At 39.3% G+C, this 288358-nt stretch overlaps 1 long non-coding RNA gene across 1 annotated transcript; it reads left to right on the top strand.

Annotated features, from left to right (window-relative positions):
* The first annotated feature begins 68922 nt into the window (after positions 1–68922).
* LOC127490341 (uncharacterized) lies at positions 68923–170438 on the top strand. The gene is made up of 4 exons (XR_007918297.2): positions 68923–71088; positions 161541–161708; positions 163279–163442; positions 164688–170438. It is a non-coding gene; the product is annotated as an uncharacterized lncRNA (long non-coding RNA).
* The last annotated feature ends 117920 nt before the right edge of the window (positions 170439–288358 follow it).

Below are 288358 nucleotides of genomic sequence, written 5' to 3'. Positions count from 1 at the left end.
TCAAGTATGGATTTCAACAGTTTGCTCCCACACAGAAACATAAAGTGAAAAATAATAGATGATTTTTTTTAAATGATGATGAAATCAGAGCAGACCTATTGTCATGTTTAATCCCAGTGAGAGTCAAGTTGGGAATTGATAATTTCTTTTTTTTTTTTTTTTTTTTTTTTTTTTTTTTTACAGAGGATCAGTTTAGTATGCATTAAGTAAGGATTTCAACAGTTTGCACCCCCATAGAAACACAAAGTGAAATATATTGTTTGAGTACTCGTTATAGCATTAAATCTCAATGTACAGCACATTAAGGATAGAGATCCTACATGAGGAGTAAGTGCACAGTGACTCCTGTTGTTGACTTTACCAATTGCTATAAACTTTCATCTTAACACTGCTCTTGCCATATCCCATAAGTTTTGATATGCTGTGTTGTCATCTTTATTTGTTTCAAGAATTTTTTGATTTCCCTTTGATTTCTTTTATGACTCACTGTTCATTCAGAGCATGTTGTTTAGTCTCCATGTTTTTGTATATTTTGTAGAGTTTGTTTTTCTTTTAAGTTGAACAAATTTCGTGTATTTCATATATACCGATTTAGGAGCATAGTGGTATTCCCATCCTACCCTTCCTCCTGGCCATACTCCCACTTTCCTCCTCCTCCTTCCTTTCTTATTTTTTTCTTTTACTTTTTACAGTGGTCTATTTTCAGTTTATTTTTTACGCATGAAATTAACCCTATACTAAGTAAAGAATTCAACAAGCATTAATAACAAAAAACAAACAAAAAAAACCACTGTTCCTCAATAGTAGAGACAAGGGCTGAAAATAATAATAAAATGTCAAATGTCACTTTTGCTCATATAAATTACCTTTTTTTCCCTCTATTATTTACGACAGATCATGCAAAACATATGGTATTTGTGGTTTGGGGACTGGCTTATTTCACTAAGCATAATGGTTTCCAGTGCATCCATTTCATGGCATAAGAAAGGATATTTTCTTTTTTATGGCTGAATAGTATTCCATAGTGTCTATACACCACATTTTTTAAAAAGTTCAGTCATTAGTTAATAGAATCTGGGTTGATTCCATGTCTTAGTTATTGTGAATTTAGCTGCAGTAAACATGGGAGTATGGATAACTCCTTCTTGTACTGATTAATTTCCTTTGACTAATTTCCTAGGAGTGAAGTGCTTGGTCATATGGTAGATTGATTTTGAGATTTCTGAGGAATCTCCATACTATCATTATTAATGGTTATACTAGCTTAAATTCCCACCAACAGTGTATTAGGATACCTCTTTTTCCACTACATCCTTGCCAGCATTTATTATTTTTGTTTTCAATAATAGCCATTTAGACTGGGGTGAGGTTGAACCACATTCTGATTTTTTTTTTTTTGCATTTCCCTGATGATTAATTATCCTAAGCATTTTTTCATGTGTCTTTTGGCCATTTGAATGTCCTCTTTTGAAAAATGCCTATTCAAATCCTCTGGCCAATTCTTAATGGGATTGTTCGTTTTGTTGTTGTTGAGTTTATTGAGCTCTTTGTAGATTCTGGATATTAATCCTTTATCAGTTGTGTAATTTGCAAATATTTTCTCCCATTGTGTTGGTTGTCTCTTGGCTTTGCTGAGTGTTTGCTTTGCAATGCAGAAGCTTCTCAGTTTTATGTATCCCATTTGTTCATTTTTGCTTTAATTGCCTGTGCTTCTGGGGTCTTTTCCAAAAAGTCTTTGACTAGGCCAGAGTCTTGCAGAGTTTCCCCAATGTTCTCAAGTAATATGATTGTTTCACACCATAGATTTATATCCTTGATCCATTGTGAGTTGATTTTTGTATAAGGTGTAAGGTAAGGGTCTTGTCTTGCACATACTTGTGCACACATATATACCATTTTCCCAACAAGATTGTTCTTCAGGGATTGATTTTTAGCCCTTTTGTCAAAGAATAGTTGGTTGTAGATGTGTGGATTGCTTTCTAAAGTTTCTATTCAGTACAGTTGGTCTATATGCCTATTCTTGTGTCAGTACAAGGCTGTTTTGATAATAAGTACTCTGTAGTATGTCTTGAAATCTGTTATTGTGATATCTCTGCTTATTTTTATTGTTTAAGATTTAGCTATTTAGGGTCTCTTGTGTTTCCATATGTATTTTTACATTCTTTTTTCTTGATCTGAGAAGAATGTCATTGGTATTTTGATTGAGATTGAATTGCATCTGTAGGTTGCTTTCAGTAGTGTGGACATTTTGATGATACTAATTCTTCCAATCCACAAACATGGAAGATTCTCGCATTTTTTTGTGTCTTCCTCTATTTCTTTCTTCAATACTTGCAATTTTCATCATAGAGATCTTTCACCCTTGGTTAAATTTATTCCAAGTTACTTGTTGTAACTATTTTGAGGGGGATTGATCTTAGAAGTTCTTTCTCAGTCATGGCATCGCCTGTGTATACAAAGGCTATTGATTTTTGTGTGTTAATTTTATATCTTGCAACTTTACCAAACTCTCTTAAGAGTTCCAATAGTCTCAGTGTAGTCTTTTGCTACTCTCTATATAGAATATTGTCATCTGGAAATAGGAATAATTTTGACCTCCTCCTTTCCAATCTGTATCCCTTTTATTTCTTTTTCTTGCCTAATGGCTCTGACTAAAACTTACAGGACTATATGGAATAGCAGTGGTGAAAGTTGGCATCCTGATCTGGTTCTGGATCTTAGTGGAAATGCTTCCAAATTTTCCCCATTCAATATGATGCTCACTGTGGGTTTATCATCTTGCCTTGACTGTGTTGAAGAATGTTCCTTCTAAACACCATAATCTTAAGGTTTGTATCATGAAAAGATGTTGTATTAAATGTTTTCTCTGCATCTCTTGGGATAATCATATGGTTTATTCTTTGTTAATGTGATGGATAACATTTATTCATTTGTATATTTTGAACAATCCCTCATACTAGAAATAAATCCCACTTGATCTGGATGAATGATCTTTCTGAGGTGTTGTTGGATTCAATAAACTAATATTTTGTTGAACATTTTTGCATCTATGTTCATCAAGTTCTGTAGTTCTATTTCTTTGTTGTATCTTTGTTTCTTTGTTGTATCTTTTTATGGTTTTGGAATTAAGGTGATATTGGCCTCATAGAAGGAATTTGGGAGGATTCCCTCCCTTGTAATTGTTTTGAATAGTTTGAGAAGAATTGGAATTACTTATTCTTTAACAGTCTGGCAGAATTCAACAGTGAAGCCATCTGATGTTGGGCTTTTCTTTGCTGGGAGGGTCTTTATTACTGATTCAGTCTCCCTCTTGGTTATTGGTCTGTTTTTGTTTTCTGTGACTCAATGTTGGTAGATTGTATGTGTCCAGGAATCTATCCATACCTTCTGGATTTTCCATTTGTTGTAGAGTTTCTTATGTTGTTGATTTCCAGCTTCATTTCATTGTGATCAGAAAAGACACATGATATGATTTCACTTTTTGAATTTTGTGAGTCTTGTTTTATGTCCTAGTATATGGTCTGTACTAGAGAATGTTCCATGCGTTGAAGTAAAGGATGAGTATTCCGGAGCTATGGGATGAAATGTTTTATAGATATTTATTAGATCCATTTGTTATAATATAGATTAGCTCTGCTGTATTTTTGTTGATTTTTTGCCTAGTTGATTGGTCCATTGATGAAAGTTGAATATTTTAATAGAAAGCTTTTATTTAATAAATATAAATATCATAATTATAACTTTTGAATTATAGTGGTTCTTCCCCCCAACCCGCCCTCTCACTCCCAAACCATCCCACCTCCTACTCCCTCTGCACATCCCATTCTTCATTAAGATTCATTTTTAATTATCTTTATATACAGAATATCATCTCTATGTTAAGTAAAGATTTCAACGGTTTGCACCCACACAGACACACAAAGTAGAAAGTGTTGCTTGAAAACTAGTTTTACTGTTAATTCTCATAATAAAACACATTAAGGACAGAGGTCCTACATGGAGAGCAAGTGCACAGTGAGTCCTGTTGTTGATTTAACAATTGACACTCTTATTTATGACATCAGTGATCACCTGAGGCTCTTGTCATGAGCTGTCAGGGCTATGGAAGCCTCTTGAGTCCACAAATTAGTCTCCCATTTTAATTCTATATGAACCTATATATCTCACTCTAGATCCATTAAGATTTGTTTTAAAAGGCTCAGTGTTCTAGATTGGTTGCAAATACATTTACTATAGTCATATATTCCTGTTGAGTTAATCCCTTAATCATTGTGTAATGACCTTCTTTCTCTAACAGATTTTGTCTTAAAATCTATTTTCTGATATTATGATATCTATTCCTGCTCATTTTTGCTTTCCATTACCATGAGATATCTTTTCCTATCCTTTCATTTTCTGTCTGTATGTGTCTTTTGTGATGAGGTATATTTCTTGTAGGCAACATATAGATGGGACTTTATTTTTAATCAATTCAGTCCATTTGTTTATTTCAATCACAGAGTTTAAACTATTTACATTCAAGGTTATTCTTGGTAAGTAATGCCTTGATGTTGTCATTTTCCCATAAATATTTCTATCATCTGTTTTGGACCCTCTTTGTATCATTATTCTGAGGTTTTCTGCTCTCACATTCTTTCATTATGTTTGTATTTCTCTGTTTCTGTGTGTAGTATTTCCTTAAGTATCATTTGTAAGGCTGGCTGGGTGCTGACAAATTCTTTCAATTTTTACTTGTTTTGGAAGGTCTTTTTTTCACCTTCATTTACACATGAAAGCTTCACTAAGTACAGTATTCTGGGCTGACAGCCCCCTCCCACTTTTTTTTTTAAGGACTTGGACTATGTCTCTGCATTCTCTCCTAGCCTGCAGGGATTGATATGAAATTTGCTGTCAATCTAATTGGAGATCGTTTTAAGGCAATCTGGCATTTCTCTTTTTCCGATTTTTAGGGTCTTTTCTTTTTTTCTTGATGATTCCAAAATATGGTTTCGTGGTGAAGATCTTTTCTAATCATGTCTATTTGGGATTCCATGTAATTCCTATACTTGGAAGTGCATGTCTTTGTCTGAACTAGGAAAATTTTCTGCTGTTTCACTGGATAAGTTCTCTAAGTCATTCTGTACTCCTTCAGAATGTTGTTCAATGATCCAAAACACTATTTTTTTTTAAATTTTTTCTTTTTAAAAAATTTTTTTGTCTGACAAATATTTCAAAAGCATTGTCTTCCAGCTTGGATATTTCTTCTGAGTCTATTATTTAGGCTATCCATGTATTTTTTATTTGATATGTTGAATTCTTCATTTCTAATATTTTAGGTTGATTTTTTTATCCCTGTCATTCCCAAATTTATTTAGCACATATAATTGCTTCTCTGTGTTTGAGTAATCTTGTAATCATTCTTTTGATTTCCTTTTCAGGCATTTTGTCAACCTCCTTATCTTCACAGTCTAGTATTGAAATATTATTGTGTTCCTTTTGGGGATCCTTATTTTCTTCCTGTTCATGTTTCTTGTATTTATATGCATATTTGTTCACATTTGGAGAAACACTTGTTGATATCACCTCTTAAGTCTTTCTTCTTGAGAATGTGCTTCTAGGAATAAAGGGATGCTTGAACATTCAAGGGATATTAAGAGATGTGTGCTAGGTGGCCCAGGGAGATCTTGCCAGTATTTGTGTGCAATGTGGCAAAAGTCCAAGGTAGATCCAAGTTATGTGTGGTAGTTATCCTCTGTAGTAATAGGAAAGAGGGATTATTGCCCTGGCTGTCATGATCACTACTTCTACCCTTGTCTTTGCCGAAGTGAACCTCCCATGTGTGTTCCTCTCTCACTCAGATGCGTGAACCACGTAAGAATCGATGTGTTCCATAGCGTGAGCCTGGAGCCCTCTGTGATATGCATTCCCAGTAGTTAGGGAATTCTGAGCTTCTGGTGTCAGGCTCAGTAATTGCCCAAAGACCCAACCTCACCCAATGCCCCTTATTGCTTTCCTGTGTTATCACACAGTCTTCCCACAGTCACAGAGTACAGGGTTTCCACTGCAGGGAATCCACTCTGCCATGTGAACCTCCCCATCCAAAGAGAAAGTTGCCCCATGCCTTAGGCTGTTGCTTTAGTGGGAAGAGGAGAGTGGAGCAATGTTCCAAGTGGGCACTGTGGCCCTGCCAACTCTCCAGACCTGCCTTCACACACCTTATTCTGGAAAGATGGAGCTATGCCTACTGGTCACCAGGTGGGGAGGGAAGGGAAACAATTTGTCCTCCATTCAAGGGTTAATTGGGCACCCTGCCCTCCTCCAAGTCATCCACCTCAACTCAAAGTCTGTGCGGGCTGTGAGACTCTCCCCCAGACAAGGTTACCAGTAGATCATGAGCTTCTGTACAGTTCTGTCACCTCGTTCTGGGAAAATAGCCTCCCTGCCAATCACTTCATGGGAGTCACTGTTGCATGTCTACAATCCTTGTTGCTCCATGGATTCTTTCTTCTTTTTGTAGACTTTTCCCTGGATCCTCTTACGAATTATCTCCTAGGAACACAGATGTTCCCATTTTTCAGGTATCTTCCTGTGACCAAAATTAGCATAACTTTTTTCCTGTTCCTCCTGGAATGGAAAGGAATATTTTCATGATTTTAATTTATCTGAATCTTTAAAGGAACTGGTAGCTTCTATAATTGAATACAGTATTGAGCATCAATAATTAAAATATTATATCCCAATTAGGGAATAATAGCATTATTATTAGGGAAATAATAGCATCATTGTATTTTGTACTAATAGAATATTTCCTAAGAATTATATTTAAATGGAGTCATTTATACTGTTTTTTAGAATATTATTTACAGAATGGGAAAGAATCTACAAATAATCCTGCTATAGAGATATTTGAGGGGATTCAATTGAATCGAAGAATCCTAAGAAAATCATCAAGGCTCCTACTGCTGCTGCAAATTGAGAGAGAAGTCCTAGAAAGGAGATGTACTCTGTCCAAATCTCTGGATAGCCCTTGACACATTCAGTCATGCATGGGATAGATTCTAAATCCACTAGCTAAGGAGCAAAAAAAATGCAGTGAGATTTGATAGACTAACCAAGCGACAGAGTTTGTAATTTGAATTGAACCACATAAACTGCCTGAAAACTCCACATTCTTCAGAGGAATGTATCAGAATCTGAAGTCTCCTTGACATACCAACCTGAAATCAAAATAACCATGAAATAAGCCAGATGTTTGCATTGACAAACACATATTTTAAAGCAGCTATGAGACATATGCTCAAAGATATGAAAGAAAACCTACTAACAGTACATCAAAAATTGGGAAATCTCAGCAGAGTAATAGAAACTATAAAAAAGAAATTCTAGAACTAAAATATATTATATGCTGAGTAGTGAAACCATAATATACTTTCAGTTTTTACTTGCTTATGATTCACTCTACTGTTAGAATGATATTCACTCTATTGTTTTTTTGTGGTATTTTTATTATATTTGACTTAGTATGCCAGGAATGCCAAAATCTTGCCTTAGAATATTTAAACAGCCTGAATTGGCTCATTATGCTGCACAACTGATAATGCAAAATAGAAGCTTAATACCTGTACATTCACTCTTTATCACAGCTAAGTGTGTTAGAGACATAATTTAGGCTCAAAGAGTAGTAGAACCCTTCTTTTCCTATACAAGTCTCCATTTTAACAAAGACTAGCCTTAATGTAATTAGTGATGATAATTTACATGCTTCCTGTCTATGAGGAGAAGAAATATATGGCTATATCCCAAGAGGGTACTTTGTCTTTGTTGGAAAACTTTTGTTTACAGAATGGGAGAGAGAAAAATTTTGAAGTGATTGCCCCAAGAGTAGAAATGGTGAAATCACAATCCTGAGACTGAACAATTAGTAAAGTAACTTCTCTCTTATGGAATAGCAAGAGGGAGCTTCATACAGAAGCAAAAGAGTTTTCTTCTAGCTATTTCCATCGATTTCCATCTATCTTTCATGATTGCTCTATCTAAACACCAATGTCTTCCCAATATCTGAAAATGCTATCCTATCTAAGTTTTCTACTGGAGTTTTGGCCTACTAGCATTCTAGATCTCATTCTTCTTAGATGTTTCAATGCATGCTTTAGTTGCTCTGTCTCCCCCCCACTTCCAATGTAGCCGTAGATTGGCATTGAATTTTTGTTATCTCTGACTCAATGATTATTTCCTAGGAAGGCTTATATATTGCTTCTTCTTATGTACTTTCCAGTTTCCAACTGTGTTTGCTAAGTGGATGATTCTAAAAGTAAGTGTATTCAAGCTTCTCTTTCTTGAATATGTAGCTCTCTATATCTCCATCAGATTTTTTCATTTTATGTTAAAGGAAGTTCTGAGTGGATAAATGGGGTCTATAATAAACTTTATAGCCATTTTTGTTCAATTCTTTGCTTAATGTTTCTAGATTACTAGTCAGCAGTTCTTTGTACATATTCAATCAATTTGTTTAGTGTGCTTTTGTCACTTTCTGGTTCAACTGCCACCATTATAACTCTGAATTTCATAAATTCATATCTGAATTACTCTGGTGGGTCACACAGAATTTCTGCATTCTACATACTATTATTTGATGATGATTTAATGTCCTCCTGTTTTATTCTATCAAAATGCTCACCTTTCCAAATATTCCTTCATAATCAAATTGACATTTACAAGAAACATTATTTTTCCATGTAAAAGAAAATCCTTCAGTTGTCTACAAGATAAAGTTCAACTCCCAACCATGTCATGTAAGACCTCTCATTATCCATTCCAACTCTTTGAAATACTGTGTCTACCCACTATCAAATTTATGTCCCAGCTCTACGGAAAGGTATTCCATTACCTAAATAAGAGTCATATTCTTTCTATTCCCAAGCTTTTGTATATCTATTCCCTTTGCTGGAAATACAGCACATATTTTCTATTTTTTTTTTCTTGCTGTACATCAAGACCTACCTCAAGAGAATTCTACCCTAGGGGTTAGCATTGTGGCATAGCTGGTTAAACCACAGCTTATGTTGCCAGCATCCCCTATGGATGCCAGTTCAAGACCCTGTTGCTCCACTTCTGATCCAGCTCCCTGATAATGCACCTGGGAAAGCAGTGGAAGACAGCCCAAGTACTTTGCCCCTACACCCATGGGAGAACTAAAAGAAGCTGTGGACTCCTGCCATTGGCCTGGCACAGCCCCAGCCATTGTGGCCATTTGGGGAATGAACCAGCAGATGGAAGATTCTCTCTCTCTCTCTCTCTCTCTCTCTCTCTCTCTCCCTGCCTTTCAAATAAATAAAAATAAGTCTTAAAAAAAGAATAACTATCCTAAAGGCTAGCATTGTAAGGTAGTAGGTTATGCCATTGCCTATAATGCCAGCATGCTATGTCAGAGCACCAGTTTGAGTCCCAGCTACCTTGCTTCCAATCCAGCTCCCTACTAATTTTCCTGACAAGGCAACAGAAGATGGCCCAAGTACTTTGGCCCCTGCCACCAATGTGGGAGACGTGGATAGAATTCTGGACTCCTGGCCAGGCCATTTTGGACATTTGGGGAGTGAACCAGTGGATAGAAGATATCCTCCCTCTCTTTATCTGTCTCTTCCTCTCCCCCATGTAAGTATTCCTTTTAAATAAATATAGTAATCTACCCTGAGAAGTCTTTTGTAACATACCCTAATCTCTAATCTCTTTGTAACATACCCTAATCCCTAATCCTTCAGGTAAGCAAATGAAAAAATCCTCCCCAGTTGTTTAAGGGCAGTTTTCCAGATTTGACATCTCTTCTTCACTGAAACTCTTTCTTCTCTTGATTATACTGATTTTCTTTTGCTATCAATCCATTTTTTTAAAAAATATTTATTTATTTGAAATTCATAGTTACACAGAGAGAGGAGAGGCAGAGACAGAGAAAAAAAGAGAGAGAGAGAGAGAGAGAGAGAGTGAGTGAGGTCTTCCATCTGCTGGTTCACTCCCCAGTTGGTCACAATGGCTGGAACTGCGCTAATCTGAAGCCAGGAGCCAGGAACTTCCTCTGGATCTTGCCACTCAGGTGCAGGGGCCGAAGGATTTGGGCCATCTTCCACTGCAGAAAATTGGATCAGAAGTGGAGCAGCCAGGACTTGAACCAGCACCCATATGGGATGCTGGCACTATGGGCAGCGCCTTTACCCTCTATGCCACAGTGCCGTCCCCTATCTATCCATTCTTGACCTCCCCCTTTGTTGTCTATCTCAGAGTAAGCCTCTATTGTCTTTAGAGCATCTTATTCACCTTCATAAGATTTTACTCAATTTAACTGATATTATTTTATGCATTTATTTATCATGATATTTTAGATAATGGTTTTTATTTTTATTCCATATATAACCATACAATTATTAGGCACTCAGGTATTAGTAGGTGAGAAAATAAATATATGCATTAATAAAATGCTTTCACTTAAATACTCTATCATGCTAGCTTTTTTTTAGGAAATTTAGTGTTTTCTTCATGTATCTAGTATATATTATTGTGAGTGTACTTAGCATTTGCCAAATTTATTGATGAATAAAATAGAAGTTATAAGAATACGTGAAGGGCGCAGGTACTAGACTTGTTTATGTGCTCCCTTTGACTCTTAGTCCTTTCATTATGATCAATTGTGAACAGAAATTGATCACTGGGACTAGTGAGATGGCATTGGTACATGCCACCTTGATGGGATTGAATTGGAATCCCCTGGTATGTTTCTAACTCTACCATTTGGGGCAAGTCAGCTTGAGCATGTCCCAAATTATACATCTCTTCCCTCTCTTATTCCCACTCATATGTTTAACAGGGATTTCCACGTGCAGAATCATGAAGCAAGACCCCTACCTTACACCTTACACAAAAATCCACTCCACATGGATTAAAGACCTAAATCTACGACCTGACATCATCAAGTTATTAGAGAACATTGGAGAAACCCTTCAAGATATTGGCACAGGCAAAGAATTTCTGGAAAAGACCCGGGAGGCACAGGCAGTCAAAGCCAAAATCAACTATTGGGATTGCATCAAATTGAGAAGTTTCTGTACTGCAAAAGAAACAGTGAGGAGAGTGAAAAGACAACCGACAGAATGGGAAAAAATATTTGTAAACTATGCAACAGACAAAGGGTTAATAACCAGAATTTACAAAGAGATCAAGAAACTCCACAAAAACAAAACCAACAACCCACTTAAGAGATGGGCCAAGGACCTCAATAGACATTTTTCAAAAGAGGAAATCCAAATGGCCAACAGGCACATGAAAAAATGTTCAAGGTCATTAGCAATCAGGGAAATGCAAATCAAAACCACAATGAGATTTCACCTCACCCTGGTTAGAATGGCTCACATGCAGAAATCTACCAACAATAGATGCTGGCGAGGATGTGGGGAAAAAGGGACACTAACCCACTGTTGGTGGGAATGCAAACTGGTCAAGCCACTATGAAAGTCAGTCTGGAGATTCCTCAGAAACCTGAAGATAACCCTACAGTTCGACCCAGCCATCCCACTCCTTGGAATTTACCCAAAGGAGTTTAAATTGGCAAACAAAAAAGCGGTCTGCACCCTAATGTTTATTGCAGCACAATTCACAATAGCCAAGACCTGGAACCAACCTACATGCCCATCAACGATAGACTGGATAAAGAAATTATGGGATATGTACTCTTTAGAATACTATACCGCAGTAAGAAACAACGAAATCCAGTCATTTGCAACAAAATGGAGGAATCTGGAACACATCATGCTGAGTGAAATAAGCCAGTCCCAAAGGGACAAATACCATATGTTCTCCCTGATCGGTGACGACTGACTGAACACCAAGAGGGAAACCTGTTGGAGTGAGGTGGACACTATGGGAAATGGTGGCTTGATCAGCATAGCCCTGACTGTTAATGAACAACTAAATACATTATCCCTCTTAGTAGTTTTTTTTAATCTGTTCTACTTGATATGACTGGTTTAGATCTGTAATTGATGCAAAGTTATTCTTAAGTGTTGAAAATTAACTGAAATGTGATCCCTGTTGAACATGGTGGTGGGAATGGGAGAGGGAAGAGATGTATAATTTGGGACATGCTCAGGCTGACTTGCCCCAAGTGGTGGAGTTGGAAGCATACCAGGGGATTCCAATTCAATCCCATCGAGGTGGCATGTACCAATGCCATCTCACTGTTCCAGGTGATCAGTTTCAGTTCACAGTTGGTCATGGTGAAGGGACTGGGAGTCAAAGGGAGCACATAGACAAGTCTAGTACCTGCTAACGCTAACCAATGGAGTAAATAAAGGGGAGAGTGATCCAACATGGGAAGTGAGAATCTCAGCAGACTCATAGAATGGCAGATGTCCTAAATAGCACTCTGGCCTCAGAATCAGCCCTAAAGGCATTCGGAGCTGGCTGAAAAGCTCATGAGAGTATTTCAGGCATGGAAAGCCAAGACACTCTGGCAAAAGATCTCTGCGAGTGAGATCCCAGTGGAAAGAACAGGCCATCAAAGAAGGAGGTACCTTTCTCTGAAGGGAGGACAGAACCTCCACTTTGACTATGAGCTTGTCTAAACAAGATAAGAATTGGAGAACTCAGAGGGCTTCCATAGCCTTGGAAACTCATGACTGGAGCATAGGGAGATTACTGATGCCATAGACAGGAGTGTCAATTGGTAAAGTCAACAACAGGAGTCACTGTGCACTTACTCCTCATGTAGGATCTCTATCCTTAATGTGCTGTACATTGAGATTTAATGCTATAACGAGTACTCAAACAATATATTTCACTTTGTGTTTCTATGGGGGTGCAAACTGTTGAAATCCTTACTTAATGCATACTAAACTGATCCTCTGTAAAAAAAAAAAAAAAAAAAAAAAAGAAATTATCAATTCCCAACTTGACTCTCACTGGGATTAAACATGACAATAGGTCTGCTCTGATTTCATCATCATTTTAAAAAATCATCTATTATTTTTCACTTTATGTTTCTGTGTGGGAGCAAACTGTTGAAATCCATACTTAATGTATACTAAGCTGATCTTCTGTATATTAAGATAATCGAAAATGAATCTTGATGTGAATGGAAGTGGAGAGGGAGTGGGAAAGGGGAGGGTTGTGGGTGGGAGGGACGGTATGGGGGGAAAGCCATTGTAATCCATAAGTTGTACTTTGGAAATTTATATGCATTAAATAAAAGTTAAAAAAAAATAAATAAATTTTAACTGAAAAGTGATCCCTGTTAGGAATTTGGAAAACATTATGCTGAGTGAATAAGCCAGTCCCAAAGGGACAAATACCATATGTTCTCCCTGATCGGTGACAACTAACTGAGCACCAAAAAGGAAACCTGTTAAAGTGAAATGAACACTATGAGAAACGGTGACTTGATCAGCCCTCACCCTGACTGGACTGTTGATGAGCAACTTAATATGTTATCCCTCTTAGTATTTTTTTTGTTTGTTCTACTTAATACTTTTGGTTGAATACTGTAATCAATACACAATTCTTCTTAAGTGCTGAAACTTAATTGAAAAGTGATCACTGTTAAATATAAGAGTGGGAGTAAGAGAGGAAGAGATGTGCAATTCGGGACATGCTCAAGCTGACTTACCTCAAACGGTAGAAACATACGAGGGGATTCGAATTCAATCCCATCAAGGTGGCATGTACCAATGCCATCTCATTAGTCCCAGTGATCAATTTCTGATCACAATTGATCATAATGATAGGACTAAGAACCAAAGGGATCACATAAACAAGATTAGTGTCTGCAAATACTAGCTGATAGAATAAAAAAGGGAGAGAACGATCCAACATGGGAAGTGAGATGCACAGCAGACCCATAGAATGGCAGATGTCCTAAACAGCACTCTGGCCTCAGAATCAGCCCTTAAGGCATGCGGATCTGGCTGAAAAGCCCATGAGAATATTTCAGGCATGGAACACCAAGACACTCTGGGGGAAAAAAAAAAACCTAAATGAAAGATCTCCTCGAGTGAGATCCCAGTGGAAAGAACGGGTCATCAAAGAAGGAGGTACCTTTCTCTGAAGGGAGGAGAGAACTTCCACTTTGACCATGGCCTTGTCTAAAAATTATCAGAGTCGGTAAACTCAGGGGGCTTCCATAGCCTTGGTAGCTCATGACAAGAGCCTTGGGTGATTACTGATGCCATAAACAAGAGTGTCAATTTGTTAAGTCAACAACAGGAATCACTGTGCACTTACTCCTCATGTAGGATCTCTGTCCTTAGTGTGCTGTACATTGAGATTTAATGCTATAACTAGTACTCAAACAGTATTTTTCACTTTATGTTTCTGTGTGGGAGCAAATTGTTGAAATCTTTACTTAATGTATGCTAAACTGATCTGTATATAAAGAGAATTGAAAATGAATCTTGAATCCTCTGCCTTGCGGCGCCTGCACACCGGGTTCTAGGCCCAGTCAGGGCTCCAGATTCTGTCCTGGTTGCCCCTCTTCCAGGCCAGCTCTCTGTTGTGGCCCGGGTAGGCAGTGGAGGATGGCCCAAGTGCTTGGGCCCTGCACCCCGCGGCGGCCATTGGAGGGTGAACCAATGGCAAAGGAAGACCTTTCTCTCTGTCTCCCTCTCTCACTGTCCACTCTGCCTGTCAAAAAATAAAAAATAAATAAAAATTAAAAAAAAAAGAAAATGAATCTTGATGTGAATGGAAGGGGAGAGAGAGTGGGAAACGGGAGGTTTGCGGGTGGGAGGGCTGTTATGGCGGGGAAGCCATTGTAATCCATAAGCTGTGCTTTGGAAATTTATATTCATTACATAAAAGTTAAAAAAATAAATTTAAAAAAAACATCATGGCACTGGCTTGAAATATAATTGCGAGTTGCAGAACCTGGGCTTGAATCTATATCCCTCTAATAATGAAATTTGTGCAAATTTCCACACGGATAAAGTAAAACTTAACTCTTAGAACTTGAGCAGTTGTTTGAGATCTTTTGTTTGTATCTAATTCACCAGATTCACTTTTATAGCATTTCTAAATCCTTTTGATCGTTGTAGTATACACAGCTTCCATATGTATATACTTTCTGAGATGAGATGAACCACAGCACTCTCTGGGTCTCAAATTCTCATCTGTAAAATGAAGACATGAGCTCTAAAGGGTTATCCAGTCTGGCAGTCTGTTGTGGAAAGACTATTAGACACCATCGATGATGAATCGTTGACAGAATGATTGGACTGTGTTCACAAAAAACAGCCTTGGGCTGTGTGTATGTAGTCTTATTCTAGCCATATCCCCTGTCCTATACAACCTGGGACTGACTGACTGCATTAATGTGATAGCTGACAGCTGAGCTAAGACACTTTTATGAGCTGTTCTATCTTGCCCTTATTTACTATTTTCTTAATTAATTGCAAACTAGTTAAAATACTAAACACTAAGCACTAGTCATTTAAGTTCTAACACTTCTCCCCAAGTGACTATGATACACCAGTAGTAAGAATGGTGTAGGAGAAAAAGCGAGGCTGTCTGTGACAATGGTTTCATCTATAGATATTGTTCAACTCAGAGAGAAAGGAAAACTCAGAACAGCATTGTGCATGTGCTGCTGTTAGTTTCAGTGTGAGGTTCTCTAGCTCTTGTTCAGGGGAAGTGGTTTTTTTTTTTTTTTTTTTTTAAAGTAAAATTTGTTTAAAAATCAACAATGCAGAAATGAAGAGTATTTAGAAAAACTGTTTAATGTATATGCCTATCTTTAAAGAAGAAGGATTCAGGGGTGGGAAAATGTCTGACCTGCTGGCTGAATAAGGCCTGTAAAATCAATTGGTTTGGCCCTTCCAAGCCAGCCTAGGTAGGACTTGAATTCAAGATCTATAGCAGGCTAATTTTTAAGTTGATAATTTTGTGTGGCTTACAAATGATGCTGTAAGTACCCAAATGTCCCCTGGAGGAGAAAATTCCCTGCAAGTGTCTGTGCCTAGAGAATGTAATGCATAGCAACAATACGCAAGTCAAAGGCAGTATGACAGCACCTCAGCTCCTCCAATAAAATGAGGAAACTAAGTTAAGCATCAAAGGGTTACCTTTTAATTAAAACAATCTTAAATTGTATGGAAGCAATAAAAGCAATAATTATTTTATTCTAGATATAACTAGTTTTATTTGGGGAAACAAACAAAGCTGTTAATTCAATTCAAGGTATTCCTTTTATGAGACGAACTCCTGAAATTCTAATGTCTCCACTCATGACCATTTTAGTCAATGACACTGAAAATGAATGATTGAACTTCATAGCCATGATTTTTCCAAAGTCTCAACTCATCTATTATTTCATTTATCATGTTTGGAAGCAGGTGAAAACTATGTTATTTTTAATTCTCTCTTACTCATGATGTCTAAAATTTGTGACGCAGCTGGCAGGTAACTCTTGATTCCATCTTTCCTCTGATGTACTCCAGGTTGGAAATAATAGAGACACCACCATAAATTTTGAAGCTAAGTCATACCAACAAGAGTTGATGTTACAAATGCCAAGTTGAAATTAATATTAACTTGTAGGTTGTTTTCCAAAAGCTGCTAATATAGTAAATGCAAGATTGGATATTTGCCTAACAAGGAAGACAAATATATAGATATAGACAGAGTGCCTGTCTATATATTTTGTAATGGTAGGATATCTTCATCTTCATTATCTATAATTTAAAGCATTTTTCACATTTTGTACTTCCCTTCTCAAATAAAGTTAGTAATAATCCACAAACAGCACTAACTATAAGTGTATACGTGTAAGTGGAGTATGTCTTGGGGTGGATATCAGTTAGTATTTTGACATCAAGTACATCAGAAACACCTCTATATGACTTATTATTTAAAGTAATCCTCCCAAATCAGTTTTGTAGTCCCAAATTTAGGGCTGAGAGCCATGGCAGCAGTAAATCTGTATGTGGTAGATCCAAAAATAGGACTGTGCTTTGTGTTGTATGTTTCCTAAGCTCTGCTTCTCAAAATCTTTGCTCATTGTCTTTTTGTCTATGCCTGCTTGCTTCTTAAACAGAAGCATGGCTTTAGATAGTATATTTGACTAAGCTAAAGCTGCCAGTCCTGCACAAAGGTTGTTTCTGATCTCATCTGGCATTTTTCTTGTTTTGAGGTTTCAGTAGTGCTTGTCCTTAAGTCCTTCTGCTACTTGTTCATTTTACAAATTCCATTTAAGCACTTAAAGAAATATACATTTGTATACTTCTGCTTTTGCCATTGCTTTGAAATAGTCATTTGAACTGATGTTATATTTTCCTACTTTAAATGATATGAATTTTACGGTAATTTTACCTTTGCCTTTTTGCTTACACTGCTTTCTGCCAGATTCATCAGTACTTGGAAGAGCCACCAAAGGATTGAGCAGCATATCTCAGGCTGGCTATAATAGACAAAACAATTGTTCCATCACAAATAATCCAGTATTCAGGAAGGTGTATTATCCTAGTCTAATAAAACAAACTAAAAATATTTCTATAAACCTGTCCTTAGTATTACCTGGAGGAATTCATAATAGACAGGAAAGCATAGACATAAGGATTTCTCCAGTACCTGTTTTCTTGCTTCATATTTCTGACTTGATGTATTGATTTTTGTAGTTTTGAATGCAATAATTGTTCTTCATGCAAACCTTGCCCATCCTTTAGGTCTGTTTGACTAGGATTTTCCAGTCATAGGAAAAATAAGACTTTGTTGGGGATGATCATTTTTCTTTTCCTTTTAAATCTTATAATGTATAGAAGGTACAGAATGTATTAATTTATTATTTATTCATAGTCAGACATTTTAATCAACTGTTATTGGCATTTTCTCATGCTTCTGATCTGTAAGACGGAGATAGCGCCCCTATATTTAGAATGCATGTGGCATACTTGGGCATCAATCTTAGGGAGAGTTTAATGGTGTCCTCTTCTTTGGGATCAGAGAGGAGAGCAAGAGAAAGCAGAATAAAATGAAATTGATCATAATGAAATGGTAAGGTAGGCAAAGCCTGTCTTTGATGACTGGTTTTAATTCAGTACTTCTTTAGTCCTTTGCTCTACAATCCTGAAGTTTTTCCCTTTTTCTTGCAGAAGCATTATCTCGAGTTGGGGTCACAAGTGTTATGGTGATCTTGGGCAGACCTTGGGTTCTCAATACTTAACAAAACTAACCCACCCCTATTATTTTTTTAGATTTTATTTGTTTATTTGACAGGTAGAATTACAGACAGAGAGACAGAGAGAAAGGTCTTCCTTCCTTTTGTTCACCCCCCAAATGGCCGCTATAGCCGGTGCTGTGCCGATACGAAGCCAGGAGCCAGGTGCTTCCTCCTGGTCTCCCATGTGGGTGCAGGGGCCCAAACACTTGGGCCATCCTCTACTGCCCTCCCTGGCCACAGCAGAGAGTTGGACTGGAAGAGGCGCAACCAGGACTAGAACCTGGCGCCCATATGGGATGCCGGTGCCGCAGGCGGAGGATTAACCCAAGTGATCCACGACGCCTGCCAATCCACCCATATTATTACCTGTATTTCATTAATCTAACCATGTGCTGGTTGATTTAACGAATGAAGAAACCCAAAATTCCTGAGTGAATTCAACATTGGGTTGTCATTAGGTATTACATGCTATGCAGGAGTCATAACAAAAGAGTTATGGGAATTTTATGATATTTTAAAAATTTTATGTTATTTTTAAAATATTTATTTTATTTATTTAAATCCTGAATTTCAAAGAGATAGGGGTGGCGAGGGTGGGGAGAGTGAGAGTTAGAGAAGGGGGAGATCTTCCATCTGCTTGTTCACTCCCCAAATGGCCACAACAGCTGCAGCTGTACCAGGCTGAAGCCAGGATACAGGAACTTCATGTGGGTCCTCCATTTGGGTGCAGAAGTCCAAGTATTTGAGTCATCTTTTGCTACTTATCCATGTACATTAGCAAGGATCTGGACCAGAAATGTAGCAGCCAGGCCTCAAACCATATCAGAATCTAGGTTTGCTGCTTAACCTGCTGTACCACCACCTAACCCCAAGAATTTTATGATTAAACAAAGGTTCTATAACATACAACTTTTCAGAGACTTTAGTAAACAATGAATATCAAAAAAAAAAATATCAGATTCTTACTAATTCTCAAGCTCATTTTACTTTGGAATGTTATTTTATGGCAATGTGGCAAGAAAGTATTGGTAATGACTGACTGTGGTGTAAATGTCCAGCAGTTCTGCAGATAAAATTTATTATTTTTTTTACAAAATATTTTGACATCTCTCTGAATTAACAATATGTGATAGAGAGAACTGGTCTTGTAATCGTAATCAGAAGTTTAAGTTTCTAATCCTGTCTAACTCTGCCTATCAAAAAAAAAAAAAAAACTGAAGCAATTATATCAAAGGTACATGAAACTGGAGAGTTTTACCTTGAAAATGGCTCTCTTTGACTTCTGTTTCTTTTGATGGAGTGCTTAGACCCCAGAAAAGCTCATGATGAAGAATCTAGGATTCCTGGATTTTTGACCTTCTGTATTATTTTAATACAATGACCCAATTCTCCTATATCTGGCCTTCATTATAATGTTGCGGAGATAAAATTCTGTTAGTAATTCCCAAGACTTGTGCCTATTATCCAGATTTTGCATGCTAACTCCTCTTAGTATATTCATAGGTTCTCTACATGATTTGGCCTGGGAATTTTCCTGAGCCTCATATGCTTCGCTCCCTTTGTCTCTTGAACATTTTTGTTACTTCCTTGAAGTCGTTTAGATTTGTATTACTTATAGTTTATTTAGGAACTAGATGCTAAATAACCGAAGGCCATTCAGTAAAAAATTGCCTACTATACTGCAAAAAGTGGAAATGCTTCTTCATATGAATCTGTTGTTAATTTAGGAGATGAGGCACTGGAATTCAATGGAAACACCTCTAAAGCCAAAAAAATCTAAAGATAGTATATTTTTCAATGGTCACTTTCTTCTCTGAACTTTGTCAACATCAAAGATTATAGAAAATATCACTTCATCTTATAGTTCTTAAACTTCCTTTTTTTTAACAAGATTTATTCATTTATTTGAAAGGCAGAGTTACAGAGAGAGAAAGAGAGAAAGAGAGAGAGAGAGAGAGAGAGGTTCTCCATTCACTGGTTCACCCCCCCCCCCCACAATGGCTGCAATGGCCTGAACTGGGCTAATCTGAAACCAGGAGCCTGGAGCTTCCTCCAGGTACCCAATGCTGATGCAGAGGCCCAAGGACCCAGGCCATGTTCCACTGTGCTCCAATGCCATATCAAGAGAGCTGGATCAGAAGTGAGGCAGCTGGGACCCAAACCGACACCCATATGGGATGTTGGCAACCCAGGTGGTGGCTTTACACACTACACCACAGCACCAGCCCAAAACTTCTAACTTTTAATTAGTCTTAACTTTTAATTCCAAAATACCAATAGCCATATTTGAAATTTTTCATGTGCACTACAGTATTTGCAAAGTTTTGGGCTATCATGAAACATTGATAAGTATATTCTAATGGATTAGCTTAATCATTGAGTTACTGTGTATTTGACATAAGATAGCCAGTAACTTTTAGCAATTCAGTGGTTAAAATATGAAAAGTGGTTATTTGATTTAACAGTCCCCCACCCAGGAAACCATGTGTCCTCATTAGTTAATTAAAAGAATAAAATAAAATTACTTCCAGGGTCTCCATAGATAAATATTGAAGGATTTCCATCAAACTTTGAAGTCATCATATGAAGCTATTTTCATTGGTTACTGCCTTTTAAGGACTTACCCAGGAGCATTTGAAGAGGTTCACACTTCCTTTTATGGAGGCTGACAGAGTATAAGTGTAGAGAAAGAAAAAAGCCTATGCAAACTTTTGCCAGACAACATGGAGTTTCTGAAATACAGACTAACTTCAGTGATTGATTTTTTTCACTTCAGCAGCTCACAAAGTGATACAATATTAGGCAAGGACATAAACCATATTCAGGGAGCCAATGCATCGTCCAGTAGTCTGTCAAAAATACATCAAATCTCCAAATGAAATGGTAGTCTACCATGCAAGAGCACTGTCCACTATTTTTTTTATGGGTGTGAGCCTACATCTGTTACTGGTGAATAACTTCCAGCACACCTCTGTGCTGCCATGTTTCATATTAGATGGCAGGCAGTTTGCAAGTATGAGGATTAGAAAGTAGTTGATCAAGAGGTGTTGACAATAGTACCATTAACAATCAGTTCCACTAGGCTGGACATCTGTAAAAAATGAATAACAAAATACTGTATCTGTTCCCAAGCAAGGAGGGTAGTGCATTGTGGTGACTGCCAGGAATATGCAAAGATACCCCAAGTTGTTAACTTTAGTTCATAATTCTTCAGAAGGCATTTTCCATCACTCAGTGCACACCCGCTCTGTATCAGGAGCATTGGTATGTATGAGTGATATGAAGACACTAGTAATGGAGTGTTTAGCTCAATATGTGTTTGTTATTGAATTAAGATACTTGAGATATCATGTAATAAGTGCTAAATAGTATTTGCAGTAGGCCAAAGGATAGCAAAAGAGCCCTTCCATTCTGAGACTCCTTGGATGTGAATCTGGTCACTAGAAGGATCCTGATATCTGAGCAAGACTGAAGGCTCTTCTTAATCTATATGTTCTAGTATTTTCCTCATCTAATTCTTCATTGCCTTTTTTCTAGTACTTATTTAGAAGTCTATCTCCCTGGAAGTTTTAGAGAGGCATTGTAAAATAGAAATAGAATGTGAGGCACCAAGGAAAGTCACTTATGATGTAATTTTAAATTTTATAGCAATCACATCAAAAACATGAAAAGTTAAATTTTAATATATTTAATTAGCCAAACATATCCAAAATATTACCATTTCAACATGTGATGTTATTTACTTTTTTGCCCTAAATACCTAGTACAAGGATTGGGATTCAAAACTATTTGATGAGTAAATGCATGCTTTGAAAGGCTCTTGACATCATTTATGACTAAAGAGAAACTTGAGTATACATGAATGATGACTCTAAGCAATGGATCTGGGCCTATAGTTTTAAAGTTGAAGCAGCAGTCTTCATTAATGGCACGATTAAATTTTGAAAAGCATTTTAGAGAAATGATAGCAATCTGCTGAATCTCATTAGTGATAGATGTAAAAAGAAGCCTTTGAATAGGAAACATTTCAGCATGATTCTGCAAAGAAGTAGTGTGTACTAATTAGGAGAAAATGAATTAGTTTTTGGTAGTGTTGTAGCTGCATTTAGCGAGCTTCTCTCATGATGGCATTACAAGAGATATTCTGTGACTGATGATCTTGTATGTAAATTATTTGAACCCTTTGATTTTTCTACTCTCTTCTTTTACTGTTTTATCATTTATCTGTGTAATTACTTATTATGAGCCTAGGAGATGAAATAGATTAAAAAAACAAGAGAAGTGAAAAACAGGTCAGTGGAATTTAATTACTGACAAACCTTTATAGAAAAGCTTTTAAAACAAACAAATGCTATAATAATTACCAAACATCACTGGGAGATGCAACTCAAAAGAGAATCCTGTTTGAGCATGGAAAAATACCAATTATCTTAAATACAACTTTATAAAAAATGCAATGAACCTAGTGCAAATAAAATCACCTATGACATCTACATCATCGTCATAGCCCATCTATACTGCAATGGAGCAAGCCCATCTATATTATTTTATGGATCTAACCTGACAGTGCTCTTATATTTTATCTGACAATATGTAATTAGAAAAGCATAGAACTTGTTTGTGAAAGCAAATCCTCAGAAATGTTATGGACAGTGATATTCTACCATGAATGTAGGGAACATTCACTTGGTACAAAGGTTTTAAAAAACCATTAAAAATACTTTTTTTTGTAGACCAGTTTTAGATTCACAGCACAATTGAGAGGAAAGTTCAGAGATTTCCAATATTCCCCTTGTTCAATTCCTTTTTTCATGAATGAATAACTGATTTCTCAACCAGTTTTCCTGGTGGAAGACTTCAGGGTCTGAGATGTTGGGACAAGAAGGAGGATGATGTCTTGCAAGTTGCAACAAACCTTTCCCTAAAGAAACTGATTTTCATATGAGGGTCTACCAATTGGTATAAGCAGATAACAAATACTAAGCACTCAGTTTGTGTCTGTATTGAGCTAAATATTCTGATAGATTCAAATCAGTATGAAACATAGCTACTCCCTTTTAAGAACTAGTAATATAATCAAAAAATTAGTGAAATATTAGGCAGTGAACTATAAGGTACTATTTGCTCATGGAAAAAAGAGTTCTGAAGAAGAATAGATCAATGGGATTACAGAAATGAGGAAAGCTTTCATGGAAGGAATGGGATTGAATTCCAGTGTGATAGCTGAGGAGCGAGAGAGATGATGGACCCAGATCATATGCCTCCAGGTATAACTAGAGCCACTTGTGTAAGCAACCAGGATGAGGGTGAGAGTGTGGACTGATAAGTATAGGAGGGTATAGAGGAAATGCGGATAAGAATCTTGAACATCAAGGAGAGGAATTATTATGTTGGGCACCAGCAGACTGCCAAGTCACAAATCCCAGGGCTATAATGTTCCTAATTGTTCTAAATGATTAGTATCACTAGAGGCAAAACACAAGATTTGTTTGTTCTCTGTCTGGCCCAGAAATATATGAAAACTGAGTGGTATTACTGAGATAGAAATGTGGCAAAACATGGAAGGTCTAAAGGATGAAAAAGAATGAATAAATAGAGTAATGATTGATGGAAAGTATGATATTGGAAAGAAATAGGCCTACAGATGAAAAAAGATACAGCTGTTTTGGGACATTTTACCATTCAAAACTGTCTAAATTTATACTATTCCATATAGGATACTCAATTGTTAGCGTTCTAATATTAAACAAATGTGTTTTTTTCACCAATAATTAAATTATCTTCCCAGTGCTTCTCCTTACGGGCTACACTCCATGTGATGACTCAATGATCAAGGTAGTTTTGCTTTTGCAGTTCTGTATTTTCAAGGTGTAGTTTCCCTTTGAACACAGTGGATGGAGAACAGGGAGTTTGGAAAACTATACTGGAATTTTTAATAATTGACACTTACCACTTTTGTTCAACTATTTACTCACTAGAACTATAATATTTGCTCAGTTAACCACAAAGCCCTTGACAAGCATAGTTTCAGCAGATATTGGTGAGTAACCAAAAATTCAACAATAGACATATTGAAGGTGAAAATATCCACAATGTAGTTAGTGGCATAAGATTCAGTTTCATTTTGCATTTAGAAATAAAAATATGCATGCCATCAGGGTAGTGTTGCTCTGAAGTTAACATTTAGATGCAGTGGCATTAAAAGAATGAAGTGGTTAATTCTGTATAATGGGAAGGGAATCTTGGATTTGCTCACAGATCTGTCCTGAAACCGAAGCCCTACTCTTTATCTTTATTAAACTTTTTTTCTTACATGAATAATTTAGTTAGTAATTTGGACTGAATAGCCCAAGTATAAAGTGATTATCAACAAAAAATTAACTGAATGGGAGAATAAGTTTAAACATTAATTTCCCTAGTCTACAGTTTGATTACATAAGGTATGGCACTTTTGTTACCTATATTTCAGATTATATGCTAAATAATATTAATTCAGAGATCATTTTATGTTGATCTTTATGTAGTTTCTTGACAGGAGATTGTACACATAGAAAGAAGACCAAAGTCGTTTTCTGGGTGAGGAGACTGGGGACTAAGTCCCAGTCCTGGCACATATCACATGGGGCCAATGTATCCCATCAGCTTACGTGAAAAGAACAGGAACCCATCACTGGATCAATGCTTTGGGAAAATGCCAGCATATATCCTTGTAAATGTTTTAAACATTATTTTCATTTTATTTGAAAGGAAAGATTAGAAGAGGGGGAGAGGAAAGGAAAGAGAGAGGGAGAAAGAGAGAGAGAGAAAGAGAGAGTATCTTCATCTACAATACTCCTCCTCAAATGTCCACAGTAATCAGAGATGAGCCAGGCCAAAGCCAGAAGCTGAAACCAGTTTGGGTTTTCAACATGGGTGGCAGAAACCCAATATCTTGAGTGACCACCTGTTGCCTCCCAGGGTGCACATTAGTAAGAAGCTGGAATCAGAGTTGAGACTCAAACACAGACACTCCTACAGGACCGACAGGGACGACATAAGTGGTTACTTAACCACTGCACTAAATGACCTGCACCCTGCTGATGTACTTTGAGCTACCTTCCTCAATATTTTTATTGCTGAATGGGAGTGAAAATCAGTATCTTTATTCTGGGGTGCGTATGTGAGGCTGTATCATCACTAGTAAAGTCATTATCACTGTCGTTCATTCAAGTTCTTTCAACTTTTTTATGTTGTCTCGTACTATATCCAGAAAAATCATGTAAATTTTATCAGATCTCTCTTTGTCAGTTACAACACATGTAAGATAGCCCTATTGATTCAGTTCACTTAATCTATTCTATCCACAAAGAATTTCTCCTGCAAAAAAATTGGTGGTATTCGAGGTCAAAAATTATGTTAAAGTTTGAGAGGAATCCATTAGAACCAGCAACTCCATAATGTCACAGTGAGCATTTGTCACTTGGTAAGTAAGAATGTCAGTTAATACAAAAGGAAAAAATTTATTTATGGTAAAAATATTAAAAATCTTTTCTTCTAGCTTTTTAGAAAAATATACAGTGCATTATTTATTGTCACATTTCTGTGCAATAGATAAATATGTAGTTTTATTTTGGTTTAAATTTTTACAAATTAATTTTAAAAAGTAAAACAAAAGAGACTAAAACTAATACCATCATACTCAAAACTCTGCTATATGGTTTTGTAATAAAAGAGCAACCAGGGCAGCATTTGGTGCAGTGGATAAGATGATGCTTAGGATGCCTGCTTCCTATATTTGAGTGACTGGGTTGGAATCTAGGCTCCATTTGGAATTCCGGCTTCCTACTAATGTGCACCCTGATGAATGATAAAATTTGAGAATCAGTGACCAAATAATATAGAACAAACTCTGCATCTGGACTAATTTACCTTAATCAGCACATGGACAAAGTTTAAAGAAAAAGATTCTAATTTTACTAGACTGCCATATAGAGTGGATCTATTATATATATGAGGACTTATATGCTACTGGGAGCCAGGAAAATGAAATTAGATAAAATACCACCCTTTACCACCCTAAACAATTTCAGTAATGGAGAAAGACTTGTAATCAAATAAATGCTAAGATGCCATTATGAGATATAGGGTCAGGGTGTATAGGTGCCACCTTTCATGTGGTTTGAGAAAGGAATAGGAACAGGAAAGCTTCTAGAAGAGGTTCTAGGCACAGAGGTTAAGCATTATATCATCTATAAAGCCTGGCTATGACCCTAAAAACTTGTTTATCCAAGTGGCCAGGAGAGAGAGGAAAAGGCAATTCAGGCAGAGAGAACCACATTGCACAGAGACATTTCTGGAGTGCTAACTGCTGGTATGAAACGTGCAAGGAATATTAACTAGCTGGTGGGAAACGCTTATGGAATGTTAACTGGTTAGTTATGAAACATTTCAGGAATACTAACTAGTTGGGAAAGAGGAGCAACTGAAGAAGAGCTGATAAGCTGCTGGCACATGTTTTAACTGTTGAAGTGCTTCTATCCCAGTTGTAAATTGCCACCTCTCCAAGCCCCTGTGTAATCTTCCCACTGACAAACTGGCTGTCCTGTCCCTTTCCCTTAAATCTCCCCCATATCTAATACAAGACAATCACTCTACACTGAAGGAAGCCTCTGCCTTCCTGCTCCAGGGCTATTGCTCTTTGTTTCTAGGTGTTTGGTGCCCAGGTCATGCTGTCTTTTAATATTCCCCCTGAGTTGAATAAATTGGAGTCAAAATATAGGGATGTACTTATCATGAGGGTTCATATACCATAGTAAAAGTATTTAAATTTTGTACTAGAGATATTTTTGGACAAGATAAAGGGGACCTAACCTATAGTGTTTTGAGACAACTGCTTATCATGACAGAGGGGAAAATATAGTCAAGAGGAGTCTAGAAGATCCTAATGATTTTTTCCCCATGAGATCCTGATCTTCACTAGTATTATAAACATTCAGTATTCAATCAGCTAGAATTTCTTTCTTTCTTTTTTTTTTTGACAGCAGAATTAGACAGTGAGAAAGACAGAGAGAAAGGTCTTCCTTCTATTGGTTCACCCCCAAATGGTTGTTTCTGCTGGCATGCTGTGCCAATCCGAAGCCAGGAGCCAGGTGCTTATCCTGGTCTCCCATGGGGTGCAGGGCCCAAGCACTTGGGCCATCCTCCACTGCACTCCTGGGCCACAGCAGAGAGCTGGACTGGAAGAGGAGCAACCGGGACAGAATTGGCACCCCAACTAGGACTAGAACCCAGAGTGCCAGCGCCGCAGGTGGAGGATTAGCCAAGTGAGCCACAGCGCCAGCCTGGAATTTCTAAAACCATGAAATTCCCTCCATTTTTGTTTCAGTTAAAACTGATGTTAAAAAATAAGAGACAATAGAGGGCAAAACCTCATTACTCATTTTTGTGTGTGTTCTAGAACCCATGCTTGAATATTATGCTTTTATGTATTTGTTAAGGTTTATTGTATATTTGTTGACTCATATTGGTCCATGGAAAGGATATAAGGAAATATGCATCATTAAAGAACAAATAGTAGTCAGTAGCATTTTAAAGATTTATTTATTTATTTGAAAGTTGGAGTTAATATGCAGAGAAGAATATATATATATATATGTGTGTGTGTGTGTGTGTGTGTATATATATATATATATATATAGAGAGAGAGAGAGAGAGAGAGAGAGACAGAGACAGAGAGAAATCTTCCATCTGCTGTTTCACTTCCCAGATAGCCACAATGGCTAGCACTGGGTCAGGGTGAAGCCAGTAGCCGGGAGCTTCTTCTGGGTTGCCCACATGGGTGATAAGGACCCAAGTACTTGAGCCATCTGTTATTGTTAGCAGGGAGCTGAATTGGAATTGGAGCAGCCGGGACTCAAACTGGAAACCATATGAGATACTGGCACTGCAGGAGTCAGCTTTACCTGGTGCTCCACAACACTGGCTCCGTCAGTAGCACTTTAATTAAATATGTGTATGTATGGGAGGGGGAATTTCACTTACTGAAAAATGGAATTTCTTATATACTGTACATCAACTTTAACATTAAATGTTTTAGATCACAGAATTTTTTATTATACCCAGTTTTATTATTGTTTTTAAGAGATGAACCATTGATATTAAACATTTTTTTTGCATCTCAACAATAATGGCCACTTCATTCCCATTAAATAATGTCAGGAACCCAATCTATATTAGCAGATTGATGAAACAAGGACATATTGTAAGCAATTAGCATGGGAATCAGTACTAGCCTCACTTGAATACATATGAAAATAGTGTACATAAGGCATAATATAAGAAAGAAGAGTTTTGAGCTCACAGTTTAGCAAACATGTTTGATGATAGTGAAAGATAATTGACAAACAAAAGAGGAATGCTTCTATTTCCAGTAATTATTTCGTTGGGTACTGGAGAACTATATTTACCATGTAATTTCAATAACTTTCTGCCTGAGGGCAATCTTGAGATAATCCATACTAATGGAAATGTTATGAAATATAATAGTATCATAAATATCCTTGTGCCTACTTACTACTATCCTGATTAGCTTCAATTATTATTTGAAAGATTTGGCTCCCTAGGACTCAAGTTGCAACAAATTTGGACACAGTGAGTCATGTACAAAGTAGCAATTTATACAATTACTCCATTTCCCAGGTTTGGAGAGTTAGGGCAGTGTTACTGAAGTATTTCACCAGGAGTCCAGCTGATGAACTCAGCAGTGAAGACTGTTATGCTGAGTTTCATCAAGAGGGCTACAGAGAGTTCCAGAAGGCTTGTGGAGACTTGTCAAAATCAAAACAAAGAGACAAACTTTACTTTTTATGTTAACAATGGGATTACACTTAAAGAAAAGAGTTTAAAGACCCGCACAAAGAAATAGTCTGGAGTAGATAGTTAATACTAAGAATTAGGGGGAAGGAAACCTCTTGGGTAATAGAATCAATTAAGAAATTTGTTGGGAGACAAATTGAGACATTAGGGAAGATCGGTTGTCCGGTGTAGTCCTGTCTTTCCTCCCTGGGTGAAAGTTGACTGTTATAACTAATTCAGGCAGTATTCTTCAGAAAGAGCAATAGCCATTGGGATTGATGCTGGCTATGGCTTGCAGATGGTGCTTTCTTAACCTGGAACTGATCCTCAGCTGTGCAGTTATAATAATCTATTTTATTCATTCCTCAACCTTTGCCATTTGTAAGGACACTGAGCCAAATGTCAGAGCAAAGCTGATCAAAAAAAGGTCAATTATTTATGCACAGAAATAGAATTCTCTCTACAGTGCCTTTCACATAACACCCCTTTCCTCAAGTATTCACTCTGGAGGTGGTGGGAGTCAGCTGCTCTGCATGACCTTTTCCAATAGAAGAATTCAGTGGCTGTAAGTTAAGATTAGTGAGAAAAATAACAATATGAGAAAAATAATTTTAAGGGATAATATGTTCCCTATGATAGCACAGTGTACTCTTCTGATTCCAGGATTATAACCAGGTAAACAAGAAAAGAAACACTGGTCAGTTGTTCCTTATCCTGTTTTATGCTGGCACAATGAATAACAATTTTTTACTAATTTATTTTTTAATTGTTTAAATCTTTTTTATGACATGATGTCACATTACAATTTCCAAGATGGAGTGTTTTCATTCAATTATTGTATTCTGGACTTTTCTGTTGCTCTTTTTCTGGTTTTATCCTCAGATTGTATGTTCATGACATTTTGATCCCTTAAGTATATTTACTCATAATGATTGTGGCACAAAATATGTGGCAATAAAGTTAAAGTTTCAAGAATACATTTTGAAGATCCATTATGGTATGACATTTTGTACAGAGGAAAATATAGATAACAAACCTTTATTTGAATACCTCTCCTGGTACTAAGTGGTCTGACCCTGGACAAATAAGATACTCAATCACTTATAAAATGAAAATATTGCAAGGCATTTTAGAATTTTATAAAGAAAAAATAATGCTCTGATTACCTATATCTGAGAATAGTAAAAATCAGTAAAACATAACTTTAGTGTTAGTATGCTAATGATGATGATAATGATGATGATGATTATTTAACAGTGGGTCTCCAAGTTAACCAGGTTATTGTTTTGTACATAGGGAAGTGGAAAAAAGGTTTAACCTAAGCCAAGATACCTACATTTGTCAATTTACAAAGGAGAGGAAAGTTATAGTCAAATCCAACTTTAAAAAATTGCATATATTACATACATAAACAAAGGTGCACACACTTGTATATACAAGTGTGTGTGTGTGTGTATATATATATATATATATATCAGAAAGGTAAGATTCAGGTCAATTACTCATTTTACTATTATTTATTTTTCTTTAGGTACATGACAGAAGATCAACATAAACTCTGAAAGTTGATTAGGATAAAATACATGTATCTAGTAGCTAGATGAGTTTATTGCATTGAAGAAACCTGGCTTAAGTAATGTATAAAATTTCAGCTTTATCTGTATTGTATAACAGTTGGTATCTTGAGCACATCCTCATACATCTATCTCTCAAATATCAAATGAATCTGTGAGATATGTATTTTAGCCCTATTTTGCAAATGAGAAAGCTGAAGCTAATTTGAACTGAAGAAAACAACATAACAGAGATGAAATGTCTTGTTGGCAAGTCTGAAGGGAAGTCCCAAACTTTGGCAAAGACGGACCCTCCCAGGAATCTGGTGTGGCCTCAAGCCAGGAAAGTAACCTATATTGAAGGATTCAGAGGGATCATTGCAGATACATTCTCTGGAGGGCCCTCTCTTTCCCCTAAACCAGGCTCAGTCTTCTGCTTGCTTCCATGGCAGGTTCTCTGCTTTCTTATATTCAACACACTAGACTAGAATCCCTGAAGTAACAACATTATTTTTAGGGAATGTTTTATCATGCACTAGATTTGACATTCTGCAGGGGATATATAACAGGCAGTGTGGCAAATAGATGAGCAGAACGTGACATAAATGTGACAGATTGCTCGTCCCCCCTCTCCTCACTCCCTTCCTGGAAGACATTCATTGACAGTTGGAGAAAAATGAATTATTTCATTAGCCCAATGAAGAGAAAGTTTATTCTGTAAGTGGCAGCTAATGTTAGCAACAGAACAGCTGGTTTGTCCTGCAGATGTTTACCTCTAAGGAAGCTGAGGGACCTAATTCCAACAGCTAGCTATGGTCTCCCACTAGATCTTAAAGTAAACACCCTGATTTAGGTGATGGTGGCTGCTGTGGCAAGGAGATCTGTTAGCAATGACTTTAAAAGTAGGAACTTAGTTTTGTTCATTTAACAAGGAAATGGTTATAGGGAGAGGTGGGTTCTGAACCACACAGTCATTGATGAACTCAGGCCAACAGGGCTCTGAGAAATTATTCTGCTTGTGAGCCCAGGAGGAAAGAAAAAGAGGTTTGTGAATTACAAAGTAGCTTTGCAATGTAAACCTACATAGAAGGCCAGTGCAGTGTCTAACACAATTGTTTGTGATTCTCTGAAGATAGTACTTCACCATTTGCCTTTTCTTTCATTTTTTATTCAGTGAAATTTTTTGTAAGATTTTATTTATTTATCTGAGAAGTAGAATACACACACAGAGAGAGAGAGAGACAGAGAGGGGGAGAGAGAGAGAGAGAGAGAGAGAGAGAGAGTTTCTTCCATCCACTGGTTCACTCCCCAAATGACTGCAATGATCTGAGCTGAGCCAATCTGAAACCAGGAGCCAGGAGCTTCTTCTAGGTCTCCCACACTGGTGCAGGGGCCAAACACTTGGGCCATCTTCCACTGCTTTCCCAGGCCAGAGCAGTCAGCGGACTTGGAAGAGAGGCAGCCAGAACACAAACTGGCACCCATATGGGGTGCTGGTGCTACAGGCGGAGGCTTAGCCACTATACCATAGTACCTGCCCCCTTTATCTTCTTTAAATAACTTTGTTCTAGCAGAATAACTCTGTATTAATATGGATGCCAATGCAAGAATAATTATACATTATCTTCTTTTTTTTAAAGATTTATTTACATACTTGAAAGTCAGAGTTACACACACACACACACACACAGAGAGAGAGAGAGAGAGAGAGAGAGAGAGAGAGAATCTTCCATCAGATGGTTCACTCCCCAATTTGCTGCAATGGCTGCAGCTACACCGATCCAAAGCCAGGAGCCAGGAGCTTCTTCCAGGTCTCCCTCATGGTTGCAGGGGCCCATGGACTTGGGCCATCTTCTACTGCTTTCCCAGGCCATAGCAAAGATCTGGATCGGAAGTGGAGCACCTGGGTCTTGAACCGGCGCCCATGTGGTATGCCAGCACTGCAGGTGGCAGCTTTACCAGAGCTCTGGCCCCGTATATTATCTTCTGATGTACATAATCATGCTAATGATTTGTTAGCTATTGATATAAATGTGTGTTTAATATACTATGTGATATATACATATGTGATACACTTGTGTATACACACAAAAGAGTGTAAGATAACAATGTGTGTAGCAGACATATTTGTATGAAAGCAGAGAAAGAGTTTCTGGATGATTCAAAGCCATATTTTATTGTGAGTACATCAGGCTGATCTCTGCAAGGGACATAAAAGGAAGAGATCTGATAGAATGAGTTTGTACACCTTCATTTCCCCTGCATTAAATTTCAAGAAAAAAAAAAAAAAGAAGCACATGTTAAATTCTGTTGTTGTGTCTCTTTATACTCCTTACTTCTAGAACACTTAGACTTTGCTTAGCTTTTATAACATTTCTACTTTTGAAGATCACAGGTCAGTATTTTTTTAGTATAAAGACCCAAATTGAGGGTTTTCTCTTTTCAACTAAACTCAGTTCATGTAGCTTTGGCAGGAACATCACAGAAATAATGATGCATTTTTCTTATTGTACCCCATCGGATGGTGAACCATTTCCATTTGCACAGTTGCTAGTGATGTTAACTATGACCGTGTGACTTTGGTGGCATCTCTGAGGATTTTGCACCTGCCTTTTACCCTTTGTAGATAGTAAATATATTGTGGGAAGGAACTTTGAGCTACATTAAGTAGCATGTTCCTCATCACATGTTCAGTGAAGACAATTATTTTTATCTGTATGGATGCCTGTTTCTTATTTTAGTAATTCATTATTATCTATTATTTTGATATTTACTTTGTCCCCAGTTTAGCCATGTGGAGTCCCTTCAATCCAGTTTCTGTGTCTTTTTATTATGTTCCTAATTCTTGGAGCAAATTTTTGTTTTCTAGAACAATATTATGATCTAGTCTTGTATTTCCCCAGCCTCAAATCTATTTTTTTATTTTTTATTTATTTATTTTTGACAGGCAGATTTAGACAGTGAGAGAGAGAGAGAGAGAGAGAGAGAGAGAGGGAAAGGTCTTCCTTCCATTGGTTCACCCCCCAAATGGCCGCTACAGCCTGCACGCTGCGGCTGGCGTGCTGCACCGATCCGAAGCCAGGAGCCAGGTGCTTCCTCCTGGTATCCCATGCGGGTGCAGGGCCCAAGCACTTGGGCCAACTTCCACTGCCTTCCTGGGCCACAGCAGAGAGCTGGACTGGAAGAGGAGCCACTGGGACAGAATCCGGCGCCCCAACCGGGACTAGAACCCGGGGTGCCAGCGCTGCAGGTGGAGGATTAGCGTAGTGAGCCACTGAGCCGGCCCCCAGCCTCGAATCTAAAATCTATGGTTTCCTCAAGAAGCACAAAGCTCATTTTCAGTAGAGAATGGAATGTAGAAGCAAATTTTTGTGTGGTCAATGTGCTCATTTAGTGAAGGTGTCATTGTCTCTGGGCTGTTGCTGTCAACAGTACTGAAGAATGTATTAATGTGTGTACACACATATGCGCAGGAGCACACACTGACATCTGATTGCCTTTATCTCCATGTATTACAGTTGCTGAGTTTATATAGATACTTCCAGTTCCAGTCTCAGAGCACAGAGTTTATTCTGGCTTCCTCCTATATACATTCGTAACTTTTAAAAAAATAATATTTTATTTATTGGAGAGGTATTTTTACAGAGAGAGGGAAAGACAGAAAGATCTTCCATCCACTGGTTCACTCTCCAAATGGCCACAATGGCCAGAACTGATATGATCCAAAGCCAGGAGCCAAGAGTTTCTCCCAGGTCTCCCACGCAGATCCGAGGACCTAAGCATTTGGGCATTGTCACTGCTTTTCCAGGCCATAGCGGAAGAGGAACAGCTGGGACAAGAACCAGCGCCTATACAGAATGTCAGCTCTGTACTTAGCCTACTACGCCACAGTGCCAGCCCCTTCACATTTGTAATTTTATCTGATGTTGAGAAGCCTGGCTCTGCTGCCTTTGTTGTATTGTAGATGTCTTCCTGCCTGTTTACCAATCCACCATCAGATGTACTCACTCCTGATGTATCTACTCCTCACCCTCACTTGTGCTTAATCTATCATCCTAGGTCATTTTGTGCCCCTCCATGGACAATATCCTCATCTGTCTTGGAGTGATTCTCCATGCCAAGTTGCCCTAACTATGGATGCCACTAAAGGATCTGAGCCTCCAACCGTTCTATTCTTCTGCGTTTGGGCTTTGACAACCTGTACCGGGATGATTCCCTCCACCTTTCATGAACACCCACCTCACCCACTCAGGCTGACTCCCAGTCCTAGGCTGTCCCCAACTCTGAGCATTACTTCCTTTACCTAACGGTCTCTGACAGCACTTGCTTGGCTGCCTCTGTTAACATGCTCCTTTCGCCAGTCTGAGCTGCCTCCACGTGTTGCTGCTCTGCTTGTCTCACTTGAGCTGATTCCCAGCATGAGCACCAAGCTCACCTTGTGTGAGCTCCGACACCCCACATCTGCCAACAACCCGCCACTTGGATGTGGCCACCCTTCTCTCACTCTGTTCAGGAACCCAGACACCTCAGTCTGCGATTCTGCATCATTGCAGATTCCTCATTTTGCCCCTTTTCAGTGTAGACAACTGCTTGGGCCTGCCTCACCTTGTGGCTTTAGAAGTAACTTTTCTAGAAGGGAAGAGGACAAAGAAGGTGAGAAAAGTTGTACAGCATTTTCAAATGAAGATCCTTTAGGAATTATTTAGAATTATTTCATTCACTTATTTAGTCGATAATTAATTCAGATATATGTAAGTGCCAAATTTTTGTGCTGGTCTAGGTGTGGAGTAATAGTATAGTTTGCAGCACAGGCAATGTCCTGACCCCATGGGTTTATATTTTCATGGAGTTAGAAAGATATCAGCTACCAAAGTTACCAACTTTATATTGGCCTGCTCATGTTAGGATAATAGGATATTAGTTGGCAAAGTGGCACAACAATTAGTGCATCCTGGGCTGAATGTATTGAAAAAAATTAAGACAATAATTTTATGAAGTGAACTGAAGAAACTCAAAGGGAAAAGTAGCCTATAATTAAGAAGTCCAAAAGGAAAAATCTAGAGGAATAAACATCATGCAGACTTAGAAGGTCAAGTACATTGTAGAGAGCTTAGATGGCCTTGACTTCCAGCTACTGGTGTTTGGATAACTCTTTGAGTTACACTGGGGGATTAGTAATGAATATTAATGACTTTGGTCAATGGCTCTGATATAAGAAATTGCTATAGTGGGGCACAATTTCACTATTTCATGTAGTAATAGTGGATTCAGGCAGTACCTACTGATATTTTCCATACTTTTCATGACTCATGTGATTTTGTGCAAGCTGTAGGCCCTAGGAGGCAACCTTGAGCTATTCCAGTCTGCAAGATAGTGGTGAGTGGAAAGTGATGAATAGGAAACTAATTATCTTTCCTAAGACACAGCTACTCTATCTGGTCTGTTCTATCAGTCTTGACATGTGACTCTGATGTCCCAATCTACAAAACAGAAAATTTACACTGTCTGAAAGAGAAGTTATAGGGACAGGTATCTCTGTTTTCAAGAGAGAGCAACCACTGGTATAGGCAAATATTTCTCCAACTACAAGTAAAACCTGCCACACTTTTAACTATTCATGTCCAGGCCTATACTTGAGTTCTCTTTAAGATACTATAAAATCAGCCTGAGCATGTCCCAAATTATACATCCCTTCCCTCTCCCATTCCCACTCCCATGTGAAAAATCTAGATTCTTTTTTTTTTATTTTTTATTTATTTATTTATTTATTTATTTTATTTTTTGACAGGCAGAGTGGACAGTGAGAGAGAGACAGAGAGAAAGGTCTTCCTTTGCCGTTGGTTCACCCTCCAATGGCCGCCGCGGAGGCGCGCTGCGGCCGGCGCACCGCGCTGATCCGATGGCAGGAGCCAGGAGCCAGGTGCTTTTCCTGGTCTCCCATGGGGTGCAGGGCCCAAGCACCTGGGCCATCCTCCACTGCACTCCCTGGCCACAGCAGAGAGCTGGCCTGGAAGAGGGGCAACCGGGACAGAATCCGGCGCCCCGACCGGGACTAGAACCTGGTGTGCCGGCGCCGCTAGGCGGAGGATTAGCCTAGTGAGCCGCGGTGCCGGCCCCATGCTCAGGCTGACTTGCCCCAAGTGGTGGAGTTGGAAGCATACCAGGGGATTCCAATTCAATCCCATCGAGGTGGCATGTACCAATGCCATCTCACTGTTTCAGGTGATGAGTTTCAGTTCACAGTTGGTCATGGTGGAGGGACTGGGAGTCAAAGGGAGCACATAGACAAGTCTAGTACCTGCTAACGCTAACCAATGGAGTAAATAAAGGGGAGAGTGATCCAACATGGGAAGTGAGATACTCAGCAGACTCATAGAATGGCAGATGTCCTAAATAGCACTCTGGCCTCAGAATCAGCCCTAAAGGCATTCGGAGCTGGCTGAAAAGCTCATGAGAGTATTTCAGGCATGGAAAGCCAAGAAACTCTGGCAAAAGATCTCTGCGAGTGAGATCCCAGTGGAAAGAACAGGTCATCAAAGAAGGAGGTACCTTTCTCTGAAGGGAGGAGAGAACCTCCACTTTGACTATGACCTTGTCTAAACAAGATAAGAGTCGGAGAACTCAGAGGGCTTCCATAGCCTTGGAAACTCATGACTGGAGCATAGGGAGATTACTGATGCCATAGACAGGAGTGTCAATTGGTAAAGTCAACAACAGGAGTCACTGTGCACTTACTCCTCATGTAGGATCTCTGTCCTTAATGTGCTGTGCATTGAGATTTAATGCTATAACGAGTACTCAAACAATATATTTCACTTTGTGTTTCTATGGGGGTGCAAACTGTTGAAATCCTTACTTAATGCATACTAAACTGATCCTCTGTAAAAAAAAAAAAAAAAAAAAAAAGAAATTATCAATTCCCAACTTGACTCTCACTGGGATTAAACATGACAATAGGTCTGCTCTGATTTCATCATCATTTAAAAAATAATCATCTATTATTTTTCACTTTATGTTTCTGTGTGGGAGCAAACTGTTGAAAGCCATACTTGATGTATACTAAGCTGATCTTCTGTATATTAAGATAATCGAAAATGAATCTTGATGTGAATGGAAGGGGAGAGGGAGTGGGAAAGGGGAGGGTTGTGGGTGGGAAGGACGGTATGGGGGGGAAGCCATTGTAATCCATAAGTCGTACTTTGGAAATTTATATTCATTAAATAAAAGTTAAAAAAAAAAAAGACCACATCATTGAAAACAATAAAAAAAAAAAAAGATACTATAAAATCAGAATGTCACTCAGTTTAAAGGTCATTTCAGCTTGGTGCACGGATCCATATAGTGGCTGTATAGATTTATTTTGTCACATATAATTTTCTGTATCTTACAGGACCTTCAGTCCCTCATGCTAAAGAAACTGTAAGTATTTTTTCTTGAAGTGCCTGAAGAATGATTGTGAGAAAATATCTGATTTGCTCCCGCCAAGTCTGGCAGAAAACCACCAAATTAAATGAAGCAAATAATTTCAAGATTGATCAGTAGATAGTAATACAGATTCCTCCTTATTCTTCATGTTACAAATGTGTTAATGTGCAAATAATCACTCCAATGGTGTTAGAAGTTATTGCCAACTGTAAAACACCAATACAATTGACAAAGGCATATTTAAACTCATAGCTGGACTTACCACACAACACGTGAACAGATTTTTCTTGTTCACTCATTTTATATCTTTAATCTAAACTTTTATATCTGTTACTTATTTAATCCCCACAGGATATGAATAATAGCAAGAGTTAAAAAATAGTTACAATATTTTCCCATACCAGTAACTAAAACCTCAAAAGATACATTGAGGACTTCATTTCTTTACTGACAGACAAAGCTACTGCCAAATCATACATTGAGTAAAATTGGAAGGAAAATTTTCTGAAGAGAGTGAAATGTGAAATGACCAAAAGTGAGTAGAGTACAGATGGGAGTTGCATAGGAGGAAAAAAACACTGATTGAGTTTTCTGCTTTCACAACGTTTAGCCTGAGAGCAAGCTGTTGTCAGTGATTTGGGGGAAGATAGAGGAATCTGAACTCAGAGAAAAAAATCATGCAATTATTTTGTCCTAAAGAAACATAGCACACAGTTTGGGATAACCATAGATGTTAGAAGATGGAAAAGAGACTCCAAAAAGAAAGAATCATACAGGAAACACTAAAGTTCGAGTAGAAATGTTGCCCTAATCTCTGGCTAACCCCTCAAACATGCATGAATGAGACAACATTCATGAGCTAAAGCCAAGTAGAGAAGAACTGAGTTGAAATTTGAACTGTCATCCAAAAGGTGGTATTTACAGCTCAAGTACAAATTAATTGCCTATGGAAAACATCATGCTGAGTGAATTAAGCCAGTCCCAAAGGGACAAATATCATAGGTTCTCCCTGATCGGCGACAACTAACTGAGCACCAAAGGGGAAACTTGTTGAAGTTAAATGGACACTATGAGAAACAGTGACTTGATCAGCTCTTGTCCTGACGGTTGATGTACAATGTAATACTTTATCCATTTTAGTATTTTTTTTTTGTTCTAGTACCATTGGTTGAACTCTGTAATTAACACACAATTGTTCTTAGGTGTTTAAATTTTAACTGAAAAGTGATCCCTGTTAGGAATTTGGAAAACATTATGTTGAGTGAAATAAGCCAATCCCAAAGGAACAAATACCACTTGTTCTCCTTGATAGGTGACAACTAACTGAGCACCAAAAAGGAAACCTGTTAAAGTGAAATGAACACTATGAGAAACGGTGACTTGATCAGCCCTCACCCCGACTGTTGATGATAAGCTTAATATGTTATCCCTCTTAGTATTTTTTTTTGTTTGTTCTACTTAATACTTTTGGTTGAATACTGTAATCAATACACAATTCTTCTTAGTACTGAAACTCAACTGAAAAGTGATCACTGTTAAATATAAGAGTGGGAATAAGAGAGGGAAGAGATGTACAATTCGGGACATGCTCAAGCTGACTTACCTCAAACGGTAGAGTTAGAAACATACCGGGGGATTCCAATTCAATCCCATCAAGGTGGCATGTACCAATGCCATCTCACTAGTCCCAGTGATCAATTTCTGTTCACAATTGATCATAATGATAGGACTAAGAACCAAAGGGATCATATAAACAAGAATAGTGTCTGCAAAACTAGCTGATAGAATAAAAAAGGGAGAGAACGACCCAACATGGGAAGTGAGATACACAGCAGACCCATAGAATGGCAGATGTCCTAAACAGCACTCTGGCCTCAGAATCAGCCCTTAAGGCATGCGGATCTGGCTGAAAAGCCCATGAGAGTATTGCAGGCATGGAAAGCCAAGACACTCTGGGGAAAAAATAAACCTAAATGAAAGATCTCCACGAGTGAGATCCCAGTGGAAAGAATGGGTCATCAAAGAAGGAGGTACCTTTCTCTGAAGGGAGGAAAGAACTTCCACTTTGACCATGGCCTTGTCTAAATATGATCAGAGTCAGTGAACTCAGGGGGCTTCCATAGCCTTGGCAGCTCATGACAAGAGCCTTGGGTGATTACTGATGCCATAAACAAGAGTGTCAATTTGTTAAGTCAACAACAGGAGTCACTGTGCACTTACTCCTCATGTAGGATCTTTGTCCTTAGTGTGCTGTACATTGAGATTTAATGCTATAACTAGTACTCAAACAGTATATTTCACTTTATGTTTCTGTGTGGGAGCAAACTGTTGAAATCTTTACTTAATATATGCTAAACTGATCTTCTGTATATAAAGAGAATCAAAAATGAAAAAAAAAAAAAAAGGCTTCCATAGCCTTGGCAGCTCATGACTAGAGCCTAGGGAGATTTCTGATGCCATAAACAAGAGTGTCAAATTGTTAAGTCAACAACAGGAGTCACTGTGTACTTACTCCTCATATCGGATCTCTGTCTTTAATGTGTTGTCCAGTGTGAATTAATGCTATAACTAGTACTGAAACAGTATTTTATACTTTATGTTCTGTGTGGGTGCAAACTGATGAAATCTTTACTTAATATATACTAAATTGATCTTCTGTATATAAAGATAATTGAAAATGAATCTTGATGTGAATGGAATGAGAGAGGGAGCAGGAGATGGAAGGGTTGCGGGTGGGATGGAAGTTAATGAGGGGGAAAGCCATTGTAATCCATAAACTGTACTTTGGAAATTATATTTACTAAATAAAAGTTAAAAAAAAGATAAATGAACAAACGAAAACACTCTTTGTGAGAATATAATATCCATTACCTCTACAACAAATAGTTTTTGTGACATAATCCAAAATTATCTCACTTTTGAAAACCAGGAAATTATGATTTATTTTGAAAAGAAAGAGCTATCAATAGAGATTGACTCCAAAGTGATCAAAATATTAAAACTAGAAAAATATATTAAAATGTTATAAATGTGTACAATACATGTAAAGGAACAAAATGCTCATACTTATAAAAAGCTACCATATTTGCAGAAGAAAAACAGAACCTGATGAAAAATGGACTCCTTATGAATACTTCTTAACCCAGCAAGGGTCAGATTAGATATTGTATTTATTTATCTATCTATCTATTAATATATTTATTTATTTATGTTTTATGATTGATTTTATTTATTTCCCTGCTATTTGCTAACATAATGTTTTTCTAATTTTTAAAAAAAATTTATTTAATAAAGATAAATTTCAAAAGTACAACTTTTGAATTATAGTGGTTCTTCCCCCCAATAACCACTCTCCCACCTGTAAACCATCCCATCTCCTACTCTCTCTCTCATCCCATTCTTCATTAAGAATCATTTTTAGGCCAGCACCATGGCTCAATAGGGCTAATCCTCCGCCTTGCGGCGCCAGCACACCGGGTTCTAGTCCCAGTCGGGGCACTGGATTCTGTCCCGGTTGTCCTTCTTCCAGTCCAGCTCTCTGCTGTGGCCCAGGAGTGCAGTGGAGGATGGCCCAAAATGCTTGGGCCCTGCACCCACATGGGAGACCAGGAGAAGCATCTGGCTCCCGGCTTCGGATCAACACGGTATGCCAGCCGCAGCGGCCATTGGAGGGTGGACCAATGGTAAAGGAAGACCTTTCTCTCTGTCTCTCTCTCTCTCTCACTGTCCACTCTGCCTGTCAAAAATTAAAGAAAAAGAATCATTTTTAATTATCTTTATATACAGAAGATTAACTTAGTATATACTAAGTAAGGATTTCAACAGTTTGCACCCACATGGACACACAAAGTATAAAGTTGAATACCAGTTTTACCGTTAATTCACATATTACAACACATTAAGGACAGAGATCCTACATGGGTAGTAAGTGCACAGTGACTCCCATTGTTTATTTAACAATTGACACTCTTATTTATGATGACAGTAATCAATCAAGGCTCTTATCCTGAGATGCCAAGGCTATGGAAGTCTCTTGAGTTCACAAACTCTGACCTTATATAGACAAGGCCATAATCAAAGTGGAAGTTCTCTCCTCCCTTCAGAGAAAGGTACCTCCTTCTTTGATGGCCTATTCATTCCACTGGGATCTCACTCACAGAGATCTTTGATGTAGATCATTTTTTGCATCTGTTGTTTGTTGATTGCTGTATGTAAGCCATTCCTATCAGGGTGAAGTGAAACCTCACTGTGGTTTTGGTTTGCATTTCTCTGATGGCCAGTGATCCTGAACATTTTTTCATGTGCTTATTGGCCATTTGTATATCCTCTTTTGAAAAATGTCTATTTAGGTTCTTGGCCCATTCTTTAAGTGGGTTGTTTGTTTTGTTGTTGTGCAGTTTCTTGATCTCTTTGTAGATTCTGGTTATTAATCCTTTATCAGTTGTATAATTTGCAAATATTTTCTCCCATTCTGTTGGTTGCCTCTTCACTTTCCTGACTGTTTCTTTTGCAGTACAGAAACTTCTCAATTTGATGTAATCCCAGTTGTTGATTTCAGCTTGGAATGGCTGTGCCTCTGGGGTCTTTTCCAAGAAGTCATTGCCTGTGACTATATCTTGCAGGGTTTCTCAGATATTCACTGATACTTTGATGTGTCGAGTTGTAGATTTAGATCTTTAATCCATGTTGAATGGATTTTTGTGTAAGGTGTAAGGTAGGGATCTTGCTTCATGCTTCTGCACGTGGAAATCCTGTTTTCCCAGCACCATTTATTGAATACTGTCCTTACTCCAGGGATTGGTTTTAGATCAGATCCTTGATCAAATATAAGTTGGTTGCAGATGTTTGGATTAATTTCTGTTGTTTCTATTCTGTTCCATTGCTCTATCCATCTGTTTCTGTACCAGTACCATGCTGTTTTGATTATAACTGCCCTGTAGTATGTCTTGAAATCCGGTATTGTGATGCTTCCTGCTCTGTATTGCTTCTACAAGATTGCTTTATCTATTCGAGGTCTGCTGTGCCTCCATATGAATTTCAGCATCATTTTTTCCAGATCTTTGAAGAATGATTTTGGTATTTTGATTAACCTTGAATCTATAAATTCCTTTTGGGAGAATGGACATTTTGATGATATTGATTCTTCCAATCTTTGAAATGGAAGATTTTTCCATTTTTTGGTATCCTCTTCTATTTTTTCGTTAAAGTTTTGTAATTCTCATCATAGAGATTTGTGACATCCTTGGTTGTTTATTACAAGATATTTGATTTTTTTGTAGCTATTGTGAATGGGATTGATCTTAGAAGTTCTTTCTCAACCATGGCATTGCCTGCGTATACAAAGACTGTTGATTTTTGTGCATTGATTTATATCCTACTACTTTGCCAAACTCTTCTGTGAGTTCCAATAGTCCCTTAGTGGAGTTCTTTTGATCCCCTAAATAAAGAATCATATCATCTGCAAAGAGGGCTACTTAGACTTCTTCCATCCCCTTTTGTATCCCTTTCATTTCTTTTTCTTGCCAAATGGCTCTGGCTAAAACTTCCAGATGTTTGGATTAATTTCTGGTGTTTCTATTCTGTTCCATTGGTCTATCCATCTGTTTCTGTGCATCTGTTCCAGTACTATAATTAATAGCAATGCTGAGAGGGGGTATCCCTGGGTGGTAACGGATCTCAGTGGAAATGCTTCCAACTTTTCCCTGTTCAATATGATGCTGACTGTGAGTTTTTCATAAATTGCCTTGATTTTGTGGAGGAATGTTCCTTCTATACCCAATTTGCTTAGAGTTTTCAACATGAAAGGGTGTTGTATTTTATCAAATGCTTTCTCTACATCTATTGTAATAATTGTATGGTTTTTCTTCTGCAGTTTCTTAATGTGGTATATCACATTGATTTGTGAACTTTTAACCATGCTTGCATACCAGGAATAAATCCCACTTGGTCTGGGTGGATGATCTTTCTGATGTGTTGTTGAATTCTATTGGCCAGAATTTTATTGAGGATTTTTGCGTCTATGTTCATCAGAAAAATTGGTCTGTAATTCTCTTTCTCTGCTGCATCTTTTTCAGGTTTAGAAATTAAGGTGATGCTGGCTTTGTAGAAAGAATTTGGGAGGATACACTTTCTTTCAATTGTTTTGAATAGTTTGGAATAATTGAGTTAGTTCTTCTTTAAATATCTAGTGAACTCAGCAGTGGTTCCATCCAGTCTTGGGCTTTTCTTTGTTGGGAAGGCCTTTATTACTGATTCAATTTCTGACTTGGTTATGGGTCTGTCTAGGTTTTCAATGTCTTCATAGTTCAATTTAGGTAGATTGTATGTGTGCAGGAATCTATCTATTTCTGGTAGATTTCCCAGTTTGTTGGCATACAACTCTTTGTAGTAATTTCTGATGACTCTTTTTATTTCTGTGGTGTTTATTGTTACATTCCATTTTTCATCTCTTATTTTATTGATTTGGGTCTTCGTTCTCCTTTTTTTGGTTAGTTGGGCCGATGATGTGTCAATTTTGTATATTTTTTCAAAAAACCATCTCTTCGTTTTGCAGATCTTTTCTAATGTTTTTTTTTTTTTTTGGATTTTATTGTGTTGCTTTCTTCTCTAATGTTAATTATTTCTCTTCTGCTACTAATTTTACTTTTGTTCTGCTGTAGTTTTTCTAGATCCTTGAAAAGCATTGATAGCTCATTTATTTGGTGCCTTTCCAATTTCTTGATGTAGGCACCTATTGCTATAAACTTTCCTCTTAACACTGCTTTTGCTGTATCCTGTAAGTTTTCATATGTTGTGTTGTTATCTTCATTTGCTTCCAGAAAGTTTTTGATTTATCTTTTGATTTCTTCTATGACCCAGTGTTCATTCAGTACCATGTTGTTCAGTCTCCATATGTTTGCATATGCTCTAGGGATTCCTGAGTTGCTAATTTCCAGCTTCATTCCATTGTGATCTGAGATATGCATGGTATGATTTCTATGCATGGTAAGAATTCTTTCGAATTTGCTGAAACTTGCTGTATGGACTAGTATGTGGTCAATCCTAGAGTAAGTTCCATGCACTGCTGAGAAGAGTGTGTATTCTTCAAGTGTGGGATGAATCGTTCTGTAGATATCTGTTAGTTCCATTTGGTCTATATTGTCAAATAAATCTGCCATTTCCTTGTTTCTTTAATGTCCTGCATGGATTTCAGTAATTTGTGCATTTGTTTTTGATTACTTCTAAGTATTCTTATCATCAATTTTTTGAGTTCCATTTCTTAAATTTCTTCTATCTCATCATCTTCATAATCTTGTATTGAAGTGTCATATTCTTTTGGGAGCATCGTGTTGTCTTCCTTATTCTTGTTTCTTTGATTGTTGCGTTTGTTGTTTGACATTTGTGGAGACACTTGGTTTCTTCTTTTGTTTTTTTTCTGCTGCGCCGGCTCTTCTCATTGTACTATGACTCTGTAGATAAGCGGACTGGCTGCTTTTGGTGAATCTCTAGAGGCTTGTGGTGGATGTGGCCAGAGAGCTCTGTTCAGTTCTTCAGGGTTAAGGGCATGCCAAAGGTGACACACCCAGGTTTGGCATGGTAAGTCTTCTTTCTCTCTCTCTCTCTCTCTCTCTCTAATCAGAAGGGAAGTAATTCTGCTCAGCTGAGCTCTTCTCTTTGATGTCAATCAGTGCCTGAGTGCTAGCCCCAGTGGGTATAATATTCGTCTGTTCTGTCACAAGGACCACACAAAGGAACTGTGCAGTCCTCAGTGTAAGCTCAGATTTCCCTACAATGTCTCTCACTGGGTAGCAAGGACCAACTGAGCTTGTGGCATCTCCCACCAAGACTACTCAAAGTCTCAGCCACTCCATGAGTTCTCCCACACACCCTCAGTTTTTTTTTTTTTTTTTTCACAGTCCTGGTTCAGAAGTTCCATACATTCACTAGGTCTTAGCCTCCTGTTATTACTTCCCACCAGAGTCTGGTTTCTTCGCTCAGCTGATTAGCAGGCACAGACACGAGCTGGTGCAGCTGTTATCTGTGTACTAAATGGCACCTGCTCTATCGGCTCATATGCCTTTGTAAGGTGATTGGAGAGAGAGAATCATGTCCACACTGTCCCTTTTATTTTTTTCTCTCCTCTAGTTAGGCTGGTGTATTTTCCCCCGAGGGACTTCAAGCCTCGTTCCCTCTAGGCTCTTTCTGCTGCTTTTCCGACAGTGTCTTGGGCTACTGTGGTCTTGTCTAACCTCACTTTCCAGCACTGGTGCAGAGGCTCTCTGCTGTTGGAGTCCCAAGCTGTGGGAGCCCATGCCCTCCACATAGGTCCATCGTGTCCTTCTAATTATGGAATAGTTTCCTCTGCCATTTTTTCCCTAACTCTTTGCTGAGACTACACTATCTCCACTTTTATTAAATTATCTTCTCCTGGACTAGATCAATAAGCTCCCTCCCTATTCTACCATCTTGGAGCCCACTGCTAACATAATGGTTTAAGAAAATTTCCACTTTAGTTTTTGTGTTTATTAAAAAACATTTATTTATTTATTTATATATTCATTCATTCATTTATTCATTTAAGAGGCAGAGTTAGAGACAGAGAGAGGGAGAGACAGAATGAGATGTCTTTCAAATGCTGGTTCATGCCTCAATTGGCTGCAATGGCCAGAAAAGAGCTGATCCAAAGCCAGGAGCCAGAAGCTTCCTCAGGGTCTCCCATGTTCTTACAGAGGCCCAAGCACTTTGGCCACCCTCCACAGCTTTCTTAGGCCTTAGCAGAGAGCTGGATCAGAAGAGGAATGGCTTAGACACAAAACTGTGCCCATATGAGATGCCAGGGCCACATTCCTCCATTTCAGTTTATGTTTCTTTTTCAGATGGCATATTCATTCCTGAGCAAATTTTTCTTTATATAATTGAGCATAATTCTAATAATTGTTCTGATAGCAAATAGCAATGAATATATGTGACTGATAACAGAATCTGAGTTTGGTATTGTTCTGTGGTCTTTGGCAACTAAGGTCTTTTTGTTGGTGAGGAAAATAATTGTTTCTTACTTGTCCCCCTTTAAAAATATCTTTATCTTGATTCAAATGGAATATATAATATGTATGTAATATCTTTTCTTTCTGTCACTATTTTTGGCAGATAGTAATTTTTCCATCTTAGAATAGTATAATAAAAATGAATGTAGGTAATGATAATGAATGAAGATAATGATAATGAATGAAAAGAATGAAAGTAATGATAATGATAAATGAAGTAACAAAAAATGAAGAGAAAGGAGAAGAGAAGGAGGAAGGAGAAAGGTAATTTGCTTTATAAATGCAGGAACTTTTTTTGTAGCCTTATTATCTAGTATGAGAGTACTTCAAAAACAGCATGGAAAAATGGAATTAACATTTAAAAAGCATTTTCTGTGAACTTTTTGAAAGAAACCCTTTTATACAAAGTCTAAGATGTAGCTGATCACTATAGTTAATATTTACTAAAAGAGTGCATGAATGAATGATTTGAAATATATATCAAGAGACATCTACTTACTTTCTCTTTTATCTACAACTTGACATTTTAAATTTCCCCAATCTTGAGCTACTAATTTCACGTTGTCTATTTCTTTATTTGACTCTTTCCTGTTTGTTCTTTTGAGTGCTCAAGAATTTCCCTTTATGGTGTGAACTTTACTATAATTTTTCTGAAGCTCTTCCTGACCATTTGTGGTGGAGGCATAATTAAAAGATTCTACACCATTTTTTTTTCTTTCATTCAGACTTCTAGGGGTAAACCAAAAACATTCAGTTGTAAGACAGTTCGATATTGATCATAGCTAGCCATCTTGCCAAGGAAAGATGCATGGTCTGTCTTCTAAGTTGATACTTTTCTTCCCATAGCAATGGTAATAGCCCCTTTTATCAGGAGTATATACATAGAGATTCTTACATCAGAATAACAGGTTTCATAGAATCAAGGCGTAAAGACCTCATAGTTCAGTAAACTATTCAGAGAATGAATCAACTCCATTACATTATTAACAACGAGTAAAAGATAAGATTGTTTTTATTAGAAGAGAAACTCAAACTAGTCCAAGGATAAAAAGGGAAATAATTAATAGCCATATCACAGAAACTCTGATTCAGATGTTAAACCAGGTGATACAGTGGTTCACATAATGAACTGTACTCCACCTTGTACTCACTATCTGTTCACTCTGCCTCCCTCTCATTTGATTCCATTCTTGGGCAGATAGTCTCTTCATGGTAGAAAGATGCCTTCCAGAAGCACCAGACTTCTATTCAACTTTTGTGAGTATCTCTATGGATGCTTCTCAACTTTCTAGTTAGACAGCCTTGGGCTGTATGCTAATTTGAAAGCATTCATTATGTCCAGGACAAGGAATATGCTTTTGGGCAGACCTAATTCATATCTCTGCGTGTAGTGAACACCACTGATGCCCTGGAAAGATCCCTTCTGATCTTCTTTATGTGTCCTTTGAACTCATGAATATGTTTTGTATGCTTTCTTCATATAATTTTGCAGCTATTATCCTTTTTTTTAAACTTTCATTTAGTAAATATAATTTTCCAAAGGACAGTTTATGGATTACAATGGCTTCCCCCCCCCATAACTTCCCTCCCACCCACACCCCTCCCATCTCCCGCTCCCTCTCCCATTCCATTCACATCAAGATTCATTTTCAATTCTCTTTATATTCAGAAGATCAATTTAGTATATATTAAGTAAAGATTTCATCAGTTTGCACCCACACAGAACATAAAGTATAAAATACTGTTTCAGTACTAGTTATAGCATTACTTCACATTGGACAACACATTAAGGACAGATCCCATATGAGGAGTAAGTACACAGTGACTCCTGTTGTTGACTTAACAATTTGACACTCTTGTTTATGGCGTCAGAAATCTACTTAGTCTCTAGTCATGAGTTTCCAAGGCTAAGAAAGCCTCTTGAGTTCGCTGACTTCAATCTTATTTAGACAAGGTCATAGTCAAAGTAGAAGTTCTCTCCTCCCTTCAGAGAAAAGTACCTCCTTCTTTGATGGCCCACTCTTTCTGCTGGGATCTCACTCACAGGGATCTTTCATTTAGGTCCTCTTTTTTTTTTTTTTTTTTTTTTTTTTCCAGAGTGTCTTGGCTTTCCATGCCTAAAATACTCTCATGGGCTTTTCAGCCAGATCCGAATGCCTTAAGGGCTGATTCTGAGGCCAGAGTGCTGTTTAGGACATCTGCCATTCTGAGTCTGCTGTGTATTCCACTTCCATGTTGGATCATTCTCTCCATTTTTTATTCTATCAGTTAGTATTCGAAGACACTAGTCTTGTTTGTGTGGTCCCTTTGACTCTTAGACCTATCAGTATGATCAATGTTGAACTGAAATGGATCACTTGGACTAGTGAGATGGCATTGGTATGTGCAATCTTGATGGCAGCTATTATCTTTAGATTTCCCTGGGCTAACCTGGCCCATGAAGGGAGAGAGGGAGGGTAAGGGAGAAGATGAATATCTGTGAACCTATGGTGATCCCAGGTTAGTATGTAGCCATTTACTAAACTAGTGTGGCATTTAAAATCCCAGTTCCCTTGCAATTTATATGCCAGAAGTCTCTTGTAGCAAGCTGAGGATGATACTTCATCAGAAATTGCCTGCTTGTTTTACTTTCTATTCTTCCCTCTCTTCCTTCTCCCATTTTCTTTTTACTTCCTAGGGCAACATCTCTTTTATCAATCCCTTCAACCCTTCTGGGAGAATCTGACCAAGAAATTATCCTTGTATGTTGGAATTCAAATTAGTATGAAATCAGAGTTAGAAAAGGAAGTATCCACAGAGAATCAACATACTATTACCAGTTGCCAATTAAAGTAGGTATATTAAAACAATAGCATTCTAGTAATTATAACTTCAAATTTAATACAGATTTACTTCTTTCATTACTTCTTTCAGATCTCATTTTTTTTATTAGTGGTAATCATTTCCTCTAATTTCATGTTTTTTTTTCATTTCTTCATAATATATAGTAACAGTTTTCATTGGTTCAATTACTATTTTATGTTAACATTTGCCTGTTACAACTTTATAAGCTATCTTTGAGTTTAGGATTCCCATACTTAATCTTATTTCTATCTTAATATGTTCCTGAATGCAAGTATATTTTATATACCACATACTTTGAAGGATAGATCAATCTTCATGTTATGTACCTAGCACAGTCCCAGATGTATAGTGTATAGTATACTTTTTTTTGACAGGCAGAGTGGACAGTGAGAGAAAGAGACAGAGAGAAAGGTCTTCCTCTGCCATTGGTTCACCCTCCAACGGGTGCTGTGGCCGGCACACTGTGGCCGACGCACCGTGCTGATCCGATGGCAGGAGCCAGGCACTTATCCTGGTCTCCCATGGGGTGCAGGGCCCAAGCACTTGGGCCATCCTCCACTGCACTCCCTGGCCACAGCAGAGAGCTGGCCTGGAAGAGGGGCAACTGGGAAAGAATCCGGCACCCCTTCCGGGACTAGAACCTGGTGTGCCAGCGCCGCAAGGCGGAGGATTAGCCTAGTGAGCTCCGGCGCCGGCCCAGATGTATAGTATACTTTATGTTCAGTTACTGTCAGTTGAATCAATGCTTTATGAATAATAAATTAAAACATTGAAAAATCTGCTAGCTCTGAATGTTAAAATGTCTGATATAAAAATAGTTGTGTTTATGACTTGGGGACCCTCATATTTGGGAAAGTCTTCATATTTTACTAAAAATTTAAATGATTGGCCCAAGGCAATATAGTAAATAAGTTCTAAAATCGTGGTAAAACTTAGGCGTCCTGGCTCCTTACTGAAAATCTCTTTATTCTTGGATTGACAGTCTCACATTGACTCATATCTTTATTGTTTCCTTATAATTTTCTTTGCTCTTAAAACAGCTCTTCTATTATTTAGGGTATGTGTTTAGCATAGCAGTTAAGATGCTACTTGGGGTTTTGACAACCCATTTTGGAACACCTGGGTTTTAGCCCTGGTTCCATTCCTGATTCTAACTTCCTGCTAATGTACTAATGTATCACTTTTTTAAATGTCTTTTTTAGTTTAAAATATATAGCAGTCACTTTTTTCATATAATAATTTTCCACATCCATTGTGAAAAGTTGGAAAATGGCCTTATCGTGTTTATTATTTAATTTAACACATCTAGTATCATATATAACACAAAACATTTGTTAATATCTAAATGTACATATTTATTCAGACTATGAATAAATGACAGAATGAGTGTTATATAACAAAGCTGAAACACCAAGAGTATAAGGACTTGTTTTGAAAGTTTAAAATCTACAAAAAATTAATAGCAGTATAAATATTTAATGGCATATTTACAATAAGAAGTTGAATAAGGAGCCCTATTAGGTATAAAATAATGTGTTTTCAGGTCAATAAGAATGGTAGATTTTCCTTTTTTTTAAAGATTTATTTTATTCATTTGAAAGACAGAGTTACCGAGAGAGAGGTAGAGACAGAGAGAGAGGTCTTCCATCTGCCTGTTCACTCCCCAGTTGGCCACAATGGCCAGAGTTGCACCGATCTAAAGCCAGGAGCCAGGTGCTTCTTCCAGATCTCCCACGTGGGTGCAGGGCCCAGGGACTTCGGCCATCTTCTACTGCTATCCCAGGCCATAGCAGAGAGCTGGATCAGAAGAGGACCAACCAGGACTAGAACTGGCGCCCATATGGGATGCCGGTGCTTCAGGCCAGGGCTTTAACCCACTGTGCCACAGTGCCAGCCCCAGAATGGTAGATTTTTCAACTTCAACTTCTGTTCTTCAATTTTCTTATCAATATGAGTTACAGTGTGGCTTGAAAGAAATATAGACCTAAGAGAGCCAGTGTTGTGGTATAGCAGGTTAAGCGAATGCTTGCAACACTGGCATCCCATTTTAGAGTGTGGGTTCAAGTCCTGGCTGCTCTGCTTCTGATCCAATTTCCTGCAAATGTGCCATGGAAAGCAGCGGAATATGACCAAAGTACTTCATCCCCTGCCACCCATGTGAAGTTCTTGGCCACCGTATCCTGTCTTCATCCTGGCCAAGCCTTGGCTATTGCAACCATTTATGGAGTGAACCAGCAAATAGAAGATCTCTCTTTTTCTCTCTGTTACTCCCTCTCTCTGTTACTCTGCCTTTCAAATAAATAACTCTTCTTAGAAATCATATGTACACCAAAATAAGAAGAAAATTGTGTTTACCTTTTTCTTATGGGTGGTAAATAATATTGCACATTCCTGATTAATTTTCAGTCCTAGTACCTTGATTATGCCTGGCTTGTGCTCACTATTGTGACAGAATGAGTGGAGAAAATCACTGTCAACAATCTTAGAGGAGTTGTGGGAAGTAACACAGGACCATAACACTGAAGTGGAGAAAATGTGTCTTTGGAAAATGATAAAACAATGAGTATATTGAAGACAATCTGCAGCCTGCCAGGATAGATATGAGACTGAAACAAAAAATCAGAGGAGACTTCAGACAACTAACAAGACAGGGAAGTAGAAACTGTTGGAATGGGTCCAGATTAATAGAAAGTTAATAGAAAATTGTATAGGTCTATGCTGCTTTCTATTTATATATGTATGTATATATGTATATATGGATGTAAACATATATGTATCATCTAGCTAGCTAGCTAGCTAACATTTTTTATTAAAATTTTACAGGTTTGTGCTTCTATCTACCTATCATCTCTTATTATCATATATCATCTATCATTTCTTTCTGCCATCCATTTATCCATTTTTAACCACAAAATAAATTCTCCCAATGTGATTATAGAAGGCCCATATGTAACTTCTTACTGAGATGTATAAATGGTTGGAGATTTAGAACTTTCTATTCATGTTGTCTCCTTTCTTGTTCCTTCCTTCTAGGGTGACACCAAAGAAAACCTTAAAGAACCTGGCATTTATCATTTCTCACAAAGAAGTATGCATAGAAATCAGCTGAGGTATGATGATAAGCATAATTTTGTACCTTGCCACCCCGTATTCTCATCAAACACTCATGTGTCTCATGTGATGTGGATGCAGATACTGTCAGGACTCCACAAAGCATCATTTGAAACCTGTAATGTCAACATAAACTGCCTTTTGTGTTCACAGCTTATAAAGAACATTAAAACCTGGATAGATGAAATTATAAAAGACACTAGGTACAAACCAGTTACAAGTTAATATAAAGGGAAGTGATTAGTGGTGCATTTAGAAGTCATGATTGGTTGATTTTTTTTTTTTACTCATCTCTCTTTTCAGGCTTAGCATTCATAGGAAATGTCCATATTCATAGATCAATTGAGAATTTGAGATTAAATAAAACTAACTTATTTATCATCTTCTCTATGGAATTCAGTCCTTTACTTTTCATCAGAATAATTCAGCCATCTCAAAAGGAAGCTCATTGTCCTCAAACACTGAGTATTTTACCTTGTCCCTCACTTTCCAGGAATCATTGCCAGTTTGGCTCTTGTTCTTCTCCCTTTTCATCACCCACCTGTGAGATGATGTCCAGGTGCTCGTGTTTGATTATTTATTGGCCTTTTCAGTCTTTTGATTACAGTTTACTTAGTGAATACTATTGAATAAGTTCTCCTTTCTCTCTATCTTGTGTATAAAAATAGAATTTCTTCATCAGTAGCTGTTTTACTATGCTTCTTCTCATTTCCTGTCTGGGCTATAGCTGTGAATCATGAACCTCGAACACAAGAGCTTGAATCCAGTTGGAGTTATGATTTTTTTTTCTATTGCACATGTACCTGCTAGATCCATATCTCAGATCCAAATTTTTTAGCTGCTCATGTGCACTACGTCCCAGGGAAGCTGACACTTACAGGCTGCATATCCCATCTTTCAAATCAATTGATTTCTAAGTCTGTTCACTCAAATATGTACTTCTGGAAATCTGGAATGTGAGAACAGGTAGCACTTTAATGACTATTCTGCCTCCAGTGATGTTGCTTACTGGTCTAGAGCCTTTATGACTCCAGCTACCTAGTGGCAGGTGTTGAGGAGATGAATTTGGGAAGTGAAGATATCAAGTGGCCACAGGTTTTTTCCATGCTCACTTATCTCTGTGCTCCAATATCTCTGTCTTTGTGGTAACTGGCGCCATGATAACCAGCATGTCAATCTGCTTGGCAGCTGGACACAGCCCTGTCATATAACAGTTTTACTCTGGGCCACTTTTGACTGTAAACACATGTAAGCAACTGGAGGTCATGACTAGACAGAGTTGCCTATGGATGGGTGTAGACACATGTGAACTTGTCTGTGTGTGGCTGCTTGTGGCTGTGGTTTTGTGGCTTTGTGGCTGTATGCAGTTTTTGGTGAATGTCGCTACTGGTGTATGTGGATGTGTATGGCTTTGTGTAGATGTGTGTGTGTGTGTGTGCCTGCTGCCATGGACACAAAGGTGGATATCTCCTGTGGCTCCATCACTGTAGGGGACAAGTGGCTGTGCCTTGTGCATTTCTCACTCTGAGTAAAGTACATATAAACACCCGAATGGCTCCCATTTGTTCTCTCTTGTGTTGAATTCTGAAACTGTGTGGCCTGGATCCTAAGCCCTGGGCATAGAATAGGTTTGTCATGCTCTTTTTTCCAGCTGGGTATCCCTGACCTTTGAGTTCAAGTAACCCTGCCTTGTGCTCCCTCTGTCCAGTACTGGGGCATGATGACTTTTACTGTTTCTAATCTCTAAATTACTTGAATTTTTCAGCCTCTCCATCACCTGTGTAACCAGTTCCCTGAATTAAATTCCCTCTGTGGTAAATACTTAAAATGTTTTCTGTTATACCTTATTCTCATTTTCCTTTTCTTTTTCACTTTCTCTGTCTCCTCTTCCTCCTCACTTTTGTAGCCAGGGGATCTATAAATTGAAGTGATCAGTCTCTAAATCTAGTTAAGATTTCCAAAGATAAAGTCTTCTTGTATCTGGTCCAGTCTCATATGATTAATTTTGCAATGGTTTGTAGTTAGAGATTTATCATTAATTGAAAGGGTTTTTTCATGGTCCTAATTATGGTACATGATAACTTAAAAATAATATGCAAAAGGCATATTGCAAAATATTGATTGGGAATCAAATGATGATTATGTAGAATAAGAAATATGGGTAAGCCCATATACAACTTGATTCAGGAGAATCTTGTGGGCTTTTAAGAGCAGAAGGCGAAGTGCTTGCTACTAAGCAGTAGGAGAGGAGAGTTGCTAAGATCTCCATACATATAATGTTTTACAAAGATTCTTGCAGTTTCAGAGTGATCTAGAAAAAAAAATTTAAAAGCTTAATTTTGGAAGGCAGTTTAAAGTATATTTACGTTACTTATTAAAAAGGACATTTGTTAAAAGAAACATTTTCAATAATTGTGGGAGTTTTATTATTGATCTTTGGCACCATCATTTAATTATCTTTGACAGACTACACAAGAAGGAAAATATCAATTTTCTTATTCAGTATGAATCTGTCTTATTTGCCATTAATCTTTTAGTTCTTTGGTCTTCTTATGATACTTCCTTTATTCATTCATTTCCACTGAACCAGTTCTCTTTCTTCATCATGATAATGGATTATTCCAACCCTCTCTAAGGTTAGAGTCATTCAGTTTCTTTTTATATATACATACATAATTCTAGTAATTATGTAGCCTGATGTTTCCACATTAAAGATTCAGCAAGAAATTTTAGAGAAATGATGACCTGTTCATAATCCTTTAATACTTGCCTCCCAGTGCTAGTCAGTTGTCTCATATTGGTCAAATGGCTGCTGTGAAAACACACTTCTGGATACAAGAAATGCATTGCGTGCTGTGGGATTCCAAGAGGTAAAAGCTAGTGTGAATCAGAGTCTAGACTGATCTGATTGGAACTAGGGTGTGAACCATGAAGATCTTTGAGATCTTGACTCTTTATGTAGGAGCAAGAATGGCTCATGTTTTGGGCATCTAGCATAAATAAAACACATACACAGGAACTTTTAACCAAAAATTATTAGGACTTTTTAATGATAAAAGAGCATTAAGCCAGCATAGGGGCCTTGTTTGTTCAGGGCTTGATGTGTCTGCTCAGATCACACACCCATGAAGCTTGTCCTGGATGTGAGTAGTGATGTTAAGGAATAGAAGGTATGATCATCACCTTGTATGATTATGTCAGATACCCTAGCCAGAAATCAAGGGACTGAGCTGACAGGCTGCGTGCTGCCATACATGAGGCTTAGGGAGTGTGAGAGAACTAGGGAGCAGAAAACTTTCTCCAAAGATCCCACAGGAACTGGTTTCCTATTTTTTACTATTCTGGTAGCTCACACAATTGGATTTTCTCTAATTTGATATTATCCTAGAAGTTCCAGCAAATGTGATCAATTGTCAAAAGAAAAAATATTAAGAAAAAGGAGCCATGGCTCACCAGGCTAATCCTCCACCTGCGGTGCTGGCACACTGGGTTCTAGTCCCGGTCGGGGCAACTGGATTCTGTCCCGGTTTCTCCTCTTCCAGGCCAGCTCTCTGCTGTGGCCAGGGAGTGCAGTGGAGGATGGCCAAAGTGCTTGGGTCCTGCACCCGCATGGGAGACCAGGAGAGGCACCCGGCTCCAGGCTTCGGATCAGCGCGGTGTGCTGGCTGCAGCGCGCCAGCCGCAGCAGCCATTGGAGGGTGAACCAATGGTAAAGGAAGACCTTCTCTTTGTTTCTCTCTCTCTCTCTCACTGTCCACTCTGCCTGTCAAAAAAAAAAAAAAAAAAAAAGAAAAAGGAAGAGAAGAACTGATAAAAAAAATTGAATTGGAAAACGTGAGATATTTTAGAAAGATGCAAGAAAATTGATAGAATTTAGTAGTGATTGGGTATAATATGAACATAAAAAATGTACTTTCCTGACAGTAAATCATATTTCAATTAATGAAGTGGAACTACTAGGAATATTATGAAAGAAGAAATTTATTACATGAATTAAACATTACTGAGTATAATCTTAGAATGTAAAGGTATCAAAGGGAGAGTTGAATAAGCAGAGAAAAACAATTCACTGACTTTGAGAAGGGATTTCTCAGCTTGCACACCAAGAAGCAAGGTCTATCTGGTTACGGTAGTTGGAACCATGAAAGAGACTTGTATAGAAGTTCATGGATGATTATTTAGATGTCAGTGAATGACTGTTGATTCTTCATAGCCAGTGAAGATCACAATGAAATACTGCTGGAAGGTCTTTATTATCATTAGGACCAATGGTTCAGAAGGAGAGGTGGGAAAGAACAAATACAAACAGGAACCAACTGTGTGTTCAGAGTTTAGTGGCTTTTGCTTCATTTCTACCTTCAAAATTTCATGTTTTTGGCCAATTCTAATCCATAACTATACAGAAACAGAGTTCTGGAAAAATAGTGCTCAACCTAATCAAATTTAAAATAAAGTAATTGAATTCGGTACCTACAAAGAAAAATGGGATAGTCTATCCTCACAAGGAAAATACCAATACATTTTTAATAATAAATTTAGCAAGGAGTAGCCGGCACCGCTGCTCACTAGGCTAATCCTCCGCCTTGCGGCACCGGCACACCGGGTTCTAGTCCCGGTCAAGGCACCGGATTCTGTCCTGGTTGCCCCTCTTCCAGGCCAGCTCTCTGCTGTGGCCCAGGAGTGCAGTGGAAGATGGCCCAAGTGCTTGGGCCCTGCACCTGCATGGGAGACCAGGATAAGTACCTGGCTCCTGCCATCGGATCAGCGCGGTGCGCCAGCCACAGCGCGCCGGCCGTGGCGGCCATTGGAGTGTGAACCAACTGCAAAGGAAGACCTTTCTCTCTGTCTCTCTCTCTCACTGTTCACTCTGCCTGTCAAAAAAATAAAAATTAAAAAAAAAAATTTAGCAAGGAGGTGTAAGACTTTCATGCACAATAATACTAAAATCTAAGACTATTGTTCAATATTTGGATATAACTTAGAAGACTTAACAGTATAAAAATTAATTTCTTGAAAACCGGTGCCGCGCCTCACTCGGCTAATCCTCCGCCTGCAGCACCAGCATCCCAGGTTCTAGTCCCGTTCAGGGTGCCAGATTCTGTCCCAGTAGCTCCTCTTCCAGGCCAGCTCTCTGCTGTGGCCTGGGAGTGCAGTGGAGGATGGCCCAGGTCCTTGGGCCCTGCACCTGCCCGGGAGACCAGGAGGAAGAACCTGGCTCTGGGCTTCGAATTGGCTTAGTGCGCCGGCCATAGCGGCCATTTAGGGGGTGAACCAACGGAAGGAAGACCTTTCTCTCTGTCTCTCTCTCTCTCTTTCACTAACTCTGCCTGTCAAAAAAACCTGCAAATATATTTATATACATATATGTAATTTCTTTATAGTTAGAAACTTAGTAGTTTTTTTGCTTAATAAAATAATATTTAACTTTATATATAAGAATAAATATTCAATAATTCCCGAAGGAATAATAGTGAGAAGTGACTTGCCTTATAGATTTAAAATTTATTGTTGTACAGAAAGCTTCTGCTCATAAATCATGATGGTTTAGCCCAAGGAATGGACAAGTTGGAAACACAGAAGGTTAAGAGAATCCAAAAGTGGATCCTGGTATATTTGACCATTTAAAATATGACAAAGGTATTATTTCACAAAAGAGGAAAAAATAATGGATTATGTAATACATGCATTATTTAACAAATAAGAACAACTAATTATTCATAAAGAAAAAATATTTCTGGGAAAAAAGAGCTCTATTCTGCTACCATTTAAAAATAACTTCTAGTACTTTCTTCAACAGCCCATATACTAAAAATAATTTCTTATTGGCTTAAATATTTAAATATAAAAATAAAATAAACATCTTATAAGAAAAATCTACCAGGTTAAATATTTCAGAGGAAGTGAAGTTTTCCAACACCTAAATGGCATGAAAGAAAAGAGAGAACTAATTGAGTATTTAAAATTTAAAACTCTCATTATGGCAAAAGTAACATAAACAAAGGGAATAAATCCAAAATAAATTTGGAAATAATGTGAGGAAGGCTAATGGTTATACTATACAAGACTCCAAAATTAATAAGCAAAGTATAAACAATAGAAAAGTGGCAACAGATATTAAGAAAATATTTGTATCAGTGAAAATATGTTGTCAAAGTAATGAAAAATGCACAAGAACATTAGTAGTTGAAAACAAATATAGGCAATAGATTTCACTTTTTCCATTTTAACTAGAAAATATTAAAATGAACATAAAATCTATTGCTGCCTAAAAGTGGGGAAAATGGCATGCCCATAAAATTCTTTGAAGTGTGAGAGCAATTCTCAACATCCACAGAAATTGCATATACCCTTATGACCCAGTAATTACTTCTCTTGTAATCTTTTCTACATAAAGAATTCTGTATATAAGGCTTATTTACAAGGTTCATCACATCAATATTGTTAACAGGGAAAAACTTATCAGTAATACAATGTATATGTAGATTTTTGTGCAAACTACTATAAACAATGTATTAGAACTATATCTGATACTTTGAAAGATTTCTGTGATGTTGCATATATTGTATTATTCTTGTAATGTATTACCAAAGTCTTATATATGGACATAATTATATATACTTACATATAGTCATTTGTCTGTATGCATGAGTGGTGTGTTTCAGGAACTCCATGTGTCCCCAAAATCTATGCATCCTCAAGTCTCTAGTATAGCATAGCTCAGTGTTTGCATATAATCTATGTATAACATCCCATATTTTATCTAAATTATTTGTAACACAGAATGCAATACCAGTCTATTGTCTAGGGGAAATAAAAAAATAAAATGTCTGTACAAGTATAGAACAGATGAAGCCACTGGAGACCTAAAAACATTTTCAATCTATGATCTGCAGAATCCACAGATGTGGAAGGTTGACTGTATATATACTAGAGTGCTTCAACAAGTTTGTGGAAAATAGAAGTAAAAGATGGTTCAGTTGCCTCTTTCCTGTTTCTTTTGCAATACAGAAGCTTCTCAATTTGATTTACTAACATTTGTTAATTTTGGCTTTTATTTCCTGTGCCTCTGAGAGCTTTTTCAGGAAATCTTTGCCTGTGCCAATGTCTTGCAGGATTTCCCCAATACTCTCTAATAATTTGGTGGTACCAGCTCATAGACTCAGTACTTTTTTTAATATTTATTTATTTATTTGAAAGTCAGAGTTACACAGAGAGAGGAGAGGCAGAGAGAGAGAAAGAGAGGTCTTCTATCTGCTGGTTCACTACACAATTGGCTGCAATGACCAGAGCTGAGCTGACCAATGCCAGGAGCCAGGAGCTTCCCCTGGGTCTCCCACACGGGTGCAGGGGCCCAAGGACTTGGGCGATCTTCTACTGCTTTCCTAGGCCATAGCATAGAGCTATATTGGAAATGTAGCAGCCAGGACTTGAACTGGCACTCAGATACTGATTGCTTTCAAGGAGAATAGCTCAGCTGTGTAGAGTTACTTCCCTTCTGAATTAAAAAAAAAAAATAGAGAGAGATTTACCATGCCAAACCTGGGTGTGTCACCTTTGGCACATCCTTAACTCTAAAGAACTGAACAGAGCTCTCTGGCCACACCCATCACAAGCCTCTAAAGATCCACCAAAAGCAGACAGTCCACTTAATCTAGAGTCATAGTCTAATAAGAAAAGCCACCACATCGAGGAAAAAAAAAAAAAAAAAGAAGAAACCAAACAGTACCTCCACAAAGCCAAGCAACAAACGCAGAAACCAAGAAAACAAGAACAAGGAAGATATTATGATGCCCCCAAATGAACCTGACACTCCAATTCAAGATTATGAAGATGATGAGATAGAAGAAATGCAAGATATGGATTTCAAAAAATTTATGATAAGAACATTAAGAAGTTCTCAAAAACAAATTCTTGAACTACAGAATAAAATCAGAGATGAAAAAGGAAATGTAACAACAGAACCACAGAAATAAAAAGAATTATCAGAAATTACTACACAGGGTTGCATGCCAGCAAACAAGGAAATCTATCAGAAATGGATAGATTCCTGGGCACATGCATCCTACCCAAATTGAACCATGAAGACATAGAAAACTTAGACCCATAAGTGAGACAGAAATTGAATCAATAATAAAGTCCCCTGCAACACAGAAAAGCCCAGGACCGGATGGATTCACTGCTGAATTCTACCAGACATTTAAAGAAGAACTGACTCCAATTCTCAAACTATTCAAAATGATTAAAAAAGAGGGAATCCTCCCCAATTCTTTCTATGAACCCAGCATCACCTTAATCCCTAAGCCTGAAAAAGTTGAACACAGAAGCAAAAATCCTCAACAAAATTCTAGCCAATAGAATGCAACAACACATCAGAAAGATCATCCACCCAGACCAAGTGGGATTTATCCCTGGTATGCAGGGATGGTTCAGCATTCACAAATCAATCAATGTGATATACCACATTAACAAACTGCAGAATAAAAACCATATTATTATCTCAATAGATGCAGAGAAAGCATTTGATAAAATACAACACCCTTTCATGATGAAAACTATAAGCAAATTGGGTATAGAAGGAACATTCCTCAATACAATCAAAGCAATTTATGAAAAACCCATAGCCAGCATCATACTGAATGGGGAAAAGTTGGAAGCATTTCCACTGAGCTCTGGTACCAGACAGGGATGCCCACTCTCACCACTGCTATTCAATATAGTTCTGGAAGTTTTAGCCAGAGCCATTAGGCAAGAAAAAGAAATTAAAGGGATACAAATTCAGAAGGAAGAAGTCAAACTATCCCTCTTTGCAGATGATACGATGCTTTATTTAGGGGACCCAAAGAACTCTACTAAGAGACTATTGGAACTCATAGAAGAGTTTGGCAAAGTAGTAGGATATAAAATCAATACACAAAAATCAACAGTCTTTGTATACACAGGCAATGCCATGGCTGAAAAGGAACTTCTAAGATCAATCCCATTCACAATAGCTACAAAACCATCAGATACATTGGAATAAACTTAATCAAGGAAGGAAAAGATCTCTATGATGAGACTCACAAAATCTTAAAGAAAGAAATAGAAGAGGATACCCCAAAAATGAAAAAAATCTTTGATGCTCATGGATTGGAAGAATCAATATCATCAAAATCTCCATTCTCCCAAAAGCAATTTATAGATTCAATGCAATACCGATCAAAATACCAAAGACATTCTTCTCAGATTGGAAAAAATGATGCTGAAATTCATATGGAGAAACAGGAGATCTCAAATAGCTCAAAAATCTTATAAAACAAAAACAAAGCTAGAGTCATCACGATACCAGATTTCAGGACATACTACAGGGCATTTATAATCAAAACAGCATGGTACTGGTACATAAACAGATGGATAGACCAATGGAACAGAATTGAAACACCATAAATCAATCCAAACATCTACAGCCAACTAATTTTGATCAAGGATCTAAAACCAATTCCTGGAGTAAAAACAATTTATTCAATAAATGATGCTAAGAAAACTGGATTTCCACGTGCAGAAGCATGAAGCAAGACCCCTACTTTACACCTTACACAGAAATCCACTCAACATGGTTTGAAGATCTAAATCTACGATCCGACACCATCAATTATTAGAAAACACTGGAGAAACCCTGCAAGATAGGCATAGGCAAAGAATTCTTGGAAAAGACCCAGAAGCACAGGCAGTCAAAGCCAAATTTAACAACTGGGATTGCATCAAATTGAGAAGTTTCTGTACTGCAAATAGGCAGGAAAGTGAAGAGGCAAACGATAGAATGGGAAAAAATATTTGAAAACTATGCAACAGATAAAGGGTTGATAACCAGAATCTACAAAGAAATCAAGAAACTCCACAACATCAAAACAAACAACCCACTTAAGAGATGAGCCACAGACCTCAATAGACATTTTTCAAAAGAGGAAATCCAAATGGCCATCAGGCACATGAAAAAATGTTCAAGCTCACTAGCAATCAGGGAAATGCAAATCAAAACCACAATGAGGTTTCACCTCACCCCAGTTAGAATGGCTCACATTCAGAAATCTACCAACAATAGATGATGGAGAGGATGTGGGGAAAAAGGGACACTAAACCCTGTTGGTGGGAATGCAAACTGGTAAAGCCACTATGGAAGTCAGTCTGGAGATTCCTCAGAAACCTGAATAATACCCTACCATACAACGCAGCCATACAACTCCTTGGAATTTACCCAAAGGAAATTAAATTGGCAAATAAAAGAGCTGTCTGCACCTTAATGTTTATTGCAGCTCAATTCACAATAGCTAAGACCTGAAACCAACCCAAATGCCCATCAACAGTAGACTGGATAAAGAAATTATGGGATATGTACTCTATGGAATACGATAGAGCAGTAAAAACAATGAAATCCCATCATTTGCAACAAAATGGAGGAATCTGGAAAACATCATGCTGAGTGAAATAAGCCAGTCCCAAAGGGACAAATATCATGTTTTCCCTGATCGGTGACAACTAACCGAGCACCAAAAAGGAAACCTGTTGAAGTGAAATGGACACTATGAGAAACAGTGACTTGATCAGCCCTTGTCCTGACTGTTGATAAACAACTGAATACTTTATCCCTTTTTGTATTTTTTTTGTTCTAGTTAATACTATTGGTTGAACTCTTTAATTAACACACAATTATTCTTAGGTGTTTAAATTTAACTGAAAAGTGATCCCTGTTAAATATAAGATTGGGAATAAGAGAGGGAGTAAATGTACAGTTTGGGACATGCTCAATCGTACTTGCCTCAAATGGTAGAGTTAGAAACATGCCAGGGGATTCCAATACAATCCCATCAAGGTAGTATGTACCAATGCCATCTGACTAGTCAAAGCGTTCAGTTTCAGTTCACAACTGAGCATAATGATAGGATATAAGAGTCAAAGGGATCACATAATCAAGACTAGTGTCTGCTAATACTAACTGATAGAATTAAAAAGGAGAGAACAATCCAACATGGGAAGCGAGATACACAGCAGACTCATAGAATGGCAGATGGCCTAAACAGCACTCTGGCCTTGGAATCGGCCCTTGAGGCATTCGGATCTGGCTGAAGAGCCCATGAGAGTATTTTAGGCATGGAAAGCCAAGACACTCTGGTAAAAAAAAAAAAAAAAAGACCTAAATGAAAGATCTCTGCGAGTGAGATCCCAGTGGAAAGAATGGGCCATCAAAGAAGGAGGTACCTTTCTCTGAAGGGAGGAGAGAACTTCCACTTTCACTATGACATTGTCTAAATAAGATTGGAGTGGCGAACTCAAAAGGCTTCCATAGCCTTCACAACTCATGACAAGAGCCTAGGGTGATTACTGACGCCATAAACAAGAGTGTCAAATTATTAAGTCCACAATAGGAGTCACTGTGCACTTACTACCCATGAAGGATCTCTGGCCTTAGTGTGTTGCGCAATGTGAATTAATGCTATAACTAGTACTGAAACAGTATTTTACACTTTGTGTTTCTGTGTGGGTGCAAACTGATGAAATCTTTACTTAATATATATTAAATTGATCATCTGTATATAAAGATAATTGAAAATGAATCTTGATGTAAATGGAATGGGAAAGGGTGAGGGAGATGGGAGGGTTTTGGGTGGAAGGGAAGTTTTGGGGCGAAAAAGCTACTGTAATCCAAAATCTGTACTTTGGAAATTTGTATTTATTAAATAAAAGTTAAAAAATTGTTTATTTGAGAAGTAGAATCCAGACAGTGAGAGGGAGAGACAGAGAGAAAGGTGTTCATTCCGTTGGTTCACTCCCCAAATGGCCACAATGAACGGAGCTGCGCCGTTCCAAAGCCAGGAGCCAGGTGCTTCTTCCTGGTCTCCCATGTGGGTGCAGGGGCCCAAGCACTTGAGCCATCCTTCACTGCCCTCCCGGGCCACAGCAGAGAGCTGGACTGGAAGTGGAGCAACCAGGACTAGAACCTGGCGCCCATATGGAATGCCGGCACCGCAGGTGGAGGATTAACCAAATGAGCCAAGGTGCTGGCCCCGTTTCTGACAATTTTCTGAATTCTCTTTCTGGCAGATCCTTCATCTCTTCATCTTCACCTTCTGTTATTGAAGAGTTGTAGTGTTCCTTGGAGGGGCTAATAATGTCTTTATTCTTATTTAAAGTTTTTCCTTTGTTTTTCAGCATTTGTATATTTTTTCTTTTTTTGTCTTGTTTCTTTTCTCTTTAGTTTGTTTCTTTGTACTTATGGTGAGGTTTCCCTGTGATCTGAGCTGCTATTTGTGCATTGCAAGTGGAAACATGCAACCCTGCCTACTGGAGCCCAGCTCACTTCTCAAGCCTGATGGGGGCGGGTATGAGCTCTGGTGCACAGACCCCTGCCTACTGGGGCTCAGCTTGCTTCTCACATGTGGAATGAGCTTGAGTTTTCTATATTCAGGACTTCTTGTTGTATACCTTGCATGGTGGGAAGGAAATTATTCTGAAATGTTGTGGTCCTCATTCCTGGGTGAGGAGTGTGGTGAGGTGGCCCCCCCAATTGATGGGCATGTGCACAGGAGGCAAAGGTGGTAGTCCCCTGCTTACATTAAAACATATAAGTAAACAATATGTCTTGCAGCTGGCCTCAGGTCCATTTAGGGGGAGGGAGGGACATAGATGGGCATGGGGATTCTCTATTTGTCCCTTTATACCACCTCTTTTTTCCTGTGTGGATCTTCAAACACAGTTTGCCAACCTTCTCCTGCTGCTGTCTGTAGCTCCATGATCCCACAGTTTCCCTTCTAATTTGGTCTGTTGGGGGCTGGTGCTAGTCTCCCAGTTCTACTTTTCTGCTGTGCCTACTCTGCTTTCCTCTCTTATTTTCTCCTTCACTTTGAACCTGCCCACTCTCTGTTGGTGTCCTGGGCTTCCCATCATGAATTTCCCATGACTCAATGTCTGGCATGTATCCTCTCTCCTTTTTAACTGTCTATTTTGACCCATGTGACTTGGATTGTCCTGCTATACTGCCATCTTGGGAACCCCTCAAGTACCTTCCATGAACTTTTCCTTTATATATATGAGTATGTAGATGACCAAGAAACTATTTAAAAATGTAAAAGAATGCATCTTAGACTTTAAAAATTATTTTTATTTTATTTACTTGCTACGCATAGGGAGAGAGAAAGAGAGATCCCATCTGCTGACCATTTCTTCAAATGCCTGCAATAGTAGGGCCTAGGGCAGATCAAAGCAGGAGACCAGAACTCAATCCAGGTCTCCCAAATAGTTTAAAGGTACCTGAGCCATCATCTTTTGTTTCCCAGAGTGTGCATTAGCAGGAAGGTGATGATTTTTTGTTGTTGTTTCAGACTTTTCTAGATCCAAAAGGTCTTCATCTTTGGGACAGTTAAGATGAAGTGAAGTTAACGTGAAGATGCAGATGACCTTCAAGGGAGTCTGGGTGCATTTTCTATTGACTTATTTAAAAGCAAGAGAATCCAATGCTCATTCTTTTTGAGAAACATCTAGAATAAATTCATGTTATTCTTAATAACATAAGACTTAGTAGGGTGCTAATAAATAGGGCCTAGCACCTAGGAAACTGCAAGGATGAATATGTTATTAACAGAACTAGGAGACACAGCTTCATAGAGAAGGCTGCAAATTCGGTTAGAACAGACTCTGTTTTAGATGTTGGTTTCAGCACTTTTATTTGAGCTCCAGAGAGGAGACAGCTGAAGGAGTGGGTAGAAGGTTGGGAATGAGGAAGAGGATGTCCTCTGATGGGAAGACAGATATTAATGCATCTCTGAGTAAATTCTGTGGATGAAGATCAGGACCGTGGGGAAATCATTCCTTTTAAGAGAAGAAAGAGACAGTGAGACTAGAGAAGATGATGAATGTCAGTGCAGAAAAGTGAAGAAGCTGAAGAAAGATGCTATTGGAAGCAAAAATTGTTCAGTCTAAGATAGAGGGTGCCTGGGCAAACAAGTACAACAGAAAACAGAGAATGCTTCAGGCAGAGGCAAGATGGCTGAACTTGACAGTGATGTGACTGCATCCAGTGAGCAGCAACCCTATGGGAATGGACCAGGTCTTCCTTTTGCCGTTGGTTCACCCTCCAATGGCTGCTGCGGCCGGCGCACCGCGCTGATCCGATGGCAGGAGCCAGGTGCTTCTCCTGGTCTCCCATGTGGGTGCAGGGCCCAAGTACTTGGGCCATCCTCCACTGCACTCCCGGGCCACAGCAGAGAGCTGGCCTGAAGAGGAGCAACCGGGACAGAATCTGGCGCCCCGACTGGGACTAGAACCTGGTGTGCTGGCGCCGCAGGCGGAGGATTAGCCTACTGAGCCGTGGCGCCGGCCCCTTTAGCACACTTTCTTTACTACTTTAAGAAGACAGTGGAAGAATTCATCTATGTCACCAAAATGTTTGTAAAACAGCTGCTCAGAACAGAGTAGAAATTGATCTGAAGTGAACTTGGCCAGTCTATTGGGCTCCTCGTGGGCACTGCTCAAATCCTCTCCACTGCACACCTCTTACTTCAACCACAGCTGCGTGACATGTTCCATGCAGGCTTCTTCCTGGCTCGGGCAGGAGCTCCCTGGCAGCGTGTCAGGCCTGTCCAGTGCCTGCTTCTGGCTTCCTGACCTGCAGTTTCTAATTCACAGGGGCATGAGACATCCACTGGGACCTACTTGATCTACATGTGGAATCCTGAAGTGGGTGAGTGTGACTACACATGTATCTATGTGCATTTGTTGGGAGGCATGGTGCTTTGACCACAGAATAACTGCCAATGAATAACTACACACCTCCCTTTTCCCCCAGGGAGTCAGTGACTTGAGATAGATGTTATATGACTTCTCCTTTTCTTTTTGTCAGTTAGCATACTGTGTTCCCCATAGTAGCAGTGGCCAACAACCAGCTCCATAACACATTATTATATTCCTCTCACTTCTCTGTACCAGTTTCTTGACTGTTAATTCCTAACCCTTTCGTCAGTTTCATATGTTTGCACTTAGGACTTTGTTTCTGGCTCTGTTCTCTGGGGCACCAAAGCTAAGGCAGCTGCTATTTAAAACACAGAAAATAGGCAAATTGTGTGATTCAGTAAGAGGAATAGGGAAGTGCATGAATGCCTTTTTCCACCAGCAAGTACACTTCTCTATCCCTGTATTTCCTGTTTGTGTGTGTGTGTTTTTGATAAGTTTACGTTTTCATTATGTTTTAAAAGTCTGTAATACGTTGTGATCCTTAAGTGAACATTAACAAGAAAACCAAGTGCTCTTGAATAGATCTTCAATTATTTGTGAAATATACAATATCAGGTAAAAAAATTTAGCTACTTTTAAATAAAATTATTTTATAATTAAAAACCCGTTAGGAGGAACAGTCCTAATTTTCCTTTATGCACATTGAAAATTTGCCAGGAATTTAAAAGTCTTTCATCATTACAAAAGGCTTCTGGACTTTAACAGTCCCTTAGCTCCCTAGTTAATTTTATGTCCTAGACCAAAATTATTTCTTCAGGCTTTCTTTTCTTTTTTATATTACCTAATTTAGTAAGTTTTTTTTTTTTTTTTTGTAAATGGTTATCCTGATTATGCTTTTGTTATTTAATTATGTGATCTATTGTAGCAATTATACTATCTGAAAGAAGCTTTTGAATAGAAAACTCTTTTAGAGACAGATCTGGGAGCTTTCCAGCTTTATGCTTGTGTCTTTTGATCTCAAGGTTGTTTAAAGAATTATGTGGTGTTAATGGATGTCAGAAGTAAGACCAAGACTTCAGCTTTCTCCTTTATCAGATTCAGTTAAGACAGTTCATCCAATTACTACCTCTCTTTGGTTAGAGTATATATGCTAGAGATACAGTTTCTCCAAAGGCAATATCCTTAAATTTTATGGTTCTTTTATATTTCTGGCATCTTGTTTTAGTTTAAAACTATTTGAATTTTTTCAAACAGAAGAAGCTCTTAGTAGAAAACAACAAGTTTGCACTAGGATAGAGATTTGAATGTCAGACTCTATTTTTGCCTCTAAATTATACCTCTAATTTTGAGCCTGTGAGACTGAACAAAATCCTAGCAGAAGGAAACTGTTTACAGGGCTGATCCTGGTTGCTCACCCTTGACACCATTAAAATGGACATCTGGAGAATCATAGCACTATGACAAACTATGTGAGTTCATGAGTGTTGGTGTCAGATTGTCTGAGGCCAAATCCTGACTGTACCACTTATTATCTGAGTCTGACACAGGTTACTCGATTTCTCTAGGCCTCTATGTTCTCGTCCATAAGGGCAGATAATAGCAACAACCTCCTCATCAAATTGCTGGGCCCATAGAAAGCATTCCAAGATAGCTATTATCATTATTCATTATAGCTGCTAACATCTTTTGACTAGAGTCAATTACAGTAAATGCCTGCAATATCTATGAGTTCATTTATGATGAATATGAATTGTCTGTTAAAGATTTTTTAAAAATAAGGCAGGGAAAAGGAGCCAAAGAAACTTGGAATTGAATTATAAATCAATGCCTCTAAGGAGAAGCAACAGTGTGTACTGGTTAAAATCATGAATTCTTGAGCCTAAAATCCTGGGTTCAAATCCCAGATCTGCCACTTCTTAGCTCTTATTAGCACTTAAATAGTATACTTAACCTTTCTGTGTCTGTTCCCTCTTTCTGAAATGGAAGATGATTATAATGCTAACCTCATATGGTTGTTATGAAAATATAATTATTTTTTCTTAAAGCTGTGCCTGGAAGAGCTGGCTTCATAATGCATAGAACAATCTACTGCTTGAGTTAATATTTTGCTCTTGCTGTCTTAAAATTCTTAATTTCTTATTACTATATTTTAATGATTTTAGGCATAGAAGATACACTTGCCATGCACATCTGCTTTGCTTTTTCTTTCTGCAAACCACATAACAGCTGTGATGTAATGTGAGCACAGAATTTCATGGGACCCAAATGCCTGAGAGATCAGTGAGACTGAATGTTACATAGTTAAAATTTGCTTTGTCTATGACTGACTATGTGAGAGTGCCAACAGCCCCAAGACACCGTGATTTCTGTTCAAACCAGAGCTTTCTTCAAAGGCAGGAAGAAGGCAATGGCGTCTGACAAGCATAGATGACGAAGTAAAAAAAAATCATCCTCCTTCATACTCATCCCCCCACCCCGATTAATTAGCCGCCCCCTTATGCAGAAAAGGATAGCATAGAAGGAAACAGAAGGGCAAGCTTTTTGCACAGCAGTTAGGTTGTTGTTTGGGATGCCTGCGATCCCATATTAGAGTGCCTAGTTTGAATCCCAGTTCTGCTTCTGATCAGTTTCCTACTGATGCAGACCTGGGAGTCAGCAGTGACGGCTCAAGTGCTTGGCTCCCTGTAATCCAGATGAGAGACCCAGAGTTGAGTTGAGTTGAGTTTTGGGCTCCTGGCCATCATGATTGTTATAGGCATTTGAGGAGTGAACTAGCAGGCAGAAGATATCTCTTTGTCTGTATCTGTGGCTCTTTCTCTGTCTCTCTGTTGTTCAAACAACACGAAAACCAATAAAATTTTTTAGAGAGAAGGAAAGGGAAAAAAATCATAGTTTTTTTCCCAGTCTATCTTTGTTCATCAGTACACTGAAGGTAGAAAGTGTCAGTATAATGTGCATGTATCAAGACATGAAATGAAATCAGCTGAGTTATTTTTGTGCAACATTTCTCTATTCTATAAAGAAAAAAATACATTTCTCTGTTCTATAAAGAAAAAAATACTAGTCTAGCCTGTAAGAATTGCATAATTTCAGTATTGTACAAGTGAGTTAAATTCTTTTATATTTTCACTTAAAGCTGGTATCGCAAAATATAAAAGTGGATGATTAAATTTATGTTAAAATTTTTAAAAAATGATTATTCTTAGAATAACATTGAATAGCAAATAAAAAGCACCATGACAAGTCAAAAGACAGACAGGGGAAGTAAGAAATATATATCTGTATTTTAAGACTTCTTACAGTACTATTTCATGCTTTCTAAACAAAAGGTTCCACATTTTCATTTTGCATAGAGCCCTACAAATTATGCAGTTGGGCCTGTTGATAAGTACGTCCTAAGTACTCTACTTATCCATCCACTTACACACAGGTAAGTCACATGAGTCAGTGGTGGGGCCAGTTTTTTTTTTTTATTGTAACGTTGCATCTTAAAAGGAAAATCCAGAATTTCTAGCCCTGATAGAAAAATATTCAAAGAAAGATAAAGTATTAATTTCTGAACCTGTCTCTATGAGTTTGAATTTCTACGTGGGGCTCGTAACCCCATCATCGTAGATTGAGGATTTTTCTTTTTTTTTTTTAAATTTTATTTGACAGGTAGAGTTATAGACAGTGAGAGAGAGAGACAGAGAGAAAGGTCTTCCTTCTGTTGGTTCACCCCCCAAATGGCTGCTATGGCCAGTGCTGTGCCAATCCAAAGCCAGGAGCCAGGTGCTTCTTCCTGGTCTCCCATGCAGGTGCTGGGGCCCAGCACTTGGGCCATCCTCCACTGCCCTCTCAGGCCACAGCAGAGAGCTGGACTGGAAGAGGAGCAACCGGGACTAGAACCCGGTGCCCATATGGGATGCTGGCGCCACAGGCGGAGGATTAACCAAGTGAGACACGGCGCCAGCCCCTGAGGATTTTTCTTCTAGACTATAGGTGATCCTGAACAGCCAATTGGGCAAAAGATAGAGTATATATTCAGCTAATTCCTCTTACCATCTTCTACGTACTTTTTATTGTTTCTCCAAAGGACTTTACAGTTTTCTAAACATTTTCAAATACATTATTTCATTGAAACTACACAACTCTTTTGAAGTTGATAGTGAGGAAGTTAAAAAATGGTGTGCGTGGCTGTCTAGTTACAAGCTTTCCCCAGCAGGGCATCACTTGCTGAGTTCATCACAGCCCATGGTCTGACCTCTAGTCTTACAGATTCAGAAAGCAGAGAGTGTCAGTTTTCTAGAGCTGTACTGGACTTATACATGCTGATTCACATCAACTAAATCCACAGGAGAATACAGTATAGAATCCAGAATGCCAATGCTGTAATTTATAGAGTAAAATGTAGCTTCCCAGCACACCAGAAAACTCTCTTCTGTAGAAAAACACCTTGGGAAGTTAGATTATCAGAAGGCAGGTCGTGAGCATGGACTCAGAATAAGGAGGGCTGGTTGAATGACTCCTAAAATTTAACGGCATCAGGCTCCCATGGTCTCATACATCTGTATTGTCAACAGGGAGAATTGGGCCTATTTGCGTCATTTTATCTTCCTAGGACACTGTGCTTCCTGGTCAGTACTGGAAGCACACTGATAATTCATGCCTACCTTTTTCTTATACACCTTGCTGATTGATTCATTTTCTGGTGGATTTGTTTGTTCTTGCGATATGTGATTTTTATCAACAAAGTAACAGCCAGATTCTTTTCCTTTCTGCTTCTGGCATAGGAAACACCTTTCCTTCTCCAAGGTGCTTTTTTCATGTGGAAAGGATTTCAGAAATGTGTGCCAGTGTTAAAGCTTAACTCTTAGCTATTTTGGACTGTGTTGTTCTCACTCTTTCCTTTGGACAGTGCTGTCCTCATTTTACAAATAAGCCTAAAGGCTGTTCATAACTTGGTTTGAGAAAGAAATTCATGTTTATTTGTCTTTTGGATTTTTCTTTGTTTTTGATTTGAAATATAACCTTCTTCCTACTCTGATATATCATACTAAATCTGTCATCTTGAAATTGAAATACTTTTTAAATTTGAAGGCAGCATCACTTTATGTTCTTAACAAATTCCTTGACTTGACCTACAAAATATTACAGAATCTACTTCTTAGCTCACTTTCTAATTTAATTTTCTCTGTCTCTATCTATTGTCTGCTCTTCACCACACTCGTGTGCTCTAGCCTCAGGATTTTACATTGCATTTGCCCTCTACATGGAATACTCTTCATCAGACATGTTTTTAGTTCTACCCCTTCACTTCATGCAGTACTGCGCTCATATTCAACCTACTATTTAAATTTATATCACTAAGCCCCTCTATCCCGTAATCACACTTTTCTTCATAACACTTATCAGTGTTATCATATATTATTTAAATTTCATATATCTATTTTGTTTATTGTCTAATTATTCTCATGGATGATATACTTCAAGAGAACATTCTCTGTTTTATTTGCTACTATATCCTCAGTCTTCTAAACAATCCTACCATGGTGGACTTTTGTGGAATAAAAAAAGTCCATTGGGGCCAACGCTGTGGCTCACTTGGTTAATCCTCCGCCTGCAGCGCCGGCATTCCATATGGGCGCCAGGTTCTAGTCCTGGTTGCTCCTCTTCTAGTCAAGCTCTCTGCTATGGCCCGGGAAGGCAGTGGAGGATGGCTCAAGTGCTTGGGCCCTGTACCCGCATGAGAGACCAGGAGGAAGCACCTGGCACCTGGTTTCGGATCGACGCAGCGCCAGCCATAGCAGCCATTTGGGGGGTGAACCAACGGAAGGAAGACTTTTCTCTCTATCTCTCTCATACTGTCTAACTCTGTCAAAAAAAATTCCATTTAGGACACTTAATCCATTCTGGTCTTTACTAAGTGTGTGATAAACAGTATTTTCTCATCTAATATCCAAGTAATATTGATTCATTTACTGAACAACTTTCTCTTGGGTATCTACCTGTGTACAGAGTAGATGTTCATTAAATATATGTTGAATGAAGAGATAAGTAAATGAACAATGCACAGCTATGGATCTGAAAGGAGGAAAAAGTGACTTCCAATTGTATCAGAAATGCTGACAGGATTCATAGAAAAGATAGCATTTCAACTGGGCACTGAAAAATAAGTTGGATTTATTTCTGTGTTATGGGGATAAAAGGCACTCAGTACATATTTAACATATGTTTAACTTAGACTCTACTCTGTCATATTAACTTCCTAGAAACATCCTACAATGTAAGCTCTATGAAATGACAGTCTGTTTCTAAACAGTTCATCTACAAACATACACACATTTGTGAACACTTGATATATATATTATATACTCATATATATGTGTATTTAATATTTTAAGTAAAATATCTGTGTGTATATAATATATGTAAAAGTATAGTGCTCTGAAGTTTACAAAGATAAGCCTTTGAAACAGAACACTAAAGATTCTAAGGAGATGGTGAGGTGGGATTTAATCTTGTGTTGTGATTATGCCTTTGCATTGATACTAGAGCTCAATGAAATGTACGTATCAGTTGGCCCATGTAGAAGCCCAGTTTTCTCTATAGGGGAAAGTTGGAGTGATTGGTCTTTGTAAAATTTGTAATGAGTTTCAAATTATAAATATAGCCATCTTGATATGACTATAGTTATCTCATGATCATTTTTTAAAATCAAAAAAAAGTGGTCAAAAAGAAGGCTTAGAAAGATTAAGTAGTTTTCCCAATATCATGATGAGATCTTGTCTTGTGGCATCTTGAATAGTTAAGCTCTGAATTTTTATATATTCTGATGATTCATCATAACATATCTTCTTGACAGGAAATCCTTCCTTGGGGATATTTCATAGGAGTGTGCTGTGATACAGTAGGCACTCATGTTTCTTATATCTCCATTAGTTACAGGTATTGCACCATTTTTTTTTTCTCTGTTTGAGCATGTTTCTAAAACTTGCTCAACCTGAGAACTCTCCCAAAGCCACAGTTTTAAATATAATCTATTTTCTTAACTTCTAGCTCTGACTTTTGACTCATTCATTGCGCTCATTATTTCTAACTAAATGCCCTAGGAACAAGAGAGTTAATCGGCCCGTATTCAGTTCATTATCTCTCCACCAAGCACTACTCTTCCTACCCTTTCACCACCCAATGAACCTAGAGATCTGAGTGATATCACAACCCTGTGATTAAGGGTCTGAGCTTGAAGTACCCCAACTACTTTCTCTCTGAGAGAATCAGGGGAAAACTCAGCTTTCATATATTTAAAAGGGTACTAGAACAACCTACCTGGTATGAACTGAATATTAATCTCCCTAAAATTCTTGTGTTGGAACTGGATCCCAATATGGTGGTATTTGGAGACTGAGCCTTTTGGAGGTAATTAGGTCACAAGAATAGAGCCCTCATGATGAGATTTAGTACCCTTATAAGAGATGCAGAGGGCTTACTTTTCCATATAACCTTCCACCATGTGAAGATGTAACCAGGAAGACATTCATCACCAGGAATTGAATTGGCTGTCACTTTGATCTTGGATTTCATAGCATCCAAAACTATGAGGAAGACATTTCTGTTGTTTAAGCCACCTGGTCAATGGTATTTTTGTTTCAGTAGCTCAAACTAATCAAGAGAGTATTACATTGGATATTTAAAATAATAATAATAAGAAAAAAACAATGTGTGCAGGATATTTAGTGCAGAATCTAGTCTTTATTAAGTGTTTAATAAATAATACTTTGGTAGCTAACATTTACTGGTTCATTCATTAAAGAACTTTTTAGTTAGCACCTACCCTGTGCTTTGCTAGAAAAGAAAGGAAAACAGGGAAGATACATATTTTATAATTCATGAAATTTGTATTCTATTGGGAGAGATGTATAAGAAACAAACAGATTTGTTGCTATTAAATCTTAAAAAGTACTGTTACTTTTACTTTTAAAGACAATGTTAAAAATGTTAGAGATAGTAATGAGGATAAGTTTTAAATGGACTAAGAAAGCCCTTCCAGATAGATCAGAAACCTGAGGGAAGTGAAAGAATTGAGTCATAGCAACACTGGGGGAACAACCATTCCAAGCAGAAAAGAGTTGCAAAGGCCAGAGAGGAGGTCAGCTTACTTAGAGCAGAGCAAGCGAAGCAGAAAGGAGTATGAGAAAAGCAGTCACATCTTCTCAGCACCGAGGACAGGGTGAGGCCTGAAAGAGTTTAGATTTTGTTCTGAGTGTGATGAGAAGACCTTGGAGAATTCGGAGCAGGACAGCAACTTAATCTGGTTATTTTAAAAGAAAATTCTGGTTAGTGTGGACAAGATTGTGAGAAGCTAAGTGTGGAATTGGGAGACAAGAAAGAAGAAGTAGAAGGCTACTCTATGAGTCCAGGTAAGTCATAACAAAGGACCAAACTGATGGCATTAGAAGTATAAGTAGCCAAATCTTGGGTAGATTTTGATAGTAAACAAAATTGGCTACAGAATTCCACGTGGAATGACAGGAAAGAACGGGATTAAAGTTGACCACTAGGTTTTAGATTTGAGTAAAGTTGATGAATTGTGAATTTACTGAGCCATGAAATATTAAGGATGGATCAGGCTACGGGCAAGTTTACAAGGTCTGTTTAAGTCATATTAAGTATATTAAGTCATAATAACAAACTTGTTACATATACATATGGAGATACCAGATAGGGAGTTGGATTTAGCAATCCTGAGCTCAGGGTAAGATCAGAACTTGAAATAAAACTTTGGAAGACATTTTAATATAGAACAGAGATTTACAGCTGGGGGAAAGCTTTGCATCCAAAGAGATGAGGTAGTACCTGTAGACATTTTTGCTTGAAATAACTTGGTATAGAGGTGTTTCTACTGACATGAGGCATATGAAGGCCAAAGATGCTTCTAAAAAAGACTGAAAAAATGTTAGACCCATAAAATCAGTAGCCAGTTGGGAAGGTACTTAAATCCATGTGACTACATAATATTCTCTAGGGAAGAGTGTGAAGAGAAGAGACCAGAGGACTGGGAAGAGAAAGATGGGGAAGGAGAAGGGAAGGCTAGAACATTAGCATTTAGAATTAAGAAACTGAGGAGGATGGAGTTAAGAAACAGTGGTTGTTGTGCTAGAAGCCAATGGCACTATTGCAAAAAAATATTTCAGTGATAAATGATTAACTGACAAATACTGCTTAAGTGAAGATTAAGACCAGGCCTTTTGATTTGGTGTATAACAGAGGTAGGCTAAGTAGGAAATGGGAAGTGAGGAAGTAGAGATGGCAATTATAGTCTCTCAAGGAGCTTTACTATAAGGTAGAGTGAAAACATGCAGTGAAGATGGAGAGCAAACATTTTATCAGAATAATGATCCCATGTGACAGAAGAAACTGATTGTATCTAACGTATTATACATTCTTCTTCAACATTTTTTGCATGAGTGGATTTTCCTTGACTCATTGTCCTCTTCATTTAATCACTACAGGTGTTTTGATATCATACCTAATCTTCTTCATTGCACCCAATGCTAAGCCTGCTATGGATAATTGAAACTCACAGTTGACCCTCCAGTCTGGAATATTGACTGTTATCTTTCCCAGAAAGGGCATCTGCCTTCTGAGGGGAGCCCACAACAAATGATTGAGCTATAAGCAGTATGCAGAACAGCGTGGCTTGTCTTGGGGAGGACAATTTTATGGTGAGGTTTATGCCCTAGAACTCATTCTGCAGGATTAGTTGTATACTTTACTTGAGATTACATCAGGTTTTCATTCCTTGTGATATCTTATTGTCCCTAAAAGCTAATCCTGCTTCAGTCATTTTACCCAAATTCTGGTCACCAGGACAGACATAAAGATGACAAAAAGCATGCTTCAAATCTTTAAAAATTTCCCAGAAGTTTCACACACTATTTCTGCATGTATCCCAGTGACCAGATTGCTACCCAACTGTAGAAAAAGGCTGAGAAATAATATGTTCCTTAACTGCAGTCAAGTATCTACCTAAAAACTATGAGAAGGGGATTTAATCTTGGGCTTTTAAAGATCGTAGTTAACCTAAATTTCAATCTGAGGTAGATTATCTTTATTAGTAGGTCCATTTGAATTGTGGATATGAGTCTGAAAACAGGAGTGAAAATAAATTAGAGACATTCTGGTTGAGCTTTGAAAGCTGGAGAAGAGGTTCACCAGAGTGTCTACATTGGATTAGGTTCAAAGCCCGAGATTGGCTTAACTTGAGAGCCTGAGAAACCAAACAAAACAAAGTCAAGAGCTTGGTCTTTCCTGACTATTTTGATGGCAACCCCAAGGGATATCCAGTTATATATTTTGATGTTTCCTCTTAGTTTTTATATTTAGAAGTTAATTCATGAAGATGAAAGGTGCTATAAAGCCATATTAGATACAAAGGTATCCTTTACATGAGGTTATCATTTAAATTAGTAGAATGTAGATTCAGCAATTTACTCTCCATGATGTGAATGGGCCTCATCAGATATTTGAAAGTCCAAGAGGAAAAGACTGAGGTGCCTACAAAAAGAGGGGATTCTTTCAACAGGCTGCTTTTGGACTGAAACTACAACTCTTTCTTGGATCACCAGCCCACCAGCCTACTCTCAAATTTTGGACTTTGCGTGCTTCCACGACTTCAGGAGCCAATTTCTTGAAAGAAACTCCTCCTCTCTTCTCTTGCTCTCTCTCTCTCATTCACATGTACACACACATTTGGTTCTGTTTCTGTGGAAAACATTGATTAATACACGTTCTCTAAGATTAGTGAGAAGCATCACTAACAAACTGATAGCTTGTTTTAATGAATTACTATTAACAAAACTTTAGTCATTTTAGATAATAAAGCTTTATAAATTTACTGTGATTTGTGATTTTTTAAAGGGTTCTCACATGAATTTTTTCATTTGTGGCATATAAAATTTTGACAGGAAATTAGGGCACAGTACAATTAACCCCATTCTACCGATTATAATATCTTATCCAAAAGTTTATCACTTATTAAAAAATAAGTTGTTAAGTGATAGCACTGACATCACAGTGTAATCTTTTCATGATATATTGCTACATCTTTGAGTGCATAAAAGTATTGACAGTAAATTATATATATACACACACATAACTTCATATATATACATATATGCAGTGTTATATCAGAATAATGCATACTAAAAATAAACCACATGAATTGTGTTGTGCAAAGAAAAAAATCAGACATAAATCTGTAGATTACATAGGGGAGCATCAGTCTCAGCTCAGAGAGAAGGCTGTTTCTGATACCCCTGTTGGGGTATCAGTTTTTCAAGAAGAGCAGTTCATTTTATTTTATATTTTTCTGTGTTTGAGCCTATGGTATGTGCTGGACCCAGAAGAATCAGACAGTAATGTTTCAAGGTCTTGGAAAACAAGAATGCTAGGAAATATTATTTAGAAGCATGCCAAGTATTAGGATCATTTAATGATTCACACAGCTCTGTTAGGTATTATTCCCTAATATCAGAAATTATCACTTTGAGTGTACTTCTTTAAGGCACAAATTTATCTTGACTTGATGAAATTCTGCCATGGGACATAAAACTAGCAGTGATAAATAAATTAAATACCATTAATTATCCTATCAGAAATGACTTTTTTTTTTCTAAAGTAGTTTGCAGTTTCTACTGTGTTCTCTAGTGGTGCTTTACTCTGCTGTTAACTTATTTTTTTTTTAACTTTTATTTAATGAATATAAATTTCCAAAGTACGACTTATGGATTACAATGGCTTCCCCCCCATACCGTCCCTCCCACCCGCAACCCTCCCCTTTCCCACTCCCTCTCCCCTTCCATTCACATCGAGATTCATTTTCGATTCTCTTAATATACAGAAGATCAGCTTAGTATACATTAAGTAAAGCTTTCAACAGTTTGCTCCCACACAGAAACATAAAGTGAAAAATAATAGATGTTTTTTAAATGATGATGAAATCAGATCAGACCTATTGTCATGTTTAATCCCAGTGAGAGTCAAGTTGGGAACTGATAATTTCTTTCTTTCTTTTTTTTTTTTTTTACAGAAGATCAGTTTAGTATACATTAAGTAATGATTTCAACAGTTTACACCCCCATAGAAACACAAAGTGAAATATACTGTTTGAGTAATTGTTATAGCATTAAATCTCAATGTACAGCACATTAAGGAAAGAGATCCTACATGAGGAGTAAGTGCACAGTGACTCCTGTTGTTGACTTTACCAATTGACACTCCTGTCTATGGCATCAGTAATCTCCCTATGCTCCAGTCATGAGTTTCCAAGGCTATGGAAGCCCTCTGAGTTCTCCGACTCTTATCTTGTTTAGACAAGGTCATATTCAAAGTGGAGGTTCTCTCCTCCCTTCAGAGAAAGGTACCTCCTTCTTTGATGACCTGTTCTTTCCACTGGATTCTCACTCACAGAGATCTTTCATTTTTTTTTTTTTTTTTTTTGTGCCAGAGTGTCTTGGCTTTCCATGCTTGAAATACTCTCATGGGCTTTTCAGCCAGATCCGAATGCCTTTAGGGCTGATTCTGAGGCCAGAGTGCTGTTTAGGACATCTGCCATTCTATGAGTCTGCTGAGTATCTCACTTCCCATGTTGGATCACTCTCCCCTTTATTTATTCTATCGGTTAGTATTAGCAGGTACTAGACTTGTTTATGCACTCCCTTTGACTCTTAGTCCTATCATTATGATCAATTGTGAACTGAAATTGATCACTTGGAATAGTGAGATGGCATTGGTACATGCCACCTTGATGGGATTGAATTGGAATCCCCTGGTATGTTTCTAACTCTACCATTTGGGGCAAGTCAGCCTGAGCATGTCCCAAATTATACATCTCTTCCCTCTCTTATTCCCACTCTTATGTTTAACAGGGATCACATTTCAGTTAATTTTCAACACTTAAGAATAACAGTGTATTAATTATAGAATTAAACCAGTCATATTAAGTAGAACAGACAAAAAAAACTACTAAGAGGGATAATGTATTAAGTTGTTCATTAACAGGGCTATGCTGATCAAGTCATCGTTTCCCATAGTGTCCATTTCACTTCAGGAGGTTTCCTTTTTGGTGTTCAGTCAGTTGTCACCAATCAGAGAGAACATATGGTATTAATCCCTTTGGGACTGGCTTACTTCACTCAGCATGATGTGTTCCAGATTCCTCCATTTTGTTGCAAATGACTGGATTTTGTTGTTTCTTACTGCGGTATAGTATTCTAAAGAGTACATATCCCATAATTTCTTTATCCAGTCTACCATTGATGGGCATTTAGGTTGGTTCCAGGTCTTGGCTATTGTGAATTGTGCTGCAATAAACATTAGGGTGCAGAGGGCTTTTTTGTTTGCCAATTTAAACTCCTTTGGGTAAATTCCAAGGAGTGGGATGGCTGGGTCGAATGGTAGGGTTATATTCAGGTTTCTGAGGAATCTCCAGACTGACTTCCATAGTGGCTTGACCAGTTTGCATTCCCACCAACAGTGGGTTAGTGTCCCTTTTCCCCCACATCCTCGCCAGCATCTGTTGTTGGTAGATTTCTGCATGTGAGCCATTCTAACCGGGGTGAGGTGAAACCTCATTGTGGTTTTGATTTGCATTTCCCTGATTGCTAGTGATCTTGAACATTTTTTCATGTGCCTGTTGGCCATTTGGATTTCCTCTTTTGAAAAATGTCTATTGAGGTCCTTGGCCCATCTCTTAAGTGGATTGTTGGTTTTGTTTTTGTGGAATTTCTTGATCTCTTTGTAGATTCTGATTATTAACCCTTTATCTGTTGCATAGTTTGCAAATATTTTTTTTTTCCGTTCTGTCGGTTGTCTCTTCACTCTCCTGACTGTTTCTTTTGCAGTACAGAAACTTCTCAATTGGATGCAATCCCAATAGTTGATTTTGGCTTTGCTGCCTGTGCCTCCCGGGTCTTTTCCAGAAAATCTTTGCCTGTGCCAATATCTTGAAGGGTTTCTCCAATGTTCTCTAATAACTTGATGGTGTCAGGTTGGAGATTTGGGTCTTTAATCCACGTTGAGTGGATTTTTGTGTAAGGTGCAAGGTAGGGGTCTTGCTTCATGATTCTGCACGTGGAAATCCAGTTTTCTTAGCATCATTTATTGAATAGACTGTCCTTGCTCCAGGAATTAGTTTTAGATCCTTGATCAAATATAAGTTGGCTGTAGATGTTTGGGTTGATTTCTGGTGTTTCAATTCTGTTCCATTGGTCTATCCATCTGTTTCTGTACCAGTACCATGCTGTTTTGATTACAACTGCCCTGTAGTATGTCCTGAAATCTGGTATTGTGATGCCTCCGGCTTTGTTTTTGTTGTACAAGATTGCTTTAGCTATTCGAGGTCTCTTGTGCCTCCATATGAATTTAAGCATCATTCTTTCTAGATCTGAGATGAATGTCTTTGGTATACTGATTGGTATTGCATTGAATCTATAAATTGCTTTTGGGAGAATGGACATTTTGATGATGTTGATTCTTCCAATCCATGAGCATGGAAGATTTTTCCATTTTTTGGTATCCTCTTCTATTTCTTTCTTTAAGATTTTGTAATTCTCATCGTAGAGATCTTTAATGTCCTTGGTTAAGTTTATTCCAAGGTATTTGATTGTTTTTGTAGCTATTGTGAATGGGATTGATCTTAGCAGTTCTTCCTCAGCCATGGCATTGCTTGTATATACAAAGGCTGTTGATTTTTGTGCATTGATTTTATATCCTGCCACTTTGCCAAACTCCTCTATGAGTTCTAATATTCTCTTAGTAGAGTTCTTGGATCCTATAAATAAAGAATCATATCGTCTGCAAAGAGGGATAGTTTGACTTCTTCCTTCTCAATTTGTATTCCTTTAATTTCTTTTTCTTGTCTGATGGCTCTGGCTAAAACTTCCAGAACTATGTTAAATAGCAGTGGTGAGAGTGGGCATCCATGCCTGGTGCCAGATCTCAGTAGAAATGCTTACAACTTTTCCCCATTCAATAGGATGCTGGCCGTGGGTTTTTCATAAATTGCTTTAATTGTATTGAGGAATGTTCCTTCCAAACCCAGTTTGCTTAGAGTTTTCATCATGAAAGGGTGTTGAATTTTATCCAATGCTTTCTCTGCATCAATTGAGATAATCATATGGTTTTTCTTTTGCAGTCTGTTAATGTAGTGAATCACATTGATTGATTTGTGAATGTTGAACCATCCCTGCATACCAGGGATGAATCCCACTTGGTCTGGGTGGATGATTTTCCTGATGTGTTGTTGTATTCTTTTGGCTAGAATTTTTTTTTATTTTTTTATTTATTTATTTATTTATTTTTTTTATTTTTGACAGGCAGAGTGGACAGCAAGAGAGAGAGACAGAGAGAGAAAGGTCTTCCTTTGCCGTTGGTTCACCCTCCAATGGCCACCGCTGCAGCCGGCGCACCGTGCTGATCCGATGGCAGGAGCCAGGATCCAGGTGCTTTTCCTGGTCTCCCATGGGGTGCAGGGCCCAAGCACCTGGGCCATCCTCCACTGCACTCCCTGGCCACAGCAGAGAGCTGGCCTGGAAGAGGGGCAACCGGGACAGAATCCGGCGCCCTGACCAGGACTAGAACCCGGTGTGCCGGCGCCGCAAGGTGGAGGATTAGCCTATTGAGCCACGGCGCCGGCCCTTGGCTAGAATTTTATTGAGGATTTTTGTGTCTATGTTCATCAGGGATATTAGTCTATAATTTTCTTTCAGTGCTGCATCTTTCTCTGGCTTAATGATTAAGGTGATGCTAGCTTCATAGAAAGAATTTGGGAGGATTCCCTCTTTTTCGATTGTTCTGAATAGTTTGAGAAGAATTGGAGTTAGTTCTTCTTTAAATGTCTGGTAGAAGTCAGCAGTGAATCCATCTGGTCCTGGGCTTTTCTTTTTGGGAGGGCCTTTATTACTGTTTCAATTTCTGTCTCAGTTATGGGTCTGTTTAGGTTTTCGATGTCTTCCTGGTTCAATTTAGGTAGGTTGCATGTGTCCAGGAATCTATCCATTTCTGATAGATTTTCCTGTTTCCTGGCATACAGGTCCTTGTAGTAATTTCTGATGATTCTTTTTATTTCTGTGGTGTCTGTTGTTACATTTCCCTTTTTATCTCTGATTTTATTGATTTTGACTTTTCTTTTTTTAGTTAGTTGGGCCAATGGGGTGTCAATTTTGTTTATTTTTTCAAAAAACCAGCTTCTCGTTGGCTGATTTTTTGTAGTGTTTTTTTGGATTCAATCCTCTTAATTTCTTCTCTGGAGTTAATTATTTCTCTTCTCCTACTAGATTTGGGTTTGGTTTGCTGCAGTTTTTCTAGGTCCTTGAGATGCGCTGAAAGCTCATTTATTTGGTACCTTTCCAATTTCTTGATATAGGCACCGATTGCTATAAATTTGCCTCTCAATACTGCTTTTGCTGTATCCCATAAGTTTTGATATGTTGTGTTGTTGTCTTCATTTACTTCCAGAAAGTTTTTGATTTCTCTTTTGATTTCTTGAATGACCCAGTGTTCATTCAGGAGCATGTTGTTCAGTCTCCATGTGTTTGCATACTTTCTGGGGTTTCCTGAGTTCTAATTTCCAGCTTCATTCCGCTGTGGTCTGAGAAGCTGCATGGTACGATTCTAATTCTTTTAAATTTGCTGAGACTTGCATTATGGCCTAGTATGTGATCAATCCTAGAGACGGTTCCATGCACTGCTGAGAAGAATGTAAAGTCTTTAGATGTAGGATTGAAAGTTCTGTAGATATCTGTTAGATCCATTTGGGAAATAGTGTCGATTAAATCTGCTGTTTCCTTGTTGATCTTCTGTCCAAATGATCTGTCTATTTCTGAGAGTGGAGTATTGAAGTCTCCCAGTACTATTGTATTGGAATCTAAATCTCCCTTTAAGTCCCTTAACATGTCTTTTAAATAGACCGGTGCCCTGTAATTAGGTGCATATACATTTATAATAGTTACATCTTCCTGTTGAATTGAACCCTTAATCATTATATAGTGCCCCTCTTTGTCTCTCTTAACAGTTTTTGTATTAAAGTTTATTTTGTCTGATATTAATATGGCTACACCTGCTTTTTTTTTTTTTTTGGTTTCTGTTGGTATGGAATATCTTTTTCCAACCTTTCACTTTCAGTCTGCATGCATCTTTGTTAGAGAGATGTGTTTCTTGTAGGCAACAAATAGTTCGGTTGTGTTCCTTGACCAATCAGTCAATTGGTGTCTTTTAATTGAAGAGTTAAGACCATTAATGTTTAATGTGACTATTGATATGTAGTGACTTTGCCCTGCCATTTTCCCAAAGATATTTTCTAGTATGTGCTGTGAGCTTCCCATGCTCTTTTTCTGGTGCTTTTTCTTCCTTTCCCTTCTTTCATATTGATGGCCGTGTTTCTGTGTTTCTGAGTGTAGCACATCTTTAAGTATCTTTTGCAGGGCTGGACGAGTGGCCACAAAGTCTTTCAATTTCTGTTTGCTATGAAAGGTCTTTATTTCACCTTCATTCACAAATGAGAGCTTTGCATGATATAATATTCTGAGCTGGCAGTTTTTCTCTCTTAGCACCTGTGCTATGTCTCGCCATTCCCTCCTAGCCTGTAGTGTTTCTGATGAGAAGTCTGCTGTGAGTCTAATTGGAGATCCTGTGAGAGTAATCTGACGTTTCTCTCTTGCACATTTTAGGATCTTTTCTTTATGTTTCACTGTGGTAAGTTTAATTACAACGTGTCGTGGTGAGGATCTCTTTTGGTCATGTTTATTGGGGGTTATATGAGCTTCCTGCACTAGGATGTCTCTGTCCTTCTCCAAACCTGGAAAGTTCTCTGCTAGTATCTCACTAAAAAGGCCTTCTAATCCTTTCTCTCTCTCCATGTCTTCAGGAACTCCTAGAACTCGAATGTTGGTTTTTTTAATAGTATCCTGTAGATTCCCAACAATATTTTTTAGATTTCTAATTTCCTCTTCTTTTCTTTGGTTTGACTGTATGTTTTCCTGTGCTCTATCTTCTAAGTCCGATATTCTCTCTTCTGCTTCACCCATTCTGTTTTTAAGGCTTTCTAATGTGTTTGTCATTTGATCTATTGAGCTCTTCATTTGATTTTGATTTCTCTTCACTATCACACATTCCTGTTCTACTAGTTTCTGCGTTTCATTTTGATTCTTCCTTAAAATTTCATTTTCACGAGAGAGATTTTCAATCCTGTCCAATAAGGATTTCTGTAGTTCAAGGATTTTCTTTTGAAAACTTCTAAATGATCTTATCATAAATTTTTTGAAATCCGTATCTTGCATTTCTTCTATCTCATCGTCTTCAGAATCTTGGCTTGGGGTGTTTTGTTTATTTGGAGGCATCATAGTGTCATCATTGATCTTGTTCCCTCGATTTCTGTGTTTGTTGCTTGGCATAGTTAATTCTTTTTTCGTCACTGTGCTTTTTTTTATTTTTTTTTATTTTATACTATCTCTGTGTTAAGTGGACTGCCTGCTGTTGGAGGAGCCTTGGAGGCTTGAGATGGGTGTGGCCTGAGAGCTCTGCTTGTTTCTTCCATGTTACGGGTGTGCAAAGGTGACACCCTCAGGTTATGTGTGGTAAATCTCTCTCTATTTATTTATTTATTTATTTTATTCAGGGAGTAAGTAATACTGCACGGCATGGCTGTGCAGAATTGATGGTATTTAGTTCCCAATCTCTGGCTTCTATCCAAAGAGTCTGTTCAGGCTCTGTTTCTCCTCTGGACTCCCACTGGGTTGCCTAGGCGCCTGAATTGTAGTGACTTAGCTCCTTAGCTCTCCCCTGTGGTTATGTAAATCCAGAGAGGGGGCCTGCTCTTTGTCTCTTGCAAACTCTTCAAGCCTTGCAGCCTTGCAACCTTTGCAAGGTTGGCGGAGAGAGAAACCCCCAACCTTTTTTTTTCCTTCTCTCTGGTAGTGAGACTGGTGCACTTTCCGGCTCCTCTCTGGATTCTGACCCCTGTTTCCCCGCCAATGTCTCGGGTTATTGAGCTCACCTCCCCATCCAGTGCCAATGTGTGGACTTGGAGCCCTGGGCGTCCCAACTCTCCCCGCTGTTGCCTGTGTGACATGCACTCCCCTTCCTGCACTGGCGCGCAGACCCTGCGGCTCCCGTGGCTCGGCTTCCATGCGGTGGGCGACCTTGTTCTCCCAGTAGGTCCTCCGATTCACAGCCACTAGATCCAGAAGAGTTTCCTCTGCAATATTCTCCTGGTCCTTTTTCTGAGGCTACCGTAACTCCCCTTTTATTAAACTAAATTTTCCCGGACTATCGGTGCGCGCCCTCACTATTCCGCCATCTTCCTCTGCTGTTAACTTATAATCCTCAAGTGGGCTTTGACTACAGGTGGAACAGTTCTTAGAGGAATTTAACATGAGCTAATTTTTGAAAATGTGCCTCTTAACCTGCTTAGGAACAGCAGTGATTAGTGTTAAAAAATGTGGAAAATACTAGGCTCTCAACTGGCAACTAAACACATATATACACACTCACACACTTTTATTGATTGAAAAGTGATCCCTCTTTAATATAAGAGTGGGAATGAGAGAGGGAGTAAATGTACAGTTTGGGACATGCTCAATCGGACTTGCCCCAAATGGTGGAGTTAGAAACATGCCAGGGAATTCCAATATAATCCCATCAAGATTACATGTACCAATGCCATCTCACTAGTCCAAGTGATCAGTTTCTGTTCACAACTGATCATACTGATAGGTCTAAGAGTCAAAGGGATCACACAAACAAGACTAGTATCTTCGAATACTAACTGATAGAATAAAAAAGGGAGAGAATGATCCATCATGGGAAGCGGGATACACAGCAGACTCATAGAATGGCAGATGGCCTAAATAGCACTTTGGCCTCAGAATCAGCCCTTAAGGTATTCGGATCTGGCTGAAGAGCCCATGAGAGTATTTTAGGCATGGAAAGCCAAGACACTCTGGAAAAAAAAAGACCTAAATGAAAGATCTTTGTCAGTGAGATCCCAGTGGAAAGAATGGGCCATCAAAGAAGGAGGTACCTTTCTCTGAAGGGAGGAGAGAACTTCCACTTTGACTATGACCCTGTCGGAATAAGATTGAAGCCTGCGAACTCAAAAGGCTTCCATAGCCTTGGCAACTCATGACTAGAGCCTAGGGAGATTTCTGATGTCATAAACAAGAGTGTCAAATTGTTAAGTCAACAACAGGAGTCACTGTGTACTTATTCCTCATGTAGGATCTCTGTCCTTAATGTGTTGTCCCATGTGAAGTAATGCTATAACTAGTACTGAAACAGTATTTTACACTTTATGTTCTGTGTGGGTGCAAACTGACGAAATCTTTACTTAATATATACTAAATTGATCTTCTGTATACAAAGAGAATTGAAAATGAATCTTGATGTGAATGGAATGGGAGAGGGAGCGGGAGATGGGAGGGGTGTGAGTGGGAGGGAAATTAAGGGGGGGGGAGCCATTGTAATCCATAAACTGTACTTTGGAAATTTATATTTACTAAATAAAAGTTTAAAAAAAAGAAAAGTCAGGAGACTGTAAAGTAGGGTACATTTGATATTGGCATTGATGGGGAAGTCAGTCAGTCCACATGTGCAGCTGTCAGCAACTGTGTCTGATCCATCTCTGCTTCTCCACTGTGCTTTAGGGCCCAGAGAGGGTGCAGGGCACAGAGAAGGTTCTCAGTCACCACTCATAATGCCAATCAATGAAATGCTATTGCTGCATGCTCTTCCTTTCACGCCATCAGGTAAATTGTTAGACAGATTCAAAGGAAGCCTCAGTGAGGCAAAATGGCTCCTGGTGACATCCTTCTTAAAGTCCAGGACAGTGCAGCATTTGAAAAGTCTTCCTCCAGGAGAGTCCTACATCATGATCTGCAAAACAAAAGTCTTTCCCAGGTTAGAGACCACTCAGATTCCAGAGTTGTTTGTTACAAGGCTCCTCTACCATCTATAAAGGATATTTTCTAAATGCATTAGCATAATTAAGACTCTTTAAAATTTATTTATTTATTTATAAGAGTTACACAGAGAGAAGGAGAAGCAGGGGGTGGGGTTGGGAGTGGGAGGAGTGTGGGGGTGGGGGATGGGGGATTGGGGGGCGGGGAGGAGAGGTCTTTCATCCACTGGTTCATTTCCAAATTGGCCACAAAGGCCGGAACTGTGCCAATCTGAAGCCAGGAGCCAGGAGCTTCCTCCGGGTCTCCCACATGAGTGCAGGGGCCCAAGGACTTGGGCTATTTTCTACTGTTTTCCCAGGCATAGCAGAGAGGTGGATTGGAAGTGGAGCAGCCAAGAGAGCAGCTTGGATACAAACAGGCACCCAAATTGGATGCTAACACTGCAGGTGGAGGCTTTACCAGCTATGCCACAGCAGGGCCCCAAGACTCTTACTACAGCCCAGGGAAAGTGGGCCATTTCTCTCCCTTTGTAATGCTAATCAGCTTCCCACTGGGCTGTTGCAGCTCTATTGTGAGCTCCCCTGAAAATGAGGTTTATTGGAACACATCCTGTCACTGGCAGTTGCAGCTAGGTTGTTAGGTGACAGTGGATGCCCTGTTTCTGAGGGAGGACATTTGTTGCAGTAGGAAGCACAGTCACCAGAAGTTAGCGGTTCTGGATTCCACTCTTAGAAGCTGTGTGGGGTTTGTCTGATGGCTTTTTCCTTTAACCTTAATTTCCTTTTCTGTATTTGAGAAGTTTCACTAAGGTTATATATTATGGCATTAGGGTAGGAAGTCTTGAGTTTGTGGAATATACTTGTAAATTTTGCAGCCAACCAAACCTTCACAGGCCCTGTCTCTACCACACATACAGGACAGGGTGTATCTTTTGATATTTTCAAATTCATGTGTAAAACTGGCATAATAAAAGTTCCTTCTTTACAGTGTCATTATGAGGTTTAAAATATGTATTGCATTTGAAATAGCAAACAGCACTGTTCAGGGTAACAATAAATAGGGATTGCTTATTATGGAGAGGGAAGGGAGGGATGAAAAGAGACCTGAGAAAATCAACTGATACCTTGAAAGATTTTTATTTATTTACTTGAGGGGTAGAGTTAGAGGGAGACACAGAGAAAGATCCACTGGTTCATTCCCCAAGTGGCTGCAAAGGCCAGAGCTGAGCCAGTCCAAACCAGGAGCCAGAAGCTTCTTCCAGGTCTCCCACGTGGGTGCAGGGGCTCAATCACTTGGGCCATATTCTGCTGCCTTTCCAGGCCATAGCAGAGAGCTGGATTGGAAGAACAGCAGCCAGGACTAGGGCCAGTGCCCATATGGGATGCTGGTGCCACAAGTGGAGGCTTAGCCCACTATACCACAGTTCTGGCGCACTTAACTGATACTTTGACCTTCAAAGGTGACAAGGAATTGCAGTGAGAATTGATTCCAAGTTCTGTACTCCCGAGGAGTATCGCTGACCTCCAAGCAAGTGTGAATGCTCAAAAGACAGTTTCCTGTTTCTAAAAATTGATAGTTTTTATTTTATTTAAGATTTATTTATTTATTTTGAAAGTCACAGTTACAGAGAGAGAGGGATCTTAAAGTAATATTGTCTTTGGATCAAAAATTACGCTCTTTGCCTCAGGGTGTCAGGAAAGGCTTACATACAGAAACACTTTGTGAAACAAAAATATCATAAACATGTATGATGTTTCTAGTAGAATTACTTATGCATGTGTGCAACTATGCATATGTCAGTATGTTTACTTTAATTTTTTTCCAAAAGATGCACATTCCCAAGATTCAAAAAACTAGAAAGAAGACAAACTACTTTTTACTCTTTCCTTGTTTACCTATTTTTGGATAATCTCCCCCAAACCTCTCATACAATATTTAGCATTTTTTGTTAATGTATTGTTTGATTTTCCTGTGTTTTCTTATCCAAACTTATTTCCTACTTTTGTTTTTATAAAAGGCAGCATATACCATGCTTTTTCACTTAAGTCTGCATCCTGCAACTCTTAGTAAGGGAGATTATATATTTAAATTGTAATTTAATTATAACCCTTAGTGATAGAGTTTATATATTTAAATAATGATGGCAACAATACCTCCATCCCATTTATTTTTCTTCTGTTGTTTCATTGATACTCTCCCAATCATGTGATTATTTGTGTGTCCTTTTTTGAATCTGGGTGGGCTAGCAACCATGTAAGAAGTGACACTATGTGAATAAGCTAAGATATAAAAGGTGAGTCAGCCTCCTCATGGCTGTCTTTTTAGATACTGCTCTTAGAACCCAAACACCATTCGATAAGAAAGCCTAAGCAATCAAGGAGAGGTTACATTTATTCTTTGTGGCTCCCACCTCTGCTAAGGTTATAGAAGCTGGCATCAGTCACCAGACACATGAAGGAACAAACCTTCACCTGATGCCAGTCCACTACAGTGAAGTCAAACCCTAGCCTTCAAGTCTTCCCAGCTGAGGTTTCATACCTGTTAAATAGGTAAGCTGTCTCTCCTAGATCATTTCTGAGTTTTTAGCCCAAAAAATCCATAAACATAATAAGATGGTTATTTTATTTCAGTATGCTTGGGGTGGTATTTTATGCACCAGAGTAAACTAGATCAGAGCTTCTGTATTATTTTCTTTCTTGCAACTTTGTAGTATTTTATTATGGCACTAAATCAGTTTTACATATTTATATGTGCTTAGAGGCCCACTTGGGCAGTTAAAACTTTTGGCTTTTGGAAAACTGTTCTGTAATAAATAACATTTTTCATGTATCATTGTAAATAGATTTGGGTATGTTTATTAGTGCATTTCCTGAAGTGGGATTTCTGGAGCCATAGTAAATAAATTTGTAAGTTTGGTTGATATTTTCCAATTGACTTATACCTGAAGTATCTAAGAGTATGTGTCTCAATACAATCTTACTAAAGTATGTGGTGGCACTTTTAGCTTTTTCTGTTATTCTAAGTAAAATATGGTATTTCCTAGGTGTTATTTGCATTTCTTTTACCATATATGAATTTGAGCAACTCTTTGTATCAATTTTGCTTTATGTGAACTATCTCTTTAGATTCTATTTTGATTTCTAGGTGCACAAGTAAATGATTATTTTATCTACAAAATGATTTTCTAATATTTTTCTGGTTTCTCAGTTTCATTGGACTTTAATTTGACCATAATTTCTGGAGAGTAGTTTTGATTTTTATGGAAAGTCTTTTATGGCTGCTGCACTTTGAATCTAGACTTTCCCTTTCCAATACAGCAAAATTTTCTCTAATAGTATAAAAGATTATATATTTTAAATATCTTTTTCATGTATGTCATATGTCTTTTATATATAATATATAAATATATCTAACAATTTTATACACATTGGTTTTTATCAATTCCACATTGATATATGTTATATAGCTTGGTATATAAATATTAGTAATACTGAAATTCTATATTGTGTTTCATAAATAAATATATAAACATATAGATTTGCTAAATATATTTATTTGTTCATATATAGATAGTGATACACAAATAGTAAGTCAATTACACATCTACGTAATTCAGAAAATATCTGTTACGATATTGAATACTATATGTTAAATACTGTTTGCTGAGCTCTTTGAAAAATTGATACAAGGTAATGAGTTTGGCCAAACATACTTTCAACATATTTTTGGATGAATCACATAATATGTTTTGTGAACTCTTAATAACATAGTGAATTTTACCCTTAAGGCATTCAGATCTGGCTGAAGAGCCCATGAGAGTATTTTAGGCATGGAAAGCCAAGACACCCTGGAAAAAAAAGAGGACCTAAATGAAAGATCTCTGTGAGTGAGATCCAAGTGGAAAGAATGGGCCATCAAAAAGGAGGTACCTTTCTCTGAAGGGAGGAGAGAACTTCCACTTTGACTATGACCCTGTCAGAATAAGATTGAAGTCCGCGAACTCAAAAGGCTTCCATAGCCTTGGCAACTCATGACTAGAGCCTAGGGAGATTACTGACGCCATAAAGAAGAGTATCAAATTGTTAAGTCAACAACAGGAGTCACTGTGTACTTACTTCTCATGTGGGATCTGTCCTTAATGTGTTGTCCAATGTGAAGTAATGCTACAACTAGTACTCAAACAGTATTTTACGCTTTATGTTCTGTGTGGGTGCAAACTGATGAAATCTTTATTTAATATATACTGAATCGATCTTCTGTATATAAAGATAGTTGAAAATGAATCTTGATGTGAATTGAATGGGAGAGGGAGTGGGAGATGGGAGGGGTGCGAGTGGGAGGGAAATTAAGAGGGGAGAAGCCACTGTAATCCATAAACTGTACTTTGGAAATTTATATGTACTAAATAAAAAAAAAACATAGTGAATTTTAAATTTATCCAAACTTTTCTTTTTATTGCAGTCTCCTCATGTTTTGGTTTCATTTTTGTAATTGCTTTGTAAAATAATTTGAACTCTTCCTCCTTAATGATTTGTTTAAAGTAGTAGATTTCCCCAGACATCACTATGCAGCTCTCATATTAAGACCTTGAGAACAACCTGACTTCAAACACCTGAAGCATAAATCAGAGAATCAGGGTTTCCGGTTGAGTGCTATAAGTAAAGACCTGTTAACAGTTTGATGAAGTCACTTAATATTTTCATTTATCGTTTTCTTTATTTAAATTGGAATTTTGTAATGATATTTGCAAATTGGCGATTCACAAAAACCTGGAACATATTCTTTATGGGCATTGCATAGGTTCTTGATGAAAACTTAGATTCATAATAAATACGTTACCACATGTTCTGTGTTCTCCACTATGGATCCCTTATTCCCGAGCGCTGCTGTGACCCCAGTTTCACTGACTCTCTTGGGTGCACCATCAGATGTTGTTGGTATTCCTTGCTTTCCTCCTCCAAGTCTGCTTTTATAGATCACATTATACTATGTTGGTTATTTAATCTTAGTGCCTCATTGGTTAAGAGTTTACTTGTAGCTGGCGCCGCAGCACACTAGGCTAATCCTCCGCCTTGCGGCGCCGGCACACCGGGTTCTAGTCCCAGTCGGGGAGCCGGATTCTGTCCCGGTTGCCCCTCTTCCAGGCCAGCTCTCTGCTGTGGCCAGGGAGTGCAGTGGAGGATGGCCCAAGTGCTTGGGCCCTGCACCCCATGGGAGACCAGGAGAAGCACCTGGCTCCTGCCATCTGATCAGTGTGGTGCGCTGGCCGCAGTGCGCTGGCCGTGGTGGCCATTGGAGGGTGAACCAACGGCAAAAGGAAGACCTTTCTCTCTGTCTCTCTCTCTCTCACTGTCCACTCTGCCTGTCAAAAAAAAAAAAAAAAGATAACAGTGCAGGACATATTTCTGTTGACCTAGTACCTGGGAATTTGGACCCACATAGTTTCACAAGATACACCTTAGCCATTAGCAAGCAAAGCTAATATGTACAGAAGCAAGAGCCCTGCAATTAGCTTTTAGCCACATTCACTTCATTTTGATTTTGACTCTACAACATGTCGGAACATTCTCTCTTTTTTAACTCTATTATTATTACTAGACACTTGATCATATTTGTATGATCCCTTTAATACTTAATCCTATCTATGTGATCACTTCAACATTTAATCCTATATGACCACTTTCACATTGGGGTCCCATGGCAAGTCATTAAACTGTACCCTTAGAGGTAAGTCTTTAGGGGTGCATGGAGAACTATACAGCTTTCAGTTACAAACTTTGTACACTTCATAATTATAACTTTAGGAACATGGTGATTATTTCCACAATGCCTGCCCTCCCCACCTATACTCTAACCCCTCTTTCTCTTCCCTCTCTTATTCCCACCCTTACTTTTTATTTTCAATTGACTTTATATAAATATGTTTAACTCTATGTTAAGTAAAGAGTTCAACAAAGTGTAAAAAAAAAAAAAAAAAAGTCCTACCACAGTCAAGAAAGGGCTATTCAAGTCATTGCTTCTTTTTTTTTTTTTTTTTTTTTTTTTGACAGGCAGAGCGGACAGTGAGAGAGAGAGACAGAGAGAAAGGTCTTCCTTTGCCGTTGGTTCACCCTCCAATGGCCGCCGCGGCCGGCGCGCTGCGGCCGGTGCACCGCGCTGATCCGATGGCAGGAGCCAGGAGCCAGGTGCTTTTCCTGGTCTCCCATGGGGTGCAGGGCCCAAGCACCTGGGCCATCCTCCACTGCACTCCCTGGCCACAGCAGAGAGCTGGCCTGGAAGAGGGGCAACCGGGACAGAATCCGGCGCCCTGACCGGGACTAGAACCCGGTGTGCCGGCGCCGCTAGGCGGAGGATTAGCCTAGTGAGCCGTGGCGCCGGCAAGTCATTGCTTCTTGAAGTGTCAATTTCACTTCTACTGGTTTTGTTTTATGTACTCTTTTTGTTATCACAGGTCAGGAAGAATATATGCTATTTGTCCCTATGGGACTGGCTTATTTCACTAAGTATGATGTTTTCCAGATTCATCCATTTTGTTGTAAATGACCAGATTTCATTTTTTTAATTGCTCTGTAGTATTCCGTAATGTAGTAACTGTAGTAACTGCTCTGTAGTATTCCGTACATATCCTATAACTTATTTATCCAGTCTTTGAATGAGATGTGTTAAACATGGGTGCAGATAACTCTTTCATACGCTGATTTCATTTCCTTTGTGTAAATTCCCAGGAGTGGGATGGCAGTGTCATATGGTAGCTCTATATTCAGATTTCTGAGTTATCTCCATACTTTCTTCCTTAGTGGCTTTCCAGTTTACATTCCCAGCAACAGTGGATCAGGCTACCTTTCTCCCCACATCCTTGCCAGCATTTGTTGTTTGGTGACTTCTGTATGTAAACCTTTCTAAGCGGGGTGAGGTGAACGCTCATTGTGGTTTTGATTTGCATTTCCCTGATGACTAGTGTTTCTGAGCATTTTTTCATGTATCTGCTGGCCATTTGGATTTCCTTTTTTGAAAAACGTCTGTTTAAGTCCTTTGCTCATTTCTTCACTGGGTTGATTTTTTGTTGTTGTTGAGTATCTTGATCTCTTTATATATTCTGGTTATTAATCTTTTATCAGTTGTATAGTTGTTTTAATTAATTAAATTCTCCCATTCTGTTTGGTTGGCTCTTCACTTTATTGAGTGTTTCTTTTGCAGTACAAAAGCTTCTCAATTTTATATAATCCCATTTGTGAATTTTGGCTTTGATTACTTGTGCCTCTGGGGTCTTTACCAAGAACTGTTTGCCTGTGCCAATATCTTGCAGAGTTTCATCAATGTTTTCTAATAATGTGATGGTATTGGGTCACAGATTTAGGTCTTTAATCCATTTTTTAGTGGATTTTCATGAGGTGTTAGGTATGAGCAATGCTTCATAGTTCTGCATGTGGAAATCCAGTTTTCTCAGCACCATTTGTTGAAGAGACTGTCTTTGCCCCAAGATTGAGTTTAGCTCCTTTGTCAAAGATAAGTTGGTTGTAGATGCTTGGATTGAGTTCAAGTCTTTCTATTCTGTTCCATTGGTCTCTCCATCTGTTTTTGTGCCAGTACCAAGCTGTTTTGATTATAACTACTCTGCAGTATGTCTTGAAAGCTGGTATTGTGATGCCTCCACTTTGTTTCTATTGTATATAATTGCTTTACCTATTCAGGGTCTCCTGTGTTTCCATATGAATTTCAGCATTATTTTTTCTATATATGAGAAGAATGTCTTTGGTATTTTTATTAGTATCACATTGATATATAAATTGCTTTTGGGAGAATGGACTTTTTGATAATATTGATTCTTCCAATCCATGAACATGGAAGGTTTTTCCATTTTTTAATATCTTCTTTTATTTCTTTCTTTAATGTTTTGTAATGTGAATGGGTTGATCTTAGAAGTTCTTTCTTTTGTTTAATGCTGCATCCCCACTGTGTAGAACAGAGCCTTGAATGAACCAGCATATTTGTTGCTCAGCTTGTGCTATTTCAGGAAGTCACCTGTCATGATTTGAACAGGATTTGGCCCCCTAGACTCATGCAGACATCAAAACCCCAAAGTGTCATGTTAACAACGAATGGATTGATGGTGGGTGGTTGGAGGGAAGAAGCTTGATTCAGTTATGGTGGCTGCAGGTGGGGGCCTTTGAGAAGGGACTGGACTGATTAGGTTGCTAGGGAAGAGCCCTGAGTCTAGATCATGATGATGGTTTTTTTTTTTTTTTTTTTTTTAGTTATAATGATTATAATTTTTTTTAACTTTTATTTAATGAATATACGTTTCCAAAGTACGAATAATGGATTACTATGGCTTCCCCCCCATACCGTCCTTCCCACCCACAACCCTCCCCTTTCCCACTCCCTCTCCCCTTCCATTCACATCAAGATTCATTTTCGATTATCTTAATATACAGAAGATCAGCTTAGTATACATTAAGTAAGGATTTCAACAGTTTGCTCCCACACAGAAACATAAAGTGAAAAATAATAGATGATTTTTTTTTAATGATGATGAAATCAGATCAGACCTATTGTCATGTTTAATCCCAGTGAGAGTCAAGTTGGGAGTTGATAGTTTCTTTTCTTTTCTTTTTTTTTTTTTTTTTTTTTTTTTTTTACAGAGGATCAGTTTAGTATGCATTAAGTAAAGATTTCAACAGTTTGCACCCCCATAGAAACACAAAGTGAAATATATTATTTGAGTACTCGTTATAGCATTAAATCTCAATGCACAGCACATTAAGGACAGAGATCCTACATGAGGAGTAAGTGCACAGTGACTCCTGTTGTTGACTTTACCAATTGACACTCCTGTCTATGGCATCAGTAATCTCCCTATGCTCCAGTCATGAGTTTCCAAGGCTATGGAAGCCCTCTGAGTTCTCCGACTCTTATCTTGTTTAGACAAGGTCATAGTCAAAGTGGAGGTTCTCTCCTCCCTTCAGAGAAAGGTACCTCCTTCTTTGAAGACCTGTTCTTTCCACTGAGATCTCACTCACAGAGATCTTTTGCCAGAGTGTCTTGGCTTTCCATGCCTGAAATACTCTCATTAAACAAAAGGTAGCTCTTGGGGCCAGCATTGTGGTACGGGGGTTAAGCCGCTGCCTGTGATGCCAGCGTTTCATATGGGCACTGATTCAAGTCCTGGCTGCTCTGCATCCAACCAAGCTCCCTGCTAATGTGCCTAGGAAAGAAGCAGAAGACAGCCCAAGTGCTTGTGCCTCTGTCACCCAGGTGGGAGACTTGGATAGAGTTCCAGGCTCCTGCCTTCAGCCTGGCCAAGCCCCAGCCATTGTGGCCAGTTGGGGAGTGAATGGATGGAATATTTCTCTCTCTCTCCCTCTCTCAAACTCTTTCAAATAAATAATGTTTTTTTTAAAAAAAAAGGTAATAATAGAGGGAGGAGATACACAATTCGGCACACGCTCACTCAGACTTACCCCTAAGGGTAAAGCTAGAAAAGTTCCATGGACTCCAAATCCCATTAAGTTGGCATGTACCAATGCCATCTTACTAGTTAAAGTGATCAGTTTAAGTTTATTCTTTTTAGTAATTTCTTTTTCTGCTTAATACCATTGGTTGAACTCTTTAATTAACACACAATTATTCTTAGGTGTTTAAAGTTAACTGAAAATTGATCCCTGTTAAGAATAAGAGTGGGAATAAGAGAGGGAGGAGAAGTACAATTCGGAACATGCTCACTTGAACTTACCCCTAATGGTAGAGATAGAAACGTGCCATGGAACTCCAAATTTCATTAGGTTGGCAGGTACCAATGCCATCTTACTAGTTTAAGTGATCAGTTTAAGTTCATAATTGATCATAAAGATAGGATTAAGTGTCAAAGGGGTCACATAAATAAGACCAGTGTCTGCTAATAATAATTGATAGAATTAAAAAGGACAGAATGACCCAACATGGGAAGCAGGATACACAGCAGACTCATAGAATGGCAAATGTCCTAAACAGCACTCTGGCCTCAGAATCAGCCCTTAAGGCATTCAGATCTGGTTAAAAAGCCCATGTGAGTTTCACAGGCATGGAAAGCCAAGACACTGTAGCAAAAAATGACCTAAATGAAAGATCTCTGTGAGTGAGATCCCAGTGGAAAGAAGGGGCCATCAAAGAAGGAGGTACCTTTCTCTGAAGGGAGGAGAGAACTTCTACTTTGACTATGGCCTTGTTTAAATAAGGTCAGAGTTTTTGAACTCAAGAGTCCTCCATAGCCTTGGCAGCTCATGACAAGAGCCTAGGGTGATTACTGACGTCATAAATAAGAGTGTAAATTGTTAAACCAACAACAGGAGTCACTGTGCACTTACTCCTCATGTAGAATCTCTGTCTTTAATGTGTTATACTATGCAAATTAACGGTAAAACTAGTATTCAAACAGTACTTCATACTTTGTGTGTCTGTGTGGGTGCAATCTGTTGAAATCTTTACTTAGTATATACTAGGTTGATCTTCTGTATATCAAGATAATTAAAAATGAATATTCATGAAGAATGGGATGTAGGGGAGTAGGAGATGGGATGGTTTGCGGGTGGGAGGGAGGTTATGGGGGGAAAAACCACTATAATTCAAAACTTGTACTTTTGAAATTTATATATACAAAAATAAAAATTTTCTAAACAAAAAAAAAAAAAAAAAAAAAAAAAGAAGTTCTTTCTTAGCCATGGCATTGTCTGTGTATACAAAGGATGTTGGTTTTTGTGTATTGATTTTATATCCTGCTGCTTTACCAAGCTCTTCCATGAGTTCAGATAGTCTCTTGGTGGAGTCTTTTGGATCCCCTATACATAGATTCATGAAATCTACAAATCGGGATAGTTTGACTTTCTCCTTCCCAATTTGAATTCCTTTGATTTTTTTTTTTCTTGTCTAATGGCTCTGGCTAAAACTTCCAGGACTGTTTTGCATAGTAATGGTCAGAGCAGGCATCCTTGTCTGGTTTTGGATCTCAGTGGGAATGCTTCCAACTTTTCTCCATTCAATAGGATGCTGGCTGTGGGTTTATCATAAATTACCTTGATTGTGTTGAGAAATGTTCTTTCTATACCCAATTGCTTAGAGTTTTCATCATAAAAGTGTGTTGAATTTTATCAAATGCTTTTGCTTCATCTATCAAGATGGTTTTGTTCATCAGTTTGTTAATGTGATGTAGCACATTGATTGATTTGTGAATGCTGAACCAGCACTGCATACCAGGGATAAATCCCACTTGGTCCAGGTGAATGATCTTTGTGATGTGTTGTTGGATTCTTTTGTCCAGAATTTTATTGAGGATTGTTGTGTCTATGTTCATCAGGGAAATTGGTCTGTAGTTCTCTTTCTGTGTTGTATCTTTTTCAGTTTAGGAATTAAGATGATGCTGGCTTCATAGAAAGAATTTGGGGGAATTCCCTCCCTTTCAATTGTTTTGAAAAGCTTGAGAAGAATTGGAGTTATTTCTTCTTTAAATGCCTGGTAAAATTCAGCAGTGAAGCCATCCAGTCCTGGGTTTTCTTTGTTCGTAGGGTCTTTATTATTTATTCAATTTCCATCTTTGTTATGGGTCTGTTTAGATTTTCTATGTTTTCATGGCTTAATTTAGGTAGGTAGGTAGTATGTGTCCAGGAATCTATCCAGTTTGTTTGTTGCCATATAGCACTTTGTAGTAACTTCTGAAGATTCCTTTTATTTCTGTAGTGTCTGTTGTGCATTTCCTTTTCCGTCTTTAATTTTATTAATTTGTGTCGTCTCCTTTTTTTGGTTTGTTGGGCTGATTGTGTGTCTGTGGGGAGCAGCTCGGACTGGACTGTTACTGGAATTAGGACTTGTTCTATGCATCTGCTCTCCCACAGTATGGCGCTGGGAGAGAAGTAAACAGCTTCCGCACAGCTGCCTCCAGTTCAACCAATTAACTGTAGGACTTGCTCCTGATTGGAGGAGAGCAGCGTACTCGGCGTGTGGGCAGCCAAGTTGGGATTGGCGGAGGAGGACTATAAAGGAGGAGAGAGACGGCATGCACCAGGAACATCTAAGGGGAACATCTGAGGGAACACCTGTGCAGCCCCCGAGACAAGCCGGCTGGCGGTGTGCCGCTCCCCTGCGGAAGTGGGGAATGTGGCCAGGGGGAACTGCCCTTCCACGGAGGTGGAAGGGATAGTAGCCAACCCGGGAAGAACCAGCAGCAAAACCCGGGGAGGGCCGAGCAGACGGAAAGAACAGCGCAGGGTCCTGTGTTGCTCCTCCACGAAGAGGGGGAGCGACATAATGGTGCCGTGACTCGGATAGGAAACCTAGGACGGATAGGAAACTTAGGAGGGAAGAAATGACTCGGATAGGAAACCTAGGACGGACAGGAAACTTAGGAGGGAAGAAACGGGAAGAAGCAGGAAAATACTGGAGAGAGAGACTAGCGAAGAGCCTAGGGGAAAGCCGGACGAGAAAGGTGCCGGAAGAAGCTATTGAAAGCCTAGGCATAGACTTGGATATGGACTGTGGGAAAGAAGTTAGGATTGAAAACGAAAGTGAAAGCTTTCATAGACTCGGATGCGGACTATGGCGGGGAAGCTAGGAGATTGAAAGCGAAAGTGAAACCTGGAGGAGGCTTGGACTCGGATATGGACTGTGGGAAAGAAGTTAGGATTTAAAGTGAAAGCAAGAAGAAACTTAGACTTAGATACGGACTGCAGGTTGAAAGTGAAAGTGAAACCTATAAGAAACTTAGACTTGGATACGGACTGTGGGGAGAAGCCAGGAGAAATGAGAGGAATATTGTTGGAAGAAAACTTAAGGAAACATACCGGGTAGAGAAAAATGTTAGGGAGGATGAAGCCGCGAGTGCAGGCCAAGGCGGAGACATAAGCCACCTTGGAATTCTTCAAGTCACCCCGGGGAGCAAGAGGCGAAGATCTGGAACCAGAGGCAGAGATGTGGGCCGCCAGGTTGAAATTCGCCAGGTTAGTCCGGGGAACTTGGACTGAATGCCGGTGGTGGCGGAAACATTCGCGGAAGCCGCCGCGTGCAGAGAGAGCACGGGGCGTGAATAGATAGGGAACGCAGGGCTGGCGCGAGGCCGTGGTGCGGGCGCGAAGTGCGTGGAGACCGCGGAGCGTGCGCGCAGAGCCGGGAACCCGCCGGCGGGGCGAGGCGCCGGGAAGCCGCGCAGAGCCGGGAACCCGCCGGCGGGGCAAGGCGCCGGGAAGCCGCGCAGAGCCGTGAAGCTGCCGCGGGGCGAGGTGCCGAGAAGCAGCCTCGGGGCGAGCGCCGCCGGGAAGCCGCAGGGATAAGAGAAACAGAAGTTTTAGAAGTAAAGTGAGAGAAATAGGAATGCTGGAAGATAGAAGTAAAATGGGAGAAATAGGAATGCCCGGAGATAGAGAAATAGAGAAAAATAAGGCCTCCCCTCAACATGGCAATGAGAAAGCTTGCATTCGGTCTGCCTGATTAAGTGAGGCGATGAGCACGATGAGCACCTGCGGCGGCTGGCAGCTTATGCGCCGCAGGTCACCGAAGACAGGCACGAATTAACATCAGTAAAGCTTCCCCACAATGCAACAATTAGGAGGCTTGGATTCGGTCTGCCTGATTTAAGGCGGTAAGCGCCAGCAAAGCTCGACCAGAGTATGAGCTGCAGGTCACCGAAGATAGGCACGAACCAACACTAATAAGTCTCCCCCACAATAAGGCAATGAGAAGGCTTGGATTCGGTTTGCCTGATAGGTTTTGTAAACACCTGCAGGCAGTTCTAGCAGAGCAGAGTATGCGCTGCAGGGCACCGAACACAGGCACGCATCAGCGCCTAAAAACCTCCTCACAACATGGCGAAGAGAGGACCCGGATTCGGTTTGCCTGATGGATAGGACTTGTAAGAGCCTGTGGCAACTCTAGCAAGTAGAGCAGAGTGTGTGCTGCGGGACACCGAAGACAGGCGCGTATCAACGCCAAAAAAAATAAAAAGAAAGGGGGATCTGTGGGGAGCAGCTCGGACTGGACTGTTACTGGAATTAGGACTTGTTCTATGCATCTGCTCTCCCACAGTATGGCGCTGGGAGAGAAGTAAACAGCTTCCGCACAGCTGCCTCCAGTTCAACCAATTAACTGTAGGACTTGCTCCTGATTGGAGGAGAGCAGCGTACTCGGCGTGTGGGCAGCCAAGTTGGGATTGGCGGAGGAGGACTATAAAGGAGGAGAGAGACGGCATGCACCAGGAACATCTAAGGGGAACATCTGAGGGAACACCTGTGCAGCCCCCGAGACAAGCCGGCTGGCGGTGTGCCGCTCCCCTGCGGAAGTGGGGAATGTGGCCAGGGGGAACTGCCCTTCCACGGAGGTGGAAGGGATAGTAGCCAACCCGGGAAGAACCAGCAGCAAAACCCGGGGAGGGCCGAGCAGACGAAAGAACAGCGCAGGGTCCTGTGTTGCTCCTCCACGAAGAGGGGGAGCGACAGTGTCTATTTAGTTTATGTTTTCAAGAAAACAGCTCCTTGTTTTGCTGATTTTTTTGTTTCAATTTTGTTTATTTCTTCTCAAATTCAATCTTACAGAAAATATACTGAGGCCAAAGACCAGTTACAACTGTCATCCACCATGCCATTTGACTGTAACTGAAGCTCCAACATCAAATGCAAGTCTTACTCTTTATCTTGTATCTATAATGGAAAAATGTGTGTTTCCAATCTTTAAGTTGTAAGCTCTTCCCAACCTTAATACTGTATTTTCACATGAAGAAGCAACTACTTTCACATGAAGAAGAATGACTTTGTTCTAGAAACAGAATGCAAAACCCTGCAGCTAAAGAGCATGCTTTTAAAGTTCCTTTTCTGAGAACTGTTTTACTATAGGTAGAGTTGACTTCAGTATTTTATAGCTCCACCCAGTTGCAAACTGTCAAGCTGGTATAGAACGTGAGATTGCATTTTGAAGACTACAGAATGTGTTTTTTGCCTGTCTGGGGCTAATCCCTTAATTTGCTGGGACTTAGTGGGGAAAGTGCATGATAGGTATTTTCTTTGGTGAGCTCATTCACTCTTGCTTTGTCATGGTACTTTTTATTTGTGATTTAGTGCCATTCCAGGCACAGAAAAAGTATATTTTACCTTTTTTTTCTTAGACCTCTGCCCACAGCCTCTGAGAACCCCCCGCCCCCCAGTTTTGTCATCACACCCACTGCAAGCTGAAGCTCTCATGTTACACCGAAAAATTACATTTTGAATATTAGTATGCATTTTGCCATTCATCTTTGCATTGGCAAATGCCAATTTAAATACAGATGTGAAAGCAGTAAGGTCCTATGTGGTATTACCATAATTATACAGTTCCTGCTCACACATGCACACACATATATAACAGAGGAAATGCTGCACAAATGCAACTCAGCTTTTTTTTTTTTTTTGAAAGATTTATTTATTTATTTGAATGGCAGTGTTACAGAGAGGCAGAGAGATAGAGAGAAAGTCTTCCATCTGCTGGTTTACCGCCGATTGGCAGCAATGGCTGGAGCTGGGCCAATCCAAAGCCAGGAGCCAGGAGCTTCTTCTGAGTTTTCCACTTGAGTGCTGGGGCCCAAGGACTTGGGCCATCTTCTACTGCTTTCCCAGGCCTTAGTAGAGAGATGGATCAGAAGAGGAGCAGCCGGGACTCGAACCAGTGCCCATATGGGATGTCAGCACTGCAGGCAGCAGCTTTACCTGCTATGCCACAGCACTGACCCCCAGCTGTTTTTATTTTACTTGATAGATGCACATTCTGCCAGACTCTCTATCTGGGGCCTATTGGTAACTAAGAAAGGACTGAAAGGTAAAGAAACTATAGGTCAGTTACAAATGTGAGAAAGTATGCTAGATTTCACTGGTCACTCTGTCTCAGAACCGCGTTGTATTCTTTTCTGTGTTTGAAACAAGTTCTGATTATCACCGAAACCATAGCCTCTCTGAGCTGTGAGTGCCCTAGCTTGCTTACTTCACACTTACCTTATACTTGTGATGTCAGATTGAGCAGCTGTTAAGCAACAGGAATTTATTTCTCACAGTTCTGGAGGGTAGATGTACACAATTAAGGCATCGGAAGATTCAGTATCTGGGAAGGGTTTATTTCCTGTTTCCTATGTGGTACTTTCTTTATGCTTCCTCACTTGGTGGAAGAGGCATTGATATTCCCTTGGACATCTTTTATAAGGACATTAATTCCATTCATGAGAGCCCTCCAGATCTACTCATATCCCAGTTGCCCACCCACATATTAATCTCATCATATCAGAGAAAAGATTTAGTATACAAATTTTTTGGTGGGGAAAACATTCAGACCATAACACTTGTTTTCAGCCTGGCTGAACTCCCATGAATTGTGAGCTTGCCACATTTCTGTGCTCATGATGCATCTCCAATGCTCTAAGTTAACAGAGTATCAAGGACCAGAGAGATAAGCTTATTGCACTGATCTGGTGCTGACCATGTTCCATTTTCCCATTGGACAAACACAAGTTCAAACATAAAGTTACTGAAAATATCAAGACAGTGACAATAGAGCATTATCTCAAGCACAGAACACTTTAAAACTTGGACTCCGGGGGTTGGCGCTGTGGCATAGCAGGTGCCAGCATCCCAATATGAGTACTGTTTTAAGGCCCCGCTGCTCCAACCCCAATCCAGCTCTCTGCTATGGCCGGGGATAGCAGTAGAAGATGGCCCATTTCCTCGGGCCCCTGCACCTGCATGGGAGACCTGGAAGAAGCTCCTGGCCCCTGGCTTTGGATTGGTACAGCTCCGGCTGTTGTGGCCATTTGGGGAGTGAACCAGCAGAAACAACTCTCTCTCTCTCTCTCTCTCTCTCTCTCTCTCTCTCTCCTCTCTCTGCCTCTGCCTCTCTGTAACTCTGCCTTTCCAGTAAATAAATAAATCTTAAAAAAATATTGGACCCTATGAGACTATGCAAGTCACACAACCAAGAAACCAGCTTCTGTTTGGGCTACCTTAGGCTAACAAGGTTTCCCTCTCTCAGCACTACCCAATGATAATGGCATTGCTCACTGATGAGAAAGAAGCAGCATTTAGATGACAAAGAGCTCATGGGTGAGGATGCTGGAGCCACCAAGGGACCATTTCATCAGCTCCTCCACTGAGGTGAATGCTGGATGCATGCTTTAATTATCTGCCGAGAAGAAAACTCTGTGTAGTGCTGATAAATACATTGCAGTAACATTTTAGATCCTCATGCTCAGGTTTCAGCTTTGCTACCACTAAGCATGACACAGCCTTTCTGAATGCCAATGTTTTCATCTATAAAATTGGGATAATATTGACTACTTCACAGGCTGCTCTGAGAAGCAAATAATGGATAATATATGAACATGGCAAACAGTTTTGTGTTTGTAAACATGAGAAGTTTCCAAAAAAATTCATGGAAAATACATTTTATGTATAAACAATGCATGGTTTCAAAGATTTCCTTGTGTCAAAATAAACATCTCTTAAGCTGTTTTTTGGGAACTTTTTGAAGTACACTCATATAAATACATGCATACACACATATCTGTATAATTTCACCTTCTGCCTATGCGTTTCATTCAATTTACTCCTTTTTAGTGCAAATATGTCCACTTTTTGTTTCCTGACACAATAAGGAGACCAGAAAATGTTAGCCGCTCTGTTGCATAGATTCCCCATCAGTCTCTCTCAAACCAGTACAGTGTTTATTTGTGCTTTAGTTTTGTTTTTATTCTGTAAATCTTCAGTTGCTTCAAACCCTGATGCATGACTCTATGTATCTGTAAGAATATATCTTGGCTGAGGAAATGATTCCATGGTCTACTTTGCACTTGGCAACTCACAGAAGTAAGCAGAACTCTCCTAAGAACAGGAAGGAGAAAGGGAAGTTGGAAGGAGACAGAGAGATACCTGAAGGGCACTTGGTTTTTAAGAACAGTTGCTGGAGGCCGATTCATGAAATGTCTACAAGGGAGTTTACTCCCTTCAGAGGACTTGGTCCTATGCTGGGGATATGTTGACCTCCATAAAAGATTCTTTCTGATCCTACATTCCTTCCCTAAGTATTATTCTTCTAAAACACCTATTTCATACCATACTCCATGTCTCATTGACAACAGTGTCTCTTAAACTCTAGCCATTTTCCTACTCCTAGAATCAGGAAAGTGTAACTGCATATTTTGAAGAGAGAAGCAATTCATAAAGTGACTTCAATTTTTCTCTTCTTTAACTCCAAACTCCCTTGGGGATTTAGTTCTTTTCTGACATTTAATGAAAATATGGGAAGTTTCTCTAGTTTCTTGAGCATCCTTGGTATAGATTTTTTCAAACCCCCGGGTCACAGTGATCACAAGTTTAATAAAAATTATTCCTTACTTAATTCCTCATTGACACAACTCCTTTCATTCAGTTGGGGACCTGCTATAATGGGATTTTTTTTCTCCTTTTTACCCAATGTGTGTCAGTGCTCACTTCAGTCTCTGACTACAGCCAAGTTAGAATGAGAGGATGGAGGAGAGGTGTGTGGCAGAAAACATTTTTGTGCATTAATGTTCCCTTTCTGGGCTCCATAGTTGTCCATAGCTGATGCTTTTCATGGGATGCTTCCCTAGAATTATAGAAACTCCAATCTCCCATAAAGGACCCACTTCTTAGGAGGGGATAGAGCATTTTCTTGGAATGACCAGTTAAGTTTTTGTGCTCAGGACTTGGCATCTTCTGGTGCATTCTCTCAAAACTGCTTTCTTGGGCAAAGACCCAAGTTACCCGAGCTTGATTCTAGTAAGAGATCCATGTTTAGTACCTGTAGTACCTTGATGCATATTATTTTGCTGTTGGTCTTTGGGATTCAGTCCCATTTTAATGTTTTTTGCATTATAATGAGAAAATGAAAAGAAGGATTGTAGGGTAGTGTTTAAAAGCAAAGGATTTGGCTGTCGGTGTGGCTCACTTGGCTAATCCTCCGCCTGTAGCACCAGCACTCCGGGTTCTAGTCCTGGTTGGGACATCAGATTCTGTCTCAGTTGCTCCTCTTCCAGTCCAGCTCTCTGCTGTGACCCGGGAAGGCAGTGGAGGATGGCCCAAGTCCTTGGGCCCTGCACCGCATGGGAGACCAGGAGGAAGCACCTTCTCCTGGCTTTGGATTGGCACAGCACAGCCCTTTGGGGACTGAACCAATGGAAAAAAGGAAGACCTTTCTCTCTGTCTCTCTAACTCTGCCTGTCAAATAAATAAATAAATAAATAAGCAAAGGATTTGTGATTTAAACCTTTGCTCTTTAATTCAATATCTGTGTGACTTCTTAAAACATATTTACTCTCTCTGAGCCTCAACTTCTTTATCAGAAAAGTGAAATGATAATATGTCGGGGACCACGCAGCATGTGACCTCTTAGTGGAGAGACAGGACTAGACAGGCCAGACCAGATGGTACTGATAACGCAACCTTGTGTGACCTCATGCCTTAAGGCCTTGTAACCTTTCCCCTACTTGCACTAGCATTGCAGCTACAAGATAAGCTCCCCCTTCTTCCCCTGCCCGATACCCTGCCTCTATGATATATAAGAGTGTGGTTGAAAAATAAAGTCGCAGCTTGATTGGCACCTGTCTTTTTTTTTTTAACTTTTATTTAATGAATATAAATTTCCAAAGTACGATTTATGGATTACAATGGCTTCCCCCCCATACCGTCCCTCCCACCCACAACCCTCCCCTTTCCCACTCCCTCTCCCCTTCCATTCACATCAAGATTCATTTTCGATTATCTTAATATACAGAAGATCAGCTTAGTATACCTTAAGTAAGGATTTCAACAGTTTGCTCCCACACAGAAACATAAAGTGAAAAATAATAGATGATTTTTTTAAATGATGATGAAATCAGATCAGACCTATTGTCATGTTTAATCCCAGTGAGAGTCAAGTTGGGAATTGATAATTTCTTTTTTTTTTTTTTTTTACAGAAGATCAGTTTAGTATGCATTAAGTAAAGATTTCAACAGTTTGCACCCCCATAGAAACACAAAGTGGAATATATTGTTTGAGTACTCGTTATAGCATTAAATCTCAATGTACAGCACATTAAGGACAGAGATCTTACATGAGGAGTAAGTGCACAGTGACTCCTGTTGTTGACTTTACCAATTGACACTCCTGTCTATGGCATCAGTAATCTCCCCATGCTCCAGTCATGAGTTTCCAAGGCTATGGAAGCCCTCTGAGTTTTCCGACTCTAATCTTGTTTAGACAAGGTCATAGTCAAAGTGGAGGTTCTCTCCTCCCTTCAGAGAAAGGTACCGCCCCGCCCCTGAACGGGTCACAGCTGACAGGCACATGTGCCCCCACGTGCTCCACTTTTCCCGGAGGGTCTCTCCCTGACCTTTGCCCAGACAGGCGGTCTCCTCAGGCCTGATGCCGAAGCCTCTGCCCCCACTTTGCGTGTGGATTCTAAGAGGCAGGTGGCCCAGAACACGGCAGCGCCCCGCTCCCCACAGCCCAGAGTCAGCTTCTCGGAGACTGGAATAACGGTCTCCAGCACCGACGTAGAGACACATGTCACCCGGCACGGTTCCGCAACTTCAAAGGCACTCAGGTAAGAGCTGCCAGAGCCTCAGCTTCTGCTCCAGAAAAAGCTGCTCCTCCGCTGGAGCTGTGCAGACAGCAGCACCGAGGCTGGACAGGTGCCGGCGCTCACGGCCCTGTGACTCCCGCACAACCCCGCTCTCTCCACCCCAGGCTGTGGCAGGCCACTGGCCCGAGCTGCCGAGACATCAGAGGCGGCCAGGCCTGGGCTTTCCCTGAGACCCTGGATGAGCACGAGACTGAATTAGCAGAGAGGAGCAGGCACCTTCGACCTTCCCTCCCCGAGCAAGGCCCTGAGAGTGCTGCCATCTTTATGTCTCCTGTCCCTTTCATTTCTCCTTCTAGGTGCTCGGCCCCAGTTGCTGTCCCGCGGGACGGGACAACTGGCGCCCAACGTGGGGCTCGAGTGCGGCCCTTGGGGTTCGAGTGCCTGTGAGATTGGAGGAACGCTGCCTTCCAGGAGGAAAACTTGGATCCAAGTGATTGTGCGACCGGCTTGGAACTGCCCACCCGAGATCATTAGCATCGGTCGATGCTGCAGAGTGAAGATGGCGCAAGGTAAATGACGGCCATGGGACAGGCATTATCGTCACTGGAAATGTTCATTTCAAGTCTCAGGGAGGCCCTCAAGACACGAGGAGTTCGAGTTAAAAATAAGGACCTAAAGGCATTTTTTGAGTATGTAGAAAGATTGTGTCCCTGGTTCCCCAAGGAAGGAACAATTGACGAGATCAAGTGGGAAAGCGTTGGAAGTTGTTTTAAGGAAAGGAGAAGCTTCAAGCAACGGAATGGAGTGAGCTACATATGCACTATCAGTATAAATATTTACAGCCTGACTGGAAAACTGTGTAAAGACTTGAAGTATGGCATACAGCTCAACCAACTGGGCCGACTGATAAGATGTTTTAAAAACATGGGAACGGTTATCTGCCACGAAGGCAGCCATTCCATTGGAGGACCCATCTGTAAACACTGTAAACACCGTAACAGCCTTTGGACTTTCAAAAATTCTACAGCCAGCCATTTAGGAAGAGTTTCTTATATGATGGGTAATATTTGAAATTTTCAGAAGTGTCTTTGTATGTACTTTCACAAGTCATCTTTAAGATGAAGAGCAGAGATAAGAAGGTAATATTTTCCCACTATGCAGATGGGGTATTCGAGATGTATTAGGGAACAGGCTCTTGTGACAACACTGGACCCAAGACCTAGGACATCCGACTAGCTAGTACTTTTCAGGGTGCACAGGCTGCCCTCTACTGTTATATCAGCATTTGCCACATGAGCTCTGACTCAGCGCTAAAATGGGTTGCTATTCCCTGTGCTGATATTCCAGTTGGAGGCTCTACTACACAGACAAGTTCCTTGCACAGGTTTTCATTTGTGCAAGTGAAAATCCTTCTGGAGTAAATGTGCAGGAATGCCTGAGTGTACACAGCTGCCCAGCCCCATTAGGGTGCTGGTTTCTCTTTTCCTGCAGGCAGCTCCAGTTTCTCTAAAAAGCACCCAGTTGACATGCCAATAACAGAACAGTACATGTTGCAATCCAGCTGTTGCTTTCACTACCAATTTGTTTTAATTGGTCTCACACTATTTGCCCCTTCCTTTTTTTGTGTGGTGTTGGTTTAGGTTTGTCTGAAAACATCCTGGCTTGAGCTATAAACCTTTTATGAGGGGAACTTGCTGATGTGTGGAAAGTCATAAGCAGCTGGCTGGCTGGCACGACTGTAGCATTCCAGCTCTGACCTTAGCCATTCAAGGATTTCGTTTGCTCTGTCAATGTCTCCTTTTTAAAAATGTGATTCCTAAAAATGTAGAAAGAGGCTATTTCTTTGGCTAAACCTCTAACAACATTAATGTTTAATATACAAGTAACATATTGTTAAACTGAGACTTGAGATGAAGGTTAGAGTGAAGGGTGCTTGGCAATTTTTGCTGTTGATGGGGAAACATAATTTAAATGGTCATGAGTAGGACATTTTGGTCTGGTCAATGTCACTAATGAAAACTGAGTAGCAGCCTGTATGACGAGTGCACTTGGAGGAAGACAGAAGTCCAGATGGTGGGCCATGATCCAGAAGTTTGGACATCAGTCAAGGCTGCAAGGTGATTACAAGGTGACCGAGAGTGACATGGCAGCCAGCGCTAACAGAAGGCTGCATTTGTTGGTACCTGCTGGTGGTATCGGCTCATTAAGGAGTGTGAAGATAGTGGTTTGATTTATTTTCAAAGAATCATAAGGCACAGCTTACTCATATACCATAGCTTATCTTTGACTCTAAGTTACATGAAACCTGGGATTTTTAAAAAGGAAAAATCAAAGCATACACATAGTAAAACTAGGGGTCAGTGTTCCTTTGAGAACCAATCATTTACTTGCATATATGTTTAATGAACATTTATTGCACAACTGTTATTTTCTAAGCATTGTTAAACTGCTTTAGGATCATGTAGAAGTGAAGCCACCACCCTGAGAAATTTATAGTCCTTTAGAAGAGATCAACTATAATGAATAATTTTAAAACAGGGTACAATGTGTTAAATGTCACAAACTTTAATAAAAAATTGTCACAGGAACAAGAGATTTCTTCAGGAAGATTTATTTAGAAAATCATCAGAAATTCTTGCAATAGAGGAAATTTAGGCTCTATTCTGTTAAGTATGAATTACCTCAAGTTTCTCTTGTACCCACATTTACTTAATACATATCTTATTCCAAACTGTAACATAAACAAAAGTCTCTTTGGAAAAAAATCATGTTATGATTGACATGGAAGTTCTGAAATTAGTCCATAAGGTCCAAATGTAGAAGTAGTAATAGTAGTAGTAGTAGTTCCTGGTAGAAGCTGTAAAATTTACTAGTTTATCCCACTTTGAAAGATCAAAATCAGAGAAGGGGATTAACCCTTCTTCATAACACACTTGCAAGAACAGTTTTGTCAGTGAAAAGATCATCAGATTACTCAGTCACCAAACCATTTAGTTAAGGTGTCAGTTGTTTACCGAAATATGCAAGAGAGTAGTTGTACTGCATGTAGGGGATTTTGGGGCCCTGGAAAGCCCAGTTTAGGAGCAGCCTCCTCCAGAGGGGAGGAGGAAGAGCCCTTGATCTCAGCTGCCTGTAGTCTAGGCAACCAAGAGCAAGTGCTGGTAGTCATCTGAACAAAGAATTCTCTATAGGAAATATTATGTTTCAGGATTTGGGCCAGTAAACAAAAATTGAGCGATCTGGAGAAATTACAATGTCTTACTTGAAGCCAAATTTAGAATCACCTAAAAGGAATGTGAAAGTTGATTTCCACAGATTAAACTGCTCAACTGCCTACCTTTTAACAATTTTAAAATGTGTTTGAGAGGGAAGGAGGGTCGGAGAGATAGAGAAAGAGAAGGAGAGGGAGCGGAGAGAGAGAGAGAGAGAGAGAGAGAGAGAGAGAGCAAATGAGCTTCCATTCTCACAGCCAGGGCTGGGACAGACCAAGGCCAAGAACCAGGATCTCAATAATCCAGGTCACCCACATGTGTAAAGAAACCTAATTACTTGAGCCATCACTGCTGCCACTCAGGATCTACACCAGCAGGAAGGAAGAGTGAGGAGAAAAGCTGAAAATTGAACACGGTGCTCCAAGGTGAGATGCAAGCATCCTAACGCTAGGCCAAGCGTCCTTGCCCGTAACTGCCCATCTTTATTTTTAGAACACAGTGAAGAAAAATTTCCCTCCCTTTCTCCCTCCTTCCTTCCTCTCTTCCTTCCATCCTTCCTTCTAACCTTACTGCTTTCCTGCCCCCTGCCTTCCTCAGTGCTTGCCTTCCTGTCTTCACAAATGTGCTAGAGAAATGAAATGTACTGATATGTACTTTACAATGGGATTAAATATGACAAACAGGCAGTCTAGCACAAACCATGTAACTCCTGCTTTGCTGGTATTGTGGGGTAAACATTCCCATGCCAGCATTCTTTTTGTGTGTATGCAGTTTATTCTTCTACACACTCCCTCAACCACCCTGCAAAAATGTGAATTTAGGAGCTGCCTTTGTGGTTAGGCTACTGCCTATGACACCAGCATCTTATTTGGGTGCTGGTTTAAGTCTAGGTTTCACTTTTGATCCAGCTTGCTAGTAATGCACTCAGGATAGCAGCTGAAGATGGCCTGAGTACTGGGACTCCTGCTACCTGTAGGAAATCTAGATGGGCCAGACACAGGTGCTGTGGCCATTTGAGGAGTGAGCCAGCAGGTGGAAGATTCTCTCTCTCTCTCCCTCTCCCTTTCTTTCTCTCTGTGTCCTTGCCAGGAAGGAAGGAAGGAAGGAAGGAAGGGGAGAAAAAAGAGAGATAAAGCAAAAAGAAAGAAAAAGAGAGAAAGAAAGAAAAAGAAATCTTTCTAAAAATGTGAACTTTTTAAGCTCAAGCATGATGGACAAAAAGAAGGGGTGAGGTATGTGATTGAATTTACGCATATTCTGTTTATCAAAACTTGAAAATGTCTTTTCTGCTATAAAGTTCAGCTGAAACACTCAACATTAGGAATTCTTCAAAAACCATCAGTACTATAACACTATTTATTAATGGCTTAGTGCATTGAGACTCAGTGATGATTCATAAATTTTCCCAAATGCATTTGGGTAACAAGGATAAGTAAAACCAAAGCAACAGGACACATTCTGAAGTTGCTGGATATGAGAAAAATCTTCCAGAGCCGAGAATGAATAGCAGGAGTACCCTTTTAGTACACAGACATTTTTACTAGACAAGAAAAAGACTTATAAATGTTACCTCAATTACTATATAGTCATCCTAATTAACAAGTATTTGCTTAAGGACAATAAAATCTGGTGCAAATATTTGACTGAACATAAGATTTCCTGAGGAGCTAAGCCACCTTTATTGTATGCTGCCAGATATTTATGAGGATGAATTGCTCTGGGCTCACTGTCAATGAGTTTTCATCTCTTCTCTTTAAATCAATATATTCTTTTGTTGGATTTTTCTCAACACTTGCAACAAAATATTCCTCATTGAAAAATACTATTTTCTAGAAAAATCCTACATCAGATAAGTTATTCTGTCCATTAATGACCTCTGTTCTTCACCTTTTTTTAAGGACTTATTTTATTTATTGAGAGGTAGAGTTGCAGACAGTGAGAGGGAGAGACAGAGAGAAAAGTCTTCCTTCCATTGGTTCACTTCCCAGATGGCCGCAACAGCTGGAGCTGCGACAATCCAAAGCCAGAAACCAGGTGCTTCTTCCCGGTCTCCCATGCAGGTACAGGGGCCCAAGCACTTGGGCCATCTTCTACTGCTTTCCCAGGCCATAGCAGAGAGCTGGATTGGAAGAGGGGCAGCCGGGACTAGAACCAGCACCCATATGGGATGCTGGAATCTCAGGCGGAGGATTAACATACCGTGCCATGGCACCAGCCTCTGTTCTTCACTTTTGTGTGTAGAGTGGTCTTTGTAGTGGGGTTGACCCCATCCTGTGTTGGGTCCAATTTCTACCTGAAAAGTAAGTTTCTTTCTGTCCTTACCAGTCCGTCAGTGTCTTTGACTTTTTGTATCCACTTCTCTGTTTCTCCTCATTACCATCCAAATAAAACTTCTCATTTAGGACTTTTAAATCATCAAGTTGAAAGGCAAGAATAATGAGTTTCAGAATGAAAACCTTGGCTCTATCACCACCAAATTGATTGACAAGGTGTAACAATTTTTTTTTTACTATTACTTATTTTAGTCTAATTTTAAAATGCATCAGATGCATACACACATGTCATATATTTTTATTTTTTTCTTTACATTTATTATGTCAATTACTGAAAACATTCACATTTTCAGCTGAACCAACTTATTTGAAAGTCGTGGACTACAAGAAATCTGTTCAAAATAGACTTATTCTTTTCCTTTTTAATTGAAAGGCAAAGGACTACCTATAATAACTAGTTGTGCTTTCTTTAGTTTTGGAAGTGGAGAACATATGTGGTATAGTAAATGCGCTGATTAGTAAATGAGTCACATATTAATAAGTTTAAAATAGTTATGGTGGCATATATCAATGTTGTTAATTATGGTTCTTATTACTGAGTGTACCTGATATCAATTGCATTTGATATTAAATCCACAATACTGCCATAAACCATGGACTTGATATAGGCAGGAAATTCAGATAGTTCATGGAAAAATGTGATACAAAGAAACTGTGCAAGGATTGCAAACATTATTTGTACCCAAACTTGTCTTTGAATTCCATTTTGTACAGACTTCTTGAAATACTCTCTGTTTTTACTGGATTATAAAATATGACAATATGAACTTTATTTTCTTAACAAAGATGGAGTAAAAATAAACAGATATTCTGAATTATCTCTGTGATTCTAGTCTAGGCATCTGTGAGATACATTGCACGTGTAGATAAGCTCAGAAGTAAGGCAACAGGTGTTCAAATCTCTGCTCTCTAGGCATCTATGTGCAAGATATTTGAACAATTGTTCAACTTCTTTAAGTCTGGTTTCCTTCACCAATAAAAAGGGACTGATAATTATATTTATTTCAGGGAGTTGTTATGAAAAAGTAAAGTGTTTATTGCCTGGCCTAATTGAAACACCAGAAATCAACCCAAACATCTACAGCCAACTTATATTTGATCAAGGATCTAAAACTAATTCCTGGAGCAAGGACAGTCTATTCAATAAATGGTGCTGGGAAAACTGGATTTCCACGTGCAGAAGCATGAAGCAAGACCCCTACCTTACACCTTACACAAAAATCCACTCAACATGGATTAAAGACCTAAATCTACGACCTGACACCATAAAGTTACTAGAGAACATTGGAGAAACCCTTCAAGATATTGGCACAGGCAAAGAATTTCTGGAAAAGACCCGGGAGGCACAGGCAGTCAAAGCCAAAATTAACATTTGGGATTGCATCAGATTGAGAAGTTTCTGTACTGCAAAAGAAACAGTCAGGAGAGTGAAGAGACAACCGACAGAATGGGAAAAAAATATTTGCAAACTATGCAACAGATAAAGGGTTAATAACCAGAACCTACAAAGAGATCAAGAAACTCCACAAAAACAAAACCAACAACCCACTTAAGAGATGGGCCCAGGACCTCAATAGACATTTTTCAAAAGAGGAAATCCAAATGGCCAACAGGCACATGAAAAAATGTTCAAGGTCATTAGCAATCAGGGAAATGCAAATCAAAACCACAATGAGGTTTCACCTCACCCCAGTTAGAATGGCTCACATGCAGAAATCTACCAACAACAGATGTTGGCGAGGATGTGGGGAAAAAGGGACACTAACCCACTGTTGGTGGGAATGCAAACTGGTCAAGCCACTATGGAATTCAGTCTGGAGATTCCTCAGAAACCTGAAGATAACCCTACCGTTCGACCCAGCCATCCCACTCCTTGGAATTTACCCAAAGAAATTTAAATTGGCAAACAAAAAAGCGGTCTGTACCCTAATGTTTATTGCAGCTCAATTCACAATAGCTAAGACCTGGAACCAACCCAAATGCCCATCAACAGTAGACTGGATAAAGAAATTATGGGACATGTACTCTATCGAATACTATACAGCAGTCAAAAACAATGAAATCTGGTCATTTGCAACAAAATGGAGGAATCTGGAAAACATCATGCTGAGTGAACTAAGCCAGTGCCAGAGGGACAAATACCATATGTTCTCCCTGATCGGTGACAACTGACTGAACACCAAAAAGGAAGCCTGTTGAAGTGAAATGGACACTATGGGAAACGGTGACTTAATCAGCATTGCCCTGACTGTTAATGAACAACTTAATACATTATCCCTCTTAGTAGTTTTTTTGCCTGTTCTACTTAATATGACTGGTTTAATTCTGTAATTAATACACAGTTATTCTTAAGTGTTGAAATTTAACTGAAATGTGATCCCTGTTAAACATAAGAGTGGGAATAAAAGAGGGAAGAGATGTATAATTTGGGACATGCTCAAGCTGACTTGCCCCAAATGGTAGAGTTAGAAACATACCAGGGGATTCCAATTCAATCCCATCAAGGTGGCATGTACCAATGCCATCTCACTAGTCCAAGTGATCAATTTCAGTTCACAATTGATCATAATGAAAGGACTAAGAGTCAAAGGGAGCACATAAACAAGTCTAGTACCTGCTAACACTAACCGATAGAATAAATAAAGGGGAGAGTGATCCAACATGGGAAGTGAGATACTCAGCAGACTCATAGAATGGCAGATGTCCTAAATAGCACTCTGGCCTCAGAATCAGCCCTAAAGGCATTCGGATCTGACTGAAAAGCCCATGAGAGTATTTCAGGCATGGAAAGCCAAGACACTCAGGCAAAAGATCTCTGTGAGTGAGATCCCAGTGGAAAGAACAGGTCTTCAAAGAAGGAGGTACCTTTCTCTGAAGGGAGGAAAGAACCTCCACTTTGACTATGACCTTGTCTAAACAAGATAAGAGTCGGAGAACTCAGAGGGCTTCCATAGCCTTGGAAACTCATGACTGGAGCATAGGGAGATTACTGATGCCATAGACAGGAGTGTCAGTTGGTAAAGTCAACAACAGGAGTCACTGTGCACTTACTCCTCATGTAGGATCTCTGTCCTTAATGTGCTGTGCATTGAGATTTAATGCTATAACAAGTACTCAAACAATATATTTCACTTTGTGTCTCTATGGGGGTGCAAACTGTTGAAATCTTTTCTTAATGCATACTAAACTGATCTTCTGTAAAAAAAAAAAAAAAAAGAAAGAAATTATCAACTCCCAACTTGACTCTCACTGGGATTAAACATGACAATAGGTCTGATCTGATTTCATCATCATTTTAAAAAAATCATCTATTATTTTTCACTGTATGTTTCTGTGTGGGAGCAAACTGTTGAAATCCTTACTTAATGTATACTAAGCTGATCTTCTGTATATTAAGAGAATCGAAAATGAATCTTGATGTGAATGGAAGGGGAGAGGGAGTGGGAAAGGGGAGGGTTTGGGTGGGAGGGACGGTATGGGGGGGAAGCCATTGTAATCCATATTCTGTACTTTGGAAATTTATATTCATTAAATAAAAGTTAAAAAAGACAAACCAGACCAAAAAAAAAATATATAGTGATTTCTCCTTGCAGGGTAAGTCAGGATCATTTTTGTAGCATACTTTTTTTTTTTTTTTTTTTGACAGGCAGAGTTAGACAGTGAGAGAGAGAAACAGAGAGAAAGGTCTTCCTTCTGTTGGTTCACCCCCAAATGGCCGCAACGGCTGGCGCACTGCGCAAATCTGAAGCCAGGAGCCAGGTTCTTCCTCGTGGTCTCCCATGTGGCACACTTTTGAAAAAATGAATTTGTTCAGGACTTTAGGGAAACATTTTAAAAAGCAAATTAGAACATATTGAAACATATCTAGAAAGATAGCTCTTAATTAAGCTATTAAAGTAAAATATTTACGTTTCTCAAGGGATATTTATCTTGAACGTTTTGGGGATGGTAAGTTCAGCAGATGACATCAATGCCAAATGTTTGTTGTTGTTTTTGCACAAGTCTTTGATATGCTGTGTTAAAGTGATATGAAGAACTTGAAAACCTCAATCCATCACTTTATCAGAAACACTTAGAGCTCTTATCAAGACATAATGTCAAAATATTGACCCATTGTTATAAGCACAAACATTTCTCATTCACTTGACGCTTGATTTTAAGTCTTTGATAAATAACTCCAATTTCTGGGATTCCTTAGGGATGGATTCTGTGTTTATCACTTTTTTTCACATTGGATGAGCTATATTTTCTTCTTACTTTGTGTGCTTTGTGATTTTTCTTTTTGAAAACGAGACAATTGAATATTATGACATAGTAACTCTGGCCATAAGGTTCTTTGCCTTCCTCAGTGTTTGGTCTTTCTTGTTGAAAGCTCAAGCTGCCTGCTTGTTTAGTTTCTTTATCCAACTCTTTTTGTAATGACTACATTCCTCAATGAGTGTGTTCCCTGAAGCCTCATTTCCTTTAGCTTTTAGTCAGCTTATGTGTTGACAGAGTTTTCTTGAACACTAAGAACTAAAGCAAAAATAACGAACACCTATTCCAGTCTTTGCAAACTGGCTGTGTGCTGTGGCACATCTTCAGCACTTAACCAGATAATTTGCTGTTGTCATGGCCTTCACTTCCTGTGTTAAGCTTAGAGATCAGCCAAAGATGGAAAGTTCAGGGTCTTCTTGGCTCTTTTGTGAGTATGCCTTCCGCCTTGAGCATGATGAGGATAAGTATTGTATGTCTCAATCATGAGCTTTTATTGCAGACGGCTGTTGATTTTCATTCATCTTACAATGTTTTGAGTCTATCATTTTTGGGTCCTCAGTGAATCTGAATTAGATAGGTGTTACAAAGAGGAGTCAGTGCTTCAAACAGATCCAACAGGACAGACAAACATCATTGTTTTCATTAAGATCTGTTCTGCTATCTAAAGAATGAGATACCAGTTCCGCACACTAGAAATACTGACTTCCATTTTCAAGACCACTGTCAAACTGAGAATGGGTTGGGGTAAGGGCAGGTAAAAATACAACAGATGTTTTCTAGTTGCTTTTGTCTTGCATTAGCATTTGCTTGGTTGGTGTAAAATTTTGACATTTTTCCAGAGTTCAAACTAAATTTATTCTGGTTGTTCCTATTTGTTTATTCTATTTCTATAAATAATGGGAATGTGAAACTGCCAACTCAGCCATTTTGCTGACATTACTTCTCTCTTTTGAAGTGGACTGACTTAACATCTGGACAAAGTTTTGAGTGTGTTTTCCATATTTTTTTTTTACCAGAAATAAAATCTTGATCTTTCTTAGGTATGGTTGCTAAAGTCAACAATAGTCATTTTAGTAAATAACATAGAAGACTTATACTAATGGATTTGTGATATATTTAAAATTATGATCTTACTAGATCTATTCTATATTGAAAATTTCCCCCCAATAAAGTAGCATTACAAAAAATCAAGTTATTGGATGTGTTGCTCATTCATTTAAATCCCAGGCATTGTAGTGGCAGACTCTAAGTGTTTAAAGTTGCATACAACATGGTCTCTGATCCTGAGCTCCTTGGACATGCAAACAAATGATGAAGATACAATGTAATAAGTGTTTTAAATACAGTGTGTATAATGTGATAAATGGACCTAGATTAGTCAGTGTTTAATTCGTTGATGAAAACAACAAAGTTTCAAAGCCCAGGGAATTCAGAAGATGAATTGGGTCTTGCAGGCATTCATGATGAAATGCTACAACATCCCACCTAGAATACCATCCAGATTATATGAACAGCAAATATATTAGCTTAAAAATTTAGGCATATGTAACAGTTTAGCAAAAATAGAAGAATTGGCCCTTGGGTAAAGATGAAGGAAGAAGGTATAGAAAGTTAGGTTGTGGCCAGGTTTAGAGTGGCATTGTGTGTCATGATAAACAGTTAGACTTGATCCTGTGAAAACTGACGCAGTAAGACCCTTCAAATTCAGCACCTCCTCCACACATTTCCCCCGAAGAATCCAAAACATTTGTTCTTCACACAATTGAAACTATGCAAATTTTCAGTGAAATATATTTTATATAAATCCAGAGATTCAGGAATGAATAAGACATGATTTCAGGCTGAAAATAACTCACAACTCTTTAGGCACCTTTAGTACTCTTTTCTTTCTGTATTTCATGTATTCATGATTGTCCTCAAATGACCAATACTGCTTCTATTGACTTTGCTTTCTACTTTAGGGTTTTACCTTAAAATGTTTTATTAGAGAGAGAGACAGACAGAGAGAGGAATCCAATCTGCTGATTTGTTCCCAAAATATCCTCAAGAGGGGTAGCTGGACAAGGCCAAAGCCAGATGTCTGGAACTCAGTGTGGTCTTCCACATGAGTGGCAGAGAAATAGTTACTTGAGCTATCAGTTTCTGCCTCCCAGGGTCCCCACTAAGCGGGAAGCTAGAATAGGGAGTGGATCCAGAACTTGAACCCAGGCACTCTGATATGGGATGTAGGAGTCCCAACCGGTGTCTTTATATCTAACCTCCGCCCCCTCACACCCATTACTGTATTCTTATCACACCTCTCTTGATGTAGTTTCTCCTCAGGTTTTTCTCTTTCCAAGTATCATCCCACCTCTTTATACTCCAAGTCATGTAATCCCAATCCTCTGAGATTTTCTTGCTTGCACTTTCTTTTTTTTTAAATTTTTTTTATTTGACAGGTAGAGTTATAGACAGTGAGAAAGAGAGAGACAGAGAGAAAGATCTTCCTTCAATTGGTTCACTCCCCAAATGGCCGCCACAGCCGGTGCTGCACATATCCAAAGCCAGGAGCCAGTATTAATAACAATAGGTATATAAATGAGACTAAAAGAATTCCAGAGAGAGGACAAAAGCAGTGATTCAGATTTGAGCATTAGTTCAAAACATGATAACATGTTTTTCGGAAGAGTATATGAAGATAAATTAGAAAGGAGCTGAGATTAAGATGCTTATTTACATGGTAAAGATGGTTCATTTATCTTGCTCCTAGTTGTCGCTCCCTGTCTTCGTGGAGGAACGACACAGGATTCTGCGTTGTTCTTTCGTCTGCTCGGCCCTCCCCGGGTTTGCTGCTGGTTCTTCCCGGGTTGGCTGCCATCCCTTCCACCTCCGTGGAAGGGCGGTTCCCCCTGGCCACCTTCCCCACTTCCGCAGGGGAGCGGCACACCGCCGGCCGGCTCTCTCGGGGGCTACACAGGTGTTCCTTCAGATATTCCCCTTAGATGTTCCTGGTGCATGTTGTCTCTCTCCTCCTTTATAGTCCTCCTCTGCCAATCCCAACTCGGCTGCCCACACACCGAGTACGCTGCTCTCCTCCAATCAGGAGCAGGATCAGCTCCTGGAGGTCATCACTCAAGTTGGCAAGAGGCAGCTGCGTAGAAGCTGTTTTCTCCTCTCCCAGCGCCATATTGTGGGAGAGCAGATGCATAGAATAAGTCTTAATTCCAGTAACTTAGTCTAGTCCGGGTTGCTCCCCACACTAGTTATTTGTTCAGTTTTTTTAGTTTTTTAGTTTCTAACTCAAAAATAAAAAAATGAAGGAGAAAAGTAAAAAAAGGAAAGAATAGAGGCCACTAAGAGAAACAATTAATGTCCCATTTATGTATTTATCAATATTTATCAAAAACTATGTCCGTTATATTTCTAGGTTGTGAATGGGATAAACGACAAGACAGATAGATAGAAGATATCACTAGTCCAGAGACCCAAGAAATGAGTTGGATGATGAGAAAATGAAGACATCTAAGAAATTTAGAAGTTAACAAAAGAAGAGAAAAAGGAGTGAATTGAAAATGCAAGCAAAGGGGCTGGGCTGTGGCTCATTTGGCTAATTCTCCACCTGCAGCACCGGCATCCCATATGGGCACCAATTCTAGTCCCAGTTGCTCCTCTTCCAGTCCAGCTCTCTGCTGTGGCCTGAGAGGGCATTGGAGGATGGCCCAAGTCCTTGGGCTCCTACAACCATGTGTGAGACCCGGAAGAAGCTCCTGGCTTCTGGCTTCGGATCCACATAGCTCTGGCCATTGCGGCCAATTGGGAGTGAACCAGCCGATGGAAGAGCTCTCTCTCTCTCTCTCCCTCTCCTTCTCTCTCTGTATAACTCTGATTTTCAAATAGATAAATAAATCTTTTTTTTTTTTTAAAGAAAGTCTTTGTATTTCACTAGTTAATGAGGGTCCTACTAGGGACATAGTAGACTCAGCATAGAATGGTTACAACAGTGGTCTCTTGTATTAAACCCTCTAAGTTCAAATCCTGGTATATGCCATCTAGTGGGCAAGTGGCTGGTCTTGCCTCAGTTTCCTCATGTATAAAATAAGAGTAATAGTGTCTGCCCCAGTTAGTTATTGTGATAATTCAAATAGTACATATAAACAACTGAACACTGGTTTTTCAAATAGAGAGCACTCAAAATATATTAGAAGTTCACATTTTATTCTGCACTACCAAACCTATATCTTGAATTTCATGAACGAGAAAGCAGCCATATATGGAGATTTATAAATTCATATTTCTATATTTTTACATTTTGTTTTTTTTCCCCCAAAATGAGATTTATCCCAGTGATTGGTTTGTGTCTCAACATTATTAGATTCATGAGCCCCTGCAGAGCCCTTGACAGCCCTGAGACTTTGTATTCAAGATCACTTTATGGATAAAGGTCTGTCATGTCTTCCTAGAGGGCGTGGACAAAGGGCTGTGCTCCTTACATACTTCCTTCCGCCAGGTGCTTTCTGTTCTACTGAATTTTTGTCCTCCACACCTATTTGTTATGGAAATTTCTTCCTGTGACACACTTCTTTGTTTCTTTTTGTCTTTCTTTTTTTTTTAGAAGCCAGTATTTTTTACTTTTAAGAGACTACCAAAAGCATTTTGTTTCAAATTTGAAATCTCTAGGCCCATAGTCTATAAAGCACTGTTTTAAGGTCAAGAATGACAATGGCAACAAAAGCAAAATGTTGACAGCAGTTAAAGATTCTACGTAGCTGGTATCACAGATTCTTCTGTTAATTTGTAATAAGTTTTCAAGATACTGTGTTAGGAGGTCAATTTTAAAGGATACTGCTTTAAAGGAACCTTTCTTAACAATGACACTGGAAGAGGGTTACTCTTCCAGTTAGTTGTAACAGTTATAGGCTGAGCTGGATGGTAACAAGCCAACAGTGAGAGAAGTCCAATTACCACTGTCTACGGTTGCTCCCATTTTCTTTGTATATCTTTTTGGTGGGGAAATCAGTTTTTCTTCAGTGGGGATGTCTAACCCTCCAGTTTTTTTTCCCCCATTCATGCAGTAACTACATTGACTTTTTTTTTTTATTACTTTTTTTTTTTTTTTTTTTTTGACAGGCAGAGTGGACAGTGAGAGAGAGAGACAGAGAGAAAGGTCTTCCTTTGCCGTTGGTTCACCCTCCAATGGCCGCCGCTGCAGCCAGCGCACCGCACTGATCCGATGGCAGGAGCCAGGATCCAGGTGCTTTTCCTGGTCTCCCATGGGGTGCAGGGCCCAAGCACCTGGGCCATCCTCCACTGCACTCCCTGGCCATAGCAGAGAGCTGGCCTGGAAGAGGGGCAACCGGGACAGAATCCGGCACCCCAACCGGGACTAGAACCCGGTGTGCCAGCGCCGCAAGGTGGAGGATTAGCCTATTGAGCCACGGCGCCGGCCTTACATTGACTTTTGCAACTGGCTCAACACAGTAATCATTCCATTCAAGGGTACAGTGGTTCTCAATGCTGACTATGTATCAGAGTTTTTTTTTTTTTTTTTTTTTTTTTTTTTTTTTCAAAGGGGCCTAAGGGCCCCTTTAGACCAATTGCATCTGAATTTTGGGATGGGATGATGAGTGCCCAGATAACAGTAGTTTTTTCAAGTCTCCTCAGGAGATTTCAATAGGAGAGCAAGGCTTAGGAAGCCTTGGTATAGATGCAAGCTGTTGTCTCCAGAGAAGCAACTTAATTTCTGAAGAAGAAACCTTTATGTACTTCTCATCACTGCTGTCAGTGACATTGCTTAAGATAAATCATTTTATATTTCTGTGTATTCAAGTAACAATAATATATTTATAGATTTCTTTATAATAAAACCATTTTCATGTACATTATTTATGAGAACGCATTTTAGGCATATAATTAATGCCCCATTTTGTGGACTGGAGGCCCAGTCATGTTAGCATTCTTGGATGCAGATTATGAAATTTGTAAGACTGGTTGTATATTTTTGGTGGAGAAAATGGGGAAGGTTCCAATCCATATTTATCTGATGAAGTTTCCCTCTATTAATAACTCATGAGGGGGTGGTCCTTGAGTCGACAGAATCTGCAGCCTCACCTGGAAACTTGTTAAAATGCAAAATCCCTGGTCCCATCCCAGAAGATACCTATCAGAATCTGCCTTGCAAAAAGTTCTCCAGGTGATTCAGATTCTCCTTAAGGTTTGAAAATAGCTGCCATATCCCAAGCCACCTCTTGGAATTTTTCATTCTGTGTTTTGTGGTGTCTTTGTGTAGTTATGTCGTGTGTAATGATATCAGGAGGGACAACTTTTCATGAGGTCTTGCCTGTAATTTCTCCTCTGAAGTTTATTGCCTCATCTTTTCATTGTGACTTGGGGCACTTTCCCTTTAGGTCTCCTACTATCCTGCAAATGAGTATGTGATTTTCTGCTGCTTTGAATTTTTCAGGTAGATGAGCTACGGAGAACCCAGAGGGTTGATGTTGCTTTTTCTCTGTTGTAATTTTCCTCCTCTCTCTCTGAGCCAAAGGGTATAACAGGAAAATGGCAATCAGAATCTTTAAAATTTAAATTCTCAGCAGCTCTTGCTGAACTCTTGTTCCTTATTACCATCACCCACAGTCCATAAGAGGACTTCATGGGTCTCATGCAGTAACATCTTTTCTGATAGGTGTTTTCTCTACAAACAAGCTGAGCAGGTGCCCAGTGATATACATGCATTTCACTTTAGTGAGCTCTACAGTTCTCTTTGCTTCCCTAATTATTTCTGAACCTGAAGTTTCAGAGAAGACAGAAAACGCTTTTGTGGAATGCTGCAATTCAAGGTCTGACTCTCTTTCATGGCTATTGCAGTTGAAATCAACAAGCAGGCTGTTTTTTTCTGAATTCAAGACTTTGCTAGTGTTGCAGCAGTATGGACAGAAATCCTGACCACTTGTCTCAAGCTCAGTAGTGTGGTTTTGGTAACATACTAACCACTCTGGCTCAGATTGCTTTACTTGCATCTACATCTTTGTATTTTCCCAGACTCAGAGTTAAAGAATTTATACTCTTTTATTGGGAAAAATACACAAAACTCCAGCTATGATCTGAGGTTAATTTTTAACTTTCATCTGACAAGGGACTACGTATATGCCTATCAAAAGTTTAGTATTATTATTGGGAGTACTGCTAAATTTATGAAGAAACCTACAAATGCATATTATATATTAAAAATATAGAAAGAATACAAAAAAAACCCACTGTCTTTCATTTAAACTTCTTTACCTCTTTTTAGCTTTCATTGAGTATTTATATTTTGATGTATGTTATTGCATGTACTTCTGCTCTGCACTCTATTATAAGGTATTGGAAGTGTCTTACACATCTTTTTATTTTTTTTAAAGATTTATTTATTTATTTGAAAGGCAGAGTTATAGAGAGGCAGAGGCAGAGGCAGAGAGATTGAGAGAAGTCTCCTAGTTGGCCACAATGGCCAGAGCTGCAGCAATCCGAAGCCAGGAGCCAGGAGTTCTTCTGGGTCTCCCATGCAGGTGCAGGGGCCCAAGGACTTGGGCCATCTTTTCTACTGTTTTCCCAGACCATGGCGGAGAGCTGGATCACAAGTGGAGCAGCTGGGACTCGAACTGGTGCCCATATGGGATGTTGGCACTGGAGGCGGCAGCTTTATCCGCTATACCATAGCACTGGAGCCTCATTTTTGTATTTCTTAAAGTGTCTAAGGTAGTGCTTTTCCTGCAGTACAGAGTCTCACTAGAGTCAATGCATATATCAAATTAAGTAATGGGGCCCAGAAGAAATATGAATTAGGACATTTAGATGCTATGTCTATTTCAGATATTGAGGAGAAAGACTAACTTATGTAGAGCAATAAAACATCCATGGGGTTGTATTTTGTATTTGTTGGTACAATGTGGACATAGGAAGCAAATTCTTTCAAATCCTTTCTAATGCCACAATTTTACCATTTTGAGTTGGAGATATGGAGACAGGCAAGTAGGAAAGTCCAGCCAGAATCTCAGGTCAGGAAACAGGATTAAAGATAGGTATTTGGGAGTCATAGGCATATGGGTCTTAGATAAGCCATAAAAGAGATTGAAAACTCACAGAAAGTGTAGATCAAGAAAAAGTTTAAGGTGGAATTTCTGACAAGCAGCTTGTGGATAAATAGAATAGAGGCCTGTGGTGATTAATTAATTTTGGAAGGGTCATAGGAAGACAGGAGAGTGTGATCATAAAAGTCTCCTCTCCCCTCCCATGGGAAGGTGACTTGAAGCTTTTGTGGTGGCAGTTTTGCTAGGCAGGTGTGTCTGATGGATGGGTTGTCTCAATTCTACCTCCCCAGCGTTGCTTTCATTCTCAGTTTCTCTTTCCTTTCCATCCTTTCTGGGGTTGAGGACAGCGCTAAATGTGGTCTGTATACTCCATTTCACTTTTTTTTTTCATTTTTATGTATTAAACCTTCACAAATGATACTGTTTTTAAAAATAGTGTTCAAATCTTTCTTTTACAGATGTGTCACAAAAAGCTCAACCTTGTTTCTATAGCATATGAGGATGTTCATCTACTAGTATTTTCCATTCAACCTCTTCAGGCTAAAGTTTTCTTTGTCTCAACCCAGTATCTTGTTTCAGCAATGCAGAGTATTGTTGGTTCCCAGATATGTCATTCTCTCCTGTCTTGCTATATCTTTCATTATTTTTTCTCCCTCCCTAGCTTGCCTTAACCATTTTTCATTTTCTGGGCAAATATCTGTTCAGTGTTTAAAACACAAATCAAACATTTTCTGTTTGGATTAGCTTTTGCCTAGGTTATGTTATGGCTCTCACACTGATTCCAGTAGCAACATGTATGTGCTGTCATTCTCTTTTTTTAAGATTTATTTATTTATTTGAAAGGCAGAGTTATAGAGAGGCAGAAGGGGGAGAGAGAGAGAGAAAGAGAGAGAGAGAGAGAGGGAGGGAGAGAGAGATCTTCCTTCCACTGGTTCACTCCCCACATGGCCGCAAAGACTGGAGCTATGCCAGTCTGAAGCCAGAAGCTTCTTACAGGTCTCCCATGCAGGTGCCAGGGCGCAAGGACTTGGGCCATCTTCTACTGCTTTCCCAGGCCATAGCAGAGAGCTGGATCAGAAGAGGAGCAGCCGGGACTCGAACTGGTGCCCATATGGGATGCTGGCATTGTAGGTGTGGCTTTTAGGGCACTAAGCCACAGCACTGGCCAGCCCTGCCATTATCTTTTTAGTTATTTATTTTTATTTAAATAAGGTGAACATATTTGATATATTTCATATATATAGGTTTAGGAGCATAGTGATACTTGCCACACTACCCTCCTTCATGCCATGCTCCCTCCCTCCCTCCCTCTTCCTTCCTTTCTGATTTAATTTTTACAGTCAAATATTTTCAGTTTACTTTATAATCATCAGATTAACCCTCCACTAAGTAAAGAATTCAACAAACAGTAAGGAGAAAAAAAAAAAAAAAACACTGTTCCTCAACAGTAGAGACAAAGGCTGTAAACAGTAATCAATTCTCCCATCCCATTATTTTTATACATGTTTACCTACTCACAGTCGCTTAATCCTCGATGGATTTATTGTTGCTACATCACAAGTCAAACATGGACTGAAATTTTTAAGTGAAGACTGAACTTCAAACATCTTATTCTTTTTGGATTGACTGGTTTGCACATGTTTAGTAAACTCTTCCCATGTTCCTGGTACTGTAAAATGCGCTGTGCTACAAGATCGTAGCACAACTACAAGATCGATTGATTGACAACAGACCTGCTAAAAATTACATTTGTTCCTGAACCAAAGCAACAGTCTAAGTAAATACATAGAGGCATATCTGTGACAGTCATTCTAATTTTATTTCTTCTTAAGTTCTGATATTGAACATATTAAGAACATTCTAGGTGGTGATTCTCCATTAGAATATGCTACTACCCTATGTAGGAGTTGCCTTCACAAATTTCCTGTAAACAACTCAAAGAAGTAAATAAATCTATACTATAGGAGTTGTTCAAGCCATTGGGCTGTTCAAGTCATTGCTTCTCAAACTGTGAATTTCATTTCCACAGATTGCATTGTAGGTGCTATATTAGTTATCACAGGTCAGGGAGAACATATGGTATTTGTCCCTTTGGGACTGGCTTATTTCACTAAGTATGATGCTTTCCATTTTGATGTAAATGACTGGATTTAATTTTTTAACCAATGTGCAGTATTCCATAGTGTACATATCCCATGATTTCTTTATTCAGTCTTCAGTTGACAGGCATATGGGTTGACTCCATGTCTTAGCTATATGACTTGAGTTGCAATAAACATGGGGATGCAGATAACTCTTTCCTATACTGATTTCATTTCTCTTGGGTAAATTCCCAGGAGTGGGATGACTGGGTCATATGGTAGGACTATATTCAGATTTCTAAGGTATCTCCATACTGTTTTACATAGTGGCTTTACCAGTTTACATTCTTATTAACAGTGGACTAGGGTACCGTTTTCCAAATCCTCACCAGCATTTGTTGTTTATTGATTTCTGTATGAAAGCCATTCTGTCTGGCATGAGATGAAGCCTCAATGTGGTTTTGATTCGCATTTCCCTTATGGCTAGTGATCTTGAGTATTTTTTCATGTGTCTATTGGAAATGTGGATGTCCTCTTTTGAAAAATGTCTGTTTAAGTCCTTTGCCCATTTATTCACTTAGTTTTTTTTCTTTTGTTATTGGTGAGTTTCTTGATCACTTTATATATTCTGGTTATTAATACTTTATCAGTTGAATAATTTGCAAATAATTTCTCCCATTCTGTCAGTTGCCTCTTCACTTTCCTGACTATTGGAACTCATAGAAGAGTTTAGTAAAGTAGCAGGATATGAAATCAATACAGAAAAAATCAATAGCCTTTGTATACACAGACAATGCCATGGCTGAGAAAGAACTTCTAGATAAATTCCATTCACAACAGCTACAAAAAAAAATCAAATACCTTGGAATAAATTTAACCAAGGATATCAAAGATCTCTATGATGAGAATAACAAACCATTAAAGAAAGAAATAGAAGATTTCCAAAAAATGGAAAAATCTTCCAAGTTCATGGATTGGAATGATTAATATTATCAAAATGTCCATACTTCCAAAAGCAATTTATAGATTCAATATGATACCAATCAAAATACCAAGGACATTCTTTTCAGATAATAGAAAAAATGATGCTGAAATTCATATAGAAACACCAAATATAGACCCCAAATAGCTAAAGCAATCTTACACAACAAAAACAAAGCCAGAGGCATCACAATACCAGCTTTCAAGACATACTACAGGGCAGTTATAATCAACACAGCCTGGTACTGGCACAAAAAACAGACTTGTAGAAAAGTAGAACAGAATAGAAATGCCAGAAATCAATCCAAGCATCTACAACCAACTTATCTTGACAGAGGAGCTAAAATCAATCCCTGGAGCAAAGACAGTCTCTTCAACAAATGGTGTTGGGAAAACTGGATCTCCACAGGCAGAAGCATGAAGCAAGACCTCTACCTTTCACCTTACAGTAAAATCCACTCAAAATGGATTAAAGACCTAAATCTATGACCCGATACCATCAAATTTTTAGGGAACATTAATGAAACCCTGCAAGAAATTGGCATAGGCAAAGACTTCTTGAAAAAGACCCAGAGGCACAAGCAATCACAGCCAAAATTAATAAATGGGAATACATCAAATTGAGAAGCCTCTGTGTTTTATTTTTTAAATTTAAATATACTAGGGACTATTGCTAGAAATGTTCCATGAACTTTTTTTTAAAAGATTTTATTTATTTATTTGAGAGGTATTGTTATAAACAATGAAAGGCGGAGACAGAAAATTCTTCCATCTGTTGGTTCACTCCCCATATGGCCGCAACAGCCAGAGTTGGACCCATCAAAAGCCAGGAGCCAAGAGCTTCATCTGGGTCTCGCATGAAGGTACAGGGGCCCAAGCTCTTAGGCTATCTTCCACTGCTTTCCCAAGGCATAGCAGGAAGCTGAATTAGAAGTGGATTAGCTGGGACTTGAACAAGCACCCATATTGGATGCCAGTGCCACAGGCAGAGGATTAACCTACTTCACCACAGCACTGGCCTCGTCTGCCTTCTTTTGATAGCTTCCTTTATTTCTCTGTTTTAGCTATTACCTGTAATCTGTCTGCTGTTAGGTGTCTGTTTCGTTGTCAATTAAGCCAAATCAAAACTACAGTCAGTATCTCTGGTGTTTCTGTTTCTGGCAACTTAAGTTGTCATCAAAATAACTAGATTTCTCTGAAACATCATTGCCATTTCTTGTGGAACTAAGTTTTATTGTAACTTCCTCTGCTCTAGATTCTAGGTCATGTCTTAATTTTTTCCAATGCTAGGAGAGGTTTTTCCATAGTCTTTTAACAACCCTTGCTGTGTCTTAGAGTATTTAAACTCCTTGAACGTTTTCCTAAAATCAATGGAAAGAGAAATACTAAAAAAAAAAAAAAAAGGCACTAGACATCTAGTCATGTTGTATTGAAATTACATATTTACACATGACTGTCCCCAATGTATAAGTATTCCCTTTTTCACTTTTTATCTGAATTAATTGTCTTTATTTGGCACAGAATTAGTGTGCCCAGATATTTGCTGCTACACGTTAGCTGGTCTTCCCGTGCTATGCAGAAAGGAAATTCTCAGCTCTTTTCTTCCTCTACTTTTGTTTATTGCTTTTGCTTCCTATTCTTTCTGATTCATTCTGTTAGCTAATATGTACATTAAGTCCATTAATTTCCATAGCAAATGTGCTATGTAGGATCAGATTAATTTGCTAAGAAGTTTTCTTTTCATTTTTTTAAATTTTATTTAAGGTATACAAATTTTATGTATTTCTTACAGATTCAGGAACATAGAGATATGCCATCCAACCCTCCCTTCTATCCATGGTCCCTCCTTATTCAACTAATAGTATGAATTAAACAAACAAACAAAAAAACTGTTCCTCAACAGTAAACAGGGCCTGTAAACGATCATCAACTTTCCAAACATCAATTTCACTCCAAAGCATCACATTTTAGGTGCTCTATTAGTTACCACAGATCAGGGGAAACATATGGTATCTGTCTTTGGGACTGGTTTATTTCAGTAAATATAATGGTTTCCAGTTGTGTCCATTTTGTTGCAAAGGACAGGATTTCATTTTTTTTTTTCACTGTTCAGTGTATCCCGTTACTTATATATGCTGTAATTTTTTTTTTTGACAGGCAGAGTGGATAGTGAGAGAGAGACAGAGAGAAAGGTCTTCCTTTTGCCATTGGTTCACCTTCCAATGGCCGCCACGGCTGGCACGCTGCGGCCGGTGCACAGCGCTGATCTGAAGGCAGGAGCCAGGTGCTTCTCCTGGTCTCCCATGGGGTGCAGGGCCCAAGCACTTGGGCCATCCTCCACTGCACTCCTGGGCCACAGCAGAGAGCTGGCCTGGAAGAGGGGCAACCAGGACAGAATCTGGCGCCCCGACCGGGACTAGAACCTGGTGTGCTGGTGCCGCTAAGTGGAGGATTAGCCTAGTGAGCCGCAGCGCTGGCGCTGTAATTTTTTTTAACAAGTAATCAGTTGATGGACATCTGGGTTGATTCCATATCTTAGTTATTGTGAATTGAACTGCAGTGAACCTGGGGGTACAGATAACTCTTTCAGATGCTGATTTCTTTTGGTTTGGGATGGCTGTGTCATATGGTAGATCTGTTTTCAGATTTCTGAGGTATCGCCATACTGTTTTGTTCAATGGATGCACCAGTTTGCATTCCCACCAACAGTGGCTTAGGATACTTTTTCCCCCACACATCTTCTCCAGCATGTATTGTTTAGTTTAGTTTTGTTTTTTTTTTTTTTTTTCTATTTGAGAACCATTCTAACTGGGGTGAGGTAAAATCTCATTGTGGTTTTGATTTGTATTTCTCTGATGACTAGTGATCCTGAGCTTTCTTTTTTAATGTCTATTTTTTTTTTTGGTCTGAAAAGTTTCCAATGATTTATTTATTTATTTGACAGGCAGAGTTAGACCGTGAGAGAGAGACAGAGAGAAAGGGCTTCCTTTTCCATTGGTTCACCCCCTAAATGGCCGCTGTGAAGCCAGGAGCCAGGTGCTTCCTCCTGGTCTCCCATGCGGGTGCAGAGCCCAAGGACCTGGACCATCCTCCACTGCCTTCCTGGGCCACAGCAGAGAGCTGGACTGGGAAAGGAGCAACCGGGACAGAATCCGGCGCCCCAACCGGGACTAGAACCTGGGTGCTTGCACCGCAGGCAGAGGATTAACCTAATGAACCAGTGATTTATCTTCTAGCTTGAATAATCTTTCCTTTGCCATACCAAGTCTGTTGTTAAGGGTTTCCACTGCATTTTTTATTTGACACATTTATTCTTATTTTCTAATATTTCATTTTGGTCTCCAAAAATCTCAATTTCATGGGAGAATTTTTCATTCATGTCATGTATGGATTTCTTTTATTAGTGAATTTGCTTCTCATTGCTTTTGAGTAATCCTTTGATTAATCTTTTGAATTCTTTGCAGGCATTTCATCAGTCTCTTCATCTTCACCTTCTAATGTTAAAGTGTTGTTGTGCTTCTTTGGTGGGGTCATGTTATCTTCTTTATTCTTGTTTCTTGAATTTCTTCATTTATTTTTAGGCATTTGTGGAAATACTTGTTGACAGTTTTCCTCTGATGGCTTTTGTCTTTGAATTATGCTTTTGTGGCTTAGTGGATTATCTGCTCTTCAAGTGAATACCCAGTAGTATTTGTTGGGTGTGGTCTGGTTAGTTCTCCAGGGTGACACCCAAGTTAAGCATGACACCTAAGTTCAGATCTCTTTTTAGCAGAAAGAAGGGGGTGATTACCTCTGTGGCATTAATCATACCCTTACATCCTCTCTTCCAAGGTGATCAATGCCTAGGTGTTAGCCAATAGTTGGTGCAATCCTCATCTATGCTGCTGTATGAATTTCATGGGGGGAGTGCATTCTAGCTTACGTTGAATCATAATTTCTAAATAAATTTAAGACTTTAGCACATGCAGACTTTATGCATAGAGAAATGCAATGGTTAATGCGACTCAGATTCTGTACTTCTACATTAACTCTAAAAGATCCTCTACTTTTAATCCACACTGAAATATCTTCATGTGATTTCCCTTGTGTCTCGTCAGAAGGAGTGAATGCGTAATCCACAATCTCTCTTATCTGTGTTGCCTAATGTCATGTAATGACAGTAGCTCTCAGGTAACAATTTTATGTATGGTCCATTTGTGGTTTCTGAACAGCTCGTTTCTTTACGATTGTTTCTGTTTGTGTTTAGTCATACACTCATGTAACTTGATATTTGTGTCCCTGGTTTCTTTACTTTCAGGGCATACTTAGAAAATAAAAGAAAAATGTATACAGCACATTAAGGACAGAGATCCTACATGAGGAGTAAGTGCACAGTGACTCCTGTTGTTGACTTAACAAATTGACACTCTTGTTTATGGCATCAGTAATGACCCCAGGCTCTTGTCATGAGTTGCCAAGGCTATGGAATGCTTTTCAGCTCACCAACTCTGATCATATTTAGACAAGGTCCTAGTCAAAGTGGAAGTTCTCTCCTCCCTTCAGAGGAAGGTACCTCCTTCTTTGATGACCTGTTCTTTCCACTGGGATCTCACTCGCAGAGATCTTTCATTTAGGTCTTTTTTTTTTTTTGACAGAGTGTCTTGGCTTTCCATGCCTGAAATACTCTCATGGGCTTTTCAGCCGGATCCGCATGCCTTAAGGGCTGATTCTAAGGTCAGAGTGCTGTTTAGGACATCCGCCATTCTATAAGTCTGCTGTGTATCTTGCTTCCTATGTTGGATGGTTCTGTCCCTTTTTTATTCTATTGGTTATTATTTTCAGACACTAGTCTTGTTTATGTGATCCCTTTGGCTCTTAGTCCTATCATTATGATCAATTGTGAACAGAAATTGATCACTTGGATTAGTGAGATGGCATTGGTACATGCCACCTTGATGGGATTGAATTGGAATCCCCTGGCACATTTCTAACTCTACCATTTGGGGCAAGTCAGCTTGAGCCTGTCCCAAATTGTACATCTCCTCCCTCTCTTATTCCCACTCTTATATTTAACAGGGATCACTTTTCAGTTAAGTTTCAACACTTAAGAATAATTGTGTATTAATTACAGAATTCAACCAATAGTATTAAGTAGAACAAACAAACAAAAAATACTAGGAGGTATAAAGTATTAAGTTGTTCATCACAGGGCAAGGGCTGATCAAGTCACCATTTCTCATAGTGTCCATTTCATTTCAACAGGTTTCCTTTTTGGTGCTCAGTTAGTTGTCACCAATCAGGAAGAACATATGATATTTGTCCCTTTGGGACTGGCTTATATCACTCAGCATAATGTTTTCCAGATTCCTCCATTTTGTTGAAAATTACAGGATTTCATTGTTTTTTACTGCTGTATAGTATTCAGTAGAGTACATATCCCATAATTTCTTTATCTGGTCTACTGTTGATGGGCATTTAGGTTGGTTCCAGGTCTTAGATATTGTGAATTGAGCTGCAATAATATTAATATTAACATCATGTCTTAAGTTATACTTGAATTTCTTATGCCAATGATTCTCTCTTCAGCCCAGAAAGGCTAGATAAATAGTATGATCCAAGATTTTATAGATTCTTCACTGAATTCTGAAATACTGATTTAAGAATGGTGCTCCTATCCCTCTAAAATGCCTCTGAACTTTTCTTCATTTCTTTGAAAACAGTTTTTCTAACTGTGATCTAAATGCAATGTTCACCTTTGCTCTGATTTTTCTTTGGAATTATTCAACAAATAGACATATATGAACCCAAACATTATCCTACTTGAGAACAGATTACATTTTATTTGGATATATGAAAGAGTTGTCTGTACCCCTTGTTTACTGCAACTCAATTCCCAAGAGCTAAGCTATGGAACCAGCCCAGATGTCTATCAACTGATGACTGGATAAAGATTTCTGTCCTTAATGTGCTGTATACTGTGATTTAATGCTATAACTAGTACTCAAACAGTATTTTTCACTTTGTGTTTCTATGTGGGTGCAAACTGTTGAAATCTTTACTTAATATATGCTAAACTGATCTTCTGTATATAAAGAGAATTGAAAATGAATCTTGATGTGAATGGAAGGGGAGAGGGAGCTAGAAAGGGGAGGGTTGTGGGTGGAAGGGAAGTTATAGGGGGGGGGGAAACCATTGTAATCCATAAGCTGTACTTTGGAAATTTATATTCATTAAATAAAAGTTAAAAAAAGAGAACATAAAAAAAGAAAATAAAAGAAAAATGATAACTTTAATATTTATTTTCTCATGAATCTGACTCTCTTGATTATTCCCTAATAGAATATTCTTCTACTTCTGTGGCTATCCTGTCTCTTTTTGCATACAAATTTGGCCTTGTCATCTAAAACATTATATTTAGGAATTCTGTAAGTGTTGTTTCTACGTTCTATTTTCTGTATATTCTCTCCTAGGCAAACTTCTACCTACCAGCAGCTTTACTGATTAGCATTTTCATCTGTTGCCATCACCTCTGTTCTGTGCTCTGGACATGTATTGCTAGCTACTATTGGATCCTTTTTTTTTAAACATGTCTCAAAAACACTTCAACCTCAACTTGGTCAAACTAAACTCATGATCATGCTCTCCAAAATGGTTCTTTTTATTTATTTATTTATTTTATGTTTCGTTGACAAACACAATTATCCACCTATTGGTGTAAACCAGAGAATCAAAAACATATCCTTTTTAAAATTTCTCCCTTTCTGCTAGTAAATTTATCTGCAATTGTTATCTATGAATCTCCTGACTAGAACCTGAATCCTCCAACTTCTTTGTAAGTATGGAACAGAGAATTCACCTTCTGGAATCGCTTCTTACTTTTTTGCAATCTACCCTCGACACAGTGTAGGGTATAAATAAACAAACACGATATAGAACAGTTATTATCAGAGTGTCATTTGGAAACCTTTTAAGGGTTTCCACAAAATCTGAACAATTGTTCTAATCATACTAAGATTTTTCACTTTCATTCTCTCTCAGTGACTAGAGTTAAGTGATCTTTCATCTTTGGCATAGTCAAAAACTTCTTTGTAAATGTCTTTACTACAGCTTGCAGTTCTATATACTTGGAATCATATTAGAGCCAAATGCTAGCAACTTGAACTGACATGAAAGGTGATACTTTTTTTTTTTTTTTCATTTTCTCTTAAGCAAGTTTATAGCTAGTTTGCCTCAAGGAATCCCAGTAAGTGTATGCTCTGTAAGTGGTTGTTCTATGGAGAATGCATGTGAGCTAAGTCTGTTTTAAGAATCAAACAAATGAAAAAGGAGCTTTATGCTCTGGAACTTTGCTAAAAACTTTCTCTGTTGGCTTTCTCAGCCTTCAATAGCTGTACAATCTACACAGATGTGAATTCTGAAAAAAGCATACTGATAATGGAACCTTAAAACTCGTCATCTTCAAGGTGCTGAAATGCATTTGCTATGTTGAGTCAGTGGAGACTACCATTTATTCACAGATTAGTCTGGGCTTCACTATATTGGGTCCTTCAAATATATTCTTCAATTTAATTTTCATGAAACCCCGAGTAGTATAGTCTTATATTTATCTTCATTAAAACAAAGGTGATTTTGACACAAAATTTAAGTAGTTTTTCTAAGTTCATCCAGTTAGTAAGTACTGGATCTAGTTTTTTTTTTTTTTAATTCATTCATTCACTCAGAACTTTGGAGAATCAAGATTGAACTAGTGAACAAGAACAGTGTGGTTCTGGAGCTTATCTTAGAGGAAGAGTCAGACAATCAGTGCACAAACCGGCAATTAAGCAGCATGTATCAACAGAGATATGAAGTCTCTGATGAAAAATAAAACAGGATAAGGAGAACAGGGAATGAATGAATTTTGATCTTATTTTTGATTGAGTGATGAAAGAGTCGTCCCTGGGGAAGTACCATTGAACTGAACATTGAAGGAATCATTAAACAAACCTCTACACATTTTGAGTAAAAGCAGTCTTGGTAAATAGCATAGGGATAGAAAGTGGTGGTGTAGTCTGATCACAGCACAGTTGCCAAAATAGTCCGAGCATTATGGACCATGGAAGAGTGATGGGAAATGCATCCTGGGAGTTAGTTAAGCACAGATAGTGAAGGCCCGTATTGGCTGTAGTAAAAATTTTAGATTTGACTTGTTAGGGTAATGAGAAGTCTTTAAAGGGTTTTGAATAGAGCCTGTTTTCATTTGTGTGAGCTGTTGTGGGAGTCAGGGATAATGGATTAAAAGATTAAAAATAAGAAGACTAAGTAGATGATCATTGGCTGGGAATGCTTTATTGACTAGGACTAGAGTGGTAAATGTAGGGGTGCTTAGAAAAAATAATCATAAAATATTTATTGATTTAAATGAATTTAAATTCTTCTGCTATTTCATACAAACTCATTTATTTTTTGATTTGCAATCTTACTGCTAGTACTATAATCTAGACTCTCATCTCTTGGTTCATTTTTTTCCACTTTATTAAAAAATTGTATTTAAGTTATACAAGTTTCATATATTTCATAAATACAGACTTAGGAACATAGTGATACAAACCACCCTAGCATCCCTCCCACCAATGCTCCAACCCTTCTTCCTCCACCTTCTCCCATCCCCACTCTTAATTTTTACAAAGATCTACTTTCAGTTTACTAAATGATCATAAAGTTAACCCTACACTAAGTAAAAGAGTTCAATAAATAGTATGAAGAAAAAACCCCTATTCCTCAACAGAAGAGACAAGTGCTTTAAACAATCATTGTCTCTCAAATATATTACATTTTAGGTACTCCAATATATTACATTTAGTTCTTAAATTAATATATTATCTGGTCATTAATATATTATTACAGAGTATTTTAAGATTTCATGATTCCATTAATTGATGAATTCAATAATGCAACATATCACTAGTGCTGAATATTATTTATTACTGTGGTGATGCTCAGCATTGTGGTTAAGGTGCCACTTAGGATACCACCATCTCATATCAGAATACCTGAGTTTGAGTCCTGGTTTTGCTCACAGTTCCAGCTCCCTGCTAATGCACAGATTCAGGTTAATTTCTTCATTCTCTTAGGAATACTCCGATTAATTTAAATCTCCATTTATTTTTTTCAGATGATTGTCTCCTTTCCCTAGAGAGGGTGCCATGTCCAATTTATAGTTCATATGTCTTTCAAGATTCATTTAGGATTGCCTTCACCTCCCTTCCAAATTTTCTCACCTTCTTGACTTTCCATAGTCATTATTGTCAGCACAATTTGTCCCAGAATTGGGTTTTATATTGTTTTATATTCATTTTTAAGTATTAAGAGACACGTAAATTTGCTATTTAGCTTATTTTGTTTAAAATTTTAATTCTTCCAATCCATGAGCAAGACTATCTTTCCATTTCCATGTGTCCTTGATGGTTTCTTTCATCAATGTTTTATAGTTTTCATTGTAAAGATCTCTCACTTCTTTGGTTAAATTTATCTCCAAATGTTTGATTTTTTTGTAAATGGGATTTCTTTTCTGTTTTTCTTTTTCTCAGTGAGTTAGTACTGTATAGAAAAGCTCCTGCTTTTTGTATGTTTATTTTGTAACCTGAAACTTTACTGAATTGGTTTATCAGTTCTAACAGCTTTCTTGTTGGAGTATTTAGGTTTTTCCATATACAACATCATGTAATCAGCAAACATGGATGTTTTGACTTCCTCCTTTCAAATTTTGATGCCCTTAATTTCTATCTCATCTCTAATTGCTCTTGCTAATACTTCCTTCCAATACTATATTGATGAGTGGTGACAGTGGAATCCTTTTCTTATTCCAGATCTGAGGGGAAATTACTTCAGCTTTTCCCTGTTCTGTATAATATGGGCTGTGGGTTTATCATATATAACCTTTATAACTTTTGCTCTATTCATACTTTACCTAACTTTAAGAGAGTTTGTATTATGAAGGGATATTAAATATTATCAAATGCCTTCTTTGCATGTATTGAGATGACTACATGGTTTTTGTTCTTCATTCTGTGGATGTGATTTATGACTTTTTTAAAAAGATTTATTTATTTACTTGAAAGTCAGAGTTACACAGCAAGAGTTACACAGCAGAGAGAGAGAGTGAGAGAGAGAGAGGCAGAGAGGTCTTCCATCTGCTGGTTCGTTCCCCAGATGGCCACAATGGCTGGAGCTGTGCCGATCCAAAGCAAGGAACCAGGAGCTTTTTCTGGGTCTCTCACACAGGTGCAGGGACCCAAGGACTTAGGCCATCTTCTACTGCTTTCCCAGGACATAGCAGAGTGTTTAATCTGAAGTGGAGCAGCCGGGACTCGAACCAGTGCCCGTATGGGATGCCAGTGCTGCAGACAAGTGCTTTAACCCGCTGTACTTCAGCGCAGGCCCCTGTGACATTTATTGATTTTAGAATGCTGTATCACCCTTGTTTCTCTGGAATAAATCCCACTGCATTGTTATGTATGATATTTTTGATGTGGCATTGGATTTAGTTTGCTAGTATTTTGTTGAGAATTTTTTACATCTATGCTCATCAAGGATACAGGTCTGTAGTTTTCTTTTTGAGTTGTGTCTTTTTTTTTTTTTTGATATCAGAGTTATGCTGCCTTTGTAAAAAGAGTTTGGTAGAGTTACACTCAGTTCAATATTTTGGAAAGTTTTGAAAAGTATTGGAGTTAGTTCTTCTTCAAATGTGTTTTAGAATGTAGTGAAACCATCAGGTCTTGGAATTTTCCTTGATGGAAGACTTTTAATTACTGTTTCAATCTCATTGCTTATTATGGGCCTGTTTGGATTTTCTATATCTTCTTGATTTAAATTTTGTAAGTTATATGTATCCAGGAATTTATCCATTTCTTTGAGATTTTTCAATTTGTTAATATATAGTTGTTCATAGTAATATCTTATAATCCTTTGTATTTCAGTAATATCTAATGTAATGTCTCCTTTTTTCATCTCTAATTTTATTTATTTGAGTTTTTATCATTTATTCTCAGACTGACTAATGGTTTGCTATTTTGTTTATCTTATCAAAAAAACAGTTTTTGTTTCATTTATCTTTTGTATTTTTTTAGTTTCAATTTCATTTATTTCTGCCCTGATCCTTATCATTTCTTGCCTACTGCTAGTTTTGAGTTTGATTTGTTCTTGTTTTACTAATTGCTTGAGATGTATCAATAGACTATTTACTTGAGACTTTTCTTTCTTTTAAATATAAGTACTTAATGCTATAAACTTCCCTTTTATTAGTGCTTTTGTTGTATCTTACATTTGTGACTTGATAGACCTTCTTTTTTGTTGTTGTTTTAAGGTTTTTGATTTCCTTTTTCATTTCTTCAGTGACCCATTCATCATTCACTAGCACTTGTTTAATTTCCTTGTATTTATAAATGCTTTATTGTTCTCATTATTGATGTTTAATATTATTCCTTTTCTGATCTGAGAAAATACATGACATGATTTTAATCTTTTTACATTTACTGAGAGTTGATTTGTTACCCAATATATGGCATATCCTAGAGAATGTTCCATGTGTTGATGAGAAGAATGTGTTTTTTAGCTGTTGTGTGGAATGTTCTATAGATGTTGTTAGCTGTATTTGCTTAATAGGATGGTTCAACTTTGATAGCATTGTTGATTTTCTGCCTGGATGACCTGTCCATTGATGAAAGCACTGTGTTGAAGTCCCCAACTATTATTGTATTGTAGTGTATCTTTCCCCTTTAAGTCTAATCATATTTGCTGTATAAATCTAGGTGGTCTTGTGTTAGTTGTTGTCGCTCCCCCTCTTCGTGGAGGAACGACACAGGACCCTGCGCTGTTCTTTCGTCTGCTCGGCCCTCCCCGGGTTTGCTGCTGGTTCTTCCCGGGTTGGCTACTATCCCTTCCACCTCCGTGGAAGGGCAGTTCCCCCTGGCCGCATTCCCCACTTCCGCAGGGGAGCGGCACACCGCTGGCCGGTTCTCTCTGGGGGGCTGCACAGGTGTTCCTTCAGCTAGATGTTCCCCTTAGATGTTCCTGGTGCATGCCGTCTCTCTCCTCCTTTATAGTCCTCCTCCGCCAATCCTAACTCGGCTGCCCACACGCCGAGTACGCTGCTCTCCAATCAGGAGCAAGTCCTACAGTTAATTGGTTGAACTGGAGGCAGCTGTGCGGAAGCTGTTTACTTCTCTCCCAGCGCCATATTGTGGGAGAGCAGATGCATAGAATAAGTCTTAATTCCAGTAACTCAGTCTAGTCTGGTTTGCTCCCCACAGATCCCCCTTTCTTTTTATTTTTTGGCGTTGATACGCGCCTGTCTTCGGTGTCCCGCGGCACACACTCTGCTCTACTTGCTAGAGTTGCCACAGTTTCTTACAAGTCCTATCAATCAGGCAAACCGAATCCGGGTCCTCTCTTCGCCATGTTGTGAGGAGGTTTTTAGGCGCTGATGCGTGCCTGTGTTCGGTGCCCTGCAGCGCATGCTCTGGTCGAGCCTGCAGGGGCTTACAAGCCCTATCAGGCAAACCGAATCCAAGCCTTCTCATTGCCTTTTTGTGGGGGAGACTTATTAGTGTTGGTTCGTGCCTATCTTCGGTGACCTGCAGCTCATACTCTGGTCGAGCTGCTTGCTGGCGCTTACCGCCTTAATTAGGCAGACCGAATCCAAGCTTTCTCATTGTTGTATTGTGGGGAAGCCTTACTGATGTTAATTCGTGCCTGTCTTCAGTGACCTGCGGCGCATAAGCTGCTAGCTGCCCGCAGGTGCTCATCGTGCTCATCGCCTCACTTAATCAGGCAGACCGAATCCAAACTTTCTCGTTGCCATGTTGAGGGGAGGCCTTTCTATTTCTCTATTTCTCTATCTCCGGGCATTCCTATTTCTCCCATTTTACTTCTGTCTGCCAACATTCCCATTTCTCTCACTCCACTTCCAAACTTCTGTTTCTCTTATCCCCGCAGCTTCCCGGCGCCTCGCCCCGCCCCGAGGCTGCTTCTGGGCGCCTCGCCGGCTCTGAGCCGCTTCAGCCTCTCTCATCTGCGCAGCTTCCCGGCTTTGCGCGGCTTGGCTTCGCGCGCTCCGCGGTCTCCACGCCCTTCGCGTCTGCACCACGGCCTCGTGCCAGCCCCGTTCCCTATCTATTCACGCCCCATGCTCTCTCTGCACGCGGCGGCTTCCGCGAGTAACACAGCGTAGCTTACGTGTCCGCCACTAGCATTCAATCTAAGTTCCCCGGGCTAGCCTGGCGAATTCAACCCAGCATACGTCTCCGCCCCACGGTTTGGCTTCCTGTCCTTTGCTCCCCGGGCTAATCAGACGGATCCCAACCTGGCTTACGTTTCAGCTTCTGGTTTCAACTTTTCGCCCCCTATTCCCGGGCTAACTTGAGAACCCCAAAGTGGCTTTCGTGTCCGCCTTGGCCTGCCCCCCGCGGCTTCAATTTCCCTAACATTTTTCTCTACCCGGTATGTTTCCCCAAACTTTCCTCCAACGATATTCCTCCCTCATTTCTCCTGGCCTCTCCCCACAGTCCGCGTCCGAGTCTGTTTGTTCTAGCTTTCACTTTCGCTTTCGACCTTAGAGATTTCTCCCAGCTTCCCCCCGTAGTCCGTATCCAAATCTATGCCTAGGCTTTCAATAGCTTCTTCCGGCACCCTTTTCGTCCGGCTTTTCCCTAGGCTGTTTGCTAGTCTCTCTCTCTGGTATTTTCCTGCTTCTTCCCGTTTCTTCCCTCCTAAGTTTGCTATCCGTCCTAGGTTTCCTATCCGAGTCACGGCACCATTATGTCGCTCCCCCTCTTCGTGGAGGAACGACACTAAGCCCTGCCTAGGCTTCATATCCGAGTCACGGCACCATTATGTCGCTCCCCCTCTTCGTGGAGGAACGACACTAAGCCCTGCCTAGGCTTCATATCCGAGTCACGGCACCATTATGTCGCTCCCCCTCTTCGTGGAGGAACGACACAGGACCCTGCGCTGTTCTTTCGTCTGCTCGGCCCTCCCCGGGTTTGCTGCTGGTTCTTCCCGGGTTGGCTACTATCCCTTCCACCTCCGTGGAAGGGCAGTTCCCCCTGGCCGCATTCCCCACTTCCGCAGGGGAGCGGCACACCGCCGGCCGGTTCTCTCTGGGGGGCTGCACAGGTGTTCCTTCAGCTAGATGTTCCCCTTAGATGTTCCTGGTGCATGCCGTCTCTCTCCTCCTTTATAGTCCTCCTCCGCCAATCCTAACTCGGCTGCCCACACGCCGAGTACGCTGCTCTCCAATCAGGAGCAAGTCCTACAGTTAATTGGTTGAACTGGAGGCAGCTGTGCGGAAGCTGTTTACTTCTCTCCCAGCGCCATATTGTGGGAGAGCAGATGCATAGAATAAGTCTTAATTCCAGTAACTCAGTCTAGTCCGGTTTGCTCCCCACAGTTGTATGTATATTTATGATTGTTATATCTTCTTGCTGAATCAATCCTTTTATTAGTTTGTAATACTCCTGCTTGTTTATAGTTTCCATTTGACTGGTGTATCATTTTCCATTCCTTCAATTTCAGTCTATGTGTATCTTTATTGATGAAATAAATTTCTTGTTTTTTTTTTTTTTTCAATACATTCAACCAATTGAAATCCATTGGCTGGTGAATTTAATCCATTTACATTCAAGATTAGTATTGATATATATGAACTTATACTTGTCATTTTGTTGATAGGTTACTTGTGGGGAGCAGCTCGGACTGGACTAGGTTACTGGAATTAAGACTTATTCTATGCATCTGCTCTCCCACAATATGGCGCTGGGAGAGAAGAAAACAGCTTTTACACAGCTGCCTCCAGTTCAACCAATAAACTGTAGGACTTGCTCCTGATTGGAGAGCAGCGTACTCGGCGTGTGGGCAGCCGAGTTAGGATTGGCGGAGGAGGACTATAAAGGAGGAGAGAGACGGCATGCACCAGGAACATCTAAGGGGAACATCTAAGGGGAACACCTGTGCAGCCCCCGAGAGAGCCGGCCGGCGGTGTGCCGCTCCCCTGCGGAAGTGGGGAATGTGGCCAGGGGGAACTGCCCTTCCACGGAGGTGGAAGGGTCAGTAGCCAACCCGGGAAGAACCAGCAGCGAACCCGGGGAGGGCCAAGCAGACGAAAGAACAGCGCAGGGTCCAGTGTCGTTCCTCCACGAAGAGGGGGAGCGACAGTTACTGTTAGTGAAGTTCCTTTCTTCTGTTTTTTTAAAAACTCACAAACAAGAAATTGTAGTTTGCACTTCTTTTTTTTTATTTATTTATTTGACAGAGTTAGACAGTGAGAGAAAGAGACAGAGAGAAAGGTCTTCCCTCTGCTGGTTCACCCCCTAAATGGCTGCTATGGCCAGAGCGACACCAATCTGAAGTCAGGAGCCAGGTGCCTCCACCTGGTCTCCCAAGAGAGTGCAGGGCTCCAAGCACTTGGGCCATCCTCCACTGCCCTCCCAGGCCACAGCAGAGAGCTGGACTGGAAGAGGAGCAACCAGGACTAGAACCTGGCACCCATATGGGATGCCAGCACCGCAGGCAGAGGATTAACCAGGTAAGCCACAGTGCTGGCCCAGTGAAATTCCTTAATATCATCATTTTGAATTCTATTTCTGGCATTCATAGGTTTCTTTCAGATCAGGATCTCATTCTGGAGAACTATTGTATTCTTTTGGAGGTGTCATACTACCTTGCTTTTTCCTGTTTCCTGTGCTCCTATGCTGACATTTGTACATCTGGTATAAAGTCCCTTCTTTATGGAGTAGGTTTTATTTGAAAAGAGTTTATGCTTTAGATGCACTGCAGGGTATCACTGGCTTGTTGCTTTGGTTCTGGTTCTAGTGAGCCCAGAAGTACAAACTGTGAGTGATTTAGTCTGCTTTAATCAATGTCAGCTGTGACTGTAAGTGATGGAGTGATCTAGTCTACAGCAGTTTGTAGGGGTAGAAGTGTGACATTGAGTTGAATGTAGGCTTCCAGTTGTGTGGATATTCAGTCCCCAGAGAGTTGGATGTCAGTTACACTGAGTATTGTGATAGCCAGGGCCTTCTTCTTCCTACTGAAGGAAATTGACAAGTCTGATTGATGTTGGGTCTAGGTGGCATCAATTGCTGTGTCTCTAGGACTGTGTGATGTGGATGGAACTTTGGCTAGATCCTGCTAGGAGGGTATGATTGGTGCTGAGGCTTATAATACCAAAATCCCTAGTCCCAGTACTAGGGGATGTGAATTGAACTCTGCTCCATTCCTATAGGGTAACTACAAGGTACTACACTTGATCTTAGCCAAAAGGCTGAGAAGCGATGTGACTACAAGGTATACAGGAGATTTTGCTTGGGTAGGTACGTATCCAGAGAGGTGAAATGCAGACAAATTTTTCCCTAGGTTCCACCTGGTAGATTCCAGTGGGTTTGAGGAAATTAGTACTGATTGTAATAGTTCTGGTGTTTCAGGATGCAGTGGGGATGTTACCCTGATACCCCAGGGTGGGAGCCAAGTGTTGGGGATGGTGACAATCACCTGCAGGAAGCAGAATGATGCAGCAGTATGCTCTAGATACCACGAGTGTGATTTACTCCAAAAATTTTAATACTAACATCAACAGTCCAGGTCCCGCAAGGCACAGATGACACTGCCTCCAGCTCTCATATAGCATGCAATGGTGATGCCTGAGTTTGTGTTTGGGGTTCCCAGCACCGTGAGTCAGAAGGTGCAGAGGGAACTTTCTCAGGTCAGTTCTGTATTTTTATGGGCTACTGTGGATGTTAGCCCCAAGAAGCTGAGGGGATCACATGATCACATACCCCTCTTCTGGATCACATTGAGTGAGTGAGCACAGCTCCTGGGCTTACACCCAGAACTCCCTTAGTGCCAGATGGATTGAGTTTGTTCTCTGCCTGTAAATTGTTTTGATGCTGCTTCTGGTAGCAGCTTGCTGTCTGATCGCTTGCTGTCTGCAGAGTCAGAGCACAGTTTGGCAGGACTCCGCCACACCCTATTGAAACTGGTGCTTTGGGAGAGTGGGAAGGAGGAGGCAATGTTTCTTCCCTTTTGAGAGCAAAGTAGCAGCGAAGACCACAGTCAGCTCCCGAGACTGGACTTAAAAGGCTGTGGGGGACTGTGGCATTCTCCCTCAGTTAACACTGCTGGTGAGAGTGTTGAATGCCAGCTTCTTCCTACCTTGTCTCCTGAAAGTGGCACCCTCCAAACGCAGCCAGCTGCACAGATGCAGGGTAGGCTGATGGCCTTTCTGGCCACGTTGGTGTGTTTGTCCTTTTTCCTTGAGGCCTCCCAGTCTCTGTTCTGTCATGTCTCTGAAGAAAATTTTTGTTAGTCATTTCCGCCGGAATGTAACCCTTCCTTGATTTTCTGATCTTTCTGTGGCTGATGCCAGTGAGGCTTCTTACTATTCAGCCATTTTGGATTGCTGGCAAGTGTTCCTTTACTCACAGGACAGAGTTGAAAAATCAAACAGATAAAAACCTGTTTTCACATCAACTCTGATGAAGTGTAACTTACAATAAAATGCACATATTTTTAAATGGAAAGTTCAATGAGTTTTGACAAATATTTATACCTATGTAATAAGCCACTATCATGTTATGAACTATTTCAGTTATCTCTGAAGTCCAGGTACTTTTGTGTACGTTAGTTGTTAGTCCTCTCCCCTAGCATATCCTGCAGTGTCCCATCACCATCATGTAGTCATAGCTGTGAAAAAAAAAAAGAAAAAAACTTCAAGTGATTGAAATAGCCATTATGATCTTTTAAATTCTGGTTTCCTTTGCTTATTGCTATGTCTGTAAAATTAATCTATAGCAGATTTATACCATCTTTATTGCTAAGTATTATTCCACTGTCCTAATCACATGTTGATAGCTGATTTGTTTGAGCTGCATTTTGTTTTATGGCTATTATGAATGAAGCATCTATAAATGTTTATGTGAAATTTTTTTCTACAGGAAAATTAGTATATTCTTTTCTTTGAATAGAATTACTGAGTCATAGTGAAGTAATATATGAGAAATTTCCAAGTCATTTCTCCAACTGGGGTAGCATTTTCCTACTATTTTACTTCCATTAGCAATATTTGATAGTTTCAATTGTTCAAATTCCTTGCCATTTTACTACTATTTTACTTCCATTAGCAATATTTGGTAGTTCCAATTGTTCAAATTCCTTGCCAACACATGGTATTGACATTTTTTAATTTAAAATTTTGTCATTATAGTATAAATTATCTTAGAGGTTTTTAATTTGTGTTTAATGTTATTATAGTGGACATACAGTTAATTTTACTCTAGAGTATAGATTTCACTTCTAAGCCATGTATTTGCCTTTTGCTTGATTCATCTGGAAGCTGATGGTATGAATGTTGGTCTTCTCTGGTTGATATAAAACTCCAGTTTCCCATAAATGCTGGGCCTCTAATCCCTCAGCCCTATAGTAGTCACTACTGATAAACCTCAGGTAGTTTCACATCCCAGACTTTGGCCAATAATTCATGGGGAACTTCTGCACAGACCTCTGGAATGTACCTCAACTCCAGATCAGTTTTCTGTTTTTCCCTATCAGGATAATTGCTGCAGCTTCTGAAACCCTAATTCTTATATCTGCTTCTTCAGCTTGCTAGACCTTTGTCCCATGCTTGGGATCATCTGTGCTATCTGGAGGAAATAATGTCCATGAATAGAACTGGAAAATGCTAGCCTCCATTATCTCTATGATTTTTCCAATTTTATTGTGTTTTTTTTTTTTTTTTTTTTTTTTTTTTTTTGTCATATGGGGGCTACCCTCGTACCAAATACTATTATTACTGGAATTCTGTAGGCAAGCACTAGTTCTTAAATCTATTTGAAGCTTCCAAGCACGTGGCATTTGGTGAACATGTATTTGTCTCTATGTTCATTTTATTAAATATCCAGCATGTTCCAGATATGGTCCTAAGTACTTATAAGCATAATGGATATAGAACTTCTGCCTGCAGTTAGCTCATTGTCTAATTGAAGGTGTGTTGTATTTTGTGGGATATACATGTAAATACATTCTTAACAACTAATTCAGTTTGTAGCTACAAAGTACAATGGAGGAAAAAGAGAATATGGTATTTCTTTTTTAAAGTCAGAAAAAGAATTGAATTCCCCAATACATGACTACAAACCCTGCTCTACAGAATAAAATGATATCAAAATAAGTTTACATGAAATAAAGGAAAAATTAATCTTGTGATAATGCTATGCATTGCAGGGTGGTACTATCAATAATTACCCATGATACCGTTGGAAGAAAGCAAGTGTTTTATGTTCTTGAAGAAGACAGAGCATCAGTGAGTGCCATCCTTTCAAATTCTCAGTCTCTACTCATTGAAGAAAGAGTCATGTGTTCATAGCTTTCTTTTCTGTCATATTACACCCAGTGCCTTTTTATTAAATCTTTATGCTATTCAGTTTCTTCCACAGTCTTAATGAAGTACCAATTAATATTTTATTTTCTCCGAAGTTTTTATTTCTGTGATGATATTTGTAATGCTTCTACAGTGGGCTTTCCATGTAGTTGGCACAGTTGAGTTCATTGATACCCTTAATTGATGTTTTAGGAGCTGAGGGCATATGGCAAAAGATGAAGGAGAATATGGGATAAAAATACTGGCCCAGCACACTTCATTATTCAGACTTTATGTTAATGTTAGAATCCATTTTATGCACAATCAATCAGAAATATTTATTCAGTGGTTGTTATTTAAGAGAAATCAAAAAAGTATCAATATAACTGTAGGCTTATAAAACTTCCAATATAAAGTATAAATTTTTAAAATAATACAGACACATAAAGTATCCACAAATATATTCATCAAACATATTGAACACTTGCAGTAAGCAAAAAACATTATGAGAGGTGCTGAAAAGCTAATAAATTATAAGGGAGAATATATATCCTGAAGAAGTTTGGAGTACAACAGATTAGACTTGTAAAGAGTTGGTTATAGGGCTGGCGCTGCTGCTCACTTGGCTAATCCTCTGTCTGCGGCGCTAGCACCCCGGGTTCTAGTTCCAGTAGGGGCACCGAATTCTGTCCCGGTTGCTCCTCTCCCAGTCCAGCTCTCTGCTGTGGCCCGGGAAGGCAGTGGAGGATGGCCCAAGTGCTTGGGCCCCACATCCACATGGGGAGACCAGGAGGAAGCACCTGGCTCCTGGCTTCAGATTGGTGCAGCGCGTCGGCCGGGGTGGCCATTTGAGGGGGTGAACCAACGGAAGGAAGACCTTTCTCTCTGTCTCTCTCTCTCTAACTGTCTAACTCTGCCTGTCAAAAAAAAAAAGTTGGTTATAATACAAGGGGAACAATGTAGGTGATAAAGCAACATATGAATTTTATTGAGGACTTATAATTCATGCATTAATTCATTTCATTCTTAATATAACCTATTATGTAAGTACATTGTTATCCCATTTTATTGATGGGAAACATGAAGCATACAAATATGTGAAGTCGCTTGCTCAAGATAAAATAACCAGTAAGTCACAAAGTTACTATATAATTTCAGGTAGTCTAATTCTCACATTCTGAGAGAACTGAAAATATTATCTTAATGGGTTAATTTTCAGTGATATTACTGGTCTCTTACTGCATGGGAAATAAATATAGCCAAAAATACAACCATCTTCTATATAACTAACACAAATTCCTATTTTAAGGTAAGGCTGATGTATGAAGAAAATAGCCTTGGATTCCTATCTCTACCACCTCCCTAAAATATCAACAATCACAGCAAGCTATCACTTAAGGCCATTTAAATACCTTAAGCTTTACTTTCCCCAAAACCTTGTAATTATTTGTACCATTCCTTAGATCCTTTAATCCAAGTTTTACCTCAAGAGCAAGCATATCTCTCCAGTCAGTGGAAATATTTATTCCTCTTTATGAGTTATTAAATTAACTTTATGGCTTAGAATTAAATATCTCATGAATTTTGTTATGAATAAGTATATATTATGTACATTTGTGTAGTGCTTTACAATGTTCTGTCACATAAATTATCAATTTAGTTTCCATAACGTTAGCCTAATGTGGAGAAAGTTGATATTAATACACTAATCAATAAGGAATTAACAATTCAGGAAAGTTTGAGTAACGTTCTTGAGTTCATATGACAGGAACTGCTTGGGTTGGACTTTGAGTTAATCTAGCTGACATTTTTCTCCTCCCTTCTAGTAATCTGATGCAATCATATCTAGGTCATAAGAAGAATCTGAGTTCTGAAAGACCCAACATGGCGATCACAGCTGGAATGATGAATTCATTAGGGTGCTGCAACCCCATGAGACAAGGTTGAAAAGAGTTGTAGGCAACCTCAGCCTTTTATTAGTGTTTGACAAATGACTTTGAATATCATGAGAGGGTATTAGTAGAGATGGAGTGTATCAAAGTGTGTGAATTTAGTCAGAAATAAGGAATTTTGGTAGAATTCGAAGGAACCAAAGTATTTGAATAGGTGGAGATAAGAATCATGTCTTTCTGGATAGAGGGACAGAATGAACCAAGAGAGATCCATAGGAAAATATCTGAGGAGCATAACAGTGGATTACAAATCATAGGATGGGAATGAGTCAGAAATCATATTGGTATATAGCACTGGAAAAATGGTATTAGATAGGAACCATGAGATGGCAAATAGCGAATTACATTATACCCTTCAAATAGGGCTAGCCTGATCAATAGGCTGTTTTGGGAAACCCATCCATTCTGGCAGAATGATTAACAAGGAGGCAAGAAGACAGGCCGAGAAGTATATACTGGATGGTTATGAGGGCCCCACTTATGTAAGAACAGGGAGAAAGGAGACATTTTAAAATTAGGTACTGTGTTGATACAATGACAGAACACATTTGAGGATGAGGTAAAAGGAGAGTTTAAAGATGACTTAAAGTTTCCCCTTAAGAGAAAAACTGTTAAGGCCACTAAGAAATTAAGAAATGCTAAGGAAAAGAAAAGCTTTTTAAAATTAGCTTCTTTGGTGGGATGTGATGTGATCTACATGGAGTAGATCTTAGGGACTGATCAGAAAGTAAGGCTGGAAGAGTTTGATGTGAGGAACCTGGACAAGCAGCCACATCCAATGTAATATGACTGGGGTAAACACAGAAGTATGGGTCAGAGAGATGAATGCAAAGGTCAGTGTTGGGGGCATGTGAGATGGCCTCCTATGGGTATTGGACAAAGTGCATAAGCACAACACAGAGATCTAGAAGGGATAATTAGAGATGCAGCTGGAGAACCAGGCAAGAGGTGTGAAAGTGACTCCAGAGAAGGGGAAAGAATCAAGTAGGACAGATCCATAGTTTAAAAAAATTAAAATCAATGATAAAGATTTAGAAGGAACATTTTAGATATGATAGTAAGGAGATTTTTATGTTAAGTCCTGTGTTCATATAATTTGCTGTTTTGTTTATTGTATTATTTATTTAAGAAGCAGAGAGACAGATGGAAAGGCAGAGTTTCTATCCACTGGGTCACTCTTCAGATGCCCCTAATCGCAGAGGTTAAGCCTTGTTAAAACTGGGAACTAGGGAATCAGTTAAGTTTTCTAACTTTGGTGGCAGGAACCCATCTGGTTGAGTCATCACTGTTGCCTGTCAGTATCTCCAGTAACAGAAAACTGGAATCAAGAGCTGGAGGTGAAAATTAAACCCAGGTACTCTAATTTAGGACATAAAGTGTCTTAGCCAACATCTTAACTGCTAGGCCAAACACCTGTCCCCTTTTTACTGTTTCAAATATGCAATATTAGAAAGTCAAGAACTTACACAGCAATTTATAAATTAATCTTGAAAGCTGCTAACATAAATATGTCCTCTAGAAATTTTACCATTTGGATGAAACTAGAATTTGGAAACTTTAAAATATTTATAGTCTGATAAAAATTGGGTAAGATATTGAAAGTTTCCAAATCAAAGTGGAAAAAAAAGGCTTTCAGAAGTAGCACTTGTAGACATCTTAAATAAGCTGTGTACTTTCCAGCACCTGGCACAGAGAAAATTTTAGAAACAGTATATTTAGCTACAATTTTGACTTTATTGCTGAAGATATTTACATGAAAAAGGATACTTTAAAAGTTTCATCTGTTTCTACTGTTTTCTTTACCTGAAGTCATAATCATATTTCTGTAGGAATAAATTATGACTTTACAAAAGATTATAGCTTCGCAAGGTAATTAGATATCACAAAATGAGGTCCTTAAGATGAAGGTCTTGTTTATAATATAAAGTATTTCTGACAAACAAAATGAACAGTGATGAAAATGTGCCCCGAAATATGACATGCCATATGAGTGATTATCTACAATTTGCTCAAGGCATTGCTGGCATCTAAAGCTTTTCTGTTATGCTATTTATTTAAAAATAGTAGATAACTCATCCTAGCACTGTCATATGGATTTCATGGGAAGTGATATTTCATTTCTGGATTAAATTGCTTCTATAATGTTACCACCACTATTGCTATAAATACTTTCTTTGTATTACACAAGCCCAAATGCCAAACGTCAGTGATTAAAATGTGTCTATGATACCAATTCCTGTGACAATGAGAGCTAAGTAATGTTCCAGTTAACTTCAAATCACAGTCAGAAATCAAGAATTCCATTAAACCAACAAGACTACAAATATTTAGGATTCCTACCTGTGGGGAGCAACTCGGACTAGACTGTTACTGGAATTAAGACTTATTCTATGCATCTGCTCTCCCAAAATATGGCGCTGAGAAGGGAGTAACAACTTCTACGCAGCTGCCTCTCGCCAACTTGAGTGATGACCTGCAGGAGCTGATCCTGCTCCTGATTGGAGGAGAGCAGCATACTCGGCGTGTGGGTAGCAGAGTTGGGATTGGTGGAAGAGGACTATAAAGGAGGAGAGAGACAACATGCACCAGGAACATCTATCTGAAGGAACACCTGAGCAGCCCCCGAGAGAGCCGGCCGGCGGTGTGCCGCTCCCCCACGGAAGTGGGGAAAGTGGCTAGGGGGAACCGCCCTTCCACGGAGGTGGAAGGGTCGGTAACCAACCCGGGAAGAACCAGCAGCAAACCCGGGGAGGGCCGAGCAGACAAAAAGAACAGCGCAGGGTCCTGTGTCGTTCCTCCACGAAGACGGGGAGCGACATAATGGTGCCGTGACTCGGATAGGAAGCCTAGGCAGGGTTTAGTGTTGTTCCTCCATGAAGAGGGGGAGTGACACTACCACAGGATTATTTTTTAAAAAAGATTTTTTTATTGAGTAAATATAAATTTCCAAAGTACAGTTTATGGATTACAATGCCCCCCCCCCATAATTTCCCTCCCACTCGCACCCCTCCCATCTCCCGCTCCCTCTCCCATTCCATTCACATCAAGATTCATTTTCAATTCTCTTTATATACAGAAGATCTATCTAGTATATATTAAGTAAAGATTTCATCAGTTTGCACCCACATAGAAACACAAAGTGTAAAATACTGTTTCAGTACTAGTTATAGCATTACTTCACATGGGACAACACATTAAGGACAGAGATCCTACATGAGGAATAAGTACACAGTGACTCCTGTTGTTGACTTAACAATTTGACACTCTTGTTTATGGCATCAGAAATCTCCCTAGGCTCTAGTCATGAGTTGCCAAGGCTATGGAAGCCTTTTGAGTTCGTGGACTTCAATCTTATTCCGACAGGGTCATAGTCAAAGTGGAAGTTCTCTCCTCCCCTCAGAGAAAGGTACCTCCTTCTTTGATGGCCCTGTTCTTTCCACTGGGATCTCACTCATGGAGATCTTCCATTTAGGTCTTTTTTTTTTTTTTTCCAGAGTGCCTTGCCTTTCCATGCTTAAAATACTCTCATGGGCTCTTCAGCCATATCCGAATGCCTTAAGGGCTGATTTAGGACATCTGCCATTCTATAAGTCTGCTGTGTATCCCGCTTCCCATATTGTGTCGTTCTCTCCCTTTTTGATTCTATCAGTTAGTATTGGAAGACACTAGTCTTGTATGTGTGATCCCTTTGACTCTTAGACCTATCAGTGTGATCAATTGTGAACTGAAATTGATCATCACTTGCACTAGTGAGATGGCATTGGTACATGCCACCTTGATGGGATTGTATTGGAATCCCCTGGCATGTTTCTTTTTTTTTTTGACAGGCAGAGTGGAGAGTGAGAGAGAGAGACAGAGAGAAAGGTCTTCCTTCGCTGTTGGTTCACACTCTAATGGCCGCCGCGGCCGGCGCGCTGCGGCCGGCGCACCGCGCCGATCTGAAGGCAGGAGCCAGGTGCTTCTCCAGGTCTCCCATGGGGTGCAGGACCCAAGCACTTGGGCCATCCTCCACTGCACTCCCGGGCCACAGCAGAGAGCTGGCCTGGAAGAGGGGCAACCGGGACAGAATCCGACGCCCCGACCAGGACTAGAACCCGGTGTGCCAGCGCTGCAAGGCAGAGGATTAGCCTATTGAGCCGCGGCACCAGCCTCTGGCATGTTTGTAACTCCACCATTTGGGGCAAGTCCAATTGATCATGTCCCAAATTGTACATCTCCTCCCTCTCTTATTCCCACTCTAATATTTAACAGGGATCACTTTTCAGTTAAATTTAAACACCTAAGAATAATTGTGTGTTAATTACAGAGTTCAACCAATAGTACTAGAACAAAACAAAAAATAGTAAAATGGATAAAGTATTACATTGTACATCAATAGTCAGGACAAGAGCTGATCAAGTCATTGTTTCTCATAGTGTCCATTTCACTTCAACAGGTTTCCCCTTTGGTGCTCAGTTAGTTGTCTCCAGTCAGGGAGAACATATAATATTTGTCCCTTTGGGACTAGCTTGATTCACTCAGCATGATGTTTTCCAGATTCCTCCATTTTGTTGCAAATGGCTGGATTTCATTGTTTTTGACTGCTGTATAGTATTCTATAGAGTACATGTCCCATAATTTCTTTATCCAGTCTACTGTTGATGGACATGTGGGTTGGTTCCAGGTCTTAGCTATTGTGAATTGAGCTGCAATAAACATTAGGCTGCAGACCGCTTTTTTGTTTGCCAATTTAAATTCCTTTGGGTAAATTCCAAGGAGTGGGATGGCTGCGTTGTATGTGAGGGTTATATTCAGGTTTCTGAGGAATCTCCAGACTGACTTCCATAGTGGCTTCACCAATTTGCATTCCCACCAACAGTGGGTTAGTGTCTCTTTTTCCCCACATCCTCACCAGCATCTATTGTTGGTAGATTTCTGAATGTGAGCCATTCTAACCGGGGTGAGGTGAAACCTCATTGTGGTTTTGATTTGCATTTCCCTGATTGCTAGCAACCTTGAACATTTTTTCATGTGCCTGTTGGCCATTTGGATTTCCTCTTTTGAAAAATGTCTATTGAGGTCCTTGGCCCATCTCTTAAGTGGGTTGTTGGTTTTGATGTTGTGGAGTTTCTTGATTTCTTTGTAGATTCTGGTCATCAACCCTTATCTGTTGTGTAGTTTGCAAATATTTTTTGCTATTCTGTCAGATGTCTCTTCACTCTCCTGACTGTTTCTTTTGCAGTACAGAAACTTCTCAATTTGATGCCATCCCAATAGTTGATTTTGGCTTTGTTTGCCTGTGCCTCCAGGGTCATATCTAGGAAGTCATTGCCAGTACCTTATCTTGCAGGGTTTCTCCAATGTTCTCTAATAACTTGATGGTGTCAGGTCGTAGATTTAAGTCTTTAATCCATGTTGAGAGAATTTTTGTGTAAGGTGAAAGGTAGGGGTCTTGCTTCATGCTTCTGCACATGGAAATCCAATTTTCCCAGCACCATTTATTGAATAGACTATCCTTACTCCAGGGATTGGTTTTAGATCCTTGATCGATATAAGTTGGCTGTAGATGTTTGGATTGATTTCTGGTGTTTCAAATCTGTTCCATTGGTCTATCCATCTGTTTCTGTACCAGTACCCTGCTGTTTTAATAACAACTGCCCTGTAGTATGTCCTGAAATCTGGTATCGTGATGCCTCTAGCTTTGTTTTTGTTTTATAAGATTTTTGAGCTATTTGAGAACTCTTGTGTCTCCATATGAATTTCAGCATCATTTTTTTCCAGATCTGAGAAGAATGTCTTCGGTATTTTGATTGGTATTGCATTGAATCTGTAAATTGCTTTTGGGAGAATGGACATTTTGATGATATTGATTCTTCCAATCCATGAGCATGGACGATTTTTCCATTTGTTGGAATCCTCTTCTATTTCTTTCTTTAAGGTTTTGTAATTTTCATCGTAGAGATGTTTAACGTCCTTGGTTAAGTTTATTCCAAGGTATTTGATTGTTTTTGTAGCTATTGTGAATGGGATTGATCTTAGAAGTTCTTTTTCAGCCATGGCATTGTCTGTGTATACAAAGGCTGTTGATTTTTGTGCATTGATTTTATACCCTGCTACTTTGCCAAACTCTTCTATGAGTTCCAATAGTCTCTTAGTAGAGTTCTTTGGGTCCCCTAAATAAAGAATCATGTCATCTGCAAACAGGGATAGTTTGAGTTCTTCCTTCCCAATTTGTATCCCTTTAATTTCTTTTTCTTGCCTAATAGCTCTGGCTAGAACCTCCAGAACTATATTGAATAGCAGTGGTGAGAGTGGGCATCCCTGTCTGGTACCAGATGTCAGTTGGGTGTGGGTTTTTCATAAATTGCTTTGATAGTATTGAGGAATGTTCCTTCCATACCCAGTTTGCTTAGAGTTTTCGTCATGAAAGGCAGTTGTATTTTATCAAATGCTTTCTCTGTGTCTATTGAGATAATCGTATGTTTTTTCTTCTGCGGTCTGTTTATGTGGTGTATCACGTTGATTGTTTTGCGAAATTGAATTTTTCCCACTTGTCTGGGTGGATGATCTTTCTGATGTGTTGTTGCATTGTTTTGGCGAGAATTTTATTGAGGATTTTTGCATCTATGTTCATCAGGGATATTGGTCTGTAATTCTCTCTCAATGCTGCTTCTTTTTCCGTCTTAGGAATTAAGGTGATACTTGCTTCATAGAAAGAATTTGGGAGGATTTCCTCTTTTTCGATTGTTCTGAATAGTTTGAGAAGAATTGGAGTTAGTTCTTTAAATGTCTGGTAGAATTCAGCAGTGAATCCATCTGGTCCTGGGCTTTTCTTTGTCGGGAGGGCCTTTATTACTGTTTCAATTTCTGTCTCAGTTATGGGTCTGTTTAGGTTTTCGATGTCTTCCTGGTTCAATTTTGGTAGGTTGCATGTGTCCAGGAATCTATCCATTTCTGATAGATTTTCCTGTTTGCTGGCATACAAGTCCTTGTAGTAATTTCTGATGATTCTTTTTATTTCTGGAGTGTCTGTTGTTACATTTCCTTTTTCATCTCTGACTTTATTGATTCCGGTCTTTTCTTTTTTCAGTTAGTTGGGCCAATGGGGTGTCAATTTTGTTTATTTTTTCAAGAAGCCAGCTCCTCATTTGGCTGATTTTTGTAATTTTTTTTGGATTCAATCCTGTTGATTTCTTCACTGATTTTAATTATTTCTCTTGTCCTACTAGATTTGGGTCTGGTTTGCTGTAGGTTTTCTAGATCCTTGAGGTGAATTGAAAGCTCATCTATTTGGTGCCTTTCCAATTTCTTGATGTAGGCACCTATTGATATAAACTTTATTCTTAACACTGCTTTTGCTGTATCCCATAAGTTTTGGTATGTTGTGCTGTTATCCTCATTTACTTCCAGAAAGTTTTTGATTTCTCTTTTATTTTCTTCTATGACCCATTGTTCATTCAGGAGCATGTTGTTCAATCTCCATGTGTTTGCATATGTTCTAGGAATTCCTGAGTTGCTAATTTCCAATTTCATTCCTTTATGGTCTGAGAAGCTGCATGGTATGATTCTAATTCTTTTGAATTTGCTGAGACTTGCTTTATGGCCTAGTATGTGGTCAATCCTAGGAAGGTTGTGTGTACGGCTAGGAAGAATGTAAATGCTCTCTCTGTAGGATGAAAAGTTCTGTAGATATCTGTTAGAACCATTTGGGCTATAGTATCGTTTAAATCTATTGTCTCCTTGTTGATCTTCTGTCCTGTTTATCTGTCTATTTCTGAGAGTGGAGTATTGAAGTCCCCCAGTACTATTGTATTGGAGTCTAAGTCTCCCTTTAAGTCCCTTAACAAATCTTTTAAATAAACCAGTGCCCTGTAATTAGGTGCATATACATTGATAATCGTTGTATCTTCCTGTTGAATTGATCCCTTAATCATTATATAGTGCCCCTCTTTGTCTCTCCTAACAGTTTTTGTGTTAAAGTTTATTGTGTCCGATATTAAGATGGCTACGCCTGCTCTTTTTTCATTTCTGTTGGCATGGTATATCTTTTCCAGCCTTTCACTTTCAGTCTGTATGCATCTTTGTTGGAAAGATTTATTTATTTACCTGAAAGGTAGAGTTACAGAAAGAAAGGGGAGACAAAGAAAGAGATCTTCCATCAGCTCGTTCACTCCCCAAATGGCTGCAAAGGCTAGGGCTGTGACAGGCTGAAGTCAGGAGCCAGGAGCTTCCTCTGGGTCTCACATGTGGGTGCAGGGGCACAAACACTTGGGCCATCCTTTCTGTTTTCCCAGGTGCATTAGCAGGGAACTGGATCAGTAGTGGAGCAGCTGGAGTTTGTATTGGCACTCATGTGGGATGTTGGCACTCCAGGCCTTGGTTCAACCCACTGTGCCACAACGCTGGCCCCCATAGGATTTAAAAATAAAATAAAATAAAAAGATTTATGTGAAAGGTAGTGTTGCAGAGAGAAAGGGAGGGAAAGATAGAGAGCTTTCATCTGCTGGTTTACTCTCCAAATGGCTGCAACCACCAGGGCTGATCCAGGCCAAGGCCAGGAGCCTGTAGATTCTTCTTGGTATCCCACATGTCTGCAGGGGCCCAAACACTTGGACCATCTTTCTCTGCTTTCCCAGGCACATTAGTGGGGAAATGGAGTAATTGGGATGGGAACTGGTATCCAGGGCATTTCAGGTGATGGCTTAACTGCTCTACACCACAACACTGGCCCCTAGCACAGGATTTTATATCTATCAGGAATAAAATTTCCTTATTCATCAGCGAAAGGTAAGCTCTAAGGTATTATAGATGGAATGCTGATTATATTTCTAATGCTTGGTTGGTATATGTCTGGCACATTGAAGGTTTTGTGTGTGTGCATGTGTGTGTGTGTATTTGAGTTTACTGAATGAATGAATGAATGTAAAGGAAGATAAGCCAGAGACTTACCATAGGATTGCTCCTGAAAGCACACTACATTTTGCCCTGTTTCTGTAGAAAGAATCTTCCCTTTGTCACACTTCCTCTGGCTGGGAAGGAACCATACAAGCTGTTGCTTCTCTTCTGAGCGTGTAGAGTATTTTCCAACCTGACTGTGTGTGTGTGTTTATGCTACCAGTTCTGGCTAGATGGTTATTTGGGAAGGTGATTCCTAAGCTGATGTTTCTGAGCACTTCCTCTGGGAAGAATTGACTAACCTTTATTTAACCTGTCTAGGAATATCTTCCCACAATACTCTTCCGTTCACTCTGCCCTCTCACCATGACACAAAGATGGAGGCCAGAAGTACGTCACAACACAAATGTGCCTTATGAAGTTTGTTTCCTGAGTTTGAGCATAGGAAAGAAAAACATGCCAGAGAAAAGACAGAATTATGTCTTTCAGTTTATTTATTGAAAATTGCATGGCAGAATCCTTGTTATATAAAGAAGCAATCAAAGGCTAATCATCCAAAAATGTAGGAAAATAGCATTTCAGATATGTGTTAGTAAATAAATAACATATCAGTTCTCTGGTTATTGTAGTTTCAGTTTTGTAGAAGTTTGTAATTAGTTTGAATTTCTTTAATCACCTTAAATAAACATTTACTTTAATACCTAATTTTACATATATAATTTTGTATTCTTTCTCTTAAAAAGCACTGCCCGAATTGTGTTGAGTTTCACACAACACTAAATCTGTTTCCTGTCCCACTGAGCCTGGTGCTGGCATTTTCCTTGTGGAAAAAGCCTACATGTGATCTTTCAGTTGAAAAGTAAGAAAATGGAGAGTGCATCCTGGCATTCCCCTTGAGTCTGACCTGAGAGGCTGGAACTACTTAAGGCAGTACTCCTGGGGCAGTCAGCTCATAGCTGCCTCTTCTGAGAGGACAGACAGAGCAAAAAGTAAATACTTCTAAAGGAAGCTTGTCTGTGCTCTGCTCTCACAGATGTGATTCAAAGAGTTCAGAGTTTGGAGTCAGAAGATCTGAATCATTATTTCTGATTTACCTCAGACAAGCCTTGGGACCTTGAGATCACTTTGTCTTGCTGAACCTCAATGGTCTCTGACTCTCAAAGTGGTTTTCATCTTGGTTTATTTCACAAAGGTAGTCTCATGATCAAATGAGATAATACATGACAAAATGCACTGAGTGGAAGTGTATTGGTTTAAGTAGTTACTGATATTTTAAAATTCTTAGCAGGGGGAAAACACATTTGGTGACAAGAATATAAAAAGCACCTGCTACCTCCCTCTTCAGTGGGCTTGATAAGTAGAGGTCCCGGGAAGACAAGCAGGGGAGTGGAGAGAGGGGTGGCATCCAGATGAAGAAATAGAAAGAATGAGAATGAAGCAAAATGTCGGCTTCGTGAGTACCACAGAAAATATGGTCAAAAGATAGGTTATCAGCAACATTTCAGCCTTGACTTCTTATTCCCTGTTTGTAAATGTATCTCAACTAGTCCACCAGCTGGCTATTTTCTAACAGCAATCAGAGCGTTGTTTTTGATACTTTTTTTTAAATTATAATAATATATTTACTTGATAATCACTATATTATTTGGAGCTTGGCCGGCGCCGTGGCTCACTAGGCTAATCCTCCGCCCTGCGGCGCCGGCACACCGGGTTCTAGTCCCGGTCGGGGCACCGGATTCTGTCCCGGTTGCCCCTCTTCCAGGCCAGCTCTCTGCTGTGGCCAGGGAGTGCAGTGGAGGATGGCCCAAGTACTTGGGCCCTGCACCCCATGAGAGACCAGGATAAGTACCTGGCTCCTGCCATCGGATCAGCAAGGTGCGCCAGCTGCAGCACGCTGGCCGTGGCAGCCATTGGAGGGTGAACCAATGGCAAAAGGAAGACCTTTCTCTCTGTCTCTCTCTCTCACTGTGCACTCTGTCTGTCAAAAATATATATATATTATTTGGAGCTGTTGTTCCACAAAACAGAAATGGTTGTGGCTTAAAAGCTGCAAATGGAACAATTGTACTTGTCCTTACTTTTGTTTTAGGGCCAGTTGGCCAAGTCAGTAAGAAATCTCCTTTGGCAAGGCCATAGTTTAGAGTAGAAAGATCATAGTATTAGGAATGAGGAAAGTCTATTTGATCTCGGTTTTTGAAAAGATATTATAGGGGCCAGTGGTGCCGGCATCCCATATGGGTGCCGGGTTCTAGTCCCGGTTGCTCCTCTTCCAGTCCAGCTCTCTGCTGTGGCTTGGGAGGGCAGAGGAGGATGGCCCAAGTGCTTGGGCCCCGAACCCATGTGGGAGACCAGGAAGAGGTACCTGGCTCCTGGTTTTGGATTGGCGCAGTGCCAGCTATAGCGGCCATTTGTGAAGTAAACCAACGGAAGGAAGACCTTTCTCTCTGTCTCTCTCTCTCACTGTCTATAATTCTACCTGTCAAATAATAAAAAAAAAAAAAGGTAATATAAACTGGATTCAAGCTGTGAACGCTCTTTATTAGTAAAATAGCTTCAGTCCAATTTAATCAAAAGTGTTATAAATACCACATAATAAGATATTAGTGTTTGAAGGATTTCACCATGCATTAAAAGCCTACCAAATTAAATGATGAAATTATTTGCTAAGAACTCCTAATGAGGAGCAGTTAAATAAATTAGCTGCGAGACTGAGAATAGAAAAATCAGCAGATGCAAAATCTACTAATTTGATAATTCCTAGGGCCATTAACTTGTCATATATATGCATGCATTGACATAATAAAAATAAATACAAAGCATTCCTTTTATCTAAAAATGCCTTTTCCTGTTCTGGAAAATCTCCTAATGACAAGCTGGCATCTACTGATTTTATCTAAGAGAATTGTTTGAAGCATTTAATCAATGTTTTATAAAATGTGTACGTCTGCTGCTTTTTTAATTGTGATTAAAAAAAAAAAAAAAAGGAGGCACTGACTATATTTTGTCCCCTTTGTGATTCTCAGACAGAACCACAGGGCAGGATTCTGACTGAACATTCCACAATGCATTGGTGATAGCTTTCCTTCCACAGAAATATCAGCTAACCACAGTAAACAATCAGCTGCCCACACTGGAAGAAACAAATCAGAAAACCGCTGTTCCATAATCACAGAACTGAAAGAACTGCGTAAGTAAAATGACAGGCTATTAATTCTGGTTTGGAAAGCATGAATAGGACTTTTGATGAAGCTTTATTTTCTTTTGGCTCTTCAGAAATGGGTAAATCATTTAAAATAAAAGTAGATGTTGTATTATAGAACACTCATTTCTCTCAATATTTATTACTTTGGGAAAAGTGTTTCTTCTAAATGATGAAAAATAATGATGAAATATCCACATGAATGCTTCAAAATAGCACACAGTTCATTCTCTGATGCCTCACTAGGCTCTAGACTTGAAACTTACTTGGTGTAAATTAAGTAAACCTTCAGTATATAAAATTTTAATTGAAAAGATACGATATTTCATTAAGTGCTGTCACACATCACAATTGTTGCCAAATGAAGCTTAGCAGTCCTTCCAAGACTCTTTTCTGCTGAAAAGATTTTGTCTCCAACCTGAGGCAAATAAATTGTTGAAGATGTGTATCAGTCATCCTGTGTAGCATCAGAGAGATTATACAGAAAAAAAATATATGATATGATATGTATTTATATATATAATATATATGATATGTATTTATATAATTTTCATTTGTGTGAGTAATTGTATCAGCAATTTAATTACAAACTTCAGTGATGTTAGAATAATTTTCAATTTTAAAAAGTCTTGCACTTGGAAAAGTATTTATAATTCTATGAATTAACAGATCGCTGTGACAGAAAGATAAAAAAAGAGAGGAAAATAGGAGAAGGTGTTTTGGAAGTAAATAAGCTTTGAGAATCCATCTAGAATGTGTAAACAAAAAAGTTAAAGAAAGTTTTTTTTTTTTTACAAATTCTGTTTCCAATTTACAAGATAATGAGCTTCATTTTCTATTTTTCCTGGACTTGGAAATTTACTTTGAAAAAAAATTTACAGGGAATAACAGTGAAGATGGCATAGGTACACCACCAATACATTTTAATTAGAACACATTTTCCCATATAATCATATGTAACCTGACTTTTGTACCTTAAAAAGTATGTTAGGGCCAGGGAGCCCATTGGATCACTCTGCCTCACTTAATTACTCTGGAACTTACTGAAGTAAGTTAGGTTGCACATATGTAACAACTGCCAGTCAAGTGAATAGCTTGATTTATCAAGAGAAAAGGAGAAAACTGCTGAAATAAGTTTACCATGTTTCCCTACTGGTGCCAAACCTGGGCATTTACTTTGAGTGCCGATTTTGTGTTAACAATTTACCTTCAACCATTTCTTCTTTTCCAAAGTCTCCAGGACACATGATGCCACCAACAGCAGGAAAATAGTGTTCTTCAGTGTTAGTGAAGTGACCTGCTCTCACCTCCTTCCAGCAAAGTGGCTCTCATACTAGTCTCCTCGACTAATCACTCCTGTCCATAATCTTCATATGAGACCATATTGGTAAAAATCTCAAAGAACAAATGCCCACATTAAACAGACATCTGCTTGTTTAAAACTCATACTTTAGGAGATTTTTGTCAAATGGAATCATAGAAATGTCTAAAAAGGACATTAGCTAATGTTCTATTGTGTTCAATTTTTTTTGAGGTTGATATTTTAGGAAAATGACTGGTCTATAGTGAATTTCCTTTTTATTCTTGATAATGGTTACTCAGACCTACTGATTTTTGTTATCCAGATCACCTCTCACTAGAGATTCATGAAATGTTGATTAAATCATTTTGGCTTTGTGGAATCTTCTCTATAGCATTGAGTATACCTAGTGATGTGGCCAGAACGTGGAGGGAGAGAAAGAGAGAGGGGTCTTCCATCACCTGCTTCACTTTCAAATGGCTGTAACAGTTGGGACTGGGCCAAGCCAAAGCCAGGACCTGGTTCCCCACATGGGTGGCAGGGACCCATGTATTTAGGCCCTCTGCTGCTTTGCCACACGCGTTAGCAGGGACTGGATCTGAAGCACAGCAGCCCAGGGCTCAAATTGGCATTCTGATATGGGATGCTGGTGTAGCAAGTTGTGTATTACCCTGCCATACCACAATGCCAACTCCAGCTTTGATATTCTAATTTAATCGTAGACTGAAGAATGAAACAATAATTACTTAGTGTTCTCCTTCCATCTCAATAAATCTACAGTAAGAATAGTGTTAGTATTACCAAAATTTTTATAGGCTTTCTTTATATATTCTCATGCTTTTTGGTCATTTTTGTTGGTGAAATAAAAATTTTCATGAACCTAGCTTCACATATTCTCATTTTCATTTTCTTCTGTGAGTAAATCACTTAAAGGAGAGGGATGAGAGTCTCACAAGCCCTGTTGACATGCTGGCCACCAGCTTGCTGTCATTGTTTGCTCTCACTCCTCAACATATATACTTTCAGAGCCTAGCAGATGTTATGTTGTAAATAAATTTTTCATCTCTGTGTTTACAATGGGGATTTGATTATAATTATAATTAGCATAACTTCAAGTTTACACATCTCAAAGGATCATTATAGGTATTTGGCAATAAATGTTTGTAAATAATCTTGAGGTACTTGAAGTAGACATATTGTCTAATTTGATAATGAAAATAACAATCATGCACTTATATTCCCAATCCAGTGGCTGGAATTAGGTTTTGAAGTCAAAGGAAAGCTTTACAAAATGTAAATATCTAAATAAGAAAATACTGTCATATCTCCCTTAGGAAAATATCTGTGAAATATAGAATATAAATATAATCCATGGCTGATTTAAAATACATTTATAATGCTTAACATTTGGATAAGTAACTATTTTATTCTTTGCATGTGGTTATTATATCAAGAACTAAAGACTTTAATCATTTCTCTGGGGTGATATTATGTGGAAGCTAATTGATAGTGGTTTCAACATAATAGCTTAATGCTTCTTAATGATAAATTATGCTTCTATTCCTAATTCATGTCTTGTCCATGGTATAATATGTATTTCTGCAAATATTGTTAGAAATAATTCTTTTAAAAGTCCCACTCCAAAAAAAAAAGAGCCTATGTTGCCTTCAAGTCGTACAGGAAGCCACTTTTGTCACATCTGATCACCTTTCATTTCCTCTCAATATTAAAAATCAATGATCTGAAAACATCTATTCCCTTCTTGCTGGACGAGGAGGGTGAGGAAAGAATATACATGTTTACTCAATGGTCATGTCATTAAATTCCATCATTTTAGTATTGTGGTCAACTTAATTCAGAAAGTTATGAAATGGCATGAAACTTCATCAGATAAATTAAAATAGTTGTTTCCATAATTACACAAAATAAGTTAAGGCATTAGATCCTCGCTAAATAAGATTTTAGGGCTGAGAAAATAGAAGAAAAAGATTTTATGTTAGAGATTTCTATTCTTTCTTTCTAATTTTACAACTCTATTAATAAACTCCTACATAGTTGAGTTTATTAGAACAGATTATTTCAATTGTTGTTTGTCTCCCCCAACAACAATATAAGTCTTTGAAGCAATATCTTGTCTGTGTTACTGTATGTGTATTTTCAGAATTGTACATTTACCTAACATAAAATAAACAGTTATTAAATATTTTGATTAATTAATTAAATGATCAAGAACCCCATAATTCCCTCCGCAACAATGAGATTATCTTTGACAACATTTTTATGTTTTTGGAAATCATTAACAATTCAGTTGCTGCTATGAAAGTTCAAACTTCTTGAAAGAATATAATTGAAGTAAAATGTGAAGACATAAAACTTGTGCAGTTGGAATTAGTGCTCCAATGGCATTAGCTCATATTGGCTCAAAAGAGCTGGTTGTATTCTTTCCCAAATGATATCACACTAGTATCCTTACTCATCTGTGGTGGGAGAATGTGGACCCTGGAATTAGGAGTATGCTACATGTCAAGGCTCCCTTCCCCACTTAACCTCCAGAGGACTTTGAGTTAATATCTAATAGTATACCAAATACACCAGTCCTATTCCAATAATATTGACCAATTCAGGTAAACTTAAACAATGGAGGTGTTTGTAACTTAATTGAAATATCAGTCTTTCCCTTTTTATGAGATGACTGCTTCCCCTATTCAAGTACCTGGTTTGAATCCCAGCTCCTCTGCTTCTGATCCAACTTCCTGCTAATGTGTATCTTGGGAGGAAGCAGGTAATGATTTGAGTAATTCCATCCATGCCACCTACATGTGGGAAAACTTGGTTGGAGTTCCTGACTTCTAGCCTAGCCCTGAATATTGAGGAATGAGCATGCAGACTGAAAATCTTTCTCCATCTGTCTCTTTCCCTTTCTCATTGTATCTCTGCCATTTCAAATAAAAAGAAGGGGGCCGGAGCCGTGGTGCACTAGGTTAATCCTCTGCCTGCAGCGCCAGCATCCCATATGGGCGCCAGATCTAGTGCTGGTGGCTCCTCTTCCAGTCCAGCTCTCTGCTGTGGCCTGGGAAAGCAGTAGAGGATGGCCCAAGTGCTTGGGCCCCTGCACCCACATGGGAGACCAGGAAGAAGCACCTGGCTCCTGGCTTCAGATCGGCTCAGCTCTGGCCGTTGTGGCCATTTGGAGAGTGAACCAATGGAAGTAAGACCTTTCACTCTGTCTCTCTCTCTCTCTCTCTCTCTCTCTCTCACTGTCTGTAACTCTAGCTGTCAAATAAATAAATAAAAATCTTTTTTTAAAAAAAGAAAAAATAATAAATAAGTTAAAATATATTTTAGGCAAAGTTGTGGGAATAATCATTACTCATGATTAGAGTAACATGGAGTCAATTGAGAAGTATATCATCTGGGATTCTTGGTCTCACTACATCTCACTATTCTAGAATACTGGCATGTGATTCTTCATTCATCTCCTCATCCATACGACCACGTTTTATTTCAAATAATAGGAAAATTGAATAATTTTAAATACCTGGTTCTGATAGGTAACTTGTACAAGTATATTAGCAACAAGCAGATATTTGGCATAAAGTGTTACAAAGTTGTTAATGATGAAGCCCGCTATCAAAACCAGAAAGAATGAGCATATCTCACAGGGCTGTGAGCCTGAACTCTAAGAAAACCTTTTCCTATGGACATTTTCCAATCTAAGATAAGGATCCAGAGCCAAACAAGTATTTTTGACAGTTTTATGTAGCAATAATGGTACAAAAATTGAAATCTTATGCTTCTCGAAGTAGGGGAGTGTCTGATACACTATCTACTATTTCATTGGGAACACTAACACTTGCTTCCTGGGAATTAGCACCAGCTAGAAATAGGTTAGCACTTGTAGGGAATAAAATATACCTTTGAGTCACCTGACACTGTAAATTGAGTTACACCTAGATTGATGGTGTTCCCAGGAAGCTGGAAAAAGCAAATAAAAATCCTGTCTGGAAGGATACCCTATGATTTTAGGCTTCAGGTTATTTATAAAAACAATTTTTCATCTATAATGGCTGGCATGCAATAAAGAATAACTAGACACAGAATACTATGAGACACAAAAGAAAAACAAGCAAATATAAACTTTTATAAGATTAAGATATGTTATTTATGAGAAAGAGTTTAAAGTAACTATGTGTTTAATGAAGGAAAAGATGATAGGGAATTTTTGTTGATAGAAATTATTTTCACAACAAACAAAATTTTAAAAATGCTATTTTAGAATTATACATTAAAATAAATAAAATACAGAAAATGCATTAACATTAAGACCTTGATGGATATGTTTAAAAATGGGTTAAGGTAGGATGGGAAGGAAAGATGCCATTTGGAATGCCTGCATACCATGTTGGAGTGCCTGAGTTTGGTTCCTATCCCTATTCCTGACTCCTGCTAATGTACACTGAGAGGTAGTAGAAGATGGATCAAGTACTTGGGTCCTTGACATACATGTGGGAGATTCTTGGCTTCTACCTGTCCTAGCCCTAACTATTGTGAGCATATAGGGAGTGAACTAGAAACTTGAACTTCCTCTTGTCTCTCTGCCTTTCAAGTATATTTTAAAATCATACTGAAATAAACATAGAGTAAGGATAACTGAAGGTGGAAATATTGAAATGATATACAGGTAAGAAATACTCATCCAGAATGAAAAATCAATATAAAAATGTAAAATACAGAAGAAATGTTAGGAGACAAAGAGGATACAATGATAAATTAGTGCAGTTAAGTTTCTAGGAGGAAAAAAATGATAATGTGAGGAAGGGATATTTAAACAATGAATTTTTTTTTCAGTGATGATAAAAATACATCAAGCCAGAGACTGAAGAAACCTTATAGACCCAGACAGTATAAATAAAAAGAAATCTGCTTATGAGCCCTTCAGAACTAAACAGCAGAAAATCAAACGCAAGAACTATTAAGTTTAGTGAAAAAATGAGATTACACTATAATAAAGAGATATTACACTGACTTCTGACTTCCTGATAAAAAATAGGTGGTAGTAGTTAAAAATAATAGCAAACTAAGACAATACTGTCTTTAAAATACTAACAGAAAATCTAACTAGGTTTCATACTAAAAAAAAAAAATCACACTTTAATCATGAAGATATAACCAAGGCATTTTAAGAACAAAACAAAACAAAAAACAGAGAACTCTTTATCAGTAAATTCACACTCAGTAAGATGACATCATCAGAAAAGGAAAATCAAGGGCTCAAGGTATAATACAGTTCCACAAAAATGGTGACAATGTGAGTGGATCAGACTGCATATTAAGTGTATTGGTCAATAATGGTAGCACTTTGTGGAATGTAAAATATACATCTAGATTTTAAGACCCACAGCTGCCAATCACAAAGTTAAGAAATAAAGTAAGCATTGTTAACATGTTCTAAGTTGTTTGCATTAACACCAGGGTTTACAATTCAAAGAAACATTTCAAAATCTCAGAGTACATACTGAATAGAATGGTACCTGTATATCTGTGTGTTTGTACAGGCATATATTTCAAACGAACAATGAGGATATAAGGAATGATAAAATTTCTCAGTCAATAAAGTAAAGGCCAACAAGGGGGAAAGGAAACATAGATCTAGAAAAGTAAATAAAAAAAATGTAGTTACATGGTAGATATTAACCCATACACTTGCAAGTAAAATTTAAAAAAAAAAAAAGGTCCTATTATCTGAGGCAGGTGTTTGACACAGTGGTTAAGACATTACTTGAGATGCCTGCATCCCATTTCTAAACCTCCACTTTTGATCCAGCTTTGTGCTAATACACATCCTGGGAGGCCGCAGATGATGATTCAAGTACTTGGTTCCCTGACATCCACTTGGGACACTAAGAATGATTTCCAGGCTTTTGGCTTTAGCCTGGCTCAGCTCTGATCTTACAATAACTTGAAGAATGAAACATCGTGGGAGATTTTGTCTCTCTTTTTCTCTCTCTGTCTCTTTGCCTTATAAACACAAAAATAATTATAATTTTAAAGTTCCTGTTATCCAATTGATGTAAAAATAGAAATAATAACAAAACTAAGATAAAAATTAGTTCCTAATTTTGTGTAATGGTCCTCCTTCCATATCCTCATTGCTGAATTATGTTTATCAGCAACAGATCAGCTTTGGTGGCCTTGTTTCTGAATTTTAGCCAATCACTAACCTCCATACTACCAAAAAACCCTATATAAGTTTAACTCTTTGCTTTGTTAAAGAGAATCTGGTTCCGCAAGTAAACATCTTTGTTTAGCAGGTTATAAGTTACATTCAGCCTTGTTCCGTACATGTTTCAGGAGTAGTGTTTTCCCTTGACAGAGTGTTAAATATTGTTTTAAGCGTTTTGATTCTCTCAAATTAATATAATAATTAATACTTGGATAGTTAGAAGTTTGCATGAAAAAGACCAATTTGATTCCTACCTTAAAACATTCTTAATGTAAGACAGCGCTGCGGCTCACTAGGCTAATCCTCTGCCTTGCGGCGCCGGCACACCGGGTTCTAGCCCCGATCGGGGCGCCGGATTCTGTCCCGGTTGCCCCTCTTCCAGGCCAGCTCTCTGCTGTGGCCAGGGAGTGCAGTGGAGGATGGCCCAAGTCCTTGAGCCCTGCACCCCATGGGAGACCAGGAGAAGCACCTGGCTCCTGGCTCCTGCTTTCGGATCAGCGCAGTGCGCCGGCCGCAGCGCGCCAGCCGTGGCGGCCATTGGAGGGTGAACCAACGGCAAAAGGAAGACCTTTCTCTCTGTCTCTCTCTCTCTCACTGTCCACTCTGCCTGTCCAAAAAAAAAAAAAAAAGAATTCTTAATGTAAATCAATTCTGGTTGCATTGTGACTCTTTTGTGCAAAGGAAAACAATATTGCTTACAGAAGATAACAGAAGAAAATATTTTATGGCCTTAACGTATGAAATAATTTAAAAAATTATTTTATTTTTATTTGAAAGTCAGAGTTACAGACAGACAGGGAGAGACACACAGAGAGAGGTCTTCCATATGTTGGTTCACTCCACAAATGGCCACAAAGACTGGGGCAGGGCCAGGCTGAAATCAAGAACCTGAAACTGCAAAAACGTATTATTACACGTGGATGGTAGGGGCCCAAGCACTTAAGCTGTCTTCACTGATAGTAATGAGATAAGAATGATCTCATTTTAAACAAAACAGTCAAAGGAGTTCTCTCTTCAGGTGACATATAAGCAAAAAGCAAAATGAGGTGGTGGAGTAAGCAATAGAGATAACTGTTGCTGTTTTTCCCATGTAGAAGAGTGTAAGGGTGTATTTTAGGACTACAATGCAAGGCAGTGGTTCTGAGGTGTTGCAATGAGAGAAGGGTGATAGATAGGCCAAGTCACCCAAGCCATCTGAAGTCACTGAATTTGTTCTGTCATGGGAGGAGTGTGCTCTTTGGGTGATTTTGTGCAGGAGAGTATCATGATGGTTTAAATTTTATTTATTTTTAAAGATTTATTTTATTTATTTGAAAGGCAGCGCTAACTAGAGAGGGAGAGATACACACACAAGAATCTTCCATCTCCTGGTTCACTCTCCAGATGGCCACAATGGCCATGGCTGGGCTTGACTGAACTCAGAAGCTAAGAGTTTCTTCTGGGTCTCCCACAAGGGTTCAGGAACCTAAGCACTTGAGCCATCTTCTGCTACTTTCCCAAGAATGTTAGCAGAGAGCTGGATCAGAAGTGAAGCAGCCTGACTTGAACCATTGCTTATATGGGATGCTGGCATTGCAGGTGGTGGCTTTACAGGCTGCCCTACAATATTGGCCCCAAGTTTAAATTTTAAAAGAATCAATTTTGAAATAGACTACAGGAAGCAAGTACTGCAGAAAGTAGGGAAGTATTGAAGAACACAATAGCACAAATTCAGTTGTGAGATGCTGGTGGTTTTGATTGAAGAGTAGTGGCAAGAATGGTGGTGAACAAAGGGCTAGTATAAAAAGTATTTTGATCAAATGCTTATATTATATTTAGAAAGTAGAGAGTGAATTGAAAGCAGAAACCTTAGGGACAACTTAAATAAAATCTTAAAGTGGACTTCAGTAGTTCTAGAATCTTATCTTAACCTAGTGGCTTCAGATCATTTTGTCCGGTACAGTACAAAAGGCTACTTCTTCAGATATGAAACAGAAATTTTTAATTCAAAATGTATTTCAATGATACAGTTCAAATATAGTACTTTCTCTGAATTATGATCCATTTTAAATAAGTTAGTATGAGAGTTTATATAACATTAGAAAGATTTTTCTCAGAAAAGAAACTAGTTCTAATAATATCAGGGTTTTATTTTATGAACTCCAAAAATATTGGTCCAGTTTTAGAAAATTTTTGTCATTAAATGAATGGAAAACTCCCTTTTCAAGCAAATAATCATCCCTAGGAGATATTCCCATAGTGCTACTCCTTTTAATGTACTGAAATCACAAAGTGCAATATGGTGTTCTTTCTCCTCAGTGGTGTGGGTAGTATTGGAGTTGCATTTCTTTTTAAAACAGAAATTGAATAAGACCACATTAATTTTCCAGGCTTGACAGGAGAATTATCATCCAGTTGTAATTAAATTTCAATGAAAGGCTTCAGTGAGAGATTATTTAAGCAAACATGGAAACATCATTTAAGTCTTTTTCGTCAAATGATGAAATTAACATACAACACATAATCCTAGGATTAACCTCCAGCTTTGAGATTAGCTAGCTCTTTGTATCTCAACCCAGTGTCTTACTTGTCAGAAGAGATTTAAAAATGATTTTTAAATGGCATCCCCTGAGTTTGTCATTAAATGTTATTCTAATCCTGTAATAGCATTAATTAAGTCATGTGGAATTCAGTTCTTAAGATTGAGAAATAAAATTGTTGGAAGTTTTTTTTAAATAAAATGATTACTAGGTGGGGATCTGTGAACTTAGGTTTACTCAACTTTGAGTGTAGGGGTGCACTCTAAAAATTTTTTAAATCTGAAATGGAGGAGATATGGCACAATATCAATAATCTGTGCTACCTTCATGGGGAGTCTGTGCTACCTTCATGGGGAGCACTGTGGGCTGTTACATGAACATACACCAAATAGGGTTGCTTGGCATTGATCCGTTTTCCAGTGTTAAGTATTCTTTTGTTGTTGTTACTGATTCATAAAATAGCACACATTTGTTTCCTTCAACATTATAGAGTATATAAAGTAGAAAAGGAGAGTCTCTTGTTCCTAGTCCTTTTCCTTGACCTAACACCTCCCTTCTCTCTATTTAAGATGATCATCACAAGTAGTTTGATAAGCATGTTTTCAAAATATAGCATAATTATATAATATATAGTTGGGCACACAATATAAATGTGGCATATTTAATGTACCTAATGTACCTAGTTGTTTTTGGTTTACAAAGCTATCATGAACATTTTCCATATTAAAGAATGGTTTATGTAGTTAGCCTGTAGAACTATACAATTTTCCACTGAGTCAGTGTATGAATGTATGAAATGTATGTGTGTGTGCATCTGTTTCTAGCAGTTGGAAAGCATTTGACATGTATTAACTAATTTAACTCTTGTAACAACTTGGTCAATATCTACTATTAGGGTATCTTTGGTCACATGATACATTAACACACTGCCTGAGACCTCAGTATTGAGTACAGCTGGACCTTGTTAGCAAAACCTACGTTATTTTAACTGTGGGACAAATTCTCCCACATATTAATTATCATTTTCTCAATTAAAAATTAAAGACTTCATTGAATATAGACATACAATTCTGCATATTTCCAATTCTTTCTTTTGAGAAAATTTCTAGTAGTAGAGTGTTATAGTGAAAGAATTATTTAAATTCTGATCTTTTTGTATAAGAAACAGTCTTTTTCCAATGTTATATTTGAGAGTTCCTATTTTCTTAAATGCTTGCTATTTCTAAGAATCATGTATCTTGTTAATTAAGACAAACTAATAGATGCGAATTAAAAGGACTCAAGCCTCTTTTCAAAATGCTAATGCATGCTTGAGTTTCCTTAATAAAGACAAATCATGAATTTGAGAGTTCTTCATTCTTATGAAATTGGAAAATTTCTAAGAAGTTTTGCACAACCATTAGTTATATTTGTTGCAAAATTTTTTTTTCTTTTTTAAAATTTTTATTTATTTATTTTTTGACAGGCAGAGTGGACAGTGAGAGAGAGAGATAGAGAGAAAGGTCTTCCTTTTTTCCGTTGGTTCACCCCACAATGGCCACTGCAGCAGGCACCCTGCAGCCGGCGCACTGCGCTGATCCGAAGCCAGGAGCCAGGTGCTTTTCCTGGTCTCCCATGGGGTGCAGGGCCCAAGCACTTGGGCCATCCTCCACTGCACTCCCGGGCCACAGCAGAGAGCTGGACATGAAGAGGAGTGACCAAGACAGAATCTGGCACCCCGACTGGGACTAGAACCTGTGTGCCAGCGCCGCAGGCAGAGGATTAGCCTATTGAGCCGTGGCGCCAGCCGCAAATATTTTTTAAAGATTTATGTATTTCTTTGAAAGGTAGCGTTATATAGGGGGATATACGTGTGTGTGTGTGTGTGTGTGTGTGTGTATTTAGAGAGAGAGAGGAAGGGAGGGAGAGAGAGAGAGATCTTCTGTCCACTGGTTCGCTCCCCAAATGACCACAGTGGCTGTGTTGGGCCAGGCTGAAGCCAGGAACCTTGAATTCCATCCATGTCTCCCACATGGGTAGCAGGGGCCCAAGCACTTGGGCCATCTTCCACTGCTTTCCCAAGTGCATTAGCAATGAGCTGGATCAGAGTGGAGCAGTCAGGACTCGAACTGGCATCAAATGGGATGCCAGCATTGTAGGCAACAACTTAACTTACTGTGCTACAACACCAGCTCCTGTTGCAGATATTTTTAAAGATTTCTATTTCTCTACAAATTTTGTTTTTTATGACTTCACTCATCTGTTCTATTTAAGTACAGTGGATATATACCTGTGAATTGTTTTGTTGATCTTCTGATCACATTAGTCTGCTTGGGAAGACTTTAGCACCAAATTGTGGAAATATTCTCATCTTCTTATTCTTCTTGTTATGATTTTGATTTTCTTGTTACATTTTAATCAATAATCACTAATTAATTTTTGTGTGCACATTAGGCATTTCTACTATTCTGAATGGAAGTTAATTGTCCCCAAATTTAATGAAGATACTATTCACCATTTGAAAATTTAGCTTTTATTATTTTTCTAAATTCTTACCTATGTATAATCAGTTTAAATTTTGTGTTATATATTCTATTGCAAATTCATTTCTTCTTCTTCTTCTTCTCTTTTTTTTTTTTTTTTTTTTTTTTGACAGGCAGAGTAGACAGTGAGAGACAGAGAGAGAGAGAGAAAGGTCTTCCTTTTGCCGTTGGTTCACCCTCCAACGGCCACCGCTGCCGTTGCGCTGTGGCCGGCGCACCGCGCTGATCCGATGGCAGGAGCCAGGAGCCAGGAGCCAGGTGCTTTTCCTGGTCTCCCATGGGGTGCAGGGCCCAAGCACCTGGGCCATCCTCCACTGCACTCCCAGGCCACAGCAGAGAGCTGGCCTGGAAGAGGGGCAACTGGGACAAAATCCGGCGCCCCGACCGGGACTAGAACCCCGTGTGCCGGTGCCGCAAGGCAGAGGATTAGCCTAGTGAGCTGCGGTGCCGGCCCAAATTCATTTCTTAAACCTGTCCTGAATTTTAAAAGTAACCAGCAATTGCATGGACTTGGCTTTAAGTCTATATAATTTCCATTGCTAACACTTTATTGTAAATTCATAGCTCACATGGTGCTGAAAAATTTGTTATATTTTGATCCATTATTATCATTCACTTATTATTTGGCCAATTCTAATAATAAGGCAACCCCTATCATAATGCAAGCTGAGTGTTCACCTTCTGAGTTCTTAATAACCATTGTAGTTTTTTTTCACCCTTCAGAGATGAAGAATGTACACACAAACATTTCCTAAATCGTGCTCCATTGAATATTACTACTCAATAAGATGTTAACAGATATTTCAAAGTGTAAGGGGACATTATTGTTAAATAAATTTGGAGAAGTAGATTAAAGAACATTAAAACAAATTGGTTGGTTGGGAATTTGGTACAATGCTTAGGTTCTACTTGAGCCTCCTGCATTCTATATCCGGGTGCCAGGGTTTGAGTCCTGGCTGTGCTCATGATTCCAGGTTTTTGCTAGTATGTACTTGTAGAGGCAGCAGCACTTTGATTCCTGCCATCCTTGTGGGAGATCTGAACAGAGTTCAAGCCTCCTGAGTTTGGCCTGGCCCAGTCTTGGCTATTGCAGACATTTGAGTATAGACTGATGGATGAAAGATCCGTCTGTCTACCCATGTCTACCTCTTTCTCGCTCTCTGCCTTTCAAATAAAAATAATTTTTAAATAAATAAATACTAGTTTGATGATGTGTTTCTTTAGTTTTTATTTTATTGCCAGATTTCTCAGAGCTCCAAATCAAACTTTATGTTTCCCTAAAAAATAAATATAATATATATTCATTTATAATTTTTATTTAAAAATTTAACAGATACAAAACTTGCACATGTTTATGAGGTAATACATGATGCTTCATTCCATGTATATTAGTGTAATATCTAATTAGGAAAAATGTATTTATCCTTTTAACTATTTAATATTTTTTAAAAGTTTTTTTTTTTATTTATTTGAAAGGTAGAGTTACAAAGAGGCAAAGGCAGAGAGAAAGAGGACTGGCCATCTGTTGGTTCACTCCCCAAATGGCCACAGTGGCCTGAGCTGGACTGTTCCTATGCCAGGAGCCAGAAGCTTCTTCCAGTTTCCCACATGGGTGCAGGGGTCCAAGGACTTGGGCCATCTTCTACTGCTTTCCCAGGCCACAGCAGAGAGCTGGATTGGAAGTGGAGCAGCTGGGACTTGAACCAGCACTCATATTGGATGCCAAATCTGCAGGCAGTGGCTTTATCCACTTTGGCATAGCATCAGCCCTCATTTAATATTTCTTTATATTGAAATATATATAATCTTTATAGTGAAAGCATCCAAAATTCTATCTTCTATTTCATTAAGTAGAGACATATACAGTAATTTAACATTATCTATATTCACCATACTATGTAATAGAACCACAGAACTTCTTACTACTGTACAGCTATAACAATAATACCTGTCAATCAACCTTTTTCCATTCCTCTTTCCTTATTTCTGTCACCATTTTCTGGTAACCATCATTATAACTTTAACTTCTATGAGATCATCTAATTTTTTAGACTATTTGTGAGTAAGATTATGTGACATTAGTCTTTCTGTTCTTATCTTATTATAGTTAACATAATGACTTCCAGTCTGTCCATGTTGTAGCAAATGACAGATTTCATAATTTTTATGGCTGAATAATATTCTGTTGTGCATTTGTATAATATTTACTTTATCCATTCATCAACATTTATGTTGCCCCCATTTCCTGGATATGGTGAATAGTGCTGCAATAAATATGGGGTGCTGATGTCTCTTCAGCAGATGGACTTCATTTTCTGTGGATAAATATACTGAAGTGAGACTGCTGAATCATATGAAATATGAGATAAAAGACTGCTCAACCAGGACCTCAGAACTCCAGAGGACACTGAAGCAGATGCGGAGGCTCTGTCTGCAGGAACTGACCTGCAAAAAGACCATTAGAATCTACTCACTGCTGAATTTTGTCAACCTGGCACTTGGTTACAAAATAGTTGTTCTTCTGGCTGGCTGTCCAAGGTTGCAAGAAGTGTGATAAAGGCAGCTCCTTAGCTACTTGTTAGGTGCATCATATCTGAATCTTGTAGTCACCTGATGCTTTGCAGTATTAGCGGTACACCCCAGTTCTTCAAGAGGCTGGAAGTGACACATGCCAAATCAAGTCTGTCTTCCAGTGCATAGGCCTCCACATGATCCTGGGGCAAGTTTGGAAACTCTGTCCAGTGGCACTGGCCTACTGACAGAAACCATTAAGATCCTCCCAGGAGTAGGATTTACCAGCCCAGAGCTGTTTTCTAAGATTCAATCCTAGGGCCCCTGGCTGTCTGCCCAAGGCTGGAGGAGGGATAGAGGCAGGTGATAGAGACAACCCTCTGGCTGCCCAGATTAGTCTCAGGTGAGTCACAACTGTGCCCCACAGTGGCTGAGCCCCACAATGTCCTGAGGGTGCCCACTAGGCCCGTCTAAGACTGGCAGTGACACAGCCAACATGGGTTCGCACCAGTTAATGAACTGCACATTTGATCTGTGGAGTCTTTCCTGTGAGCACGGTCCCCTCTGTTATTAACTGCTGTAGGTAACTGAGGAGTTCGGAGAGTGCACAGAGGTGCTCTGTGGTTGCACAGGACCTAATTTTACTCTGTTTCATGAGGGCTCTCTGGGTCGTGGAGTGACACTGCTCCTTCCCACTAGCCAGTCTTGTCTATAAGGAAACTAAGGTGTTCCCAGAGCCACTGTCTGTGTGTGGTAACCCCAGTGAGCTTCAGTGCCAGCACAGGGAGGTTTCTCTGGTTAGGTCTATGGTTTGCTGGTGCACAAAGTACCCACCCACTGCAGCCACGCTCACTTCTCATTGGTGCTGTGCAGGTCGGAGAATCCCACAGGCCTTACTTCTTCTCCATGGGTGGCTCCGCCTCCCTTCCCATTGCCTGGCAACTGGCAAGGTGCAACTGGCTTGGAGCAGGAAGGAATTCAGCATTGTTTGTGGGGTGCTACCCCTGTTATTGTTGGGTAATATAAGTGGAGCAGCAGCTACCTGCCTGGGTCCAAAAAAAAAAAAAAAAAAAAAAAAAAAGTGGAGTGAGCCTGTGACCCTGCCCTCCTCCCCCTGCTGGCAGCAAGATCTCTGCTGTGGGGGGTGGGGGAAGAAATGAGCATTCTCTCTCTCTCTCTCTCTCTCTTTTTTCTTCCTGCCTTTCCTGTCTTAGGGGGTTTGCATGGAACTTTGAAAGCACTTCACCAAGCTGTGCCTCCTGCTGTAGTAGCAGGGCTGCCAGGAGCCCTTGGATTCCCCTCTCACCTGGTTTCCCTGGGCAGGCGTCTTCCTCCCCAGATCCAAGCTTCTGTTATTTTCTGTTATTTGCTCTGTCAGTGCAGGTCTGGATCATTTCTATTGCTCACGCTGGGTCTCCTGTTGAGGTTCTCTGCAGAGCTCTGTCCTATGAGTGTACTTTCTCCCCTTTTTAAACATTAATTTCTTCCCCCATATGTCAGACTTTCCTGTTGCTATTCCACCATCTTGGAACACCCCCCCCCCCCCGGGAACTTTTGACGCAGATGCAGCCTTGGCTCCAACTGCACTATATATTCTAAAATGTTCCAAATGTATTTACCCAAAGACACTTTTTACTAACAAGCACGTATCAAGTTCTCATGTAAAAACAACTGGGAAATTTGAAAAATTAATGCTCCATTGTGGGTCATGGAATCCTCATGTGTTTGTTGAGACTTGTGGAAGATTCCCTATCAAAATGTAAGGAAAGTTTTCCCTGCTTATTTTTACCAGTTTGTTAATAAATTGGGCTCTAAATAGTGCATTAGACTCATTCTCTTCATTCTATATAATCGTTGTTGATTAATTTATTAATATTTAATTAGTGCCCAATGTGTGCAAGGAATTCTCCCAAGCCTCAGCAACATAGTAGTGAACAAATAAGAAAAAAAAAATGGATGTGTGGAAGGAAGAGAGAAGACAGAAAATAAATGGAAAAAATCCAATATTTTTCATATGATGGACAAAATGTAAAACAGCAGAGGGGCTGAGGGAGTGTGTAATAAGTGTGTATGGTTGGGGTCTTCTTATGATTCAATTTTAAATAAAAGGTCAGAAATGTTTTGCTAAGAAGGTTACATTTTAACAAGGACCTAAAGGAGGCCAGAGAGCAAGTCATACATTTATCTGAGGTGAACACTGGCATCAGCAACACCTGGCAGAAAGAACATCCAGTTAATTTTTTCCTTTATGGGTTTGTAAAAGCAGGCTAACAATTCAAACAACATGCCTCCTAATGGAAATATATTTAATTCTCTTTACCCAGAGGACATTTAGTACATTTGTTATGACAAGGAATTTGTGCATGTCAGCTATGAGAAGGTTCTAGCTGCACAGTAAATGATTTGCCCTGTTAGAACATTCCCTTTTCTGTGAGAGCAGAAAAATATTTCCAGGTGCACTCTCTGCCCTGGGGGAAGCAAGCAGGAGACAATAAGGGTTTGTCCTGGAGCTCTGCTGTCAAAGTGTGAGCCACATTGGGCTGTAGGCCCTGGCAGGAGCCTCTAATGTCTTTTGGTATCTAACATTTGTGTTAGAAGAGAGCTGCCACTCAACCTGTCAGCTGTATCTGTACTATCCTATATGGTTAGCGGAGAAAATGCTGCAAAGATTATTCCAAACTCTGGCTACAGGAAGAGTTTGCCATTGGCCACTGATGGGATCCCAGGAAAGGGGGCTTGTTGGCCTTGTTTGCTGCCTCATGTCAGAAAAATATGGTTAGGTACATAAGCATCATAGGTGCTCAAGGTAGAACCTGCTGTGTTGGGGCTGGTGTCATGGTGTAGTGGGTAAAGCTGCCCCTGTGACACTGGCATCCCATATAGGTACCAGTTCAAAGTTGCTCCACTTTCAATCCAGCTCTCTGCTAATAGCCTGGGAAAGTAGCAGAAGATGACCCAAGTGTTTGGGCTCCTGCTAACCATGTGGGAGACCTAGATGAAGCTCCTGGCTCATCACTTCAGAACGGCCCAGCTCCAGACAATGTGGTCATTTGGGGAACCAGTGGGTGGAAGAGATCTCTCTCACTCTTTCTGTGTCTCTCCCTATCTTTCTCTCTCTGTAATTTCTGCCTTTCAAGTAAATAAATGCATCTTTTTGCTTTATATATATGTGTGTGTGTGTGTGTGTGTGTGTGTATATATATATATATAAAATTTCACTAAGTAAGTATTCTGATTTTCTTTTTTTCTCCTTAGCATGTTTTTATAGTACATCCACTGTTTTGAGTATATCATTCCTTTAGTATGTTTATGCTGCAAATCCACACTTTTGAGTATATAAATGGTTATTTCTCTTTCATTGCCAGGTATTGTTCCATTGTCTGCATATACAGCATTTTACTTATCCACTCACTGATCAGTGGACATTTATGTTGTGTCCAGTGTTAGGAGATTCCAAATAATGCTATCATGGACATTCATTATCTATTTCTCCTGAAGCCAAATCAGTTTGACTCACTATCGGATTTAAACTTCATAAATTAAGCTACTTACATTGCAGTGGTATCATAGCACTGTTAGCACTGTAAGCTAGTAAACTTTTCAGTTCTGATGTGGAGGGAAGAAACTTGCATGCACAGTTTATATAGCTTGTTCACGGAATGAAACTTGGAATTTAAAATCAGTTAAAACAATGGACAATGAGACTGAATTACTATAAATCACAAAAATTAAAAAAGGAAATATAATATAAATGGAAGCATCCCTAAGAATACAGACAGGCCATCTGTATTCTCTAGGAAAACACAGGGATGCAAATATTAGAATCGCTAGATACTAATCACACAAGTCAGCTCTCATGCTGGTAAGAATTTTAGCAACACTCTATCAACAAAATTCAGTGAAGACTATATGAGAAGGACCCAGTGCTAGACTAGGAAACTCTTAATCCATTAGAATAAATCTCAGGGAGCACTGAATAATTAAATAAATACCAGTTCAAGTCATCTTTTATCAGATAACTTCCATCATTCATGTAAAAGTCTTCAGGGAAACTGTAAAATTCAAGCAGATCAGTTCAAGATACCTCAAAAATGCAGCCACTGTTGAAATACAACTTTGCTGGAAGTTATAGCTCAATGCAGGCTGTAGTATAGTAACTATTTACACGTATAGCATAATTAAATTTTCACTCATATCAAACACTGCTCTGTGGTTGTCTTGTTGGAATAAGGGGAAGATGCCAAAAGAATCTTTATGCATATTCTTCAATGAAAAATATACAGAAATTAACTAAGATCGCTAAAGCCAACCAAGCCAAACCAAAACAAAACAAGAAACAGCACAGGATGTTCCCAGATGGTCCAGATGTTCCCAGATGGTCCAGAATTTACCATAAGGACACAGAGCTACTGGTGATTTCTCCCATGTAGAGCAGGAATTACACCAGGCACAAGAAACCCCTTTTTCCCATTTGACAGTGTCTCCTGTTTTTACCTTCGTTGTGCAGAGACCTTAGCCACCAGAATGGAAGCTTCATGACAGGAGGAATTTGATCTGTCTCTTTTGTTCACTCCAGTATGCTTGGCATCCAGAACAGTGCTGAGTTATAGATGTTGGTAGCAAATGCTCAATAGACATTTGTTGATCAATACCTTGCATTTTCATCAGGCCACAGGTGAAATCAATGGTGCTCCAAGATCTATTGCTATTTATGAAACTTCCAAGACTGAATCTGCAATGTATTGCACTCACTCCAATCACTAAATAAGTAACAAGCAACCTTCACCCATTCCTGAATGTTCATTGAAAGATGAGGCGATTCTCACACCGATTTCACAAGAATATGAGACAGAAGGCAGTCATAGCTGCAATGCTCCAGTGCACCCACACCACCATGTATTCAAGAGAACTATATCCTCAGCCTTGTGCAAGGAGTTCTATATGCATTGTTATTCTAATGATGTAGAAGACAGACCTAGGTAGCTTCTTTTTTATTTTTTCTCCTCAGTGAGAGGCAATAAATTCTCCACTGCTTTATTTTTTCCTCAGAAAAGGCATTTCATTGGGGCTGGCGCTGTGGATCAGCAGCTTAAAGCCCTGGCCTGAAGCGCCGGCATCCCATGTGGGTGCTGGTTCTAGTCCTGGCTGCTGCTCTTCTGATCCAGCTCTCTGGTGTGGCCTGGGAATGCAGTGGAGGATGGCCCAGGTCCTTGGGCCCTGTACCCACCTGGAGGAAGCTCCTGGCTGCTGGCTTTGGAGCAGCACAGCTCCGGCCATTGTGGCCATCTGGGGAATAAACCAGCAGATGGAAGACCTCTCTCTGTCTCTACCTCTCTCTCTGTCTTTCAAATAAATAAATTAAATCTTAAAAAAAAAAAAAAAAGAAAAGAAAAGGCATTTCACAACAGTGCAGACTTTGGTAAATGTTCAGAGAATGAATGAATGGATGGATGGTTGGAAAAATTCCTAAGAGGGAGATTATCAAGAAATGATTGCTTTCTGAGTATGAAAGAGCACATTATAACTTCTTCGTCAGAAGAAGGACTTTGCAAATTATGCCTGCAGTCAGGAAAAACTATGTACAATGTCCAAAATTCACTGAGAATCAATTTAAATATTCATAAGAGTTGTATGGTCTTAAGGACAAAGAGGAGTCCCTGGCTTCTGAGATTCAGTCAAGATCTCTAACTTAAAACACACACACACACCAACAACTTCTACATCATGTAGCATTCAGTCAAATTCAAAGACTTTTAGAGTTAGACAGGAAGATATTTAGATCTTTTAAAACTCCCTCAGAAATGCACAACTCAATAAAATGATCTGGTGAGAGCCAAAGAAAAGAGAGAGGCAGTGTGAGCTGTAAGAGGAAATAACTTTTTTCTTATTTAAATTTTTTAATTTACATTTTAAACATTTTATTTCAGAATTTAAATTTATTTCTGTTTTAAATTTACAAAACAAAAATTGTGAGGTAGTAATACAAAGAGTACCCAAATACCTCTTACCCACCTCCTCCATGAACATCTCATATTACTACATTTGTTACAATTAATCAAAAATTAACAGATACATAAAAATTATGTCTTTTGAAGTATTGAAGCCAACAATACAGTGACTACTGGAAAGGACTCAGATTGGCTGTCTAAGCTTTGTGTTAAATCTCTCTCGAGGCAAACTTCTGTCTTAAGTTTCATGTAGTCAAACTTAATTAAGATGATGATTTTCTTTCTTAATGGGTATATGATTATTTAGAATTAAGTCCAATACAATTAAGATAATAACACATTGTCATTACTATTTAAGTTTTAGTAAGAAATGTGGTAGTTGTTTTTTGATATACTTAGAAATTTTGACAGAATTTGTATATTAGCTTGATGACCTTATAAATCCAGATTAACATGATTTATGATTTTAGGTTATAATCTTACTAAATATATATGGTTTTGGAGTATTTATATAATTTGTAAGAATCATTTAGTACTGTAAAATGGAAAGTTTTTTTTTTTACTGTCAGATAATTAAATTAATTTTAAAAATATTTATGGAATGAAGTTTGAAAATGTGATTGAAACATTTGAGACTGTTTAATAAATTTGCAAAAGGAACCAATCATTATTACACAATTCATTGAAAGTAATTATGTGAGACTCCTAGGGTTATAAGTAGAATTGTATGCTAAAACTTAAATATTTGAAAATAGAGTTTGAGTTTGTAACCATAATAAACTGAAGATTCATTTTGAACCCAAAGCTAACTTTAATATAGGAAAAGTCTCCTGTGCCAAAAGAGTTAACACTGAAAATCCTTGAAGGCCAGCTTTAATATGTTTCTGTGACAGCTCATATGTGCTTGGAAAAGAGATTGTAGAACTGCCGTATAGGACAGTGAGAATGGAATCAAAAGGCACAGACCAAGCATGTGGGATGTGATGCTCTACTACAGAAAGCCGAAAAACCTAGCAACTGAGTGTAGCCTGAGGAGGGCTCCCGGTGACACTGTGTTTGCTAAAGCAACCATAATATGTAGTTAGAGCTGCTGACATAAGTGAGAAATTCAGCGCTGTCTATCTCTGCAGGCCAGGACTAATGATAATAAATGCTAGGACCCTATAATAGCAGAGGTTATCTGGCTATTTTTAAATATCTAACACAAGTTGGGCAGAATTACCATTGTAGGCAAAAAAAAAAAAAAAAAAAAAAAAAAAAAAAAAAAAAAGATTGGGACTACATCTGTTACTGGAGAAGCAAAGGGTTCTTGTCTTCGGGCGAGAAAGAATTCAGGCATGAGACAGAGCAGGGGAAAACAACATAGCAAGGTGTATTAGGGTAGGGACATCCATAAGAATGGATGGGCACCTCTCCAGACAGGACCTGAGAGAGTGCGCAGTGAACATTTAGGCTGGGGCTTTTAAGGGGATGGGTCTTGCCTTCCCTCCCCTTCTTCTACTCCTGAACCAAGGACTTGTTGGATGTAAATTTTAAAAATTCCTTTCTGAGTTTTTCCCCTGAAGTTATCAGACAGGGGAAGCATGGCTGGCATTGCCCCGCCTTAGAAGAAGGATGGTTATTGGGTAAAAGGGGCAGGACCCCTTGGAAGGTCATCCAGGATCTGGGCGGGACTTTGAAGCGCAGATACTGGGCTGCACCTGACTTTGAGATGCGGATGCTGGGTCTAGATGTCAAACACACATAAGCTCATTTCTGACTTCCTACCTCACACATCCACAGGGATCTGTGGATATGGACGATGAAACTTGGTATTTTTAGGGATAAGACGGATGGCTGTCACTTAGGATATTCCTTAATATTTATCATTAAGAGTTCAAGAATGATTCAACAGAAGGACAGAGGCTGAGCTCAGCTCTTCCTTTGAAAATTCACTCTTTCTTGTCAAGTTTTATTTATTTATTTTTTTTGGCAGGCAGAGTTAGATAGTGAGAGAGAGGGACAGAGAAAAAGGTCTTCCTTTTTCCGTTGGTTCACCCCTCAAGTGGCCGCTATGGCTGACATGTTGCGGCTGGCGCGCTTCTAAGCCAGGAGTCAGTTGCTTCCTCCTGGTCTCCCCTCAATGCAGGTGCAGGGCCCAAGGACCTGGGCCATCCTCCACTGCCTTCCCGGGCCACAGCAGAGAGCTGGACTGGAAGAGGAGCAACCGGGACAGAATCTGGCGCTCCAACCAGGACTAGAGCCCAGGGTGCCTGCGCTGCAGGCAGAGGATTAGCCTAGTGAGCCGCGGCGTTGGCCTTTTGTCAAATTTTTAAAACTGAGTTTGCTGTCAGAGTTAGAAGCTGTCAGCTAAAGGATAGACCAAGACCCATCAGAGAAGCCCATGAATGCAACAAGAAAGCAAGTATATTAAGTAATGATTCAACCTGTCCTTCCCTAAAAGTGCTGCAACATTTACTTGGTAAATCATGCACTGAGGAAAGAAGACTAACTAGATTTGAAGGGCTATTGATTGGAGTATCTAAACTTGAAATTGGACAAGACCCTCTAAAATTTACCCTGAAATGTGGCCCCTTAAAGTTCCCTAGAAATGCCATCCGGGGTGCCACATGTGCTACCGGAATTTGGGGTGCCATACGGTTTCACCATGGGCTTATTAGTAAATCCCCAATATTAATAAGCCCAAGAGGGTTCTTGCCTAATATTTAGAGAAGAATTCTAAATACCGGCACAGATAAACGAGGCAGCATGGTACATTTTAAGCTTTTATTTAGTGAGAAAGATGCATAGGGGAATGAGAGCTTTATTTAAGAGAGAGAAGTGAATGGGGGTTCATACTGAGCCCCAGGAACCAGCCACGTGGATGAGCATCTAGGCCAGGAAGCCTAGAGCACATGGCCCATAGGCCATGTGCCCTGGATGCGCGGGGCTACAGCAAGCCCCTTCCTGGCAAGAGGCCAGGGAAGAAGAGCAGGCCCGGGCCACACCATGGCCCAGCTTTTAACCCACTTCCAAAGGGGAGTGGTTAATTAACCTGATTGGCTGGTGGGCACCCAGGTGTGGCCAGGTAGGGGAATGAGGCCACTCAGGGGCGTGGCAAAGGCATCAGGTAGAGGCATGAGGTCACACAGGGGTGTGTCAAAGGCATGGTCTTCCAGTTCACAAATTTAACAATTTTAACCTGTATACCTGCCTACTTCAAACTGACTATGAAACTCAAGGACCCAAAGTGTTCCTGGAAAACTGCTAGGATGAATCAATTAATTCACAGGTTTTTATTGGGATTCTGCTCCCGGGCGAGCTTCCCCAATCCCAACAGAGCAACAGAGCAGGGGCTGGGGAAGTCGCGCATCAGAGATTGGGAGAGCTCCTTTTATAGATTCAGGGCATGGGGGTTAAAGGTTGAGGCGGGTCTGATCCTCATTGGTTGACCTTTAGGCACCTGCGGGGACCTTGACAAGGACTTTTCTTCCCAGGAAGTACAGGTAGAAACTTTCCATTCCCGGAAGTATAGACCTTCCCTCCTTGTGGCTCCCAAAGCTACCATCCCGACCTTTTGATGATAGGAAAGGGGGCGATGATGAGTCTCTCTGGCTACTTCCTGCTGACTGGAGGCGTCATCTACAGGGGCCCGCTGGGCGTATCTCGGGGCTCCGCAGGAACAGGCATGTATGGATGGAGAAGCATCTGGTTGACCGCTACTCTGGAGGCTTCCTGCATTGGATCTTTCATGAGCTTGAGAGCACAAGGAGCGATCATTACAATTATCCCTGCGGTTATTAAGGGTCCCAGGGTTGGCAGTACCCAAGGGAGAAGAGAGGAAAATAGATGCCATCCTTGTTGTCCCTGGTACTCCTGTTGTCGTTTGGCAATGCGTTCCTTACGTTGTTGTGCCATGTTTCTGACCACTCCAGATTTGTTAGTTAAAAAGCAGCACTGTTCCCCCAGAAATACGCATGATCCCCCTTTTTCTGCTAGTAAGAGGTCTAATGCCCTTCTATTTTGAAGGGCCACATCAGCCAGGGAGTCAGTCTGGTCTTGCAGGTTTATAAAGGAGGCTGCAACATTTTGTAGCTCCGTATTTAAGGTGTTTGCCAGTTGCTGTAAAGGTCACTCTTAAGTCCATTTTTACTTTGACTTTTTAGTGTATCTATTCAGGACATATCTAAACAAAAACAGAGAGCAATAATTTTCTTTTGCAATTGTTGAGTTATATTCCTATGCTTTTTGTATACTCCAACTATATTATAGAGTCTGATTACCACAATAATGCTCTTTTTTAAAAGATTTATTTGAAAGGCAGAGATACAGAGAGAGAAGGAGAGAGAGAGAGAGATCTTCTATCTACTGGCTCACTCCCCAAATGGCTGCAATGTCTGGGATTGGGCCAGGCCTAAACCAAGAGTTTAATCTGGATCTCCCACATGAGTGCAAGGGCCCAGAGTCTTTGGCCATTTTTTGCTGCTTTCCCAGGTGCATTATCAGTGAGCTGGAAAAAAAGTGGAGCAGTGAGGACGTGAACTGGCATCCATATGAGATGCCAGGACTGCAGGTGGAGGCTTAAACATCTACGCCCCAATAATGATCTCTTGATATTAAACAATTCTGAAAACTAAGACAGAAAGGATCTAGATACTGAAGCCGCACTGCAGAGTTTTCTTCATGTAAAGAAATTGTATTTAAATGCCTGAGAAATTTTGGTTAAGATTTTTCTAACTAGCACTGTACCCCACAAAATGTGTTTATTAATATAGTTACTACTACCAGAAAACACAGGAGTTGACACTTCAAGAGCAGAAAAATAGATGGAAAAAGATGAAGATAGCAAGAAAGAAGTGATAAAAGAGAAAAGAAATGCGGTAGGTATGGCACTGTTGAGGGGTTGAATATTTATGACCGCAGCTTCAATGGTAAGAGGTTAATTTACATAAAAGCCTTTACAAATAAATGAGCTACCCCAAGACAAGAGTTGCATATTTCCTGTCTTTAAGTGATTAAAGTATTAGTTGTGCTATAAAAATAAAAGTTAATATTAACACAGGATGAGATCTGACTCTGTGAGCTACATACTTCTTTCTTAGAGGCATAACCTGTACTAGAAATTCAGATGATTTCCTTTGATCACATTAGGTATGTTTTCTTAAAACTCCTTGATAAACATCAAGTGAAACAATGGTCAATATGCACAATATCATTCTATTTGAATTTGATAATTTTTTCATAAGAAAGCATTGTCTTTGATAGATTTGTACATTAACTTTATCCAGATAGCCTTAATCTCTTTAGTATAAAATGAAAGATTTTGAATCATTGGCAGAAAATAAAAATACCTGTGGAGTATATTTAGAGATAATGCTAACTGAATTTGGTTGTCATGGAAACTGAAATGTTAAAATAATGATGAAGTGATTGCCAAAAAAAAAAAAAAAAAAAAAAGAAGCCTTGCATGCAGTTGTTATGGAAACTACTCATTTTGACAAGTATTTTTCCTTTTCCTCTAAATCAACCATATGAAATACTAGTGATACAAAATTGTTGCTATGACGCATTTCAGATAACATTTCTTTCATACTAAGGACAGATAGCTTTAATAAATACCTTATACTTGTGTAAGATGATGCAGCATGTGTGTGTGTGCATTTGTGTGTGTGTGTTTTATTTTATTCACATGGAGATGCATCCCTGGATTGTAGGTAACTAGAGTTGAAGTAAGCAGGCATACAGGTTAAAATTGATCAGATTTGTGAACTGGAAGACCACGCCCTGTGTAACCTCATACCCCTACCTGTTGCCTTTGCCACACCCCTGAGTGGCCTCATTCCCCTACCTGGCCATACCTGGGTGCCCACCAACCAATGAGGTTAATTAACCACTCCCCTTTGAAAGTGGGTTAAAAGCTGGGCCATGGTGTGGCCCGGGCCTGCTCTTCTTCCCTGGCCTCTTGCCAGGAAGGGGCTTGCTGTAGCCCCGCGCATCCAGGGCACATGGCCTATGGGCCATGTGCTCTAGGCTTCCTGGCCTAGATGCTCATCCATGTGGCTGGTTCCTGGGGCTCAGTATGAACCCCCATTCACTTCTCTCTCTCAAATAAAGCTCTCACTCTCCTATGCATCTTTCTCACTAAATAAAAGCTTAAAATGTACCATGCTGCCTCGTTTATCTGTGCCGGTATTTAGAATTCTTCTCTAAATATTAGGCAAGAACCCTCTTGGGCTTATTAATATTGGGGATTTAGTAATAAGCCCATGGTGAAATCGTAAGGCACCCCAAATTCCGGTAGCACATGTGGCACCCCGGATGGCATTTCTAGGGAACTTTAAGGGGCCACATTTCAGGGTAAATTTTAGAGGGTCTTGTCCAATTTCAGAGTGACTGTCTTAAGTCAGTGGTTTTGAGAGCATCTTCAGTTGGTAGAGGCTTGGCAGTGATTCAGGGAGACTCTCACCAGAGAAGCAGGTTGCTTTGACAACTGGTGATAAAGGAAAGGAGAGGAAGAGAATAAATATTTAACTGGGTTTTTATATTTGTTTTCTAATTTAGACCTAATAATAATTCTTGTACTTTAGTTCTCATTTTACAAGTGAAGAAACTGAAGCTCAGAAATACTAAATAACTTGCCCAAGGTCATAACAGGTAAGTGTAGAACTATAATTTGAATCCATATATCCTGTATTAATATTCATTCTATTGCTTCGAAAATGTATGATTCTGGGACTTGGGTAGGAAATGTGAGTACAAGATGCACTTGGAGAATCTTACAGAGCCAGTAAGCAATAAAATTGTAAAAATAAACAAACAACTACCCTGTCCCCCACACTGATTAGGGAATGTCAAAAGAATACAAAGAACCTAAGAGGCAACTGAGCCCCCAAAGGCAAAGTGTAAACATTTTGACCAACAAAATAAAGTAATATTGGATTGTAACATCAATGCAGTATCTGTGCTTCTCTACTTAGATGAATGTATGGGAGCAAACTAAATTATCATGCAGAATTCCAAGTCACATAGATACTCCCTAATCAAGGAGATGGAACATAATTCCTCATCCTTTAAGAATGGGATGTGCAGGACCAGACATTTAGCCTAGAAGTTAAGATACCAGTTAAAATACCTGCATTGCCTATTAGAGTACTTAGGTTTGATCTCTGACTCCAGTCCTACTCCAGCCACATGACTCCAGTCCTACTCCAGCTACATGATAATATAGACCCTATGAAGCAGCAATAATAATACTCGAGTAATTGGGTTTCCACCACTCATATGGGAGACCTAGATTTAGTTTCCAGTTCCTGCTTTTGGCTCTAGCTGTGGTCCCTTGTGGGCATTTGGGAAGTGAATCAGTAGATGGGCTCTCTCTCTCTCTCTCTCTCCCAAATAAATTATCTAGTAACTTTTTAAAAAATATTTATTTATTTATTTGAAAGGCAGAGTTACAGAGAGGCGGAGAGAGAGAGAGATGTCTTCCATCTTCTGGTTAGATAGTAGAACATTAAAACAGCTTATGGGTGCAGAGATGCTGTCGGAATTTCAACCAACAAATTATTCTTTGTATTTTTTCTTCTTGAAATTGATCTCCATGCCAATAATCTACTGTAAACTAGAGAATTATTCCTTTTACTATGGATGAGGGAAAATTATACAGAAATGAAACAAACGAGTTGTTTGGTATAAGATGTGCCTCCCTAAGAATGAAAATAAGCCAAACATAGCTACCTATAAGACCAGTATTTTACCTTCTACTAGTGGTAATCAAATGTGGCACGCATGACATGGACTTTTAAAAGTGCTTTGCCTGAATATGAATCATAATGAAGGATGTTTTTATGCAACTCTCCCACCTGTGTAAAGAGAGTTTGGCTCTGTGTAGAGGTTGTGATAGGTAAAATCTGAATTGTGCCTATTATGTGGAAAGAATAATAAAGGCAGTCAAAACAGAATAACAGGAACACACTAATGTATACAGAGAACCATGTTATATTGTGCACATTTTCATTTCATTTTACAGAGATGACCTCGTGTAAAGTCAAGTCTTCCTCTGCTTCTCTAAGAACTGTTTCTCTTCTATTCTTTTCATAATTCTTTTTTTTTTGTTTTGTTTTTTTGTTTTTTTTTTTTTTTTTGACAGGCAGAGTGGACAGTGAGAGAGAGAGAGACAGAGAGAAAGGTCTTCCTTGCCGTTGGTTCACCCTCCAATGGCCGCCGTGGCCAGCGCACTACGGCCGGCGCACCGCGCTGATCCGATGGCAGGAGCCAGGTACTTCTCCTGGTCTCCCATGGGGTGCATGGCCCAAGGACTTGGGCCATCCTCCACTGCACTCCCTGGCCACAGCAGAGAGCTGGCCTGGAAGAGGGGCAACTGGGACAGAATCCGGCGCCCCGAACAGGACTAGAACCCGGTGTGCCAGCGCCGCAGGGCGGAGGATTAGCCTAGTGAGCCGTGGCGCCGGCTCGTAATTCTTAATTTATCAACCTGCTCTTTCTGTTTCTTCTGTATTCCGGTTCCACTTCAAGGCCCTTCCATACATATTGTCTTTGGACAGAAGAATTAGAAGCAGCGAAAGTACTGAGAAGATTTCTAGAAATTTTTGATGCTCTGAGCTAGAGAATTGTATTAGGGATTTAGAGGTTAGAATGAATTCTTTCTTTTGAGAGACAAAGTTGAAGTAAAAAAGAACAGAAAGGGTCAAGTCCTACACCTGGGGGAAATCTCTACAAGTTGGAAGTGGGAAAAGGAGTTAGTGAAACTATAGATGGAATCTGAAGGGCAGAGAGAGAGCAAAGACAAGGCCAGGAGAGAGCCGTCTTATGGAAGGTTGTATGTGAGCTAGAACAGGTTTACTTTTACTGTGTATCTTTTAAAAACAGCTTTGTTAAAAAATGCTGGAAATGCTGGTAAAAATCAATAAAGTAGGAAATCTTCCATCTATCAATCCTGACTCAAACATTATTTCCTATAGAATATATAAAAATAGACATAAAAACATACATTGGCCATACACTACATTATGAAACCTAATTTAAATATCTCTTCTTTCATTTGACTGAATCATACTACCTGTTTATAGCCTTATCTTAAAATACATTGTACTTAAAATTCATTACTGATGAGTTGGAAACTGTAGTTAAATGTATATCAGAAAAATGTGATTTGAAATGTGGTAACAAAAGTAATTATTATTACAATAATGTTGGAGTACGATGGCAATTTAATAGCAACAACATACTCTAATCCTAACTCATGGGGAACATCTCATGAAATCCCATCAATTTTGTGAAATGACACTTCTAATCTTGATTTTTCTACTTAATAAAATGCGTCTTGACCAGTGGAACCCAGGCTAATATTGGCCCAGTAATGTTTCCCACTTATTGTATCTGTAACTTTTTTTTTTTTTGAGTCTTGTACATTTTATCATAGACACTAATGTGAGAAGCTATAATCCTATTGGCATTTTCTGCCTTCTCTCCTAGAAAATCTGTAGATTTTCTGTTTTGTTTTGTTGACCAGAAAAGTTAACAGTGAGGAATATGAAATCTTACCAAACTATGAATTGGCACAAGAGGACTAATAACTATTATGATGCAAATATATTTGAACTCATGTGGGCTCTAATCCTTATTGAAATAAGAAATACCGCACTTACAATTGTTAGGCTGAGTGTTTTTCTTTACTGAAAGTCTTCTGTTTCAGGTTCACTTGCATTATTTTATTTACTTCATGTATTCAATGCCTAGAATGACCTAATTCACATTGAAAATAATCATGTCCTTGAAAATAAAGTTTAATAATAATAGTAGATAATCCAGGTTGTATTTGTAAATTCAAGGTATATTTGGCATCAAGTGGAAACTACTCACAGACTAACCTTAAAGGCACTCCGAGAGTGTCTCCACTTGAAAGCAGTTTTCCACCATGTCTTTTAAAAAGCAATGCAATTAGATATTCTAACATCTTGGTTGTTACAGGTGCTATAATTCATGGACCCTTCTTTTCATGCAAGTGCAGGCAGAAAAGCCAAAATGGTGCTGGCCATCTTCCAAGAACATTTCAGTGGTCTTCATAGTCACTTGGAAATGGACTTCAGTAATACAAATGTCAACTTACCTATGACTAGAATTAAGCAAGATAAATACACCTTTTAAACAGCAACTAATCAAATTGGCTTTCTTTTCCTTTCTGCTTCATGAAATGCCTGTTCTCAAAGATTGCCTTGTTCCCAGTACCTCTATTTTTGTTTTGTAGGCAACTATATATACTTAGATTTGCTCTGCAATGATATTAAACAAGTCTTTAGATTTACAATATATCCATCTAGTAAATAATACAGATGCCCCTAAAAGATGAGGGCCATGTTTTCCCTTTTGTATTTCCAGAACCTACAACAAAGCCAAATACAAAAAGACATTAAATATATAGTCAACAAATGAATGGAGGTTTAATCTATAGGTAGACTATAGTTTATTGATTTATAGGGATATATTACAGTTGCGCTCACAGGTGAATTACCTCCTCTTGTGAGATTAAATTTTTTCTAAGATCTACCTTTCCCTTTCTGTCACACTCTTTGCTCTTTGCACTGTGCTAAACCCAGGCTTGAATGCCTAGTGCTCTTGAAAAGCCTCAACCCCAGCCATGTATCCCTCACACAAACTGGCACTGGCACTGACAATTTTTGGTGCTTTTAAAACTGACTTTTATTGTCTGTCTTCCATATTAAAATGTATATAAAGTTCATGTAGATTTACAGAGTTTCTAGTACTTGTGTTATTTCTGTGTATCTTCTCCTTTCTCCAATCTATCAGTGATGTAGAAGTCACAAGACAAGCTGCCTTTTTAAGACTGGTAGGGAAAATGAAACAGAAGGATTCACCTACTTTTGCTTATCTCATTCTAGGGCAGTAGAGTAGTTTACTTCTTGGGTAAAGGAGTATACCTTGAGCTCTACATGCTGTATGAGTGAGATAAAATGTAGTGGTAATCTTGGCAGCTTGAGAAACAACTAAGAACAAAGAGACTATGACCTAACAAACACATTTTCAATCTCTAAAAATCTCTAAAACCACATATTGGTACTGCAATACATAAGACTTAGAAAGAGCTTTGAACACACAGAAAAATATGTGCACTATTACGAACCTAACCTATTTCTCCATTTTCTCTGAGAAATGGAAATGAAAAACATCATCACATAGTGGTTATGACAAAAAAGAAATCAAAAGGGTGAATAGAAATAATTAGTGGATGTTTTGTGATCTTCAAATCTTTTTTTAAAGAAGGCTTATTTTATTTATCTGCAAGACAGTTACAGAGAGAGGTCGAGACAGAGAGAGAGGTCTCCCATTCGCTGGTTCAGTCCCCAAACAGCCATAGTGGCTGGAGCTGAGGCAGTCTGAAGCTAGGAGCTTCTTTCAGGTCTCCCACGTGGGTGCAAGGGCCCAAGTACTTGGGCCACCTGCCACTGCTTTCCCAGCTCATTAGCAGGGAGCTACCTTGGAAATGGAGCAACCAAGAGTCGAACCATATGGGATACTGTCACTACAGGCCAGGGCTTTAACCTGCTGCACCACAGCGCTGGCCCTGATCTTCAAATCTTAAGTAATAGACATAAAGTAATTCAACTCTTGGTTTCACTTTACACTGAGTCCTTTAATTCTGCCCTGTGTCTATATACAAGGATGTTGAAAAGGTTTGTGGGAAATGGAATTAAAAGGCAATACACATTCCCCATGAATTTTTGAGGCCATCCTTATGCTCAGAATATATATATATATAATTTCCATTAAAATCCTCTGATAAGATAGAAAGAACAATATGTTGAGATAACACGTTTTAGCTGTACTCATGATTAAGATGTAATTATAGTAGCCATTGAGTATGCATAAAACAGAACAACCATGTCATCAAATATTGAGAAAACAATAGGTTTTCTTTCTCATGAAAAATAATTTGATTGCAAATTCTGACATCTAAGTTCAAAATGAAATTATCATGTTAAGTCTATACACCTGAAAAAGAATCACAGTCATAGTGGATTAATGAAAAACAAAGAAATTGTGAAGAAATATAACTTGTCCCTTACTTATATAATCTTCTGATGTCTTTTCTTCTTTGGAATGTTTATGGAATACATACAGATTTTTTACATTACTCTAGAATCAAAATGACTCAAGTAGGAGGTAGTAAAAAATCTGAAACAATTGGGACCGACACTATGGCACAGCGGGTTAATGCCCTGGCCTGAAGCGCCAACACCACATATGGGCGTCGATTGGAGACCTGGCTGCTCTACTTCCGATCCAGCTCTCTGCTATGGCCTGGGAAAGCAGTGGAAGATGGCCCGAGTCCTTAGGCCCCTATACCCATGTGGGAGACCCAGAGGAGGCTCCTGGCTCCTGGCTTCTGATCGGCACAGCTTCGGCCGTTGCAGCCATTTAGAGAGTGAACCATGGGATGGAAGACCTCTCTCTCTGCCTCTCCTTTCTCTGTGTAACTCTGATTTTCAAATAAATAAATAAATCTTAAAAAAATCTGAAACAATTAAGAGAAGCTGTTGAAGATTTATATAAAATAGCTGCTATCAAAGGTAACTTAATGATTAGAACTTCTCATTTTAGAAAAAAACCCACGAGATATATAATTATATGTGAGTAAAGAGGCTCTTAAAATTTAAAAAAAGTACTAAAAAGTTAGTCAGATCTTTGGTATTGATTTGGTATTTAGGGTCACCCTCTTGAAGTTCAAAAAAATTTAATTTATGCCCAGTACTAACTAATTTATGAGCAGGGACAGCATGAATTTTAATATAATGGTTTTAAATGGGTTTAGATAAATTATTGAAAAATGTAGTACATAATGAAATTTATTATAAGACATACAGTATTTGAAAAATGGCCCTTAAATTTTACGACTGGCTCAAGGAGTGCATTAGTTTTCTGTACACAAAGCTCATGCCTTGCTGCTTTACCTAGAGAAAAAGTCAGTGTGTGTATCTGTTCTCGTGGGCTGTTTATCTTTTAGTTGAGCTTGTAATTTATGAGATGTCTGTAGTGCTGATGCAAAGTGTGCTTAGATATAGGATGTGTTTTGTCACTATTAAAATCTATTGAAAATGAATTTAGGGATTTCAAAGGTAATCAATGCACATTAGTGAGGTGAACTGAGTACTTTGTTGCTCACCTCAAACTACTCAAGGAACTTAACTGGGTCAGAAGAATCATTCATAGTTTTGTTTTGAGTGATAATGATGGATGACCTTCATATTTGCAAGATTTCTCAGGTACTAGCCAACTGTAGTCTGCAGTTGCAGTTTCATGAATTGTAAGTATTATTAAAAGCATAGAATGAATGATGGATCCGAATTAGTGCAAATCAAGTTTACTGTTATAGAATTTAGTGAACAAATAAGATTGTTTAAGAATTGTTCATATACCATCCACTTATAAACTCAGATTTTCAAGAATGTGTTCCTTTTTGTAGATGTTGTTTTTGTTTTACTATAATAAATACTTGTATTCAATATATTATTTATACCTATCTTCAAAAAGTATCCTTTAGTGGGATAGCACAATTAATTTTAAAGTATATTTAGTTGTTTATGTCTTTAGGAGACACTATTACCTTTTAAAATTTTTATTTACTTAAAAAGCAGAGAGACAGAAAGAGACAAATAGACAGAGATATTCCATCCCATAGTTTACTCTCTTAAATGCTTACAACAGTTAAAGGTGGGCCACGCCAAGCCGATGGGAAGTCAATCCAGGTCTCTCAGGGGGAGAAGATGTGAGCATTCCACTGGATCTTTTAACCACGATGCCAAATGTCTACCCCTTTGTTTTGTCCACTGAAAATCTAGCAGCAGACCTATGAGAGTTCAGCGTTCTTGCACACAGTGACATTTTGTTCTTTCTGGCCACCAGTGACAGATTTATTTGTAGTCAATAGTTTGTTTTCATAATAGTGACTCTAGTCACTATTATTGGTTGCATTGACTCATCAATACTAGTAAATGGTAGGGCCTGGCTAACCTATAGAGTACTGGTGGCTTAAACAAATCTGTCTTGTTGAAAGCCGGCAAGTTTCTTCACTATTGAGACCAACCTCTGGCCAGATGTCCATTACCTCACACTCAATAGTATCCAGACTGAGTTCTTTGACTATAGGGATCATATTATATTTATTTTCTGATTCTGGCATTCAGCACAACCTGGTATATAGTTTGATACATGATAAGAATACAAATAATCAAATTCTAGGCCATAATTTCAACATGGACAGGAAAACTGAGGAGTAATCAATTTTATAAGAATTGTGTGCAGTGCTAGATTAATCATGTTGTTCATTGCCTTTGGTTTCCACTGGGTTTCCACTGCTTTTTTTTTTTAAGATTAATTTATTTATTTGAAAGACAGAAAGACAGAGGGAGGATGAGACAGTGAGATCTTCCATTTATTAGTGCAATCACCAAATACCTCTAAAATCCTGAACTGGACAAGGCAGAAGCCAGGACCCAGGAACTCCATCCAGGTCTCCCATATGGGTTATGGGAACCCAAGTACTTGGATGACCCTCTGCTGCCTACAAGGCACATTAGCAGGAAGCTGGATTGAAAGCAAAGTACTCTGACTTGAATCTGACACTCTGATAATGGATGCAGATGTCCATCCCAAGCAGTGGACTAATCCACTGTGCTGCACCCTTAGCCTCTACTACTAGTTTTATTATCCACAGTGCCCTGGACACTGATCAGTGAAGTTATCTCTGGGCCTTAAAAGTTTGGTTCATTCTTCCTTTGATCCACTGCTATTCATCTGAGTTCCGAGTGAGTCTTCTCTGAGTATTTGGATTCAAAGCCCCATCTCCATCTATTATCCAAAGATATCCTTGATTCATGTAGGGCAATTAAATTAAAATGAACCATCAATTTGTTCCTCAGAGGAAACTGTTCTTTGTTTACTTAATACCACTATTCTTCCTATCTGCTATTACATCACCCTATGCCCATGTCCATCAAAGAACTGTAGAGCAAAAAGACTTGAAAAATGTCTTGTCTCTACAACCATACCACCACTTTTGAAAGGAAGAAAGTATTTTGAGGGCTATGAAGTTAAGTATACTTTCACAGAGTTAGAATTGCAGTTGAAGGTCTACTTTCTAGAAACTTCTCCATGCATCATAGCCTCTTTATTCCTTTGAATGTTTATCTGTGTCTATTTCTTAGTAGCCGAAACTCAACTGACTGCCTCGCCTTCTCTCTAGAATTCTGTACCATGTTTCTGAATTTCCCTGGAACCATTCTGGAACTGAAATTAGTGTTAAGCTTCAGGAAGGATCTCCAGATTTCATTAGATGCAAAACTATATATTTCATTAGGTGCAAAATCTATATATGATCATTCCAACACCACAACATTAGACACAAAGCATAAAGCAGTTTACGTGTTCCTAGGTCCAGGACTCCTCCTTCTCCTCGGTGTTTAGGATGAAGATTTAATTTATCTTCCCCCACAATTCCAGGAGTTGAGCCTATTATACGCCCCTCCTTCATGTGGATCCATGAACTTTATATTCAGTTATAGTCTTGATCGCCTTTTCTTCTGAGACTTAGGAAATGCCCTTGTAACACTGAGATTTGCCTCCCTGGAATCTGCCTTTGTATTAATTTTCCCAATATCTGCTTGAAGTATCCTTCAGGACAAACTTCCTTCCTCTCTTCCAACTCATGTCTTCCTTCTGACCTTGAAAATCATGTTGTTTATTATTGGTTAAGTGCAACCTGACAGCTCCAGGCTTAGAGAATGAATTGCTCATTGTTCTGTTCAAGCTCAATTTTTCTACTTCTGCAGCTGATTTCTTTTACTTCTTTGTTCTTCAGGTATCTACATCTTTGATAATCAATTTCTCATTCTGTGTGAGGTATAGCTTTCCCTTGCAGAATATCTTTTGTCTATATTTCTATTTCCTTTGTTCTTCTTATTCCTTTTTTCCCCTCTCTCCTCATATTTCTCTACTGAATCTTTATCTTCAGTCTGAAAACATTCTCAAATCTCTCTGGTACTCAAACAAATAAATGATAACAACAGCAAATCCTCCAAGAAATCAACAACAAGAAAAGTTCAGCCTCTCTTGAACCTGTACATTGTTTTGACTGTCATCTACTTTCCTTCCTATAGGAATATTTAACAATCATTTTCCCATTTTCCCTCAGTTGTCCTTTACTTCTGAAGACTACTACATTCTATTTTCCATGCCACACCCTCTACCTAAATGCATTTTGCCACCTTTAGCAATTGTGCAATTGGGAAATTCAGAAGACTTGGGGCACTCAGTTCCATAAAGATCAGGTCTAGATTCAGATAGGCAAAAGAATTACTGCAGAGCTGACTGCAGATTTATATCTCTTTATTCTTATGGTAACACACACAGAGGATTTGCTTTCATTCTTGCAGCAGCAAGTGAGCACACACACACAGAGTCCATGCTCAGCTATATCCCCAGCATCTTATATATGCTTATAGACAATGGTGGTGGGCAGCCAAAGTGTTACAAAATGTATCAGCTTCTGGGCTTGCTGACTAGCAGAAATGCATCTGCTTCTGGGTTTATAGTGGTGATGACAGCGAAGTAGTCTGACTTCATTTTTCCAAGACTCCACTCCTTCGAGGTTCTTTGCCTCATGATATACATGTCAGATATCTTCCACAGCAACAAACTGTTAGTGAGCATGCAATTCCAAATACAGGGAACAAGGTTGTCTGCCATCCATTCATCCATCAGAGATCCCACCCAGTCAGCTGTTTGATGTGTGGTATTTCATGTTTTAAAGCAGCAAGGGCTTGGTTTACATTGTTATTGGCATCTGAAAAAACATTTAGTTTTCTGTTATTTTTAAAGATTTATTTATTTGAAAGGCAGAGTTACACAGAAGCAGAGACAGTGGCAGAGAGGAAGAAGTCTTCCATCTGCTGATTCACACCCCAAATGGCCACAATGGCCAGAGCTGGCCAATCCAAAGCCAGGAGCCAGGAGCTTCTTCCAGTTCTTCCATGCTGGCACAGGGGCCCAAGCATTTGGGCCATTTTCCAATGCCTTCTCAGGCCATAGTAGAGAGCTAGATTGGAAGTGAGCAGCTGGGTCTCGAACCAGCGCCCATATGGGATGTTGACACTGCAGGCGGCAGCTTTCCTGCTATGCCACAGCAGCAGCCCCAACATTCAGTTTTTGACATAGATATTCAACACTTTGGTCTTCTGCAAGGATATCTAATGCCATATGGTTTTGTAGAACAACCTTTCTCAGTAGCTATACTTCCATGTTTAAGAGGTCTAAAAACTGGTCGCTCACACTGAAGGCATAGGCTGTTGTAGCACCAATACAATAGCTTCAGTTTGAGTGACTCTGATGGTTATGTTTAGGGAGAACAGGGTGAGTAGATAATTTGACCACGCTATACATTTTATATGGTGCTTAACTTTAAAGGCTTTCCAGTGGCAAGGCAACTGTGAAACTTTGAGCCCATCACCTGGATAGGTAGAACCATCTCCACATACAGCATCCCACCAAGCTGTAGGACAAATAAGGTGTTGTTCCCCCACTCGCGGAGGAACGACGCCTTCCCGGGTTAGCTGCCGCCCCCTCCCCCCCACGCCTCCGTGGAGGGGCGGCACCCCCACCGCTTTCCCAGCTTCTGCGGAGGAGCGGCACACCGCGGGCCGGCTCTCTCAGGGGTTGCTCAGATGTTCCTCAGATGTTCCTGGTGCATGTTGTCTCTCTCCTCCTTTATAGTCCTCTTCCACCAATCCCAACTCTGCTGCCCACACGCCGAGCATGCTGCTCTCCTCCAATCAGGAGCAGGATCAGCTCCTGCAGCTTCTTAGTCGAATTGGTGAGGCAGCTGTGTAGAAGTTGTTTACTCTCTCTCAGTGCCATATGGTGGGAGATCAGATGCATAGAATTTGTCTTAGTTCCAGTAATTTAGTCTAGTCTCAGTTGCTCCCACAATAAGGCCATTCATAGGCTTCACGAGCCAATATGGGGTAGATGCCCAGTGTAATTTGGGATTCTTCCTCAGCCATTATTAGTCATGCTTGTTTTATGGTCATACATGAAGACACAGCAGTTCATTACTCCTGAGACCCATTCCCTGCTGTTTTACACATTTTGGCACTTGTGGGAAGTGGATAATTCTATTCCTTCTGCAGAAAGCCATCCAAGACCATCCCACACAGAATACACCAACCATGGCCTGGTTTTATTATAGTTCTTCCTGACTAGGATCTTCACATGGGTCAGGGTGTTACTCCATATGGGTCAGAAGAATTCCATCCTTCCAACCAAGTCCAGTTTTTGTCAGTGACTATAGTAACCTTCCAAGATAGTACAATTGCAGAGCTGACAGGTAATGGTACACACTCAACAAGCTGATTATTTGGTTACTATTGCAAAGATGTATGCCCAGTCCACCAGCATGTGTGTAGCCATCAAGCTAAGGATAAGACAAAAAGTGGCTCCAACAATGGTAAATCCTGACCATTGGGTAGGATTCATACACAGGACTGATCTTTTGATAACACTACAGCTGGCAGAAGAGGTTGTCCTGGCCTCTTACAGCAGACTCCATAGGGTATAGTTTTTACTGGCTACTCCACAGCATGTAGGGATATTGGAGAGGCTAGCATTGGTCATAAATCTAAGACAAATGTGTCCTGGATCAAGGTGGTGGCCTCTTTCTTGTGTAGGTAATGTACCATGACCACAGGGAGCCATGTGGCCATTACTCCTGGTGTCAACTTCAGATCACATTCTATTCCTGCTCCCTATGGCAACAGCTACATGAACCAGGCCTTGCTGGATTTCCATACTTCCATGGCCACTGCCAGGTGGCATGTTTCCCCAGTTCATGGGCCATGGGAACATGTAACAACACATTGTTTTCTCTTCCAAAATGTGATTTCAATAGAGGTCAGTGACTAGCACCTGCAATTGAATGAGTGCTGCTAAGTAATGCAGCAAAGCCTCCACGGTGGGGCTCATGCTCCTTCCTGGGGCCATTCATTCAATAACCATAACATAGTCCACAGTCTGTTGGTTCATTCTATCAGGTAGCTGGCATTGGTTTTCTTTCTGAGGCCTTGCTTCAATAGGCCATTATATCACTCCATAAATACAGATCCTTGGGGATGATACGCTGTGTGTCATTTCCAGTCAATACCAAGATGTTTAGCCCAACTTTATACTCCTAAGCCCATAAAGTGGATACCATGGTCACTCTACATAACCTGTGGTCTTCCATACTTAGCACATAATCTTTCCAAGGCATACAGGACTACCCATTAGTCAGGTTGCCTAGTGGAAATATCAAAAATAATCAGTCTTATAGCCATATCTACACAGGTAACAGCATATTTGTACCCAAAATATTGTTGCAAAGGTCTGATAAAGTATGTTTGCCACCTTTCAGAGTAACTCACCCCTGCATCACAGTCCTGGTGGTCATTGGCACTAAGAGGGGGATGCTCCTGGGAACAGATAGTATAGCTTTTACAGGTATCCAGAACCTCCTGGTGGGTACCAGGTAGGTTCCAGGCCTTTACTGAAGCCTACATTGTCTTTGTCCTATGTGTAGCAGCCACTGATGTAACCACTGGGCAGCATCATTTTTGGTGCCATTTTCAACCAATGCACCTTTGCTAGTGTATCAACCTCATCATACCCTGGATGAGAAAGGGGAGCATGACCTATCACAAGGTACATGGTGATTTTCGTCTGATGTTACATCTCCTACTAGTATTGCTTCATATCTTGGCCCCATAAATGTTGGCTCATGATAGTCTAATTTTCTATGTTCCACATCACTAACCAGACAGTTATGCCATGATAAATAGTCCAGCTGTCTATGCAAATAAAATAACAATGGGTGAAGGCTCATTGACAGTGTCCAGCCATAGCATTCGGAATTCAGCCCATTAACTAATTTTGTGATTACCTGATTCCCCTCAAATTGTTTCAATAGGAGGCTGGAAGGATACCATGACCTTCTTCATGGAGTGTCCTCTGCCAGATCTGTCTGAGTTATCAGGCCTCCCCAGGGATCAGCAGGGACCCATCTTGGTACAGACTAAGTACTGATTCCATAGCATCCAGAGTCTCAGGGAGGGTACAGTCAGTTAAATAAGTTGCAAGCCTCAAATCCCTTGTAATTCAGCCTGCAACTGAATTTTGAACTCCCCATTGCTATAGTTAACTCTTCTACTTTGCCAGTGTGGGCATTTGTGCTATTCCACTATGTAGTTTCATTGTTCCATCTCTTTTCCAGCAAAATATCTGCTAAGAGGTGAGTACAGTGATGGGGTGGTGCCCATTATATTTTCAGTAGCCATCAAAGTGATGTATACAGAAGCAAGCTATTTTTCAATCAAGAAATAGCAAATCTATGCTCCTTTCCACAACTCAGACCAAAATCCAATGGCTGTTTTAACCTTTCATACCACCACCAAAGTCCCCAACCAAGCCCTTCTCTAATGATGTCTGTGTCAAACTCAAATGTACAGGTAAAATCAAACATGTTGAGGGCACATTTCACTTAGTCACTTAGTCACTCTTGCTCACCCCAATCCCATATTATTCTCTTCTTTACCCAATGGTGCAATGGCCTCAGAATTTGTGTCAGATGTGGGAAAAGCACTCTCCAGTATCCCAATAATCCTACAAACTCCTGCAACTGATGGATGATCATTAGGGTGAGGATGGTCTAAAACTTTTCTGTAGCAGCATCTTACCCTACCAGACAAGAATTTGAGAGATTCTTGGTCCTTGCATTTTGGACTCGTCGGCCACCCAACCACATGACTTTAAATGGCTCAGTAGAGTGCGTAAAGGTTGACCTCACATCATCTAAATGATGGAACATATGCACTGTTATAGATAATGGCCGTCATGCCAAATCTGTCACTATCAAACTGTGACACAAAGTGAAATTATATCAGTGAAAGAACAGTGAAGGTCCATTGCTAGCTGTTCCAAGTGATAATGAACTGTCCTTACCCTCAGGAGATATATTAATAAAGAAGGTATTGACTAAATCTAAAACATAACGCTAGGTCCCGAGTTCATGTCTGTGGTAGTCCATAATATTGCTCACCAATGGAACAGACAAATGCAAGGGAGAGACAACTATATTAACTTCTCAGAAACCTACCATAATTGGCCATGTCACATCTGACATTCTTATAGGCCATACTGTTGAATTAAATGGGCTATGTGTAGGCCAAATGATGCCTATATTTTCTTGTTACTGTTTGGTTCTGGTAACTTCTTCATGATCCCCTGGAAATTTGTACTGCCTAGCCATGGGTAGTTGTAATAGTTGGTGGGAAAAAGGTCTCCTCAGTACAGATTTGTCCATGCATACACGTAGTTGGAAATCCCTCACCATAGATTTTTGCCCAAAGCCCTATATAACATCAATTCCTGGTGTGTACTCAGGCCTGGGGATATATACACAGTATATTCCCAAATGGTATATGACCTATTCCCAAAGACAGGTTTACTGCTTTTACCTAGATAGAGGATACTCCATAGCCATCTATCACTACTTGGGGCCTGAGAAATCTCTCAGGGTTGCCATATAACAAGGTATGTTTGATCCCCATGTCAACCAATATGGCACTTTTTTAGCATTAAAAGGGTGCCGGTGGATAACAAGTTACACTTGAGGCCTAAGTCTCTGCCTGGCCCTGTAAATCAGGGACCTAGGCCTCTCTGTTAATCAAATTTAAATGCCCAGTTGTCAGTGGTCATTTCATATGGCTAAGGGTGTCTCTGAAGATCCTGTAACCATACTTCTCAGATCCTTGGTGGCTACATGGGTGCTTTACATGAATTGAAACTTTTTCAATGGCTAGAACAATTGTTTCAGGTTTTTTTTTTTTTTGAAGATTTTGTTTATTTATTTGAGAGGTAGTTACAGACAGTGAGAAAAAGGGACAGAGAGAAAGGTCTTTCATCTGCTGGTTCACTCCCCAAATGGCCACAATGGATGGAGCTGATCTGATCCAAGCCAAGAACCTGCAGCTTTTTCCAGGTCTCCCACATGGGTGCAGGGGCCCAAGGACTTGGGCCATCTTCTACTGCTTCCCAGGCCATAGCAGAGAGCTGGATCGGAAGAGAAGCAGCCTGGACTAGAACCAGTGCTCATATAGGATGCTGGTGCTGCAGGTGGAAGATTAAGCTACTGAGCCATAGCGCTGACCCCCGTTGTTCCAGTTTTAATTGTTGCCATGGTTATAGCAATATCTTATTAGTTTGCCCATCTAATTTTTTTCTGTATGACCCTGCTGCCAGAAGGTCAACCTACATATGGGTTCAAAGGAGCTCAATTGGTCCTTTTTTTTAAAGCTTTTATTTAATAAATATAAATTTCATAGGTACAGCTTTTGGAATATAGTGTTCTTCCCCCCATACCAACTCTCACACTCCAAAATCCTCCCACCTCCTACTCCCTATCCCATCCCATTCTTCATTAAAATTCATTTTTAATTATCTTTATATATAGAAGATCAACTCTATACTAAGTAAAAATTTCAACAGTTTGCACACACACACAAAGTATAATGTACTGTTTGAAAATAAGTTTTACTGTTAATTCTCATAGTACAACTCATTAAGGATAGAGGTCCTACAATGTGGAGCTAGGGCACAGTGACTCCTGTTGTTGACTTAACAATTGACAATCTTATTTATGATTTATGATTTCCACATGCAGAAGTATGAAGCAAGACCCCTAACTTATACCTTACACAAAAATCCACTCAACATGGATTAAAAAATCTAAATCTACGACCCAACACCTTCAAATTATTAGAGAACATTGGAAAAACTCTGCAAGATATTGGTATAGGCAAAGACTTCTTGGAAAAGACACCAGAGGCACAGGCAGCCAAAGCCAAAATTAACAACTGGGATTACATCAAATTGATAAGTTTCTGTATGGCAAAAGAAACAGGAAAGTGAAGAGGCAATTGACAGAATGAGAGAAATTGTTTGCAAATTATTCAACTGATAAAGGATTAATAACCAGAATCTACAAAGAGATGAAGAAACTCCAAACAACAAAACAACCCACTTAAGAAATGGGCCAAGGACCTCAATAGACATTTTTCAAAAAAAGAAACCCAAATGGCCAACAGACACATGAAAAAATGTTCAGGATCACCAGCTGTCAGGGAAATCCAAATGAAAACCACAATGAGGTTTCACCTCACCCTGGTTAGAATGGCTTCCATACAGAAATCAACTAATAACAAATGCTGGTAAGGATATGGGGTATGTGTGTTTGGGGGGGGCACACTGATCCACTGTTGGTGAGAATGTGAACTGATAAAGCCACTATGGAAGACAGTTTGGAGATTCCTCAGAAATCTGAATATAGCACTACCACAGGACCCAGCCATCCAACTCCACAGAGTTTACCCAAGGGAAATTAAATTGGCAAACAAAAGAGCTGTCTGCATCTCAATGTTTATTGCAGCTCAATTCACAATAGCTAAGACATGGATTCAACCTAAATGCCTGTCAAAAGAAGACTGGATAAAGAAATTATGGGACATGTACTCCACAGAATACTATACAGCAGTAAAAAATAAATGAAATCCAGTAATTTGCAACAAAATGATAGAATCTGGAAAACATCATGCTGAGTGAAATAAGCCAGTCCCAAAGGGACAAATATCATATGTTCTCCTTGATCTGTGACAACTAACAGAGCACCTAAAAGGAAACTTGTAGAGGTGTAACTGATACTATGAGATGCAATGACTTGCCCAGCCCTTGTCCGGACTGTTGAGGAACAGCTTATTATTTTATTCTTTTTAGCATTTTCTTTTTCTACTTAATACCAAAGGTTGAACTCTTTACTTAACACAGAATTAGTCTTAGGTGTTTACATCCAATTGAAAATTTATCCCTGTAAAAAATAAGAGTGGAAATAAAAGAGGGAGGAGATGTTCAGCACATGTTCCCATGGACTTACACCTGGAGTAATGCTCAGTTGGTCTTTTACCTTCTTTCTTCTCTCTATTCATGACTCACGTACCCTTCTGAGTGCATAGATTCAGGCTCTCCCAAATAAGTAACGCTATGCATAACCACAGTGATAGGTTGTCCCATGTACAGGGCTGGTGTTGCCAACAGGGGCAAAACAGCAGAGGGAGCATTCTGCAGCACAGGATCTTTCATACCTGCAGTAAAAACTTCATCAAATAGCCTGTGAGTCCCAGCCTTGTATATAACATTTTGTTTGTCCAACTCTTGCAGCACTTGCTTTAGTTCACTATGCATCTACCACCTGCTAATGGCTCTGGGCAAGTCTCTAGCATTAGAACACTACATGTGAGTTTCTGCCATAATCCAGTCCGGAAGGGAATGATTTCCTGACATATAACAGGTATTCTGAAACCACTGCCACAAGGCTGGGTGCACAGTCAGGGATGCCATTTTTTTTTTTCTATTTCAACAACTGAGAACAATATCCTGTCTACTCATACATGTCATAATCAGAGAAGTCAAGCTGCAATGGATTCATAGGCCTTCTATCTATGAAAGGCAGAAAGGCAGAGAGAGAGAGAGAGAGAGAGAGAAACAGAGAAATAGATGGAGAGAAATCTGTCAGCCATTGGTTCACCCTCCAAATATCCACAAAAGTCTGGAGGGCTGGGGTACATCAAAATCAGTAGCCCAGAAGTCAATCTAGGTTTCACATGGCTGGCAGGGACCCAAGTACTTGAGCCATCACCTGCTGCCTCTCAGGGCACATATTAACAGGAAACTGGATCAGTAATGGGATAGCCAGGACCTGAGCTAGGCTCTCTAATATGGGATGTGGATATCCTAAGCTGTGACTAAACTACTATACCAAATACCTGCCCATTGATTGACTTATTGGTTGATTGATATGTATTTAATCACAAAATTACACAGAAATCTAAGCCACCTGAAGTTCTTTAGTGAGTATAATATTATCTATAACTAAATTGGTTTTATAACCTATTATAATCTTTTCACTGATTATACATACCCTCTCTCCTGCGTATCCCTTCTTCCTATTACTGTTTTTAGCGTTCATAATTTTCCTGTTAATATAATTCACGCAATATTTCCATTCTGAATGCAAAATACTTTTGGGTATTTGAATCCTACCAAATTCCCTCTACTATACAGAAAGAATCAGAGACACAGACAGCAGAAATCCAATGAAAGCATTGCCATTCATAGGTTTTGCTAAGCCAAATTGTATTTCACAGTTTTTATTGGAACAATTGCTGGAGAGGAAAGAAATAATGAAAGTGTAACTGTTTTGAAGTTACTTTCTTTTGGTAACTAGAGAAAACTTTAGTTTTGCGAAGACACTATTATCCATCAATGTGGCAAGTCTATATAAAATGGGAGACTCCAAACTAATGCTATTGCCATAAACTACCATTTGAAAAGGCAAGATTGAAAGGGTATTACCGGTTGTTGCCATGCATGAGTGTATTTCTCTGTGTATGTGTAGTATGTTTTCTGTGGCATGAAATCATTATCTAGGAAATAAGAATCTGTTGTAGGAAATAATAAAACTTTGCATTGATGAAAGAAAAAAGAACATGAAACTGAGAACCGTGAGACAGCAACTAAAATTCTTGTGATTACAAAAATAATAACAAACAAAACAAACATCCCTTATCTCCTGTTCTAGTTTCTGGGACTTCTCTCAAGAGAGGCAATTACTATCTGTATTGATTTGAGATTGCAAACTTTCTCTCTAATGTGGCCACATACTAGTAAATAATTACATATTATGCAAAAATAGGATTTGTCTTTTTTACTATAAGCTTCATAACCCCAAAGAAAATTAATCCTCTGTTTCCTCTGTCATCTACAGTGTGTGTGTGTGTGTGTGTGTGTGTGTGTATTTATATATATCACAAGTAGAGAAGAAAGGTGCTAAAAAACCTTTTGTGTCACCAAAGGAAATTGTGGCCAAACCATTCTAATAACTACTAAGTGCTGACCATTTCTATGTTCCCATATCTGGAAATCATAGCACAGAAAATATTTTTGTTTACTTGTATCTACATTTTTCTTTCTATAAAGAACTTTATTAGCAATTAAAGTAACTTTAATAAAGCAGTTAAATGAACAAATTCTTTATCCTGTAATAACAGCTGATCTAGATGGCTTCTTTTTTCCAGCTCAAAATCCAAAACTCTGGCTAATTCTTTTTAAATATTTGGTTTTTTAAATTTTTACAACTTTATATATTTTGTTTATTTTATTTATTTGAAAAGCAGAGAGACAGAGAAAATGAGAAATCTTCCATCTGCTGATTCACTGCCAACCCGCCTTTCACAACTTAGTTTGGGCCAGGCTAAAGCCAGTAGATTAGAACTCAGTCTGGGTCTCCCTTATGAATGGCAAGAATCCAAAACTTGAGCCATCAACTGATGCCTCCCAGTGTCTGCATTATTAGGAAACTAGAACTGGGACTGAAGCCGGACTTGAACTCAGGCACTCCAGTATGAGATATGAGCACTCCAAGCCAGATATCTTAACCACTTTGCCAAATGCCCACATTCCCAAAACTAACATCTAAATGCCCACTTTATCTTGCCTGATTACACAATAAAGTTTGTCTATTTACCAAGCTAGCTCACCCTCCCCTCTTTATTTGGCTCCAACCCCTATCATGTTTAGACTATCCTCATAGTCATCTTCTCTCTCTTGTGCCCTGCACATGGCCTCTCCTTCTCCCCATGAACACATATGTTCCTCAGGCTTCTTCATTTTGGCTAGTGACATCAAGAACTGCTGGAGGCCAGATCCAGCAGGTCCAGGGGTTCCTGAAGGTGTGGGAGGCATCGGCATAGGGAGGAATGAGAGACATGCTCACAGCAAGGCTGGTGGCTTGGCTCTGATGAGAGAGCATCAGACTCTATTTTTATACCCTAAGTTATATCTACTGTTCATTTTACACATTCTTTACTGTTCTCATAAATTCAGCAAATGTCCACTCATAAATGGTCCTTACAGAGTTAATGACTCTTCCTTACGATAACAAAGTCTGTTTCCCATCCACTTTATTTATTTTTTGTAAAGATTTATTTTATCTATTTGAAAGACAGAGTTACAGAGAGAAAGAGGTCTTCCATCTGCTGGTTCACTCCCCAGATGGCTGCAATGGCTGGAGCTGGGCCAATCCGAAGCTAGGAGCTTCTTCCGGGTCTCCCATGTGGGTGGAGGGGCCCAAGGACTTGGGCCATCTTCTACTGCTATCCCAAGCCATAGCAGAGAGCTGGATCAGAGGAGGAGCAGCGGGACTACAACTGGCACCCATATGGGATGCTGTTGCCTCAGGCTAGGGCTTTAACCCTCTGCTCCATAGCGCCAGCCTCTCCCACCCACTTTAAACCATTGACCTTGTATTATGTGTAACCCCACCCTAATCCCGATTTCCATAGCTATGTAACAATTTCTTTGATTTTAAAGATTTACTTGATATTTGAGATACAATAGAACAGAGACTCAAAGTGATGTTAAATTATATAATAATCAATTACAAAAAACATAGTGGTTATTTTGCAAAGAATCTGAATTATAGCAGGAGGCTGAAGACCTCCCCAAGGACCCTCTTATCCATAAATCAGGTCTAATCGCCTACTATATATCCCACAGTCTGGAGTCCCCTCTAGGCTTTTATTGCAGATAATTGAAGCATCAGAAGGGGTTGAATTACTCTAGGGGGATCTAGTGCATCAAACAGCTCAACCGTCAGTGTTCATTTTGAGCAGAGGTTGTTTCTCACAGATTTCCAAGAATATAGCTATCATCAGTGAGATCACCAGGAAACTCTGGCTTTCTTTTATAGAATACAATTATCAATAAATCTAAAACCACCAAGAGGACCACAGCTTGTCATTCTCACACCCTGCCACATTTTTTTTTCTACATAAATTTGCAACCTTCCACCTAGGCCTCTACATCACTGAATTAAATTTTAGTGTCTCTGTCTCCAATTTTGTCGACCTAACAAATTCATAGAAACTAGTTTGTCTCTGTGACTCAAGCAAAGAAAAGTGGGTTACATTGCTCCCCTCCAACTTTAATTTAAGGGCAATTCGACCGTGAGCCAAAGATGGAAGTCAGCCTGATTGTTGGGATTGTGAGAAAAATCACAGAGGATATTTTAGCTGTAGATCTCATACTCGTGGCCTGTATTTCCAGTTTTTCTATAACCTGGTCTTCTGAGAAGGCACAGGGTGACATAATTGTTTTCTTGACATCCTTGATCACAGAAAGATTTAGGATTAAGCGTAAATATTTTTAACAGAATCACACCCATAGCATTAATGTTTTTGTGTTAAGAAGGAATTTTTGCTAATTGCATATTTTAGTTAATTGTAATGCTTAAGAGAATTTGCCTTTTTTGGTTAAAAAATTAGCATTGTGATTCTAATTTAAATTATAATATTGAGTAGTTTTTTAAAGTTCTAATTTATTAAGACTATATTTTATATTGGGAAATTTAAAATAATTTAAGAATCACTATATTTATAGTTTTAATACTGCTAGTTTTATAAAAAAGTATTAGGGGAGATCTTATTTTATAAGTTAATCAAAATACTAAACAGGAAATGAACTATATTAAATTTATGAATTTAATTTAAAACATTGTTAGAATTTCCTGGGAAAACACATAGAATAAAACAATTAGTACATTGATATGAAACTGAGAAATAAAAATAAGGTTTCAGATACTGGAGATAAACCGATAAATATCTTTTGGACCCCAAAATTACCCTTGAGATATCAAGTCTAGGGAAAAAGTGAGTTAAAAAAAAAAGGGTTTGTTGGGGCCAACGCTGTGGTCTAGCAGATGAAAACTGCTGCCTGCAGTGCCGGCATCCCATATGGGCACCAGTTCTAGTCCTAGCTGCTCCTCTTCCAATCCAGCTCTCTGGTAGGTCCTGAAAAAGCAGTAGAAGATGGCCCATGTCTTTGGGTCCCTGCACCCACGTGGGAGACCTGGAAGAAGCTCCTGGCTCCTGGCTTCAGGTCAGCACTCCTCTTTCTGTTGCAGCCATTTGGGGAGTAAACCAACAGGTGGAAGACACCTCTCTTTCTTTCTCTCTCTCTCTCTGCCTTTGCCTCTCTGTAACTGCCTTTCAAATAAATAAAAAAGATTTGTATAATCTGAGAGTGTTCTCAAATTAGAAAATTTAAGTAGGGTTAATAAACCACATCATCAAGCCATGAATTGTGGCAACCAGTGGAAAGTAGTTATACTAAGAAATCACAAATTTTAGTCATAGATCTCAGTCTCTGTTTACTATAGTTATGTTGTCTTCCCTCAAGTAGTCTCCAGGCAAGTAGGGAAAATATTGTTTATATTTATTTGGTTGAAAGGCAGAGAGATGAAGGGGGTAGGGAGGAGGGGAGAGATAGAGAGAGAGGAGAATGATATTTGAAATGGTTCACTCAAGGTCAACCTTGAAGTATCAACTGTTAGACACTTTGGTAGGTAGATGGGTAAAATTTTTCTAGAGTGAAAGACTGAAAACAATAAAAATAATTTTTATCTTCCCTCAAATTGTACCAGGTGGGCAGATGCTTAGGCAATTTGTTTGCAGGCTAAATTTACCTTTTTTTTTTTTGTATTTTTCTTTAAAAATAAGTAATGAATTTCTATAACCACTATAACCTGGCATGGTTATGTATAATTGTGATATAAATTAATTTAGAAATTCAGAATTATTCTAAGAACTATGAGATTGTGGGAGATGATTTCAGTAACTTTTTTAAGCATAGTATTTCACAGGTTAACTGGCCCAATTGTGTGTATGAGTGTGTGTGTATGTTTTCTAGTCTTCTGTGAAATGTGCATTAGGAGAAGTGTGAGGTTGGCATTAAATCCATCAAGATTGGGACCCTGGTCTCTTTTGGAGCAGAGCATTAGCTTTTCAAGGTTTTATTGGTGATGTCCTGACTTGTTCTAGAGTCAAGTGTATGTCTGATGGTTTTCTGGAGCTGCAGGAGGGGACTCACTAGCTCCTTGAACTTGGACTACAGTTAATTCAAATTAAATTATGAATAATGAATACAAGGTTTTGGTGGTTTTTTTTTTTTTTTACAGGCAGAGTGGACAGTGAGAGAGAGAGACAGAGAGAAAGGTCTTCCTTTGCCGTTGGTTCACCCTCCAATGGCCGCCACGGACGGCGTGCTGTGGCCGGCGTGCTGTGGCCGGTGCACCGCGCTGATCCGATGGCAGGAGCCAGGTACTTATCTTGGTCTCCCATGGGGTGCAGGGCCCAAGCACTTGGGCCATCCTCCACTGCACTCCCTGGCCACAGCAGAGAGCTGGCCTGGAAGAGGGGCAACCGGGACAGAATCCAGCGCCCCAACCGGGACTAGAACCCAGTGTGCCGGAGCCGCAAGGCGGAGGATTAGCCTAGTGAGCCGCGGCGCCGGCCTACAAGGGGTTTTATTAATGACAAAATTTAAAGTTCAGGTTTTGGATTCTCTGTGACCTTTAATCAGTACTAGGCTAGGAAGACACCTGTATAGGTCAACTTGCCTGATGGTTTTCTTAACCATAGTACCTCAGGATCACCAAGCAAATATTTAGACCAACCTAGAGGGTGGTCATGTTGAGCAGTCGTGTCCAGTCTGCTTGGACAGTAGCCACTACCAAATTCTTTCTTTCTTTCTTTCTTTTTTTTTTTTTTTTAAGATTTTATTTATTTATTTGACAGGTAGAATTACAGACAGTGAGAGAGAAAGACAGAGAGAATGGTCTTCCTTTGCCGTTGGTTCACCCTCCAATGGCCGCTGCAGCCGGCGCACCGCACTGATCCAAAGCTGGGAGCCAGGTGCTTCTCCTGGTCTCCCATGGGGTGCAGGGTCCAAGCACTTGGGCCATCCTCCACTGCACTCCCTGGCCACAGCAGAGGGCTGGCCTGGAAGAGGGGCAACCGGGACAGAATCGGGCGCCCCGACCGGGACTAGAACCTGGTGTGCCGGCGCCACAAGGCAGAGGATTAGCCTAGTGAGCCGCGGCGCCAGCCCAAATGATTTCTTTAGCAGATCAAAGGAGACCTTCTTTTTCATTACTTTGCCTTCTGGTTTACATAAAACGCAACTCAAACATTAGTGATAGATTGTAGCATCACATAAACCTGGGAGACATGGTGGATGATGGAGGGAGATAGAAATGTAAGACTTTAGGGAGAGGGTAGCATGGTATCCCAGAAATGTTCCATGGGCCAAACCTAGAATTCCTTTTCACTAAAGCCTAGGAAATAGTTTGGGTGAATGGGTCAGTCCACAGGGTCTTTGGCCACATTCCCTGGCCCATTGATTAGATTTTAAAATAAAATAAATTTTAGTTATTGCTTTTACTTCTAAGAAACTACTTAAAATTTGGATGGGCTATAGGAAAGGGACACACCTAGGATAAATGTGACCTTGTGTTCCTGCAGAGTTTGTAAACACTGAATGGAACTAGAAAAGGAGAATCAGTTACCTGCTAGTTATCACTGATCTTACAATGATTTGCTATCAAACATGATTGATTTGCTTTATTTGTGTATTTGATTTACAGTTCACCATTTGATAAAAACTATTCCAATTATGGAAAACAGTATATATATATATATATAGATATATAATATTTTCACGCTGTAATATAGACTTAACATTTTTATATTAAAAATGGAATAGGAAAGCATCTGGGTTGTCAATAATCCATATCTTAAAAGTTAAAGACAAGAAGAACTGTAGTCAGGTATGTACTATCTTACTTTTTCTACATGTTTTCCTTTTCTAAAGACCAGCTGAAAAGTAATATGCCTCATACCCACATGCATTCAAAATAATAATTATAATGAATCAATAATCTGGGAGTACCAGTTTTTCTCCAGTATACATAGCTCTTGTAGACTGCTAATCCATAACATTTTGAAAAATGTTTCAGAATATATATACACAAAAACCCTGCAATTCTCCTTTAGAGCGTCTGCCCTACAAAAGGGAGTGCTTATGGTGACCAAAAGACATGTAGGAGAATTTTTTAGCAGCTTTGTTTGTGATAACACATACACATACATGTCTCCAACAGTGTCACAGTTCTTAGATAAATTTTTGAATTTCTAAATTAATTTCCATCACAGTTGTACATAACCAAGTCAGATTATAGTGGTTATAAAAGTCCATTACTTGATTTAAAAAAATTACAAAAATCACAATGCAAATCCAGCCTGGAAACAAACGCATTGAAACATATAGAAATTGTGTATGACTTAGGTCTTTCTATATATCTTTCAGATGTTCTACACAGAAATAATGCCTTATTTTTACCTATAATGTTGCATGTATCAGACATCTGTGACGTTTAAGGTAACCAAGAGATTTTATTATTAAGGTTTACCTATTAACATGTCAACATGTTATATTAATTAGTTATGAAAATATTATGACAAACTATTGTAGATTTGACTAGGAAATTATGACTGTCAGTTATTATGAGATAGAGTTAACTTTGTGGTCAACCAAGGGAAAGTGAAGAAAGAAACCAAAAAATAAAACTACCATTTTAAAAGCAGAATTGGCTCTTTCTTAAAATAGCTTGAAAGTGTGTGAAAAATCAAAGAAAATTACTGAAGGTTTAGGAAATTGCTACAATCCCAGGAAAACAAAGTATTGGGAACAGTGAATGATTATGTAGCCACACACTGGAGCTATTTGAAATGAGGGAGCTTCAAAGATGCTGTGGGAAAATGTGCATTTTCCACTAAATGTTGAAGCTTTCACCCGCGTGTGTTCATTTCTGGTATTTACACTTTTAACATTCAAGGAAATATAATGTTACTTTAATATCATCAAGAATGTATACAGACACACAGACAACACACACAAAGTAGTTTAAAGAATGGTCTTTTTAAGGGATTTTAATCTACCTTTAAGTTTTAAACATTTACTAAGGAACATAGTCCAATTTGGTTATGAAAGTCATTAGGCAAATATAATTATTTTAGTAGATAATTGCCGTAAGTTCATTTACTTGCATGGGTTTCTTTTGCTAGATTGGCTTATTGGGAAGAATTAAAATTAGGAAGTCAATGGCTACTTCTTTGTCACAGATTAGAGGGGGGTGGAAATTGGTTTAAAATGAAGTGAAACTTCCTTACAAGGGAGAAAAAAGCTTTGTTTATTTTGAACAGCAAAAGACTACAATTACGTTATAAAGTCTGAAATGCAAGAGCTGCATAAATGCTCATTTCATATTGGCTTGCAGTTTGCGATGTGAGTGACATATCAAGCTATCCAAGTCCCCAAGGCATAGGATGCTGTAGAAAACCAATGTGAGTTCTATGTTCGCTCCATCAGGATAATGAAGTTGTGTTTGGACCCTTAATTGGCAAAGCTCCTATGGAACTGTTATAGGGCTTAAGTGACCTTTTCTATCAAAGTCATTTTTACTGAAGAGTAGAAAAATTATTTTGCATGTTCATAGGGGAAAGAGGTATTAAGATGAAAAAGATTTAGCCATGTTCAGTGATTTCTTAACCATTTTTAGCTAAACCTACCAGTTTAGTATCTGTAATTATGGCATGTATTAAAATCAGCCAAGCTGTTAAGTACACACTCAGATATATAGCTGCTGCTTTAATATATCACTCAATCATTTTCCATTATACCATGCAACATTAGTCACCATTATTGCAGTGTGCAGCCTTGATAAACACTTAATTCTAGAGGAGAAAATGTCAGGAATATTGCTTAATTTTTTTTATCTCTGTATCTACATTATGTTTCTCATGTGGTTCTCTTTGCTTCAGTTCATCTAGTTTCATTTGTTAAATTTGCACAAATTCTTAACTTAAAAGTGTCCCCAAATGTGTATGTTGTAATTAGGTTGTAATTTTAAACAGAGGTTGTAGTGACATTTAAGAGCAAACTGGGAGGCTGATGGGATCTTGCCAACCCTGGGGAATTTAAGAAGGGAATGGTAGAATTAATTTATGCAAGTCTTGGAGCTGATTATTTTATGCATAACTACTTAAAAATGCAAGATTCTTTAGTTATACCCTTTATTTCTCACAATTCAATCTTTATCTCACACCTGTTAAATATCTAATGTGTTCGGTTGCATAAGCTTAAATAAATTTATTAATGGCAATTTATTTGTTCAAATTATCTACCTTCATTTTTATAAGGGTGACATATCAGTGATATATTTGATAATTTAAGGTGAACCTATTTAGGCTGAAGGGTTGGGAAAAGGTGTACAAAACTACTTGTCATACAAAATATAATGCAATGAATAAAAAGGCAGCTGATGTCTGCCATCAAGTTCTAGTCCTGTGCTGAGGTGAACCTCAGCTGCCTGCTCTTGCTAGAGATGTATCCTTTTCCCTGACATGTGGATTATTCTACAGTGATCTTCCCTGTAGAACTTTTGTCTTTTTATCTCTCTTTCTCCTGCTCTCTCTCTCTCACTCTCGCTCTCTCTCCCTCTCCGTCTCTCTCTCCAAGAGAGCAAGCGAGAGAGAAATTTTCCAGGGCTGGGCCAGGCTGAAGCCAGGAGCCTGGAACTCCGTCTGGGTCTCCCATGTGGGTGATAAGCACCAAAGTTCTTGATCCATCACCTGCTATCTTCTAGGGTTGCATTAGCAAGAAGCTGAATCAGAGCAGAGTAGTCAATACTTGGAACCAGGCAGGGCCTCCACATGGGATACTGGCGTCCCAAGCAAGAACTTAACTGATGTACCAAACACCACCCCCTCACTCCTTGTCGCTCCCCCTCTTCGTGGAGGAACGACACTGAACCCTGCGCTGTTCTTTCGTCTGCTCGGCCCTCCCCGGGTTTGCTGCTGGTTCTTCCCGGGTTGGCTACTATCCCTTCCACCTCCGTGGAAGGGCAGTTCCCCCTGGCCGCATTCCCCACTTCCGCAGGGGAGCGGCACACCGCCGGCTGGCTCGTCTCGGGGGGCTGCACAGGTGTTCCCTCAGATGTTCCCCTTAGATGTTCCAGGTGCATGCCGTCTCTCTCCTCCTTTATAGTCCTCCTCCGCCAATCCCAACTCGGCTGCCCACACGCCGAGTACGCTGCTCTCCTCCAATCAGGAGCAAGTCCTACAGTTTATTGGTTGAACTGGAGGCAGCTGTGCGGAAGCTGTTTTCTCCTCTCCCAGCGCCATATTGTGGGAGAGCAGATGCATAGAATAAGTCTTAATTCCAGTAACTTAGTCTAGTCCGAGTTGCTCCCCACACTCCTTACTCCTTTAAAGTGTAGTTTTAATTGCATTTCTTGCTCTGGCCTTAGCACATGTGTTATGAGCCCTCTCATCACTGTCCTGAGAGAAAAAAAAGGAGCAGCAAAAGCACAGGTGTCCCAGCTCTGTGTCCAAGTGTCGCATCACTGCCAGCTGTGCTTCTGCTTGCCCTGGGAGTGTTCCAATCACTTCCTGGGTTGGCCATTCTGCTTTCAGGCCTCTGTAGAGCAAAGGTGAGTGCCTTCTAGTACTGCCCGTTCTATTCTATTCTTTTTTTTATTAAGATTTATTTATTTATTTGGAAGTCAGAGTTACAGATAGAGAGGCAGAGAGAGGCAGAAAGAGACAGAGAGAGAGAGAGAGAGAGAGAGAGAGAGAGAGAGAGAGTCTTCCCTCCACTGGTTCATTCCTCAATTGGCCTCAACGGCCGGAGACAGGAGCTTCTTCTGGGTTTCCCACAGGGGTGCCGGGGCCCAAGCACTTGGGCCATCTTATACTGTTTTCTCAGGACGTAGCAGAGAGCTGGAGGGGAAGAGGAGCAGTTGGGACTAGAACCAGCATCCATATGGGATGCTGGCACTGTAGGTGGCAAGTTTACACACTATGCTACAGTGCTGGCACCTGTCCTGTCCCGTCCCATCCCATCCCATCTCATCCTATCCGATCCTATCCTCCTCCCTCACAGAGCTAACATAATGCTACGTCCTCATAACCAGTCAGTCAGCAATGCTAATGAAGACGGTTTTTAAAATTGAGAATGAAAATTAAGCTTTCAATAACCTCACCACAGTTACCTTTGTATGTTCATAACACATCAGATAGCCTGGACATAGCAAAGCAGCGGTTTCAAAATAATTGCTTTCCTTGAAAAAGAGTCATCCGCTGGGGTATCTGTTCATAGAATTGAGAGTTTCATACAGCATGCTTATTTTACAGATAAGAGACTGAAGAAAAGGAAGTTTACCAAAGGCATGTAGGTGTGTCCCTGAATGAGAGGTAAGAAAATAAGATTCACCTCAACTCCACCTCCTCACCAGCCTGTGAATCTCTGGGTTTAAAGCCATTTTGTGTTGTTAGTGATGGTATTTTCCAGAATGCCAAACACTTTCCCCTTCCTATTTGTCAGCACAAATCCTGCCCAGCTGTAGTTCAGCGTCCTCCCTTAGGATTTTATCAATTAAGTTAACCACTTTCACTTTTTTCTTAGGGTTTCCACAGCTGCTAGTGTGAGGACTATAGAATTTAACAGTGAAACAATCATCCATATGTCTCAAACATTACTGTGCATATAAATCAACTGAGGCTCTTATTAACATATAGATTCTGACCTGAAAAATCTGAGGTGGGGCCCAAGCATTTTATTTATGTCCAGCTTTTTATTATGTCAGCTTGCTGGTTGCTGGACCCTTTTTAAAGAGGTGAGGTGCTAATTTATTCTTTCCTAACTACCTGTTTGTGGAGAACAGCTGTGTGGACATCACTTGGAGCCTCTTGTAAAATTATAAAATTCTGATTCTTGAACATTTTACTTATTCACATCTCATGAGACAAAATCTCTTTGTAGAGGTCCAATGATCTGTTTTTTGTTTCAGAAAACTCAGATTATCCCAAGAGGTAACCATTGACCGATTCTAAGCCAGCATCTTTATTTTTCTGACAAAAAATAGTTCATAGATAACAAGATACGAGCACAAAGATAGCACACAGCATGTTTAATCTTAAGAGTTGACAGGTAGGGAATCTACTTTAAAAAAAAAAAAACAAAACCCTACTTTTATGAACTTAAGCTCAATTCTAAACCTCTGTGGAAGTTTTTCCCATATGCAAAAATTAAGATAGTATTACCTACTAGACCATATTTGTAACAGAGAATATATGCAAGATATCAGGCCAAACCTAGTACTGAATTTATTTTGATTGGGACATTATTTCCTAGTTTATGTATATTAGTTCTAAACTGTTTATGAGCTGGTTGTGGAGAGTGATCAATGTTTTTTCCTCTCTTATTTCACCTGTCGACAGCACATGGTGAGAACAGAGCTTAATAGAGTTGTAATGATGTGGCTCAAAACAAACTTCCTGCTGTCATCTTAATATACAGTCTCCCTATTCACATTATCCAGTGTCAGGTAGTCGAGTTTCTTGGACTCTGAACCAAAGACCATGGAATTAAGCATTCTTATGTTCTGAGCACCTGTTCCATATTCATAGAAAGCTGATCTCTCGCTGGATAATGCCACACATTCTGTGGAGGATCAGTATGCCAGGTAAACTTAAAGGATGATCTGATATGCAGATCTATGACAGTTTTAGTTTCAGATTTACAATTTAATCCTGCCTCAACTTCAATAACCAAATCAACCTAGCTTGTAACTAAATTTACCACTCCAGAAATTAATCTAATAACTGCCTTTCATATTACCACTCTACTTACTTATTACTCCTTTTTTAAAAAGATTTGTCTTATTTATTTGAAAGGCCGAGTTACAGAAAGAGGGAGAGGGAAGAAGGAGGGAGAGAGCTCCCATTCATTGGTTCACTCTCCAGATGGCTAAAGCAGGTTGGGCTGGGCCAGGCTCAAGGCAGGAGCTTGGAACTCTCTTCTGGTCTCCCACATGAGTAGCAGGGGCTCAAGTACTTGACCATCATTTGCAGCCTTCTCAGGAGCATTAGCAAGGAGCTGGATCCAAAATGGAGCAGCCAGGGCTTGAACCAGTGCTCCTAAGGGATGCCGTTGTTACAGGTACAGCTTAGCCTGTGCCACAGTGCTAGACCCTGCTCCTTTCTCTTACCTGCTAGATCACAAGTACTTTGAAGGCAGAGTGTACCTTTTACCTCTGTAGCTCTAATAGGATCAAAATACAAGATAAATAAATTGTAGATAGTTTTTTCCTGGGATAACTCTAGACTTCTCTACCTTTTTTTGGTTGGAATGAGAGAAAATGAAAACTGGTCTGATGTTTACTAGGCTTCTGTTCAGAAGTTTCGCCGAATTTTTAGGGTAATTTCTAGTTTTGTGGTTCTATCAATATTTTCTCAAAGTAACTCTTCAAATTTCCTGGACAAGGATAGTGTAGGAGTGTGTACAGGAAGATAAAATATGAAAGTGGCCCACTTTCATTAGGGTGGACTGATGAGAATGGAGCAGCTGAATCCTGATGTGATGAGCTGTTTCTCTACATCACAATGGGAAGAATAGAGGACCTTGTCTGTGTAATGCACAGTGTATCTGCAGGACCCAGAACAGTGTCCAATGCTCAATAGCGATTTACTGAAAAGATTAGTGAAAGAATAAATACAATGCATAATGGTTGATTTCTGAAGGAAAACCCATTTGAAGGAAGGTTCGTGTTCCCTGGAAAGCCCCTTAGTGCAAATGAGCTGCAAGGTAATCCCTTAACCACCATAGTCCCCTTGAAAATCAAGTGTAGAAATAAATTTGTGTCTTATTTCATATAAAGCAGTATTTTAAGATCTATATCAGTAATTTTGAACTACTTTATTTTTTAACCAATATTCAACTCATCTAGTGCATTGTTACAGTATCCCAATAAACACACTGCATGAAATACACAGAAACTGTTTCAAACACCATCTTTTTTATTTTTTTTAACTTTTATTTAGTAAATATAAATTGCCAAAGTACAGCTTATAGATTACAATAGCTTTTTCCCCCATAACTTCCCTCCCACCCGCAACCCTCCCAACTCCCACTCCCTCTCCCATTCCGTTCACATCAAGATTCATTTTCAACTATCTTTATATACAGAAAATCAATTTAGTATATATTAAGTAAAGATTTCAACAGTTTGCATCCACACAGAACATAAAGTGTAAAACACTGAGTACTAGTTATAGCATTAATTCACATAGTAAACACATTAAGGACAGAGATCCTACATGAGGAGTAAGTGCACAGTGACTCCTGTTGTTGACTTAACAAATTGACACTCTTGTTTATGGTGTCAGTTAAGATTAAAGATATTCAAATACTTGTTATTATGCTTTCCATATAAGGTATTCACTGAGTAGTATGTTCTATCATTCTCTCCCTTCTCTTTACATGGATATCCTGTAAATACTTTCAGCTCAAGTTGCCCCAACTGATCCCGTCATTTTCATCCAAATTTTTGCTTTCTTTGTCACTTTTCTGACAGTTTAGTGATACACCTGTGTCAGATTATTGTCGCTCCCCCTCTTCATGGAGGAGCGACACTGAACCCTGCCTAGGCTTCATATCCGAGTCACGGCACCATTATGTCGCTCCCCCTCTTCGCGGAGGAACGACACAGGACCCTGCGCTGTTCTTTTGTCTGCTCGGCCCTCCCCGGGGTTGCTGCTGGTTCTTCCCGGGTTGGCTACCGTCCCTTCCACCTCCGTGGAAGGGCGGTTCCCCCTGCCACATTCCCCACTTCCGCGGGGGAGCGGCACACCGCCGGCCGGCTCTCTCAGGCGCTGCACAGGTGTTCCTCTTAGATGTTCCTCTAGATGTTCCTGGTGCATGTTGTCTCTCTCCTCCTTTATAGTCCTCTTCTGCCAATCCCAACTCTGCTACCCACACGCCGAGTACGCTGCTCTCCTCCAATCAGGAGCAGGTCCTACAGTTTATTGGTTGAACTGGAGGCAGCTGAGTAGAAGCTGTTTCCTCCTCTCCCAGCGCCATATTGTGGGAGAGCAGATGCATAGAATAAGTCTTAATTCCAGTAACTTAGTCTAGTCCCAGTTGCTCCCCACAGATTATCTTTCAGTTTTATCTAAGGAAAGAAACAAGAGAAGATCAATTCAAATATTCCCTCGTAGTTGGGACATTTTCTTAAAGGAAAAAAAATGATCAGATAATCTATGCTAAGTTGGCTATAAGCAAAACAGGATCAGTGTTTAAATGCCATTACTCTTGGCTGACAATTAGCTAAATGAGTGGATAACAAGTTTCTTAGAAGGGATCTTTAACCATTAACATCTATCAGCAAATTGTTTAAGCATTTTACAAGGTATATGAATTCCTCACTAGGAGGAGACTGGGTATTCTGTCATGAGAAAGGTTCTATCTTCTACTGGAATGGGAACATGATCCTTTCACATCCTTTACCGCTAATGACCTCTTACTTTCCTGGCCCAGAACATCTCCTGAACTGTCACAGTGGTCTCAGAACTGCTGACCACATCCTCAGGACCTCTTATTATAATTCATCTTTCATGCTATAATCAAGATTATCTTTCTAAGTTGCAAATCTATTCACAGCAGTCAATAAATTAAAATGCTCTCTATTGATTGGGCATTGAACTCTAAGTCCTTAAACATGTTCATTCACAACCTGTTCTTGTCCTCCTCTCCATCTTCATCTTTAGTGTTCTTCCTTACGGATTCTTCTATCTGCAGGAGCACACCAGCCCTTATTAAATATTCTAGAGACTTGACACACCCATGCCCCCTTTTTTTTAATACCTTCTCCTTTTGGTCATCGTTTGGAAAAATAAAAATGAAAATAAAGATATGACTCATTCGTAAAGATTTTTTTATGTAATACCATTTCTTTGAAGTACCTATTTGAAAATACAGTTGTGATCATCTTTTTAAACAAGTAGTTCTCTGTTGTATTTAACACTTACATTGCATCTATAATGTGGTAAACACTATGTTAACCACTTGTACCACTTGTAAGTATTAACTGATATTTGGCAGTTATTTGGTAACTACTATTTTTGGCCCTGTTATAAGAGTGGGAATAAGAGAGGGAAGAGATGTACAATTTGGGACATGCTCAAGCTGACTTGCCCCAAATGGTAGAGTTAGAAACATACCAGGGGACTCCAATTCAATCCCATCAAGGTGGCATGTACCAATGCCATCTCACTAGTCCCAGTGATCAATTTCTGTTCACAATTGATCATAATGATAGGACTAAGAACCAAAGGGATCACATAAACAAGAATAGTGTCTGCAAATACTAGCTGATAGAATCAAAAAGGGAGAGAATGATCCAACATGGAAACTGAGATACACAGCAGACCCATAGAATGGCAAATGTCCTGACAGCACTCTGGCCTCATAATCAGCCCTTAAGGCATGCAGATCCGGCTGAAAAGCCCATGAGAGTATTTCAGGCATGGAAAGCCAAGACACTCTGGGGAAAAAAAAAACCTAAATGAAAGATCTCCACGAGTGAGATCCCAGTGGAAAGAATGGGTCATCAAAGAAGGAGGTACCTTTCTCTGAAGGGAGGAGAGAACTTCCACTTTGACCATGGCCTTGTCTAAAAATGATCAGAGTCAGTGAACTCAGGGGGCTTCCGTAGCCTTGGCAACTCATGACAAGAGCCTAGGGTGATTACTGAGGCCATAAACAAGAGTGTCAATTTGTTAAGTCAACAACAGGAGTCACTGTGCACTTACTCCTCATGTAGGATCTTTGTCCTTAGTGTGCTGTACATTGAGATCTAATGCTATAACTAGTACTCAAACAGTATTTTTCACTTTATGTTTCTGTGTGGGAGCAAACTGTTGAAATCTTTACTTAATGTATGCTAAACTGATCTTCTGTATATAAAGAGAATCGAAAATGAATCTTGATATGAATGGAAGGGGAGAGGGAGTGTATAAGGGGAGGGTTGTGGGTTGGAGGGACGTTATGGGGGGGAAGCCATTGTAATCAATATTCTGTACTTTGGAAATTTATATTCATTAAATAAAAGTTTAAAAAAATAACCTAGAGCACAGTGAGATTAATTTATATGTCCAGATTTATACAGATGTGAAGTGTTACAGTTGCATTCAAATTCAGGAAATTTGGTTTTGAATCTTTCCAGTGTCCACATATTTGACTACTGCATGTCTCATCCAGACTACTCTACATGACACTGCAGATATATTGCAATGCATACAGCTCTAGTGTTTTTTTTTATTATTTTTTGAAGACCTATTTTATTTATTTGAAAGGCAGTATTAGAGAGAGGTAGGGAGAGAAAGAGAGAGATAGGGAGGGACAGAGAGGTCGTCCATCCACTGATATACTCCCCAAATAGCTGTAACAGCCAGGGCTGGCCTAGGCCAAAGCCAGGAGCCTGGAACTCCACTGGGTCTCCTACATCAATGCAGGGGCCCAAGAACTTGGGCCATCTTTTGTTGCTTTCCCAGATGCATTAGTGGGGAGCTGGATTGGAAGTAGAGCATCCTGGACTCAAACTGGTGCTCTTGTGGGATACTGGCATCACAGGTAGCAGCTTAACTCACTGTGCGACAAAGTGGTCCCACAACTACAGTGTTTTTACTCTTACATATCCACTTATCCCTACCCTCAAACTCCTTGTAAATAGAAACTGTCTAATTCCATTCTGTTTCCCCAATTCCTGGCTCAGTACCCAGCATGAAGTAGGTACTCAATAAATGCTTGTTGAATTGAGTTAAATTGAGATTAAATTTATTTTGCTTGTCTTCCCTCTGCTGATAAAAGGACTTGCATGGCAGTAGCTTGCCTCGAGGTTTGTTTATACTCAGTGGGAGGAAAGGTAAGAAGATAAAAGCAAGTTAGCTCAGCAGAAAACAAAGACAATACTAGCAAATGACCAGAAACTACTGTTAAATCCTATTACAGCAGCTCTTTTTAGGAATCAGTGCTCACTTTAGTCATCCAGTGAGGGAGTCGATGTTCACACAATACTAGGACAAGCTGCAGACCATGCTTCACTGGTGCAGGTTCATTGACAAGTCACATACATAACTCATGCGAATCATTCAAATAAATGTGTGTGCTTTGAGTGGTGCTAAATGAGGTTGACTTGCATTTTTTGGAAAGCAAAATGCTACTTCTGATAGAAATCATGATAAGCTCAGGCAGGAAAAGCTGGACTAATTGAATCTTTAGAGGGAAAAACACTCACAAATCCCTTCAGAGGAAAAAATACAGTAAAAGAGGATCAAAGAAAAAAATAATCACTTATGTGTTATCATTTTAGATTATGAATATTCTCAAAGACTCATTTGGCACTAATGAGCGCTAATGTGACTATGGATTACAAAGCTGTTGTCATGGCAAATGATAATACATATAATCCCTACTGAAATAGCAGATAAATCTATTATAAAGTGTGTATTGGAGTTGAATAAATGCCAAATGGATATAACGGTGGGAGGCACCAGTGGAGAAATGACAGCGCTGTGGTTCATGTAATGCAGTATTCAGGTAAATGAACACACATTAGGTTTTGAGTGATCGGCTTCTGATTCTTCTATCAATCAGTAGAGATTTAATTATAAGAAATTACTGGAGTGTAATTTTCAGTAAAGTTAGAATTTCTCAATTAGAATTGTTGAGAGGAAAGCAACTTCAATTCTATCAATAAAGAGGTTTTTTTTTATTTTGTTTCAAAAATTCCTTAGAACTATCCATTTATTTTAAACTTATCCAAATCAGGAAACTTAATATTTTACACAGTAAACCTTTCCATTTGTGCCTAGCTTTAGTTGTTAGAATGACCATTGAGGCCGGCGCCCCGGCTCACTAGGCTAATCCTCCGCCTAGCGGCGCCGGCACACCGGGTTCTAGTCCCGGTCGGGGCGCCGGATTCTGTCCCGGTTGCCCCTCTTCCAGGCCAGCCCTCTGCTGTGGCCCGGGAGTGCAGTGGAGGATGGCCCAAGTGCTTGGGCCCTGCACCCCATGGGAGACCAGAATAAGCACCTGGCTCCTGGCTCCTGCCATCGGATCGGTGCGGTGCGCCGGCCGCAGCGCGCCGGCCGCGGCGGCCATTGGAGGGTGAACCAACGGCAAAAGGAAGACCTTTCTCTCTGTCTCTCTCTCTCACTGTCCACTCTGCCTGTCAAAAAAAAAAAAAAAAAAAAAAAAAAAGAATGACCGTTGAACAAATTAATTGAAATCACATCTGAATTCAGTGTTAAAAATACCTATGCCTTTATGCTTAAAAGTGTTAGAAGAAATTTGAAAATAAAATACATGTTTTCTACTCATAAGAATATTTACTGAAGTAATCTATTACTTAAAGGGATTAAACTGTGTTTATGGCCATAGTATCCTGAACACACCAATCTTGTCGAATCTTGGGCACTAAGCAGAGTGGGCCTGATTAGTACTTGGAGATGAAAGGAAGCTGTAAGCGTATCATTAACAATAATTTTATACAAATAACTACTCAAATAAATTCATAAGATTCTAATACCTTTGGTTAACTTTAATTAAAACTCTGCCCTTGCACTTTCTTGGCAATAAAGTTACTTATTGTGTTTCAGCAGAAAAGAACATCTTTAAGTACATTCAGCTGCGTTATTAACGATGTTCATATCTCATTTTATTTTAAAATACTTAGGATTTGCTGCAGTTCAATTGTTGCAGTGGGTATATTCTAGACACTGTCTCACAAAAGAGTCTGAACCATAAAGCTTCTGTCTAGCCCCCACTCCGAGTTTTGTGTCCACAGAAGAGAGTCCCTTTTGTTATTTAGCAGATTTTCTAGCATTGCATGAATCATTATTAAGTGCATACACTGTAGAATCATTGATGACATCTTAAAGAGTGTACATTTAAAGAGCTGAAATAAAAATTACTTTCACTTTCTCCCTCATTAATTTACAGGCCTGACAAGCATTTATATGGTGGTTAGTACGTGCCTGATACAGCTCCCTGTACCTCAACAACTGTAAAGAGCAACGGGCATTTTAGCCTGGTGATTAGGATACCTGCATTCTGTAGGAGCAACTGAGTTGGATTTCTAGCTCTGGCTCCTGACTTCAACTTCTGTCAAAGTAGATAGTGGCAGGCATAAATGATGGCTCAAGTAGAGTTTATTTGGGTAGTAAGCCAAAGAACTTTTTATCTTCCCTCTCATGTCTGTCTGTGTCTCTGCCTCTCAACTAGCTATATACATGAATGAACTGTAATTATGGAAGAAAAATAAAATATAAGACTATAAGATTATAATGCTCTCTATAGCAAGCATTTTAAATGAGCAAAACAAGTGGCTAAGTGTTTTAAGGGTAGCTTCTATTCTTAAATATGTTTAGTATTATGAATACAAACTCCAAAATTGCTACTTTTTAAAAAAAGATTCAGTTATTTATCTGAAAGATAGAGTTACACAAACACACACACACATATACATATCTTCTATCCGCAGATTCACTCACCCAAATGGCCATAATGCCAGGGGCTGGGCCAGACTGAAATCAGGAGCCAGGAGCATCATCCAGGTCTCCTACATTGGTACAGGGGTGCAAGCGCTTGGGCCATCAGCTGCTTTTCCTAGGCCATTAGCAGGGATCTGGATTGGAAATGGAATAGCCAGGACTTGAACCAGTACCTATATGGAATATTGGTGTCACAGGCAGTGGCTTAACCTGCTGGGTCACAATGCCAGCCCCACAAATTACTACTTTAACTGTACCCTGAGAAGTATCTATTGGAGGGTCTATTGTCTTTTTTACTTTAAGGTACATAGAGTACTAATAAGATAAGAGAACCATAGCAAATTTGAAACAGAAATTGGGTTTCCTTAATGAAGATGATACAGAATTAGCTGAATTTTTAAATTTTTTTAAAAGATTTATTTATTTATTTGAAAGGTTACAGAGGCAGACATGAGAGAGAGAGAGAGGTCTTTCATCTGCTGGTTCACTCCCCAAATGGCCACAATGGCCAGAGCTGAGCCAATCCAAAGCTAGGAATCAGGAGCTTCTGGGTCTCCCACGTGGGTGCAGGGGCTGGAGGACTTGGGCCATCCTCTACTGCTTTGCCAGGCCATAGAAGAGAGCTGGATCGGAAGTAGAACAGCCATGACTCCAGCATCCATATGGGATGCCCGCACTGAAGGCTTTACCCACTTCACCAAGTGCCATCCCCCTTGATTGAAATTTTAGTGAGTACTTGAAAAAGAATATTTAAAGAGAAAAGTGGCTAAGTAACATCTTTTTAAGAAATAAAATTCAAATATTTCTCCCACCACAATTAGTAAAAAATTATAAACTTCTCTGTAGTAGATAGACTGGCTCAAGTCTAGCCACATTGTTAGGAAAATAAATGGCAGGAACCATGGGCTATGAATGTCATTTCAGTCATAATAGCTTCTTCTAAGCAAGTTCAGCTTATAATTGCTGCAGTCACAAGTAACTGCATCAACCATCCCCTGGGTCTTTGTCCTCAAGAATTAGCACAGGAATATGAGAATTGAAGACAGGTAACTAAATGAGTGAACAAAGTTCTCTTATGACATCTATTTTTTGGGTAACTACATGTTGAGCTTTGTGTCTCACAATTTAAATACTGCCTCTAATACATACAATAAAATTTCAGTGAATCATCTGAGACTATGGCTTTAAGGTGAGGCAACAGATTATAGAATCCTATTTAAACCCAGGAGAGTTTCTGGCACATCTGCAGTGACACACATATTTCTCCAAAGCATTTTATTTTGTTACTCCATGTATCCCTCATTGTACTTTCATTGGTGGTTTATCTCTTTTTAAATACTCGTTTCTCAAGTTAAAGGCACCCACTATTAGACTCAGTTCTCTAGACAGGATTTAATCCAGCATATATAATAAGAATAATAAAGCTCCTTTGAGATATCCTCATGTTTAGCTGTCCATAAAAGTGAATGATGAATATGTATTTGCCAACACAAAAGGGCAATCATTCTACCTATACATGAATGAAATCTGACAGATCATCCTATGAAAGAAATGCCCATGCACCTAAAAATGTGCTGATGTTCTAATAAATGTGATCTGTTTTTCATTGTCAGATAGAATTAGATGAGGGAAGGATATGGAACTGTCAAAAACCTGTGGGCTGACAGTGTTATTCCATGCAGATTATAAAACAACACAATGATTCTTTTCAGAGAGGCTATTTCCATTGACATGAATTCGTAGCTTGCTATGACCAAAACAACAATCCGCTTTGATTATAGTACAACCGAATCATTGGCCATTTTGAGAGAATTTGAATTGCTTGCTATATGTGGCCAAGAAGGAGCAAAATTCATATTTAGATTTATAAATAGATTAAGAATGGTTCAGAATAATGGAGCCTTTGGTATATTTCAAAAACTATTCCTAATTACATTGTAGAGTTAATCATACATCGACTAGGCAGAGGTAAGATACACCAAGCGCATGACGGGGGAGCTCCGAGTGGATATGACATTGCATTGGGATGGACTGAAAAGCAGTAACAGCACATTGAGAAGGTGTGATACTGCAAACAAAACATATTCACTATTGGATATTGACTCTTTGTGAGGCCTTGAGTCATTTTTGCTCTGCAACTGTGTGTCTTAGGGTTCTGAGGCAATGTTTGATAAGCAAGGGCTCTGACTGATAGCAGGGCTCTACACAGATCACTCGGGGTAGAACTGTGCTGCTGAGAATCTCAGCTAGAAAACAGTTTAAGCAGATGTTTTATAATCAATAATGGAATAATAGAGCTCCTATGAGATATTGCTTTAACATTCCAGACAGTAAATGATAAATATGTATCTGCCAACACTACAGGGCATTCATTCCACCTATATGTAAATTATGTAGCTAATATATGTGAATGTATATAAGCAGTGGAACTCAGTCTGTCGTAACCAATGAAAATATTTGTCTAGAGAATATGAGATTTTTATACAGCATTTGAAGCCCTGCTCTTCCACTTATTATTTATATGAAGTCTCTGAGCTTTGTAGACTGGGAATAAGGAACACCTATTTCAAAGAGTTTATGCGAGGTTCAGTAATTTTGCTTAGAATAATAATCAACGAATGGCATCATGATGATTGCCTTTGTGCACCTGCCTGCCTTCGTGCTACATTTTGTGAAGTACAGCAGAGCATTTAATCCATCCCTTCTTCTTCTTTTCTTTTTATTTTATTTGTTTGAGAGTCAGAGATATAAAGGAAGGAGAGAGAGAGAGAGAGAGAGAGAGCGAGAGAGAGATTGTCCATATGCTGGTTCACCCCCCAGATAGCTGCAGTGGCAGGGCCTGGGCCAAAGCCAGGATTAAGGAGCTTTATCCAGGTCTCCCACATGGGTGCAGATGCTCAAGCACTTGGGCCATCTTCCACTGCTTTCCCAGGTGCATTAGCAGGGAGCTGGATTAGAAGTGGAGCAGCAAGGCCTCAAGCAGGCACCCACATGGGATCCTGGTGTCACAGGTGGTAGCTTTACCCACTATGCCACAACGCTGGCCCTGCCATCTCTTCTAAGGACCTGACTTTCTGATAGGAGAGGAGTGAGGGTGTACAGATACAACAAATAGAAGACAGTTGATCACGGCTAAGCTATTTGTCATTTTTGTTGGAAGAATAGAAATTTAGATATTGTCCACATACGTTTGATCAAATTTAATAACGAGTTTTCTTAGTTACCTTTCCTTATTACTCAAGTAATATAAGCAAAAATAACTTCCCTTCAATGAGATGGTTTTTGTAGACACATTTCTATAAAAATTTATTTTACTAACTCATAGAATTGCAAGGGTCCTAATGAATAATTTTTTGTTCTCACTTTATGGGAAGAATTTTCAGTTTGACACTTGATAGGAGGCTATGGTGTTTGTATTATGTGTATATACATGTTGTACTTGTAAAAATTTCCCCTAAACAGATTGTGGATAATGGAATTAAAAGGTATGGCACATTTTCCAAAAATTTTTGAAGAACTCTCATTTATGTATATGTGTGTATCAATGAAGTACACTAATCATACCTTAATAGTTTGATATTGTTTTTTAAAAATTATTTTATTTACTTGAAAAATGGAATATCAGAGAGCCAGGGAGAGAGGGAAAGAAGGAGAGAAAATCTTCCAGCCTCTGCTTTCTCCCAAATGGCTACAATGGCTGGGCCTACTCCAGGCAGAAGCCAGGAGCCAGAAACTCCATCCGGATCTCATGGAAGGTGGGGGTCCAAGTACTTGGCCATCTTCTGCTGCTTTTCCAGGTACTTTAGCAGGGAGTTAGATTTGAAGCATTATAGCTGAGGCTTGAACTGGCATTCTGAGAAGGGATGCTGGTGTCACAAGTGGCAGCCTAACCACAGCACTGACCCCACAGCTTGATACATTTTAAAATATATCTGAGGGTACCTCAAGAAGTCCATGAAAAAATGGAATTAAAATGCAAGTTAGTTTAGGCACAAAGCAATTTTGAGATACATGCATTTTTAAATATGTGTTTCTAGAAACTATTTGAAGGTCCTTCATGTATGTGTTTGTGTGTGTGTGTGTTTGTACTTGAAAACACAACCCACTTTATCCTTTGCATCATTTTTCATCCTTAGAAAGAAATCTTCATTCCACTACCTCGTTAGTAATAGCCACTTCCAAGAGTATTTCAAGGATATAGTGTTCTTACTGCTATCACCCTAGGTCACTTTTATGATTTCTGAACCTCAAAGAATGGAATCATACAGTTGTGCACTCTTTGTACTCTTTCACTCACAATTTTTATGTTATATTTATCCATGTTGAGTACATATATCAGTAGTTACTTTACATTACTGAGTAGTATTTCACTCTACAAATAAAGTGCACATATTTTTTCCACCTACTACAGACACATATTTTAGCTATTTTCAGTTTGGAGCTATCACAAGCAAAGCTGCTATAAACATCCCCATGCATCTCTCTTGTTGTCCATAGGCACTCATTTCTGTTAGGTAGCTCTCCAGGAGAAGAACTGCTGGGTCATCGTATGTATGTATTATGAATCAGTTTGCAAAAAAAGTTTTATTGACTTATACTTCTACAAGAAATCTAGGATACCTCTAGTTGCTCTGTATCCTGGAGAATCATTGGTATTTTAGACTTCCATTTTATTAAGATAATTTTGTATGCATGTAGGCATGAGGATTATGCTGTTTTGGCAGGCCTTTAAGAATGGAGATCACATACACACAAAAATTCAGTTAACATATATCGGAATACATTTCTTCTCAGCCTCCTATCTTTAGCTAGGCTTTCCTTTAGAAGTAGGCTTTTGCTCTATCTCATTTCTTCCTTCTAGATTTTAGGCATATCTTCATTCTAAGCAAATTCCTCTTCCCACGTATCCTATTACTGAAGACCCACAGACCCTCTCAGAGAGTTTTCTACTTTGTGATATATGCAAACATGACACTGTGTGCTGCCTGCTTATGTGCTGACCAACATTGACTCGCACTGGCCAGCAGAGTTTATAAGGAGAAGTCCAGTTATCTGGAGTGTGTGTTGTAGCACCGTCTGTGCACTTCTAACTTCTAGCAGCCTTTGCGTAGCAGGTATTTAGTAAATATTTACAGAAATGGATTGACTTGCTTCTTTTTTTTCCCTACAAAATTACTCTAACACATGCCTACTCCTATTATAAACATTGCACTTTCCTGGAAAATTGCTCAGAGTGTGTACATTTATCTGAAATGCCTTAATTTTTCCACTTCAGCGCTTTCAGTCTTAAATGATGTGATTGGTGTGTGCAATAGTGCGAGCTTCCTAAAACATAAATTCATACATAAATGTGTTCGCAATTAAGACATGGACTATTTTTAAGCATCTGTAACAGCAGTGTTGACAATTTAGCATTTTGAAAATGGTTTTGATGGTGTTTGCCTCAGACATTTGCAAGACATGGCAAGTATAGGGGGCCAATATTTTTAAATGTCTCATAAGAAAAATTCACCTAAGAATTACTAGTTTTAGAGAACTAAGAATTATCAGATATATAACATGTTCCATAACATATATTATTTCTAGCTTTCTCAACTGCTCTGTGAGGGTCTCATTTTTAGAAATAGAAACTGAGTCTGGGAAGTTAAGATTTTACTTAACTGCCTAAATTATGTTTATTCTAAGTGGAATTGTCATTGCTGAAATGCAAATAAATATATTTGATATCAAATTATATAAAAAATGAGAAAGTGAAATTAGTTAAACTGAACATAATCCATAAATTGTAAACAATTTAGCAACTGAAAATGCTATAATTTTTGCTTTGAGGGCCCGTCATGCTACAGAGATACTTTGATGATCCATGATACAAACTGTATTGTCCAAGTGTGAAAGACGGACTGGGAGATGACTGAGGCCTCTTTCTCATGATATTTCTGTTTGTTCTTTTCTCAAATCACAGAACTTTATTTGAAGCATTTCTGAAGACCATTTCAGCACAGTGCTTTCCTTTTATTCTGAAAAAATCCTTTCTTCTTATGATTTCTATTATTATTTTGCAACGCCTTCCACACTATCCTTTGTAAGATCTCAGTGGTGTGGCAGTTTATCTGGATGATTGCAATACTTAGTTGAGGACCAGCATTATTCCTTCTACTGTTCACTTTTTCAAGTAAACATTTGTGTATGTTTTTTCCTTCTATTTTGTCGATGCTGCTTAGCTTAATATAAATTCTAGCTTTATGGTTGTGTCTATTTGAGCAAATAGAATTGAACATTCTGGAGCATCAATTCTTCTGGACTTATTTATGCATTTCTGTGTCTTATTGAGTCCAATATCTATAGGGTTAAATGGTGGACTATGACAAATTAAACTAGAAAGTGTCAGATAAATTTAACCCATCAATTTAGCTTAGTATTATTTTGTTCAAGAATTTATATATTTGACTATGGAAAAACTTAGTGGCTTTGAAATAGCTTAAATGTTCACAGACTAGGTGACACCTTAAATAGGGAAACAGAAAAGCTGAAACAGTGATCATCAGATGAATTTGTTTTAACTCTTGCTGCCTTGCAACTCCTGAGATAGATGTGCAATGTTAGTAAAATATAAAATCTGAAAAGGCTCTATTTGTCTAGGTAATGAGAGTCCTGCAAAGACCAAGAACACTTCTTTCCCTACTGTACTGCCCTGGTACTTAGATACTGCACACCAACCTGCTAACTATATGTACGGGTGCCGAAATTATCACATGAGCTATACCTTATATGGAATTAATGCTTTATTGTTTCTAGAGGAAAGAAGCCATAAATTCCTGTCTAAAAAGTAGTTACAACAGGAATGATGAGAATTTAATAGTAATCTGTATCATATATTAATTATTTTAAGCTGCAGAGGTGGGGACAGGTGATTGCCTTATATGTCACTCTTCTGGTCCACCGAGAATTTTCAGTGTGACCATCTGTCACCTCTTAATTCTAAATCATTACAAAGCTCTTTTCTCTCATCTTTTTATTTATCTTATATCTTCTTCACTTCAGTCTCACACATTATTAGAGTACTTTCCAGGGTTACTTTTTGGCACAGTCATCTTTATCCCAGACATCTGGAAGAGAATATCTTTTTGTCTGGCTATATTCTCAGAAACACAGTTTCTGGATGTGTGTTAGGAGAAAAAGAGCTCTGTAGGGGAATTACCACCAAATCCTTTAACATTGTGATTGGATGACATCTCCAAGGTATCCTGGGCAAAGAAACTAACTTCTCAAATACTTGTTTACAGGCTTATTTGAGGGATAGTTATGACGGATCTTCAGGTTTCTATAATTAATAATTGAAAATGTTATACTTCACATATTATGATCACAATAATGAACGTCCATTTCATATTATGTGTTCATTTTCTTTTCGTATTTTTAAACTTGTTTGAAATAACACTTATGAATGTGAATTCAGGCTTTCCCTATCTCTATAATCCATGGAACTGAGAATTCTAAATTTCAAATGGCAACTTTGAAATTACATGTTTGTGCATTTAGAATATCTAGTTTTGATATTCTGTAGCACCAAGTTGCCTTTCATTGATAACTTATCACTCCCTAATTTTGACTGAAGGGTATGTAAAAGTAGTGTTGGCTCTAGGAATTGGCAGAAAAAAGTCTTAATAAGCTATGGAATAATCTTGCAACTGTGTGCTTTTTCCTATAGTTTGACTAAGTTATAAGGCAACTCAGGTAAACATCATCCACAGTTTGAGGTTGAGAAAACTATTAATATATGAATTCTCTTTTTTTGAGAATGTTTGAGTACAAATGGCTCAGGGGGTGAACGGTCTTCAGGTGGTAGGTAAGTGCCCAGAGGCCCACCTGAGAGAAGATGCACTTGGAAGTGTGAAGTTGATGAATGTTTGTTTCCCATCAGGGAAATAATTCTTGGAGACAACCAATCCTACAGTGCTATACAGCTGGCTGAATGTCATGGGACATTCTCTCTGTTGTCCATTGACTGAAACTTCCCTATTATGGGACTGTTTTCTTAATTCTTTTGATATATTTAACAGTGTTATTTTTGTGAACCCTGCCTGATGTGATCCCTCTTGTCACTGGAGACAAGTTGTGGGACTAAAATTGTGGGAAATAACAAAAGTACTCAAATAGGTACATTAGAAAAATCTTTCATTCAGGTGTGGTACATACTGGATGTTGACTCAGACATCTCCAGGCATTCCCAACATCTCCCCCAGATATAGAACCTGATGAAACTTATTATAGTTTCATTCATGTCAAGTTGCCATAAGAATCATGATAAGGCTCTAAAATAGAAAGTGCCATTAAAAAATAAAATCACCCACACATATCTGAAAGCGAAAGAGAAAAAGAAAGATAGAGATGATGGATTAGGCGAGGCCAGGGGCTGGCACTGTGGTGCTGAGTAGGCTAATCCTCTGCCTACAGCACTGGCATCCCATATGGGCACTGGTTCATGTCCCAGCTGCTCCTCTTCCAATCCAGCTCTCTGTTTATGACCTGGGAAAGTAGCAGAAGATGGCCCAAGTGCCGGGGCCCCTGCACCCATATGAGAGACCCAGAGGAGGCTCCTGGCTCCTGGCTCCTGGCTTCAGATCAGCCCAGCTCTGGCCATTGTGACCATTCGCGGAGCGAACCAGTAGATGGAAGACCTTTCTCTCTGTCTTTCCTTCTCTCTGTCTGTAACTCTACCTCTCAAATAAATAAAATCTTAAACAGAAACAAGAATAAAAGCTCAGAGCCAGAAATTCAATCAGGGTCTTCCAGTGGGTAGCAGGGACTCAACTACTTGTGCCATTGCATACTGCCCCCAGGGTGCACATTAGTAGCAGGGAGCTGGAATTGGGAGTTGAACCAATGCTTGAACCTAGGGACTGAGATCTGGGGTGTGGTGTCCTAAGCACTGCACCAAATGCTCACCCAGAAAGCACATTTTATCAGCAGATAAAGAAGTTCAGGAAATATGATGGTACAAATATGGCTGGAGGTTTTGTCTTTAGGGGAAATAATCTACTTCAGCCAAACTGCTTTCCTTACAGTTTTATATGTTTACGAAGAGCCTAGTATTTTCAAAAATGTTTGAAAGATGGTAACTTCCCTGAATAAGCCTACATTCTTTGCCCATCATACACTGATTTTGCTTCCTGTCACCTCTAAAATTTGCCCTTATCCTCACCTGGCTGATGCTGAAGATTTTACGCATTTATCACTTTACTTCATCACAGCTGCTATTTTATCTTTCTTCTTCCTGTTTAATGGTGTTTTATTTCAGGGGAAGGAGGTCAGATTTACATCCTTGGGAATGAAAGGTGCTGCTTTGGAAAAAAAAAAAAAAACAGAATAAATACTGTATGGATAGCGCAAGTGCCTGTGTAACTGCAGTTGAGGGTCTTGTCTGCTCCTGTGTCTCTCATCAAGAGACAAGTTCCTGCCAGCACTGGCTGACGTTCCAGATAAATAACAGGAGCAGCCATGCAAGCAACTGAAAACTGCCTTGTGGCTAATGGGATAAGTGCATAATACAGAAAGGAAGTGCAATTCTCCTCCTCATGATAATGGAATCAGATCACGGGAGCAGAGACCCCTGGATGACTAATGTCAGGTTACAGTACTTTGGGATATTTTCTGTGGAATTTGTTTTTGTTTCTAATTTACTTACGTAACCCACAAAATAGAGGATCCAAAGCACAATTTTACATGGTCATAGAAGATATGATACATGAAACACAGAGCTCCACCCTGAATACTAATGGTTAAGTTATTATGCAAGGGGAGTACAAAGTTAATAGTGCAGATAATAAGTTAGATTTCAGAGTCAGAAAAATCAAGATGGGGACAGCCAGAGAGGAAAATATCACAGGAATAGAGAGAACATGATTTTAACCCTCAGTAAGGACCCTTTGATAGTTGTTGAGGGGAAAATGGTAGCAAGAAGCATCGAAGATGCGCAGCAAGGTTCAAATGAAAGGTCTGTTCTCAGATAGTGAGCAGTCACCAACACCTGACAGAACAATGAATCCATCTGTGGAGACTCAATAGATGAGGAAGGCAGTATCAAGTCTGAGGGACAGACAATAGTTAAGTGAATAGCTGGAAGGATTTTTTTTTAATTTCTCTGGATTATGAGAGACAGAATAGTAATTTTCTTGTTAAGTAAAAGCAGAGTAAGCAGACATGTTTCATAAGGTAAAACCTTGAAAGCCAATTTTGGAAGGAATGAATTGCCTCTGAAGGTTTGTCTGAGGATACACTTATTTGTTTCCTTGGGGGCGGGGTGAGAGGAAGTGAGCTCTTACCTGCTGGAAACTCCCCATGCCTGCAAGGAAGTTCTAAAGCCTGAGAGGCAGGGACTCAATCCAGGTCTCCTGCATGAGTGGCAGGAGCCACATTACTTGAGTCATCCTTGCTTCCTTCCAGGGTCTGCATTAACAGTAAGCTGGCGTCAGAAGTGAGAGCCAGGTCTCAAACCCAGGACTCTCAGGTGGGACGTGAGTGTCTCAACAGTGCCACGACAGGCATCGTAACCTCTAACCACACACTACTCCCAACCTGAGGACCCTTTGATGGTAGAATTCTTTCCAACTCAAATTATTCATGTCTACAAATGTCATCTGTGTAAGACTGGGTTATAGGAACTTGAAATTTTAAAAATAGAGGAAATAGAAATCCCATCCTGTGCCACATACTCTGCCAGGTGCCATGTCTAAGTTATAAGTTAGATCTTTACAGCAATTTCATGAGGTGGGTATTGTTCTGCTCATTTCACAGATGAAACATTTCCGCTTCAAAGAAGTAACTTGGTATAATTGATGTCCCACAAATAGGAGGTGGCAGAACTAGGGTTTCACTTCAAGAGATTCTGACTTTGTATTCGTACACTTTCCACTAACCTCAACTACCTTGTTATGTGTGGTAGGGAATAGGAAGGGCAAAGGGTGATGATCTATAAGCTTACACTTTTCAAAAAAGAGGACAATCATTATACACATGAAATTAAGCCAGAAACAGACTGAAGATAATTCATAATTCACTGCTGTACTACAAATTCAGTCTGTAAGTGACTATTAGTAGATGGACAAGGTTTCTACTTGTTTCTCATTCATCCCTCAGTGGCACTACAATAATTCCTGCTGTTCATATTTGTACACTTTAAACAGCACTTTAAAAATGTTTTCAACAAACTTAACAGTTAATAGTCAAACTCAGCTTTTGTTAGTGGGTCTGATAGCATGCTTAATTCCAATTAAGTACCCAAATGCCAGTGCTATATAGACACTATGGTTTTTGGAAAGTTGACTGGATATGATCTATTTCGTTGTTTTGTATCTGTCCCTTATGTATATTTGCAGCAGAAAATTCTTTTATAAATTTTATTCAAAATATGTCCCTCCTTTTAATCATTTTCTTTATCATTTTGTAGTCTAGTATAGTTCATGTTTCCTAATTAGTTATTCTTAGAATGGTCCACAGGTTACATTTCTATTTTTTTTTCTGGTTTTAATATTTCTTTGTAAATGATAAACTACCACCCTTCACATCAAACAGGGTAAAGGAATGTTGGTAACCCTGATGATTAGATGTGAACCTGATGTCAATGCAAACATCTGTATGTCCTGTTTTTTATTTTTTTCCACCTTAAGTGTCAGTAAAGGTTAACTATTCATTGAATAATTTCGTTTCATTGAAAGGGCGAGAAACAACATGAAGGAAATTCTGGTTTATTACATTGATTTTTGTCCAGCGCCACGGCTCACTAGGCTAATCCTCTGCCTGCGGTGCCGGCACCCCCGGTTCTAGTCCCAGTCGGGCGCCGGATTCTGTCCCGGTTGCTCCTCTTCCAGTCCAGCTCTCTGCTGTGGCCCGGGAGTGCAGTGGAGGATGGCCCAGGTCCTTGGGCCCTGCACCCACGTGGGAAACCAGGAGGAAGCACCTGGCTCCTGGTTTCAGATCAGCGCAGCACGCTGGCCACAACACACCAGCCGTAGTGGCCACTTGCAGGGTGAACCAATGGAAAAGGAAGACCTTTCTCTCTGTCTCTCTCTCTCACTGTCTAACTCTGCCTGTCAAAAAATAAATAAATATTACATTGATTTTTGTTATTACTGATTTTTCTTTATGGATGGTGGTTTTATAGAATTAGAGGTTACAAACTGAACGCATAGCTTTTTACAGATTTAGCCTCATTTTTAACACTCAGGACCTCTTGAAGCCATGGAGAGCCCAGGCTGCTCTTTCTAGGTTTATGCCCTAACAGTCCAGCCACAGTGAACTCCGCAAAGTGGAACCATGGAGGCAAAGGCAGGGTCAAATCATTTGGCTTTTCCCATACCAGAAATCAGAGTCATTGTAGGAGGTGAGTGGCAGTCCTTCTCTGGGAAGGAGAGATAAAAGGGGCATGTATATTGTATTCACTTTTGTGCAATGCTAGACTGTGCCTGCAGGGCCCCCTGTTGCTGCATCCTTCATGGTTAATCCCTTGTCAGGGAAAAAGCCTACAGAAAAAGCCCAAAGTGTTCTCCAATCACATTGTAAGCAGGGGAGTCTTAGGAGTCCTGAGAAGTATTACCACTGGAAGAAAAACAGAAAGTGCAGTGAAGTCATCCTCAGCATTAGCTACGTTTGAATGTACTCGCAAGTCTGGAACAGTTCCCGAACACGAATAATAAAATGAGAAATTTCTTCAATGAGAAAACTACACTTTGACTCTCAGATTAAATCAAAATAATTGAAAACTAGGTAGCAGAGGGAAGATTTCCTACGACTGTGATATCACAGGGTTCCATGCAATTGAAAGGAAAAATGCAGACACAAAAAGAATATCAAGAAAACACATGAGGAATGAATATCATAGAAATCGATCAGAAAAATCTCCTCCCATGAGTATAATGTCAAGGAAACGCTATTGGAACAAAATCATAATACTTCCTCCCAGGGGAATATGCAGAAGCAAAGGTGTTTTTAAGATGAAAAGAAACTACACTGGAATTTAAAACAAAAATTAATAATCTAGCTGACAAAGACTTGTGAAAGGTGTTTATGTGCTCCATGGGGGAAATAAAATCATTGAAAGAATGAACATATTGCATTTATGCACAGCACATGTTGTATGCTGTTCTAGTCCCAACACTGTATTTTTGTTATTCCAAATCATAAAGGACTCACTGTAGTCCATTAAGTTTTTCATGGGAAGGTGGCACAGTAGAATGACAATGAATATTGTGTTACTGTTTACTTTGAGTGGTTTGCAGAAATACTTGTATGTTTCCTGAAAAGAACAATAAATATACCTTGCAGATTTTTTTTTAACTTTTATTTAATGAATATAAATTTCCAAAGTACGGCTTATGGATTACAATGGCTTCCCCCCCATATCATCTCTCCCACCCGCATCCCTCCCCTTTCCCACTCCCTCTCCCCTTCCATTCACATGAGGATTCATTTTTGATTCTCTTTATATACAGAAGATCAGTTTAGCATGTTCTCCCTGATCGGTGACAACTGACTGAACACCAAAAAGGAAACCTGTTGAAGTGAAATGGACACTATGGGAAACGGTGACTTGATCAGCATAGCCCTGACTGTTAATGAACAACTTAATACATTATCCCTCTTAGTAGTTTTTTTGTCTGTTCTACTTAATATGACTGGTTTAATTCTGTAATTAATACACAGTTATTCTTAGTGTTGAAATTTAACTGAAATGTGATCCCTGTTAAACATAAGAGTAGGAATAAGAGAGGGAAGAGATGTGCAATTTGGGACATGCTCAAGCTGACTTGCCCCAAATGGTAGAGTTAGAAACATACCAGGGGACTCCAATTTAATCCCATCAAGGTGGCATGTACCAATGCCATCTCACCAGTCCAAGTGATCAATTTCAGTTCACAATTGATCATAATGAAAGGACTAAGAGTCAAAGGGAGCACATAAACAAGTCTAGTACCTGCTAATACTAACTGATAGAATAAATAAAGGGGAGAGTGATCCAACGTGGGAAGCGAAATACTCAGCAGACTCATAGAATGGTGGATGTCCTAAACAGCACTCTGGCCTCAGAATCAGCCCTAAAGGCATTCCGATCTGGCTGAAAAGCCCATGAGAGTATTTCAGGCATGGAAAGCCAAAACACTCTGGCAGAAAAAAAAAAAAAAAAAATGAAAGATCTCTGTGAGTGAGATCCCAGTGGAAAGAACAGGTCATCAAAGAAGGAGGTATACCTTGCAGATTTTATGCATATGTTTTAAAATGATATAAATGTGTATCTTTAAAAGAATGAAGGTCGGATCTGACTGATATTAATCTGAAAGCCCTGTAAATTGAACAGGTTGTTAATAGCCAATACCTTTTCTCTTTGGTCAATCCCCAGACAGAATCAGTTAAACATTTGTGGACTTATACTTTGTTTATTGCATTACAACATGTTTTTGTCACAAGTCAGAGGAGCATTCCTTGCTAGTTTTATCATTGTACACTCCCAAAATTGAATGGAGGAATTGCTATAGAATTCCCAACACAGAATCCACTTGCAAAATATGCAGCAAGCCAATTTCTGGCACTGGAGTGGTGAAAGAAAGTAGGTGTTTATTGGAAAGCACAGAGCAAGGAGCTATGTGGCTGTCACTGAATTCATGGGCTCCCTGAGAGGTTAGGGGTAGTCTTATGGACTGGAGTTGGGGCTGAGAACTACTTGTTCAGTGCGTGTCCAGATCCCTGGTTGGTCTGCACTGCTTGCAGCCCTCCTTCAGTTGGCTGGTGATGTCGTGTTCTTTAGGAAATTTTGGTGATGGCCAAGTGGACTCTGGTTAGTCTGGAGTCTACAAGCAGATAGTAATTACTATTTGCTCAGGACTCAGGGTTCCTGGAAAAGAAGTCCCACAAAACAAGACTGAACTTCCAAATGTTAGCAATAGGGCAAGTAAATGACCTCATGTGTACAGTGATAAGGAAACTTGTAGGGCCCAGCTGCACCACTCCCCTAATTCAGTGAGTAGTTCTCATGAGAGTTCATTTGTGAACATGACAGCAGGGCGGGGAAACTTTCCGATAAGGGAGGGAGTTTAGAAGACTGTACAAAAGAGGACCTGAAGGCACCTGGCATTTGCATTCAAGGCCCTGTTTAGGGGCCGGTTTCAGTTTCACATGGTGCAGAAAAAGGTATTGTCTGAGATCTATATCCTTTTTATAAGGGAAAAAAAAGGAGTCAATTATTCCTGGTGGAATGTTGAATGACAGGATGCCAAATGTGATATTTCACTCTTTAGTATTTTCAATTACATAGATAATATGTATTTTTTCTTAGCTTTGAGTAAATACACTATATTTTAATATTAAGAACAATATTATTTTAATTTTTAAAAATATATCAGTATCCTTTCAACTAATCTTTCTGAACTAAAAACATTGTATTTTCTTGTACAGTTATAATGTATTCATGATATATTTGTGTAGAAAATTAAAACAATAAAATAAAAATTTATACTTTATCATACACAATAATGGTAAGGGAGCTGGCAGTATTAAAACATTGAATATTGCAAGTTGCTATAATTTAGATGTTCTTTGTCTCCAAATCTTCCTCTGTTGGAGGTTTGTCCTCAATGTGGCAGTATAGCTATGGTAGGACCTTTAAGAGGTGGGGCCAGTTGGTCAGTCGGGCCATACCTTTGGAAGGGGTTGTGAGACCTCCATCTGTCTCTGGTTTCTGGTCTGGCCATGTGATTGCCGGATCCCACAGATACTCGTGCCCTTGTGACACCATCATCATGCATTCCTCCCCAGAGCTGAAGCGATGCTGGCATCATGCCCTTGAAGCTTTTCTTTATGAAGTTAACCTGCCTCAGATATTTCTTTATGGCAACAAAAACATACTAATACAGACATTTCATTTCTCTAAGACTGATGATAGCTCTGTGCTTCTCATTCAGCATGAATTCCCTAAGTACCTAATGTGTGTCAGATGCTATTGCAGCCTTGGGATCAGAGAGGTGAAAGCCCAGGTCTCAAAGATTTTTGTACTGATTCTGGGATCTCTTTTAGTTTTATGAATGCATTTATATTCATTCATTACGTGATTCAAATATTTTTAACCACTGTGACAGAGGCTGATAAAGTATAGCATTTCATGACTGAACAACTAGAAAATAGTTTGATTATTATGACACTGGCAAATATTTATCAAATGCGAATGACTTTCCAGATTTATTCTAAATGTTCTATCTTACTCAATCTTCACAAAATAGCTATGGGAATGCTCTATTATTGTCTCTGTTTTATAGATGAGAAAGAAGGTAGACCCGAGATCAAACAGATTGAAAGTGGTAGAACTGATGTGAAGAATCCATTGATATAAATTCTAACCTTCTAACCTAATAACCCAACTAGTCAGGGACTATTTAATGTCATGGATGTTGGGTCAATGGACTTGGTTTCTGGCCAAATGGATGCATTCACTTCAGAATATTTCTCATGAACTATTTCTTATGCTGGATTATCAGCGAGTTCTCTGTGTGTTTACTGGTAAAACTGCAGGGTTCCCTTCCTATTGATTAGATTATAGCCTTCTGGAGGCTGCTTATGAATCAGAGCTAGGCTCGGATCCACAAGGCTTCCTGCCCCTGTCCAGTGCATCAGGCTTTGCATTTGGGGATGGTGCTCTCATCTCAAGAAGTTGTCCTGTTATATAATTGTTGCAAAACATTTTTCATATCTTCTGTTTTCTCTGATTCCTTCTCCCCTACGACCTAGACCTTCTTATGGGCATCTCTGCCATACTGTGGTCAGTTGGATATCTTTCCCTAGCAATTTCTTTTTTCTTTCTCAGGTCTATCTTGCAAGGGTTTTATGATATATTTGCTGTTATTTCTGAGGTTCTTCAATGTGTAGACTGACACAACCCTTTTGACCTTTGCAAGTCATCAGGGTTCGTGTACTTTTCCATGACTTGGAGACTCTGGGGCTCTCTTCTCTTTCATCTAGCTGTTCTCAAAACCAATGACCAGGCATGATCTTCAGCATCCTGCTGCCTTGAGGAATGTGTTGCCTACTTTGGGTTCCATTTTTGGTTCCATTTTGTTTCTTGCTGCTCCTGCCACACAATTGCCCTTCCTTCCCAGGTCCTGCTGCTGGGAGTCAGGAGAGTGAAACTGACCACACCCAACCATAATCTGTGTCTTCTGGGATTCCCTATAACCTTGTCTGTTGATATTGTCACCAGTGGTTCTGTCTTTCGTACCTCACCTGAAGAGAATTCCTTTGCCTTATTTTCTTTTAAATGTAATTTCTTCTCTAACTTCTCAGAAGCTATTGGCAGATGTCATTTTGTTCTCTGCATATTATATTTCCTCTCAAATTGCTTTTGTTTGATTTGTTGTCTATTTCAGATAGTTTGAACTTGGTGAACCTAGACTGTTTGCTCAGATATAAGAGTGGGCTCTGTAAAAACACTTGGAATTTGGGGGTGGGAATGTTTTACCCACTCTGAACTTTCCTGTAGAGGGATTTGTTGCAACTGTTCCTTTGAGGAGTGAGTCGTTTTAGGTTGTGACCCTAGAATTGATAAAATTTCTTGAAGAATTCCTTCCAATTTCCTATCTGGATGGAATAGACTTAGGTGCCTTATCTGAAAGCTGAGTGAAGAAAAGGAGCTGGCTTGGGGTCTTAGCATTGAGTGTGCTTCTGTTCTCTTATCCCTCTGTTATTGGTATGGTGTCCCTGCCATCAGTCTGTCTCCCAAACACAAGATCTTCTATTATAACCCCCTAAAGAAAATAATTCTATATCGGGGCCGGTGCAGTGGCGCAGTAGGTTAATCCTCCACCTACGGTGCTGACATCCCATATGGGCGCTGGTTCTAGTCCCGGCTGCTCCTCCTCCCATCCAGCTCTCTGCAGTGGCATGGGAAAGAAGTAGAAGATGGCCCAAGTCCTTGGGCTCCTGAACCCACGTGGGAGACCTGGAAGAAGCTCCTAGCTCCTAGCTTCAGATTGGTGCAGCTCTGACTGTTGCGACCATTTGGGGAGTGAACTAGCGGATGGAAGACCTTTCTCTCTATCTGTTCTTCTCACTGTCTATAACTCTACCTCTCAAATAAATAAAATCTTAAAAAAAGGAAAATAAATCTCTATTTGGTATTTAAACAAGGTAGGGGAGAAGGTACTTTATAGAGAAGATCTAACTGGCCTGAGCATTCTTTGTATTTGCAGCCTATCTTCATTCCCTGTTGTCAATACACCTGATGCCTGAAATGCCCACAATAGCTGGGTCTCTCATATGAGTGACAAGGACTCAACTACTTGAGTAGTTGCTGGCTCCCAGAGGGCACATTAGCAAGAAGCTGGAGTAGGGAGCAGAGCCAGAACTTGAGCCTAGGCATGTGGGATGCACTTGATCCAACCAGAATTTTTCTTTTCTTTTTTTTTTATAAAGATTTATTTTATTTATTTGAAAGACAGAGTTACAGAGAGGTAGAGACAGAGAGAGAGGTCTTCCATTGCTGGTTCACTCCCCCAGATGGCTGCAATGGCCAGAGCTGCATGGATCCAAAGCCAGGAGAAAGGAGCTTCTTCTGGGTCTCCCACGTGGGTGCAGGGGCCCAAGGACTTGGGCCATCCTCTATTGCTTTCCCAGGCCATAGTAGAGAGCTGGATCAGAAGCAGAGCAGCTGGGATGCAAACTGGTGCCCATAAAGGGTGCTGGCACTGTAGGCAGCGGCTTTACCTGCTATGCCACAGTGCTGGTCCCTTCCGTCAAATTTCTTACACAGAAGTTGCTTTCTCTCCAACAAATATTCCAAAAGCATGTGTTTCATGATATATGAAGGGATGCTGACCTGGCATAGCATCACTTATATTGTCTTCTGTTGTTCCAAGTGGTTTCAACATCTACCTCAAATCAAGGGAAGGTGATTTTAGAAGCTGTCTATTAATGGGTAGTCAAAGAATTTAGAGTTATCTGTAAGCTGCTAATCACACACACACACACACATACACACACACACAGAGCAGAAACATAATATGCACAAACTATTCAAATATTTGACTTAGTTCAGGACCAAAACAGGCAATCGCATTATCCTTTTCAACATGGATGACAGAGAGAATACTTGATTTATATAGGAGTACCTCAGATATTTTCTCCCTTTCATTTCTGTTGTCTATGGTTATTTTTGCAAAGCTCCTGACAGTCTTCTACCATAGCTTTGACTGATGTCACTTCTGATCCCAGTATATAGGAGAACAAAACTTCACAGAAGGAAATTGAGATTACCACCTCACTCCCCAGAGGTGCAGCTGTGTTTGAGCCATACTGTGCATGCAATTAAGATGGCAGAGCAGAGCATGGTCACCAGGTTTCTCTGCCAAAGAAATGTCATCTTTCAAAGCAGTGGCAACTCAGCACTTTCCTTAATACCATGGAGAAGAAAAGATCTTGGCTAGTCTACCTGCTTGACCTTCTACAGATAATTATATTTTCTATGCATTTTAATTTATAAAAGAACCAATAATTATTTTCCAAAGGGGTTATTGTGAAATTAAAATAAGAACACTCAAATTGCATCACAGATCTGAAAAAGAATTGGATATGGGGTTTTGGCTACTATAATTAACATCATTACTTTAAAAACCATATGAAAATGTAGTGATATAACCAGCTATACAGGTGAATTAGTTAACATTTATTATATCTAATGATATTTAATGTCAAAATATATTGGATTCTACAGAATCCTTGAATCAGTGCCAGCTACAAGTATGTTCAAATCATAATTAAAATAAGAGACACTGCCTTTTCAGATAATATTAAAACTTCCCGTAGGAGGACTACTATAGGTTGTCAAGTCTAACTCCTCTGATAACTTTTTGATGTGGCAGTTTTCTAAGGTTATATCTTAAAACCATAGGGTTTGTCTGTTCCAAATTCCAGGAATCCAGCTTGCCTGTGGGATGTAATACAAGGAGTCTATATTTTTCCTTACTCCCACCTCGGTGGCCAGCTCATTAGGGCATGGCACTGTCAATATATGTGGTATCATCATATTGTCATCTTACATTCTAATCATACATTCATTTCAGTGAATAAAAAGAGAATTACAGCACATCTGACATTAGTTAGCTGCCATTTTTAGGGTGACCCTTTCATAATAAAGCATACTAAATATAATAACATAGCCAGGGCATGTGCAAGCAACCACTATTGCTAGAAAAATAATGCATGCTGATACAGTCATAATAAGCTCATGACATGGACAAAGATACAATCTGAATGAATTCATGATATCCAATGTGATATTAATTCATGATTCCTAATTTTTTTTTAAATTTTATTTTTTGACAGGCAGAGTGGACAGTGAGAGAGAGACAGAGAGAAAGGTCTTCCTTTTGCCGTTGGTTCACCCTCCAATGGCCACTGCGGCCAGCGTGCTGCGGCTGGCACATCACGCTGGTCTAAAGCCAGGAGCCAGGTGCTTCCTCCTGGTCTCCCATGGGGTGCAGGGCCCAAGCACATAGGCCATCCTCCACTGCACTCCGGGGCCATAGAAGAGAGCTGGCCTGGAAGAGGGGCAACCGGGACAGAATCCAGCGCCCTGACTGGGACTAGAACCCGGTGTGCTGGCGCTGCAGGTGGAGGATTAGCCTATTGAGCCGCGGTGTCAGTCAGATGCCTAATCTTAAAGGAAAACGTCTAGTTTATAACCATTAGGTAAAAACTATGCTATCTGTTATTTCGTAGATTAACTTTGTAAAATTGAGGAAGTTGGCTTCTTTGGTTTGCTAAATTTTTTAAATCATGAATTGTCACTCCTCCATTCGTGGAGGAATGACACAGGACCCTGCGCTGTTCTTTTTGCCCGGCCCTTCCCGGGTTAGCTGCCGTTCGTTCCCTCACTCGTGGAGGAAAGATGCCGTCCCGGGTTAGCTGCCAGCGCCCCTGCCTCCGCGGAGGGGCGGCACCCCCGCCACTTTCCCCGCTTCTGTGGAGGAGCGGCACACCGCCGGCCGGCTCTCTCAGGGGCTGCTCAGATGTTCCTCAGATGTTGCTGGTGCATGTTGTCTCTCTCCTCCTTTATAGTCCTCTTCCGCCAATCCATGCTCTGCTGCCCACACACCGAGCACGCTGCTCTCCTCCAGTCAGGAGCAGGATCAGCTCCTGCCACTTGTTAGTCAAATTGGCGAGGCAGCTGCGTAGAAGTTGTTTGCTCTCTCTCAGCGCCATATTGTGGGAGATCAGATGCATAGAATTAGTCCTAGTTCCAGTAATTTAGTCTAGTCTCAGTTGCTCCCCAGAATGAATGAACATTGGGTTTTATCAAATTCATTTTTCTGCACGATTAGTTCAATTTTTTATAAAATTTTTGGGCAGACTTCTATCTTTAGAATTTCCTCATATTTTAGATATTCTTTAAATTACAAAATTTTGTATAAACTTCAATGGTTAAAGTTAACCCCAAGATGCAAAATTATTTGATAGGCTGAAATGTCAACCTGAAACTTGTTGAGGCAAAGGTGAAATCCTACATGTTTCATTTAAGCACAAACTGGGAAAAACATGGTTTAGAAGGAATTCTTAGAAGAAATATATAGCAAAATTTTATTGCCCAAAATATTGTCTTATGAACATTTCATTATGAAAAATTTCAAACAATTATCAAAATGGAAATCATTTTGTATGAGCACTTGTATATGCATGATGTAGGCATTATCATTAACATTTTTCAAAACTTGTTCTATCATATAATAATCCATGCTTCCATGTCTTTATCTAGACATCAATCCATTTTTAATTCGTTTCTAAATTAATCGAATATTTCATTTGCCTTCTTACTGCAAAAATCAGCATGCATGTTATTAAGTAGAGCTCAGTACTAGTATACATTTGTTGAGGTGCCAATTATGTAAGCAGAATGTACAATTATTTTTTACATTTTATTTAATGAAAGAAAGAGAAAAATCTCTTATCCATTGTTCCTTTCCTAAATGCTTGCAACGGTTGGATCTGAATCAAGCAGAAGCCGGGAGCCTGGACCTCAGTGTACATCTCCCTTTGGGATGGTAGAGATCCAACTGCTTGGGCCATCACTGATTACCTCCCTGAGTGCATGTCAGTAGTCAGCTGAGATTAGGCTCAGAGCTGGAGCTTGAACCCTGGCCCTTGGATACAGGGCGTAGTTGTCTCAAGTGGCATCTTAACCCCTGCACCGAACATACGCTAAGTGCATAGATCTTCAATGTGCTGAATTTGGACAGATTCCAATACCCATTAGCCTCCACCAAGATATCAAACTTTCCCTCAATCAAGAAGATTCTGTCATGCCCAGTTATTACCTGCGCCCAACCCCACAGATCAACAATGCTAAAATATTTCTTAATTTACCATACATTAGTTTTGACTATTTTTAAATTTTTTAAAAATGAGATACAATATGTACTCTTTTGTGTAAAGTTTGATCTACTGAGCATCATGTTTTTTAAGATCCATCTAGTTGGTGTGTTATATCAACACATTTTTCCTGTTGCACAATATTTTATGAGTAAGTACAGCAATTTCTCCATTCTCATTCTCACTTTTTGGGACACCTGAGCTGTATCTACATTTGGATTAGTATTAATAAAACTCCTATGAGTATTCTTGCATAAGTTTTAAAAAATTTTCTTTGTCTTAAGGTACATGAATATTCAGTTTTAGAAGAATCCACCAGTTTTTCCATAGTTGTGTACCATTTATACTCCCACTTACTAGTATGATTCACATTTACCCCTTGTCATCAGCAGCACCTTTGGGTGTCAGTCTTTGAAGTTTTAGCCATCCTGAAGTGTGTATAGTGGTGTCTGTTGTGGTTTATGTTTGTATTGTTTTCTGATGAATAATAACTTTAAGCCTTTATTCAAATGTTTATTGCTAATTTATGTCTTACATTTTGTGAAGTATCTTTTCAAAACTTGTGCCCATTTTTAGTGGGTAATTTGTCCTTACTCTTTTGAAAAATATATTTGTAATATATTTAAAATGCTTAATTTTAAATATTTACTTTTTGAGAAGCAGAGAGAGAGAGAGAGACGGAGTAAGAGTGATATTCCATTACTGGTTCACTCATCAGATTCCTACAACTGCCGGGCTGATGCCAGGACAAAGCCAGAAGCCAGGAGCTCCAAATGGACCTCCTATGTTGGTGACAGAGATCACAGCACTTCAGTTATCATAGTCTCTGTCTCTCAGAGTATACACCAGAAGGAAGCTGGATCTGAACGGAAGTAGGATTTGAACCCAGTCAATTGGATATGGACTATGGTATCCAAAGTGGCAGCATAGCCTGCTTTGACAGAGCATCTGCACCATATATCTTAAAAATTTAACTTACACATACAAATCTTACACATTTATGGGATGTCATGTGATGCTTTGGTGCACATATACATTATACAATGTCCAATCAGGGTAAACATGTCTAACTCTTCCAACATTTATTATATACTTTTGTTGAAAACATTTAAACTCCTTTCATCTAACCTTTTCTTTTTACCCTTTTTAGAAAAATATACAGCACATTGTCAGTATCTGTAATCACTAAATGTGCAACAGAACACATTAACTAGTAGCTCACCTTGCTGATTAGATACCATTTTGAAATATTTCAATTTCTATATTCTGGATGGCAATTTTTAAGGGTCAGTGATGAAGTAGAGCACCTTGAATTATTTTCATAATAATTACTCTCTTGGATAGTGCCATTAAAACTTCAGTATTATAAAATAACATAAATATGGGGCCGGTGCTGTGGTGCAGGGGGTTAAAGCGCTGGCATCCCATATGGGCGCTGGTTCTAGTCCCAGCAGCTCCTCTTCTAATCCAGCTCTCTGCTATGGCCTGGGAAAGCAGTAGAGGGTGGCCCAAGTCCTTGGGCCCCTGCACTCATGTGGGAGACCCAGAAGAAGCCCCTGGCTCTTGGCTTTGGATTGGTGCAGCTCTGGCCATTGCAGCCATTTGGGGAGTGAACCAGCGGATGGAAGACCTTTCTCTGTGTCTCTACCTCTCTCTGTAATTCTGTATTTCAAATAAATAAAAAAAAAACTTTAAAAAAAAGATAACATAAATAACAGGAATGATCAAAACCTAGAAAACGAAGGAATTAATTTGGAGACATGATAAATAATTGAAATTATTTAATGTAGTATTATATACATGGAAACTTAGTGCTTTATTACCATGGAATAGAACTAAGACTAATGGCTAAAACTCAAAAGGAAAACATGAGCATTATCTTGCCCCAATATACTGGGGATACATGGCTCAATGTACTAGAGATACCTCCTTTTCAGTCATTAGATGAAATCAAATTCCTGGAGTATGCTGTTGTAGAATTGGTACACAAAATGAAATGTTAGGGGAAGATAAATCTAAAGGTGCATTACTACTTGAAGTCTCTCTTTCTCTTAGAGCTCATCTGAAGAAATAGATTCTGAATGTCGGGAAGGGACTTGGTGTTGTATAAGCTAGAGGGGATTCTGAGCAGCCAGGGCAAGTTAGATAAGGTATAGACAACTACCTATTTGAAAAGAAAGACTTAGCAGGGATGAAAAGAACAGAAAACACACTGACTTTACCTCAGGGATCAGTCTGCAAGCACATGTCCTTCCAACAGTCCTTCTACACGATAGTATACCTTTCATGATCCTCACAGCATTTTGTAAGGCAGCTTATTTTTTTATTTTTTATTTTTTATTTTTGACAGGCAGAGTGGACAGTGAGAAAGAGAGACAGAGAGAAAGGTCTTCCTTTGCTGTTGGTTCACCCTCCAATGGCCGCCACGGCAGGCGCGCTGCGGCCGGCGCACCGTGCTGATCCGATGGCAGGAGCCAGGTGCTTCTCCTGGTCTCCCATGGGGTGCAGTGCCCAAGGACTTGGGCCATCCTCCACTGCCTTCCTGGGACATAGCAGAGGGCTGGCCTGGAAGAGGAGCAACTGGGACAGAATCTGGTGCCCTGACCGGTACTAGAACCCGGTGTGCTGGCGCCGCAAGGCGGAGGATTAGCCTAGTGAGCCACGGTGCTGGCCAGGGCAGTTTATTTTTGCCATTTTATTTCCTACGAATAAAAAATAGGTCTGGAAACACAAAGCAAATTGCAGCAGAACATTCATGAGTAGGACTGACCTCAAAAAATCCATTTTATGGGTTTTCTGTGGGAGCAGGAGAACTTACGTTTCACCCTGAATATTACTCTGTTTAAAATTGATATAAAAACAATACTCCATTCAGCATCAAAGGTCTGATACTAGGAGAACTCTTAGTTATTACTGAAAGAGACATCTGTCTGCCAGACAACAAGACCATCTCACAAGTTATGACCCTTATATAAAGGAATAGTCCTTTGGTTAGGACTACTTATTAGTAAGAGATAAATCTTTAAAAAGTCAATGGTTAGTAGGGTTTTTACTTCTTTCATGTGAATCACTTAATAGGATTTTTCTTAACACAGTGAATAACAATCATTTGATATTCTCTTCTCTAGTATGAATAAATTGAAAGAGAACACTTTTTGTTTAAGGATAAAGAGATGACAGTCCCCTCACTCTGCTTAATAACTTCACTACAATTAGGAAGACAAAAGAAATCAATGTTTTAGGAGATCATTAGAATTAAATTTGATGCCTATTACACTGTCAAAAGATAAATATAATTGAATTCAAGTCAATATAAGATTTCACTATATTATTTATACATATATACTTAAAACTCAATATAATCTATCTTAGAAAACCTAGTAGTAAATAGTATAGTTGGCATTGGCTGAAGAATTCCATTTGGAATAGAGTCACATCTTCCTTTGTTATCTTGTGCAAATAGGTCATATTCGATGCCGTGGCTTCATTTTTTCCCTTAAATGTTAAAATTATTATTGCAAGAGACCTAAATGGCACTTCTCTAATTATTCTTTTCTTTTTTGTTATTCTAAGCATGTATCACTGACATTCAAGAAATAGCTCAGTCAGGACACGACTGCTAAAACCTACCTGTTGTCGAGAGAGGCCCACTGACTGTCCCAGGAACTCTCGCTGTGCCCTACCCTGTGCTTCACTGGCGTGAAGCAGTGAATGCTCCTCCCTGTAATCTCACTCATTGTCCCATTCTGATGTGGGCGACCTGAACAAAAATCAACATTCCTAGCAGAAGGCTTTAAACGATGACTTTCCAAAGGCAGCAGAAGTTATTTTTATTGACCCTTTCACACGAATTTCTGTTAGAACAAATTGCCATATTTTGCATCTAAACAAATGCTATTTCTCAGGCAACATGTTTGCATCTTGCTGATTTTAAATTATGACTTGAGGTATGATTCTCACAGAGTTAGTACAATTGCCCAGCTAGATTATTGGTGCTTACTAATTTGTTAAAGAAACACATTATTCAATGAGTATATTTATAAACTATTAACATAATGCCTACCCTTAGTTTTAATGAATGAAATACATGAAAATGGAGATAAAAGACATTTTCTCAACTTGCGGAAAAAGCACTCTCCCCAAATTTTATTACAAGGAACTCAACAGGCCAAATTTCAAAATATATTCAGACAAATGCATGACAACATGGCTCCATGCCTTATTGGTATCTGTGCAGATGATTATAATAGTGGTTTCCATTTTTTCATGTTTCACATCCAACCATGTTATTGACAAATGTGAAACCCCAACAGAAACTGATTATCTTTAATAGAATAAGTAAGAGAGATGAGAAAGGCCCTGGACTAATTAGTAGAGGGACCTGCTGCTAACCAAGCACTGCAAATAAATGGGCTCCCCTCTAGTTCTCAGAGGTTAGCTCTCCATTTCCCATGAGCCTATCATTTGTTGACTTTTTTCTTTTTTAATATTTTATTTAAGTATACAAGTTTCATATATTTAAAATATACAGATTTAGGAACAGTGGCACTTTCACCCCTACCCTCCCTCCTGCCTACACTCCAACACTTCCTCCCCCTCTTTGGATTCTCACTCTTAATTTTTACAATGATCTATTTTCAGTATTCTTAATGATCATATAATTAATCTTACTGTAAGTAAAAGAGTTCAACAAATAGTAAAAGAGAAAGAAACAAAACAAAACACTGTTCCTCAATGGAAGAGACAAGGGCTATAAGAGATTGTAAATTCTCAGAATATCTATTTTACTCCAATACACTACAGTTCAGGTACTCTATTGGATCAGGAAAACATATCTGTCTTTTGGGGATTTGCTGATTTCACTGACTTTAATGGTTTCCAGTTGTGACCACCTTTTGCAAAAGACAGGATTTAATTTTTTTTCTTTTCTCTTTTGCAGCTGAGTACTACTCCATAGTCTATGTATACCATAATTTATCCACTCAACAGTGATGGACATCTGAGTTGATTCATTGTGTTAGCTATTGTGAATTGTGCTGCAATGAACAATGGGGTACAGATAACTCTTTCAGATGCTGATTTCTTTTGGTTTCAATAAATTCCCAGGAGTGGGATGGCTGGATTATATGGTAGGTCTATATTCAATTTTCTGAGGTATCTCTATACTGTCTTCCACAGTAGTTGCACCTGTTTATATTCCCACCAACAGTGGACCAGGGTATCTTTTACCCCACATCTCCAGCATTTATTGCTTGTTGATTTCTATATGAGAGCCATTTTAACTATGGTGAGGTAAAATCTCATTGTGGTTTTGATTTGTATTTCCATGATGCCTAGTGATCCTGAGCATTTTCTCAAGTGTCTGTTGGCCATTTGAATTTCTTCTCTTGAAAAAAGCCTGTTCAAGTCTTTTGCTCATTACTTAACTGGATTGTTTGTTTTGTTGTTGTTGAGTTTCTTGAGCTCTTTATAGATTCTGGATGTTAACGTTTTATCAGGTACACAGTTTGCAAGTATTTTTTCCCTTTCTGTCAGTTGCCTCTTCACTTTGAGGAGTTTCTTTCACAGTGCAGAAGCTTCTTAGCTTGATGTCCCAACTGTCAATCTTGGCTTTGATTGCCTGTGCTTCTGGAGTCTTTTCCAAGAATTCTTTGCCTACGCCTATGTCTTGCAGAGCTTCCCCGATGTTCTCTAATGATTTCATGAAATTTGGTCATAGATTTAGGTCTTTGATTCATTTTGAGTGGATTTTTGTGTAAGGTGTAAGTTAAGGTTCTAGTTTCATGTTCTGCATGTGGAGATCCAGTTTCCCCAGCACCATTTGGTAAAGAAACTGTTCTTGCTCCAGGGATTGATTTTAGCTCCTTTATTAAAGATAAGTTGGTTGTAGATGCATGGATTGATTTCTGGAATTTCTATTCTGTTCCATTGTTTACAAGTCTGTTTTTGTGCCAGTACCAGGATGTTTTGATTATAACTACCCTGTAGTATGTTTTGAAATCTGGTATTGTGATGCCTCCAGCTTTGTTTTTGTAGTGTAAGTTTGCTTTACCAATTGGGGTCTCTTGTGTTTCCATATGAATTTTAGCATCATTTTTTTCTAGATCTCTGAAGAATGTTATTGGTATTTTGATTGGGATCGCATTGAATCTGTACATTGCTTTTGGTAGTGTAGATATTCTGATGACATTGATTCTCTGATCCATGATAACTTTTTATAATCTCCAAGCTACCTTTACATTTGTATTAGAAAAAGGAAAGATTTTCTATGTAAAATGTATAGATGGCAAAAAAAAAAAAATCTCTTTGTAAAAGCAACACTACTGGAAGCTGCAATTCTTTGTGGAGGTTTCTGAAACTGTCTGCTGTCATCTAGTGGGGAAGAGCAGCAGATTGTTGGTGAGAGCCTCCGAGAAGTGGAAGTGAGGAACAACATGCCCTGTGTTCCATGTATCTACATCAGAAAGATGATCCCTGAAAGACTGGAGAAATAAGGAGTCAGAGATGAAGCAATGCATGCATGTTAATTAAGAATATAGAACATAACAATATTTAAAATTTAAAATTAACTATATAAATGTTATGGATTTTGAATTAAGGTCAGAGATGGATATCTTATAGGTGGGGCTAAACAGATAACATCCTTGGGGGCCAGCGCTGTGATGCAGTGGGTTAATGCCCTGGCCTGAAGTGCCGGCATCCCATCTGGGTGCTTGTTTGAGTCCCGGCTGCTCCACTTGTAATCCAACTCTCTACTGTGGCCTGGGAAAGCAGTAGAGCATGGTCCAAGTCCTTGGGCCCCTGCACCCACATAGGAGAATAGGAAGAAGCACCTGGCTCCTGGCTTCGGATTGGTGCAACTGCGACCATTGTGGCCATTTAGGGAGTGAACCATCGGATGGAAGACCTCTCTCTCTGCCTCTCCTCTCTCTGTGTAACTCTTGACTTGCAAATAAATAAATAAATAATTTTTTTTTTAAAAAAGATAACATCCAGATTAAGAAGTGGACACTTAGCATTGAATATGAAAAATCTGTCCCATCTAAATTACTTTGTCTTTTCTAGAATAAGTATATTTTGTATTGTGGAGCTAGTGCTTTTGAAGCAAAGGTTGAGTTTTAACCTTGTAGGAACCACTTAGCTTTACACAAAAAGGAGTAACAGATTAAGACAAACAATGAAAAAAAAAAGCTATAGCAATAACAAGGAAAAATGCTAGTAAGTAGAGTTAGGAAAGCAATTAAAAATACATGCTATCAATATAAATATGGGCCGGCACCGTGGCTCAATAGGCTAATCTTCTGCCTGCGGCGCGGGCACACCAGGTTCTAGTCCCTGTCGGGGCGCCAGATTCTGTCCCAGTTGCTTCTCTTCCTGTCCAGCTCTCTGCTGTGGCCCGGGAGTGCAGTGGAGGATGGCCCAGGTCCTTGGGCCCTGCACCCACGTGGGAGACCAGGAAAAGCACCTGGCTCCTGGCTTCAGATCAGTGTGGTGCGCCAGCCGCAGCGGCCATTGAGGGGTGAACCAATGGAAAAGAAGACCTTTCTCTCTGTCTCTCTCTCTCACTGTCCACTCTGCCTGTCAAATATATATATATGAAGATGTGTGATTTCATGGTGCCCAAGAATGCGTTCATAGATATAGCTGGGGGAGAGAGATTTTTAGTATTTAAAAAATGACTTAGAATTCTAAACAATAAATATGCCAGAGATATAAATATAGAAAAGTGAAAATCTTCTAAAATTGGTATTTATTGAAGCCATAAACCTATTCAAGTTAGCTCATGCATTTCTTGTAGTCCCTTAATAGCTGATTTAAATCCTATGCTTCACACTATACTAGGGACTAACTATTCAAAGATGTCCTATGTTGAAAAAGACAGATGTATTTCTTTCTTTCTTTTTTTTTTTTTTTTTTTGACAGACAGAGTGGACAGTGAGAGAGAGAGACAGAGAGAAAGGTCTTCCTTTGCCGTTGGTTCACCATCCAATGGCTTCTGAGGCCTGCGCGCTGCGCTGATCTGATGGCAGGAGCCAGGAACTTCTCCTGGTCTCCCATGGGGTGCAGGGCCCAAGCACTTGGGCCATTCTCCACTGCACTCCCGGGCCACAGCAGAGAGCTGGCCTGGAAGAGGGGCCACCGGGACAGAATCTGGAGCCCCGACCGGGACTAGAACCTGGTGTGCCGGCACCGCAAGGTGGAGGATTAGCCTAGTGAGCCGCGGCGCCGGCAAGACAGATGTATTTCACATATAATTGATTATACTTATATTAATGCTACCAAGAAAAGGCATTTACATTTTTGGTTGAATTTTCCATTGCCATTACAACATTCTTTGAGATAAGCATATTGAATTGAGTTGCTTTTTAAAGAACTTTCTTGTTCTAGTCAAGAAGAGGGATTAAGTTTGGGGAGAGAAAGAAGGAATTGTAATGTCTTGCCAAACTGAGCTTCCCAATCTATTCAACTTTGCTAATCATTGTACTCCAAATTTAGCCAATAAATCTTTATATTCTGTTATTTAGGATAGCCCTCCACCTTCTTCAAGATTAGCTCATGCGGTAGGCATTTGGTGTAGTGGTAAGACACCCTCGAGGGACTTGTGTGCTGTATTGGAGTGCATGGTTAAAGTCCTGGCTTTGCTTCTAATCCAGTATTCCTGTTCATTTTCATCCTGAGAGGCAGCAAGTGATGGCTTAATTATTTTGGTCCCTGATATCAGATGGGAGGCCCAGATGGATCCTGCCTTCAGGCTGACCCAGTCTTGGCTACTGTGGGCTCTTTCTCTTTCTCTCTCTCCATCTCTGTCACTCTGCCTTTCAAATAAATAAAAATAAAAAAAAAATAGCTTGGGGCTGGCGCTGCAGCAGAGCAGATAAAGCTGCCACCTGCAGTGCCAGCATCCCATATGGATGCCAGTTCAAGTCCCAGCTACTCCACTTCCAATCCAGCTCTCTGCTATTGCCTTGCAAAGCAGTAGAAGATGGCTGAAGTCCTTTTGTCCCTGCACCCACATAGGAGACCCAAAAGAAGCTCCTGACTTCAGATCAACCCAGGTCTGGCCACTGCAGCCATTTGGGGAGTAAACCAAGGAATGGAAGACTTTCACTCTCTCTCTCTCTCTCTCTGTAACTCTGCCTTTCATATAAATAAATAAATCTTTCAAAATAATTAGCTCAACTACCACTTCCTTGACACCAAGACAAATAGTAAAACAAATTATTTTTTCTTTACCTCTACTGTTATGTCTTTTTATAGCCTTTTATAGTTCTTATCATATTAACCCTTTACTTTTCAACTGAGTTGAGACTAAATGAAGGCAAATGAATTAAACTGATGTGCAGCATATTTGTAGTGATTTATTATATGGTGATGAGTATTGTGGCACAACTGGTTAAGCCTCCTCTTGCAATATGGGTATGCTATAGCACAGCAACGGTTTCTCCTGGCTGCTTCACTTTGATCCATGTCCCTGCTATTGAGCCTAGAAGGCAGTAGAAGATGGCCCAAGTGGTTGGACCCCTGCCACTCACATGGGAAACTAGGATGGAGTTCCAGGCTCTTGACTTTGGCCTGGCCCATTGCTGGTAATTGCAGCTATTTGGAGAGAGAATCAGCAAATGGAAGATCTCTCTTTATCACTGTCTCTCTGTCACCCTACTTTAATATAATAAATAAAATAAATCTTAAAATTTATGTTTTTTGTCCTTTTGCTAGTTCTGTGGTAGAAGAAATGCTTTTGTTTGTATTATTGAGAGGATAAAAGAGTGGTGAATTAAATATATGCCCATAGAAGGACCTTTTATTTTTTTAAAGATTTATTTATTTTATTTGAGAGTTAGAGTCACAGACAGGGAGAGGGAGAGACAGAGAGAAAGGTCTTCCTTCCATTGGTTCACTCCTCAAATGGCTGCAACGGCTGGAGTTGCGCTGATCCGAAGCCAGGAGCCAGGCGTTTCTTCCTGGTCTCTCACATGGGTGCAGGGTCCCAAGGACTTGGGCCATCTTTTACTGCTTTCCCAGGCCATAGCAGAGAGCTGGACTGAAAGAGGGGCAGATGGGATTAGAACCGGCGCCTATATGGGATTCCAGCGCAGCAGGTGGAGGATTAACCTACTGTGCCACGGCACTGGAGAAGGGCCTTTTTAATGAAACTCTTGCCATACTATACAGTGTTTTCAGATGAGAAAGTAAGAATAATATTTACCATAAAAATAAGTAAAATAGATAATTATTGATACCAATGAGCAGAGTTAATTAATGGAAAATTCCGTGACTATAAAGTTTCTCAATAGCACTTCATGGAAAAAAGTTATTTTTCAAAGTTTTCCCAGAACCATGCAAACATTAATAATAAAACAAAAATCATTTTCTTATATTAAAATTAAATGTCTAGAGACTGGTGCTGTGGCGTAGCAGGTAAAGCCACCACCTACAATGCTGACATCCTTATAGGTGTCAGTTTGAGTCCTGGCTGCTTCACTTCTGATCCAGCTCCCTGCTAATGTGCCTGGGAAAGCAGTGGAAGATGGCCCAAGTGCTTGACCCCCTGCACCCAAGTGGGAGACCTGGAAGAAGCTCCAGGCTCTTGGCTTTGGATCAGCCCAGCTCCTTCCATTGCTCTCTTTTGGGCGTTGAACCAGTGGAAGAAAGATCTCTCTCTGTCTCTGCCTCTCTGTACTCTGCCTTTCAAATAATAAATAAATAAATAAATCTTTTAAAAAATTAAATGTCCACTAAAATACTGTAATAGCTTGATTTTACTACTTTGGGAAACTCTTGCTGAGGAAGAGAAAAGTTACAATTTATGACCATTTCTTACAAGAACTCATATACATTCCTTCAAATGAACATTAGACTGTTCAACCCTCCAGTAGCTGTCATGGAAAGACTGTTGGATTCTGGAGACTATTTTTTGAACTCTCCTTAAAAACTTGGCTAGCTATGTGCATTAATGCTTAATTACTATATAATGAAACTTTTCCAATCCAAAACAAATACTTTAAATTAAAGCAGGCTTTGACCCTCATAAGTACCCTAATTTTTGTGTTCTTTTCTGAATTTCTAAGATTATTTCAAGCTAGTAACGACTATTACTACAGTAAGCAACTCAACTTTCTCTGAAAAGATAATTTTTATACTATTTTATCAATTTGAATGTCTAAAATATTTTATTAATTATCTAAAATATTCTTTTTGATAAACATGATAGAGTCTGTACACATCAAATCTTTTTCATTGATGAGCTAAGGTTTATACATGCATTGTCTCCCAGATCAGACTTCAGGTCAGCAAATTTCCTCCACTGCACTCCCGGGCCACAGCAGAGAGCTGACCTGGAAGAGGGGCAACCGGGACAGAATCCGGCGCCCCGACCAGGACTAGAACCCGGTGTGCCGGCGCCGCAGGTGGAGGATTAGCCTATTGAGCCACGGCGCCAACCCGAAGCTGTGTTTTCATAAGGTTGATTATATTTCAAATTTCAAATAAAATATAGCCAGGATTTTGTTGAATATGAAAATGTAACAAGCCATTTCATTTGATTACTTGGAAATTTTGAGTTTATACATGAATGCATTCTTGCACTCAGATAAACAGATTATAAGCTGGTACTCCAAAACCATGGAAATAATGAGATTTCATTCTTAGGTCATCCTAAATCACTTTTGCTTTTACTATTCCTTTATGAATAGTTTTTCTTTCTGATGTAACTTTTTTTCACTTGAAACTCTTATACAACTTCTCAGAATACTGATACTGTGACCATTTATGTAGCTTAAAGTAAATGAACTGGCACTAAATTTGTATTTGAATGGCCCTGGGTTTTATTCTTCATTTTATGTCATGCTGCCTTTGTTACCATTGACAATCACCTAAATCTTTCTAAACTTCAGGTTCTTCAACTGCAGAAGGAACACAATGTTATCTAACTTCTTGATTTGCCATGAGGATGAAATGAGTTGAGAAATATAAAGTACCTAGTATAATGCCTACCATATAAGCAGCTCTAAGTCAATGGTAACTCTTTTAATGTTTGATAGCCATCTTATCTAAGAGCTTCACTCTGATGAGAATAGTTTCTTCTGTTAGATACTCTACTTTAAAAAAAAAGTTTTATTTATTTTTATTTTATTTTTTTTGCTGGGATATGCCTACCACTGCACTGTTTCTTTAGCTGATGGTACTCTCTTCTAACATGTTCAGTGTACAATATACTGTCGCTCCCCCTCTTCGTGGAGGAACGACACAGGACCCTGCGCTGTTCTTTCGTCTGCTCGGCCCTCCCCGGGTTTGCTGCTGGTTCTTCCCGGGTTGGCTACTATCCCTTCCACCTCCGTGGAAGGGCAGTTCCCCCTGGCCGCATTCCCCACTTCCGCAGGGGAGCGGCACACCGCCGGCCGGCTCTACTCGGGGGCTGCACAGGTGTTCCTTCAGCTAGATGTTCCCCATAGATGTTCCCGATGCATGCCGTCTCTCTCCTCCTTTATAGTCCTCCTCCGCCAATCCCAACTCGGCTGCCCACACGCCGAGCACGCTGCTCTCCTCCAATCAGGAGCGAGTCCTACAGTTTATTAGTTGAACTGGAGGCAGCTGTGCGGAAGCTGTTTACCTCTCTCCCAGCGCCATATTGTGGGAGAGCAGATGCATAGAATAAGTCTTAATTCGAGTAACTTAGTCTAGTCCGGATTGCTCCCCACAATATACCCTCCCTGAGTCCCTACATTACAGAGAGCATCATCTTCTGATGGAGCCACAAACATTGATTTAATCTGCTATCTACATTGTGGGTCAAATGCACACTCATGTTATTTTTTTTCTGAATATAATGAATGTCTTAGAGATGTTAAATAACATTTTAAAATATAGCAAATCTACTCTGTCAAGTACAAACTTCTGTACTTTTAAATTAAATTTACTAATCTTGATTTATTCTGACATGTATTTAAAAATACAATTTGACAATTCTGTACTCTGAGATTTTATTTAAAATGGAACTTCAAAAAGTTTGTGGAAAAATCTAATTCAAAGTAAGATTATTTTGGTGCAAAATTTTTGTAAGAAAATATTTACTCGTTTATTTTTCACCTATTTGGACAACAGTGCAACATAGAGAAAAAGGGAAAGAGAGAGAGACAGACAGACAGAGTAAGAGATCTTTTATCTACTGGTTCACTACCCAAATGCCTGCAATAACCAGGGCTGGGCCAGGCTAAAGCAGGAGTCTAGAACTCCTTCTGGATGGCAGGAATCCAGGCAAATAATCATCAATTAGTTTCCTGGGATGCTTTAGCAGAAAACTGGATTGGAAGAGTAGCAGCCAGGACTTGAACTGGCACTTGAATGTGGACTGTGAGTGTCTCAAGCAAGGACTTGTCCTTCTGTATCACAATGCCCAACCTGGGGCAAAAATGTGCAAAATCCATGCATTTGAGGGGTTTTTCAAAAGTTCATTAAAAATAAGTACTATGGAAAAACTCTATGGATTTCAAAAATTTTCACACCCAATGAACTTACCTTTTAATTACTTTTTCTCATTAACTTTCTGAGTTACTCTCATATGGCACACATACCTAAGATACTCCATGACCCTAACAGTGTTTCTCACATCTTACTTCAGGCTGTCTACAATGAAGAATTGATGCCTCTTTGTCCTGAAGCAGAGGATTCTCCGTCAGTTCCAAAATATGGGCGGCTCATGTAACAAATATGAACTGTAGAGGTATAATCGGTCATTGATTCGAAATACTCTGTAAGGAAACAGTTCTAATGGCTATTTTCTCCATATGTCTAATAGTATTGTGCCTCCTTGGTATGTGAAATAATGCCACTATTCTACCACATTCAGTTCAGTATCTGTCACTTTCCAATAGTGAAGGTGGAGATAAATGCTAAGAGATCGCACTCAGAGGACTTTGAAGTTGATCTAGTCTTGCTACCTTATAAGCAGTCGAAGGCGCAGCCTTGCTCAAGGTGACACTCCCCATCAATAAGAGACCCTTCTGTAGTTCTACAACTCCCAGCCCGGCACCCTTCCTGCTTCCCCTCAGATTTTGTTTGATCCGTGTTCTTTCTCACGGTCTCTGCTGGATTAATGACACACGTTTGTGAGATGGATGATCGGGTCTATTGTCATTTGTCTAAAGAGATGTCCATCTACCTTCTTCAGCTCAACAGGATCCATGCAAACGTTTCTTTCAATGTCTCCTTTATTTCTGCCAAGTCTAGAAAAATGAAAAAAAAAAATGTCAGTACCAGGCATTGCATCGATCCCTTTGGAAAGCCTTTTCATCATACACAATACAAAGTTGTTGAACACTCACTATACTCATGGAATAGTTTATCATTTTCTTTTTCCCTTTGTCCCATGTGTTTCCCTCTCACTCTGTATATCTTTTCTAGGGACACACTTAAAATTATTCTGTTTACTTCTAAAAAGTAATCCATATGTGAGCCTTATTTAATACACATGCATTTCTTGTGAAGAAACAGAAATTTCACATTTTGCTTAAATTCCATGACTCCTTCCTGTGATTGAACTTCATATGTTAGTCTCCTTCAAGATGATCAAGCTGCCTACTGGAAAATGTTTTATTTACTCAAGTATCCCTGTGGTTGTATTATATTCCTATGAAAAAGTAATTAAAAAACAAAAAATCACAAGCTTACTGTGATTGCCATACATAAGGGACAGAACGGGCTGCAGAGAAAGCCCAGTTCATTGCTTACTGTCTTAGTATGGGTGAGATAAAATGATGACTGGCGACAGGTTAGTGGTATTAGGAATGGTTATAGTAAGTATATGGATTTGGAAAAAGAGAACCAAAAGATTTGCTAGTGGACTGGATGTGGGCTGTGGGGGATAAAGCACAATTACACATGATATTTGCTTTATATTTCAGTAAATTCGATTATTGAATTGTTTACTAAGAAAATAGAAGGAAAAAGATTTGGAGATATGGGCATTAAGAATTTTAAAATGTTTGACTGAATAGCATGGTGGTTAAGGCACCACTTAAGATGCCACATTGAGTGGCTGAGTTTGAGTCCCTGCTCCACGTCTAATTCCGCCTTTCTCCTAGTGTATACCTGGGAAGGCTGCAGCAGTTGATGGCTTGGGTGTTTGGGTCTATGCCACACATATGAAAGACCCAGACTGAGTTCCTGGCACCGGACTTTGGCCTGCCCGAGCCCCTGCTTTTGTGAGCAGTGGGGGAAAGGGGTGTGCCACAGGGAGAGTGAAACACCAGAAACAATTGCTTTTTCTCTCTCTCCCCCTCTCTCTGCCTTTCATATAAAAATAAAAATAAATAAAAACATTTTTAAAGAATTTCAAAATTTTTAGTAAATATTCAAGTGAAGGTATCAGATTTTCCCTGAAACATCTGGGAAGAGATGGGAAGAATCAGCATAGGTGGAATGTTACTAATGCCATTGGCCAACAGTAGGTTGCACAGGAAGAGAGTGACAATGGGGATGATGGCTGGGCTTGGTGCTAAGCAAAGGTAGGATGATGAGATCATAGAATAATAAAATCCAGAATGAGAAAGTATTTCAGGGAGAAGAAATGGAAAATGCCAAATGGTGTTGAGAAATTGGTGAAGTGTAGATATGTGCCATATTTTCTTTATTCATTCATCAGCTGAATGACACTTAAGTTGTTCCAACTTCTTGGTTACTGTGAGTATAACTAAATATAACACCTGAAACTTTCAAACTACTTGTTTCTGAGAAATAATGAAGGACATGAAAATGGAAAGTTTCATAGAATCGTGAACAAGAATAGTATAAATAAAAATAAAATTTAAGGCCGGCACCGCGGCTCACTAGGCTAATCCTCCGCCTTGCGGTGCCGGCACACCGGGTTCTAGTCCCGGTCTGGGCGCCGGATTCTGTCCCAGTTGCCCCACTTCCAGGCCAGCTCTCTGCTGTGGCCAGGGAGTGCAGTGGAGGATGGCCCAAGTGCTTGTGCCCTGCACCCCATGGGAGACCAGGGTAAGTACCTGGCTCCTGCCATTGGATCAGCGCGGTGCGCCAGCCGCAGCGTGTCGGCAGCAGCGGCCATTGGAGGGTGAACCAACGGCAAAAGGAAGACCTTTCTCTCTGTCTCTCTCTCTCGCACTGTCCACTCTGCCTGTCAAAAAAAAAAAAAAAAAAAAAATTAAGACCATGAGATTGCTGATAGAGTTTCTAAGGACCATATAACGCATGGGAAGAAGGAAGAAACCATAGAGAGGCGAGTGAAAATAAGTGTAACAGGCTAGTTCAGCAGGTCTCAGACAATAGTCTTGCCCTCTTTGGTTTAGAGCTCCTGTTACCTAATCTATATGAAAAATTGTTGATGGGCAGAAATAAAATTTAGATTTTAATACAGGTCTAAATTTACGAGCTATATCTTAACTAGTAAATGAAAACCTATTCTTGGGACCGGTGCTGTGGTGTAGCACATAAAGCCGTTGCCTGCAGTGCCAGCATTCCACATTGTTGCTGGTTTGAGTCCTGGATGCTCCACTTCCAATCCAACTCTCTGCTATGGCCTGGGAAAGCAATGGAAGATGGCCCAAGTCCTTGGGCCCTTGCACCTGCCTGGGAGACCTAGAAGAAACTCCTGGCTCCAGGCATCGGATTGGCTCAGCTCTGGCCATTGCAGCCATCTGTGGAGTGAACTAGCAGATGAAAGACCACCCCCCCCCCCCACCCAATCTGTCTCTGGCTCTGCCTTTCTGTAACTCTGCCTTTCAAATACAATAAATAAATCTTTTTAAAAGACCTTATTCATAATAGGTGGTAGTCATTATCTTCAAGCAATTGATTCTTTTAACAAATCTCAGTTTCACAGTCTAGGTATGACACAGATTTTATCCAAATACCTTAATTTGGGGAGTTTCTATGAATATTTTTACATATGGAGGGATATATCTTGCCTGGGATACCTGTATGCCTACCTAATGGCAGAAATGAGTGTGTGTTACAGAATTACTATTCTATTAAATTCCCCAATTATTTTCATTTTATCACCATTGCTTACCTTCTTTCTACCATGGTCCCTCAGTAAGTCTTCCCACTATACCACCAATCTATTGTCTTTCACCAGGTAGAATAATCTTGCTAAAATAGGAAATGATATTACTCTTCTAAAACACTTGGTCTCATCCTGATTTAAGTCCACATGGCCTTACATGTTTGTAAATATATATGACCTTTATTATCTTATTATCTTTCTTCTTTCTGTACTCCATTCCAGTCACATTCATTCCCTCCCTCCCTCTTTCACTAACATGCCAGACCCGTCTAATATAGCATCTTTGTAGTAGGGGTGGTTATCTCGCTCAGAAGACATTCCTCAGATAACTGCATGAATAAAATAGCTGCTTATGGGGATTCCTCACGTTAATTTTTGTTTCTTTTTAAAAAAAAATTATTGAAGGTATAAAAATTTCGTGTATACATTTAGAAACATAGAGATACATCTCACCTTACACTCCCACCCACCCATACTCCCACACTTCCTCCTACTTCTTATTCTCTCTCTTAATGTTTACAATGATCTACTATCAGTGTACTTTGTAGTCGTAAGATTAACCCTACACTAAGTAAAGAATTCAACAAATAGTAAAAAGAAAAAAGCACTCTTCCTCATCAGTAGAGACAAGGGATATAAGCAGTCATTGGTATTCAAAATATCAATTTCAATCCTATACAGGACATTTTTGATACTCTGTTAGTTACCACAGATCAGCAAAAACATAAAATATTTGCCTTTTGGGGATTGACTTATTCACTAACTACAATGCTTTCCAGTCGCATCCATTGTGCTGGCCTGCGGCACAATGAACTGGGTCTTCCTGAAACAGAGAGCGGGAATGCGGGGACAAGGACACAAAGAATGGAGCCAAGACAAGTCCTGATCAAGGCTCCTTTATTGAAGAAATCCAGTAGTATTTAAACATGACCAGTTGTTTACAAGAAGGAGCACAAAAGATTTACATATCAAAAAGGCTCTTAAGGTTACAATAAAACACTTAGGTGATAAATGCAGGTTACAGGTGTGACTGATTATCTGTATCATCTCTTGTGAAAGGTTTAGGTTCTTCCTGCCTCTTCCCAGAATCTCCCTAGCCTAATTGTCTGTGCCGGGAAGTCTCCATTCATATGTTTAAGTGTAAACAAAGGGAGCAACTACCTGTGGCTGCCCACAATCCATTTTGTTGCAGAAAGCAGAATTTTGTTCGTTTTTTATCACTGAGTAGTATTCCTTAGAGTGTGTATATATATTAATATATATAATATATCATTTATATATAATATATAAATATAAATTTATATGACATATGCACTATACATAATATACATTATATAAATATAACACATGTGTATATATTATATATTTATAATATATAAATTATGTATATCATAATTTTTTTCTAGTCATCAGTTGATTAATATCTGGGTTGATTCCAATCTTAGCTATTGTGAATTGAGCTGTGATTAACATGGGAGTACAGATAAGGCTTTCATATGCTGATTTCATTTCCCTTGGGTAAATTCCCAGAAGTGGAATTACTGGGTCAAATAGTATATCTATTTTCAGCTTTCTGAGGTATCTCCATGCTGTCTTCCGCAGTGGCTGTACTAGTTTGTATTCCCAGCAACAATGCATTAGGGTAACTTTTTCCCCACATCCTCTCTAGCACTTACTGTTTGTTGACTTCTGTTTGATAGTCATTCTAACTAGATGAGGTAAAACCTCTTTGTGTTTTTTATTTGCATTTCCTTAGTGGCTAGTGATCCTGAGCATTTTTCTTGTGTTCTTGGCCATTTTAATTTCCTCTCTTGAAAAATACCTGTTCAGCCCTTTGCTCATTACTTAACTGGATTGCTTCTTTTGCTGTTGAATTTATTGAGCTCTTTATATATTCTACATGTTAATACTTTATCAGTTGCATAGTTTGCAAATGTTTTCTCCCATTCTATCAGTTGCCCCTTCACTTTGTCTAGTTTCTTTTGCAGTGCAGAAACTTCTTAGCTTGATGTAGTCCCAACTGTCAGTCTTGGCTTTGATAACCTATGCTTCTGAGGTCTTTTCCAAGAAGTCTGCCTATGTCAATGTCTTGCAGAGCTTCCCCATTGTTCTCCTCTAGTAATTTGATTGTATCAGGTCAACGATTTAGACCTTTGATCTGTATTGAGTTGATTTTGTATAAAGTGTGAGGTATTGGTCTTCTTTCCTACCTCTGCATACAAAGATGCAGTTTTCTCTGCACTGTTTGTTAAAGAGAATGTCCTTGCTCCAGGTATTGATTTTTGCTCCTTTGTCAAAGATAGTTGCTTGCAGATGCATGAATTGAGTTCTGGGGTTTCTATTCTGTTCTGTTGATCTACATGTCTACATCTATGCCAATACCAGGTGGTTTTCATTATAACTGCACTATAGTGTGTCTTGAAATCTGGCATTGTAATGTCTCCAGCTTTGTTTTTGTGATATAAGATTGCTTTAGCTATTCAGAGGCTCTTGTGTTTTCATATAAATTTTAGCATCATTTTTTCTAGATCTAAGAATATCATTGGTATTTTGATTCAGATTGCATTGAATCTTTAAACTGCTTTTGATAGTATGGATGTTTTCATGATATTAATTATACCAATCAATGAATGTGGAAAATTTTTCCACTTCTTTGTGCCTTCTATTTCTTTCTTTAATGTTTTGTAATTTTAATCATAGAGATCTTAGTAAAATGTATTTCAAAGTATTTAATTTTTATGTTGCTGTTGTGAATGGGATTGATCTTAGAAGTTCTTTCTCAGCCATTGCATTGTCTGTTTATGAAAAGGCTATTGATTCTGTGTGTTGTTTATATAATACCACTTTACCAAACTTGTTTATAATTTCCGATAGTGTCTTAGTAGAGTCTTTGTGTTCCCCTATATATAGAGAATCATGTTATCTGCAAATGGGGATGGTTTGACTTCTTCTTTCCCAGTTTGTATCCCATTGATCTCTTTTTCTTACCTAATGACTCTGGTTAAAACTTTCAGGACTATATTGAATAGCAGTGGTGAGAGTGGGCATCCTTGTCTGGTTCCATATCTCAGTGGGGATGCTTCCAACTTTTCCAAATTCAGTAAGAACCTTGCTATGGGTTTTTCACAAATTGCCTTGCTTGTATTGAAGAATGTTCCTTCTATTGCCAATTTTCTTAAGGTTTTCATCATAAAAGAATGTTGTGTTTTATCAAATGCTTTTTCTGTATCTATTGAAATAATCATATGGTTTTAGTCTTCAGTTTGTTATTGATTTGTGAATGTTGTACCATCCCTGCATACCAGGGATAAATTCCACTTGGTCTGGGTAAATTATCTTTCTGTTTTGTTGTTGTATTTGATTAGGTAGTATTTTGTTAAGGATTTTCACATCTGTGTTCATCAGGGATATTGGTCCATAGTTATGTTTCTTTGGTTTATGTGTTTAGGTGATGCTGGTCTCATAAAAGGAGTTTAGGAAGATTCCTTCCCTTCTGATTATTTTGAGTAGTTCGAGAAGAATTGGAGTTAGTTCTTTTTTAAGCAGTGAAGCCATCTGGTCCTGGGCTTTTCTTTGCTGAGAGTTTCTTTATTTCTGATTCAATCTCTGTCTTATATTTTGGTTTGTTTAAGTTCTTTGTCTTCATGACTCAATTTTGGTAGATTGTATGTATCCAGGAATCCACCCATGTTTTCTAGATTTTCCAATTTGTTGACACACCACACTATATTAATTCCTGATCAATCTTTTTATTTCTATGGTATCAATTGTTACATTTACTTTTTCATCTGAGATTTTATCAATTTGGGTCTACTTTTTTTGGTTAGTTGAGCCAACGGTGTATCAGTTTTGATTATTTTTTCAAACAACCACCTCTTTGTTTCACTGATCCTTTGAATGGAATTCTTGTTTCAAGTTTGCTTATTTGTTCTCTAATTTTAATTATTTCTTTCCTCCTACTAATTTATTTTGATTTGTTGTTGTTTTTCGAGGTCCCTGAGATGTGTTGATACCACATTCATTTTTTGATATAGGAACCAATTGCTATAAACATCCCTCCTAACACTGGTTTTGATTTATGTCATAAATTTTGATATGTTGTATTGTTATTTTCTTTCATTTCTGGAATTTTTTATTTCCCTTTTGATTTCTTGTATGACCCACTGCTCAGGAGCATGTTGTTCAGTCTCCATGTGTTAGATATGTTCTAGAGATTATTGAGTTTTTAATTTCCATCTTCATTCCATTGTGGTCAGAAAAGATGCGTGGTATAATTTAGAATTTTTTGAATTTGCTGAATTGCTTTATGGCTAGCATGTGGTCTATCCCAGGGAAATTTTCATGCACTGATGAAAAGATTGTAGTCTACAACTAGGGGATGGAAGGTTCTGTAGAGATATTAGGTCCATTTTATCCGTAGTGTAGATTATCTCTGTTTTCTTTTTGTTGTTGTTGATTTTCTGTCTAGTTGATCTGCCCATTGATGAAATTTATGTGTTGAAGTCCCCCATTACCACTGTATTGAGTCCATGTATTCTTTTATATCCATTAATATTTGTTTAAAATATCCACACACCCTGGTGTTAGATGTATATACAATTATTAGAGTCGCATCTTCCTGTTTAATTCATCTCTTAATCACTACATGGTACTCTTCTTTGTCTCTTTTCTTTTAATAGTTTTTGTGTTAAAATCTATTTTGTCTGATATTAGGATGGCTACACCTACTCAGTTTTGAATTATATTAGCATGGATTATCTTTTTTCCACCCTAGTGTGTGTATCTTGGTCAGTGAGATGTGTTTCTTGTAGGCAGTGAATAGATGAGTCTTTTTTTTTTTTAATCCGTTGAGCTGTCCTGTATCTTTTAATTAAAGAATTTAGCCCTTCAAATTTACTATTTATAAGTGATGACATGGCTTTGCAATTTTTCTGTAAACATTTCTATTGCTTGCTTTGAAGGTGTTCTGCTTTCACATTCTTTTATCATGATGACTATCTTTCTGTGTTTCTGTGTGTAGCACATCCTTAAGCATATTTTGTAAGGCTGGACAAATGGTGACAAAATATTTCAATTTCTGTTTGCTATGGAAGATCTTTCTTTCACCTTCATTAATAAATGATAGCTTTCCAAGGTACAGTATTCTGGACTGACAGTTTTTTTTTTTTCCTTTTTAAGATTGGTCTATGGCTCTCCATTCTCTTCTAGCCTGTAGAGTTTCTGATGAGAGGTCAGCTGTGAGTCTAATTGGAGACCATCTCCATGTATTCTGGAGTTACTCTCATGTACGTTTTGCAATATTTCTTTATGTTTTACTGTTGAAAGTTTCAGTACAATGTGTCATGGTGAAGATCTTTTCTGGTCATGTCTATTAGAAATTCTTTGTGCCTCATATACTTGGAAGTTCCTTTCTTTCTCCAAATTGGGAAAGTTTTCTTCAATTATTTCACTGAATAGGCCTTCTATTCTATCCTCTTTTCCCACACCTTCAGGATCTCCTAAGATCCATATGCTGGGATGCTTGATAGTATCCCATAAATCTCCAATACTGTTTTTAACTTTTCTAATTTGTTCTCTCTTTTTGGAGGGAAGGGTGGGCTGAGAAATTTCAAAAGATTTGCCCTCTAGCTCAGTTATTCTTTGTTCTGCCTCACCAAGTCTGTTGTTAAGGCTTTCCCTTAAATTTTTAATTTGACATATCAAATTCTTCACTTCTAATATTTGTTTGATTTCTCTTCAAAATCTCAATATCATGGGGAAATTTTTCTCTCATATCATGTATGGATCTTTAATTCTTGAATTTGCTTCACAGTGCTTCTGAGTAATCATATGGTTAATCTTTTGAATTCTTTTTCAGGCATTTCATCAGTCTCTTCATCTTCACATTCTAATATTGCAGTGTTATTGTGTTTCTTTTGGGGGGATCACGTTGTCTTCCTTATTCTTGTTTCTTGAATATCTGCATTTATTTTTAGGCATTTGTAGAATGACTTGCTGGTTTTTTCCTCTGATGGTTTTTATCTTTGGACTATGCCTTTGTAGCTTAGTGGATTGTCTTCTCTTTCAGTGAACACCCAGAAGTGTGTGTATTGGGTATGGCCAGGGAGCTCTGGTGAGTGTTTCAGCATCAGACCCTCACCTCTTCTCTTCGAAGGTGATCAGTGCCCTGGGTTAGCCCATAGTAGGTGTAACACTCACCCACACTGCCACATGAAATGCACAATGACCTGTGCAGTCCTCGTGTGAGCATAGATCCCACTACAATGACCAAGGCTCTTTACCCTGCTAGCTGGTCCTGTCCAGAGAGATATGGAGACATTACCAGAGCCAGCTCCCTGTGTGTGCTCCACTTTGGTAGTTTGAGCTATGGAGCCTGTGATGTGTTGAGAGGCTGGGAGCATCTCACAGTCCTATGTGGGTTCCCAGCCCACTATCAATCCTCCCACCAGACACAAAGTCAGTGAGGAAGATAGGTCTTTCACCCTGGTAAAGTCCCTAGATCCCGTGTGTGCACATGAGCCACTATCGGTGCTGTTGGTCACAATATGGCACCTTGTCCCTGCCAATATCTGGACACATGCACAAGAGCCACTGTGGTAGGTCCTGGTGTCAGGATAGCATCCTCTCTCAGCTGGTTGCCAGGCACCATTGTGGGGTGATGAGGAGAAAGAAACATGCCCTTTTTCCTGGGTTAGATGGATACCATGTTCCCATTAAGGCTCCAGGCCAGACTCAAAGACATTGTAGTCTACCAGAGCCTCCCTTTGCCAATATCACCAGTGGCAAGGCTGTTGCAGTCTGCTGTTGCCTCACTCTCCAAAGCTGGCACTTTCTCTGGTTTTTGGCTACAGAGGTCAGGTGTTGTGTTGTGTCCATGCTTGTTGCTGCATGTCTGCACATTCCATGCTAATCCATGGCATCCCCTTTCTTTTTGTGGAATTTCCACTGTAGTTGTCTCTCCAACTCTCCCTTGGGAATGTACTTCTTCCACTTTTTTTTTTTTTTTTAATCTATTTTCCCCTTGGCTAAAGCAGTATATCCTTTCTTTATTCTGCCATCTTGAAATCCTTGAGAGTCCTCATTTTGGTGTCTGAACATCACTTCTCCCATGAAGTCACCACAGCTACATCTCCAGCTTACTCTGCTCTACCTAACATACCCATGTCAGTTTAATGTAATAACTGTACTTTGTCTACTCCCTCTGAAAGAAATTGCACTCTAGGAGTAATGGATCTTAGTTGATGTGTATTAACTGTTAGGTCCCTAGGAGATAAATATTTTATGAATGATTTTTATGTCAATTACCAGTGTTTCATTGCTGAATACAGTGACTACATAAACTGGTACTCAATAAATTCATGTATTGGTTGATTTTCTAATCTTTTTAGGTGCTTTTAAATTCCCTTGATGTAATTTTTATAGAACTTATAATGACATATTCCTTTCTATTCATCTTCCTTTTATGTACAGATTTAATTCCTTTTTCTAATATTTAGAATTTAAGAATGTCATCAACTTCTGATTAGTGAAGATACTCACTGGTTTCATGTTTACTTCTTGCTTGTATTGAACAAGTGGTTGTCTGGAAACTTTTCCCAGTTGTTCAAATTTTGGGTAGGCTGCATCATCATTCCTTTCACCCATCTCTTACTTTATCTTTTATATACATTCATACCCAAAGACACATGTAGTTATTATTAGTAGTAATCATGTGAATCATCTGGACTTTTCATAGCAGTTTTGTCATGTTCACAAATATCTTATAATTTATTCTAGTGTATATTGGCATGAGGCTTTGCTCATATCCTCATTTTTTATGAAATTTTTCTCACTTTTCTCTGTTTGATCACTTTCTAGTCCTAAGGCATAAACTGGTCATTTTGACATTATTTTTATTAAAAATAGAATATCCTATAAAACCTTTTGCAATATAGAGAAAACATTATGTAGAGCTATTCAGGCTTTCACTCATTAGTAATGAGGGCATGTTGGATTGCTAGGAAAATTTCCAATTAAATCTATTTTGTCTTCAATTCCAGTGAAAAGAACTTAATGGTTGTATGTGAATAACACTACAATCATTTAGTAGTATTCTAAAAATTCCCTAGTAAAAGGTAATTACAAAAGTACTTCTGGAGAGGCACAGCCAATGTGGCAGCTGAAAAAGATGCTCCAGCGACCACCTCTCTATAGGAACATCGATTGGAATAACTATAAACACACACCAAGTCACTTCTATACAGGTATGGAAGCCAGGTAAGAGACCACAGTGTCTCATCTTATTACAATCAAAGAAAAGTAGCGTTGGAAAGCAGGAATGAGAATTGTCCACATACCACTCCTTGAACTACAAGGAGTAAGGTGTGGAGATGTCTCGCTCTCAGGAGAGGGAAAGTGAACTGAATCCAGAGCCAGGACAACTATGAAAAAGTTTAATCAGATTGAGTTCCTCTGTCCCTGACCCCAGTCCCATATCTGTGGAGTAAATATTTGGAGCTTCCACAGCCAGGGGTCCCCTGGTCACCCACAGAAAACAAAATTCTGGCTGTGCAGAGAAGCGAGAATCAAGAGCTTAAGACTGTACTTTAGAGTTCAGAGTTGATCTACCATAGTGAGATGAAGCACCTGATAAATCCCAAAGGCTTGTAGCCCATAGCCAGTGCTCACATGATGAACCTCTATACTTACCCAGCATCAGGCAGAAACCTGTACTCCAGTGACTCAGTCTCATTTTGTATTACAAACTGCAGAGTTATATACACCCTAGGTCAATTGCACCTGGCAGACATCTAGAACTTTCTGTGGAGACACATGGGAATTTGTGGGGCCAGTGACTGTGAGAGCCAGTTATGACCAGCAAGGGGGCTGCCTTTATCATGCTCTTCTAACCTTTGGCAGACAGGAATAAGACACATCTGGGTCTTGGAAATTGGTACTGGAATGATAAAGTGTAATGCTTGGTAGATGTCAATGGTTTCCATCCCTAGGCAAGTGCCTGTGTATAGTCTCCATGCTTACTCCAGTGTCAGATGTAGACTTGTGCTGTAAACCAAATTGTTTTGGCATGTATAACCACCAGTCTCTAAAGGTACACTCCAAAGATTGCACAAGGTCTGATGACTGTGAGATCCACGTGTGACCCACCTAGACCAAGTCTCAGCAGCTGAGCAGCTGTTTCTATCACCCCTCCAACAACCTTTGACATATGGCAAAGAATCACATGAATGGGACATTTGGAACTAGGCAGATACAACCTAGCATTGAGCAGATATTAATGATTCCTGAGCCCAGGCTAGTACCTACAGACCATCTGGACCTATTTCATTACCAGTGGAGCTCTGTGGTCCCAGTTAAGCAGTCTAACACTCCAGCTTTCATCCTCAGTAGCTGGTAGGGATGATATCAGGCAGATAGTCACCTCAGCTGCAGACAGACTGCAATAGGATTGGCTTCAGTCCTACCCCCAGGTGTGCTGGTGTTTATAGACTGTGGGTTCCAGATGTGATCTTGTATCCTGGCATCATGGACAGGGGACAAGTTGTCTTAGCCTACCACAGGCCTAGGGAAAGACTTGAAAGAGTGGAGTAACCCCATTTTAGGGATGTCCTCAGTTCATACTGAACAACATAAAGAACACAGGTTTAGAACAAATTTGAGTTTGGGGAGTATTGTAGGACTAAATCAGTAAAAACATCAATAGCAGACCTAGGGAAAAACTCAACATAGGGTACCATCTAGTGCTGACATTGTAGAAATAACCATAGGGTCACAGAAAATAAACAGACTGCCTAGAATTTCTAGGAAAACAACCAGAGATTAAGACAGATTACTAAATTAATCAATCTGCAGATGTTATTCACAAATGAGAATCAAGAATTTCTAGGGGGGCCCATGCTGTGGCGCGGTGGGTTAACGCCCTGGCCTGAAGCACTAGCATCCAGTATGGGGGCCGGTTCTAGTCCCAGCTATTCCTCTTCTGATCCAGCTCTCTGCTATGGTCTGGGATAGCAGTAGAAGATGGCCCAAGTCCTTGGGCCCCTGCACCTATGAGGGAGACCTAGAAGAAGCTCCTGGCTCCTTGCTTCAGATCGGCGCAGCTCCAGACGTTGCAGCCAACTGGGGAGTGAACCATCGGATGGAAGACCTCTCTCTCTCTCTCTGCCTTTCCTCTGTGTAACTCTGGTTTTCAAATAAATAAATATTTTTTTTAAAAAAGAATTTCTAGGTAACTATGACCTCACCTAAAGTGAAAAACAAGGTGCCAGAAAACAGCCATCCAGTAGTCAAAATTTCAAAATTCTGTGATGAAGATTTCAAAACAGCTATTTTAAAGAAACTGAAGAAACTCAAGCAAAACAGAAATGACTCAGTATTTTAATGGAGATATTTTATAGATGGAAAAAATTAAAATCAAGCAGAAATTCTTCAACTGAAAAATACTTTGAGAACAAAGTTGAAATGCAATAAAAGGTATAAATAGCAGTATAGATCAAATAAAAGAAAAATCAGTGAGCTCAAAGTCAAGTTATTTGAAAATACATGAAATATCATGAAATAATGTCTGTAAATATATATTTCATCCAATATTAGGGCACACAAATATGTAAAATGAATATTAACAAACCTAAAGTAAGAGATAGACTCTAATACAATAATATTATGGGAGATGAACACCCGGCTTTCAGAAATGGACGTATCACCCACAGAGAAAATCAACAAACTGCAGAGTTATATACACCCTAGGTCAATTGCACCTAGCAGATATCTAGAACTTTCTGTCCAAGAGCTGCAGAATACACACTCTTCTCAACAGCACATGGAACATTCTCCAGGACAGATCATATGGAAGATCACAAAACAAGTCTCAACAAATTTAAAAGAACAGAGATCATGTTGAGCATATTTTCTAACTACAATGAAATAAAATCACAAAACAAAAAAATAAGAAAAACTATACAAGTACATGGAAATTTAACAACTGATTGCTGTACAACCACTGGATCAAGGATAAAACTTAGAGATTTCTTAAAACAAATGAAAATGGAAATACAACATACCAAATCCTATGGGATAGCAAAAGCAGTTCTAAGAGGGATGTTAATAGTAATCAATGCTTGCCCAAAACACAAACAAACAAACAAACAAAAAACTTCAGAAAGATCTTAAATAAACAGCTTATTGCTATACCTCAAGGAAAAAGAAAACAAAAACAAGCTGAATAAAAGTTGGTAGAAGAAAATAGGTAGTAAAACTCAGAGCACATGTAAGTGACAGAAATAAAATACAAAAAGTCAATGAAACAAAAAGCTGGTTCTTTACAAAGATAAACAGAATCAATAAACTCATAGAGAGACTAGGCAAAAAGAGAAGGTTTTAATACATAGAATTAGAGATTAACACAGAGACATTATGAGTGATATTACATGACTAGAATATATTGTTAGAAATTACTATGAACCATATATGGCCATAAACTTGATAACCTGGAGGTAATGGACAAATTCTTGGACACAGACAAGTTACCAAGATTATATCATGAGGAAACAAAATACCTAAACAGGCCAATAACAAGTAGGAAAATTGAATAAATAATAATAAACTCCCATCAAAGAAGTCCCAGGCATGAATGGCTTAACTACAAAATTGCAAACAGTTAAAGAAGAAATAACACAAATCTAAAATTATTTCAAAAAACTAGAAAAAAATTATTTTAAATTCATTCTGTGGTGCCAGTATTACCTTGATATCCAAACCATTCAAGGATACCAAGAAAAAAAAAAAACCTACATATCAATATCCTTGATGAATACAAATGATACAAATGTAGAAATCCTCAGCAGAATACTAAAAAATCAAATCCAACAACACAATAAAAATATCATTCACCATGGTCTGGTGTGATTCATCCTAGGGACTCAAAGATGGCTTGACATAGGCAAATCAATAAAGGGGATGCACGAAATCAACAGAATGAAAGACAAAATCATATGATCATTTCAATAGACACAGAAAAGTCATGCAATAAAATTAAAAATCTCTTCATGAAACTCACAAAATTAGGTATAGAGGGACCATACCTGAGCATAATGAAGGCCATATATAGCATGCTAGCAGCTAACATCATATTGAATGTGGAAATGCTGAAGAGTTCTAAGATCTGGAGCAATGCAAGCATGCCAGCTTTTGCCACTTTTATTCAGCATAGTACTAGAAATCATAGTTAGAACAGTTAGGAAAGCGAAAGAGAGAAATGACATCCAAATTGGAAAAGAAGAAATCAGATTGTCTCCATCTGCAGATGACATTATCTTATATAGAGAGAACTCCAAAGACTTCACCAAAATGTGGATTGAACTAATAAACAAATGCATCACAATTGTGGATCACATCAATGTACAAAAATCAGTAGTGAGGGCCGGCGCCGTGGCTCAATAGGCTAATCCTCTGCCTGCGGTGCCGGCACCTTGGGTTCTAGTCCCGGTGCGGGCGCTGGATTCTGTCGCGGTTGCCCCTCTTCCAGTCCAGCTCTCTGCTGTGGCCCGGGAAGGCAGTGGAGGATGGCCCAAGTCCTTGGGCCCTGCACCCCATGGGAGACCAGGAGAAGCACCTGGCTCCTGGCTTCGGATCAGCGTGGTGTGCCGGCCGCAGTGGCCATTGGAGGGTGAACCAATGGCAAAAGGAAGACCTTTCTCTCTGTCTCTCTCTCTCTCACTGTCCACTCTCCCTGTCAAAAAAAAAAAAAAAAAAAAAATCAGTAGTGAATCATCTTGTGTGGTTGTGGGAGTGCAGCCTGTTGAAATCCTTGCTTAGTGTATACTAAGTTGATCTTCTGTATATGAAGGTGATTGAAAATGAAACTCGATGAAGGGCGGGATGGGAGAGGGAGTGGGGGAGGGGAGGGCCATGGGAGGGAGGGTGGTTGGGGGGGGACCACAACAATACAAAAGTTGCACTTTGTAAATTCACATTTATTAAATAAAAAAAAAACTGGAAAAGAAAAAAAATACTGAAAAAAAAAAAGAAATGAAGAGAAATTCCATCTCTATTAGCCAACAAAAAAGTAGCTGTGAAGAAATTCATCCAAAGAGGTGAAGATTTGTATGTTGGAAACCATAAATTATTGATGAAAGAAATTGAAGAGGACACAAAGAAATGCAAAGATATCTATGTTTATGGATTGGAAAAATCAATACCATTAAAATATTCAGCAGCAATGTACAGATTCAATGTGATACCTATTGGCCAGCATTGTGGCATAGCTGCCTGCACTGCTGGCATCCCAAATGGGCCCTGGTTCAAGTCTCAGGTGCTTCACTTCTGATCCAACTCCCTGCTAATGTTCCTGAGAAAGAATCAGAAGATAGCCCAAGGGCTTGGGCCCCTGTCACCCATGTGGGAGACCTGCAAGAAGCTCCTGACTTCAGCCTGGCCCACCCCTGGCTGTTGCTGCCATTTGGGAAGTGAACCAGCAGATAGATGATCCATCTCTCTCTCTCTCTCCCCTCCCCCCAAGTCTGACTATCCAATAAATAAAGTTTTTATGATAGTCTTCACACAACTAAAAAACGTGATATTTAGAAAAAGGAATGAAAGCTAGAGGCATTACACTACCTGATTTTAAAACACATTACAAAGCTATGCTCTTTAGTGACCCTAGAAGTCAACCCATGCATCTTGAGCCAACTTATGTTTTGCAAAGTGCCAAGAACATGTACGGGAAGATTATGTTTTTAAAAAGGGAATTGGGGAAATTGGATATCTACATGCCAAAGAGTGAGACTAGATCTCTATCTTTCACCAATACAAAAATCAATTCAAAATGCATTAAAAGTGTAAAGTGGAAACACCAAAATTTTAAGCAAGTAGAACCAAATAGGGAAATCATTTCAAGACTTTAAAATAGACAATGATTTTCTAGATCAGACCTCAAAAGCACAGAAAATAAAAGCAAAGAGAGAAATGAGATTTCATTCATCAAAGAGCTTTTGCACATCAACAGAAACAATTAATAGGATGAAAATGCAACCCACAGAATAGGGGAAAATATTTGCAGGCTATTCCTGACAAAGATTAATATCCAGAGTATGTAAGGAACTTGAAAAACTCAATATGAAAACCACAAATAATCCAATTAAAATGGTTAGTAGATCTAAACAGATATTTCTTAAAGGAAGGCTTACAAATGGCCAACAGATACAAGAAAAGAAAGCTCAATAAAAACTAATCATCTGATAAATGCAAACCCAAACCACAATGAGATGTTACCTCACTCCATTAAGATTGGCTGTTATAAAAAAGGACAAAAGATAGCAAGGGTTAGTGTGGATGTGGAGAAAATAACTCTTGCGAACTCTTGGGACAATGTACATTTTAAATATAGCCGTTGAGGAAAACAATAAGGAAGATCCTCAGAAAATTAAAAGAACAAAAACAAAAAAGAAAATAAACAAAAAAACTTTGACATTAGATTCAGCAATCTCACCCTGGCATATAATTAAGAGAGACGAAATCCATCTGTTGAAGAGACATCCACTCTCTGATGTTTGTTATAGTACCATTCACAATAACCAAGAAATAGAAGCAAGCTAAATATTCATACACTGATGTATGGATAACGAAAATGTGGTACCTATGTACAATGGAATGTTACTCAGCCATAAAAAGATTAAACTGTAGGTCACTTTATTAGGTGAAATAAGCCAAACACATAAAGCCAAATATCACATGATCTCACTGTGCAGTCTGAAAAGTAGATAATCCCATTGAAATTAAAAATACAATGGTGTTTACCAGAGGTGATGGAGGAAATTGAGGGGGCAAGATCAGGAAAAGTTAATTAGTGAGTACTAGGTTATAGCTAGATAGAACTAGGAAGTTCTGGGATTCTACTGTGACATTACATGACTATTGACAAGTTAATGTACTATGTCTTTCGGTATTAAAACTAGAGAAGTGATTTCGGATGTTTTCACTATAAAGAAATTTAAATTTTTGAGAAGATAAATATATTTACCTGGTTGAATATTGCACAATGTATACATGTAATTAATCACAGGATATCACACAAATTTGTCCCATTTTTATTGCCAATTTTTAAATTATTTAATTAAATACAAATGTAATTTTAAAGATAAATTTAAAAAAGAAAACCTTCTGTTTATGGGAATGTGGGGAGCAGCTCGGACTAGACTAAGTTACTCGAATTAGGACTTATTCTATGCATCTGCTCTCCCACAATATGGCGCTGGGAGAGAAGTAAACAGCTTCCGCACAGCTGCCTCCAGTTCAACCAATTAACTGTAGGACTTGCTCCTGATTGGAGAGCAGCGTACTCAGCCGAGTTGGGATTGGCGGAGGAGGACTATAAAGGAGGAGAGAGACGGCATGCACCGGAAACATCTATGGGGAACATCTAGCTGAAGGAACACCCGTGCAGCCCCCGAGAGAGCCGGCCGGCGGTGTGCCGCTCCCCTGCGGAAGTGGGGAATGCGGCCAGGGGGAACTGCCCTTCCACGGAGGTGGAAGGGATAGTAGCCAACCCGGGAAGAACCAGCAGCAAACCCGGGGAGGGCCGAGTAGACGAAAGAACAGCGCAGGGTCCTGTGTCGTTCCTCCACGAAGAGGGGGAGCGACATAATGGTGCCGTGACTCGGATATGAAGCCTAGGCAGGGCTTAGTGTCGTTCCTCCACGAAGAGGGGGAGCGACATAATGGTGCCGTGACTCGGATAGGAAACCTAGTTCGGATAGGAAACCTGACTCGGATTAGGAAACCTAGGACGGATAGCAAACTTAGGAGGGAAGAAACGGGAAGAAGCAGGAAAATACCAGAGAGAGAGACTAGCAAACAGCCTAGGGAAAAGCCGGACGAAAAGGGTGCCGGAAGAAGCTATTGAAAGCCTAGGCATAGACTCGAAACAGCCTAGGGAAAAGCCGGACGAAAAAGGAGCCGGAAGAAGCTATTGAAAGCCTAGGCATAGACTCGGATACGGACTACGGGGGGAAGCTGGGAGAAATCTCTAAGGTCGAAAGCGAAAGTGAAAGCTAGAACAAACAGATTCGGACGCGGACTGTGGGGAGAGGCCAGGAGAAATGAGGGAGGAATATCGTTGGAGGAAAGCTTGGGGAAACATACCGGGTAGAGAAAAATGTTAGGGAAATTGAAGCCGCGGGGGGCAGGCCGAGGCGGAAACGAAAGCCACTTTGGGATTCTCAAGTTAGCCCGGGAATAGGGGGCGAAAAGTTAAAACCAGAAGCTGAGACGCAAGCCAGGTTGGGATCCGTCTGATTAGCCCGGGGAGCAAAGGACGGGAAGCCAAACCGTGGGGCGGAGACGTACGCTGGGTTGAATTCGCCAGGCTAGCCCGGGGAACTTAGATTGAATCCTAGTGGCGGAGACGCAAGCTACGCTGTGTTACTCGCGGAAGCCGCCGCGTGCAGAGAGAGCACGGGGCGTGAATAGATAGGGAACGCTGGCGTAGGCCGTGGTTCAGACGCGAAAGGGTTAAGCGTGGAGACCGCGGAGCGCGCAAAGCCGAGCCGCGCAAAGCCGGGAAGCTGCGCAGATGAGAGAGGCGCGCGGGCTGAAGTGGCGAGGTGCCGGGAAGCTGCGGGGATAAGAGAAACAGAAGTTTTAGAAGTAAAGTGAGAGAAATAGGAATGCTGGAAGATAGAAGTAAAATGGGAGAAATAGGAATGCCCGGAGATAGAGAAATAGAGAGAAATAAGGCCTCCCCTCAACATGCCAATTAGAAGGCTTGGATTCGGTCTGCCCGATTAGTGAGGCGATGAGCACCTGGGCGGCTAGCCGCAGGTCACCGAAGACAGGCACGAATTAACATCAGTAAAGCTTCCCCACAATGCAACAATTAGGAGGCTTGGATTCGGTCTGCCTGATTTAAGGCGGTAAGCGCCAGCAAAGCTCGACCAGAGTATGAGCTGCAGGTCACCGAAGATAGGCACGAACCAACACTAATAAGTCTCCCCCACAATAAGGCAATGAGAAGGCTTGGATTCGGTTTGCCTGATAGGTTTTGTAAACACCTGCAGGCAGTTCTAGCAGAGCAGAGTATGCGCTGCAGGGCACCGAACACAGGCACGCATCAGCGCCTAAAAACCTCCTCACAACATGGCGAAGAGAGGACCCGGATTCGGTTTTCCTGATTGATAGGACTTGTAAGAGCCTGTGGCAGCTCTAGCAAGTAGAGCAGAGTGTGTGCCGCGGGACACCGAAGACAGGCGCGTATCAACGCCAAAAAATAAAAAGAAAGGGGGATCTGTGGGGAGCAGCTCGGACTAGACTAAGTTACTCGAATTAGGACTTATTCTATGCATCTGCTCTCCCACAATATGGCGCTGGGAGAGAAGTAAACAGCTTCCGCACAGCTGCCTCCAGTTCAACCAATTAACTGTAGGACTTGCTCCTGATTGGAGAGCAGCGTACTCAGCCGAGTTGGGATTGGCGGAGGAGGACTATAAAGGAGGAGAGAGACGGCATGCACCGGAAACATCTATGGGGAACATCTAGCTGAAGGAACACCCGTGCAGCCCCCGAGAGAGCCGGCCGGCGGTGTGCCGCTCCCCTGCGGAAGTGGGGAATGCGGCCAGGGGGAACTGCCCTTCCACGGAGGTGGAAGGGATAGTAGCCAACCCGGGAAGAACCAGCAGCAAACCCGGGGAGGGCCGAGTAGACGAAAGAACAGCGCAGGGTCCTGTGTCGTTCCTCCACGAAGAGGGGGAGCGACATGGGAATGCCATACTGAGTAATTTGAAGCAGTCCTCTTGCTAACTACAACTTTAAATTGTAAATGAGTTAAGAGTACAAAGTATCAAATAGCTAATAGAATAATGAGGAATAGCTAGAGGAACACTTAAGAGAAGAAGGAATTTAGAGAGATGAGTGCAGGATTTGAAGGTTCTTTGGCCCAGGAACATTTACTAAGCCAAAGGAAGAGTTAAGCAGGTCTTTGACAGTTCTTGGTCTTCAAAGACAAGAGCCGAAGTTTGCATCTTGCCAAAGATGAGGTCCCCAGATGAATTTCCCTGATGAAAACTTAGGAAATGGATCTAAGTTTCCCAAGATTGAGCCACAAGTAGCTCCTGTCCTGAAACACATTACACTCACTGTCAAGTAATTTGGGTTGCTCAAATTGAATTTAAGGTGAATCTGGAAAGCTAGGATCTACAAGTACCAGTGAAAGCAGATGAAAATTCTCTCTGCTCTGAGGGATAAAACATCATGTTGGACTCAAGTTATTTCTATCACTTTTTAAATGTTGTATCTGACACACAAAGCCACCTACCCAAGGACATAGTGAAGCATGACAACATGAAAGAGAACCCCTACAAATGTCTGTTATCTAACAAAGACAAATAGGTATGCCCTATATTAAAAATAACAGGGTTGGGACTGGCTTTGTGGAATAGTGCATAAAGCCGCTTTCTCCAATATGGGTGCCGGTTCAAGACCCAGCTATTCCACTTCCAACCCAGCTCCCTGATAATGCACCTGGGAAAAGCAGCAGAAGGCTCACGATTATTAATGAATCGACATAGATCAAAAGAAACCATCCAGAATAAAGCCAAAGAGACAAAATATGGAAAGTACAAAATAGAAGGAAAGAAACTCAGGAGATGTGGTGAGAAAGTTTAACATTTTTTTTTGGAATACCAGAAAACAGGGAAGAGGATAGAAAAAATACTGGAAGAGGGAAAATTTTCCAAAAGTTTTGGAAGATATCTAATGACAAAGTCACACAGTCCCATGAATTTCAAATAGAACTGTGAATACTAATTGGGGAAAGAATGATAGAAATAAGTGAATTCTATTAAATTCAATTGAAGAGTATTTTATTAGAAATATATGAAAAGTATACCAGGAAAAACATTTCTGGATAGATATTCTAATAAATCTGAAGATTTATAATTAGCAGGTCACTTATTTGAATTGACTGAAAGCATTTTTTATATAGATTGTTTATATTTTCTCACTATAAGATGTATTTTCTTTGTTTTTCACTTTTGT

Source organism: Oryctolagus cuniculus, chromosome 2, assembly GCF_964237555.1.
Source record: "Oryctolagus cuniculus chromosome 2, mOryCun1.1, whole genome shotgun sequence".
Lineage (NCBI taxonomy): Eukaryota > Metazoa > Chordata > Mammalia > Lagomorpha > Leporidae > Oryctolagus > Oryctolagus cuniculus.
The sequence above is the reverse complement of the archived record's forward strand: the minus strand, read 5'-3'. Positions and strand labels throughout refer to the sequence as shown.